At 41.7% G+C, this 288,358-nt stretch overlaps 7 protein-coding genes, 1 non-coding gene and 1 pseudogene across 11 annotated transcripts in view; 3 read left to right on the plus strand and 6 right to left on the minus strand.

Moving 5' to 3' along the window:
* The window catches only part of map4k5 (mitogen-activated protein kinase kinase kinase kinase 5), a 101,695-nt gene extending 76,156 nt beyond the window's left edge, over positions 1–25,539 (minus strand). The window contains exons 1-8 of the mRNA XM_072458331.1: positions 25,347–25,539; positions 20,530–20,587; positions 11,153–11,243; positions 4,314–4,378; positions 4,080–4,135; positions 3,506–3,553; positions 275–317; positions 100–172 (exon numbers count right to left, since the gene is read on the minus strand). Of these exons, the coding sequence (XP_072314432.1) occupies positions 100–172; positions 275–317; positions 3,506–3,553; positions 4,080–4,135; positions 4,314–4,378; positions 11,153–11,243; positions 20,530–20,587; positions 25,347–25,454 (542 nt within the window). The 5' untranslated portion in view covers positions 25,455–25,539. The remainder of the gene's footprint in view (positions 1–99; positions 173–274; positions 318–3,505; positions 3,554–4,079; positions 4,136–4,313; positions 4,379–11,152; positions 11,244–20,529; positions 20,588–25,346) is intronic.
* A 5,066-nt stretch (positions 25,540–30,605) lies between these two features.
* Positions 30,606–43,805, plus strand: atl1 (atlastin GTPase 1). Its single transcript, XM_072458326.1, has 14 exons — positions 30,606–30,709; positions 34,208–34,458; positions 36,152–36,286; positions 36,388–36,492; positions 37,172–37,222; positions 37,333–37,389; positions 37,492–37,584; positions 39,058–39,196; positions 40,490–40,617; positions 40,710–40,766; positions 40,856–40,927; positions 42,116–42,547; positions 43,584–43,598; positions 43,679–43,805. Exons 1-14 carry the CDS (start codon positions 30,670–30,672, stop codon positions 43,793–43,795), a joined length of 1,692 nt encoding a protein of 563 aa, XP_072314427.1. The 5' UTR covers positions 30,606–30,669; the 3' UTR covers positions 43,796–43,805.
* Positions 43,806–50,778: 6,973 nt separating this feature from the next.
* Positions 50,779–62,059, minus strand: sav1 (salvador family WW domain containing protein 1). The gene is made up of 6 exons (XM_072458327.1): positions 61,785–62,059; positions 59,363–59,522; positions 58,333–58,646; positions 53,991–54,261; positions 53,025–53,180; positions 50,779–51,503 (listed from the first exon to the last, which is right to left on the minus strand). Exons 1-6 carry the CDS (start codon positions 61,876–61,878, stop codon positions 51,284–51,286), a joined length of 1,215 nt encoding a protein of 404 aa, XP_072314428.1. The 5' UTR covers positions 61,879–62,059; the 3' UTR covers positions 50,779–51,283.
* A 3,612-nt stretch (positions 62,060–65,671) lies between these two features.
* nin (ninein (GSK3B interacting protein)) lies at positions 65,672–103,739 on the minus strand. Its single transcript, XM_072458323.1, has 28 exons — positions 103,524–103,739; positions 99,312–99,405; positions 98,029–98,186; positions 93,428–93,476; positions 92,591–92,766; positions 90,870–91,016; positions 90,306–90,473; positions 89,527–89,663; positions 88,922–89,062; positions 88,108–88,282; positions 87,037–87,147; positions 86,876–86,965; positions 86,348–86,483; positions 86,141–86,262; positions 84,113–85,084; positions 83,601–83,695; positions 79,946–80,032; positions 79,759–79,828; positions 79,253–79,411; positions 79,050–79,166; positions 77,823–77,936; positions 76,739–76,864; positions 76,490–76,669; positions 74,992–75,123; positions 73,386–73,487; positions 72,521–72,625; positions 68,715–68,828; positions 65,672–65,908 (listed from the first exon to the last, which is right to left on the minus strand). The coding sequence occupies exons 1-28, from the start codon at positions 103,710–103,712 to the stop codon at positions 65,693–65,695; spliced, it is 4,482 nt and encodes a 1,493-aa protein (XP_072314424.1). The 5' UTR covers positions 103,713–103,739; the 3' UTR covers positions 65,672–65,692.
* Positions 103,740–113,084: 9,345 nt separating this feature from the next.
* Positions 113,085–123,200, plus strand: LOC140370495 (lysophosphatidylserine lipase ABHD12-like; annotated as a pseudogene).
* Positions 123,201–125,545: 2,345 nt separating this feature from the next.
* On the minus strand, positions 125,546–160,621 carry pygl (phosphorylase, glycogen, liver). The gene is made up of 20 exons (XM_072457378.1): positions 160,339–160,621; positions 151,183–151,284; positions 150,044–150,122; positions 145,522–145,625; positions 144,186–144,317; positions 142,591–142,702; positions 141,386–141,468; positions 140,578–140,715; positions 139,722–139,814; positions 138,642–138,788; positions 136,460–136,623; positions 135,894–136,008; positions 135,707–135,808; positions 133,083–133,230; positions 130,961–131,019; positions 130,129–130,270; positions 128,941–129,148; positions 127,393–127,527; positions 125,932–125,998; positions 125,546–125,772 (listed from the first exon to the last, which is right to left on the minus strand). The coding sequence occupies exons 1-20, from the start codon at positions 160,579–160,581 to the stop codon at positions 125,602–125,604; spliced, it is 2,544 nt and encodes an 847-aa protein (XP_072313479.1). The 5' UTR covers positions 160,582–160,621; the 3' UTR covers positions 125,546–125,601.
* A 7,389-nt stretch (positions 160,622–168,010) lies between these two features.
* trim9 (tripartite motif containing 9) lies at positions 168,011–231,556 on the minus strand. 4 transcript variants are annotated; one of them, XM_072458020.1, is made up of 11 exons: positions 230,575–231,556; positions 203,642–203,737; positions 202,217–202,339; positions 185,436–185,546; positions 184,388–184,541; positions 183,017–183,162; positions 176,064–176,202; positions 174,456–174,494; positions 172,446–172,749; positions 170,914–171,076; positions 168,011–168,102 (listed from the first exon to the last, which is right to left on the minus strand). In XM_072458020.1, exons 1-11 carry the CDS (start codon positions 231,394–231,396, stop codon positions 168,025–168,027), a joined length of 2,175 nt encoding a protein of 724 aa, XP_072314121.1. In that variant the 5' UTR covers positions 231,397–231,556; the 3' UTR covers positions 168,011–168,024. The 4 variants fall into 4 exon arrangements, with proteins under 4 accessions (XP_072314121.1, XP_072314120.1, XP_072314124.1 ...); XM_072458019.1 differs by having other exon boundaries at positions 170,914–171,094; XM_072458023.1 differs by lacking the exon at positions 174,456–174,494.
* Positions 231,557–256,597: 25,041 nt separating this feature from the next.
* On the plus strand, positions 256,598–267,482 carry tmx1 (thioredoxin-related transmembrane protein 1). The gene is made up of 8 exons (XM_072458049.1): positions 256,598–256,802; positions 257,871–257,986; positions 260,078–260,123; positions 261,368–261,496; positions 261,765–261,810; positions 261,891–261,992; positions 262,959–263,022; positions 263,152–267,482. The coding sequence occupies exons 1-8, from the start codon at positions 256,600–256,602 to the stop codon at positions 263,361–263,363; spliced, it is 918 nt and encodes a 305-aa protein (XP_072314150.1). The 5' UTR covers positions 256,598–256,599; the 3' UTR covers positions 263,364–267,482.
* Positions 267,483–282,117: 14,635 nt separating this feature from the next.
* Positions 282,118–282,190, minus strand: trnar-ccg (transfer RNA arginine (anticodon CCG)). Its single transcript has one exon. It is a non-coding gene; the product is annotated as a tRNA-Arg (tRNA).
* Between the last annotated feature and the right edge of the window lie 6,168 nt (positions 282,191–288,358).

Here is a 288,358-nt window from a genome sequence, read left to right on the forward strand (position 1 = left end):
CGATAACACATTATTTATGAGAAGGTATGGGAAAATGAAGTGTGTTCAATGAGCTTTTTATTTGAAAGTTTGGTCTGAAAATGATAATAATATTCTCACCAGTACGGCGTTCCAATGAAGGACTTTCTTTTGGCGATGGTGGCAGTGATTTTAGCAGCAACTCCGAAGTCAGCTGGAACACAAAACAGCCATTTTGTACATATCAGATTCTCTTGTATATTTGTTTTTTGATTTTAGTGCTGATCCAGGTGAATATCCAGGTGATATAACTTACCTAACTTCACATCCCCGTTGTCTGATAAAAGTATGTTCGCCCCCTGCAGACAAAACACATCAAATACTTTATTAGTACATTGAAGAACAATCGATGTAATATTGACCGCTCTGTTGTCCGGACTGGTTTTGTACATCATAAAGAGTGATTGAAATCATGTATTTAAGTACGGCCACAGTAAACTTACACTCCGGTCTAAACTAAAGCAGAACCAGACCCTTACCACAAGACAGCAGAAGTAAGCTAGTAATATTAGAAGTAATAAAGGTAGTGGTAATAACAGTAGTAGTAAGCTAGTCATAGTAATAATAGTGGCAGTGGTAATAATAGTGGTAGAAGTAATAGTAATAATTGTAATAATAGTGGTAATAATAGTAGTAGTAATAGTAACAGTAATAACAGTAGTAATAATAGTAATGATAGTGGTAGTGGTAATAATAGTAATAAAGGTGGTAGTGGTAATAACAGTAGAAAGTAATAGTAATAATAGTGGTAGTGGTAATAATAGTAGTAATAATAGTGGTAGTGGTAATAACAGTAGAAAAGTAATAGTAATAGTGGTAATAAAAGTAGTAATAATAGCAATAATAGTGGTAGTGGTAATAAGATAAGATAAGATAATCCTTTATTGTCCCACATGGGGAAATTTCATTGGTGCAACGCAGGTAAATACAGAGGCAGATACAGAAGAACAGATCACTTATAGGAAGTCTGAAAAACACTTTCAGTAGAAGATCAGTAGTAATAATAATAGTGGTAGTGGTAATAATAGTAATAATAGAGGTAGTTGTAATAACAGTAATAATAATAGTAATAGTGGTAGTATGGACATATATTGAACAACTATTGGATTGCATGTTGACAGTTCCTAGTGTGTGTTTTCGTGGGGATCCTGTGGTGGGAGCAAAGGAAACAGGAAGTAAAGGTTTGGACAGATAATAGGTCCAGCCCTGACCCTGTTTGTGATAACCCAAAATACTGAAGCAGCAGCCGCTGAGGTTAGCACGTGGCCCACACCTCACACACCACAAGAGGGACACTTACATCACGAGACACACTGAGACAAAGGCAGAGAGGAACTATCTTTGAACCGGGATGATAAAACAAGGGCTGCAACTAACTATTGTAGTAGCTGACTCATTATTATAAATTATCTCTGTTTGAGACTACATTGAGACTTTTTAAATGCAAACAAATAAAGGTTGACATATGGTGACTGAAGGCTTCTAGGTAGAGAATATTTTCAACTGTATTATTGATGAAAACCCGAAATACCAGTTGTTTATTCTTTTGTGACATTTAGATTTAATAATGGCACGGTTTTAGTATAGTATTTTCGCATTTGTTTTAGAGTATGTACGGTCAAGATAACGACGACAAGCAAAATATGACTGATTATTATTTATAAGTGACTAGGATGTGTATTTATTCATTCGTTTTAGAGGAGTCCACATGTATCGCTCACTTGCCTATTGCATAACATTCACCACAATGAGTTTATAAGTACTTTTCACAACTTTCTGAGCCCAGAGCGAGTTTCAATATTTATTGTACTTCCGTATTGATGAATTAACTTTCCTGGCTTCATCTTCTGTCTCAAGTTGAACTGATCCACATCGTTAATCACTTATGTTCTACGCCTTATCAGACAACTTGAACACAGAAACTAGAAGAAAACGTCACTCCACGTTGAAGATTATTGGGATTAGTCCTGGTAAAGTCTTTGCTTAGTTCTGGCTTTAGTTCCTGGAAAAGACCCGTTTGGTTTTATTTTAGCCTGTTCAGTGAAGTTGCCGTTTACTCATTTCAAAAAGAAGAACGGGAGTGATTAAAATTCAAGATGATTAAGCTAAGAAAGTGACTAAATGGTGCAGTGATTCATCCAATGGGAAGTCTTTCTTACTGTAACCTTGTCTACTAACCTAAGTCCATTACTGGTAATACGCATTCAGATCTAGTCATTTCTCCCTTCAAAAGCTAAACTCGGACTATAGAAAACTCCTGTCGCTCCGCAGCCTCTCAAATGTCTGTTTTGTGAGCGCCGGCGTCACTTCCTGAAAAGGTCAAAGGGTCGCACACATGGTCGGATGCCAAACGAGCGCCACATTTCTCTCGCCATGACCGCGCCGACATAAAAAACGCTTCAAAAACAAACACGTCTGGAGTATTTCTGCTATTTGCACCGTAAATCCAAAGGGTTCTCCGCTTACACTTTAGTATCATCAAGTATGTGATGATAAACTTCCCATGAAATACTTCGAATACTAAATAAACAAGGAATATTTTGTTTCCAACCAGATAAAACAAACTCTATAATAAAACTGGTACTAATATTTTACTGGTATAGACCTATGTTAGAACTCTGGTTTAGGTTTGGTTTGGTTTAGTCCTGATGTGGTCCTAGACTAGTCCTGGTTTAACCCGGGTTTAGTCCTGATATGGTCCTAAACTAGTCCTGGTTTAACACGGGTTTAGTCCTGATATGGTCCTGAACTAGTCCTGGTTCAACCCGGGTTTAGTCCTGATATGGTCCTGAACTAGTCCTGGTTTAACCCGGGTTTAGTCCTGATATGGCCCTGAACTAGTCCTGGTTTAACCCGGGTTTAGTCCTGATGTGGTCCTAAACTAGTCCTGGTTTAACCTGGTTTTACTCCTGATGTGCTCCTAAACTAGTCATGGTTTAACCTGGGTTTAGTCCTGATGTGGTCCTAAACTAGTCATGGTTTAACCTGGGTTTAGTCCTGATGTGGTCCTAAACTAGTCCTGGTTTAACCTGGTTTTAGTCCTGATGTGCTCCTAAACTAGTCATGGTTTAACCTGGGTTTAGTCCTGATGTGGTCCTAAACTAGTCATGGTTTAACCTGGGTTTAGTCCTGATGTGGTCCTAAACTAGTCCTGGTTTAACCTGGTTTTACTCCTGATGTGCTCCTAAACTAGTCATGGTTTAACCTGGGTTTAGTCCTGATGTGGTCCTAAACTAGTCCTGGTTTAACCTGGTTTTACTCCTGATGTGCTCCTAAACTAGTCATGGTTTAACCTGGGTTTAGTCCTGATGTGGTCCTAAACTAGTCATGGTTTAACCCGGGTTTAGTCCTGACATGGTCCAGGTCTCCAGATGGTTTCAGTCCCTCTCTTTTCCTAGGTTAGTTTTGGTTAAGATCTTGTTTAGACCTTGTTTACTTTACTTTTTCCCTCCTATTCAAAATAATTATTTAAATAATGTGATGGTACCTTGATGTCTCGATGCATCTTTCCTTTCGTGTGCAGATATCCCAAACCCTGCAGGAGAGAAAAACAGGATTAGAGCATTAATGATGCTAACAATTCATAAATGTAAATAATTCAAATGTATTTCAATATAATTTACTGGAAACACGTGAGGTCATTTGTGTTCTAGCTAAAATAAACGCTGTATTTATCATTATTGGTAGCTTTAAACAAGCTCCTGAGTACCTTTGCTTCAGTATCTTGTGTATTTGAACTCGTGTGGTTTTTATGACATATATTACTTTAATACAGAGGCGTTCCCTCATCAGGATTGGTGGAATAGACACAATTTGATGATAAAAATGTAAAAACGAGTGTGGCGATGGTTTATGGACTTAAAAACAGCACACGAGCCCTCGAGATCTTTACCCATGACTTTAAACATGTGGAAATGTGTGAAGTTATGCGAGAAAACAAGCGAGAATGGAAATAAACGCGACAATGGGATGTGTTTTTAGATGAAGGAACAGTGGTCAAAAGTCAAATTTGCATAGTCTGTGCCCATTCCAGCATCATGTACAGAAATGTGAGCACGCACCTGTAACGTCTCCCGGGATACATATGCGATTTGAATCTCTGACAAAGGTCCAGTAACTGTCACAAAAACGAGAAAAGCAAACACTTCTCATTGATCCACATGAGAAAGTACTCAAATAGTAGAAAACACTTACAAATGGATCAAATATTGAAATGAAAATAAATTAAATTGACCAAGACTGACAATTTTTTTTTAAGAAATGTGTTTAAGCGAATGCAAACAAGTTGACTTTACCGTGATAAATATCCTGCAGAGACCCTCCTCCACAGTATTCCATACAGATCCACAGCTTCTCCCGGCTGAAATGAAGAGCCCAGAGTCAACGCAGGGAAGATAAATGAAACGCACAATAAAACACAAAGAACTGATGTGTATGTACGGAATATCATATCATCATGGTTCATGTTGTGTGTGAGATGTTTGGAGCAAGTGAATATCGTGTCCTAAAAGTTCATGTTTTAACTTGGAGGCAGGAAAGTGTGGAGAGAATCTGAGGAAATTGTGACGTCTTCTAGAGATCACCTGGTTCTGCCCTGGTTCTGCCCTGGTTCTGCCCTGGTTCTGCCCTGGTTCTGCCCTGGTTCTGCCCTGGTTCTGCCCTGGTTCTGCCCTGGTTCTGCCCTGGTTTACAGGAGTGTTCTCTGTATGCAGTGGTCATAACTTGACTATTAAAATATTATACCATATCTATACCTTAAACTGGTAAATGCATTTGTTAAAACTTAATTTAAAATATTTAACCGCTTGTCGACTAATCAGAACAATATTTGCTGACTAGTAAACTACTAAACTAATCGTTATTTGCAGCCGTAGTGTGAAGACAACCATAGTGTAGTTACTAAGAAGCATTTCTATTTCACATTTACGACAAAGTGTGTGTTTTGAGGAAGTGGTGGACTCTTGAGCAGGTTTCGGAACACTGCAGCCGTGTGGTTTAACACCTCGACTCGACTTTGCAGAACATGAGAGAAACGGCTTTCTTCACTCGGACTAAAACAAACTAAAAAAACTATAACAAATAGAATATCCATGCTCATTTTACATGCTGCGACACACATATGGAAAGTGCATAAAAAGGGCATCAGAGGGGCATTACTCGGTTCTGTAAACTAGTTTTGACACCAAACCTTCAACAGAGAAGTAAAAAGTATTGTGGCTGGATGTAGGTGTGGGAGAAAATACATAAAGCCAATGGTAAAAATATATTCTAGTCATTCTGTATATTTAACATGTTTATTGTTTACTATTGTTATAATTCATCCTTTAGGTGAGAGTTTTTTAATAAGATAAGATATTCCTTTATTGTCCCACATGGGGAAATTTCATTGGTGCAACGCAGGTAGATACAGAGGTAGATACAGAAGAAAAGAAGAGATCACTTATAGGAAGTTTGAAAAACACTCAGTAGAAGATCTCCTATAAGCAAAAACTCCCATTTCCCAACAAGGGATGGAGGGGAAAAATAATAAACATAAAAATAAATAAATGAATAAATACATAAATCCCATTGCATGTGATCACGACAGTCATTGCACATAAGTTGTTTCGCGAGCCCGCCGACGTCAAAAACTGAGATTCTAAAAAAATATATATATATTCCCCCCCCCCCTGTTTTAGCGGATTTTTTATGTTTTTTTTGGCCAAAACCTCAATAAAAATACAAATAAAAATGTATTCTGCACCAGCATCTCCAACCTCCGACCATTTCTGCACGACCCCGAGTTCGTCCGAACCTCAGAGCTTTAAAACTATCGCAACTCACGGCTTCCTAGATCCATGAGATCGACCGGTAGATTAACATGAAGGATGCGGGGTGGGCGTGGCTTTGGCTCACGCTCCCCATTCATTGAACTCCTGTTCAAACGAGGAAATGAAGAATACGTCCTGACCGATTATATCAGAATAATTTTGTCGTTGCCATTTAAGTAGCATAAGTCCTCCTCATGTGGACATGTCCAGCTCGTCTGGAGTCACACGTTCTCTTCTGATCACATTGTAAGAACGCTACTTGCCCCGAATCAGGCTGAGCTGTGTCCACGACTCGAGCGTGGGAAAAATTACTACGCCGTTGGATCAAATCACTGTGGCCAAATTTAAGCTCAATAAGACATTTTCATTCATGGCACACTTTGTGTTCCTGTCGAGACTCAATAAAGTTTATCAAACCGACTTGTTTGGTCAAGGGGTGATTCATTTTCTGAGAAGCTGTCAGTCTGGGACTACTTTCTGTCTGATCACTGTGAGTTCCACCTTCCATTAAATAGTTAGATTATGACATTGAAGGTATTTTTGTACAGCCTTATTGCTCTTTGATTTCCCTTTTTACTCACGAGTTTGTTCAAAAAGACACAAACTGGGAAAAGAAAAAAGAAAAGAGGAAAAAATACTGCTGCGGATATAACGCTGCACCCCCATTTTGTATTGTTTGCATTATTCATTTGCTCCAAAAAAAGCGCTGCGTTTTAGCGACAGCCGTGTAAACTCGACATGCCTCTGAACAGACCAGAACATGTCAAATAGAGGAATAAGCGTGTTGGACGGCTGGGTAAACACGGGCTCACGATGGACCGCGACTAGCCTCGTGACTGGCCCCGTAACTGGCCCCTCTGTGACAATGCCATGAGTGAGTGATGGCTCCGTCTGAGCTGTGCTGTAAACTGACCCACATGGTTACCACACAAACCTACTAATTAATTCTCTCACCTCAGAGAATCGGGGTCAGAAACGAGGCCGTGGTGGACTCTGGACTCTCAGAACTTGTGCTCCGGTATTAGAACGTGTCAACAGACTTTGGGCAAATACGCTGCGTAATGGACGGATTGATTTATTCTTCAAGCTACATTAAGCATTAGCCAAATATTAACCACTGGAGTTAAAGGAAGTGTTTATTATTGAGTGGTCTTGAGCAGCCGACACGGGCTTATCTCAAAGCACAACAGAGAAAATAAATGACCCATATTAAAACACTGATATATTATGCATCTCTACTGACACACTGCTGTTTTTACACTGTATCTATTAAGGGAAAACGGTCTTTACTTTTGGGCAGTCGAGCTTTAGCACAACTGCTTATCCAACGAGGACATTCCAGGGTCTACGCCTCGCTCAGACTGTGGGGCTACGGCGGTCGCACCGGGCTACGGCGGTCGCACCGGGCTACGGCGGTCGCACCGGGCTACGGCGGTCGCACCGGGCTACGGCGGTCGCACCGGGCTACGGCGGTCGCACCGGGCTACGGCGGTCGCACCGGGCTACGGCGGTCGGGGGCCCTGGTGGCGGTCGCGGGCCCTGGCGGTCACTTTACCGTTTTACTATCTTTACTTTAGCTGAATAACGTTATGTCGGTGATGAACTAAACACCGTCGTAGCTCTGAAGACACTAACAACAACTGTAAACTCTAAAACTACTACATTCAGGGGTTTGTTGTCAAAGATACAGCTACGACCCACAATCTTTATTTGATTAGCTCTAATTCACATCTGGAAAGAGTCTGGAAGGACGAGAGCCCAAACTCACAGCGCTCCAGATTCAGACGCAGGAGCTTCTGGTAAACGTGGATCCGTTTTACGCTCGTCTCGCGGGTTTGCTCATTAACTCTTTACCGTAACCGCCATTAGGGCCGTGTCTGGGAAAAGCCTCTGTTGCCCACGACGACGCGCATGCTTCCACCCCTTACGCGTTGAGCCCAATTAAAGCCCAGACGCATGAGAGGCGGCGGGGCCTGTTAAACCTGCTGGAAGTCGAAGGCGGATTCACTGCTTCCTCTGAGGCCTGGAGGAGCGGCGACTACGTGTGTCAAATATACTTGTACACGGGGCTGTCCAAAGTATTCAAAGTCCTCGGGTACCAATCGATACTGAGACTAGGATAACAACTAACACTTTGAGCAAGTAAAACAAACGACACAGCTCACAACAGGACACAAACAGGAGACAATTTGACCTTTCCTGAACAGTTTTAGAATGATCTTGAGCTTTATCAGGAAATAGATTAAAACTACAGGAAACAAACAAAATACTGTGATTTTGTGTTGAAAATGAATTTTAAAAAGAGCTTATTCTAACTGTGGTGTCAAAATTGGTATAAAAATATCAACAATGACATTAGAAAGATAAAAACGACATTACAAATAACTATTAAATTCTGCTGAAGTATTATTATGTTTTAGAATGCTAGAGTAATCATCTTAACTATGCCTCGGATTGATTAAAAACATAAAAGATACTCTCAGTACTTTATATTGAATGATTTATTGCATTTCCGTAGCCAGAGTTGCCCTGAGGCTGAGCGACATAAATGCACCTCTCAGACTTCACACTTGTCACACTCGTTTACGGGAGTGAGTGTCTTGCTCATGGGCGCGGTGGTCATATTTAGAGCGGAGTCTGGTACATACTGGTTACTTTTGACGTACTGATAGTTTACTGGAAATTACTTCAAACATAAGTCAAATCTTTGGTCATATCTGTGCTAACCTCGTTTAATTGGACTCATTTGATTCCGGCCGCACTGAGCTCCCCGAAACGGTTTAGTCCTGGGAACACAGCATTAGTCATACTTTCACACCAGACCAGAGCCAGGTCCTCGAACGCGTCACGAGGACTTTCAAACACTCCAAAATGTAATTGTGTTAACAGACTGGAGTGAATTCCTCAGAGGGAGGGGAAGTGACACAGCAGCAGCAGCAGTAATAAGTCCACACTGCAGCGACAACACAGGAATCTAAAGCCACGTTTGATCATGGAGGGGGCGGGGCTAATATTTAACATGTCATTGTAAAGTGGCCATGGGAACGAGTAAAGCTTTTCTCTGTACGGGGAAATATGTCCTCCACATTTGACCCACGTTTATTGATGAGGGAAACTGGAATACACAGAGTAAATCTGACAAGACGGGACAGAATGGAACCTTGAACCTTCTGCGTGGACCGCCCTTCACATGTGCACCTCCACCACCTATGGGGCACTGTTGGGTGTGGAAACCTCGGGTATAAAGAGGGCATGATATTTGCACCAGGCGTTGGAAGGTGCAGACGCATATGATTTTTGACTGTCTAATGTAGTTTCATGTGTTATTGAGGCAAAGGTGAGACAAATTAATCCATTTTAACTATGTCACTGGACTATTTTTGGATTATTTAGAAGACACACATGTTTAAAGACTTCTGTACATCAAGTAGTGGCTGTGTTGGCAGGTCAAACCAGCCTCTACATTCATTCAAACATCCGCGTCATTCTACAAGAGGACTTCTGAGCTGTGAGAACCCGGTGAGCCTACATTTAGATGGATCAGAGATGTGGCGTGGTGTTGTGGTGGCACATCACAAACTACAAAGATGAAGCTTCAGTTTCCTGTGACAGAGTAACTTCAACCAACCAAAGAAATTCATTTTAACTGTCACTGGACTATTTTTGATGCTTTGGAAGACACCTTCGACCAGTAGTGTCTGTTTTGGCAGGGCAAACCGCGTGCCAGACACTGAAGCAGAGTGACGCCGTCAACAGGAAGAGAAACCAAACTGGTACGACTGTGGCTCCTTCAGTTGGTACGAGGACGTCTCTGAAGTTCAAGGCTTCGCTTAAATTCAAGTCAGTTTGATCACATGCATGTCCTTCTTTGAGTGTTCCTTTGGACAGCACTACATGTCCTATTTAGACCTCATCTACCTTTGGACAGCACTACATGTCCTATTTAGACCTCATCTACCTTTGGACAGCACTACAACATGTCCTATTTAGACCTGATCTACCTTTGGACAGCACTACATGTCCTATTTAGACCTCATCTACCTTTGGACAGCACTACAACATGTCCTATTTAGACCTCATCTACCTTTGGACAGCACTACAACATGTCCTATTTAGACCTCATCTACCTTTGGACGGCACTACAACATGTCCTATTTAGACCTCATCTACCTTTGGACAGCACTACAACATGTCCTATTTAGACCTCATCTACCTTTGGACGGCACTACAACATGTCCTATTTAGACCTCATCTACCTTTGGACAGCACTACAACATGTCCTATTTAGACCTCATCTACCTTTGGACGGCACTACAACATGTCCTATTTAGACCTCATCTACCTTTGGACAGCACTACAACATGTCCTATTTAGACCTCATCTACCTTTGGACGGCACTACAACATGTCCTATTTAGACCTCATCTACCTTTGGACAGCACTACAACATGTCCTATTTAGACCTCATCTACCTTTGGACGGCACTACAACATGTCCTATTTAGACCTCATCTACCTTTGGACAGCACTACAACATGTCCTATTTAGACCTCATCTACCTTTGGACGGCACTACAACATGTCCTATTTAGACCTCATCTACCTTTGGACAGCACTACAACATGTCCTATTTAGACCTCATCTACCTTTGGACGGCACTACAACATGTCCTATTTAGACCTGATCTACCTTTGGACAGCACTACAACATGTCCTATTTAGACCTCATCTACCTTTGGACAGCACTACAACATGTCCTATTTAGACCTGATCTACCTTTGGACAGCACTACAACATGTCCTATTTAGACCTGATCTACCTTTGGACAGCACTACAACATGTCCTATTTAGACCTCATCTACCTTTGGACAGCACTACAACATGTCCTATTTAGACCTCATCTACCTTTGGACAGCACTACAACATGTCCTATTTAGACCTCATCTACCTTTGGACAGCACTACAACATGTCCTATTTAGACCTTATCTAGCCCTAATTTAGAATAGTCCTTTTATAGACCAGGTTTAGATCTGGTGGTATTATTTCTTATCATATTATACTTTAAAGGCCTTTTCTTTGTTAGTGTTCTGCATTGTGTGTTATCAAATGCTATAAAGTTTAACCTTTTGTGTGTGTGAGAAAGACTAAACACTCTTCCACTGTAGTGTAGAAGCCCACTGCAATGTACGGGTTAAAACAACACGGTTTAAATTCCCCTCCGGATGTACGAGACCATTTTAAAGTGCACGTTTCCACTTCTTTCCCTCTTCTGAACACATCTTTTTCGACCCGGTTTGCGGTGAAATGCCCCGTGTTTTCACGCTCACCAGAGGTAGCTCCCGAAGTAGGCCACGATGTTGTGGTGCATGCATTCTTTCACCATGAAGATTTCCTGCTGAATGATGGAAAAGTCGTCCCCTGGAAAAGGCAGAAACACATGGGCAGAGTATTACTTCACGGATTCAGGAGGGGGGAGGTTTGAGAAAGGCAAGAGAGAGGTCATAAACAGCTCGTAAAAGAACAGGAAATGGGTTAGAAGTACGGCGTTGTGGTTTGGGTGAAGTGAGTAGAACAATAATGGGCTTAAGATGCCACACACGCTCAACTACAACGTGCTTTTGGAAGGTTTTTTCCTTGGCAGTTCTATTTGAATACGGTGCAATTTGGAAACACAGAAAAAGGAATTAGAACTGGGCGATACCGTTCATTTTAAAACATTTCACAACATTAAACAACTTTTATTCACTGCATTTAACACAGAAGACAGAGAAAAGAACAAACGTGTCACTGACGGTTAGAAAGAACTGAATCTCGATATTGATTAAAATGTGATTCGTTGCACTTGCTAAAATTGGAGTGATAAATATTTAATAAGTTTGAGTCTTGCTTAATATAGCCCCTTTAAAAGTGACGTATGACAGGTTTTTACAATTTTCAAATTTTGACTTTATTTGGTGTATTTATACCTGTTGTACATATACATTATACTTTTACATCAATCGAGCAGGTATTTGTGGAGAAATGTTGAAAAATATGTAGAAAAATGACAGGAAGTGACATCACACTCATTCCAGTCAAAGTTTATGCAGAATTTACACAAAATAAACTACTTTTTTTGACTCTCTAAACGATTGTGTAATTTCCTAGTGTGATGTCATCAAGTACAAATAGGAAGTGAAATTATAAACCTAAAAAAATAGCTATTCTGAGATTTTTTTTTTTTTTTTTAAATTTAGCAACATTTTAAATATATAAATCTTAACTGCATTTTAGTTCAATGAGTCGTCCGACCTGTAGGGGGCGCTTTAAGTATATCTCTATTTTAGCCCTTTCCAGCTTGAAAAAAAATCATTATTTTATCAGCTCAGATTTGGATTCTTCTTTTTAAGAGAGTCCTCCTGGTGTCAAGAGGGGAGGAGCCTATAGTCATTATTTGTGGTGGTAGATTATGGGCTGCGAGATGAAGCGTAATTGAAGCGAAATTGTAATTTGACTGAATGCAATTAGCAAATCTGCAATTTTCTAAAGTGCCATAATTTCCTCCTCAAACAATAAATATACAGTCTAATTCTGCATAAAAAAACAGCCAATTATGGCTTTGATGTGTATAAACATGCTCTGAAATACATGCAAGCAGTATTTCAGAGATTTTAAATGTTAGTGTAACGATTATTTAATGATTTACTGGTAATGATTATTCGAGATCATTAACAAGAAAAACAATAACATTTTCTAATCACATCACCGCTCCTCAGTTTGTGACCTGCTTTATGAAACCAAACTTTCTGAACGATCAATTGGACATAAACAGCAAAATAAAAAAACACTTTACATTTAGTTTTACTTTTTTTCTTTTTGGAAAGTCTGAGCGGAAAATACTTAATTTTGCTTCTAAAATTGTCACATTTTAATTGAACTAAAAAGGACTTAATTTAAGCAGAAAATTGACAATTTTCTGCAAATTAAAATAAATAAATAATCTATTCTCCAAAAAATTTCAAAATTATAATTGTTTTGTCTTTTTAACAAAAAAACAATGATTATCAATGAACCTAATAAATTTGAAAGCAGTAAATGCAAGTCTTTTAGAAGTATTTCAGTAGTATTTTCTTGACAATTTGAACTTTGAACACAAAACCACGATTAAAAACATAACTCGCAAAGTCGTTGTAATCCCTCGTTCGTTCGGGCGTGTTCCATCGCAGAAAACAAAAACAGCATCCAGATGACCAAAAACAAAGATTTTTCCACGATAACTCGCAAATCTAAATTGCGTCTCATGTTCACATCCGCCTCCACGATGGCGCTCCATTGCCAGGATGTGACCGTACTGTTTTCAGACTCCTCTCTCATTCCTTTACGGCATGCGCAAAGTCAGCAACGACCACGCGCCAGCAATAACAGAAGAGATCGCGCCGTTCTCTCCAAATCTACGAACGCGGTTGGACTCGAGCGCGTCAAAGTCAAGTCCAAGTCACGTCCAAGTCACGTCCAAGTCACGTCCAAGTCACGTCCAAGTCACGTCCAAGTCACGTCCAAGTCACGTCCAGACAGCTGCTCGCGATTCAGACCGACAGGAGGTTCAAATGGACAACGTGAGGCCAAGAGCTACTCCAGCATCTGCCTGAACGAAGGACATGGTCATAAACAAAGGAAAATATGTAGTATTTATTGTACGGGGGAGTTTTAGGAGTCGGTCAAATCGAGTAAAGACGTTAAAGAAGCCAAAATGCACTGCTTTGCCTGGATTAGAGCGTAAACTAGCGATTATTGTAGTAGTCGACGATTATTTCTGTTGTACATTGAGATTTTTTAAATACATTTTTAGCCAAACATGGGTTGAAATATGGTGACTGAAGGCTTCTACTTCAAGAATATCTAGAAAAAAATATTTTTATTGATAAATTGGAGAGTTAGAGCCTCAGAATAATCAAGGATGATCAGGGATGTCACGATATCAAATGCTAGCGTTACGATTATTGCGAGAGGAAATATGGCAATTTAACGTTTATTCACGATTATTCACACTCTTAATTTGGTCTCATTGAAATCGTTTAATCAATTTCTCAAAAGTGCCTTGACGTATCGGTGATCGAGTCGTTGTGAGTGTTCTGGTCAGTATCCACCAGAGAATGCTGTCAATTTTTATTTTTTTTTAATGGAAGAAAAAGTGCAACTAGAAAAAACAAACGTTGAGGCGGACACGGTAGTTTTAATCACATTTGTTGGAGAAGAGCCAAGAAAACGAGGTGAGAAGAGAGTTAATTTGTTTTGCAGGTTGTTCTAGTCAATTTAGAGAACTGAAAACAACAAAATGGAAGAAAAAGTGCAACTAGAAAAACAAACATGGAGGCGCCCACGGCAGTTTTTATCACATTTGTCAGAAAAGAGCAATAAAAATGAGGTGAGAAGGGAGTTCATTTGTTTTGCATGTTGTCCTAGTCGCTTATTTAAAAGTTAGGCTTCCACTGTCGTGCTGTGTTCACTACTGCCCCCAGTGGTCAGCACAAGTACAGCTCAGTAGCCACACATCCATAAGCTGAGAGCAGACGAATCGCACACGGGCCACATGACGGACAAAACGACGCACTGGAGCCTCCAAACGTACCAGTCTGGAACGTACGGGGTAAATGAGCCTTAATGACCTTTATTGTTAGACCAGTCTACTTTGTTTGCCTGAGCCCTGCATCTCCTCGCCACACCTCTCTCCTCTTTTTACCTCCCTCACCGTCTCTCTGCTCTCCATTTTCTCACTCGCTTTTGGGATTTTTCTGGAAGGATTGCAATACAAAAACTTCAGGACCATAAACAATTGAGACGGGATTTGAACTGATGCCAACACTAGAATCACATCCATTTCAGAACATGTTTGTAGAGGTCTAAACTACAATAGGGCTGATTGATTTGGCCAAAAATCATAATTGCCCTTTTCTCCCTAAAAAAATAAATTGCGATTGTGATTTGATTGCCATTATTTTACTAAATTAAATTACCGTATTTTCCGGACTATAAATCGCACCTTTTTTCATAGTTTTGGCCCGGGTGCAATTTATACTTATATTTATACTTATATTCCGGAGCAACTTATGTGATTTGTTATTTTCACACTTGTAACCGCATTTCATACTCCAGTGCAACTTATGTGTTTTTTATTATGCATTTTTTGGCTGGTGCGACTTATACTCCAGTCCGACTTATAGTCCGGAAAATACGGTAACTTTTTTTTATTTTGACGTATTGTATCTTATATTTAAGATAAGATAAGATCCCCTATTTAAGCCCAAATTGACCATATTCAAAGTAATAATGACCTAAAATAACAGTATTTATTTTCAGTTCCAGGGTCGGGCTTTGTGACCGTTTCGCCCGATTCTGCTTTACATAACGAACGAGAGCGCCTCGCCTCTCTAGAACTTCTCATTTGGCTGCTGCGTCGTCGTGGATCACCGCGTCGTCGTGGATCACATTTCACATTTACCGACAACGCACACGGAATAAAGGAAGCGACGGAAACGCTCCACCAACAACAACCACCAACAGTCTTTAATAGCCTTTCTTTCCCAGCTGCCTGAAGTATGTGCCAAAGATATCCATCCATTGTGTCCGTGGCGGGGGTTTTGAGACCCAAATATGTCGAAACATTCTATTATCTAAATAAATGCAACCTTTTTGATTTGATTAAAAAAAAAAAAAAAAAAAAAAAAAAAAAAACTCAGATTGTGATTCAAATATAAGGTTATGGTTTACTTCATTGTCGCTGTAGGGCAATTTGTCCTCTGTATTTGACCAAATTCTTGCGTTTTCTCACTATTTGCTCAGGTTTATTAGCAGTTAAATGAGCTCTTATTCAACCTAAAATCAACAGAGTAAAAGAAAAGGTTATCAGATTTTGTTTGTCCACGTCTGAGTTTTCCCGTAATAAGTGACCAACGTTTGCGCACGTGCGGCTCAAATTTAGACTCAAATTGGGTTTGGACTCAAATGGAAGAACGGCACTCCTTCCGCTCTCTTCTCCCTCTCCTCCGTCGTTCTCTCTCTCCCTCTGTTGTTCTCTCTCTCAGTAGCAGCTCCAGTTAAACCTGTTCTAATCCACACAGCGAGTCCAGAGCTATTCACCTGCAGCTCAAACAAACAAGGAGTGACTTCTGCCTTCAAGTCGAGGGAAAAATACAGGCTTTAGTTCACACCCTGAGAGCACAATGAGAGATTTACTCACAATCCTGCCATGGTTAATATCAAATTTAACTCAAAGTGCTCCTAAAATTGGTGTACTTGAATAAATTAAACCCATGCTGACAACATTATCAATCAGAAATGAGGCTTTCCTGGTTAAATTAAAAGAAAATGCATTTGTAAGCAGGTTGTTTTGTTTTTCCTCTTCAGAGCAACCAGACAAAAAGCTATTGTACCTTATACTTTTATAGAAACCAGAGCGCCAAAGCACCCAAAACAAAGCCAAGAGAGACGGCGCAAACTCCACACAGTCTGGGAATAAAACCCAGGACCGTCTCGAGCAGGAGCACTAACTGCTGTGTCACTTGTAACGAGGTCGCTTCGCCGGTATTTTGGAATTTAGGCTCCGAAATGAGGGAAACTAACAATCCAGCGATGACTTGGACATTTCCACCAGTTTCTTCAACACATCAGCAGAGTTGGAATCAGAAGAAAGTATGCTGCAAGTTGCAGTCGAGCAATAAACAACCAGAGCTTATGTCAGGCGTACGTTTAGGTCTAAATTATGGCTTTACTCGAGGTGGATTTGAGTGTGTAACTTTCACGACACAGATTTTAAACAGTGCGTAATTTAGAGCAGATAGAGAACATGTTTGTCTCCAGTACTGTGCTTCAGATGTGGTTTAGTTCTGCGTTTTATAGTTCTGCGTTAGACCGACAACATTCAGAACATATTTTCACAACGCATCAGGAACGTGCTAGAATAAACCGGTAAATGTCTTGGCTGAGGTTCAAGTGTCGCACAAAACGTGAAGGTGCCATAAATCTAACCACAAAGTGCAGAAATGTCACTTCATACACTCGTTTGGGAGATCACACTCATTCACGTCTCATTTTGAGGTATTTTTAATAGTTGAAGAAAGTAAGTAAGTACAAGCCTCTTAGAGTACACTGAATACACGTCAGTTTGCTGCGTATGGGGACAGCTTTGGACCAGTGCGGGATATTTATTTTATATATTTTACTTTCCAAGCCTCGGATTTCATTGCTTTTTTTCCCCTCAAATATTTTTTTTATTCAACACAAACAAAAAAAAAAAAAAAGACCAGAGAGAGAAAAAAATAAATAAAAATGCTCTATTTTCCGGACTATAAGTTGCACCTTTTTTCATAATTTTGGCCGGGGTGCGACTTATACTTATATACTTATACTCCGGAGCGACTTATGTGATATTATTAGTTATTTTCACACTTGCAACCGCATTTCATACTCCAGTGCGACTTATATATGTTTTATCTTCTCTATTATGCATTTTTTGGCTGGTGCGACTTATAGTCCGGAAAATACGGTAATACTAAAAAATAAAAAAAGAGAAAATCAAGGCACACGAAACCCAAAAAAAACGTCACATTTAGTCCATCAAATTTATCCATTTTCAAATTAAGCGAGATGTGATTTTACGCACAGAGAATCCAAAATATCCGAGCTTTGTGTCTAAACGGCTCCGCCTCGTTCACTCTCGCCGCCGTCGCTAAGCGTGATACAAACGAGGCACGGTGGTGCTCGGAGTGAACTTGTTTGCGCGTTAAACCAGTTCAGTTCGGTCTGATCCTGAGCCCAAAGCCCCTCGCCGTAATCCGCCATAATCCGCTCTGTGTCAGTGGGTCAGAGGAGCGCGGCGGCCAGACGCTCCGCCGCTCGTGCGTTTACACATCAGATTCGTTACAGATTGTATATTTCACACATCATCCCGATAAAGTACGCACAGATTTGTATATTTATACTACGCCAGTTTGTGTCTGATACGGTTGTCACGATAATTACTATATCGACTTCAATATTGTACAGTAAACAGAATCTTTGACAATGTTTTCTGAGGTTCAATATTTATCGCGAGTACAAAAAAGTACTGTATTTTCCAGAGTATAAGTCGCACCAGCCAGAAAATGCATAATAGAGAAGAAAAATATATATAAGTCGCACTAGAGTGAGTATAAGCATTTTAGGGGAAATTTATTTGCTAAAATCCAAGACCAAGAACAGACATTTAATCTTGAAATGCAGTTTAAAATAATAAAAGATTAGAGAACATGGTGAATAGGTGTACGTATGCTAACGCTAACACCTTCAGCTACATGAGGCGTGTCTGGTTTGTTAAAGTAACATATTAACAGTTATTCAGATAACTATAGCATAAAGAACATGCTAACAAGTTTACCAAAGCATCAGTTTTACCCCAAATCACTAAATCCATTCAGGGTTCAGAATAAGCGGTATCGCGTCGCAAAATGCGACGCAATTTCTCTCAAATGCGATGCATTCATCAGAAAAAGTGTTTTTGTATCGCAGCTTTTGCGATACAAAAATGGGTGTTCAATTGTATAACCAAAGCGTCTAAAAGTACTGATCACTCGTCAATCGATTGTCAATAACGTCATGACACATGTAGGACGCTGTGTTGACGTGACGAGTCCCGCTGCTGTCACAGATCAAGTCTGAAAGTGGGAGGAGCCACGTGCGGTACAAGTTAGTGTCACAGATTCAGACTTCCGAGGTCAATAGCTCCTAAACGCAAAAGTCTTTGCAGATCATTCACAGCCAAAATATTCATATTTACACTGCCAAGTGACACAACCTCGTTTTTTACAATCAGATGCGTATTTTGGGCTCAGCAAATTACATGGATCCGAATGTGCGGAGCCGAGACGAGTGCTTAGGGACCGTCATCAAACAGCAAAACAAAAAAATAAGATAAGATAAGATATTCCTTTATTGTCCCACATGGGGAAATTTCATTGGTGCAACGCAGGTAGATACAGAGGTAGATACAGACGAACAGATCACTTATAGGAAGTCTGAAAAACACTTTCAGTAGAAGATCTCCTATAAATAAATAAAAACTCCCATAGACAAATAAATAAATAAATACCATTGCATGTGATCCCGACAGTAATTGCACATGAATATGTGTCACAACAGCACATAGATTGCACATGAATTTCACAGTAATTGCACATATGACAGAAAATGGAATGGAACGTCAAATAGAGCGGTACAATTTGAATAACACATAAAATACACCATGATGGACGCCACAGCAACATTTATTTTTCCATCAGAAGCTTAATACATATTTTTTGAGTGTAAAGACAATATGTAAATGAGGCTCATCTGATTGATGAAGATATGGAAGAAAGTTGTAAATAAGGCCATCTGACTTTGTGTTGATTAATTTGTTCAACAACTAATTTTATTTGCAAGTTGTTGTTTTTTTGTTTTTTTAACGTTTAAAAAGTGTTTAAAAGTGAATTTGTTAAAAGATTTTTTTAAATAATAGAATGTTTACAAATACATTTTAAATAATCGTGTTATATCAATGGAAAATAGTGATTGTTAGTCACTTTCGTGTTTTGCTATGCAATTATCAAATTGCCATACAAATTTGAAAAAAAATACGGATTGTTTAGCAGCGCCGCTATACAAGTGAAAATCCTTAATCTGAGCCCTGCCATTGAATTCTTCTTCCTCTGTGTCACTTCTAAACAACTCCACAAACTCCGGAAGAAGACGATTGCGTAAATAATATCACAAATAAGTCGCTCAGGAGTATAAGTCACACACCGGCCAAACTATGAAAAAAGATTATAGTATACTTATAGTCCGGAAAATACGGTAATGCCTTTTTTGTTCTCATTTTGAAGTACAATAAGATTTGAGCTGCAGATGATTGAATAAGTCACTTCTATGACTAATTAGATACAAAACAAGTATTCAAGCATTTCATTGTGCGATTTAGGTATTGTAACTCATGCTTTTAATAATATGATGCAATTTAACAAGGATTTACTGGCATCATCCAGCTTTGTGTTCATTGTGTCAGTAGTGTCAATACTGCTGCGATAGAGATATTTTTCTGTAGCAATACATCGCGTAGTATCAGCAGGAAATATCTGAATCAGAAGTGACGTGCTTGGAAACGTGGTGCAGAGCCTGGTACTTATGAAAACCCTCTATCACATTCACTTTAATGAAGCGGCAAAACAAACACTTATGTCGTTGTTTGTGGCGTTTACTTCCAGCTCCTTTTTCTAAAATTCACTGATTCATGAAGGATTTGTGATGATGAAATGAAAAAAATTAAGTAATAATAATAATAGCAAAACATTTATGTTCCGTTCTGTTGTTTGTGTGATTTGTCCAGCATATTGTTAGATTTAAGGCTGCAACAAGTGAATAGAATAATTGCTATTGATTTTTGAAATAATTGTCAACTCATTGCAGTGCCCCCTACAGGTCGGACGACTCGTTGAACTAAAATACAGTTAAGATGAATACATTTGGAATCTTTGCTAGCATTTTGTGTGGCTAACCGCAACGCCACAAACCGCACAACCTTATGACAAGGGTTTGTGGTGCTGATGGATCGACAAAAGCATCACACAAGCAGCACAAAAGCAGGTGATTCGATTCACCACACAACACACAACAACTCGTTCATCCGTCAGAAAGCGATGAGAAAATCAGCTCGTACCTGGTTCCAGCTTTATGATCTTCACCGCGGCCAGCTCGCCCGTTTGGATGTTTCGAGCCTGAAAGAATCGCACAAAAACACTTCTGTTACAAAACCGCACGCTCAATAGTCGTTCAGGGGGTTTGAAAATGCTGAAGTACAACTGGGGATATCAAGATTATCAGGTTAATCGATAATCTTGATGTATCAGGTCACAATATCATCAAAAAAATAATAATTGTGACCATTTAAGAAGCTAAATTAAGTATTTTAGTTCAATCTTAAGTCCAAAAAAATAGTCCTAATTGTAAAAAAAAAAAATCTGTATCTTTTTGTCAAATTTAACTTTATTTTGTACAAATTTAGTAACATGTTAGACAATAGGAATGAAAGAAAAATAAAGATTTCACTGTTGTTTGGTCAATGACAATCGTGAATAATCGTTAAATTATTATGTTTAATTATTATTATAATCGTAACACAAAAATGTGCTATTGTGACATCATTGTTTTGGTTATTTAAAATACATGTTAGCACTTTTTTACCCTGGAAAATAAAAACAGTGTTACATTTTTACAGAATACAACAGCAAATAATTTAACAATAAACCAAAAAAGGCCTTAAATTATGTAAATACACTTTAATAACATCCAAACACTAAATTATGTGTGATTCTACCAGCCCTTTAACCCCTGAACATTGACCCAGGCTGCCTCCATTAGCTTGTACTATAGACGTAAACTATGCTAACTCCGTACTTAGCGCGTCAATCAAACGTCCTTGTACGGATTGCAAAATAAAGTCGGTAAACACAAGTGAAATAAGGAGCGGCCGTACAGTTCACGACTCAGACGCCACGGTCGCTCGGAGACGGCGAAAGCTTGGCCTCGGGGGGGGGTTGCGGTTAAATCCAGGTCAAGACGGGATGCGCCCCTTAATCCCGAGGAGAGAGTGAAGAGAATGAGCCACATGCCTCATGAACCAGCCCTCGCGCCCCAAATCGGGGGTTTAACGACGAGGGTCCGAGCGAATACACTACGAACGCGAGGTCGAAATGTACTACGCGTTTGACATGATTCGTGGTGGGATTTTCAATAGTGCGGCCTTTTGTGTGAGGCTGGTTGAATTACCGTATGTTCCGGACTATAAATCGCACCTTTTTTACCACCTTATACTTATATACTTGTGATATTATTTGTTATTTTCACACTTGCAACTGCATTTCATACTCCAGTGATACTTATGTTTTTTTCTTCTCTATTATGCATTTTTTGGCTGGTGCAACTTATACTCTGGTGGGACTTAGTCCAGAAAATACGATAGGTTGGACAAAAATATATAATTGGTGTTTCCAATTACAAGAGCAGACAATGGGTGGCTTCTAATTTATCAAATGTTTGTCCCCATCGACAAAAAACAAGCAAGAATTTAAAAAGTTGTGGTACAAATGACACTTCCTGCTTGTAGTATAGTCATAAACATGCATCAGTAACTATATTTCATCTGTAATCAGTGAATGATCAAATAAAATGAATCAAATATGCCACCATAGCATCAGTCTAAACCTGTGGGAAACACTGGTCACTAATCACATTCCCTCACAGCGATCACGACTGGATTTTAAAACTAATACAAATGTCTTTCGCTATTAAAAAGGCGCTGTACCCGATCTTAAAAACATAAAAAACCAGAAACAAAACGTATTCCTTTCCCGCGTTTTGCCGCCACAGCGACGCCAACAGCCACTACTTCCTGGTTTGCGTGTGATAAAAACGCTCTATAATTATCTTCTTTTGCTTTTACGATACATTTTTACTTGAGTGAAACAAACAAGTGTGTACTGTTCCTTTAATTATCTGCACATAAACAATGCAGACTTTGTTAGAGTCGTACACAGCAAAACAATACAACACAAACGACATTCTTACAGACGGAGGGTGGATTAAATTACATTGACTGAATTACAATATTGATTAAAACTATATAAAAAAACATGTTTCCTTATTCTAATGAAATGTTTACTGAAGGGTTTTATTTATATATGTTTGTTGAGTCTGATCCGAGCACAAAAGCAGAAGAGACGCTACAACACCTTCAACCAGGAAGTGGTGACGCAACTCCTGTTTACAGCTAATAAACAATAAACAATGCAGGGGATTTCAAGGTCAAAGAGCGCCGGAGAAAAGACCTAATTAACGGGAATTCAAATGTTTCAAATGACGATGCTGGAAGAGTTGAGGGTCGGGTTCTTCTTCTGATCTATAGCCACAGCTGCCCTGAGGCGTGGTAAAAGCATTTGCAGTATTGGTAAAAATGTGTTATTAAACTGTGATATTTTGATTGTAATGATGACAATGTCCGTGAAACATAGAGAGCGTTTTATTGCTGTGTGAAATGTGAAGGAAAAGCACATTTAAAGCATTTACAGTGATCCAGGTCCAAGTGTGTTTAAATGAAGATCGAGAGCAGCAGCAGAGAGACAACACTCTAAATACAGTAAATACATAAATACAGCCACTCGGGACATAAATCACTGAGGAATGTTAAAAGGAGGAGGAGAGAGGAGAGAGAGGAGAGAGAAATGCAAGGAGAGGAGGGAGAGGAGAGAGAAATTAAAGGAGGAGAGGAGAGAAAAATTGGAGAGGAGAGAAGAGAGGCGAGAGAAAAGATAGGAGAGGAAAGAGGAAAGAGAGAAGAGAGAGGAAAGAGGAAAGAGGAGAAAGAGGAGAGAGGGGAGAGGAAAGAGGGAAGAGAGAGAAGAGAGGAAAGAGAGAAAAGAGGAGAGAGAGGAGAGGAGAGAGAGAAGAGAGGAGAGAGAAGAAGAGAGGAGAGGAGAGGAGAGAGAAGAGAGGAGAGAGGAAAGAGAGAAGAGGAGAGAGAGGAAAGACAAAAGTTTAGCTCTGAGCTTTGTAACGAGCCGTTTTAAATAAATTGTGTCAAACCCTCATGGAAGTTGTGTCTTGTACCTGCACAAAATAAATAAATTAAAAAAACAAAAAAAAACAAATCTGTATTAGTATTAGTAGTAATTCACTCCAAGAGACATTTTCAGTTACAACACCAAAAAATAAAGTACACATACTGCGTTAGAACACTTCCTGCCCTGGTCCAAATCCACAAAGAGAGAAACAAAGAGAGAGACTGATCATATTTCGGCAGCTCACGGAGGAAACATCGCTGTTGTCACGGCAATAAAACGCCAACATCGATTTAAATACCGAGTCGTTTGGATTGTGAACGAGCTGGAGAATGAGAGCTTTTTACTCAGACCCAGATGAAAGCTAAAGAGTATCTGCTTGAAGTATATTCACAGGCAGAGGAGGTTATTTTTGGTGTAATGACTGCTCCGTTTGCATTAGTGTCGTTTTGATATGGATTAGTTTATGGTATTGATATTTAGGATTGAATGATAAAACCTCGTCTTTCAGCACACGACATGTTTTAGAATCTGTGCATATTTCAGAAAAGCATTATTAGATTACTATGTGATGTATGGTTACCATGATTAATATAATTATTAGTATGACTCATTATCAGTAATATTATTATGATTACAGTGTTCTCGCTGGGCTGAGGTTGATTGCGGCGGGACAAACTGTGCAGGCGCCGTGGGCAGAGCGAGCGAGAAGTGCTTAAAAAATGTTCGGTCTCGCCTGTGACACAGCGCTTGGCCCGCCATGCTAAAACCCCTCAGCGGGAACACTGGATTATGATGGTGATGATTATTATTAGTAGTAATAGTAATACCGGTAGTATTAATAGTAGTATGATTAATATGATAATGATTATGATTATGAAACAGTCCGTGTCTGACGTGTTGATGTTTAAAAATGGCGTGTTCTTCAGTAAAAACAGTTTGTTTACATGTCTTTTGGCGGCGTCACCTGTTCAACACGGAACATCATGTGACCAAACCAGGAAACATCATGTGACCAAACCAGATCTCAAAGACCTTCATGGACCGCCCACATTTTACACACCATTATGTCATTATGTACTACAAATACTTCATGTAAACTATACATGATGAAGTATAATAAATGGACAAAATGTACACAACAATGTTTTACTACTAACGTATAATGGAGCTGTATAATCGTGTTTATGCATTTTGTGCAATATTATTTATGTAGTTTTATGTTTACAGTATTTGCTTTGTAAGAAGTTGATCAGCTCAAACCAAGAAAATAAAGTAAATCAACGGACAAAACACGTCACGGCAACGTTACGGCAACGTCACGGCAACGTCACGGCAACGTCACGGCAACGTCACGTGAAGAAGACCAAGTGTGTGTTTTATTCAGTATTTTTATCTAACAGGGCACTAATGAAAAGGAGAGGTTCTCTAATTTGGTTTTCCTTTGTAAAAATAAAAGATTAAAATTAAATGAATACAATAAATATAATTTTAAAATGATAATTTAAAAAAAAAATTGGGAAAAAAATGCTAAAAAAAATAAAACAAACAAAAACAATACAAACAATAAACAAATAAATAAGTCACAATTAGGTAGAATTAATAGATTTCCCCCCGTATGAATAAATGATAAAAAATAACATAATAATATAATACAAAAATATTATAATAATAAATAAACAACTAAATAAATAAATGAATAAATAACTGGCAATGCTGACAAAAAAATGTGCAAACAATAAACACATAAAATCACAATTTGACATTCTGCCAAAGTCGTCCGGCCCTGTTTCATGGCCATGCTGTGTTTTTTTCCTCGAGGTAAAAACAAACACTACAGGGTCATAAACGAGTCGGACAGCGCCGGTGGTCATGTGACCCCGGAGCGGCCTTTGAAGAAACCGTTGTGGAGCGTGTTTACCTTGTATACGTCTCCATACGTCCCACTTCCCACTCTCTGCACGAGCTCGAAGTCGTGCTGCGGGTTCCTCCTCTGAATCTCACTGCTTGGACGTGGAAAAATGTCCATCGCTCGCCTCAGAAATCTCCCTCGCGTTCAGTGAAAAACCCCCCGGGACGGCTCGATCTGGTGACCGCAGGTGGAGTCACTCGGACAGTCCTTCCTTCAGCTTCATATCCTGGAAAAACAAGAGCAATTTTAAGTATTGCACATGACGTATTGCACGAAAGGGAATCGGGTGCGATACAATACAACATCTTAACGTGAATAAATCTAAAAAATATCAAATTATGTGCGTCATAACGTAATGTAAACACAAAGTAAGGGCTCCAAATCAAATATATTTACTTTTTGTTTGTTTTTCTGCAATATTCTGTCACATTTGTGAAGCAACCAGAAGAATGTGTCAGTCACTGTGATCTAATCATGTGAATCCAAAGTTAAATCAGTTAAAAAATCATGATTAGAGACTAAAATAATACATTTTTTGACAGATTTATAAGTTTTAAGGCAACAATAATGTGCTAAAAATGACCCATCTACGTTTACATCAGTGCAAAATATGTCTAAAAAGTTTTTTACATTGACAAAAGTACGGTTTAAGTTGCTTTATGACAGTTCGTGATGATAAACAACGCAAAAATCAAGCAAATACCTTAACAATATGACTTTTAATGCAACTATTGTGAACGTTGAGCTTACTTTAAAACAGATTTACGCGAGTGTACTGCGCCAAACAAGTGAATTTAACTCATTTCTGCACATCAGCTGTTGCAAACGTTGAGTTAAACGGACAAAATGACGTTTGAAGTAGTTTTTCTGTCCCTGTAGAAAGCTAGTTGTGGCTTAGCTCAGGCGGCTAATGCTAACGTAGCTCGTCTCAACTTTTGGTCCACAGCAGAGCTCGCGTTTCCTTTACCTTTGGCGCCTCTGACATTGCAAACCGTCCGCTTTGTTTACGCCATAAAAGTTGAATATCGCGTCGAATCAAATCCACGGGAAAAATAACTAAAAAGTAGAAAAAAAAGAGTAAAAAACGCTGCTTTATTGTCGAGCGAACGCGACGAGTTGTAACGTCACTCGCGCTTCCAACTTTTTTTATTCCTCCGCCGCCGCCGCGAGCGTCCCGTAGCGGACTTTCGGGCCCGGTTCAGTCCAGTTCTGGCCCGGACGAGACATCGCGCGACGCTGACGGGGGTTTTCGAGACGTTTAAGCGGGTGCGAAACGGTCCCGGGACGCGTGGCGGAGTTGCGCGCGTGGAAGAAGTGATCGTAAATGAGCGAGAAAGCAACAGTGCGCGTCGCTCTGAGCTCCGGCGTCAGGATACAGTGCGCGCCGCGTTCAAGGGGCCGCTCGTAAAACGCAGTACGCGGAGGAGAGCGGCGTTTCATTTACGTTCTTTAGCCCAAAACTTTACTTAAAAGAACGAATTTAGGGTTTAATAAAGGTGGAAAGAGTTGTGAACATGTGTAATGTAAGTAAAAGTACAGTTGCTAGGCTAAAACAAATACTCTATTAAGTATTGTTGTCAAAATACGCGTGAAAAATACTCATCAAAGTACGAGACACTACTTTTAACGACATTTTGGGTCAGTACTTGAACTAAGCTTGATTAATTAAGACAGTTTAAATCTGAATTAAGTCATTTAAATCACTATATTTATTCATTTAATTGTTTAAAAAAGTACAATTACTCCAATAAAATCTGCTAAATGACACTAACTTATGTATGTGTACTTAGTAAGTTTCCACACATGCTAAATTATTACTTAAAACAACGAATTTAGAGTTTAGCAATGGTGGAAAGAGTTGTGAACATGTGTAACGTAAGTAAAAGTACAGTTGCTAGGCTAAAACAAATATTTTATTAAGTATTGTTGTCAAAATACGTGTGAAAAATACTCATCAAAGTACGAGACACTACTTTTAACGACATTTTGGGTCAGTATTAGAATTAAACTTGATTTATTAAGACAGTTTAAAGCTGAATTAAGTTGTTTTAAACCACAATCAAAATATTTACTTGTACAAAAAAAGTACAATTACTCCAATAAAATCTACTAAATGCCAGTAACTTATGTATGTGTAATTAGTTAGTTTACACACATGCTAAATTATTACTTAAAACAACGAATTTAGTGTTTATCAAAGGTGGAAAGAGTTGTGCAAATGTGTAACTCAAGTAAAAGTACTGTTTTTTGGATAAACATTTACTCTTTTAAGTATTGTTGTCAAAATACACGTGACAAATACTAATTAATGTACTAGTCGCATTTTGGGTCAGTATTTGAACAAACATTTTATTAAATGGACAGTTTAAAGCTGAATTAAGTTGTTTTAAACCACAATCAGAATATTTACATGTACAAATAAGTACAATTACCTCAATAAAATCTACCAATGGCAGTAACTTGGAATGTATGTGCAATTAGTTAGATTTCACCTATGCTATTTAATTATAGATATTTGTATTTGGCACTTTCTATTATTATTATTATTAGTAGTAGTGGTAGTAGTAGTAGTATTAGTATTAGTATTAGTATTAGTGTTAGTATTGTTATTATGTAACTTGAAGCTGCTGCATATGACTTTGTTTTCCTCTCCATGTCATGTTTTTTTTGTTAATATTTCACTTTTTTATTGATTGAAGAGATGTATAGATTCTAATGTTTGCCAATATGTTTTGACAGGAACATATTTACTCCATTTAAACATTTACAAATACTGTACATACAACACTTATGGTCGTTTCAGCAGTGCAAGAACATTATTTTCCATGTATTTATAACAATAAATCAAATGTTATTGTTTTGACACGTCCCTCAAAGGCAGCGTCACAAAACGTGTCGATGACGCCAACTAGTGGAGGAAGTTAGTATCGCGGGAGATGCAGTTTCCAAAAGGTCAGAACAATAACAGTTAAATATAGCCGCAAGCGGCAATGATCGGCCCTCGCTACGCCGCCGCCACGCCGCAAGAGGAGGGGGCGCTAACGCGCCCCAATTGTCCTTTTATTACGCCTACTGCTGTAAACATGTTCTGGCGATTTCCCCATTGGAATAACATGGGAGGTTTTGGTCATCGCTACGGCAAAGCCGTAACAATTATGACATGGGTCTCACTGACTTTTTTGATGGGGCCAAAATTGAGTTGTGTGTCAAATTTCAGATAATTTCGCAAAACTAAACATTCAACCTCCATATAAAATCTGTAGGGGGCGCTGTGGCTCCAAATTAATTTATTTCACTTCAAGTAGGTTTAGGGCAAAGAGTTTAACAACTGATTCTAATTTGACGCAATTCGGACTTTATCTGCGCAAACGGCAGAAATTTTAAATATGGGAGATTTCTGAAATTCTAGCTACAGTTTGCGGCTTCGCCGCACAGAGACTGTGAGAGGTATCAATGTAATTTGGATAACTTTTGATGTCCCACTCCTCAGTAGCATTTTCACCAAATTTCAGCTTTTTAGGGCCAACGCCCTGGGAGGAGTTTGTAAAAGTACGACGTTTGGAAAAACTCCGAAGTCATGTTTAGCCATTTTTGAAGCAATATGGCCGACATTTGGTTGGGCGGACGGCGATGCCGTAATAATATTTTTTACTTCTCTTGTCACCATCTACCTCGGCGCCAAATTTCATGATTCTACGATCAGATTTTTTTTGGGTCATTTCCCATCTCTCAATGCATTTTTGGTACATTTGGGGGCGCTGACGCGCCAATTTTTTTTATTTTAGAAAAGGGAAATAGCCAGAATGTAGAGAGGCACGATTTTTAGAGGTGTGAACAATTTTGTGACTTTTCGTCAATGTTCACTGGGTGAAAAATAGGGGGGTTGGTCCCGAGAAGAAGAAAGAAGAAAGAATAATATTCCGATGCGAAAACAATGTTTCCCATTTTTCAAATATCATAAACTATACATTTTCGGAAAGCGCTCGCGCTTTCCTACCTCATGGTGTGGGTCCCTGGTCACTGACGGGTACTTTCGTTAATTTTGAGTGGGCTCCGCCCACTTTGTGTTTTTGGCCCTCTATACAGTAATAATGTTAAATTTTTGCATTACATGCTTATATGCACGGAACATGCAAGAGATGGGGAACGTATTCGTGAGCTACTTAGCGCAAATGAGTGCTTTATATGGGGATGACGACCGCTTCGCGGTCATCATCTCAATGTAAAGTGCTCGTTTAGTGCGCACTTTTGCACGGGCTTCGCCCGTTTACAACGGTAATGTTCCATTTTCCTACTACTAATTAGTATGCACGGGGCGTGCATGAGTGGAGGAGTGCGTTAGTGAGTGTTTGGAAGTGGGCGAGCGCTTCGCGCTCGATTTCGTGCGCACTACGTGCGCACTTTCGCAGCCGTGCTTCGCACGGCCTTACGAGATTAATAGGCCTCTCGCCAGCTTGTGGCGCTCGGGCCTAATTATACGTGTTTATGGCTTTGTTTAAGATTACAGTCATTAACAGCTAACCATCTGCTCATTTGCATACATGTAAACTGGGTTATTATATGTTAATTAGTATTTCATTTGTATTTATTTTTGGTCCTGTATAAGCAAATTCAGCTGCTAATTAGATATTTATTAATAAGCGTCTTTGTTACTGCTTATTAGTATGGTTTGAAGACATATTTTTGGGCATTAATTATGACACTAAAATGCTTTTTTAACAGCACTGTATTACCAAAAGCCTTTTTTTTCTTCTTTTATTTATTTTTTAATAAATATTACACTAAATCAAGTATTCACAAAGAACAGAATCATAAAAAAATAATGTGTAAAAAATATATAAATAAAATAATAACCTGAGGGTAACGCGCACAAAGAGCATCCCACAGATCAAAACAAATTAATTAATCATGATGCTAATAGGCTTTTTTAATTACACCGTATTGCTAAAAGCCTTTTTTTCTTCTTCTTTTTTATTTTATTTTTTCATAAATATTAGACTAAACCAAGTATTCCCAAAGAACAGAACCGTAAACATGTATATAAATAAATAAATAAATAATAATAACCTGAGTGTAACGCGCACAAAGAGCGTCTGGACCGATCAAAACAAACCGTCCGCCTGCACTCTGGCGCCCTCTATCGACGAACACAAACACTGCGCGCGCGTCTCTCCGTGAAAGAAAAGGCTCCATCGTTCCTCCCTCAGCATCAGCATCATCATCTTCTTCTTCTTCTCCCCCCTTCAGACCAGGCTCACACACACACCCATGTCTGCTGCGGACTGAGCCCAGGACGGAACCCGCAGAAACACCACCCCAGGACGGCGTCGTCATGGTGAAGCAGTGCAAGGACCGGGACAGCTGGGGCGAGTGTGCGTACTGCCATTTCATCACGAACCGGGCTCGTTTCACGCACATCTCACGCGCGGGGGGAATCGGGTTAGCGGCCGCGGCCAATTAGGACATTTAACGGTTTTATTGTTGTAATGAACGCGCGCGGCTGCCGTTGTCACGTTTTAACCGCGGAGGGTGCGTCTTATTCACCCGAAATGCGCGTTTCTCTTGCGGGAATGAAGCTTTGTGCCGCGGGAATCCACAAACACAGGCCTCAAACACGTTCAGACAGATATGTAAACAGCTATTTTTCGAAATTATGAATTAATATATCACAGTAATACGTTTGAGAGCCAGATCTTACCATGAATAGCAACAATAATGTCAATTTATGCTACATATCTGCTGCCAAATAGAGCATATGGCAAGCTATTATATAATATTGCATCAGTAAACAGCCTGTCATCCTCCTTTACGCTTAATTAAAAGCTGTTTGTCAGGCCATAATGAGCATTAGAGTCATGACACACGCGTTGAAGCCGATGTTAGACCCATTAGATGGTGAAAATGTGATGTTATGTGTGAGTTAGGATGAGGGAAAGCTGTAGTTTGTGCCATTGGTGGGTGTTTTATCATGGGTGCTTTTGGGGCAGTGGTCTTGGGTGAGGCTGTTTAAAAGGCTGAAGGAGAAACCTCAGATGAACTCGTGAAAGGATGTTGGTGTTGTGTGTGTGAGGTTAAGACATGTCACAGGCCTTTTCTCTGCAGATCTGAGGGTGTGGGCAAGAATGTGTGTGTGGAGCTTAACAATAACAGGCTGATCATGATATTAACTGTGAATTAGGCTTAAATGTCTGTAAATGTCTGTAAATGAGGCTCGAGTATCGCACAAAATGTGAATTGATCATAATATTAACCACAAAAGAGAATTATTATCACTTTCCGCGCTTGTATGCGAGATTGCACGCCACGTTTATGTATTTAATAGTCTAATTTTGCGACAACAATAATATTGTCTCAAAAGATTAAAAAAAAAAAAAGAATATTCTAATTTTGCATATATACAAAAGAACAACAATAATATTATCTCGGAAATTTGTTTTGAATTTAATATTCTAATTTTGCGTATGTACACGAAATAACAACAATATTATCTCTTTTAATTTAACGATTATTCGATTATTATTATATTGTGCCTGGATTTTATGAAATCTAACGTTTTGAAAGACAATATAAAGTTAAATGTGACAAAAACAACCAGTCTTTACATTTAGGTCTATTTTTGGGCATTTATATTGAACAAAAAATGCTGAATTTTGCTTCTGAAATTGTCAGGATTGTTGTTTTTAGGTTCTTACGATTATGTTTTGACCTTTGTCTCCCGTTATTTTCAGACTGAATTAAATGCATAACTCGCCTATTTCATATTGTTACTCATAAATTGCCCTATTTTTATTCTTCACGCAACATATTTGTTTAATTTCAGTTTTCGTAACCGTATTTATTTATTTCTGTTGTTTTACTTTTCCTGTTTTATCTCATTCTTTGCCTCGCCCCTTTTGTGTTTTTGTTTCTAAAGGTCAATGAAAGATTTGAATAATATATATTTTTGGATACAGCAGTAAAGTCTTTAAAAAAACATAATTTGAAGTGAGACAAGATCATAAAATGGATATTATCTGTCCAAATGTAGTATATCGTAATAAAAGTAAATAAAATTGTCCCACATATTTCTGCACTTTTGTGGTTAATTTAATGGACTATAATATCGTTTGAATGTTGTTATGGAGACAATGCAAAAAATATATAAATAAATAATAAGCAAGGCGTGTGTATTTGTCAATATTGCTCATGTTTCAGCCCATTTTTCATTTCATTTTATTGTTAGTTATTTTTATTCCAGAAAATAAATAAATAAATAAATAAAAATAACTAAAAATACATAAAATAAATAAAAATAAATAAAAATAAATAAATACAAATATAAATAAATACAAATATAAATAAATAAATAAAAATAAATACATTCAATAAATTAAATTCAATAAGATGGGGCTGGACAAAAGACAGCTTGGATAAAATTTGAAATGCAAATTTAGGAAAAGTAAGACATTCAAATAAAAAAGGAAAACACACAAAGCTTAAGGCACACAAGGTCCATGACATGATATTATGATATTATGATGATATGATATATGATAGTCCATTTTGTTTCAGCCCATTCTTAAGCATGAGGCGGTTGTTGAACAGTTTTCTAAAGATAAATGCTAAAACAACGACTTTGACTTGGATTAAAAACTATCCGTTGTTGTAACCAGAGTTTCCATTTCCGCCCGAGTCGTACAGCAGTGAGTTAACTTCCTGTGATCAGATTTACTGCCGCATTTCATTAATTTGAAAGGGGAAAGGTTTCCTGCTCCGATCGATATCCTCCTAATGTCTGCAAATGTCTCGGCCGGGGTTCAAGTGTCTCTCAAAACACGAAAGAACCATTGAAACGAGCCGGAAAAGTGCAGAAATGTCACTTTTTGAGCTAATTTTGATAGTTGTAATGACGGACGATGCACCCGATTATTTGTAGAGCAGAATTTATAAACAAGTATAGTTTCCAAAGTGCTGCACATAATAATACAAAACAAACATTTAACTCTCAGCAGAAGAAATTAATCAAATAAGAGCAATAAATTAGATAAATAAAATCCAATAAATATATGGAAACAGTACGCAGATGATTAAAATAAATAAATACAATCCAAAGAATAAAAGACACACTTATAGTTTTATCTGCTGTGTCTTGTAAACGGCAAAAGAATAAAAGGTAATGAATATTCTGCTTTAATTTCAAATCAATTACTTTGTCGCTTCATCAAAAAAACATTACTCACAGTTTGATGTCGTTTACATAATTAACGAACAATCATCAGAATATGGCTTTTATAACTAGAGACACTTAATAAAAACTTCTTACGTTTTAATTGTTGGAATTTTTCGTTTTTATTATTATTTTTTATTATTTCATTATTACTTTTATTACGGTATTTTATTTTATTTATTTGTTTATGTTTGCTGGGTGAAACTCATGAAAAATAAAAATAAATTAATAATAATGAATAATAAATAAAAAAAAAAACTAAATAAATCAGTGCAGGAAGCCATTTTTAGTTTGTTTTCTAAAGGAATAATTACAATCAAATCACAAATCAAGACCGATCATTAGGAGGAAAAATATTGTGATAAATTGTTATGTTTTATTTACATTTGCTTTGCCTATGATTATGATTTATTGATTGACAGCCCACCTGGTTAACTAATAAATACTAAAGAGTCCATTTGCAAAAAACTAAAATATTTCACAACTTTTTTGTCTTTTTGATACACACTTTAACACATATTGTTGAGGGAATTTGCTCAAAAAGTGACAAAAAGACCTTTTTATTGCATTAAAAAGACAAAAAAGACGCTAAACAAAGAGTGAATCGTTGGCACGTTTCTGTTTTCTCGCATCTTCACCCGTTTCCTCGCGCTCCGTCCCCCAGGGGCCCTGAACGAGAAGCACACGTACGACTGGAGCTCGGAAGAGGACGAGGCGGAGTCCAAGGCGCGGCCCGTCCAGGTGCTGCTGGTCAAGGACGACCACACGTTCGAGCTGGACGAGAGCGCCCTGTCCCGGATCCTCCTGAACAAAGAGGTGCGGGACCGGGAGGTGGTGGCCGTGTCCGTGGCCGGAGCCTTCCGGAAGGGCAAGTCCTTCCTCATGGACTTCATGCTGCGCTACATGTACCGCCACGTGAGTACGGGACGGCTCTGCTGCGGCGTTACCGAGGCAACGTCAGTGTGAAACGCATAGATCGTAACGCGGCATCTTAACGAGCGTGTGACAGGTTAAACTGCACATGTCACGCAAACGTACTGAACACAATTACCGTATTTTACGGACTATAAGTCGCATTTTTCATAGTTTTGGCCGGGGTGCGACTTCTACTTCTATACTTATACTCCGGAGTGACTATTTGTTATTTTCACACTTGCAACTGCATTTCATACTCCAGTGCGACTTATATATGTTTTTTTCTTCTCTATTATGCATCTTTTGGCTGGTGCGACTTATACTCCGGTACGCGACTTATAGTCCGGAAAATATGGTCTAGTCCAGATTTCACTAAACGTTTTGCCTGTTTGTCCCAAGTTTGATCATCTTTGTTAAGTTTATAATTGTACTTCCTGGTTGGATTTGAGCAGCAAATATGACACAGGTAGAGGCGATTCCACAACTTGTTACCTAGCAACCAGACTGTAAACAAGAGCCAAAATCCATATCAATTATGCATTAGTCAAGTTGCAGTTTATGAAGAAAATCTGACAAATGAAAGTTGTTTTAAAGTAGTCTTCAAAGTATGTGTTTTACGCTATACCGGTAAAAAAAAAAAAAAAAAAAGAGAGAGAGAGAGAAAGAGAGAGAGAGATCGATAAAAAGCCTTTTTTTTTCTTCAAAACCCTAAAAAAATCAACAACAAAAAAAACTGAAATAAAAGTTGAAAATAAGGAAGTGTTGTCAGGTGTTATTATGTGTCAAATCATAACTATTGTGTATGATGTAATTGATTTTGACTCTTGTTTACAGTCTGGTTGCTAAGTAACAGTTGTAGAATTACCTCTGCCCATGTCATATTTGCTGGTCATGTCAAACCAGGAAGTATAAACTTTACAAAAATTGGAGAAAAAAAACAGGCAAAATGTTTGGTAAAATCTTAAATATTATAATCATATTCCCTTTGTTTTACTGAAAAATGTCGTCTAATGTGTCATATGGACTTTAAGTGTAAATTGTTGTTGTTGTTGATGTTGTTGTTGCTTTTAATGGCGGCCAGCAGCCAACTGCAAAGACTTTATTCTTTAGACTTTATTCTTTCCCGTTTCCCTTAAGTGTAAATTGTCTGCGTTTTCAATGGCACGTCGCCTTTTGATGACATCACAGAGGGATTCTCAGCGCTACTTCCTGTCATTTTTAACTTTAACTTTTCTAAATTTCTTCATAAACTGCGTCTAAAAGGACATAAAACTATGATACATCTTCACCACCGGTTATATCCCACGAAACTACGTCATAATTAGTCAAACCCGCGGCGGCGCCTTTAATCGCGTGTTCGACGGCTCGTCCGGGTCCGCATCTGACCAAAAAAAAAAAACAACCTAAAAATATCCTAAAAATAACCAAAAAACAACCTTAAAAAAACTACAAATATCCAAAAAATAACAAAAAATATCCTAAAAATAACCTAAAAATATCCTAAAAATAACCTAAAAAAAACCCCTATAAATATCCTAAAAATAACCTAAAAAAAACCTATAAATATCCGGAAAATAACCTAAAAATAACAAAAAAAAGCTTAAAAATATCGTGTCCGACCCGCATCCGACCGGCGTCCGACCGGCGTCTGACCGGCGTCCGACCCGCCTCTGACCCGCCCTGCTGCCCCCAGGCCCACGAGGACTGGCTGGGAGACTCGGAGGAGCCTTTGACCGGGTTCACGTGGAGAGGCGGCTCCGAGCGGGAAACCACCGGGATCCAGATCTGGAGCGAGGTGTTCCTGGTGGACAAACCGGACGGCACCAAGGTTTGTCCCAAAGATCGAGTCACGTTCACGTAAAGCCGCTCGGGCGTATCTGGGCGTCGCCACCTTTACGTCTCCAGTTAACGTTGTTCTTTTGTTTCCAGGTGGCGTTGTTACTCATGGACACTCAGGGCACGTTTGACAGCCAGTCCACGCTCAGAGACTCGGCCACCGTGTTCGCCCTCAGCACCATGATCAGCTCCATGCAGGTTCAGACCAGCTTTATTTACAAAAGGACCGTTCTGAACTAGAGATGTCACTTTTATGTTTACGCGTTGTGATTATTGTGAGAAGAAACGTCACAATTTAACAATTATTCACGATTGTTATTGAGACAAATCTGTGGTTTTCTTTCATTCCCGTTGGTCTGACGTGTCACTGTTCCTCAAGTTTGTGACCGACTTTATGAAATGAAACTTTCAAAAAGACAAAATTAAGTTAAATGTGACAAAAACAACCAGATAGAAAAAAGTTCTTTACATTTAGGTGTATTTTTTTGACGATAGATTGAACAAAAATGCTTAATTTGCTTCTAAAATTGTCAAGATGATTATTTTTAGTTTTTTTTAAAGGCTATTTTTAGTTTTTTTTTAGGCTATTTTTAGGTTATTTCAAGGTTATTTTTAGGCTATTTAAGGTTATTTTTTGTTATTTTTGTTGTTGTTATTTTTAGGCTATTTTAGGTTCTTTTTATGCTATTTCTCGGTTATTTTTTTGTTATTTTAGGCTATTTTTAGGTTATTTTTTTAGTTATTTTTAGGCAACTTTTTGGTTATTTTTTGGTTATTTTTAGGTTATTTCTAGGCTATTTTTAGGATATTACTATTACCAATAAACGGAATAATCTTAACGTCCCTGTTCTGAACTAGGTTTGGTTTTGTGTTTCAGGTTTACAACATTTCACAGAACGTTCAGGAGGACGATCTTCAACATTTACAGGTAAAATTTACAAAACACACGGCTTTTGTCACGGGGAAGAACCATAAATCACATATGTGAAATATTGAGGGTGAATAAGTTATGAATCAATAAATGTTACTGTTTTGTAGCTTTTCACTGAATATGGTCGACTGGCGATGGAGGAGACGTTTCTCAAACCGTTTCAGGTAAAAATGTAGAATATTTAAACCATAAATACAAGTCTCTTTCTGTGTCGGTTTCACTTTTAAAACAAACTTCTTCAACCGTTTCTCTTTGTTTTTCTTCAGTCCATGATCTTCTTGGTGCGAGACTGGAGTTTTCCGTACGAGTTTTCTTACGGACAAGAAGGAGGCATGAAGTTCCTGGAGAAGAGACTTAAGGTGATTTTATTTAATTTTATTATTTTCATAAATTTTATTAATTTTATTAAAGGTGGTATGGACGATTTTTTTCAGCAAATTTTTTGTATCATATTTCCTCGTGGCGTGGATAAATCATTTGTCCTGCCACGTATCAATCATAAAACGCACCTACCGCTCACCTGCAGCCGCGTCAGGCTCGTCCACACGTTTCCGCGTGCCTAAGCGCATGGATCTATCATAATATAGTTCCCTCAGTGTACGGGGCAAAATGAAGACGGAGAAAGACAATTCGAGCTGACGCAGAAGTGGACAGAAATCTACGGGAGACGAGCGATGCGCTCCGCTCCGTTGTGCTAATAAACAAACGCACGTGTGTGTTGTATCAGTCCGCACGGGGGAGTGCGCATGCGCACTTCCACCTGCGTTCTCAAATCACCGAAAAATCGTCCATACCGCCTTTAATTTTATTAATTTTATTTTTAATTAAAAAAAAAATCATTGTAGCACAGCTTTGGCTTCTCCATGCGCAATATGTGCTCCGTCTCTCCTCTGTCTCTCTTCTGTCCCGCCTCAGTCTCTCCTCCTTCTCTCCTCTGTCACTCCTCTGTCCCTCTTCAGTCTCTCCTCTGTTTCTGTCTCTCCTCAGTCTCTCCTCTGTCACTCCTCTGTCACTCCTCTGTCTCTTCTCAGTCTCTCCTCTGTCCCTCCTCAGTCTCTCCTCTGTTTCTGTCTCTCCTCAGTCTCTCCTCTGTCCCTCTTCTGTCTCTCCTCCTTCTCTCCTCTGTCACTCCTCTGTCTCTTCTCAGTCTCTCCTCTGTCTCTCTCTGTCCCTCCTCTGTCTCTCCTCTGTTTCTCCTCAGTCTCTCCTCTGTCTCTCCTCTGTCACTCCTCTGTCTCTTCTCAGTCTCTCCTCTGTCTCTCCTCTGTCCCTCTCTGTCCCTCCTCTGTCTCTCCTCTGTCCCTCCTCTGTCTCTCCTCTGTTTCTCCTCAGTCTCTCCTCTGTCTCTCCTCTGTCCCTCCTCAGTCTCTCCTCTGTCCCTCCTCAGTCTCTCCTCTGTCCCTCCTCTGTCTCTCCTCTGTCCCTCCTCAGTCTCTCCTCTGTCCCTCCTCAGTCTCTCCTCTGTCCCTCCTCAGTCTCTCCTCTGTCCCTCCTCTGTCTCTCTCTGTCTCTCCTCTGTCTCTCCTCTGCCTCTCCTCTGTCTCTCCTCAGTCTCTCCTCTGTCCCTCCTCAGTCTCTCTCTGTCTCTCCTCAGTCTCTCCTCTGTCCCTCCTCAGTCTCTCCTCTGTCCCTCCTCAGTCTCTCCTCTGCCTCTCCTCTGTCTCTCCTCTCTGTCCCTCCTCAGTCTCTCCTCTGTCCCTCCTCAGTCTCTCCTCTGTCCCTCCTCAGTCTCTCCTCTGCCTCTCCTCTGTCTCTCCTCTCTGTCTCTCCTCTGTCCTTCCCCCGTCCCTCCTCCGTCCTGACTGTGATTGGCTGGTGTTTTGCGTCCTCAGATCTCGGAGAACCAGCACGAGGAGCTGCAGAACGTGCGTAAACACATCCACTCGTGCTTCACAAACATCTCGTGTTTCCTGATGCCGCACCCGGGGCTCAAAGTGGCCACCAACCCAAACTTCGACGGGCGCATCCAAGGTCCTATACAACTTTACTCCGTTTGTGTGTGTGTGATGTTTTGTTTGAATTTGTCGGTCATTTGTGGGGTCAGAAAAATGTTCATCGCTATTGAAAGTGCCCAAAACTCACAAACGATTAATAATCTAAGCTATGACAAAATAAAACGTTCATAAAAATCTGTGTTATCGTGATCGAGGAGCTCTGGATCAGGTGCACAAACTTTCCTCGGAAGCGGGCCACAATTAAACCAAACTCCTAATGTTTTTGTGAGTAAAAAGTTAAAAGAGATTTTCAAAACTCAAAACATAAAACACCAGAGAGAGATAGACAGAATAATAAAGAGCATAAGTAGCACAGGACAGTCCCAGAAACAACATTTAAAAGTCAAGTACCTGGTCCAAAGTCTGTTAAATATTTTGAATTTTGCTCAAAAATAAAATAAAAAATTCAACTCAGAATAGCACTGTTTTTTAGGTTTATAATTTTACTTCCTTGTAATTGATGACATCACACTATGAAATAACCCAGCAAACACTGGGCAAAAACTCATCTAACGTCACATTTTGCTTAATGTTTGTGTTTAGAGGGGCCAAAAAGTTGTTTCTTTGTGTAAATTCTATATAAACTTTGACTGGAATGAGTGTCCCTGGTGTGATGTCACTTCCTGTCATTTTCTACAAATTTTTCAACGTTTCCTCCACAAATATAAACTCGATTGGTGTAAAACTATCATTTATATGTTCAACAGGTACAAATACACCAAATAAAGTCAAAATTAGAAAATTGTAAAAACCTGTCATAGGCACTTTAAGTACAAAATTGAATCAAAAGACAGTTCTAACAAATCTCAGCACCACCTCATGGGCCAAAATAGAACCCTGGAGGGCCTAATTTGGCTCACAGGCCCAACTTTGGGCACCCCTTCTTCTTTTTTGAGCTTTTTATAAAAAATAAAAAAGAACCGCTACTTACGAACCAGCCCTACTTCTTATACTTGTGCTACTGTTAGTATAATATCTGTCTTTTATGTATTTGAGGTAAATGCGGTCGAACAGTTACATTTAATCAAGTTCATCTAGTTATCTATAACTATTTAACTTATATATCTATACAAATAACTTGACCTTTCGGCAAATATACAGTATCTCTCGTTTTAGAACACGTACATTACAAAACACAATCGCAGCCGAAGTAATACTGTGAACCGAACCAAACGAAGCCTCCGTGATCCTGATCGCGCGCGCGGTTTCCCTGACGACGCCTTGTCCCTGACGACGCCTTGTCCCTAACGACGCCTTGTCCCCGACACAGAAATCGACGGCGAGTTCATCGGCAACCTGAAGGCGCTGGTGCCGTCGCTCCTGAGCCCGGAGAGCATCGACGTGAAGGAGATCAACGGCAGCAAGATCACCTGCAGGGGGCTCCTCGAGTACTTCAAGGTGCGCGGGAACGTCAGCTAGCTAGCGCCCGCGTGTCTCTGCCATATGCTAACCACCCCGCCCCTGCGCTCTTCTGTGTGCTGTTTTTCCAGGCGTACATCAAGATCTACCAGGGGGAGGAGCTGCCACACCCCAAGTCCATGCTGCAGGTCGGTGACAGAAATGGCGGTCGAGCGCGTTACGTCCGCGAGCGACAATTCAAGCTAATTCTGCATTTTTCTCATTTGTCTCGCTGCAGGCCACGGCGGAGGCCAATAATTTAGCGGCCGTCGCGGCAGCCAAAGATCTGTACAATAAGAAGATGGAAGAGGTAAGATTACAGTAAACAGCTTCATTGCTCACAAGGCGGGGCTGATGCTGGAGAAAGTGTGGTTGCCAGGAAACACAGCATTATCATGTGTTATGGGACTGTCCTGTTGCACTGCAGACTATTTTTAACACAACCATCCCATCTGACTTTAGAACTTTATATTTGGGTCTCAGAAACGCTGCCGTAGACAATGAGAATGGATGTACTGAAAATGGAAAAAATCACATATGGACTGAACTTGGAAAAGGACAAATGTGACATAAACTGGACTAAATGTGGGACGGACTCAAATTTAGCTTTAACCTTGCTCTTTATTTTCATCTGGATGCTTTATTCTTAAAACATAAGAATATCTCAAATAATGCACTTTTTATTCTTCTCTGGTTCTGCCCCGTCTGTTTTTTTTCTTCTGTCGTTGCTGTTGTTGTCATAGTTACTGTATCATTATTCATACATGCGTTTTGATCTGTTTTTCTTCAGTAAAAAAAAAATGCTGGGCTCATTATATATGTATAGATCATATTTAATACAGATGGTGAGCAGCTAAAAAGAACGTTGTTGTGATGAAAACAGACAGAAAGAACAATGCGCACACTCCATGACAACAGTGAGGCGTATGCGTTATATTCCTGTCGAAACATCAGATTAATAATACAACTCTGGCATTAGAGCGCCCCCTGCAGCTGTCATAATAAGACAGTATAATCACATTTTAGAGTTTATATTGTTATTGACGTTATTTATTCGACACTCTATTGCTAAAATTGTACATATATACCGTGTTAAGTGTCTGGTATGTTAACGTAACATATGAACAGTTATTCAGATAACTATAGCATAAAGAACATGCTAACAAGTTTACCAAAGCATCAGTTTTACCCCAAATCACTAAATCCATTGAATTCTTCTTCCTCTGTGTCACTTCTAAACAACACCACAAACTCCAGAGGAAGAGGAAGTGCAGATTCTTCTTCTGCGTCGCTTATAGCCTAGAGCGCCCTCCTGCGGTTGCCAGGGTGAAATTAACGAATAATATCACATATAAGTCGCACCGCGGCCAAAACTATGAAAAAAGGTGCGACTTATATTCCAGAAAATACGGTATTTACTTAGTTCTCCCTTTAAACCAGAGCTGGTGTGATAAACAAACGCTCACCTGGTCCACCCTCTCTGTGTGTGCCGCGTCAGGTCTGCGGAGGCGACCGCCCGTTCCTCGCGCCCGCCGAGCTCCAGGCCCGGCACGGCGCCATCCGCGAGGAGTCCCTGCAGCTGTTCAAGTCCGTCAAGAAGATGGGCGGCGAGGAGTTCAGCCGCCGCTACCTGCTGCAGCTCGAGACCGAGATTGACGACGTGTTCGTCCAGTACATCAAGCACAATGACTCCAAGAACATTTTCCATGCCGCGCGCACCCCGGCCACGCTCTTCGTGGTCATCTTCGTCATGTACGTGGCGGCGGGCATCACCGGCTTCGTGGGCGTGGACATCATCGCCAGCCTCTGCAACATGATCCTGGGTTTGGCGCTGATCACGCTCTGCACTTGGGCGTACATCAGGTACTCGGGGGAGTACCGCGAGCTCGGGGCGGTGATCGACCAGGTGGCAGGAGCGCTGTGGGACCAGGTACAGCCGACGCCCTCACGCTAAACACGCTAAACACGCTAAACACTCTAAACACTACAAATACTATAAATACTAATCGTGCAGAGAGCGGAAAGACACTCAGCCCTGCGTCCATGTGACATTTGTTTATCCCTAGAGTGCAGACTGAAGCGAGCGTTCAGTTAAGCTGCTCCCACAGCTTGGATGAAAATTAACTAAAGGGTTTACACTTCATAAAATGTTTTTTTTTTTTTAAAGAGCGAGAATCCTATGCGTATTTTCTATGATCGTAAATGTAGTTTTCAGCTTCTGCAATGTTTTAATTTTTATTTTAGCGCAAATGTTTTTACGGTTTAGCCGCGTTTACCCCCGTTCATTCGCGTTCAGCCGCGTTTAGCACAGGTCACACTAAAAAAAGAGGCTTCAAACTCTGTATTAACTCACAATTAGTTAATCACAGCGGCCAAACTTTACTCAACGTAAGAGTAATGTTACTTCAGAATAATACTACTCAAGTAAAAGTGCTAAGTTGTGATATATTCAAGTAATAGTAAAAAATATTTGTTGAAACGACCGCTCAAGTAAGAGTAACTGAGTTTTAATTTGGATTTGATGTAACAGGATAGACACAAAATGAAAATGAAGCTCTAATTTAATCCTGGTTTAGTACTGGTTATGCCTTGGTTTAGCTCTGGTTTAGCTTTAATTTAGTACTGGTTATGCCCTGGTTTAGCTCTGGTTCAGCTCTGATTTAGTCCTGGTTTATTTGAATCACTTGAGTCATATCTGAAGGACCAGTGCTCAAAACACAAATATTTAACTAATTTAACCTCGTCGACATAAAGCTTACTAGGAAAAAGTTAAAAGTGTTACCCAGCTCTGCCACTAGGGGTCACTAAATGCATATAGTTAATCTGTCATTCCTTGCAGAAGAACTTGCAACAACTTCCAATGTTAGAAAATAATAGTTGGAACGATTCAGAAAAGGGAAAAACTGTAACATTTCTAATATTTGTCCGTTTTTAACCGTTTCTGTCTCCTCTTTTCTTCTCTGCAGGGAAACACACACGAGGTAAGATCACAACTGAAGACGCGTTCCATTCACTCTTTACGTTTTGAACATTTTTTCATTCTCTTTTCCGCCCTGAGCAGGCTCTCCATAAGCTGTACAACGTAGCGGCCAACCACAGGCACCTGTACCACCACGCCTTCCCCGGGCACCAGCAAGAGGAGGAGCGAGGGCCGCGAGGGGAGCGAAAGACGGACTAAAACTGACTCACAGACCCCGCCCCAAACCCCACCCGAAACACCCCCCCACGCGGGAGCCAAAACCTTCACTTGAAAACGCGTGATCCTGAACTGTAAAGTGTCTCCATAGCGATGCCGATGTGTGTGACCTAAGCGTGGAACACACACACGAGACGCAGGCGGTGAACGGACAGTGGACCAAGAGCGGGGACTTAGGGCAATAGTTTGAGTTTGGAGGCGTTTCTGCTCGTCGTCATGGAGATTAGGGCTGAAGTCATGCTCCGTGTGTCGAGTAAACGAGTATAAAAGGGGCGTGGCGCTGGCAAAAGCTCGTGAAAATGTTAAATATCTCTGTGATTTGACCTTGTATATGAACCCGACGCCCGCACAGACACCCGCAGACGCCCGCGCAGACACCCGCAGACGCCCGCAGTTGCCTGCCGACGCCCGCACAGACACCCGTCCGCGGTCGCTCGTCGGTCCACTCGTCCGCAGTCGCTCGTCGGTCCACTCGTCCGCAGTCGCTCGTCGGTCCACTCGTCCGCAGTCGCTCGTCGGCCCACTCGTCCGCAGTCGCTCGTCGGTCCACTCGTCCGCAGTCGCTCGTCGGTCCACTCGTCCGCAGTCGCTCGTCGGTCCACTCGTCCGCTTCTCTCTCTGTGAAGCACTTGTACAAAAATCGTCGCCCTCGATTTCCAAACGATGACTCGCTTTTCGGCTTTTGTTACGTTTCACACCATCACTGACCTCCCTGTTTTGTTCTGTTACGTGTTGTTTTAAAAGATGATATTAAGAGCCTATACTTATATTTGTAGACGCCATCTTCGCATGATAAATAGTCAGTGTCTGTTTCAAATACTTCAGAGTTTCGTTGTCGTGGATGTACGTTTTTTGTGCCATGATTTTGTGAAAATGCAGAGTTTTAAAGGCGGAGAGAGTTTGTTTTGCTGAATCAGGGAACATAAATAAGTGAATGTAAAATGTACTGTGTAGATGTATATTAACATTAGTGAAGGCCTTTGATTTGGAGAAGCAAACTGGAGTTTTGGCCGGTTAATACGGACAAGGACGAGCTCTCGACTTACGCGCGCCTCTCCAAACTGTGGCCGGATGTAATTCTTCATTCTTGGGGTTGAAAATTCTGAATTTTCAATCTCGTTTTGGACTCGTTTAAGGCGAGACACTGCAGAGCAAAACTCGACAAATCTGACTGATCAACTTGCATCTGCAGACACTTTTCCACACATCCTTTTTACTCACTCAAACTTTTATGAATCGCACGGAACAGAAGGATTTTGAGATTTTTAATTTTATTAACGTTTTGACACAAAAAAGTTTTTTGTTTTTTTTTTCATGCCAATTTTCAGTACGATTTAGTTCTATCCAAAATCATCTCTGTAAAATGTTTTTGTATCTAATTAAAACGTAATGAAAGATGACATTTAAACCTAACTCCGTCTATGTTTCAAATAAGTGGGATTTTTGCCATTTTTACACATAAAATGCCAGATTTTTATGTTGATTATTAAACATTTCTCACATTTATGTCATGCCATTTCAAATTTATGGCTCTAAATGTCGTTTTTCACCTGCAGTGTCTCACCTCACGTACAATTTAAACCTTAAGTCACTTTGGTTTGAGAGAAACAGTGATTCCGTTATACCAGGTCCACGTTTTCTCCTTTAGTTCGTACAGAAGGATGGAACATCGGTTTCCATCTTCACGCAGTTCAATACGGGAAGAATTTTCCTGTAAACGCGAACGAGGAAGAGGAATGTGTCTCTGTGGTCGCCGAGGATTTTAAAAAGATCAGGCGTTTTGGGCGTAACTCGAGCCGTTTTTGGGGGGGGAAAAGGCCCCGCGTTCCACTGCGAATCGTACTCACTCGTGTGACAATTTCAACCATAAAGTAAAGGCCAAAATGACTTGTGCAAGACTGAGAAAGACTGTCGTTTGTAAATGTAATGTTTTCTTGAGGTGCAAACGTAAACGGCGGATTAAGTTATAATCTACCGTCTGTGTACAACTGCATCCTCAAACCGTGGTCTAGTCTGGGACTTGCACTGGGAAATTCCCGTCGTTTGGGTGTATTTTGACTGTCTTTAGCATAAGATTGCCAATGGAACGAGCAAAAAATATTGTGTTTTACTCGAAATAAGAAAAAGACAAGTGTTTTCCAACTTGAAATGAGGGGAAAAAATGCCACTACGCTTGAAATGATGACAAAAAAAACACAAAATCTGGACTTTAGTTGTGACTCGCGCTGGATTTCACCGTTGTGGCTCGAAGTTCGACTCGGGAGCTTTTGCGTTTTTAGCAACGTTTACTTTGAGGTCCGCTCGAGTTCGGGCGCTGCTGCTGTGGCTTCGCTCCAGTCTTCCACAGAACTATAATCAACGTCCATCCAAACTAAATGTAGAAGATCTGCTGTTCTGTCTCAATATATCAGGGTTTATAACGCTTTTCTTATTGCCATGGCCTCCTTCAGACCTACCAGACTACTACTACTACAACTACAACTACAACTACAACTACAACTACAACTACAACTACAACTACTACTGCTACTGCTACTGCTGCTGCTGCTGCTACTGCTACTGCTACTGCTACTGCTACTGCTACTGCTACTGCTACTGCTACTACTACTACTACTACTACTACTACTACTACTTCTACTTCTACTTCTACTTCTACTTCTACTGCTACTGCTACTGCTACTGCTACTGCTACTGCTACTGCTACTACTACTACTACTACTACTACTACTACTACTACTACTAGGTGTACAGTATTAACGTTATTATTGACCGTCTCTTGAAACAGGACTAAACCAGCTCTTAACAAAACCTTTTTATTTAACATTTTTATCCTGGATTTTCCTGACTTTTTAACTGTTCTTCACTCCAAAAATGAAACCAGGTCCAAACTAGGTCTAGGTTTTTCAGGACTAAACTATTCACCCATAACGGTGGGTAAACCAGAACTAAAGTGATCCTCGGTTACTTAAATCGGGACTAAACTGGAGTTGTGGCAGGACCAAACCAGGTCTTAAATTCTGCGTAATGAATCAGGACTAAATCCATCACCAAACCTGGTCCAAGCAAAGGTCCAAACTAGGCCTAGACTAGTTTGGACTAGTAAAAAACAAATTCTTAACCAGGACTAAAACATTAAAGACCAGGACTAGATTTAGATTTTCTGCAGTTGTCCAAACAGGAACTAGTTTTAGCCTGGAAAGAAAAAAAAAAGATGAAACCACTAAACGTGGACAAGAACAGGGCTTAACCAGAACTAAACCAGGACTAAACCAGGACTAAACCAGGACAAAACCAGGACTAAACCAGGACTTAACAGTGCTATGAATCAGGACTTAACTTTGTTGATCTAAACCTGGTCCAAACTAGGTCCAAACCAGTTCTAGAATAGGTTTACAGGACTAACATTTACAGTGTTTTTTCACGTATTAAAATCAGGACTAAACTAAGACTAAACATGGACAAGAACAGGACTAAACCAGCACTAAAACAGGACCAAATTAAGTCTACGTCGGAGTTAAACTGGGCCTCAAACGAGTGCGAGTGTGAACGCAGCTTCAGACTGGATTTAGCCTAAACCAGACATAAGTAAACAAAGAGTAAGTTAGCCTCAATCGCCTTCACAGGAACAAGACAAAAAAGACTAAACCAGGCTTCAAAACCCGTCCAAACCAGGTCTAAACCGGGACCAAACGTGAAGGAGGTTTAAATGTGATTTTTCCGTTTGAATGCGCGCAGTCGTTTCATTTTACACCGTTATTTTCCTCTCTAAAAAACAATCTAAATGTTTGGGATTCCCTTTCACATTCTTGTACAGAAACGTCCCAGATTCACTGTAAACATCTGCTAACAACGAACAATAAAACATGGACCAAATTAACAAAAACAAGAGTCATTTATTCCAACGAGCGTAACATTGTATTTGTGTATGTCACGACAGGTTTTTATTTATGTACAATGTAAGTCACGATGTCGAGCGAAGTGAAGCGTCTGGACACGGTCGGAGACATTTTACTCTCTATTTTAAGGGCTCAGAATCAACATGGCACGCATCATGTTTTGGAGGTTAAAAAAATACCATTGTTTGATCATTTCAGCTCAAATTTGCACAAAGTAAGGTAGCGAGTTGTATATGGCGTCGGTTTACATGTTAACCGAATGAAAAACTGGAATCTTAACCGCAAATCTGGAAATAAATTAACTTTTCCTTCTTTTTTTTTTTTTTACAGGGAAAAGCCTACTTGAAAAATGCATACAAAAATAATGAATACTGTAATAATAATAATGCGTTTAATCTGATTTACCAATGAGGCAAATTTCCATTTTCCATGTTGCACCTTTTTTTGCACAAATTTGAATTAAAATATTTTTGGGGGGTATTTTTCATCAATAACTCTAGATTTACAGTGAATATTTTTGATGTTGGCAACAGTTACAGCAAAAAAATAAAATAAAAACTGTCACAGAATATAAATTAATTCCACTTTTTTGATAATGAGCCCTCGATTTGAATAAATGAATCTAAATATCCCAAAACCATGAATGAAAAGCCAAATAAAAGGGTGGCTTATGGGAAACAGTCTCTACGTCCGGACACAGACGACTCACTTCAGAACGACACTTCAGAAAAAAAACAGATTATAAACGAATCGAAAATGATAAATAACGACAAAGCTGAATTGCACTTTTTTTTTTTGGCAAATCTAGTGTTTTGTGAAAAATTGTTGAAATGATACTTTGTTTTTGTTTTGTTTTTTTAAATCGGGGACAAATCCGAGACGGCGGTTCACACGGGGACTGTCGCGCCGCTCTGGGGGTCTCATTTATAAAGCGCACGCAAACTCATTGAACTAAGATAAATATATTTTGAATTTTACTAAAAGGTTATACACATTTTATCACAGAATAGCTGATTTTTTAAGTTTATAATTTCACTTTCTGTTTGTAATTGATGACATCACACTAGGAAATTACCCAGCAAACACTGGGCCAAAACTCATCAAATGTTTTATTTGACAAATAAAAATATATTAGAGCAACTTTTTTTTATTGAATTAATGTTTGGCGGCTCAGAAAAGTAGTTTTTTCTGTAAATTCTGCAAAAAACTTGTCACTTTCTGTCATTTTCTACATATTTTTCAACGTTTTCTCTACAAATACCTGCTCGATTGGTGTATAACTATAATATATATGTACAACAGGTATAAATACACAAAATAAAGTCAAAATTTTAAAATTGTAAAAACCTGTCATACGCCCTTTAAATTTGGGATCTACAAAAGGATAAAATGACGGGAAAAAGAAGGTGATGAAGCAGGTTTATAAACGAGACCCCTGGAGCCAAAGCGCTGTCCCCCTAACGACCTCGTGTGGTCAACAGAAAGCCGAGATCCTGAAGTTGCTATTTTATTTTATAGTTTGTCCGATGGATTTTTGCCCAAAGGAAAAAGAATAATAACACTTTTGTTTAGCGCCCACATATGAATGAGTGACTCGTGGTAACAGTCACAACAAGTAGTTAATTGTATATTTGTTAAGTGTTTATAAAAAGTACTACAAACATTTTGCCATTGACCATTTTTTCCCACCCATCAATTCTCTTAAATGATTATTATTATTTAAATATATTGTACGTAAGTTTACGATTAATTTAGAATAGAATAAATTTCTATTGCACATTGAGATTTTTTTAAATACATTATCATTCAAATAAAGACACTTAATCTCCACTTTAAAACAATAAAAAATGTGGCTTCTAAACTAAAGTGTTACTAAAAGAATTACGGCAAAATTGGCCGCTGATAAAAAAATTAAGTTCCAAGTAGTTTTACAAAAGCAGCGTTTTCTTTTTTTTTTAAATAAAACGTTAAAATGGATTTGTCACACTCAGTAAAAAGAACTAAAAAAATAACAAAATATCACGTTACGACACCATTTCTCCTGTAGCTTATGTTACTTTGATTACACGGAATAACATGAATAACAGTTTGTAATGCCTGTAAAGAGATGAGCGCTTCAACAGTCCTTTTAAATAACGTCACAAAACTTAAATATGTTATGGTTTTTTTGTGTCATTTTTTGGTGGATTGTCATAAAATACACTTTATGTACAATTTGTGGTTGTTTTCTGAAGCTGCCGGGATGGACGAGCCGACGGAGGCGACCAAAAGTCAGCGGTAAAAGGCACGATTTTGGATGTTTTTTTGTATTGTTTTGTGTATTTTTGGGGATTCCATTGGTAAACTTCATACAAGTCGTTTTGGAGGTACGCCAAAACCGCTGCGTAGTGTCGAAACTTTTCAAACGTACGGATTGTTTTTTGGATCAAGGCACATTTGTCCGGTCGAAAAATACAGGTAAAAAACACAAAAAAGTCTCGTCTGTTTGTGACGAGGCTTCGATATTTGGTTCTTTAGGCGTTTCTGTTGCTGCGCTTATAGGAACAATCACACTCAACGCCGCCATCTGCAGGGATCCGGGAGTAAAACTCATTCATTCATTTTTACCATAGACTTTTAAAAAGGCCACGTTGCCTAATGGCCTCGTTTATTTATTTTCACAAGCTCCAACGCCTAAATTACCTCGTAGGTGCAGTTTGTAAAGTGTGTTTTGCAAAAGTCGACAAGAATTTAAGTTAGAAAATTTGAAATACCGATTCATTTTTCCCATAGACATTTCACGTTGCCTGATGGCTTCATTTATTATTTTTTTTAAACGCCTAAAATACCTCATTGGAAACGTAGTTGTAGTGTAAAGTGCGTTTTCCAAAAAGTAAGTTCCAAAAATGTGAAACACTACTACATTAAAAAGAGGTCACGTTGCCTAATGGCTTCATTGATTTATTTTTGCAGTAAAAACATTTAACCAAACTTTAGATTTTAAATGTGTTTAATAGGTTAAGTTAACTCAAGTTAAGTTTAAAATGTGTTTAAATGTGTTTTATAAACCCGGCGTAAACTCTTAATATTATTTTGTGTAAGTCTATGGGAAACATGAATGGGAAATGTCCTTACTTTACTAAACACAAAGCCTGAATTACTATTTTCATTTTCTTCTTTTCAAGTGAACAAGATAAAGTCGTGCTGGGCAGTGAAACAGGATTGGGGTTGAACTCGTCACGTTCTCGATGTACTTCTTTTAGGGTGAAAATTAAAAGCTCCCCCTTGTGGTAGGAGGTGGAACCGGCAATATTGTCTTTGGAAATGCGTCCGTTTTTGCTTCCAAAAGCCCATTTTATCTCTCGAAGTGTTTGTTTCGCGCTATCGTTTCCGTTGAGTGGAACGCGGCGCCACTGAAGCCTGTGTGCGGAGCGGCCTCTCACTCGCGGCCTCTCGCTCGCGGCCTCTCGCTCGCTGCCTCTCGCTCGCGGCCTCTCGCTCGCGGCCTCTCGCCCGCGGCCTCTCGCCCGCGGCCTCTCGCCCGCGGCCTCTCGCCCGCAGCCTCTCGCTCGCAGCCTCTCGCTCGCGGCCCTGGTCACATGTTTTTAATGTAGTTCTGTTTGGGTTGCTGCGCGGCGTACCACTGCTGCTGCCTCTGCTTGCGGCCCTCCACCTCGGACAGGAGCGCTTGCCTGTAGGCCTCGTACGACTTGACGATGTGCTCGAGTTCCTTCATGAAGAGCAGCTTCAGCATGCCCTGGTACGTGTCCAGGTCCGCCAACTGGAACAGCTCCCACTTGAGGATGTGGTCATACCTGAAAACGGAAGGATTCTGCATTATTTGTATTGTTGTCGGTCTTTAAACGTGCCCCAATTTTCCTTTTATTACACCTACTGCTGAATCTGTAACGCTTTTGCATCTTCTTCCCTTTGCTTTACATATAAAGGGAAAAGTTTGCAGCTCTGCCGCACAAAATCTGTTTTCTAAAATCGAACTTTTGATGGCCCACTCCTGAAGATGAGTCTCATGACATTTTAGGTTAATTGGGCTAACGCCCTTGGAGGAGTTCATAAAAGTATAAAATGTCAGCATGTTCAAATTTCAGAGATCTGGCAATTTCCCCATTGGAATAACATGGGAGGTTTCTGTCATTGCTACGGCTTCGCCCTAACAAATATCACATGGGTGTTTTTTGGCTTTTTTACTGGCGTGCCAAAATAGAATTTTGTGCAAAATTGAATTAATTTTGGGAGAACTAAATTTTGTGGTCCCCATTCAAAAAGCAATTTCATTTTAAATTCTTGGCATAATGTGCGGCAAACCATGAATCGCTACGGCAAAGCCGTAACAAATATGACATGGGTCTCATTGACATTTTTGATCGGGATGCCAAAATTTAATTTTGTGCCAAATTTCGTAATATTTCGCAAAACTAAACATTTTACCCTTCATAAAACATTTTATTTCACTCTGTAGGGGGCGCTGTCGCGCCAAATTAATTTATTTTACTTTAAGTAGGTTTAGGGCAAAGAGTTTAACAACTGATTCTAATTTGACGTAATTCGGACTTTATCTGCGCAAACGGCAGCAAATTTAAAATTTGGGAAATTTCAGAAATTCTAGCTACAGTCAGAGACCGTGAAAGATATTAAAGTAATTTGAATAACTTTTGATGTCCCACTCCTCAGCACCATTTTCACCAAATTTCAGCTTTTTAGGGCCAACGCCCTGGGAGGAGTTTGTAAAAGTACGACATTTGGAAACCAATATGGCCGACATTTGGTTGGGCGGACGGCGTTGCCGTAATGATATTTTTTACTTATCTTTTCACCATCTACCTCTGCGCCAAATTTCAGATTTTTTAGGGGTCATTTCCTATCTCTCAATGCATTTTTGGTACATTAGGGGGCGCTGACGCACCAATTTTTGAAATTTTACTAAAAGGAGATAGCCAGAATGTAGAGAGGCAAAGGAGCGCTTTACATGTAAAGCACTTGTTTAGTGCGCACTTTTGCACACCATTTTCCTACTACTAATTAGTATGCACGGGACGTGGAATGAGTGGAGGAGTGCGTTAGTGAGTGTTTGATTTCACTACGTGTGCACTTTTGCAGCCGTGCTTTGCACGGCCTTACGGAACATTTTGATTTAATAATGTTGCTATCAATAAAAAGGTAAGTAAACAAGTCTTTAAAGTTACGGTAACAATTATAACAATTTTAAACGGAGTATTCTGAGGCTCGGCAAAGGAGCAGAGAAGATGACCTCGTAAACAAGTCAGTTTAGTGTAATAAGTGTCCTTTAAGCAGCATGTTTGTGATGTTACTGGACTCACTTGACCGGCGCTCTGGCGTAGACCTGGAGCCAGTCCGGGATCTCGGCGGCGTGGTACGGGTTTGCGGGCACCAGGACGGGTTGAGACCTCTCTGGGGGGAGGGGCTGGTACGGGACCGGGGGAGGGAGGGGCGGCGGCTGGTCGTAACGGGGAACACTAGAGAGACGGAAAAAGGGTTCTGTGAGTCGTGACGGGCAAAATGAAGGAGGTCACATGACCAGGGCCTCGGTTTGGATTAATGCACAAAAATCAGGAAAATGTGAGCATCTTATAAATATTCTAGGTAAACGTTCACTGGAAGAGAACCTTAAACTAATCTTTGTATTCTAACAGTAGATGGCTCTATTTTGGTGAAGCTTTGGTCTGAGGCATCATTCATCGGTTCATAAGGCCTCAGTTATTGGTTTATAAGACCTCATTAATCAGTTCATGAGGCCTCATTCATTGGTTCAAAATACCTCATTTATCGCTTAATAAAGCCTCATTCATCAGTTCAGACGGACAAATAAGCGTTACCCACTCGTGCTGACAAACCTGGGTTCACACGGGTGTATGTACTGCGTGCTCTTGGTGTTGTGGTGGACAAACCTGGGTGCACACGGGTGTATGTACTGCGTGCTCTTGGTGTTGTGGCGGACAAACCTGGGTGCACACGGGTGTATGTACTGCGTGCTCTTGGTGTTGTGGCGGACAAACCTGGGTGCACACGGGTGTATGTACTGCGTGCTCTTGGTGTTGTGGCGGACAAACCTGGGTGCACACGGGTGTATGTACTGCGTGCTCTTGGTGTTGTGGTGGACAAACCTGGGTGCACACGGGTGTCTGTACTGCGTGCTCTTGGTGTTGTGGTGGACAAACCTGGGTGCACACGGGTGTCTGTACTGCGTGCTCTTGGTGTTGTGGTGGACAAACCTGAGTGCACACGGGTGTCTGTACTGCGTGCTCTTGGTGTTGTGGTGGACAAACCTGGGTGCACACGGGTGTCTGTACTGCGCGCTCTTGGTGTTGTGGTGGACGTAGTACACCCCGAACTCGGCCGACTCCACCTTCTCCCAGCCCGGCGGCAGTCCCTCCCTCTCCAGCGGGTGGCTCCAGTGAGTCGTGTTGGTGTTCATGTCGATGTAGTACTTCCTGCCGCGGATGGTCCAGTCCACGGTCCAGCCCCCGGGGAGGGGCAGGTCCTCCTGGGTCAGGCTGGACAGGTTCCCCAGGGACTTGGCCTGGATTCGACCGATGCCTGGCGGAAAACGGGAAGTTAAATTTAGGAATTGCGAAGCAGCGGAACAAAATGTGCAACGGCAAATGTGGAAAACAGAAGGTCGTTTGAAGGATTTGACGCTCTGTCCTGGGTTTGTTTTCAATTTAATCCAAGTTCCATTTCAGTATAGGTTTAGTCCAGGTTAAAAACAAGATATATCTGAATTTAAACCAGATTGCCAGATTTTTTCTAGTCCTGGTGTATTCTTGTTTTTCTTTGGGAGTTTTTCAGGTTGAATCTAAATTTAAACCAGATTAGCTCAAAGTTAGCTCGAGGTAAAGCCCAGGTTTTGTTCTGGTTTAGTTATTTTTTTCAAAACCTGGATTATTCTTGGTTTATTAAGGGTTAAATCGAGTTAAACATAAATTTAAACCAGATTAGCGCAAAATTAGACTGAGGTAAAGCCCTCTGGTTTAGTTATTTTTTTCTAGACCTGGTATTATTCTTGTTTTTTTGGGGGTTTGGTCGAGTTAAACCTAAATTTTAACCAGATTAGCTCATAGTTAGATTGAGGTTAATCCCAGGATTTGTTCTGGTTTAGTTCAAAATAGTATTAAATTGTTTAGTCCTGGTTCATTCATGGTTTGGTCCAGGTCAAGAACAAATTAAAACCAGGTTAAATCTAAATGAAATCTAGATTAGGTCGAGGTTAAATCAAGGTTGAATCCAGATCTATTTCAGGTTTAGTCCTAATTAAAATAAGGGTTTTATTTGTGTCTAGTTCTGTTCTCAGTCCGGTTTTAGTCACGTCAAATCCAGGATGAGTCCAGGTTTAAGTCCAGGGTTTAAGTCCAGGGTTTAAGTCCAGGGTTTATGTCCAGGTTTAAGTCCAGGGTTTATGTCCAGGTTTAAGTCCAGGTTTAAGTCCAGGGTTTAAGTCCAGGTTTAAGTCCAGGGTTTAAGTCCAGGTTTAAGTCCAGGTTTAAGTCCAGGTTTAAGTCCAGGGTTTAAGTCCAGGTTTAAGTCCAGGTTTAAGTCCAGGTTTAAGTCCAGGGTTTAAGTCCAGGGTTTAAGTCCAGGTTTAAGTCCAGGTTTAAGTCCAGGTTTAAGTCCAGGTTTAAGTCCAGGATTTAAGTCCAGGTTTAAGTCCAGGGTTTAAGTCCAGGTTTAAGTCCAGGCTCAGTTCAAGTCACATTAAGGTCAAGTCCAGTCCCAGTTCTGGTTTAGTCCAAGTTAAATCAAGGTTTAGTTCTGGTTTAGTCCCAACGTTTACCAGTTTTTGTGCTTGCTAATTCTTTTTGCATTGTCCTGATTTAATCCTGGTTAAATCCAGGTTTAGCTCTGGTTTATTTATAAGTCGAGCCATTTTAATTATGATTTAGACCAGGCTAAATCCAGGTTTAGTCCAATTTGTGCCAGATTCTTGTCCTGGTTCAGTGCGGTATTTGATCCTAGCTTAAATGTGGTAGACCCGTTTGTGCTGGTTTAGTTCTGGTTTAGTTCTGTTTTAGACCTCGTTCAGTCCCGGTACAGTCCTCCTTTCAGAACCAAATAAAAGCTGGTCAAAACAATCTATTTTAAAACCTAAAACTCTACTGTAAAAAGCAGGCCGAAACACGCAGCAATGCAAAGAGCAGATGTCAGAAAAACACATATTTTTCATGTGGGGAAAGTGGTATTTAAGGAGGAATGCACAAGGTTTAAAGGTCATTTGGTTTTGGTCGTGGAAAAAGCGGGAGGAATTCGACAAATCACTACTCGAACCGTGACAACCCGTAAAGAAACACAAGCGAGTAATAAGTAACTCCTCGTGGCCAATATATACACGGAACGTAACGAGTCAAGAGCACTTGTAGTTTCATGTGTGGAGCTGAAGAATATGGACCAAACTGAAGATATTTCCGTGTAGGGAAGTCAAGATTATCGGGTTTATCGATATTTGTGATTATTCAAGTCAAAAAACATCTGTAAATGCTAGAAAAACTATAATCAAGCCAATTTCAGATGCAAAAATAAGTCAATTCAAGTTATTAGCAAACAAGAGAAAGATCTATTGTCTCCACTTGATGAAAATACCGTATTTTACGAACCATAAGTCGCATCTTTTTTCATAGTTTTGGTCCAGGTGCGACTTATACTTATATTTATACTTATACCCCGGAGCGACTTATATGTGATATTATTTGTTATTTTCACACTTGCAACCGCATTTCATACTCCAGTGAGACTTATATATGTTTTTTTCTTCTCTATTATGCATTTTTTTTTGCTGGTGCGACTTATACTCCAGTGAGACTTATATATGTTTTTTTCTTCTCTATTATGCATTTTTTTGGCTGGTGCGACTTATACTCCAGAAAATACGGTACTGACTTTAGTGTCCCGGAAGAGTTTTCATTACTTCAAGACAACAACAACAACAAAAAAAGGACAAAAACTCTGTGCAAACTGAACTAGTAAAGTCTAAAAATCCACCATCAGTTGTACGTGATCGGTATTTTAAACAGTTTTCCACCAAATATCACAGGTAGAAACTTTTCACTTATTGTTTTTGCTGCGGTTTATGTATTTGTGACTGTACTTTTTGCGCCTTCAAACTGAACGTCGCGTGCCGGGGCTAATTATGTCTTGAGTAAGCCGAGCGTGATGAAACCAGAAGGAATCCTCCTGAACAGGGTTTGCCTCATCGCACTGAAATGAACGGACTTCGGAGAATTCGTGAACTGGAAAGCTTAGAACATTTTTCACTGAGGGACAAAGTCTTCGCCAACTTTTACAGCGAAAGAAGTGGTTTCACAAACGATTCATTTCATCGTTGAGTAGCCAGTGATTAGTCGACGAGTCAAGAAATTATTTACAGTAAATTGAGACTTTTTTTAACACATTATCAACCAAAAAAAGGTCGAAATGTTGTGTCTGAAGGCTTCTGGATTGAAATATATTATAGAAGAAAATCAGAAATAGTTTATTCTTTAGAGACATTTTTTGATTTAAGAATAATAATTACAAATGATTTTTAAAGTCGACTTGTCACGTTAGTCACTATTATAACTGGAGCCTAAACCCGAGCTGAACCTGGAACTAACCAGGACTAAAACGAGACCAAACCAAGAGTAAACCGGGTTCAAACGAGGACCAAGTGCGAGTGTGCGGTCTGTTCAGGTCTGAGTAAAGGAGGCAATTTGTGAATGAGTGTTGTTAATCTTAGAAAAAACAAACATAAATCTCTTAAGATGAAACTAAAGTCTGCTTCTGCTGAGAGCCCACGCTTCGTTCGGACTGGCTCATTTCACCTGTCACTCACTCGAAGCATGAAAGAGGCACATCAACAGTTTATGTTGTGTTGATTAACGTACTTAACTTACTAAATTTATCCTTGTTACAGGGTTTAAAAGACTGTTTTTGAAAGAAATATCCAAACTTATGATCCACAGATGTTGAAATGTGCCATTATTTGTTTGCGATCGGCGCCACAAACTTGTCATATTAATCTTGAACTCACAACAATCACATCTTTGGGGTTGAAAAATGGTGCCGCTTTCTGAGACTATTAAAGTGCCCATGACAGGTATGTACGATTTTCTAATTCTGACTTTATTTGCTGTATTTTACATATAAATTATAGTTTCACACCAATCGAGCAGGTATTTGTGGAGAAAACGTTGAAAAATCTATAGAAAATGACAGGAAGTGACATCACACCAGGGACACTCATTCTAGTCAAAATTTATGCAGAAATTACACATAGAAACAACTTTTTTGACACTTTAAACATTAATTCAACAAAATAAAGTCGCTCTCATTTATTTGTAATTTGTCAAATGAACATAATTGTGACATTAGATGAGTTTTCCCAGTGTGATGTCATCAATTACAAACAGGAAGTGAAATTACAAACCTAAAAAATGTGTGATTTTGTGATACTTTTTTTTCAATCATTTATAGCTAAATTCAAAATATATTTATCTCAACTGCATTTTAGTTCCATGAGTCGTCCGACCTGTAGGGGGCGCTTTAAACCATTAAAAACTGACCCTACCTCCAGCTGAATTTCAAACCGTAAAGCTTCCACAATGTCGTGGCGTTACCGTGGCGTCATTATCTGCTGACCTGCAGTGGGCCGGCCCTGTCCCGGGGGCGTGTGCTGCCTGGGATGCCTCTGCACGTTGAGCTCGTTCCTCTCGCAGAATCTGAAGTCCTCCTGGAAGTTCTCCTGCGGCCGCCGCCTCTGCTGCTGCTGCTGCTGCTGCTGGGGCTGGCCGGTGTAGTACAGCTCGGGCGGGTAGTAGTACCTCGAGCCCTCGCCGTTCTCCGACAGCGGGCCCACGTCGCTCAGGAACGACTGGGTGGAGCCGCCGTACTCCCGCGGTAGGTCGCCCAGGCTCCGGGGCAGGTATGGTGGCGCGGACAGACGGTGACTCTCCCTGTGGTGAAGGCAAAGAGGCGTGAGAAGAGCGCGTCGCTGCAGAAGAATTATACATTAAAGAGCAAATACTGTGCGTCGTTTCACTGTTATTGGCCTTTAAACGCGCTGTTATTGGCCTTTAAACGCGCTGTTATTGGCCTTTAAACGCGCTCTGAAGTAGCTCTTAAAATGTGTCTGCAAACACTACACTACTCATCAGGAATTTAGTTAGCGCTCCATCTACTGACAGCAAAGGCAACTACAACGGGGAAATAAACAAACCTAGCGTGCGCTCAACATACTAATGTAGCCGAGCCGTCGTAATGATCGCGATTTGACGGTGGAAATGCTCAGAGCGAGTCCGGCGATGATTTATGGACTTAAAAACTTTTCGGAGCTCTTCTTGTGATGTCACAAAACTGGTTAATTTGAAACGGCGTGTTTTATGAGGCTCAGAGGGGAGAGGACTAAACAGGATTCATCAAACAAGCGTGAAGAATGAAGCTAAATACAAGTGGTATGGTGTGTTTTTGATGAGGGCACACTGTCTTTTTGGGTTGTCATGGTCATCCGTTTGTCTCCATGGAGATGTCAATGCTCAAGGAAACAACAATAATAACAAACCACCACCACCACCACCACCACCACAACCACCACCAATCAAAGAGTCTAAAACCTGAGCCAATGTTGCGTTAATACTCATTGTAACAAAATTGGCGTTCACGAAAGCCTCACCTGCGCGCGATCTCCTGCGGGGGGCGCTGCACCGGGGTCCGGCGCACCACGGGCTCTCTGCTCGGGGCCACGGCGTACGTGGAGGGGCCCATCTCTGGCAGCGGGGCCTCGGTTCGTCTGGGGATCGTGGGGCCATGACGGATGAAGGAGGGCATAAGATCTGGACCAAAAAGGAAGACGAAGAAGAAACGCAACTGTTATAATCGGACAAAAACATTTAGCGTATAAAGGTTGTTTATGATTGTAACAGTGCGATCACACTTGCACATTCACCACGTCAACATTTGGACTAAAGCAAGACTAAACCTGAAACTAAACTTGGACTAGAGCAGGTCTAAACAAGGACTAAACAAGGACCAAATCAGGAGTAAAAGTAACTACCGTATTTTCCGGACTATTAGTCGCACCTTTTTTCATAGTTTTGGCCGGGGTGCGACTTATACTTGTATCTATACTTATATACTTATACTTCGGAGCAACTTATATGTGATATTATTTATTATTTTCACACTTGCAACTGCATTTCATACTCCAGTGTGACTTATATATGTTTATGCATATTATGCATTTTTCTCCGGTGCAACTTATAGTCCGGAAAATACGGTAAATTTAGGACAAAATGTGAAGACGTATATAATTTGTCCAGTTAGGTCCTTCACGTTTTAATAAGTTTAGGCTTATTATGGTCAGACCTCAAGATATGATGCAAATATACAGTTCTGGCAATAAGAATCCTAAACTTACCTATATTATTATATAATTTGTTTATCTGAACTACATCATCAACAATTAGGGGGAAAATGACTTAATTTGTCCCACAATGAGAAAAGTATGTTGCAGGTTCATCTCTGTAACGACTAAATTACTAGACCTCCATTGGCAGGAAACAAAAACGGACTCAAAGTTCTATGTCGTACGAAGTCTGATATCTTGGATGGGCGTTTAAATTTATGTAATTAGACTTTTTACAGCTCGGAGCATCTCATAAAGTTTGGCATTTCATTCAGGCAAAGCGCAATTGGATCCGTTTCAATTTGTTTTGAGGAAATAAATGGTATTTTCAGTCCCTGCTGTCGATGACGTTATTATCAGGTAACGGCAGGTACTCAAAAACAAAAGTATCTGAAAAAGCACCACCTCTATCAATGTAAATAAAGATGTGTACAGTGTGTAATAACTCGGTCGTTAGCAGGAAAAGCGTGAAGTGGACAAGAGCTGCAACAAGTTAATCGATTAATCCCAGCTAACTGATTATTGATACGATCGCAGAGTACTTCAGAAATAGAATGATCATAATCTGGAGTATACATGCACTCCAAAACATGCAGTTTGCCAAGAGAAGAGGTTTACTGACCCGGACGATGAAATAGTTACTTCGAAAAGACATAAGAAAGATGTATAATTAGAGTTTTTGAACAAAAGATTAATTGTTAGATAATTTGTTTTGCTAAATTAGTCAGTTTACGCACGAAAGTAGTAGTAGTAGTAGCAGTAGTAGTAACAGTAGTAGCAGTAGTAGTAGCAGTAGTAGTCGCAGTAGTAGTAGTAGTAGTAGTAGCAGTACTGGTAGCAGTAGTGGAGCAGTAGTAGTAGTAGTAGTAGTAGTAGTAGTAGTAGTAACAGTAGTAACAGTAGTAGTAGCAGTAGTAGTCGCAGTAGTAGTAGTAGTAGTAGCAGTACTGGTAGCAGTAGTGGAGCAGTAGTAGTAGTAGTAGTAGTAGTAGCAGTAGTAGTAACAGTAGTAGCAGTAGTAGTAGCAGAGTAGTAGTAGTAGTAGCAGTAGTAGTAACAGTAGTAGCAGAGTAGTAGTAGTAGTAGTAGTAGTAGTAGCATTAGTAGTAGCAGAGTAGTAGTAGTAGTAGTTTTATATTTAAATGCTTTGCTTGCATTGTGGTTCTTATTTGCTTTCACTGTTTTTTAATATCTTGAAAACAACTTGTAGAACTGAGAATGTTTCATCAAAATGACAAATATTGTCCAGCACTTTGGGGTTTTGGATTTGATTTTTGCAGAGGAACCTTGGGTCAGAAAAGATGTAATAACAGAGCAATTACACGTCAAATTAGTTTATGAGTTAGTAACAGCACGTTTATAGCATAGGACAATGACCCCGGCCCAATTTCCAACTCACACGTGCACTTTTATCAACTTTTATCCAGTGTTTCCATCCTCTCATCAGTGCTACCAACATTAGCAGCTCGGTCAATGTTTGGTTAGCTCGCTAGTTAGCACCTAGCTTAGTTACGGCCTCCAAACTGTACGTAAAGTCATAATTATGTGTAAATAAATAGTTTTCCTGTAGCGACATAACCAAAACTATTAAGTCGTGCCATTCGTTTGATGTAGAAACTATATGTTGACCTAAAATAAACTTTTGTTAGCCGCTAGCAGTGGGCGATGCTAGGCGCTACTTGTTGCTTACTTCTGAGGAGCGGCGACGTTTCCTTCTTCACATATTTCCCGTGGACCTCGGCTGGTTTGGACGCTTCGTTTTTGCTTTTCTTTCGCGAGAGCATCACTTAAAGCGCCCAAAAACATCAACAACAAGGCGGTGCGGTCCTCCGACACGGTCCATCCACGCAAAGGGGCTTTAAAGGGCGCAAAGCGTTCATGTTTGTGCGTTTCAGCCGCAGAGGAGCGCTCGCAGCCGCAACCTCTGGGAGAGAGCCGAGTCCCAGCCGAGTTCAGCACAGCCCGCCCGAGTCCCGCCGAGTCCCGCCGAGTCTAAACCGAGTCCAGCAGAGTCCCGTCGAGTTCAGCCGAGTCCCGGCCGAGTCCAGCCGAGCCTAAACCGAGTCCAGCCGAGTCCCGTCGAGTTCAGCCGAGTCCCGGCCGAGTCCAGCCGAGCCTAAACCGAGTCCAGCCGAGTCCCAGTCGAGTCCAAACTGAGTCCCAGCCAAGTCTAAACCAAGTCTTAACAGAGTCTAAACCGAGTCCCCGTCGAGTCCAGCCGAGTCTGAACTGAGTCAAGCCGAGTCTAAGATGAGGCTCAGCCGAGTCCGAGCAGAGTCCGGCCCATCCGCTTTTCAGGAATGACATTGACATACTTCACATTCTTACAAGAAAAACATTTTCACGCTGTAACCTTAAGTCTAGCGACACTAAATAAATCATTTAAAAATAGCTCTGTAAAAAGACCATAATGAAATAAAAATCAAAAGTGCAACAAAAGTGATACTTCATTACAAATATGTAAATAGAACACTATGTAATAAACAACATATTGCGACATTTATTACAAAATGCAGGCTGTAGTTATGTTGTTTATCCGATAACATGCAGTAATAACCAAGACTGCATGATATATAATATTAAACTATCACATTACGGCTGCGACAGATATTATTATTGCGATATTTTAATGTACTTTTTGACACAATCATTTAAGTCACATAAAACAAACGCCTTAAGTGTATTAGTCACCCTCTATCACAAGAAAAACTGCAACACTTAATCATAGCGAAAACCATAATAAAATCAATTCAATGATCTATTTGTCCTTTTCAGAATAGTTTATCTGCAGTAAACAGATGAAGTACAATGGGCCTAACGACGACAGAAGGAGCTCCGGTGTCGCATTGTGCTCACATGCCTCGAGCGGCTTAAATGTTTTACTCTTAATATAGCTTTTGTCAGCTGTCGGGGTTATTTTCACGACTGCACATCCTTCACAGAGCGAGACGGGTCAGTGTATTTCTGACCACACGCAAAAAGTATTTCAATATTTATCCATAAAAATATCACGGTAGACATAAAAGCGACGTCACACTCGCCAAGGCTTGTAGTTCATGAACAATCTACCATCAATTTACAACGCTAACGAAGCAAGTGTTTTATTCTGCCATTGATCATTTTCACTTTCAATTTAAATTACACGTGTACTTTTATCTATTTTATCTACATACTCTCATCAGTGCTACCAACATTAGCAACTCGGTCAATGTTTGGTTAGCTCGCTAGTTAGCATCTAGCTTAGTTCTGGCTTCCAAACTGTACGTAAAGAAATTATTAGATCTAAATAAATAGTTTTCCTGTAGCGACATGCATTTATGACCAGATGGAAAAATATAACTCAATATTCGTCAAGAAAAATGTCACGACAGACACTTGTACATGACATAAAAGCGACGTCACACTCGCCAAGGCTTGTAGTTCATAAACAATCTACCATCAATTTATAATGCTAACAAATTAAGTGTTCAATTCTGATGTTTATTTATCGCGGCCCGTCTCCTTTTCATTTTCAATTTAAATAACACGTGTACTTTTATCTACTTTTATCCAGTTTTTCACATCCTCTTATCAGTGCTACCAACATTAGCAACTCGGTCAATGTTTGGTTAGCTCGCTAGTTAGCATCTAGCTTAGTTCTGGCCTCCAAATTGTACCTAAGAGTCATTATTATGAGTCAATACATAGATTTCCTGTAGCGACATTCATTTCTGGCCAGATGGAAAAACATATCTCAATATTTATCAAGAAAAATGTCACGACAGACACTTGTACATGACATAAAAGCGACGTCACACTCGCCAAGGCTTGTAGTTCATAAACAATCTACCATCAATTTACAACGCTAACGAAGCAAGCGTTTTATTCTGCCATTGATCCTTTTCACTTTCAATTTAAATAACACATGTACTTTTATTTACTTTTATCCAGTGTTTCAATCCTCTCATCGGTGCTACCAACATTAGCAACTCGGTCAATGTTTGGTTAGCTCACTAGTTAGCATCTAGCTTAGTTCCGGTCTCCAAACTGTACGTAAAGTCATTATTATGTGTAAATAAATCGTTTTCCTGTAGCAACATTAATTTCTGACCAGATTAAAAAAAAAATCTCAATATTTATCCATAAAAACGACACGAAAGACACTTGTACATGACATAAAAGCGACGTCACACTCGCCAAGGCTTGTAGTTCATAAACAATCTACCATCAATTTACAACGCTAACGAAGCAAGCGTTTTATTCTGCCATTGATCCTTTTCACTTTCAATTTAAATAACACATGTACTTTTATCTACTTTTATCTACATACTCTCATCAGTGCTACCAACATTAGCAACTTGGTCAATGTTTGGTTAGCTCGCTAGTTAGCATCTAGCTTAGTTCCGGCCTCCAAACTGTACGTAAAGTCATTATTATGTGTAAATAAATAGTTTTCCTGTAGCGACATTAATTTCTGACCAGACGGAAAATCTCAAACAATCTACCATCAATTTATAATGCTAACTACGGTAATTAAGCGTTTCATTCTGCCGTTTATCCATCGCGGCCCGTCTCCTTTTCATTTTCAATTTAAATAACTAGTTTAATGGAAATATCATGCATCGTTGACATAAAATATCATGCATCGTTGACATAAAGTACTTCACATTATTGTGATGAATGTTATTATTGTTAATTTACTACGGAAAATGACAAATTAAAACACGTGTGTTTAAAAATCCATATAGTTTATTATTAGGCACAAATCACTGTCTTTCCAGCAGCAGTTTTCTCCATTCATTCATAATAACTCACAAAACTGTTTGTTGTAAATAGAAATCTTTGGTCCATTTACAGTTCAGGTGTCTTATATCCATGTACAGTAGTTACATTACTCCACTTTACACAGGCAGCTTAGCTTGAAAAGACATATTTTCTACAGTTTAAATGTGTGCAAGTGTCAAAACAAGAGGATAATATTGAAAAAGTGAAATGAAAAAATATATAAAGCCAAAATAAAAACAAGTTTACTGCAGTGCATGTACATTTAAATACGGAGACGCAGTTAAAAGTACAGATAATTGGTCCTTTTTAGAATATGAAAATGTTCAATAAGGAAATTCATTATAAATCATTTTAAAAGCTTCTGTAACATCCAATCAAGTAATTTATTCATTAAATTACGTTAAATTCACGCACGCTTTTCTCTTTTATAAAACGGGACTTTATTTAATACAAGTCGACCCTCATATCGCGTAACTCTATGTTCAGAATATTTTGAGCAGTTGGTACGCTAACAGATTCTCACAGCTAATGCTAACGTTTATTAAAACATAAAATATAACGCAACCTATTCAAATTGTACGTAAAGATTACCTGATTGTTTTCATTTATATGTAACTGTTTATTTGTATTTGTTTTATTTTAATATTTATTGCGCCTCAAAATTGGCATTAGCTGTGAGAATCGGTTAGCGCTCCAACTGCTCAAAGTATTCAGAGTTCAGACTATTTTGAGCAGTTAGAACGCTAACAAATTCTCACAGCTAATGCTAACGTTTATTAAAACACAAGCACAAAAACGATGGACATTCACAAATATAAGTGGATGTTTGGCGCGTTAGGAGAAGGTGAAGTGGTGCTGCAGCGTGGGCAGCGTGGACGCGTTCAGCTCGCGCAGGATTTTGGACAGACTGGAGATCTTTTCCTCCAGGAGGTAGTTCTTCTTCTGGGCGATCTTGTGCCGCTGCTCCGTCACCTCCAGGGCCTTCAGCAGGTCGTCGTTCTCCGAGTAGAGGTCTTTGATCAGGACGTCCGCTTTGCCGTTTTTGAGAAGCTGGAAAAGGGGAAGAAGAAAGGTCGAGGTGGGAAATGAAAACAGCAAAAAAAAAACAACAACAATTAGGACGAGAATTTAGAGTTTATTTTTTAAGATTATTTGTAGAGAAACTAAAATGTCGTATACCTTTTTCATAGTTTTGGCCGGGGCGCGACTTATACCCCAGAGCGACTTATATGTGATATTATTAGTTATTTTCACACTGACGACCGCAAGAGGGCGCTCTAGGCTCTAAGCGACGCAAAAGAAGAATCTGCACTTCCTCCAGAGTTCGTGGAGTTGTTTAGAAGTGACACAGAGGAAGAAGAATTCAATGGATTTAGTGATTTTGATTAAATGTCTGTTCTTGATCTTGGATTTTTATCAAATTAATTTCCCCAAAAAACGCGACTTATACTCCAGTGCGACTTATGTATGTCTTTTTCTTCTCTATTATGCATTTTTTGGCTGGTGCGACTTATACTCAATATAAAATGTACTTTAAGATGGTCAAGAGGGGGAAATGGGAACGAGAGGGTCACTTTGTTCTGGATGATGAAGAGCGGGAAAGTATATGTACATCTCAGTGGAAAGCTACAAATTCACATGTTTGGAGGGAATTCTGTTGGGAAACTGTGCCTGGTTTCTTTATAACCTTGTGTCAAAGTGTCCATTCCTCACAGGGAAATGCAGACTGTTGGAGAGGGTGTGGCAGCAGGAGGCAAACCACCGTCATGTGTTTTTGGACTGAGATCTACAAAGCTTTACAGACAGTTTATGACGTCACCAATGTGTTTCAGAACTGTGTATTTGGGCCTCAGAACTCTGTATTTGGGTCTCGGAACTCTGCATTTGGGGGCCTCAGAACTCTGTATTTGGGGGCCTCAGAACTCTATTTGGGGGCCTCAGAACTCTGCATTTGGGCCTCGGAACTCTGCATTTGGGCCTCGGAACTGTGTATTTGGGCCTAGGAACTCTGCATTTGGGCCTCGGAACTGTGTATTTGGGCCTAGGAACTCTGCATTTGGGCCTCAGAACTCCTGCCGTGGACATAACCAGCAGCACCTCTGGAGCGTCGTCCTGACCAAAGCGAAAAAGGCTCCAACAAAGAAATGGACGACAGAAAATGCACCGACGACCAAGGACTGAACTAATATACTGGACATTTATAATATGGAAATAATTACATTCGGACTTAACATGAAAATGGATAAATTTGACAAGACTTTGGACTAAATGGGACTTCTTTGGGTTTCTTATGCCATATTTTTTTCGTCTTTTTCTTTTTATGATTTGCTGGATGTCAACTTTTTTATTTTTATCTGATCCCTCTCTGGTCTTGCTTCCCCGTCACTGTTTTTGTTTTTTGTGTGTTTTTAAATTGATAAAATAAAAACAGTCAAAAGAAAAAAAAAATCAAGAGAGCAGATTACATCCTTTCCAGATTGAGAGTGGAGACTTTTTTTCCTGCTCAGTTTCGGTAAATTCTAACGTCATTACAAACTAAATCTTACCTCTAGGTGGCACCGTTCTCTTGTCTTCATGAGCCTTTAAATGTGTTTATTTGGATAAACCTGTCATTTTGCTTATTCTGTCTGATTGTTTCAACATGAAAGAGTCATACAGTTCACAGATGGAGCTAATCCTCTTACAACAGAATCAGAGTCAGAATCAGAATCAAGTTTATTGCCATTTGTCAATGAAGAAAATTCACAAACATCGGAACTTGTCCTGGTGATTCGATGCAACACAAACAACAAAACATTGAACAATGAATACAAAACAATGGACAGTGAATATCTGAATAACAGATATATAAAAAAATAAGTAAGTAAAGTTCGAATAAGGTTAGAAATAGGCATGATATGTACATAGATAAAATAAAATAAAATATGTAGTGCAATAAGAAGTGAACAGTGTAGTGAGTGTAAAATGCTTAGGCAGTGTTCATGAGTCTAACAGCAGAGGGAAAGAAACTGTTCTTGTGACGGGAGGTTCTGGTCCGAATGGACCGTAGCCTCCTGCCTGAGGGGAGTGGCCTCCTGCCTGAGGGGAGTGGCCTCCTGCCTGAGGGGAGTGGCCTCCTGCCTGAGGGGAGTGGCTCAAATAGTCCGTGTCCAGGGTGTCTCCGTTTGTCCCTGGCTGTGGCTCCAGCGTACCACACGGTGATGGAGGAGGTGAGGATGGACTCAATGATGGCCGTGTAGAACTGCACCATCATCTCCACAGGAAGTACATCCTCTGCTGGGCCTTCTTGATGAGGGAGCTGATGGTGGGCCCCCACTTGAGGTCCCGGGTGATGGTGGTGCAGAGGAAGCGGAGGGAGTCTGGGCCACGGCGCGGAAGGCGTTGCAGACTGTGCATGTTCTGCTCTCTGGTCGGGACTTTAATAAACTGTCTGTACTTTGGTAGTTTGTGGCTGAGATTCCCCTTGTTAAAATCGCCCAGGATAATACAGAAGGCGTCCGGGAAGGTCCGCTCCACTCTCAAAACCTGCTCCGCCTCCTGCGCGCTCGTGCTCAGCGGGACGTAAACAGCGGCCAGGATGAACGAGGCAAACTCACGCGGCGAGTAGAATGGTCACAGTTGATGAAGAGATATTCCAGATGAGGAGAGCAGTATTTGGAGATCGCTGTCACGTCTGAATAATACAATCTTTTCAAAATGCATCTTTTTTTTGTAAAATAATAAAATTTCATCTGTAAAGGGTTGAATTATAAACATACGACTCATACGACATTTCATTCTGTTTCAATAGTTCGGTTCATTTTGTGTTTCCGTTTCGGCGACAGGCCCTGACACTAAGCGGTCGTTTGTTACGCACCTGATCTTTGAGTTGGACCACCTTCTCCTTGAGCAGCAGTTTGACGTTGCGCAGCGACAGCTCGATCTCCCTCATCCGCTCCTCCATCCCGCGCATCTTCCACTCGCGCTCGTCCTGGGAGACAAACGACCAAAAACGGATCAACGAAAACGCTCCGGCGGAACAAAACTGTGGGTGGAGAACGGTACGGTGTTCTTGGGCGTGTTGACAACTTTTGAATTACCGTATTTTCCGGACTATAAGTTTTCATAGTTTTGGCCACGGTGCGACTTATACTTATACTCCGGAATGTGATATTATTTGTTATTTTCACACTTGCAACTGCATTTCATACTCCAGTGCGACTTATGTATGTTTTTTTCTTCTCTATTATGCATTTTTTGGCTGGTGAGACTTATACTCCGGAAAATACGGTAAATGTATTGGCAGGAAAACGTGTTTAACTAGGAAAGGTTTATTCATACACAAAAGAATGATTGAAAAGTTAAACTACCAAAATATGCTAAATTAGGCCAAGTAAAAAATCAGGTAAATAATTAAATTGGCGGGAAAAAAAGACAAAAACGTATCCCATTTTTAACAACTTTATTTATTCATTGTGGCATTACATAAAAGGATTCACGATGAACTATAAAATAAATAAAATACAAAAATACTTGTGCCTCTGCTAGAAAAAATATTTATTAATTTAATGCATAATTAAAAACAAAGATGGCTCTATTAAAATTAATTAAGCCAATTAAAATAAATATGATATAAATAAATATGAACTAAATGGAACAAATAATATTAATAATAACAATAGTAATAATAATAGTAATAATAATGATAATAATAATCTCTTTAGGGCAAAGTTTGAGAATGAAAACACATTATAACCAATAGAGTAAACATTAAAATACAGGTAAATAAGAAATTGTAATGACAAATTGTTCTAAAAAGTGTCAAAAAGTTGATTGTTGAAATATTTAAGAAATATTCAACACATTTTCGATTACAAACATGATACAAAATACAAAAAAAGTACATTCGTGGGACGACCCCGGATTACAAAAGCATTTAAAGTACAGAAGAGTAAAAAGTAGGTCCTTTTTAAGTGATTTTAAAGTGAAGCGTAAGTAGTATTTGCTTATTTATTGCTTTAGTGTGCTCTTTGGAGAATCGTTCAGGTCCAGACACGCGGAATACACTTGAAATGTACTCGGGAATTCAGCTAAATCTAAACTAATCTAGTCTAACGTGTGAAACTATGAGAGAAAAACTAAGTGGACTTGGTAGTGTCCTGCAGGAAAAGACGTAGTGTGAGTTTTAGGCTGAAAAAACAGCAAATTGAACTGCGACTCGACCCTGGGAAAGAGTTTAACCCACTGCACGTCTATTTCCAGTTACAAATCCCTCTTTTCACGTGGATGCAACGAAAAAGAAGATTATTGCTCAATTTCAATGCGTTCACCTTGTATTTTAAAAGGTGGAAATTCGTTTTACACAATTAAAAAAAGCATTAAAACATTATAACATACAAAAAAACACTGAGAAAAATCAGTTTGACTCGAGATTGCATTTTAACCAAAGACCAAACGAGTCTTTTATCCCATTGGGAAAAAACAGAGGCGTCTTGCGTCTTCTGTCTCACAAAAACAAAAGAAGCGCAAGTTCAACATTTGGGTCGTTTTAAACCCGCACATCTGCAAACGTCATCTACACGAGTTAAAATGACGTGAAACGGCGTCAATAGAGAAGAGTTTTGAGCAGATCGCATTGTATTTAGAAGGAAACTGGTCAAAAATACAGTCGAAAAAGAATCTTATCATTAATAAAGGTGCACTACGAAACCTTTCTAGTGGAGTGTCCACTGTTTTACAGTATTAACGATTATTTCTATTGTACACCGAGACTTTTAAAAAACATTATCAACCAAAATATGAAGACTGGAAGCTTCTAGATCAAGAATATTTAAGAATAAAGTGCATTATTCTTAAATTTTTTTAATTCTTTTGACATTTGGATCAAACAATGTCGCTGTTCTCGTTATAAAAAGGTCCTTTAAGTGCGTGTATCGTCCAGATAATCATTACAATGCTCAAAATACATTACTTTTTAAACACCCACCAGAAAAGTCACATTGTGCACCTTTAATATGAGATGTTGTGCACCTTTAATATGAGATGTTGTGCACCTTTAATATGAGATGTTTTGCACCTTTAATAAGCCCAATAACGTCAATTGAAGTCATTTTCCCCCCTTCTAGCAATACAAATATTTAAATCAGTCAAATCAATGTCATAGTAAAATATATCTGATTAATTGCCAGTGTTCCAGTCATTTTAAGGCGTGTCAACGTGTCTTTTTGCAGTGGTTTTAGCGCAGCCGTTCACAGAAGCGTTAGCGATGCAGAGGAGTCTCGCAGGAAAAGGTTTTGGAGGTGTTAGTGAAGAGGAGCAGAGAGAAGCTGGTTAGAGTCCGCCCATTCGCCTGTAGCTGTCGGCGTGAGCGCCTCGCTGATCCGACACCGCCCCCTGGTGGAGACAAAAGGCAAGCACACTTCACCACAGCGCTCGCTCACCACAAAACACATCAACCCAGGGTCATGATCCAGTTTTACCAGGTCGTTTATGGTCAAAATACTTCTAGCAAGGGTTGTTTCCATGGGACTTAACATTAACTCAATTTAACAAGGAGTGATGAACAAAAGAATACTTCAAATTTATGGAAGTACGCAATATTTGTGTTTTCACGATTGGGAGAGGCCTGTTCTACCAAGTGTCCACGTCACATATTATATTTGTGTCTCAAACATCCTCAAACTGAAGATCAGCCACATCTGAGCCTATGAACACAGGTGATGTCTTTAGACTCACACATAAGATCAGTGACTGACATTCAGCAAAAGAATCTGCAAAAATATGTTTTAAAAGCCTTTTGACCATCTTATATTTTTAAACTGTCCTTCCAAAACTGAAGTTCCTCTGGAGAATGTTCTGCCCCTTTACAGCCTGACTGTGTACATCGACTGTACTTCTACTTCATGTTGGAGACACATTAAGCTCCCAAAGTTTAAATGTCCCAAATCATCTGATATGAATTAAAATTACTCGTGACTTGAGCAAGAGAAGTAACGTATGAAGATGGCAAATATGAGGAAATGGTTTCAAAAATGAAGCTAAAAAACACCAAAAACACGAGTGGAGGTCGCACTAATGAAGCTGGAGGAAAGAGCAGAGAGGAAAGAGCAGAGAGGAAAGAGAAGAGAGGAAAGAAAGGAGAGAAACGAGCAGAGAGGAGGGAGGAAAGAGCAGAGAGGAAAGAGCAGAGAAGAGGGAGGGAAGAGCAGATAGGAAAGAGAGGAGAGAAACGAGCAGAGGGAGGAAAGAGCAGAGAGGAAAGAGCTGTTTTTGTGTTTTAGTCCAGATAATGACCACAATAATTAAAAAAATTCAGATTATTTTGGTCAATTAGTCGGTCATATTGATCATGTAATAATTTGATATAAGCAAAATATAAAATTCCAGGCAAAGCAGTGTCATTCCAGCCCAGCAGGTGGCGCACCCTCCGCCAGAAGTTACATGGCGCGCCTTTAATTTCACTGCACAAACACTGGAAACACACCTTTATTCAAACTGCGGCGATAAAAGTCAAAGGTCGATGTCAGATTTACCGACTTTCGTCCCGTTAAATTGCGATCGAAACGGACCGTCGCGGCGGGTGAAGTGCGGCGGGTGAAGTGCGGCGGGTGAAGTGCGGCGGGTGAAGTGCGGCGGGTGAAGTGCGGCGGGTGAAGTGCGGCGGGTGAAGTTAGCGGTCTGTACCTGCGCGAGCTCGGCCTCGTCTCGGAGCGGGGGTCCTCGTGCTGGTCCTCGTGGCGTTCTGTGAGGAGACGGAGGAAGAAGCCCAACCAACTGAGCCTGGAACGTCTGCGGAAAGAAGACAAAACGCAAAAAAACGTTAAAAAAAAAAAGTAAGACAAAACGCGGTCAACGCCAAAAGTATTCGTACCCGAGACTTTTGACAGTATTAAGAAGAAGAAAATGGTCCCAGTCCTAAATGATTACCCCAGTTTTCTCTTTTTTTCCTGTCACTGCTGTTTATTTTATTATTCTCAGTTCTAACGTTTTCTAACTGCATTTTATTTTTTTCCATTTGATTAAAAAACATAAGCAATTTTCTAATTTTGTCACTTTAAACATTTTTGTCATCAATGTCCTACTTGTGCAGATTAAAACGAAATAAAAAGTCATTAAAAAATAACTAAAATTTAAGATATTTTTGTCAAACAATATACCATCCATCCATTTTTTTATTTTTAATTTAGTCTACTGAATATAGATTCAGTAGACTAAATTAGCATGATATTTTTATGGACTTTTTTTTTTTCTTTTATGAATCTTGACAAAAAAACCTTGTCAAAATGAACATGTCCTGTGCCTGTGTCTCATAATAAACAAAAAACAAAAAGGAAAAAAATGAAATAAAGAAACTAAAATCTAAAAAAATAAATAAAAGACACACCAAAACAGACCAAAACAATCTTATAACAAACATAAAAAAAGACAAACTAAAATTGTGTATAAAAAACCCACCCAAAACACAAAAATCTTGACTAAAATTTGTAAAAAAACAGACTAAAACTAGATTAAATAACCCCGCCTGTGCCTGTGCCCATGCTAAACAAACCTCTATGAGCTGAGAGGAGAGTCGAGCCATTTGACTTTTCAGAGCCTCGTTTTCCTGTAAAACGCTGTCCACGTCGAGGCCTCCGGAGGCGGAGTCTCGGCCCTGAAAAACACAAACAATTCAAATAAAGACCACGCCCACTCAACTCACTGCTATTCACATGTCCACTGGCTTTTATTCACGTCTCCACTGGCTTTTAGTCACATGTCCACAGGCTTTTAGTCACATCTCCACTGGCTTTTAGTCACATGTCCACTGGCTTTTAGTCACGTCTCCACTGGCTTTTAGTCACATGTCCACTGGCTTTTAGTCACATCTCCACTGGCTTTTAGTCACATGTCCACTGGCTTTTAGTCACGTCTCCACTGGCTTTTAGTCACATGTCCACTGGCTTTTATTCACGTCTCCACTGGCTTTTATTCACGTCCCCACTGGCTTTAGTTCACGTCTCCACTGGCTTTTAGTCACGTCTCCACTGGCTTTTAGTCACATGTCCACTGGCTTTTATTCACGTCTCCACTGGCTTTTAGTCACATGTCCACTGGCTTTTAGTCACGTCTCCACTGGCTTTTAGTCACATGTCCACTGGCTTTTAGTCACATGTCCACTGGCTTTTAGTCACGTCTCCACTGGCTTTTAGTCACATGTCCACTGGCTTTTAGTCACATGTCCACTGGCTTTTATTCACGTCCCCACTGGCTTTAGTTCACGTCTCCACTGGCTTTTATTCACGTCTCCACTGGCTTTAGTTCACGTCTCCACTGGCTTTAGTTCACGTCTCCACTGGCTTTTATTCACGTCCCCACTGGCTTTTATTCACGTCCCCACTGGCTTTTATTCACGTCCCCACTGGCTTTTATTCACGTCCCCACTGGCTTTTATTCACGTCCCACTGGCTTTTATTCACGTCCCACTGGCTTTAGTTCAAGTCTCCACTGGCTTTTATTCACGTCCCCACTGGCTTTAGTTCACGTCTCCACTGGCTTTAGTTCACGTCTCCACTGGCTTTAGTTCACGTCTCCACTGGCTTTAGTTCACGTCTCCACTGGCTTTAGTTCACGTCTCCACTGGCTTTTATTCACATCTCTACTGGCTTTAGTTCACGTCTCCACTGGCTTTAGTTCACGTCTCCACTGGCTTTTAGTCACATGTCCACTGGCTTTTAGTCACGTCTCCACTGGCTTTTAGTCACATGTCCACTGGCTTTTAGTCACGTCTCCACTGGCTTTTAGTCACGTCTCCACTGGCTTTTAGTCACTTCTCCACTGGCTTTTAGTCACATGTCCACTGGCTTTTAGTCACATGTCCACTGGCTTTTAGTCACATGTCCACTGGCTTTTAGTCACGTCTCCACTGGCTTTTAGTCACGTCTCCACTGGCTTTTAGTCACATGTCCACTGGCTTTTAGTCACATGTCCACTGGCTTTTAGTCACATGTCCACTGGCTTTTAGTCACGTCTCCACTGGCTTTTAGTCACGTCTCCACTGGCTTTTATTCACGTCCCCACTGGCTTTTATTCACGTCCCCACTGGCTTTAGTTCACGTCTCCACTGGCTTTAGTTCACGTCTCCACTGGCTTTTATTCACATCTCCACTGGGTTTTACCTGGTTCTTCTCCTTTTGTGCCTCCAGCTCTTGCTTCAGAGCCTCGTTTTCCAGCTCCAGCGCGAGTAACGTGGACGAGGTGTTTTGTTTGTGCTGCTTCAGGGACGCGACGGTGGAATCCAACTGACGAACCTGCAACAGACGCACGCATTCGATTACATTCAGATCCATATATCGGTCTGACGCTGATCGATGTATTGGTCATCATTGTATCGGCGTCGGTGATAGACCCTGCACTGGTCGAGCAGAGTTTGATTCTCTGGACAGCTCTGGCCTTGACCACGAGCGACCTTTAAATCTCCGTAAGTCGCTGCTCAGAGCTTCGTCCTGAGCTTACGTCACGGAGCAGATGTGAACTCTCTCCAGGACTGGATGATGACGGACGCCAAGACGTGGCCTTTTTCCAACGTCTGGCTTTTAAAACGTTACATCTCATTTTACATGAATTTTTTTCTATCCAGAGCTGTGAATTTGTGCTAGTATTTAGCACTTGTCCAACCCTAGTTTAGTCTTAGTTTGGAAACTTGTTTAGCTTTACTTTGGGCCTGTTTTAGCCCTGGTTTGGGCCTGTTTTAGCCCTGGTTTGGGCCCGTTTTAGCCCTGGTTTGGGCCCGTTTTAGCCCTGGTTTGGGCCCGTTTTAGCCCTGGTTTGGGCCCCGTTTTAGCCCTGGGTTGGGCCCCGTTTTAGCCCTGGGTTGGGCCCCGTTTTAGCCCTGGGTTGGGCCCCGTTTTAGCCCTGGGTTGGGCCCCGTTTTAGCCCTGGGTTGGGCCCCGTTTAAGCCCGGTTTAGCCCTGGGTTGGCCCCATTTTAGCCCTGGGTTGGCCCCGTTTTAGCTCTGGTTTGGCCCCGGTTTGGCCCTGGTTTGGCCCCGTTTTAGCCCTGGGTTGGGCCCCGTTTTAGCCCCGTTTTAGCCCTGGGTTGGCCCCATTTTAGCCCTGGGTTGGGCCCCGTTTTAGCCCCGTTTTAGCCCTGGGTTGGCCCCATTTTAGCCCTGGGTTGGCCCCATTTTAGCCCTGGGTTGGCCCCATTTTAGCCCTGGGTTGGCCCCATTTTAGCCCTGGGTTGGCCCCATTTTAGCCCTGGGTTGGCCCCATTTTAGCTCTGGTTTGGCCCTGGTTTGGCCCCGTTTGGCTCTGGTTTAGCTCTGGTTTAGCTCTAAAACTGACAATACAGCTATTTTTAACCATGTTGTAAAACCAGGACTAAACCAAGGCCAAAGTAAAGCTAAACAAATGGCTAAACTAAGATTAAACCCGGAATGATGAATTCAAAGTAAAAATGAGCACTTCAGCCATAAAAAATATGAATTCAAAAGTAAAAATGAGCAAGTTATGCATAAAAAAATATTAATTAAAAAGTAAACATGAGCACTTTAGCCATAGAAATTATGAATTAAAAAGTTAAAATGAGCACATGATGAATTCAAAAGTTAAAATGAGCACTTTAGCTATAAAAATGATGAATTGAAAAGTGAACATGAGCTCTTTTGAACCTCACCTTGTCGCGGGCTTGCCGGAGCTCGGCCTTGGCGCTGACCGCTTCTCCCTGCAGCTTCTCGTTCTCCTGCTTCAGAAGCTTCTGGTCCTGCTCCATGAGACGAGCCAGCTCCTCGCGCAGCTGCTTCTTACTGTGGCTCTGCAAACCCGTGGAGTGCAGCGCTCGCTCCAGCACGTGGTTCTGAGCAGAGACGCCGCGCTCACAAACATCCTTCACGTCTCTACAGTTATGGGACGTACCGGGTTTTACCTTGTCGTTGGCGTTTTGGAGTTTCTTGTGGATCAGAGCCACTTCGTGTTGTAGAACTCGGACGTCGGCTTTTAAGCGGCTGCTCTGGAGCGTCGCCGCCTGAAGGTTTTCATCCGAGGCTTTGGCCTGCAAGAAAGTGACATTTCATATTTTATACTTCTAGATGTACGAGGACTAAACTACGACTGAAACAGGACTAAACCAGGGCAAAAAGTAAAGCTAAACAAACAAGCGGCTAAACAAGCATTAAACCAGTGCTAAACTAGTGCTAAACTAGTGCTAAACTAGTGCTAAACCAGTGCTAAACCAGAGCTAAACCAGTGCTAAACCAGAGCTAAACCAGTACTAAACCAGTGCTAAACTAGTGCTAAACCAGTGCTAAACTAGTGCTGAACCAGAGCTAAACTAGTGCTCAACCAGTGCTAAACTAGTGCTAAACCAGTGCTAAACTAGTGCTAAACCAGTGCTAAACCAGAGCTAAACCAGTGCTAAACCAGTGCTAAACCAGTACTAAACCAGTGCTAAACTAGTGCTAAACCAGTGCTAAACTAGTGCTGAACCAGAGCTAAACCAGTGCTCAACCAGGGCTAAACTAGTGCTAAACTAGTGCTAAACTAGGGAAAAAGTAAAGCAGAAGTGGCTAAACCAGGACTAAACCATGACTAAACCATGACTAAACCATGACTAAACCATGACTAAACCATGACTAACCTAGGACTAAACTAAGATTGAACTAAGACTAAACCATGACTGAACTCGGACTAAACTAGGACTAAACCCAGACTAAACCATGACTAAACAAAGACTAAACCAGGACTAAACCAGGGCGAAACCTGGGCTAAACCCGGACTAAACTAAGACGAAACTAGGGTTAAAGTGTTGCTGAACTAGGACTTCACTCGGTCTGAATTGGGTTTTATTGCTCCAGGTTTAAACACTGACTATCTCAAAAGTGACAAAATATAAAGAACTTTGACTTGCAATGAAAACAGAACTGGCTTGAACTGGACTGTCACGAGAGGACAATGTAAACGCGATCATAATTCATGTTTCTTTATCTAAACAAACAAACAGTCACAGTTACCTTTTCTTGAGCTTTGGAGAACTGGTTACTCAGGGCCTGAGTCTCTTTCATCAGACTCCTCTTCTCTTCAGACAGATTTGAAAGTTGCTGTTCAAACGACCCCGAGGATTTCATCTGACAAGCAAAATGGATTAGACTTGTTTTGTACTTTTGACATTTACCCAAATTAACTTTAATCAAATCAAAACGACAAAAAAAGTAAAACAATTGAATTTGAGTGACTCTGCCCTTTTCTGACTTTATATTGTATTATAAAGACGGCTTAGTCGTCAGGAATCTTTAAATATAAACAATAATTAAATTGAGTGTTAATAAAAAGACAAAAAGGAAGTATGTGTATTAGATTAAAGCAAGGTTTGGTCGTGACTAAAATTATTGTATTTTCCGGACTACAAGTTGCACCTTTTTTCATACATTGGCCGGGGTGCGACTTATGTGATATTATTAACACATTATTATATAATTTTGTTCATTATTTTCACACTGACGACCACAAGAGGGCGCTCTAGGCTGTAAGCGACGCAGAAGAAGAATCTGCACTTCCTCTTCCTCTGGAGTTTGTGGAGTTGTTTAGAAGTGACACAGAGGAAGAAGAATTCAATGGATTTAGTGATTTGGGGTAAAACTGATGCTTTGGTAAACTTGTTAGCATGTTCTTTATGCTATAGTTATCTGAATAACTGTTCATATGTTACGTTAACATACCAGACACTTACCACAGTTCTGTCTGTGCCTCATGTAGCTGAAGGTGTTAGCGTTAGCATACGTACACCTATTCACCATGTTCTCTCATCTGTTATTATTTTAAACTGAAATGTCTGTTCTTGGTCTTGGATTTTATCAAATACATTTCTCCCAAAAATCCGATATATACTCCAGCGCGACTTGTACTCCAGCGCGACTTGTACTCCAGCGCGACTTGTACTCCAGCGCGACTTGTACTCCAGCGCGACTTGTACTCCAGCGCGACTTGTACTCCAGCGCGACTTGTACTCCAGCGCGACTTGTACTCCAGCGCGACTTGTACTCCAGCGCGACTTATACTCCAGCGCGACTTATACTCCAGCGCGACTTATACTCCAGCGCGACTTATACTCCAGCGCGACTTATGGTCCGGAAAATAAGGTAATCATAATTTCAGTCAAAATTAATTGGACGCAGACCTTTTGCCATTTACTACTACTGCTTGCTACCATTGCAGGATAGGGTCACAGATACGGTCCTCACCTTCTCCCTGAGCGTGCTCACTTCCAGCGTGAGCAGAGCGTTTCTTTGTTTGAGCGTCACCGTCTCGCTCAGTGCTTTGGTCAGCTCCGCCTCCAGGGCAGAAACGCAGGCAGAAAGCTGACGAATAAAACCACGTTAACTCTGCTGTAACTACGGAAAACACAAGGAATATTTACAGTCGTTTTAGGGAACTGTATATCCACCTGTTCTTTGTCGTTTGTTGGCGTTTTCTCCTTGGTCTCGGCCAGTGCTGCCACCTGCTGTTTGAGCGTCTGCACGTCGGACAGATGCTGCGAGTTTTTCTCACAGAGGATTCCGTTGTTGTTTTTGAGGAGCACGCTTTGGGACTGAAGCTCAGTAATCTAAAACCGGACATAAGTATCGTAAATGAATGCTAGTATTATATTATTCTACTCTCAAATCAGTGTTTCAGTTCGGTCTTCCTGAAGATGTGACACCGGCCTCGTCTTGGACTTGTCTTCTCTTTTGACGTACATTTTTATCATGATTATTTATGTTTTTATTGTGATTTTAATGCACATTTTCCTGCTATATATGTCTATGCTATCTTTTTCACACAAATAGTCAACAAAAAAAAAGATCAAATCAAAAAAATGTTGTAAATCGTTGTGGGGCGACTGCTTTTGTGATTTGGCGAAATATAAAAATAAATTGAGCTGATATGTACAAATGTAATGCATGAATTTACCCGTTCCTTGAAGTCGTCCGCGGCCCTTTCAGATGCATCCTTCTCTTTTTTGAGTGTATCCAATGTTTTCCTGAAATGAACAGAAACAATTTTTACCGCCCGTATGTCAACGATAAAACAAACACGGCGCCATTGTATGAATAAATGTCCCCGACAGAACATTACTACAGTATTTGAAGGTTCTCACATCAGCTCCTTCAGGTCTTCTTCCTTCAACGCGTCGATATTCTTCTTCAGCGCGAGGTTTTCTTCAGAGAGACGGCACGCTTCGGATCTATGGACGAATACAAAACGTATTTCGATAAACCGTAACGTTTACTCAGGCATTCAAAGACACAAAAACTGCTACGAGAAAGCAGACAAGCCCGTTAGGAATTCATCTTGCCCAACCACAACTACTCATCAAGTACAAGGACCAAACAAAACTAGCCGAAGCAGCTACGACACAGCACGCGGCAGCTTTTACGGAGCGCTGTTGGGAGACGGGGACAGTTCTGGAGTCTACGGTCGGGGTTTGGACGGGACTTCCTACTTTCTGCCGTTACCTATGGACTTGCGTGGTCTCGGTCAGGATCTGGGACTGGTCCTGAAAGTCCGCTATGGCTCTCCGCAGCTCGGCGTTTTTCTTTTCGCGATCGTTGCAGCAATCCTCCAAGTCGCCTCCCCGAGTTTGACTAAAATCAACGGTTTCTTCGCGAACGGGGCTCGCGGACGCTCGGCTGTCGGTTCGAACGGTCGACGGATTTCCCTTCGACGAGTCCAGTCCTTCCACCAGTCCCGACAATCTTCTATTCTCCGCTCTCATTTGGTTGATCTCGTCCGCCAGCGCTACATTGCCGCTCTGAAACCCGTAGACGTTGGCGCTACTTTCTAGACTCCACACGCGCTTTTCCAGCTCGGCGTTTTGCTCTTTCAGTTTGTGGTTTTCGCACACGCAGTCCTCGTAGCGAATCTGCAAGTCGGACATTTTGAAGACCTTCTTTTCCAGTTCCTTTATATGCTCCATCAGCAGCAGCAGCTTCACTTTTAGGCTGTAGTTTTCTTCCAGAGCTTGATGTCCAGTCTGGAGTTTTTCGTTGCTATGAGTCAGTAAAATCTCGAGTATGTCAATCTTTTGCTGCAGCAAGGAGACTTTTTCCTGTAGCAAAACATTTTCTTCCTTAGCGGTTTTGTACAAAGCTTGGTTTTCGCCGCTTGCGCCGTCAAAGGATCCAAACCCTATTTCTGGAATCAAGAAACCCGTGTTCGATTCATCGCTATCGCTTCCTGCCTCTCCCGACCGCTGACCCGAGTCGTTGGCGTCCTCCGGCTCTTCGGAGTCAACCGCGGCTTCGTGAAGGCAGAAATCTTCGAGCGAGCTTTCCCCATCCTCAAAATCCGGTACATGTTTAGGTTTCGGATCACAGAACGCTGCATTATGACATGTGCTTCCATCTCTAGCCACATTTGCACCTTCTAACACTTCTGGTCGTGAGGCATCTATAAACCCTGCATGCGAAGGAACAGCGTGTTGTTTGTCTTTGAATGCTTGGTCACCACAATGAGGTTTATGGTCAGGACATGGAGTCAAATTTGGGTCATTGCTGGAATACAAGGCCATCTCTTCTCCACCATCACTAACAATTTCATCCAATTCATCATTTGGACACGGGTTTTCATTGCTTTGGCTTTGTCCGTGTTCGCACAAAGGATTTTCTAAAGAATCTGCAGTCATAGAGTCTTCTTGAACGTCACAAGTCTCTGACCTGCTCAAAGTAGATTCATTTTGATCAAATTCATCATCTTCTACAAGAGATCCAGACATGTCGATGCCATCTTCTTCCACACTCGAAGGTGATTTGGTTGAATTAGTATACGATGTACCAAAGTTCGAAGCGATTTCGTAACAATCTCCAATCTCGTCCGTGTCGACCTCTAACTCTTCACCTCCGATACCGTCAATTTCAACATTTTGCACAAAACTTAAAATCTGACTAGCCTCCATCTCCAGCTCCTTGATTTTGACCCACTTTGCTCCCTTTTCTTCCAAGTCGGTAATCATTCTCTGCATGCGCTTTCTTTCTACGTCAAAATCGGCCGGAATCTTATTCACCAATACCTCCAACTCCTCAATTTGTAGTCTCAAATCATCCCTTTCCGTCAACAGCTCGATTCTTTCCGCAATTTGCTTTTCAGAGATGCTGACAATGTCTTTATACTTCGCCTCGAGTTCGGATCGATTTTGCAGCACCTCGTTCCGTTCGTCTTGTAAAATTTGAACGGTTTCTTGCAGCATTTTCTCCGTTTCAACGGCTTGCTTTTGCACTCGAGTCACCAGCTCCTCCCTGGTCTCTAGACTCTGCCGAAGTCGGCCGTGAAGCTCGCTCAGCTGCTTGCTCAACTTGATCTCTTTCAACTGACTACGGAAAACGATCTCGTCCAACTCCCTTTGCAACCGCTTGTTTTGTAAATCCGCTGCCTCCATTTCTTCTCCGTGAATGTTGTCGATTTCTCGCATCTCCTCGGTCCATTCCTCCGTCGTCTTCGCTCGCTCCTTCTCCAAAGCGTCCGGCACGTTTCGCTCCGGCTCCTCTGCGTTCTCCGTCGCTTCCTCCCATCGACGCTTGTCTCGCTCGTGGCTCTCGCGCATCGTTTTCAGCTCGTCTTGATAGCTTTGTTCGAGTTTTAACACGTCGGCTTGAAATCGTCGGGCCGCGGTTTCCTGGTCCGTTTCGAACCGGTCCTCCACCGCGCTCAGTCGGAGGCCGAAGCTGCTCTCGATTTGTCTCCTGCGCACGGTTTAGTCAAAAGGTGTTAGTGACGTAAAAGAAGCTAAAGCGGAAGATTACGGTCATCTTTGTTTTAGCTACGATATTGAACTCGTAGACTATCGTAGATTATTGCACTGGGTTCAAACAAAAATACAACGTAATAATATATTCCAACGTTTAGTAGGTCAAGCTCATTATTAAACTTCCATTTCATGTAATAAACACGTGTATCAAAAGGTGGCAGCGATTTGGCCCTGGATGATGTGAAGTATATCTCTTGTCTGATCTTTCTAAACCAGTGCTAATCCAGGACTAAACCAGGGCTAAACCAGGACTAAACCAGGACTAAACCAGGACTAAACCAGGACTAAACCAGTGCTAAACCAGTGCTAAACCAGGACTAGACCAGTGCTAAACCAGGACTAAACAAGGACTAAACCAGGACTAGACCAGTGCTAAACCAGGACTAAACCAGGACTAAACCAGTGCTAATCCAGGGCTAAACCAGTGCTGAACCAGGACTAAACCAGGACTAGACCAGTGCTAAACCAGGACTAAACCAGGACTAGACCAGTGCTAAACCAGGACTAAACCAGGACTAAACCAGGACTAGACCAGTGCTAAACCAGGACTAAACCAGGAACCAGGACTAAACCAGGATTAGACCAGTGCTAAACCAGGACTAAACCAGGATTAGACCAGTGCTAGACCAGTGCTAAACCAGGACCAAAATAAAGCTAAACAAGCAGCTAAACTAAGACTAATCTAGGACTAAACTAAGATTAGACCAGTCCTAAACCAGGACTAAACCTGGACTAAACCAAAGTAAAGTAAAACTAAACAAGCAGCTAAACTAAGACTAAACCTGGACTAAACTAGGGCTAAACCAGTGCAAAACCCAGACTAATACGTGACTAAATAGTGCTAAATTAGTGCTAAACCAGTGCTAAACTAGGATTAAACCAGGACTAAACTACTGCTAAACCAGGACTAAACTAGTGCTAAACCAGGACCAAAGTAAAGCTAAACATGTAATAAACACGCGTACCAAGAGGTGGCAGCGTTTCGAAGCACATCTCGTTCCCGTCTCACCTCTCCAGCGCGATGTCCTCCTTCAGTTTGTCCAGAGTGCGGTGGAGCTCCTCCCTCTCCTCCCTGTGCCTCTGGGTCAGCTCCTTCACCGTCTCCTGGTGTCTCTCCTCCCTCTCATCCCTCTCCTCCATCTCCTCCCTGTGCCTCTGCATCAGCTCCTTCACAGTCTCCTGGTGTCTCTCCTCCATCTCCTCCCTGTGCCTCTGCGTCAGCTCCTTCACAGTCTCCTGGTGTCTCTCCTCCATCTCCTCCCTGTGCCTCTGCGTCAGCTCCTTCACAGTCTCCTGGTGTCTCTCCTCCATCTCCTCCCTGTGCCTCTGCGTCAGCTCCTTCACAGTCTCCTGGTGTCTCTCCTCCATCTCCTCCCTGTGCCTCTGCGTCAGCTCCTTCACAGTCTCCTGGTGTCTCTCCTCCATCTCCTCCCTGTGCCTCTGCGTCAGCTCCTTCACAGTCTCCTGGTGTCTCTCCTCCATCTCCTCCCTGTGCCTCTGCGTCAGCTCCTTCACCGTCACCCGGTGTCTCTCCTCCATCGCCTCCCTCTCCTCCCTCATCTCCCGCTCGCACCTCCTCTCCTCCTCTTCCCTCTCGGCGACCGTCCTGTCGATCTCCTCGCTGGCTCGCTCGCGCACCATCCCTTCGAAGTCCTCCTCCAGCTGCGCTTTCTCCTTCTCGCACTCCTCCTTTAACCGCTTCTCTTTGCGTTCGAACTCCGCCGTCTGCTGTCGTAGTCTTTCCGACACGTCTTCATCGTGTTTCTGTTTAATCTGTGCCTTTTCTAGCTCCCATTTCTCCCTCAACTCCGCCTCCTTCTCCTCGTGTTCTTTGACTAACCTGAGCATCTCCTCTTCCAGCAAAACCTGCAGATTATCGGCATTTTGTTCGTCTAATCTTGCTTTTTCCTTCTGCCACTGCTCCGTCAGCCTCTGGACGATCTCCTCCTTCTCCTTCTCGAACCCGGCCCGTTCCTGGTCTAACCTCGCTCTGATTTCGCGCTCGTACTTCTGCGTTAACGCCTCTTTTTCCTTCTCGAATTCGCTCGAAAGCCTGCTCCTCTCGTCCTCCATCTTGGCGAACATTTCGGCTTGAGTCTGCTCGAGCTTGGCCATCTCTCGGCTGTGTTTTTGCTTCAGCTCCTTGACCTCCTTGTTAAAGCCGTCGCATAATTCGCTTTGCTGCTCTTCTAGACTTTGGAATTGCTCGTCTAAATCTGCGTTCTTAATATGAGATTCGAGTAAGTGTTGTCGTAGCGTTTGGATCTCCTCTTCCTGCGACGTCTCGAGTTCTTTGTCCTGGTGTCTCTCTGGTTTCGAGGGCTCCGTCTGCTCTTGCTGGAGTCGCCTCTGGAGCTCCTCGGCCTGCGCTTGGACTCGGGACGTTTCTTCTCTCGACGCCCGGAGCTCGTCCTCGTGTCGTCGGGCAGAAGCTGCTCTTTGCTCCTCGTGCGAAGTCCTCTGCTTCTCCACTATCTCCTCAAATTCACTGATCTGAAGAAAAGGAGAAGACGTAATAAATACAGACCGTGTTGTATTGTTTTAATTAGTTTGTATTTATAGGCCTGACGAGAGCTCGTGCACTCTTTTGTTTGTTATTTTAGGTTTAATTGACAACTTAAGTGATGTAATAGGTTGTTCAGAAAACACACACAATCTGTGTGATATTGGCAGAAGGTGGAACGCGTGCTTAATGGGTTTATATTTAAGTTTTTCAATAATTGTTCTTGAATAACTTCACCAACATTAAACCAGTGCCAAAGTAAAGCTAAACAAGTGGCTAAACTAAGACTAAACCAGGACTATACGAGTGTTAAACCAGGACTAAACCAGTGCTAAACCAGGACTATACAAGTGTTAAACCAGGACCAAACCAGGACTATACAAGTGTTAAACCAGGACTAAACCAGGTCCAAACTAAGACTAAACCCGGAGCACTGTTGAATAAAAAAGAAGCTTTATTATAATTGTTCTTACACATCTTCACTGACAATGTGCTTGTTTCAAATAAGTCTAACATCTGAAGTTCATTTCGGACTTAAATTATGGGTAATATGTTCTTTGTGCACCACTTTCTTTGTTTTGCCCGCGGCATAACCGACAAAGATGAAACATTCTTCTTTGTGAGGCTCATTCATAAACGCGCCTCTGTTTTCCTTCTGCACACACTTTTCAAAGCTCAGTGAACAGTTTCTTTAAAGAGGTTTTTGCTCCATAAAACAAAGAGCGAGCGTCTTAGGAACATTGTCTGCGCTTTAAAGGTCCCATAACATGCAAAATCGACTTTTCAGAGCTTTTAACCTTCTTACATTGCTATTTGTGCTTCATATATGTACCCAGAGTGTTTTTAAGATTGATTCCCGCAGTTTTTAGCTAAATTACAGACCATCTCCTTTCCACGAATCTCCAAACTGACGGACGGTGGGGCAAGACCGCGTCATAACCCCAGGCACGCGTCATTATCCCCCCTCACCCGTTTTACCTGGTTTGTTAAAGGTTACTACATAAAACTATTCAGTGCCCGCCCCTGCAGTTTTTTGCAGTCTTTACCTTGCTCTCCAGACGTTGGCGGAGCTCGTCCATCTCCAGCAGGTGGCGATCTTTGAGCTGCTCCAGCATCATCTCGGCCTCCAGACTCAGACTGAACGGCTGCACCTCCTCCGCGCCCAGCCCTGAGGACGAGCATACGTGGGAGTTTAAAAGGGAGTTTGAAACCACGCCCCCCGGGGACGCAGGTTACTCTGAATGCACGGTTACCGGGGTCGGACTCGTTGCCGGGGCTCTTGCTCTCCAGCTCCTCGCTCAGGCCTTTGGAGCTCGTCTGATGCACTCGACCGATGCTGTGGAAGTCGTTCAGCTCCGACTGCAGCTCGTCCACGCGGTCCTGCAGCTCCTACACAACCAAAGAATGATAAATATAATACATGATGAATAAATAATAAAGAGGATTGACGATTGTTTTAGTATTTGACTGGTCAGCAATAAGAGTTGTCGGAGTATCAAATATCAGATACAAATCAATATTCAAATCTCAATTTGATTTGGGTAAAAATGGGTTAAAACAAAAAACAAACAAAAAAACACAACAAAATCAGGCTTTTCCAGTGACTTTTGAAGTTATCTTGAGCTTTGACAATATTTACTAAAGAATGTACTTCATTTTGTGTTGAAAATGTCGCATCACAATTATACCAGTTTTATTTTGAAATATCACACGCCACCATCACTTTACAGCATAAAAACCCTATATTTACCCATAAAAGTATTTAAAAGTCTGTGGTTTACCCTGCACTGGGCGTCGTAGCTGATGTGAAGCTGCTTTATCCGTTCCTCTTGAAGAAAGAACTCTGCACTGCCGGGATCCAAGTCTCCGAACTGCAGAAACGTTCACGTACATTTAATCATTCCATAAAATCAAACAAGTAAAACTCGTTCCGTTCCAGTACCTTCTCCTTCATGACCTTCTCCATGTTCGTCTGGAGTTTTGAGATTTGGTTTTGAGCTTCGACCAGTTTTTCCGCCGTGTCCAACAACTCCATCTCCATGCGGCGATTTTCCTGAACGAGGAGAAAGTACGATGCAGCGTTATGATGTAATACAGAGACTTAATTACTACGTTTGTCAGTTTAGTTTGCGTTTCGTTTTGTAGGAGGACGAGCGGCGGGAGTGGAAGAGACGGAGCGCTGTCGGTTTCACCAAACACGATTTTACAAAGGCTCCAATAAACCTGAGAGCAGTTACATTTGCTTGAGTAGCTATTAAAGTAAATTGTACTTTTCAGAGTATCTTTTACACTGCAAACGTAAGATTTATTCACTTGGACATCTCTTGTTTTAAGACACTTCAACGTAAATAAATGCTAAAGTAAGTAGAGTCTTAAGCTAATGTAAAAAAATATTGATAAAGTAAAATTAACTTGCTGCAATGACATATTTTTGCCTAAAAACAAGTGTATTTTTCTAGTTTTAAGAAGGTGTAACTTTTGTAGTGTACCTTTAATTTTACTTAGCAACATTTAGTTTGAAGTAACAGTCTCTTACTTGGGTTCCTCTTCCAACTGTGAGTAAATCTACAAGTGACACTATCTTTATGTTGACAATAAGAAATAACTTGAACAATATAATTTAGTTTTTAAAATGTTACCGTTTTGTCATTCAAATTACATTATATTAACTTCAAATCAATCAGATGCTACGTCCAGTCTAGTTGAATTATTTCTGAAGTAACATCACAGTACCGTATTCTCCGCACTATAAGACGCACTTAAAAGCCTTTAATTTTCTCAGTGCTCCTTATAATCCAGTGCGTTTCATATATGGATTAATTCTGGTTGTGCTTATTGACCTCGAAGCGATTTTGTGTGCTACACGTTTTGTTTCGCTTAATGGGCCTTATAGTGCGGAAAATACGGTACTAGTTTCGGCTGCTCCACAGAGAAGCCCGGCACGAGAACCGAACCTGGGACCTTCTCGCCGTGCAGTCGAAACGCCCTTGAGCATCGGTCGTCGGTCCGTTACCTTGACGGAGATGGAGAGGTGATCGCGGAGGAAGCTCTCGTCCTCTCGGACTTTCTGGATCTGGGCCTCCAGCTCCTCCCTCTGAGCCGCGCCCTGGACCTGCATCTGCTCCATCTCCTTCATCAGCTCCGAGCGGACGGAGGACAGCTTCTCTTTGTGCTCCTGCTCCAGCTTACTGCGAAAACCACACAGTAGAACCACGGTTTATCCACGAGCACGTCAGAGTAAAACATGTACCGTATTTTCAGGACTATAAGTCGCAGCAGCCACAAAATGAATAATAGAGAAGAAAAAAAACATATACAAGTCGCACTGGAGAATCAGTCACAGTTGCAATTTAAAATAATAACAGATGAGAGAACATGGTGAATAGGTGTACGTATGCTAACGCTAACACCTTCAGCTACATGACGTATGCTAACGCTAACACCTTCAGCTACATGAGGCACAGACAGAACTGTGGTAAGTGTCTGGTATGTTAACGTAACATATGAACAGTTATTCAGATAACTATAGCATAAAGAACATGCTAACAAGTTTAGCAAAGCATCAGTTTTACCCCAAATCACTAAATCCATTGAATTCTTCTTCCTCTGTGTCACTTCTAAACAACTCCACAAACTCCAGAGGAAGAGGAAGTGCAGATTCTTCTTCTGCGTCGCTCAGAGCCTAGAGCGCCCTCTTGTGGTCGTCAGGGTGAAAATAACGAATAATATCACGCATAAGTCGCTCTGGAGTATAAGTCGCACCCCGGCCAACAAATAGTCCAGAAAATACGGTATAAAAACGGTACAATACAAGTCGTGAATCGTACCTGAGATTGAGTTTATTCGCGTGCTCGATGGCCGCGTGATGCTCGTCCACGTCGGTCGCCAGCTGAGTTTTAAGCCGCTCCGCTTTCTCCAGGTCCGACTGAAGCTTCTCCTTTTCACCGAGTTCGCGGTCGACGCACGCGCTGCAAAAAGAGAAAAAGCACGTGCCGTTCGAGGGCCGAGAATCGTTTGAACCGGCGGAAAACGTCCTAATTTTCATCCACGTTAAATAAATCGAGTTGGATATTCAGCCAAGTTCAGACTTTGAATAGCTAATATATTAGAATATTTTTGCGTTAGCCGTCAGCGATTAAAAGTCTGCATTGTTTGTGTTCAGGAAAGCGATTTTTTTCATTTATATCAGGAAAATAAAACTGAACTGTGATCGATTAACGCTAAAAAACTGTAATTTTGCATTTGTCCTATTGCCCTGCCGTAATTTAGGTTTATGTTATAAGTTCTTAATGGTTATATGTAACAATATAACCAGTTTATTCACCTCACTGTACATTTATTTAATTAGAATAGTGAAAAGTTTAACAGAAATGCTTTTATGATTATGATTATTTAGTCCTCGGAGCAGATTTGCGTCATGTATTTAACTCACAGGAGATGTCTGATCTCAGCCCTGAAGCTCGCTAGCGTCGCCTGCAAGACGCCGCTCTTGGTCTCCAGCAGCTCGGTCTCCAGGGCGACGGTCAGGTCACTGAGACTCAGCTTTCCCTCCAGACTGAAATTCAAGGCCTTGGGAAAAGCGATAACACAAATATGAGCGGCAGTCGCATATTTCGAATGGAAAAAAAACAAATAAAATGTCATGTTTCAAATGCTTTAGACATAATTACATTTCTTTTTGGCGTAGATGTGACTAGAAATTCACAGTGAAATGTTTTTTAAAGGGCAGGGACAATTTATGAACATTATTGTGGGTTTAAACCATTTGCTGGCAAGAAAATTACAATTTAAAACAAGATAATGTGTGAATACGTGCTTAAGTATATTAAGTACATTTATCTTGAATATATTTTGACTATTTTAAAATACCTTTTCATCCAATGGAACAAGTCGTTTTTTCCACCTTATTTCAAGTGCAGTAACTTTTTTGTGTGTGGCTAATTTCAAGTGAGAAAATGTTCATGTTTTTCTTATTTTAAGACATTTAATGCATGTTCCATTGGCAGATCAAACATACTCAAATCAAGTTAAACACAACTTAATTCAAGCACTTATTTAAGATTGTATTTTTCCATTTTTGCTTCCTTTTTTTAAAATGATGTTCCATTTCCTGTTTATTCCGCTGCTCCGTATAATTCAGACATGGATATTTGTTGTAAATGTACTGGATACTACAGAAAATACTTCAGTTTTGGTGTTTTGGACCTTCACCTGCAAGATTTCAGAGCCGTTCTCGATTCCGTCCTCCACCCACGAGTCCAGGACGTGTTCGGCGGGAGTGAAGCCTGTCCCGTCGTCTAAGGTGGAGAAAAGCTTCGGGCCGATGGTGCTGCCGAGCGCCGAAGGAGCCGCTATCCTACGCCCGACTTCATCGAACGGCTGAGGGCGGGATCAGGGGAGGAGCAAACATTATATATTATAGCCGTGAACGTTGATCGAGAGCGACTTTCACGTATCGCTTCAACAGATTTATTTTTTATGCTACTTATAATCATCCTAAATCAAAATAATGCTATTTTAAAAAGGTCCGATATGTAACTTTTCTTGTGGCGGTTCACTCATCCATTTGTCTCCACGGAAATTTCTGGGAATATTCCATTATACGTCAGTAAAGTCGCAATTCATCGCTTTGTCTGACGCTTGTTCAAGTCCTGTTGCTATCAAAGGTCAAACTAAAAGCAATAGTTTGAATTTCAACCCTTCAAAACGACATTCGGATGTTTCTGCCGCAGCTGAAGAAAAATCGGCCAATGACGGAGCCGGATGCTGACTGACCTGCTGGGAGTGCATTCTCTTGAGCTGCCTGTAGGGGGTGGAGGCCGAGGGAGTGGGCGGTTTGCTGCGATTCAATGCTCCGCAAACGAACTCCCGGACGCTCATCGCAGCGTTGTCATACGGCGTTTGCAGCGCGTCCCCCGAGATCTGGAGAGGAAAGATGATCACTGAGAACAGCCTTTTATTGATTATATTTGGCCGGACAGGTAAACGCAGCGGCTAAAGCAACAACAGAAACATGTCCTAATAACGGTTTGTACTTGTATTTGTATCTGGAAACAGGAAGTCGAGAGCAAGGAGCAGATTTATGGACGTGAAATGTAGAGAACTAAAAGATGCAGCAAAAGAAACGGCAAGAATTTTCATTTTATCAAGCCAACTACAGTATTTTCAGGATTATAAATTGCACCTTTTTTTTTAGAGTTTGGCCGGGGTGCAACTTATATTCTAGAGCGACTTATATGTGATATTATTGGTTATTTTCAAACTGACAACCGATCCTTTACCTCTGGAGTTTGTGGAGTTGTTTAGAAGTGACAGAGGAAGAAGAATTCAATGGATTTAGTGATTTGGGGTAAAACTGATGCTTTGGTAAACTTGTTAGCATGTTCTTTATGCTATAGTTATCTGAATAACTGTTCATATGTTACGTTAACATACCAGACACTTACCACAGTTCTGTCTGTGCCTCATGTAGCTGAAGGTGTTAGCGTTACAAGTGACACGATCGCAAGAAGAGGAAGCAGATTGAGAAATGCAGAAGTGGACTTTTGTGTGTTGAGTTGTGAGATGTATTTTGAGTCTTCTCCATTTACAAGTAAACACATTTTCCTGAAATGTGAGGCACAGAGCGGCAACTATCTGGACTAGACTTTAAAATGCATTATACAGACTCTAAAACGCAGGCAAACGTATTTATCTTATGACAAAGACAGGGGCATTAGTAAACCAATTAAATCAAAATGTCTAACCTTTTTCTGGTTGATAATGTGTTTAAGTCTCAAGGTACAAGAAAAATTATCTTTTGACTCGTAAACAAATAACTTGGTTGCGGTCCTCGTGACAGACGATTGAATGAGTAAAAAAATAGCATTGACGCGGGAATCTAACAAGTGGAGTCAGTTGCATTAATTTGTATTAAAGGTTGAATGGACAATTTTTTTGGCCCAAATCTGAGTCTTATTTCCTCGTGGCATGGACTGTCAATTAGTCCTGCCACGTATCAATCATTGAACGCACCGACCGCTCACCTGCAGCCGCGTGTGGCTCGTCCCCACGAGCAGCACGTTTCCGCGTGTCTAAACGCATTGATCTATCATAATATAGTTCCCTCAGTGTACGGGACAAAATGAAGACGGAGAAAGACTGTTCGAGTTGACGAGAGATGCGATGCGATCCGTCGCGCTAATAAACAAACGCAATTTATCAGGGCCATAAACCTTTATAAATATCGATTAAAAAAAAACACTTCATAAATATTGATTTAAAAATAGAAAAAAATCGTATGTATATATATATATATATATATATATATATATATATATATATATATATATATATATATATATATATATATATATATATATATATATATTTTTTTTAAAGAAAAAAAAAGCTATATAGATTAAAAAAAAGAAAATCTAATTCTGGTTGATGGACAAAGGTAGACAGAAACACTAAAAACATAAACACAAACACAGTGACATGGACAGTGAACCCACCTCCAGGCCGAGGTGCTGGCAGAGGACAAGCAGCTCGCTGTGGCTGGCAAACCCATCCCAGGGCAGCACCAGCTCCTCACAGACCTCCTGAACCCTCTGCTCCAGACGCTCCGACAGAGCGCACGCAGAACCACGAGGAGTGCCCGGCTCGTCCGGGTTCCACAAGTGCAGCTGACCTACGGACAGAACCAGTGTGACCAAACTGTGAAGAGAGGTTTTATCTTCATAATCTCAGAGTTTTTGGAGCGAGTCACGTTTGTTTACAGTTTTGTTTAGGCCGAGCAGCAGCATAAAGTTTATTTTAACATGTGAAAAGGCTGCGCAGCGCTTTGTTTACTAGATTGTTATAAAACGGACTTATGGATGAGTTTATAGTACCGTATTTTCCGGACTATAAGTCGCACCTTTTTTCATAGCAGGGGGGTGCGACTTATACTTATTTATACTTATATACTTATACTCTGGAGCGACTTATGTGATATTATTTGTTATTTTCACACTTGCAACCGCATTTCATACTCCAGTGCGACTTATCGTCCGGAAAATACGGGTAAAATAATAAAGATCTACTCTTTATTACGGCCCAAAAATATCAGCCATCGATTTCACAGACTCTAAACCAAATCAATATAAAGCGCTTCACATGCACAATAAATAATAAAAGGTAAGAAAATATAAAAACAAACAAAAATAGAGCTTTTTTTCTTGCTTCAAATAAATTTTCAACTTGTGCGTGACTTTCCTCATCACTCACGTCAGACATTTCCTTTAACCGACCTTCAAAACAAGTCAAACCATTGGCCACGTTTCACTGATAAAAAAGAAGAACAAAAATACCTTCCGCTTCGTACTCCTCCCCCGTGCTGGTCTCCAGAGCGTTCCAGCGCTGTACACAGAAAAACAAAGACGTCATTAAAATCGCGTCATTCTCTTTAGGATCGTTGCTACAGGGAAAGCATTAAGTGTAACATGTTTATGACAGTTTATGTTGAATATTTTGAACGTGTACAGACGAATAAGAGTGAATATACAGGTAGAAGGATGCTAAAGGAACAGAGTTATGAGCAAACAAAGACAAAAAGAGGCTGGATTTCTCATGTGGCGCTCGTTGATGAAGATGAGAAGAGTTCTAAGCGTGTCGTAAAGGGGACAAAGCGGTCTTTATGGAGGCACAAGTCAAAGGGGACGTTATAATAGCTTTGTATACGTGTGACCGCCGGGACACACTTTCTATTTCAGTCCCAAAACAAAGAGCTCACACACGTCTGTCGAGCCAGGCTTAAGATCACGGGAACTTTCTACTGCTGTGGCTTTGTTAAAGTGTGTTGAAAATTACAGATGTTCCAATGTGGACTTTGGAACAACTGCAAAAAGCGTGGGGCAAAATTGACAAAAAAAATAAATAAATAAAAAGTATTAAGTATAAAAGTAGTAAGTAGAGTATTTCAATGTGTGTCGTCGCATTATCTCAATAACGATATGTGTTTGTAAATGTGCAAAACATGAACGAACCATAAAGCTGACCACGAAAGAGTAGAAATATCACTTTATAACCTTGTTTGGCAGACATTTCCCTTGATAACCTTGTCTGGAGGAATATGCTTGATGATTCTGTCTCTTTTTGAGGTAATTTTGAATACATTCTAGACAATATGCTGATATTCTACTTTTGCATAGCTCCAAAAACAACAATTGACACATCAACAATTTTCTTACATATTTCCCACCTCAAAACACATCATACTTTGTACTAAAAAACAATAAAAGCTGTAGTAATTAAATAATCGTCAATGAACATAACAACGTACATGTAGAAAGAGTGATATACGCTCTAAAATGTGAAAAGTATCATTGTTTTACTTGATTAAACAGAAGCTTTTTGGTGTTTTTTTTAATTGTTCAGAAGTCAAAATGGTGCGAGCGGAGGAACGGGGGAGCAGCTGGGATTCAGGGTGCAAAGGCTCTACAGGAACTGGCCCCGGTTCGGTCCCTGTTTGGACCTGAACGTGGCACTTTGAAAAAACGCACGAGCAATAAACACTGGGCCGCAAAACAACACTATTTGTCGTATATTGAGTGATGAGTGATAAGTCGATATATTCTACTTGCAGATAGATGTGCGCCAGTCCTAGTCACGTACGCAGATGGTCCGTACATGGGTGTGGATTTGTTTGCAGATGTTTCGCTTTTTCCACAGTGTTTTTGCCAAAAAGAAGGGTCTACGCCCAGTTCTTCGTTCGCTTATCTCCTGTGAATACCGTATTTTCCGGACTAAAAGTCGCACCAGCCAAAAAATGCATAATAGAGAAGAAAAAAACATGTATAAGTCGCACTGGAGTATGAAATGCGGTTGTAAGTGTGAAAATAACTAATAATATCACATAAAAGTCGCTCCGTAGTATAAGTATACAAGTATAAGTCACACCTTGGCCAAAACTATGAAAAAAGGTGCTCGTCTTTTATCGAGCAATTTGCCTCTACAAAAATTTAAAAAAGGTACCGACGACCATAGTGATCTGCGTGGCATCCCCATCGGTCCGGCCGTCCCCCCCATTGTGGAGGAGCGAGGTGCAGCTGCGACGCAGGAGTCTAAAGGCATGCGGAGGCGGCGGGGGTGACGTCCATTGTCTCGGACCTGCTCCTCTGACCCGGCTCCATCTGTCGGGCCCGGAGTCCAGACTTCGGGCTTTTGTCCCCCGCTCAGATTTGTCAAAAACCACGAGACACGCTTCGGCTCGGCGTGGACAAAGCGAACAATAATATGGAATCGGACGGAGCGGTGACATGTGCGAAGTGTGGAGGCATTTAAAGCAGCAGGTGGACGAAGAAGATGGCACGCTTTTCCTTCTTCAACAGCTCAATTTGTATTAATACGTATTTTTTCTATTTCATTTGACTCGGCAAGACCTTATTCTTATTTACAATTCACTTATGTCATGCCTGGGTCCATTATATTTGGACTTCTACACTAGTCGTGCGTGTGTGTCGAGTATTCTGTAACTCGTAAGCGACAGAGCGTGACTTTGTACATATTTAACTTCGTCTGAAACGGGGGCGACGCGTACAGTGCGGACAAAAAGCTCTAAAAAAGTCTGACTCAAAGTGCACGGAAGAGTTCAGAGGATATTGCGCAATTTAAAAAACACAGAAAGCGGTGCGTTTATCTGTAAAAAGACAAATTTGACTCATCATTCACTTCTGAATCTCAAACCGAGTCGATCCATAGCTTCTCCTTTGTGCAGCGCTCAAAATAAAACCCAATTACTTCAATAAAATCATGAAAATTTGGCTCATCTATCGATTAATCGACTGAATGAGGCCTACAGCGCTCCAATCTGGAATATAACAACTTCTCTAGTAGTGATGTCGACACTTGATTGCGATAAATCCTGCAGCCGTAAAGCGCCTAAAGTGCAGACAAAAAGCTCGCTAAAAGACGCTCGACCGACTGGCTCAAATGCACGGACGAGTTCAGAGGACATCGTGCAAGAAAACGGTGTGTTTAGTAGTAAAAAAGGCAGATTTGACTCGTGATTCACTCCTAAATCTCAAACCGAGTCGATCCATAGCTTCTCCTTTGTGCAGCGGTCAAAATAAAACCTGTTTACCACAATAAAATCATGAAAATTTAGCTCATCTACCGATTAATCGACTGAACGAGGCCTACAGCGCTCTAATCTGGAATATTTAGTCATTAGCGACTTCTCTAACAGTGATGTCGACACTTGATTGCGATAAACCCTGCAGCATTAAAGCCCTTAAAGTGTCTACAGTCGCGTGAAAGACCAAACGTCGCTCAGAGTTCCTCCAGCAGCCGCTTAGGCCTCAGGGACGATAATCCGAGAACAGATCAACCGGGGAAACCGCCGAGGCCCTGAGCCGCTGGACAATTAACTACAGGCCGGACAGAAGGAGGTCAGTCCGCTGCGTTATGCGACTGAGAAGGGAAAACGCAGCGGCGAAAAGCACAGACGGGACAAAATGACACAGCCGACGACGAATTATGTGTTATTTAAGTCTGTTTCTACACTAAATTATGCCTATAAACCAGTTTGACAGATGTGCGATACTGGATGGCACATATTTCTCTAATAAATGTGTTTCTACGTACTGATAAAAAGCAATTTAAATGAATAGTTTGACAGTATTGTAGGTTGGAGTAGCAGGAGCAAGCGATCTATACATATTATGTGGCCGCTCGCATTGATTTTAAAGGAAACCTATGGAACGTGACTGAACTACTTCCTGTTCACAGGGGTTTACAGAGGACAGACTGAGCACTGCAAAAACAAAATTATGTATAGGGCTGAGCAATTAAAGATCCCCGATGTCAGATTTCCCCGTTTGCGTGTCGTTTGAATGAACTTAAAGGTCCAGGAATCAGATGTAAAATGTAAGTGCGCACGTGAACCTTTGTCAGAACAACACCTCACCTTCTGTCAATAGCGGCGTGCGGTTTGGAGCGAGACGTTTGACCTATTTTTGTGTTGAAAGGCAATGATTGAAAGTCTGAATAGTTGTCGTTTATGTTCGATTGCTTTTAACATTTGTGCATGAACAATTCAATCTCCAAGTGGTTGGTTTTATTTTGTGTTTTGTAAATTCTACCCAGAACAGAAGGACTTTTTTTTTGTATACGCAATTTAAGTACAAATTTACATGAAAAATGTTGATTGTGGAGCGTGTGGCTAAAGCAAAAACTCCAACCACAGTAAAACACATATGATCTACCGTATTTTTCGGACTATAAGTCATAGTTTTGGCCGTGGTGCGACTTATACTCCAGAGCGACTTAAATGTGATATTATTCGTCACACCGAGGGCGCTCTAGGCTCTAAGCGACGCAGAAGAAGAATCTGCACTTCCTCTACCTCTGGAGTTTGTGGAGTTGTTTAGAAGTGACACAGAGGAAGTAGAATTCAATGGATTTAGTGATTTGGGGTAAAACTGATGCTTTGGTAAACTTGTTAGCATGTTCTTTATGCTATAGTTATCTGAATAACTGTTCATATGTTACGTTAACATACCAGACACTTACCACAGTTCTGTCTGTGCCTCATGTAGCTGAAGGTGTTAGCGTTAGCATACGTCATGTAGCTGAAGGTATTAGCGTTAGCATACGTACACCTATTCACCATGTTCTCTCATCTGTTATTATGTTAAAAAGTGCGACTTATCCATATTTTTTTCTTCTCTATTATGCATTTTTTGGCTGTTTGACTCCGGAAAATACGGTAAAAGCACCACTCTTGACTTTGTCTCGATGTGCGTCTTCATGTCGTTACTTCTGGCTAATGGACTAACATCCTTAAACATAATACGGCGGCTCCCGTGGCAGATCCTGTTGGTTGTATAATCAAACTCTGGAAATAACCTGCTGCGGCGTAATCACAGCTTAACGCTCAAACGCCGAACACGTTTACAGAAGAGTCGCCTACCTCTCGTTTACGGGGGACGGCCGACTCGTAGTTCTCGTCCCGGTCTTCCTCTGGGCCGGGCTGCCGGGGGTCCGAGGCCAGCTCGGTGAACTCCGGGGTGGACCTGCGGCCGTAGCGTTTACTGCCCTTCACGAACTTGGGCTGGATCTCGGGAGATGCTGAGGGAGGGAAACGGGACGACTCAGAGCTCAGCGGACACAAAGTAAATATGTCGGCCGACGGTAGAGACTAACAACTGGCAAAGAGTCAAAGCAACAAATCATATTTAACCCATCTGCACCGGTCGTGACCGCGAGGACTTTTACTTTTTTTCCCACTGAAATGTTTGTAAAACTACCGTATTTGCCGCACTATAAGGCGCACTTAAACGCCTTTAAATGTCTCAAAAAACAACAGTGCGCCTTATAATCCAGTGCGCCTTATATATGGATGAATTCTGGTTGTGTTTACTGACCTCGAAGCGATTTTGTTGATACACGTTTTGTTACGCTTAATGCGCCTTATAGTCCGGTAAATACGGTATAGAAAATATCAGCCTAGATAATACTGTACACACGAACACGGGAGTAAACAGGTGAGCTAAATCTGGCCTTATATATATACGAAAAACAATAGAAAATAGACCATTTATTGACAGTGCGCATTATAGTGTAGAAATTACGGTAATCACAATAGTGCAGTTTCATTTTTATTATCAATTAGCTCTTTTTGTAGCATTTTTACTATAAACAATATACTCGAATTTTTCTTTAAAAAAACAACATTCACAATATTATTACTTTAATTATTTTTTAATACATTTTTTAAAAGGATTTTTTGGCCCATAGGCTTTTTTTTAGACGGGACAGCTGAGCATGAAATGGGGGCGAGAGAGAAGGGAGGACATGCGGTAAACATTCAAACTCACTATGGCTAACCTCTCATCATAAATAACCTAAAAGACAATAGATTATATGATAAAGGCTTAACATATTTCAAATCCATCCATGCAATAAACGGCACTGTTCAAACACATGAGCACAACAGAATAATAAAAGAGCTACAATGAACGCTACAATAGACACTTCCACCGCAGTCGACGGCAAATATTGACAAAGCTAGAGCGCCGTGTGTGTTTGAGAAGCGCAACCGGTTTTCATAAAGAATCATGCGCTCGTCGTACAAGAAAAACATCCGGAGCACAGCATCTTTCGGCTAAAAAGATGAAGTTACAAAACGACCATTTCTAAAACAAAGAACATGGATTATAGGCAATTTACCGACATCTGCCAGTGACGCTTTACCTGGTTTTGGCGGAGGCTCCTGTTCCACCGGCGGCTCCTCAAGGGTCGAAGACAGGACGATGATGAGTGCATTTTTGAACCGCTCAAAGTCGACCTGAAACAAAAGCGTCGACAAAGATCATCGTCTGTTTGAGCTCGATTATGCGCTAAAGGTTCTCAAAATCGAACTAAAGCAGGAAGTGTGGAAGGTACCGCAGCTTTAATTCATGTTCTAAGTATCTTTCCTCTTCCGGTGCCGTATCAAGTGACCAGGAAAAGCCAATCATCTCTCTTCTCTGTCAGTCCCAACAATAGAATATCGACCGTTCCAGTCCAGGCTGCGATGAATGCAATCTTCGGCGTCCTATGTCCCATTTCCTGTTTCCTGTTTCTCTTTCCGGAGTGGACAAAAAGATTCCATCCCCTCCGTTCCACAAACCCAGAAAGTGTCCTCATAATCCGTCTCAGGAACCGCATTTCTATTGTGTTGTCAATGTAACTTTCAGGTTGCAAAGACTGTCGTTCCTCAAGGAAGCTTCTTTTCCCATTGATGTTCTCGTCGCGACACAAATCTGAGGTTATCCATCAATGAAACTGTAAACTTTATTCATGTGACGGTCACGTATGTTCCTTTTTTCACCCATGGCGCTCTTTAAGAGAAAAGTATTTTTTTCTCACTTTGACAAACTTTACTGTTCCACAAGGGGAAATTACTGTAATTTCCTGACTATAAGTTGCACCTTTTTTCATAGTTTTAGCAGGGATGCGACTTATATGTGATATTATTTGTTATTTTCACACTGCATTTCAGACTCCAGTGCAACTTACGTTTTTTTCTTCTCTATTATGCATTTTTTGGCTGGTGCGATTTATACTCCGGGAAATACGGTACGCAAGACACAATTGCAATGCACACAGTTTGTAAGATGTGGACAGTTTGTGAATACCCCAAATTAGGGTTATGAAATTAAATGCACTTAACCAAGATCCGTTTGATTCTTGTCGGCCATTTAATCACCATTACCGCAACATAACATACGAGCAACGACAAGAATGCGGTGCAGAGCGTGAGGTATAAAACTATACAGATAAATTAATTCCGGCGTGTCTGTGCGTCGCTGCAGGTCGGTCGGGGTCCGGGGGGGGGGGGGGGGGGGGGTTCCACAGCTGCCGACCCCTGAATATGTTGATTCCTTTGTCAATTTTCAAGGAGGAGACTCCGCCTTTCTTTTGGTCTTCTTTGTTGCACACCGGGGTTAGGTCACTGGGTCGCCGCGCTCTACCCGGATGCCCACATGTTTGTGTATCAACAAGTCGACGGAAAAGAGAGGGTAAGCGGTTTTGAGGTGGTTTTTTGAGTCAAATAAGGGCGCCGTAAAAAAGTTGTCGAAGGCGCGGCACGATAAAAGTGTACGTTTGTCAGAAAACTTGTATTTTTACCAGGTGCAGTTACAATCAGGCATCATATACAAACAAAAGACAAAGTAGTGACATTTTGTATTTTAGACGGCCATAAAAAGGTTACAGATTAGGCACCCGGCTTTACGCTTGCAAATGACAAAAATGTAGCAACGATTCAGCGAGAAAATAAAAGTTTGTTGAAAAAGCCGTTCTTTCAGTGCTTCTGGGGTTAAAATAGTGGATACTTCTTCCAGGTAGTTGTCAGGGATACAGTATCTTGCAGTAGGATTTGTATTCAGCATGTTTAAGGTTGACGGGGAAATCGGAGCACCAGCGATAAAAATCCTACCAGACACTAGGGCGGCGACAATCAAATCGACAAAATGCCAAGTTGACCATTAAAATAATTGCAGCTGTGTTTTGATGATGAATAATCATTATCTGGACTATTCAGACTCAAATAAACATAAATATACTGTGGCCTTATTATATTAAAATGTCATAAAATAAAAATCTGATTTGCATAAATAGTATACTTTATTCGTACACGTTCTCTATCTAGAAGCCTTCAGTCACTATATTTCCACTTTATTTTGGTTGATAATGTATTTAAAAAGGCATGATTAAAAAAAGACTGACGGTAAATTGAACAGTATTTTTTGTGTGATTTTGGCCACATCAATGAGCAAGAATAGGAATTTTAAGAGGATTGATTCAACGTTTCAAAACCTGTTCCCAATTGTCAAACTCGCTGTAGCATTTCAACAAATAATTTTTCAGAGTCCGACAAAAGGTTTGGAACACATTTTTTTAGCCCCAAACGTTCACGTGAGTCGAGTCCCGTCGGGTCTTTGAACTGGGCAGATGGCTTGTTTTCAGCCACTTTCGGAGCTCGGCATTGAAGCTTTTTTTTGTGGTTCACCCTCTTAGACATCGAACCCTCATCCAGGTGTCTGTTGTCACGGAAACGGCCCGAGTGCCCGTTAATGATCGTCCACAATACGCGGCCCGGCACTCGACAGAAGACGACTCGACCGACGCCGCTTCAACTGAGGCGAACGCATATATTAGTGGAGAAAAAGGCAGATTTTCCTTTGTTTGGGTGAAGAGTTTGAGTGTTCCGTCTGGCTTGGGGGTTTCTCCAGGTGCTCCAGGTTCACCCGGCGACCGGAAACCTGCACCAAAGACTAAGACCACCAGCGAGGTCCTGACCAGATCCTAGTTTAGGTCCTGGTTTAGGTTTTTTGGTGCTGCAGGGCGGTCGCTCACGGCGCCTTCCATTTTGCACCATGATCTTGAACGTAAAGATCCAATCCAACTTTATTTGTACAGCACATTTTACCAACAAAGTCCCCAACGTGCTGCACAAAACGAGCACTGGTAAAATATGTTAAAAATAAATAAATAAATACGTACAAACCAAATAAAAACGAATCAAAAACAACATAATATATATAACATAAAATAAAAACTAATCAAAAACATGAAGTATACAAAATAAAATAAAAACTAATTAAAAACAACATAAAATATATAAAATAAAAACAACATAAAATATATGAAATAAAAACTAATTAAAAACATAAAATATATAAAATAAAAACTAATTAAAAACATAAAATATATAAAATAAAAACTAATTAAAAACAATATAAAATATATAAAATAAAATAAAAACGAACTAAAAACAACATAAAAATATATAAATTAATATAAGACAGACAGAGGACCACATCATTCTCGTGCCGTGTTAAATGCCAATGAATAAAAGTGCATTTGTAAAGGAGACTTAAAAGCATTAACTGAAGGTGCAGTCTTTATGTGGGAGGAAGTGCGATGTGTGTAGCTTTTCTGCTGTCGGACGCCACTCAGATTTGGACATTTGGGACGATTTTCTTTCTTTTTACTTGCTTCCATCCCTATTTAATTGTATAAACATCTTTCTGAATAAACCCTCTAAGAAAAGAAAGTCTGTTTTGTGTAATAGCACCTGCTTGTTCTACACTTGTAAGTACAGTATGCAATCCCAGAAATGTTTTTGCTGCTAAAACAAATACTCTCTCGTTTCCATAGAGATAGAAAAGTTGAATACACTACTGCACAACATCAGACAAAGCAGTGTAATAACAGTCAAAATGGTGATGATTGACAACATTTGTGAATCATTAGACAGTTTTGCTGGAATGAATAAATAAAACAATTGATGAATGAATGTCCAGTAACACAACTGACTTTATGAGGGGACTGCACGACACAACAGGTTTATGCTGGTGCTGGACTCAATTTACCATTTGATTGATGGTTTATGATTGTGCAGAGTTGTGGATTTGACCAAACAATAAATTAAAAAATGATTTAAAACGACATCAAATATGAAAAATAATAAGGAAGACACAATTCTCATGCCGGGTTAAATGCCAGTGAATAAAAGTGTGTTTTTTAAGAGACTTAAAAATAAAATAAACATAATAGTGCCATAGTGATCATTTTTTTTATATTTTGAATGGGCTAAAGTGCTTAAAATGTTGCAGTATAAAACAGGAAACTGAAACGCATGAATAGAAGTGTTTTAAAGACGCCACGACACACTAAATTATCAGGAAATTACTCTAGAAGTGTACATCATTTTACAGTTATATCCTTATTATATAGTGAAATAAGGATAATTTTTGTGTTTTTTTCATTTTTAGATCTGCGTAGGGCACTCAACAATGGAAGATTATTATAAAATTATTACTTTAAATGATTGTGTGGCTCAGCAGACTCACAAAAATCAATAAAAACACATGTATAAAGTGCTTATTGCATGTGTAAACAGCAGAGCGGACGTACCCTGGCAGAGTGCTGGTCCTGGCTGTGCAGCAGAGCCTGGAGCAGGGCGGGCGCGGCCTCCTGGAGGTGCAGCGACTCGCACAGCTCCCACAGCTCGTCCCGGGACAGCGAGCCGCGCCCGCTCCGGTCGAAACTGTCGAAGACGCCTCGGAGCTGCTCCACATACTGCTGCTCCTGGCCCTCGCCCATCCCACAAGAGAGCAGCCAGCCCTGGGGCACACAAGAGGACATCGGGTGAGTGCGGGGAGTTCACCACATCAAATGAAACGCATGTATTCACAGGGAGGTACAGACTGTTGGAGAAAGTGTGGCAGCAGGAGGCAAACCGCTATCACGTCTTGTATCACGTCCTGTTGTTTAGGTTTTGGACTGAAATTAAGGACGCTCTGTAGACAGTTTGACATTGCCGTTCCACTCAATTTTGGAACCATACTATAATCTCCTGCCGTGGACACAGTGAATGGATACTTTTGGAATATGCTTTTGGCCGCGGGGGGGAAAAGCAATAACAAAGAAATGGATGACGCAAAAAACAAGACCAAGGACTGGACTGACATAATCACAGGAATTACCGTATTTTCTGGATTACACATCGCACCTTTTTACATCGTTTTGGCCAAGGTGCGACTTATGTGATATATATTATTCCTTATTTTTTCATGTTTTAAGATGAAATATCCATTCTTGGTCTTGGATTTTATCAAATACATTTCCCCCAAAAATGCGACTTATACTCCAGTGCGACTTATGTGGTTTTTTTCTTCTCTATTGTGCATTTTTGGCTGATGCAACTTATACTCTGGAAAATACGGTAGACAAATGCAAAAAAATAGCATTCGAAAAAGGACAAATTTGACCGACTCTGGACTCGCTGGGACAGTTTTTACACTTATTTAAACGTGTAGTTGATGTCTGTACATATTTTTGATTGATGTTTTGTTCTCTGGTCATGTTCTGTTTGTTTCTGTCTTTTATTTTGAAAGACATCGGGGAAAAAAAAATATTTTTCTTAATTATTGTATCGATTGTGTTCTTTTTGACCCAAACCTACCAAAGTATCAAATAATTTTCCACACACTGTCCCAACATGAGGGGTGCAATGATTAACTGACTAATCGGGACTACTAGAGTATAAAAATGAATAGTAGTAATTGATATCTGGCCATAATCTGGACAATACAGAGCGTAGAACAAATACAGCAGCATTATTCACATAAAATGTCAAAAAAATATAAATCCATGTCCAATTTTCATCAATAACACACTTTATTTGTGAGTAACTTCTGTCTGCAAATCTTCAAATCTGCACGTTACAACCTTTATTTGGTCCCAGAATGAAACCAATTACAACAAAAGCAGCTTTAAGCTTAAATGTAGACGTCAAAGGTGATCTGACTGGAAAGCATCATGAACCACAGATCGCAACAGAAATCGACAAACTATTTCCTGGTTCCACAGACATTTAGCAGTGACTTCAAATCAAATGTGGGTAAAAATCTGTATATTTATGTTATTCTGTTTAAGTTCTAGCCGTGTACTCACCGGCGGAGAGGAAAGTGTGTTCATGGGTGCTTTCTCCAGGACTGGACTGAAGCTAATCTACTTTAGAGCGATTAGAGCGTCAGAGGCTCAAGAGGCGCTCGCTTCAGTCACACTGAGACTTATTAAAAGGCTCAGAACACGTTTAAGAAAAACAGAGGTTTACGTTTCAGACAATCAAAGCTTTTCTTCTCTAAAACAACTCGTTTTGACATTTCCTGTACTGAGGGACAAATAAAGACCTTTTAAACAATCTAACATGTTAGAATTTAATCTTTAATCTAGTCACAGTTACACCTGTTAAACACACGTCTAATTATTAAGACAAAAAAGTGTAAATTACACATAGAAGTCTGTTGTAAAACAATAAAAAAGATAAAACTGGCAGTGAACAATGTTAAACAACTGTATGTAATTCATAATAATCAGTTATTTCCTGGATTTGAGTAACGAGAGCAGTAATTGAATTACTTTTAAAGTGGGGACGGGTTCAACAGATTATTTTATGACCAAAACTGTAAGAACCAATAATAATAAAATATTTATATTCTGTTCAGCCATAATTATAAAGTCATTTATTATGCACCGGTTGTGCAGATGTGAGAGTGGGACCCCCTGTGTGGGACAGAGGGCGGGGCAGAGAGCGGGACAGTCTTTGGTCTCTAATGCTGGGACAGAGAACGGGACAGTGTGGGACAGAGGGCGGGACAGAGAGCGGGACAGTCTTCGGTCTCCAACGCTGGGACAGAGATGGACCAGGCATAAACAGTCAACATAAACATCTGTGTTAATAATTCATGGACAATCTCTCAAATGTTAAAGCTTCTGGGAGAATAAGATCAACTTGGGAGGGTGCCAGTTTATTACATTTATAGTCATTTAGATCATTTGTAAAAACAGTTAATAAATAAATAAGTTTATTTATTTATTGTGTGATTATTATCACACATTTATTCCAAAAATAATCAGTGTTCATTAAACTGGTGACGAGTACAAGAAGAATTACAGACCTAATGGTGCCAATAATGGTGAATAATTGTAATGCCACATTTGCATCCATAAACAGCACTTCTTAAACTTCACGTGTGAGACGCCCAACGCTCTGGACCCTCAGCCTCCGACAGCTGTGAGCCCAGAGGAAAGCACAGGTCAAAGGTTAATCCTGCACCTTCACCCGCTTCGCCTCGGCCCGAGAGTCATTAACATCGGCACTCGCGAGTTTTTTTTATTTTTTATATTTTTTAATATTTGAGACTGAAGACAGGTCTGCGAGATTCCAACCGCCGCCATTAGCAAACGCAGCGATCTTTTAAGTACAAACGGCACAAAATCTTGCCTCATTCTGCACAAAACGGCACAAAACTGCTTTGAAATACGTGCAATTTTCCAGTCTTTTTGTCAACTCTCCTGGACCTGTTTAAAATGTGATCGCAATACTTGTCAGAAAATATACAATTCGATATTTGAGACTGAAATATGATAAACCAACACTAGAATCCAGCGTTTGTTTTGTAGAGCTCTAAACTACAGCTACAACAAGACATCCCTATGAAAAAAAACAAGATATTGTGTCGTTTTCTTGTCAAATTGGTGTCGCGAGACGATTTAAAGACATTATTTTAACAATTGACATTAATCACACTGTATATTTCTACTGAACAGTGTATTTTTTGTGACATGAGGTCCAATACCGCAATAAACCATTCAAATAAACAACATTAATAAACCGGAATCAACACGTTTTGACACTTTAAATCATTATTACATAAACTATTTCCATTTTATTCTGCGAGCGAGTCGGTTGCACAGTCATTTTGGGGAATCCCGACCTGAAACGTTTGGGAATCCCATTTGAATTTGATGCGATTGTGACACATTAACCCAAGTCAAAATCTATACAAATATAAATGTATTACACAGAGTCGGCCGCCCGGGAGAGACTGGAGACGGCGCAGACTCATGTGGGACATTTTCCACCTCGCTTCAGCGGATTGACCGGGCAGAAGTCGGGATTACACAGCACCAATCTGCCAATTCCACTCAGAAAACTGACCAGCCAGAAAGTCAGGTTAGTCACAGCACAAAGGAAGCCACTAGCATTAGCATCGTTTATAATTGATTCTTAAACTATAACATCGTCTTAAGGCAAATCCGAATAGTCGGTTAGAAGTTTATGCTCTGTTATTTTAATTTCAACATGTACCGTATTTTCCGGACTATAAATCGCACTGGAGTATAAGTCACACCAGCCAAAAAGAACATATATAAGTTGTACTGGAGTATGAAATGCAGTTGCCAGTGTGAAAATAACAAATAATATCACATACAAGTCGTATAAGTATAATTATATAAGTATAAGTCACACCCCGGCCAAAACTATGAAAAAAGGTGCGATTTATAGTCCGGAAAATACGGTAGTCAATTACAAGTTTATGCACTGTTATTTTTATTATTTTAACATGTTAACTTTTTTTTTTTTTTTTTTTTTTTTTAACTTTTAACAGTTTTAATTCTAAATACAGAATAGTTTTGATTTTTTGTATTTATTTATTAAAAATTATAAAATTGGGGCCATTTTGGTTCAATAATGCCACCGCCTTTATGAAAAAAAACTTTGAATACGCGCTTTGAAGTCTGTATATTCCAGATAATGATTAGGATTATCAAAAGTATAAAGAATAAAGTCTGGCGGTAATGTAACGCTTGGATACCAGCCATAAAACAACAACAAAACAACAACAAAATCATGATTACGATTGTTTTCATCATCAATTATCTGCAATTATTTCGATTAATTGTGGCAGCCCTGACCAAAATGACAAGTTACTCTCCTAAAATGCCTAATCAAACGCATGCAACCATTTAAAAAAAATCGTTTTAAACCCACTATTACATTGTGTTATTGACATTTTAGAAAACCAACATGTTCATTTGCCTCTAAAAAGTGCAAATCTTGTCATTATTAAGTTTGATTCTTGCATCTTAAGTGCAATCTTAGGTCAACAAACATCCCTCCTCTATTGACACAACTGAGTACACAGCCATTTTATTCAAATGATTGAAACAATGCATAATTAACACATAAAAGTTTTTTGAAAAATTCTCAAAAGTCATAACATTGCTATGCTAACAACAGCTAATTCATCCCCAGGCGTGGTCAGCTAACTGCATTGTAATGTCTAACAGATGTAACGTTTTAACCACCGTAAACTCTTATATTTACATAAAGTCACGACTCACCTACACGTTTTTAGTCCCCGGGAAGTCGCCGTTTCCCCGTTTCTGTCCCGTGTTTTTTTTTTAATTTCGGGAAGTTAACGGCGGATTTTGGTCAAACTTTTTAACATTCCTCCCATCGGTGCGTGACGCGTCCCGGTCCAACGGCTGGAAAGCGCCGTGACAAAGTTAACGTTTGTTGATTAAATAATAAATACAAAATTAAAATGAATAAAACGTTCGTTGAGTGAGTTTCATGTCCAGGGACGTGTTTGTGGCGCGGCGTCTAGTGCTTTGTGCGCTCGCGGTCTCATCCTCTTCTGAGGGTTTGTGGCAGCGGCGTTTGAAAAGCGGCTGGAAGAGGAAGAGGCGGGGTCAGAGGGACAGAGGGACCGCCCCCCCCCCCACGTGAGTGGTCAAAGAACCCGGCAACCAAAGAGCTTTGAGGCCCCGCCCCCACGGAGCTTCCAGGCCCCGCCCCCACGGAGCTTCAAAGCCCGGCCTATTTTGCGGTACATAGACAACTAGAGAGAAAATCGCCATGGCAACGCACAGTAACCAACCTTTTTTTCTTTTTTCTCTCTCCTTTTCTCTCTCTTTCTCTCTTCCTCTCTCTTGCTCCCTCTCTCTCTTTTTTTCTCTCTCTCCTCCTCTTTCGCTCTCTCTTTCTCTTTTTCTCGCTCGTCCTCTCTCTTTCTTTCTCTCTCTCGTCCTCTCTTCCGCTCTCTCTTTCTCTCTCGCTCTTCCTCTCTCTCTTCTTCTCTCCCTTCCTCTCTCTCTTCTTCTCTCCCTTCCTCTCTCTCTTTTCCTCTCTCTCTTTCTCTCTTTCGCGCTCTCTTTCTCTCTCTCTCTTTCTCTCTTTTGCTCTCTCTTTCTCTCTCTCTCTTCTTCTCTCTCTTCCTCTCTCTCTTTCTCTCTTTCGCGCTCTCTTTCTCTCTCTCTCTCTCTCTCTCTCTCCCTTTTTCTCTCTCTCTCATTTCTTTAATGGTATATTATAAACTTTGAAGATGTTAAAAGGCATTAAAAGCAACACAACAACAACAACAAAGTCTGAAGACTAAAGTCTGAGGATAAAGTCTGAGGAATAAAGTCTGGCGGTAATGCAACACTCGGATGCCAACCGCCATAAAACAACAACAACAACAACAACAACAACAACAACAACAACAGCTCATTCCAGCAGCCATATTAGGGCTGTAGAGTGAGTGACAAAAAATCTAAATAAAAAACTTTTACTGGATTAAAGAAGGACACGCCCTTTCGATTGATTAGTCGACTGAAAAGGGGGCGTGGCAACACTCTCAAAGCTCTCGTGTCCGACCCAAACTGCACTCGCAAGACCCCACAATGAGACGAGAGTATGCAGAAAAACAGTTATTTATACAAAAAGGCAGAAGGAAGGTGTATTTATGTGTGTTTATACGTGTTCAGTAAACTCACTCCCAGTTGTCTAGCTTAGCGGCTGCCCAATAAAAAATCTTCTAATCGAAAAAACATAATTAGTTGAAGACGACTTCAACCGATTTTTATCATTTTCTATTTTAACTTTGCCGCTCTTACAACTCCAAGATGGCCGCCACGTTCGTCACGGCATCAGAACATGATCAGAACCCAAAGTTTTTTTAGCTTTATTTTACGGCCTCGCGCGCCGTAGACGTCAAACCGGAACAACAATAGAAGGTGTAGTAAGTACAGTACATTAATGGAGTAAATAGTGGTTTTATATCGGCTTGCTTTTAACTCGTTTTGTGCTTTATTTCGTCTGCGTTCCTGGTTTGACTTCCGGTTCAGAGGTGAGTAGAACACATATCACTTTTTAAGACATTTTTGCTTTTAGACTCCACACTTTTACTCCTAATTGAGTAATACATTTAACAGTATCTTTCTTGAGTAGTTCCTCTTCCCACTGTGAGTAAATTTACATGTGACAAAAGCTTGACAATATTAAATTGTTTTGAATGTTTATATTTCTTGCATTTTTGTAAAAAAAAAAATCAGGGTAAAATACCAGATTTCGACAATGTTTTCAGCCTACACTTCAAATTATATTATAAATCAAGATGTTACGTCCCTTAAATACTTTTTTTTACTTGAGTGGACCACTACTTTGTACGACGGAGTATAAGGGCCAACCCCAAAAAATAAAATGCGCTGCACTACGAGAATAATGTCATTAATTAATGAGAAAAAAAACTCCTTAATTATTGAGGAAAAAAGTCGTAGTTTAGGGGCCGATTCAAAGTGACGTGAGCAGTTCACTTTCAGCACCAGGGCCAGGACGCACAAGAACGGGCTTGGATGAGTTGACAGTTTAGAATTACATAAAAGCCTGCAATAGATGTTAAAGTGTTTCCTGGCCTTAAAAAACATGTCTTACGTGTGTTTATGACAAGACAAGACACTGCGTTTAGCAGCACCTTTCCTGTTACGCATCATTCACCGACAGTTGGATACTTTCTCCATGATGCAGCTGTAGTGCATCATGGGCTCAAACAGCAGCCGTGCTCTGTGCCACAGCTGCCCTCAGACAGGAGGAGCAGCCTCGCTGTTATATTCACACATGTTCTGCTCCTCTATAGTGTTGTTTCTCTACGTGGGCACTTTGTGCACAGTCACTATTCTCACGTGCTCATTGGTGTGCACTTAAGTTTTATGCACCGATTCTAACCTTTTGTGATCCATTTGACAAACTCAGTAAAACACACAGAACACAAAACATCAGTCTGCACTTCCTCTCAGCTCCTCCTGACGCCCGGATCATGTTTGGCACAGCCAAAAAGCGATAAGTTTTACGTACACGTCATCATCCATACATCATCCATACATCACCCATACATCACCCATACATCACCCATACATCACCCATACATCATCCATACATCACCCATACATCATCCATACATCACCCATACATCACCCATACATCACCCATACATCATCCATACATCATGGCATGAGCGCAGCTCCAACACACGCGAGCACCAGCACCGGAGTACGTCATGTTACAGGTCCAGGACCTGACATGACGGGGAAATGATTGTTTGTAATGTCTAAAAGTCCCGCATCATAAAGATCGACATCTATTTTGGGCTTTTGTATTCACTTTTAACCAAGCGCCATTTGCGTCCTGGCGGTGGTGTGTTTGTGTAATGAAGACTCCATAGATGCATCTGACTCAGTGTCAGCTTCATAGCTTTAAACACAGTTCATACAAAACAGAGCTGTTACTGGACTGTACCATTATGTAACACTGGGGGGGAGGGGCCCGTAACATGGTGCTGAAAGTGAACCGCGTATCTGCCTTTATTCTCTTTAAATTATGAGATTTTTCTCGTTATTTAACGAGAAAAAAGTCATTAATTAATGACTTTATTCTCGTAGTGCCCCACATTTTTTTTTTTTTTTTGGGTTGGCCCTTATACTCCTTTGTAACTTTGTACTTATACTTGAGTAAACATGTTTGGAAGTAGTTTGTATTTGCATATGGCAGGCTTTTGGCGCTCCCCGCCAACTAAAACTAAATTTTTTTAATGAAATGTGCAGAACATCCATGACGTAAATGTCAGCCTCGTCTTGCACTAAATGGATATTAAGTTTCATCAACAGAAGGACAGATTTGTAACGCAGCATCTACGTCGAGAATGTTTAGCTACTCCTGTTATACCTGGTAATAAAGTATTTTGCAATACACAGACTTTTCAAATGTGTCAAAATTTTCAGAAAGAACACTGATATTTAGCTCTGATTGAAAGTAAAAGTTTCGCGTGTGCTTGTAATTGATAAAAAGGACGGAAATTGCCGCTCAAACGCAGCGTTAGGCGGCCGTTTCGATCATCGTTTAGTCGTTTTAAACCGCGTTTTCTCTGAGCTTTGGCCAATCAGAGCCGGCGATGCAGTGATGTCATTTGTATTTAAAGAGAGAGGAGCGACGACTGAGGTGAGAATGTAACTAATTACAATTACACAGCTAGAATTATATATACTTAATGACAAGCACGTGTCTAAATCTACAACAACAAAAAGGCTAAATAAGGTTAAAATAAATAAATAAAAATAAGATAATTAAGGCTCAAAAAAAGGTTCAAAAAAATAATAAGGTTTAAAAGTTTTGTTTTTTTTAAAAAGGTAAGAAAGGTACTAAAAAATATATAAGGTTATAAAAAAGGTTAAAAAGTAGGGAGTGTCTGCAGAGCAGCGGCGCGCGGCCAAAACTGCCATGTTTTTTTTGTGCCGGCCGCGCTCCGCGGCTCTTGAAACTGCTGCGCTATCTGACCGCGTTTTAGCAGCGTTTTAGCAGCGTTTTAGACCACGCCGGGTTAAGGTTAGGGTCGGGGTTAGGGTTAGCCATGAGGCTATAAGGGAAGTGCCGCGGTCCCTGAAACTGCGCGGCCATTTGACCGCGCCGCGGCTCTCCAGCCACGGCCTAAAAAATAAGGTAGATAAGGGTTGAAAAAATCATTCAAAAGGTTTAAAAGGGTTAAAAAGGTTAACAATTAAATAAATAAAAAATACGGTAAAAAAGGGTTAAATTTTTTTTTTAAAGGGTTAAGAAAAAAAAAATAATAAGGTAAAAAAAAGTACAAAAAATAAATACATACAAAATAAGGTAAATAAGGGTTAAAACATAATAACAAAGGTTCAAAAGGGTTTATAAAAAGTAGTAAAAAATAATAAAAGTAAAAAGGTTAAAAATATAATAAGAAAAAAAGTTTTAAAAAGCAGCCAATAGCTCTACACGTTTGGCATCGACTGGACATGAACTTTGGCCTGCTCTGTGTTTATTCTTCAGCTGCTCGATTCGCGGCGTGGCGCCTCCGACGCCCGAGAACCTGCGACAAAATGAAGAAAGTCCTCGTGTTGGTGTTCAGTCTGTACGTCTTTATGCCCGTCCTGCTCTTCCTGTTCCCCTGGGTCCTGGGACATGTCATATTTGGCCATTGGTGTAAGTCAAACAACATCTAAGAGTGTGAAAGTCTTTTGTCGTCGCCGAACAAAGCTAACTTTTTTGTTACGTAAGTTTGTTAAACATATCGCGGCTTGTTTTGAAGGAGAGGGTTTATCCGTGTTGCCGTCGGTCGGTTAAAGGTGCACTGTGTAACTTTTTCTGATGGAGTGGTTAGTTACAGCCACCAGACCAAGTTACAGGTCAGATCTGTGGAGTTGTTCCCAAGGTATTTCTTTCACAATGACAACGCTGTTATTTTATTTGTATTTATTATATTTAGGTATTTGGTCTGGGTGTGTTAGGCTTTGATTTGTGTTCTCTGTTTTATATTATTGAAAACAAAATAGATAAAATAAATCATATACATCTCCATGACAACACCACCACCAGTAAAGTTACACAGTGCACCTTTAAACGAAACCAAACCTCGTATCTTTCTGAAGAAGGCGCATCACCTTCTTGAAATCAAAACCATACTTTGCGACACGATGAGATGGGGGTTTTGCCTTACTGTGGGATATTACGGCCAAAGGAATATAACATCGCCATGGAAACGAGCAGGATGAGTCAGGTTTGTGGAGATGCAAGCCCGCTCACAGCAAGGACGCACGTTTTTCTGTTTTCGGTGCACGACTGTATGTAGACTGAGCTGTAAATATAGTGTTTTCTACCTTTTACGCACACGGGCACGGCATGGGCACGAACACGGCACGGGCACGGCATGGACACGGCATGGACATGGCATGGACATGGGCACGGCATGGGCACGACCATGGGCACGGACACGGCATGGGCACAGCATGGGCACGGTATAGACATGGGCACAGACACGGCATGGGCACGGCATGGGCACGGCATGGGCACTGCATGGGCACGGCATGGGCACGAACACGGCACGGGCACGCCATGGGCACGGGCAGGGCATGGGCACGGCATGAGCACGGTATAGACATGGGCACGGGCACGGCATGGGCACTGCATGGGCACGTTCTTGTTTACCTTGGGCCTGATAAAGATGTGATTATGAACGGATGTATGACGCTGCAAAGGCCGCACTAGCTCAACAATAACTCAGCATTCCAATAGTTGGCAGTAAAAGCAGTATTTATTTATTGGATTTGAACACGTTTTATCCTCGTATCCGGGCACAAAACATGCAGCAGCGACACGGAACAACAAACAAACAAACAAACAAACAAAAGTAGCTTATTATCAGATATTTAAAACCTTAAGCCCGTCTCCATGGAGCTATTGCTTTGCCTGGAATGCTACATAATATGACATTAAACGTCATAATGGAGATTTTGAGACGCTAAATGCCAAACGTGGTGTTCATTCTTTTCGTTTATTGACTTTCATAAGCTCCCGAATTATACAAAATGACATTATTAAGACGCGGATGTGATTAATTTGATAAGCCGCAGCACAAATGACCCACGTGTTCCGTTAAATGCGCCTCGTCGTTGGGTTAAGTTGTCCCCGCGCGTCACTCTCAAACCTAATCATCGTATTATTCCATTAAACCAGAGCCACACAGACGCTCGTGCTGTCAGGCCGCTCGGGTTATTACTATTTTATAAAACATATGGAAAAACAACACGCAAAGTTTCCAATTGAGACGGAGAATAGCGATAGAATTTGGCGTAAAAAAAACGTCAGATTTCAGATGTTTTTGACCTGGTTGGTGGTTAATATGGCACGTTTTCACCAGATTTTCTTTTATTGTCGGTGCAAAAAGTGGCTAATATTCGATGACATGTGGGCACGATTGTACTCGAGTATCCCCCAAGTCTCAGGGGATTATTTAGGCAAATGAATCTGTGACTGACGTTCTATTTTTTGATTGTTTTGACGATATTGACGTAGAATATTTACAATAAAAGATAGTCCGATAAGGCTAATATTTTCCCTTTTTTAACACACACAACAGGTGTTAAGTTCTACCGTTGATTTATTTTTTTACTTTGCTTTAATTGATTTTTAGGCACTAATGCAAAACAACAATACAAATTAAAAAGTCAAGTCGAGATGCTGCAGGTGAATAGGAAAAAATCTTAAATTTAAAGATATGAATTTGAAACTTCTGCTGTAGTTTACTCACATACATGTAAGAGAAAAATGTATTGCATGTTTTACATCATGTCTTGTTTTCATGTAGAAATGTGGCATTTTGTGTGTAAAAGCGGTCAAAATTGCACATATTTATGACATTTTAAAAAACATGAAAAATTTACAGCGCAAGGTTTAAATACATTTTTTCCCACATATCAGATACAAAAATATGTACTGAGACGGTTTTTAATTTGATATTCGAGTATAGATCTGACTGAAAATCTGAAAAAATTCTACTTTCGCCTAATTTTTTTACTTAAAACTTGAATAAATCAGACTCAGAATTAGCTCTGAACAAATCCAAATGTGTACACTCTGTCAAAACAACGTGTTCTGCCCCAGTTTGTAAAGTTTGGTGTGTGTGTAAAGGCCGATCTTTATGTCTCTGCGGGAGAAAAATGAAGAAAACTGTGTCTAAATCAGTGAAAAAATGATTGTACAGTTGTGTTGACATGAAAAGCCTGTATGTTGAGAGAGCATAGTTTTCCCTGTAGCATCTCACCTTAGAAGGAAAAAGTAAGCTAAACGCATCTTAAATTGTGATATTTTGCCTCGTTGCCCGGTCCCGGTCGGTCCGAATTTCCACGTGACGCACTGACCTTCTGCATTTGCCCCGCCTCCAGTCGCACTGACCTTCTGCATTTGCCCCGCCTCCATTCGCACTGACCTTCTGCATTTTCCCCGCCTCCAGTCTGCGCTCCGTTCGGCGTCGACCTGAGCAGCCCTCACCACGTCCTGAATCACACCTGCAACTTCTACCTGACGCCGCAGCAGGACGTCTCGCTGGGAGTGTGGTACGTCCCTCCGTCTGTCTGCGCCCGCTCTGGGTGAACCGCGGTCGCGTTGTGCTTGCGTTGTGCCCGTGTTTGTGCTGCGTTTGTGTCTTTTCGTCTCCAAGGAGGCGTAAGCTCCACGTCTGCAGCCAATGGGGACGTCTCAGAGCACAGATGATGTAATTATGAAGAAAGGCTGCCCTAAAAACACAGCGTCTGGGCAATAATTGATTCATCTTCACCGGTAAATCCTCCCAGTTGTTTACGAAAAGGCCCCTGCGTTGCTATTGTGACTTATCAAATGAACAATGCATTTTTAGTGGTCAGTTATCATCCTACAACTTTTTTTCTTTTTTTGCATGAGCAGTGATTTTTAAAAATTCTTTCAATTATCTGTACATTGTGTTTATTTGTGCTATATTTGAATTGCGGTTCATATTTTTTGGGTAAATGTTATTTTGGACGAAAAAAAATAACTGCAGGGTTCAAACCTCAATGGCCTAAAGCAGTGTTTTTATTTTTGTATTTATTTATGATTTTGTTGTGATTTATTAATATTTCATTCATGATATATTGAGTTTTTTTAATTCTAATAATTTAAAAAAAAAAAAAAAAAAAAAAAAAGATAGCCTGAAGTTAGTTTGAAGAATTACATAAACTTTTTTCTTTCTTTTTTTAAGTATAAGACATTTCACAATATAAGGACCAAAATATAATAATCACAACAATTTTAAAAGCAAAATCAGGTCTTTTTAAATTAACAAAAGCAATAAAAGTGCAAGACAAAATTATATGGCTGTTTTTCTCACATTGAACTTAATTTTGTCGTGTAGAAAGTTTGATTTCGTACAGATTTCGTCTCAAACTTGAGGAATAGTTAATCACGGAATTAATCGTAACGCTAAAGTTCGATAGCGTGACGTCCAAGTCAATCGATTAATCGCAACATATTGATCGTTAAGTTGTCGCCAACTAATTTAATAATCTGTTTTTCTTCTTCTTCTTTCTTCTTTTTTCTTTTTTTTCTTCCTCTTCCTCTTCTTTCTTCTTTTTTCTTCCTTCTTCTACTTCTACGTCTTTATTCTTTAGACTTTATCTGGAACACAAGAAAAATAAGTTTTATGACGTCAATTTGAGCCGTGACTGTGTAAAAATGCAGTGTATTTGATGAAAACTCTCTTTAGTCTGAAACGTGCTCCACCAGGATCAACAAAAGGCTTCAACTGGTCAAATTTAGTAAAAGAAACGTGACTTTTTGCGTTCTAATCGACAGAAAAACCACTAGACTATAATCGATCAGCAAAACGATGGTGATTTGGTGGTTATTAATTATTGCGTGGAACAAACACAGATGATCAGACCTGACCGTGAGCAGCTTCATTAACACAGTATTTTATTTTTAATCCCTTTTTAATCGCCCTAAATCACAGACTTTTGCTCTTGTTTGTGTTCGTCGTCTCCGTCTCCCAGGCACACGCTCCCCTCCGTCCAGTGGGAGGCGGCTCGGGGGAGGAGCAGGGGCCCGGACTGGTACAGGGCCGCTTTGGGGGCAGTCCTGTTGTCATCTATCTCCACGGCAACGGAGGAACCAGGTGAGACGAGACCCTTCTGTCTGGAGGTGATCGAGCCGTGACCCACAGCGACACATTTATTTATGCTCGTGCAAGAGGTTCAAATGATCATGAGCAGGACATTTATGTTTGTTTAGTTTTTTTCAGTTTGATATTATATTTGACATAACATTGACGTTTTATTACAACCATTTACATTAAAATATAGACATAAAACCACTTTGGACTAAATGTCACCAACACTGCTGTTTAGTTTTTTATATTCTAAAAAATAAAATAGAAAAAACAATAGAAAAAAACATTCATTGACCGACGGATAAAGACATTTAGCACATGGGACTGAGCACAGGACACAGGGCACAGGGCACAGGGCACAGGACACAGGGCACAGGGCACAGGGCACAGGGCACAGGGCTCAGACACAGGACACAGGGCACAGGGCACAGGACACAGGGCACAGGACACAGGACACAGGACACAGGACACAGGGCACAGGGCACAGGACACAGGGCGCAGGGCACAGGGCACAGGACACAGGGCTCAGACACAGGGCACAGGGCACTGGGCACAGGACACAGGACACAGGGCACAGGGCTCAGACACAGGGCACAGGACACAGGGCACAGGGCTCAGACACAGGGCACAGGGCACAGGGCACAGGGCACAGGGCACAGGGCACAGGACACAGGACACAGGACACAGGGCACAGGGCACAGGGCTCAGACACAGGGCACAGGGCACAGGGCACAGGGCTCAGACACAGGGCACAGGGCACAGGGCACAGGGCACAGGGCACAGGGCACAGGGCACAGGACACAGGACACAGGACACAGGGCACAGGGCACAGGGCTCAGACACAGGGCACAGGGCACAGGACACAGGACACAGGACACAGGGCACAGGACACAGGACACAGGGCACAGGACACAGGACACAGGGCACAGGACACAAGGCACGGGACACGAGGCACGGGACACGAGGCACGGGACACGTTCTAATCAACAGAAAAACACGCACAGGGCACAGGACACAGGGCACAGGACACAAGGCACGGGACACGAGGCACGGGACACGGGACACGGGACACAGGGCTCAGACACAGGACACGGGGCACAGGACACAGGGCACAGGACACAGGAAACAGGGCACAGGGCACAAGACACAGACACAGGGCACAGGACACAGGGCACAGACACAGGGCACAGGACACAGGGCACAGGCACAGGACACAGGGCACAGGGCACAGGACACAGGGCACAGGACACAGGGCACAGGGCACAGGGCACAGACACAGGGCACAGACACAGGGCACAGACACAGGGCACAGGACACAGGGCACAGGGCACAGACACAGGGCACAGGGCACAGGGCACAGGCACAGGACACAGGGCACATGGGACTGGACACAGGGCACAGGGCACAGACACAGGACACAGGGCACAGACACAGGGCACAGGACACAGGGCACATGGGACTGGGCACAGGACACAGGGCACAGACACAGGGCACAGGACACAGACACAGGACACAGGGCACAGGACACAGACACAGGGCACAGACACAGGGCACAGACACAGGACACAGGGCACAGGAAACAAGGCACAGGGCACAGACACAGGACACAGACACAGGGCACAGACACAGGACACAGACACAGGGCACAGACACAGACACAGACACAGGGCACAGGGCACAGGACACAGGGCACAGGGCACAGGGCACAGGACACAGGGCACAGGGCACAGACACAGGGCACAGGGCACAGGACACAGGACACAGGACACAGGACACAGGGCACAGACACAGGGCACAGGACACAGGACACAGGACACAGACACAGGGCACAGACACAGGGCACAGACACAGGGCACAGGACACAGGGCACAGACACAGGGCACAGGGCACAGGAAACAGGGCACAGGACACAGGGCACAGGGCACAGACACAGGGCACAGACACAGGGCACGGGACACGGGGCACGGGACACAGGGCACGGGACACAGGACACAGGACACAGGGCACAGGGCACAGGGCACAGGACACAGGGCTCAGGACACAGGGCACAGGACACAGGGCTCAGGACACAGGACACAGGACACAGGACACAGGACACAGGGCACAGGACACAGGACACAGGACACAGGGCACAGGGCACAGGGCACAGGGCACAGGACACAGGACACAGGGCACAGGGCACAGGGCACAGGGCACAGGACACAGGGCACAGGACACAGACACAGGGCACAGACACAGGGCACAGACACAGGGCACAGACACAGGACACAGGGCACAGGGCTCAGGACACAGGACACAGGACACAGGGCACAGGGCACAGGGCACAGGGCACAGGGCTCAGGACACAGGGCACAGGACACAGGGCACAGGGCACAGGGCACAGGGCACAGGGCTCAGGACACAGGACACAGGACACAGGGCACAGGACACAGGACACAGGACACAGGACACAGGGCACAGGACACAGGGCACAGGACACAGGACACAGGACACAGGGCACAGACAAAAGCAGGCCTGTAAAGCACCTAAAATGGCCCTTTCTTTGCTCTGTGGTTGTTTGTTTCAGGGCAGCGGAGCACAGAGTGGGTCTGGTGAAGGTTTGTGAGGTTTTATTATATTTCTAAACAGAATCAGTTCCAGTAATACTGTATTGACATTGGAGATACAGTGTTTATGATGAAAACTGTTCACTGTACATAAGAATGTGTTCAGGACTGTTCATCTAATTTACATGATGCAGTTTAAATGTATTGTACTTTATTGTCCCGTCAATTTTATCAAAACGTTTTTCTTCTATAGAAATTAAGCGCGGCCGGATTCCACGTCTTCTCTTTAGATTACAGAGGTAAGATTTTATATCGAACGCAATTACAGTTTGGTTTTGATGTTTAGATTATTCTAATTTATTGAAATATACATACATCATACCCACATTATAATATAAATACAAAAACAAACAACCCACACATTTGAGTTCAACTTGAAACTGGACAAATCTGACAGAAACTGCACTAAATGGGACTTTTATTGTGGATTATGTGTTTTAATGTTCTTTTTCTTTGTGTTTTTGTTGTTTACGTTTTTCATTTTGAAAGATAAAAACATATATATGCAAAAATAATAATGAATAATAACAATAGTAATAATATGAATTTTTTGGTTGCATTTGAAATATTTTAAGTATTGAACAGTGTATCTGGGATATAAAACTCCAACAATGGAAACAATAGATGGATATCTGCGGAAAAATTGGAAAAACTAACTTTTGAACAGAATTTTAAATTGGACAAATATAAGTACCGTAAATAATATAAATAAGATATAATATGGGACATTTTCTTTTTGTTTTTTCACTCTCTGTGATCTGTTTTTTTATTAATGTTTGTGTAAAAGCAATTTTAAAAAAAGAACAACAACAAAATAAATCAAACCTACTGCAACAATTAAGTCACACCAATTAGATCGATATTAAAGTGAATGCGTAAGTTGATAAAAATGCTTTAGTTTTCCGTTTGGTCGCTCGGTTGTCCTTCAGGGTTCGGCGACTCCAGCGGCGATCCCAGTGAAGCGGGAGTGACCAAAGACGCCCTCTACCTGTACCACTGGGTAAAGCAGCACAGCAGGGGCAACACGATGGTCTTCTGGGGACAGTCCCTGGGCTCGGGGTCAGTTTTTCTACTTCTATCGTCCATTAAGAACACATTTTTAACCCACTAAAGGCTGAAATGTGGCGACTCGAGGCTTCTAGATAGAGAATATTCAAGAATAAAGTGTTTTATTAAAGAAAATCTGAAATAGTTCATCATATTTTGCCAATTTTTGTATTTTTTGAGAATACAATTGCACTGGAAACATCTTAAAAGTTAAAGTTATTGATATAAGTAGTGTTCATCTTAATTTGAGTAAAGACTTTCTTAAAACAAGATTTGCCAACAGAACAAGTAAGTTTTGTTCTTATTTCAAGTGCAGAATTTTTCTCTCATTTTAAGTTATAGAACGCTCATATTTTTCTTATTTTGAGCTGTTTTATGCTTGTTCCATTGGCAAGTTTACTTTAAGGTGGTCAAAATACACTCAAAACAAGATAAATACTACTTATTTCCAGCACTTATTAACTTATACCATGTCAGATGGTACTTTTTGGACGAGTCACGATGATCTGATCGTTGGTTTCTTACATCTTAAATCTTATTATTACATCGCAGCAGATGACTATCAAACTGAACTTTTGAAGGCGATTTGAGCTTATTAATTATTCGAAAATTGGACAATAATGGCAGGGATCTTTAAGGCGTTTTCAGAGTTTGGAAAAAGTAATAACCCTACAATTCTCTTTTTATCACGCAAAGAGAGTTGAAACATCATGACTTAACACTTTTAAAATGAGAATATGAAAGAAAATAAGAAATTGTTGATCATTTTGTGACATTTTGACGTAATAATGCCGCCGTCTTTGTTATAAAACTGCATTTTCATATGTGTTTTAGAGTCTTTACAGTCCAGATAACAATTGCAATGATCAAAATACGATTAATCATTACAGTTTAGTCACAATTGGTCGATTAATCACGACGATTTGTACGTTTGTGTGCTCAGGGTGGCCACGAATGCTGCCGTCAAGTTACAAAAACAAGGTACCGATCATACGCCTTTTGCAATTTGAATAAGAACTTATACAACCCAATATCACGCGATCCTAAATGTCCCGTTTGCTTCGCCGTCCTCCAGGCGTCGCCGTCGATGCCGTCGTACTCCAATCTCCCTTCACGAACATCGGAAAAATCGTGGAGAAGCACGCGCTCGCACAGGTAACGATCATTATTTTCAAACGATTAAAAAATTTTCGAAAAATGTTGAAAAATGTGTTGAAAAATCCTGTACCGTTCCTCCTCAGCTGTACATGTTCCTTCCCGGTTTTAAGAGTTTCATCTGGAGCGTTATGGAAAAGATAGAAGTCGAATTTGCGAATGACAAAAAGTAACGACAAAAAGTAAAGTTTAGATGTGAAAATAGTGGGCATCGACCTGTGTAATTGCTTTGTTTTTTTTTCCGTACAAAGTCTGCAAACCTTGACGAGTCCCGTTCTGATACTGCACGCGGAGGATGACGCCACCGTGCCGTACGCTATGGGCAAAGAGGTGAGCCAAACGCCAATGAAACCGCTCAATTCGCCCTTTTAAATGCGTGCGTTTTGCAGTTGTACGAGATTTCCGTCGGAACTCACCGCCGGACGAACAGCGGGGGTGACGTCGAGCTCGTTTCCTACGGCAAACATCTGGGATACGACCACAAACACATCTATTCCGACCCCGATCTGGCCGACGTCGTGACGTAAGTGCGACGCGCGACACGGTGGTTATTGATCGATTATTGACTCTTCTCTTGCAGGAATTTCTTCAAAAAGCTGAAGCCGTAGCAGATCTGCAGCTGCTGAACATGACATTTCACGTTGTCTGATTGTACTTTGATCATTTAGTACTTTTAAGAATAAATTAAATACATTAAATTTAGTTTTGCGCTGCTTTTGTGTCAATACTTACACCATCTTATACAAAAGCGGCACACTTAAGGTGGAGGCGTCGATGTAAAAGATACGCTCAGCACAGACGTGTACAGAGGCAGATAGCGCGTTGACGTCTAGGGACGGTTAAACATGGGAAAGAATCATTCTAAAAGCGATGTGTCTGCAGGCTTTTAGATAGGATTTGAAAACACCCCGTCTGAATAATTCTGTCCGGGGGAACGGGGGCCGACTAGGCGAAAAAACGAGTAGCTTCGGCATTCTCCAGACCACGGCTTGGCAGCCAATCAGAGCAAAGCACACAAATTTCGTCGACCAATCAGCGTGCAGCATGCAAATTTTCACTTGTAAACTGTAAACCGTAATGGCGGACTATTGTCAAACGCTTCCTGGCCTGATTTAATGATAATATTCCCTTTTTTCCCTAAGATTTATTAATAAAATGCACGTCCACATTTTAAAATAGGGAGTGTCTACAGAGCCGCGGCGCGCGGCCGAAACTGCCATGTTATTTTGTGCTGCGGCTCCTGAAACTGCTGCGCTATTTGACCGCGCCGTTTTAGACCGCGCCGGGTTAAGGTTAAGGTCAGGGTTAGGCATGAGGCTATATGGCAGTGCCGCGGTTCCTGAAACAGCTGGGCCATTTGACTGCGCTGCGGCTCTGCAGCCACGGCCTTTAAAATACCCTGTCCAAAATACGGGAAGACGGGTCTCCATCTAAAAGCCTGTATGTGTGTCCCAGAGAAACATGTAACGGTGGAAATGTCAAATAAATATGGGAAAGAGTGTCTGGAGAATCTGCCAGTGTGGGCCGATCTGGCGGATCACTAAGCACGGACAAAATGTATGGTTCATATCAGCAAAACTGTTAAATTGAATGAATGGAAATGAAGGTTTTGTGATTTTAATGCATTTTTTCCCTGTTGTGTGAAGCACTTTGAATTGTCTTGTTTATGAATTGTGCTCTACAAATAAACTTGCCTTAAAACTTTGTTTTTGGTCAAAATGTCCTTAAAAAAAAAGGGAAATTATCTGCCAGTGCAGCAAGTTTTTTATTTTTTCATTTTACTTATAATCATTGACATAAGCTTAATAATCTACCTTTTATTCATTCATTTAGCATTTATGTAGTAGAAATGTTTTAACTCTAGACAAAAAAATCTGACTTCTCTTGTTTTAAGTGAATAAGTATTGGTTAGATTTATGGAATTTTAAGTGTTTTTGTGATCGTTTTTATTGAAGTAGTTTTTATGCCTTGAATTGGTAAAATCAAGTATTTTTTGTCAGTTACTCATACACTTAATAATAATAATTAGGTTTTATGTTAAAAAATGATCCATTTCCTTTCCTTAAGCTTAAGAAAAGATCAATACATTTTGCTTTCCCGAATAAAACGCTCAAAAAAGAAAAGAGGCTTATTTAAAACGGTTCTTTATTCAAATCTGAAAAGCAGTCGTCTTTACTGTAAAAAAGGAAAACAACAACAGATGTTTAGAAGGGCACAGGAAACAAGGCACAGGAAACAAGATCGAGAACAGATCGAGGTCAGAGTGATGAAGAAGCAGCGGTGCCTTTAGCAACCAACAATCCAAAACTAAATATTATATCGTAACGTAAGTAGTTTGTGCTGGTGGAATTTGCTCGGTAACTGTCAGAATGCAGATTTGTTGACCTGGTTTATGGTTCAAAGGACTTTAAACCAGAAGAAATTACAGTCAATAGTTCAAAATAAGTTGTATTTATCTTGTTTTGAGTATATTTTGACTGCCATAATGTGCGATCGCCAATGGCGCGAGCAGGAAATATCTCGTTTTACTCGAAATTTAAAAAAAAGACAAGCGCTTTAACTTAAAATGAGAACAAAATGTAAAAAATTTATGTCAAAATTTACTAAAATCAAGATAAATACAACTTAAATCAATCACTTTTCAACGTATCGTCGTATTAAGATGGTACATTTGTCCAGTGCATGACGAGGCTTAACAAATAATGATAAAGTTCAACATTTGTGGGTCTTAAGTTTGGATATTTATTGAAAAAATGATGACAAATACCTAGAACGTATCGAAAATTCACACAGTTTGAAAGAAAATACATAATTCCCGCATTAATTACAGCGATATTAACCATAAACCAGGTCAAAACATCTGCATTTTTTTAACTATGTATTTGCAGATTTTACCCTAAAATTTGAACCCGCTTTTCGCCGCGACGTTAAACTATTCGTGGATTCACATTCCCCTTTTACTGTGGTCATTTTCAGCACTTTTTACTGTTCGAAAGGTCGATACGAGACGACGTTCTGGGTCGTTATTTGCTACGGCGCTTGTGTTTGACAGTCACGTGACGGTTATAACGCGCTCATAGACGGTGTGACGCGCCGGCTCTAGCTGGTGAGGTGGTCGACGCGCAGAGGCTCGCTCGGGGGCGGGATCTTGATGTTGCTCGGCTCCACGCCCCAGATATCGCGGGCGTACTCCGCGATCGTGCGGTCGCTGGAGAACTTCCCCGACGCCGCGATGTTTCGGACCACCATCTTGGTCCACTCCACCGGGTCCTGGGAAGAGAAGACACGTGTGGCTTACAGTGCCCCCTACAGGTCGGGCGACTCGAACTCAAATGCAGTATAGTAATAAACCTGATGTTATCTCCTTACTTACCCATGTATTATTATATATTATGTATTCTATTAAAATATCGTGCCATATAATGTTACCTGGAACAGTTTGTCGACTTTCTCCTGGCATTTTATGTACGCCTCAAAGTCAGCGAATACTTTGAATCTAGAAAAGACAAAATGAGTAGATCATAAGTAGCAGCAGCAGCAGCAGCAGCAGCAGCAGCAGCAGCAGCAGCAGCAGCAGCAGCAGCAGCAGCAGCAGCAGCAGCAGCAGTATTGCAGAGTATTAACAGTATTGCAGATTTGCAGCGGTAACAACCTGGAGCTCAACGTCCAGAGGACAGTGGAGATGATCGTGGACTTCAGGAACGACACAGCCCCCATCCCCCCCTCACCATCTCAGACTCCCCCATCTCCACTGTGGACTCCCTCCGCTTCCTCTGCACCACCATCACCCCCTCATCAAGAAGGCCCAGCAGAGGATGTCCTTCCTGCTGCAGCTGAGGAAAGCAAAGCTGACAGCGGAAATGATGGTGCAGTTCTACACGACCATCATTGAGTCCATCCTCACCTTCTCCATCACCTCCTCCATCACCTCCTCCATCACCTCCTCCATCACCTCCTCCATCACCACCTCCATCACCTCCTCCATCACCTCCTCCATCACCTCCTCCATCACCTCCTCCATCACCTCCTCCATCACCACCTCCATCACCTCCTCCATCACCTCCTCCATCACCTCCTCCATCACCACCTCCATCACCTCCTCCATCACCGTGTGGTACGCTGGAGCCACAGCCAGGGACAAACAGAGACTACAGCGCATTGTGCCTCTGCTGAGAAGGTGATCTGCTGCAGACTCCCATCTCTGTAGGACCTGTACGTCTCCAGGGCTCTGGGACGAGCAGGTCGGACCCTTCTCACCCTGGACACGGACTATTTGAGCCCCTCCCCTCAGGCAGGAGGCCACAGGAGGCCACTCCCCTCAGGCAGGAGGCCACTCCCCTCAGGCAGGAGGCCACTCCCCTCAGGCAGGAGGCCACTCCCCTCAGGCAGGAGGCTACAGAACCTCCCGCCACAAGAACAGTTTCTTTCCCGCTGCCATTGGACTCATGAACACTTCTTAAACACAGTCACTTCAACCATAATTTAATCACTCACTGCACTGTTCACTTTCTGCACTACATATGTAAACTAAACTGTAAATGTGTGTCTATTTTTTTTTATATTTTTTTATCTTATAGCCTATTTTTATCCTATAGCAGATTTGAATTGTTTCTCTTTTTGACTTATATAGGTTGTTTTATCTTTGTTCATTGTTTTATGTTGCATCAATCACCAGGACAAGTTCCTATATTTGTGAATTCTGTTCATGGTCAATGGCAATAAACCTTTTCTGATTCTGATTCTGAGTAGCACCAGCAGCAGCAGTAGTAGTAGTAGCAGTAATAGTAGCAGTAATAGTAGCAGTAATAGTAGCAGTAATAGTAGCAGTTGCAGTATAAGTAGCAGTATAAGTAGCAGTATAAGTAGCAGTATTATGAGCACCAGTCGCACCTGTCGTGCTTGAACAGCATGTCCGTCAGGTCCTTGAACATATGTGGGTTCTTGGGGCTGAAGAATCCGTTGGTGATCTGGTCCATCACCTGCTTGAGGATCGGGATCTTCTCGTAGTACGACATGGCATCATACCTGACGACAGAGGATACGTTAGAGGGGAAAAGAACAACATTTCATACACATTCATACACCTTATGTTTCAGAACATCAACAGAATAAGCCGCCTCCCAAAACAAAACCCATGATGCTCTTGGCTTCTGGAGAGGCGAGTTTGTGCCCATGAGTCCGTTTTGTGTCGGAGAAAAGGAGGATGTTGTGGTTGAAGCTAAGGGTGGCATTGTTTATTTGCATTAATATCAAATTAAATATGAATGTCAAGATCACGTATCCATCTGCATCAGGGGTGTCCGCGGTTAACCGATTAAACAGTCACTAAATGCTTAAAGTCTATAATTAGATTCTCCTGTTTTTCTAATTATGACTTAGTTTTGGTGGTGTAGAACCTGTGGTCGATATTTGTCACAGTTTGTGAAGACTCGAACTTAAAATGACTGGAGGTGGTGCTGCATTGTGCATGGAATCCCTCTGATGTCATCAGAAGGCGACGTGCCATTGAAAACACAGACAGTTTACGCACAAGGGCAGGCTTTTAGCTAGGATTTGAAAACACCCCGTCCAACCGATCTAGAGCGGGGCCCGCACGCCTCTCGTATCATATTGACTTTCCATACTCTGGCGCCGCCTGCGCCTCTCGGCCGTGCGGATCACACTCTGCGTATCGCGCCGTATTTGACATGGTATTTGGCCGTGGAGGTTCGGCATTTTCCAGACCACGGCTCGGCAGCCAATCAGAGCCAAGCATACAAACTTTGTCGACCAATCAGCGCGCAGCATGCAAATTTTCACTTGTAAACAGTCAACTGTCATGGCGCGGACCACGGTGGACTATCGTCAAACGCTTCCCGGCCCGATTTAAAAACTTTTCTAAAAATGTATTAATAAAAATTACACCGTCGAGATCCACATGTCGAGATACCCCGTCCAAAAGACGGGAAGACGCCCCTCTAGCTAAAAGCCTGCACAAGGGTAACGTTTCTGAGGGGGAAAAGTCTAAAGCAGATGACGGTAAATGCACCTTCAAAAGCAACAACAATTTACACACCATTTTCTGACCGAACAACAAATGTAAAAATGGAGACCTGAATAATGACGCTTTTCGATTAACCGAATTATCTTGACATAACCAATTATAATGGTCTAATTATGACTCGTAGAGTAAAAAACAACAACAAAAAAGCACTGCGTTAACTGACCGGGAAAGCCGCCAACTTACAGAACACAACTGAAAACGTGCATCACAACTAAAAACGTGCATCCGTACTTTTCGATTACACTTTTCTAACATCGACATGCTCCGGGACAACAGGTAGAAATGACTGTACATACCATACTGTAGTAATATTTGCAGCATTAGTAGTAGTAGTAGTAGTAGTAGTAGTAGTAGTAGTAGTAGTAGTAGTAAGTAAAAGTTGTAGTTCTCCTCACCCGTCCTCGTCCAGCTCCTGCACCTCGTCCACCGTCATGCCGAATATGAACATGTTCTCCTCCCCCGCCTCCTCCGCCATCTCCACGTTGGCGCCGTCCATGGTGCCGATGGTCAGGGCCCCGTTCAGCATGAACTTCATGTTCCCGGTGCCCGAGGCCTCCGTGCCCGCCGTGGAGATCTGCTCCGACAGGTCCGTGGCCGGGATCACTGCGGGGACGAGTGGGGAAAGTACGTCAGAGTTCCAATAGTACACGACACAGAGTACTACAACTTTACGAGGACACAGAGGCGGAGCGGAGCAAAATCTCACGTTTGGAAGGAATTCTGTTTGAAATTATGAGGGTACATACTCCACAACGCCCCACTGGACTTTAAAACAAAAGCCTGTGGGACACCAAACTCCTGCTATGGACACAATGGACAGATACAAGATGCAACAGGGGAAAAAGCCCATCAGAAAAACATGTTCAATGACATATTCAAGCTGGCGAAAGTGACCAGAACCTAATTTTGATACAGATGTATGAGGAGAAAACATGTCGATCAATGTGTGCAGAACATTGTCTAGATTTTAGTTATTTTTCTGTTATTTCCCTTTTATTTTATTTCATTTTCTACCTTCTTCTCGTGTCATATTCTGTGTGTTCCATTTTACAAAACTTGGCTGCAAATACAATACGTGCCTCTTTGAACACTACAAACGACGCAGGAACAAGGACACGTGTAGAACGATAAAGTGTCTTGCCCAACGACCGGTCAGATCTGCTCGACCGCTGGAACACTGCTGCCCTTTCGTCAATTCATTTAGATCCTTTCAGAATATGAATAGATTGATTTTCAGTAGTTTGACATGTTTGTATTAGTTTATTTATCAGGCTGAGATTCTGTTTCTATATTTTTTTTGGCGTAGTCTTAATTGAACTGGACATATTTTAGTGTGAAACGGGGGTAAAGAGCAGGGAGGGGCATTCAGCAGAGCGTTGAAGCCAGGAATTGCCCTCACAACGCTTGAACCTGGCACGTGCGGCCTAGAACACAGGAAGCACTCTCGCTCAGCACTTAATTTCCTCGTTTTAAATCTTATGTTTAGGAAATGTATGAACGACGACGACGACGACGACGACGACGACGACGACGACGACGACAACACACGATATAAAGACTAAAAAGAGGGCGGAGACTTTTACCTTTCTCGGCCAGCGACACTCTGTAGTTCTCCAGGAAGATCACCTTGAGTTTGGCTCCCACCAGCGGATCATGGTTCACCACGTCGGCCACTGAAGTGATGAGTTTGATGATCATCTTCGCCATGTGGTACCCAGGGGCCGCCTGCAGGGGGAGACAGAGAGCCGCTACTTACAGAGTGGAAACACAAGTACATGGAGCAGTAATAGTAATGGTAGTAGAGGTAGTTGTAATAGTAAAAGGCACTAGAGTAGTTTAAATTCAACGTTTTAAAAGTGTTTTTTGACACAACTTGAAAATAGTCTAATTCAACAAACAATGGACAAAATATGACTCTTACTTTTTGCCATAATACGCGTCAACCCCTCTTTTCTTTGGATACCAGCTCATTCCTGCTAATGTTGTTATGTACTTATCCTGAGTTCCCTATGGTCCTGCTCAGCATTTTTTAAATTATTATTTTCATTATTATTTATTTTTTATTTGTATTCTATTCATTTTCTAATCAATTTGTATTATTAGTATATATATTTTTTATTATACATTTATATATAAAAAGTGTTTTTTGGGCTGAAAACTGCTTTATGCAGGGTCAATAGTTGCCACATACAGTAGATGTCAGCGCCTTTAAACTGAAATGGGAAACGTACTTCTGGACCAGCAGCGGGCTTCAAGTGGGTCAGACTATTGAGCTAGTAGTGTGTTTTTGGAAGTTTCCCAGTTGTGGGAATATTTGCGGTTCGTCTGTTTAACATATGTGAACTCCATGCATCCGTCATGAATTCAAAGGCATTCCTGTTTGTTCAAGCGCAGGATGAAAGTGTTTGCTCGTACCTTTCCCCCGATGATCACAGTCCGAGGAGTGACGGGAGCAGAAGGGTTCATCCGGATCTCTGCAGAACAAGGAGTCAATAACCGGGACAGGATTTAGCAACGCGCTGTAAAACTAGCTACACATGTATACCAATATTAAGCTTTAACTATAAAACTACTACGCAAATCGAGATAAACGATACTAAATTAGCTCAGTTGACTTTGACGTGGCACTAAAACGTACTTTGGATTTTTGCAAGTTTGATTTTTCTTTGGTCAAAACACAAACATCACTGTATTTATGGAATTTTCTCATTAAATCTTCCATAATTAAAGCCGAAATAGCTGAAGCTGCGTGTTAATAAAGCTGGCCATTCCTCAGACAAACACGACTCTCGTTACCCCGTTACAGTCCGGTTACAGTACGTCATTGGGTACATTCCCAGCTCCATTTTAAAGACTGGGTTTATTTAGATTCGAACGTGCTGTTGAGACTTGCTCTGGGCACGTTTCGAGACCAAACTATTACAAAACTTCACTCAGACACGCAACAGGAGCTTTCTACTTCTGTGGGTTGCATTACATTACAGAAAAACACTATGGATTTTGACAAAACAACAAGAACAACACTATTAAATCTGCATTATCAAAGCAAAAATGGCGGTTTTGCATCATGGGTTTGATTCTCGGCCTTGACCATTTGCCGAATGTCGCTCCCCGTTTCATGCTACGACGTTTTCAAATATAGCCTTTGGAACAGAAAAAAAAGGTCAAAAAGTAGAAAAAAATGTATTTTTCAGGATTATCTAACAGCGGAGAGGCGGCCAGCACATGTGACGTCTGCAACACTAATAAGTCAGTTGACAAAAACCCGTGGATACCGATAGTTGTTCTGTCTGTTTGTGCATCTCTCAAACAAGTTCTGTGTTTGTGAAAGAATTTTCCCTTTGGGTCAGTAAAGTTTAAAGCCTAAAAGTAAATTTCTTTAGTTTAAATAATGTAGTAGCAGTGCTAGTGGTTGTAGTCACTTGAATGCTATTATTTTTAAGTATGTAGTAGTAGAAGTAATAGACGTAGCAGTAGCAGGAATGTCACAATATCAAATAATAGTTTTACAATTATTGCGATTTAAGGATTATTCACGATTCCTGAGAACGTGACCAAACAGAGAAATCTTCCATTTTCTTTCTTTTAATCCCTAACGCGTTACTGTTGCTCAAGTTTGTGACGTCGAACTTTCTGTATGACAAAAGTTAAGTTAATAATGTGACAAACAGCCAGATTTAACAAAAAAGCACAATTTTTTGTACGACAAATTGATTTATAAAGACTTAATTTGGCTTCTAAAATGGTCACGATTATAATTTTTTGGGTTCTTTCTGTAAAATTGTGACCTGAATAACGAATGATCCTGGACATCCCCAAGTAGCCGTAGCAGTAGCCGTAGCATTAGCTGTAGCATTAGCTGTAGTATTAGCCGTAGCAGTAGCATTGGCCGTAGCATTAGCTGTAGTTTTAGCCGTAGCAGTAGCATTAGCCGTAGTATTAGCCGTAGCAGTAGCATTAGCCGTAACCGTAGCAGTAGCATTAGCCGTAGCAGTAGCCGTAGCAGTAGTCGTAGCATTGGTAGCTGTGGCATTAGCATTAGAGAAGTAGCCGCAGCAGCATTAGTAACCAGTAGGAGTAGTAGTACGCGTAGCAGTAGCCTTAGGAGTTGCAGTAGCCGTAACAGTAGCCGTAGCAGTAGCATTAGCTGTAGCAGTAGCATTGGTAGCTGTGGCATTAGCATTAGCCGTAGAAGTAGCCGCAGCAGTAGCAGTAGAAGTAGCCGTAACAGTAGCCGTAGCAGTAGCATGAGCATTAACTGTAGGCGTAGCAGTAGCATTGGTAGCTGTGGCATTAGCATTAGCCGTAGAAGTAGCCGTAGCAGTAGAAGTAGCCGTAACAGTATCCGTAGCCGTAGCAGTAGCATTAGCTGTAGCCGTAGCAGTAGCATTGGTAGCTCTGGTATTAGCATTAGCCAAAGAAGTAGCCGTAGCAGTAGAAGTAGCCATAGCTGTAGCAGTAGCATTGGCCGTAGCCGTAGCATTGGCCGTAGCCGTAGCATTGGTAGCATTAGCGTAGCATCTCCAGGCCCACTCACTGTTGTAGAGGTGGATGATGTGCAGACAGTTGAGCACTTGTCTCTTGTACTCGTGGATCCTCTTCACGTGCACGTCAAAGATGGACGCCGGGTTGATCTTCACGCCGTACGCTTCCTCCAGGTACTGGCCGAACTTCAGCTTGTTTTCCTGCCAAACAAACCCATAGTCACGATAATGGCAAAACCAAAAATAACACAACATTTAGCCTTGAACTTCTGCTGTTCGGCTCGACAATTATGGTAAATGTAAATGTGCTAAATAGTAAATGTAGTAGTGGCACGAGTAGAGTCATTTGTTTGGGAAATCTAGTGTATGCAGGGCCGGCCCAAGCCTTCAGGGGGCCCTAAGCGAAAACATTTTTTGGGGCCCCTCACCACGTCATCAGAATCAGTTTTATTGCCATTGTCAGTGAACAATCCACATATGGGAACTTTCTTCAATTTAAACAAAACACCAAAACTCCAGGGCATCCGTTTGCTAACTTGGTATTCCGCTGACATCACCTCTACTCCCTGTACAAATAACACACGTCCCAGATATGTTTTTGGGTGTATTTGTGGGCGTTAAGGGTCGACAGCCACATTAGCACATTAGTTTAAATTAATGAACAGGGGGGTCTGGGGGCCCTCCCCCAGAGATTTTCAGACTTTTTTTGGGTCTTCTGCTGCATTTTAATGTGGTCCAGCCGGCTAAAGTAAGAGTCAAATGTTGAGGTTGTAATGCTATAAAATGATGATGTGATGAAACTGTGCCAGGAGAAAATGATTAAAGCCAGTTATTAATACAATAGTGTACTTAATTACTCAATACAATATTGGCTATGAAAAATAATTATGATCAAATTGATTCATTTTAACTGAAAATGTAAAAGTAATAGTTATCCTTACTAATTTATCTTTTACTGCTCCCAACTGTTCCTTCTTGCTAAAGTGACAAAACAAGTTATATTAAATTAAACAAATGGCATAAGCATTGCTTGATTAACAATTAACACTGATAAAACAGTGCAAACATGTTATTCCCAGAGAATGAACAGAACTAGAAGTGAAGGTCCAAACCTAGCTATTGTGAAGCGACTGCGTTTCTGCAACTTTGCCACTTTTATATAAAAATATATAGTATTATTCTATAACAGACGTAATCATAATATGTCTGGTTATTTTTCACTATCAATTTATTATAATTTATAACAAATAGTCTAATGATGCTTTTTAGACAAATTTAAATGTTTTATTGCTCTATTAAAAGTGAATTACAATATAAATGTTTGTTCTGATCAGAACGTCACACACTGGACTCCTGCATGAAACAATGCTGCGATGTGATTGGCTGATGGACCTTACACGCACAAACCTTCACGTTCCTCTCATTCCACGTTAAGAAGTAAAACAGACATCACGAGTCACGATTGATCTCACACATGGTGATGTGAGAGAGAGACGCAAACTCAAACCAGCTCATCTCTGACTGAGGCTGCACAGGGGCCCGGGACAGGGGCCCGGGATAGGGGCCGCACACTGTTCACTCCAAAGTCTCGAGACGGAACTTAGTGACCCGGGGCATAGACGCCCCTCCCCGGCCTCACCTGCAGCTCACACTACCGGGCTGGTGTAAATGTTAAGCTTATTATCTTTCATTCAGACATATTATTGTGCGCGGGGCAGAGCTCTCGTCTCCTCCAGCCTGAGCGAACTAACGTGACAGAATCGTGTTGTTTCAAACAGCAGCATTAACCGTCTCTTTGTAAGAGAAGTTCAATACCTGAGAGTCTTGTTGAGTTTGCAGTTTCTTTACATCGTCAAGAAGTTTCTTCTTTCGTTTTTCGGCACCGGGGGGATATATTCCTCTGGACATGAGGACCACGCAGGGACCACGTTGTGTTGTGTTTATGTTTTGCTCTCGTTCTGCTCGCGCATAATGCAGTTGCCCAATCAGCGCAGGTTTGGTGTCTTGGTTGCCAGATTGTCATTACAAATAAATGCGGTTTGTGCGTTATATGTTACCGCTGTGTGCGCTGCCGCGCCAGCAGCGCTACTACACTAGTGGCGCACGCTGCGCTTGCACTTCGCATAAGACGGGTTGCCAGATTGGGGGCCCTATTAACGCCTCGGGGCCCTACGCGGCTGCTTAGTTCGCTTATAGGCTGGGCCGGCCCTGAGTGTATGAAAAGACAAATAACATCTACTTTAGAATTCCAATGAGATTACATTTTGCTGCATTAAAACTATACACAAAAGCATCTGAACTAGGGCGGCGACATTTTGATTTACCGTATTTTCCGGACTATAAGTCGCACCTTTTTCATAGTTTTGGCCGGGGTGCCACTTATATTTATACTTATATACTTATACTCATACTCCGGAGCGACTTATATGTGATATTATTTGTTAATTTCACACTTGCAACCGCATTTCATACTCCAGTTCGACTTATATATGTTTTTTTCTTCTTCATTATGCATTTTTTGGCAGGTGCGACTTATACTCCAGTGCGACTTATAGTCCAGAAAATACGGTAATAATGCCACTCTTTGTTCTAAAAGTTGTTATGAGCCTGTACCAGATACCGACGATAAAAATGTGACCACGACGACCTTATGTCGACAACCCGTTTTGCGTCTCACCTGTTTGACCTTCATGACGCTCTGGAGGAAATGTTTATCGTCCACAAAGTCGTTCAGTTTCCTCAGCTCGCTCAGGTCGGTCACAAAGTCCTCGCCGATCATCTGCGGGACGAGCGCGAGGAGAGTTTATTTGTGCAAACACAGCTCGTACACTCGCAGTAACTTAAAGTACTTTGCGTATCCTCACCTCGGCGATGACGTCCACCAGTCCAGTGTTGCAGACGAGCAGCCAGCGACGCGGCGTGATACCGTTCGTCTTATTCTGGAATTTCTCCGGCTCCATTTCATTAAAGTTATAGAATCTGAAGGAAATGCACGTTGATCAACTTTAATGGGGCGATACAAATTGTGCAAATCTCAACGGCTTTTTTCATAGTTTTGGCCGGGGTGCGACTTATACTTATATTTATACTTATATACTTATACTTCAGAGTGACTTATGTGATATTATTTGTTATTTTCACACTTGCAACCGCAATTCATACTCCAGTGCAACTTATGTGTTTTTCTTCTCTATTATGCATTTTTTGGCTGGTGCGACTTATACTCCAGTGCGACTTATACTCCGGAAAATACGGTAAAACCTGTTAAACATGTTCTGAAATTGTTTTATTCTTTGTATTCGTTTTGTAATTCAAACGAGAGACGTTCAATATATCAAAATATAGATATTGTGAATGTTGTAATGAACTCCAAATTTGAACATAGAGTATATCATTTATAGAAAAAAAAGAAGAATGGCCGTTTCCTCACGTTTGAGTCTTGATGATGTTGGAGTGTATCTGGGCCACCCCGTTGACCGCGTGAGAGCCCACGATGCAGAGATGGGCCATGTTCACCCGCTTCTCCCCGTCCTCCTCGATCAGCGACATCTGACGCAGCTTGTCCATGTCGTCGGGGAACAGGGTCGCGATGTTCTGAAACCACACGTCAGACTTGTTTTTACGACGCCGATCTGTACTGCGCAAAAACAACCCTGCACATTTTAGAGAGGTTTCTGTCTAAAATACGTCAATTCCAAAAGCACTTATTGATTTTGAATTTATTTCTACTGTTAATTTCATGAACACAAACGAGACAAGCTTTTAATTAAACCGGAAGTACCTGAAGTTCAAGTAGCATTAGCCGTAGCCATAGTATTAGCAGTAGCCATAGGCGTAGCAGAAGCATTAGCAGTAGCCGTAGTATTAGCAGTAGCCGTAGTATTAGCAGTAGCATTAGCAGTAGCCGTAGTATTAGCAGTATCATTAGCCGTAGTATCAGCAGTAGCATTAGCAGTAGCTGTAGCCGAAGTATTAGGAGTAGCATTAGCAGAAGCCGTTGCCGTAGTATCAGCAGTAACATTAGCAGTAGTCCTAGTATTAGCAGTAGCCGTAGCAGTAGTATTAAAAGTAGTATTAGCAGTAGCCGTAGCCGTAGCAGTAGCCGTAGTATTAGCAGTAGCATTAGCAGTAGCCGAAGTATTAGCAGTAGCATTAGCAGTTGCATTAGCAGTAGCCGTAGTATCAGCAGTAGCATTAGCAGTAGCCGTAGCCAAAGTATTAGCAGTAGCCGTAACAGTAGCCATAGCCGAAGTATTAGCAGTAGCCGTAGTATCAGCAGTAGCATTAGCAGTAGCTGTAGCCGAAGTATTAGGAGTAGCATTAGCAGAAGCCGTTGCCGTAGTATCAGCAGTAACATTAGCAGTAGTCCTAGTATTAGCAGTAGCCGTAGCAGTAGTATTAAAAGTAGTATTAGCAGTAGCCGTAGCCGTAGCAGTAGCCGTAGTATTAGCAGTAGCATTAGCAGTAGCCGAAGTATTAGCAGTAGCATTAGCAGTTGCATTAGCAGTAGCCGTAGTATCAGCAGTAGCATTAGCAGTAGCCGTAGCCAAAGTATTAGCAGTAGCCGTAACAGTAGCCATAGCCGAAGTATTAGCAGTAGCCGTAGTATCAGCAGTAGCATTAGCAGTAGCCGTAGCCGAAGTATTAGGAGTAGCATTAGCAGAAGCCGTTGCCGTAGTATCAGCAGTAACATTAGCAGTAGTCCTAGTATTAGCAGTAGCCGTAGCAGTAGTATTAAGAGTAGAATTAGCAGTAGTCGTAGCCGTAGCTTTAGCATCTCATCATCGTTAAGGAGGCGGACAATAATGGAGTCATCAACATGTCTGAGGATTTTCCCGTTTTCATATTTGCTCTGACACGTGTTTGTATGCAAAATATACAACACTGGGGACAAAGCACACCCTTGTGGAGAGCCTTTCGACCAGCTAGTTTTAGTTTTATTTATATATTTGGGACAGGGACAGTGCCCAATATGAACCACATCAGGAGAGAAGCAATGTACCAGTTTTTGAAATCCAAACCAAGGAGGAAGCAGGTTTTAAATAATCCAGCCAACTCTACAAGTGCAACTTTAGAACATCTTTTTCAGGCAGAAAGATTAGTCGATGAGACGCTTTCTGATTAGATGACAGACGTGTGGTGTGGTCTGATTTTTACCACAGTGTTCTCCTTTTACGATACGCAGAATGGGAGAAACGGAATGTACTCTTTTATGAGAAAAACGTTGGGTACTCGGGTGCTTTAATGCAGTTTAAAACACAAAAACATAATCAAGTTCGTGCTATTAAATCCTGAACTCGACCACATTCTTTCACTGACGATTGGTTGAAGACTTCTCTGGAACGACTGGTCTTGATTTAAGTAAAAGTCAAGTGCCACTGATTCTGACACATGATTGTATGCAAAATATACAACACTGGGGACAAAGCACACTCTTGTGGAGAGCTCTTTAAAGAGAACAAAGTTGGGTACTCTGGTGCTTTAATGCAGTTTAAAACGACCACATCCTTTCACTGACTATTGGTTATAGATGTCTCTGGAACGATTGGTCTTGTCGCTCGATTGCACGGCTTTACTTCACTCCGACCCGCTCAGGCTGAACATAGACTCACGTCCAGGTGCTTCTGGTTGATCTGGTAGATGATCTGGAGGTGCCGGGGCAGGAGGGTCTCCATGAGTCCGACGGGCCACCGCTCCAGCGCCTCGGGCAGAACCGTGTGGTTGGTGTAGGCGAACGTCCTCCGGGTCAAGTCCCAGGCCTTCGAGGACAAAGGACATCAAAACAAACAGTCCACAAAACATTCAAAACAGTAAATATTACGCATTAAGGTTCAAATATATAAGAAGTGACATCTGTTCAAACTGTGTGAATAACAGTACGTCTTAGAAGAGCCTGTACTGGATGGTTTCTCTGCGTTTAATTACAGAGCGTTTTGTCCTCCGCGATGCAAGAAGTGCGCCGTTAGCATGCTAATGTGCGCTAGCTTCATCTTGGGCTCAGAAATTTGCAAAAAGCGTTTTTAAACTTGAATATTTCGGACGCTCACCACATTATAGTAAGTTTAAAATGAAAAAGTTGTTTTTCATGTTGTTTACTAGTTAATATCAGGTACAGCGCCTTTAAGTACTTTTAAAATACAACGTGTGCAGCTCTTATGTTCACGTTTTTACTTGTATAACTACCGTAAGCTTACCGAGCTAACCGTAGCATTAACCAAAGCGTTAGCCGTAGCATCAGCAGAAGCCGTAGCATTAACTGGAGCAGTAGCATTGGCCGTAGCCATAGCAGTAGCCATAGCTGTAGCATTGGTAGCAGTAGCATTAGCCATAGTAGTAGCATTGACCGTAGCCATAGCAGTAGCCGTAGCATCGGTTGCAGTAGTAGTAGCCGTAGCCGTAGCAATTGGTAGTAGTAGCAGTAGCATTAAGCTTCTCAAAGAACTTTAATCTAATATTCAATCACTCCTCAGGGCAGATGGGTGTATAATTATTTTATTAGTACTAGTTTAGTTCAAGCTCTACAACCAGACGATGATAGATTAGCACTGGGACACAATAGACCTGCATGTGTTTTTGGAGGTAACGCTAATGCATACAAACTTGACACCGCAAAGACCTGTCACGATCAAACCGCGGCGGTGACACTCGGGTTATTAAGAGATGAACGTCGCTACATAAATATTCACGCTGACCTCGTCCCAGTCCAGTTTCTCTATGTCCACAAAGATCCTCATGAGCTCTGGAATAGCCATGGCCGGGTGAGTGTCGTTCAGCTGAATCGCCACCTGAAGCACAAAGGACAAACGCACAAGGTCAATTCATTTATTAACGACGGTTTACCTGGTTAAACAACAGGTTATACAGTATTTTCCAGATTATAAATTGGCAACCACAAGAGGGCGCTCTATGCTCTAAGCGACGCAGAAGAAGAATCTGCACTTCCTCTTCCTCTGGAGTTTGTGGAGTTGTTTAGAAGTGACACAGAGGAAGAAGAATTCAATGGATTTAGTGATTTGGGGTAAAACTGATGCTTTGGTAAACTTGTTAGCATGTTCTTTATGCTATAGTTATCTGAATAACTGTTCATATGCTACGCTAACATACCAGACACTTACCACAGTTCTGTCTGTGCCTCATGTAGCTGAAGGTGTTAGCGTTAGCATACGTACACCTATTCACCAGGTTCTCTCATCTGTTATTATTTTAAACTGCATTTCAAAGATGAAATGTCTGTTCTTGATCTTGGATTCTATCAAAGAAATTTCCCCAAAAAATGCGACTTATACTCCAGTGCGACTTATATAGGTTTTTTTTCTTCTCTATTATGCATTTTTTGGCTGATGCGACTTATACTCCGGAAAATATGGAACATTAAATAGATCAAATAAACTGTTGGCAAAGATTATTACTGGAATGCAACTCGTCAATCTAGATTCTTCAGACCAAATGTCTCAAATCACTTCTGGCTTTTAGCGGGAAACACTGGATCCGACGCGGCGAACGGACAATTTACCGCGACTTCGGTTCGAAAGCGGCTCTGAATCTCACCTTTTCTGGAAAGCTCTCGAAGGAGGTGCGTCTGGGCACTCCTTTCTTGGTGGTTTTGAATCGTCTGATGATGTCCTGAAGCGTCGCGGCCACCACAAAGTACTCCTGCTTCAGACGCAGCTCCTTCCCCTCGAAAAACTGCAAACCAGAGGATCGAGAATGAACCGGGAATGAACCGGGAATGAACCGGGAATGAACCGGGAAGGAACCGGGAAGGAACCGGGAAGGAACCGGGAAGGAACCGGGAAGGAACCGGGAGTCGCCAGCAAATCACAGGCTTTTTCTAATCTAAATTAATTTATTGGGAAGACTTTATAATAACTACACTTACAGTATCTTTAGTTAAGCAGTTATTAAACCTAAATCATGCTTAATACACGATATATTCATGATGAACTAAGGCTTTGTTCAGGCAAATTAAGTTGTAGTTAATATAAAGTGGGACCAGTTTATTATTTATAATTGATAAGCTTTTTTTGACTCATTTGAAATTAAGATTCATACGTAAATATATAGATAATCTAGATCCAAAAAGTATATTAATCAAGATAAACATGATGAATTTACATTATTTTTAGCCATGTAAAAAAAACTATTTTGAAGAACTATTCTATATTGAGAGCAGTTAACGCTTTAATTATGAAATTTAGAGTTAATAGTGACGTGTGGATGTTTTTAAATGATTGTTTTAAACATCCACACATTCATATTCAATAACTACAACAAAAACAAATGCATTTTGAGTCGTTTAAAACACAACTTTCCAACGCATCGAGCTCGTTTAAACTTCGCCATCGTCACGACTTACGTTGTCGTTGGGGTAAAGGACTCGGGAGATGTTTTCTGCCAGATTCCTGTCCAAAACGGCCTGGATGTAATCTCCCACATTAACTAAAGAGTAAATAAAAGAAAACAAACTGGTTAATGAGAGATTTTAGCTGGATAAGACCCAACTCTGAGACACCTTTGAGCACTTCTCCCCAACAAAAGACAAATCTGTTCACGTTTTTGGGTTAATCATAATTTAAAACCGCCTTATCTATGTTTCAGTATCATTTTACACCATGTTTAGCCTTAAATTAGAGCCGATATAGTCCGGGAAAAGCCGAATGTTGACACAGAAATGGGTTATTGCTCAGCGTGTGTTGCAACTGTTAAGACATGAAAGCAAGAGAGGTTATTGCGTGCACTTCCTTTTCTTTTCAGAGCAAGTCTGAAGGTGATAAGAACTTGACCCGTCGCAATAACAAATGTCTGAACGTGGTATATTTGCTACAGAAACCATCACGACGACATTGAAACGACTTCTTGTCACTGAAAAAATAAACCTGAGCCTTTTTAATCCAGGTAAACCCTTTTCTAAACGTACGATATTGTTCAAAACCATGTGCAGAGTTACATAAATAGAACAAAGCACATGTATCTTAATATGTTTTAATAAAGTTGTTCAAGTTGCTTTTTTTCAACAGTCTACAGCTCATTTCTTATCATGCTACAGAAAATTCACCCCTAGTGCAAATAAAAAGAAAAAATAAATATTGACCCATGAAAACCCTTTTTTTTTAGTTTGTTTTTATGTATTTGAGTGTCACAATAGTTTAATTTGTGCTAAATTGTAGATAAAAGAAAGAAAATCTCTCTCTAGGGTCAATATTTCTCTACAAAAAGTGTATTTTTGGCATCATTAAAAATTCTGTGTCAATAATCAAAAGTGTGAATGAAAAATAAATACACTGCAAAAATACAGTAAATAAATGCCTTTAAATACTCTGATACCACTGTAAATGGTAAAAATCATCTAAAATGTGATATTATGTGGCTAAATCCATGCAATTTCTCCACTGAAACCACAAAAAAAAGGAAAATAAAGAAGTCACATTACGTTCCACTTCACTTTTCATCATTCTTGACTTGAGAATGTATTAGTTTACAAACTTTACAAAGTCTATAAACGGAGAACATTCCATCGCGTTTGCCGTTTCCGTTGGCGACGCGACCAGTGTGGAAACTCACAGTCCCTCAGGTTGAAGTCGTTCGGAGCTCGCGCCGACCACAGCCTCATGGTGTTCACGGTGTTGTTCTTGTATCCGGGGATGGGCGTGTCGTAGGGCATGGCCAGCACCACCTACGGGACAGAAGAGGGCACTGCAGGAGAGTCGATACAGTATTATCACGGTATTAACATGATTATAACCTCCTTTGTTGTGGACAAATACAAGTCGCAAATGTTTTCATAGTTTGGTCGGGGTGCGACTTATACTCCAGAGCGACTTATATGTGATATTATTCATTATTTTCACGCTGACAACCACAAGAGGGCGCTCTAGGCTCTAAGCGATGCAGAAAAAGAATCTGCACTTCCTCTACCTCTGGAGTTTGTGGAGTTGTTTAGAAGTGACACAGAGGAAGAAGAATTCAGTGGATTTAGTGATTTGGGGTAAAACTGATGCTTTGGTAAACTTGTTAGCATGTTCTTTATGCTATAGTTATCTGAATAACTGTTCATATGTTACGTTAACATACCAGACACTTACCACAGTTCTGTCTGTGTCTCATGTAGCTGAAGGTGTTAGCATACGTCATGTAGCTGAAGGTGTTAGCGTTAGCATACGTACACCTATTCACCATGTTCTCTCATCTGTTATTATTTTAAACTGCAGTTCAAGATTATATTTGTTAAAAGTCTGTTCTTGGTCCTGGATTTAATCAAATAAATTTCCCCAAAACTGCGACTTATATATGTTTTATTCTTCTCTCTCATTTTTGGCTGGTGCAACTTATAGTAGTAGTCCGGAAAATACGGTACATTTGCTTGGTGTAGACTGTATTTGAGACGTCACGATGCTAAACATTCTCATCTTTAATACTGAGAACAGGCTTAGTACTTTTACACTGTTCAAACAAAGGTAAGAAAGAGTCGTTCTGGTCCATCAGGAACAAGGAGAAAAACATTTCCACCGAGGATGTGTTGAAATGTTCAAATGTCTGATCTACTAGAGTCCAGAGCAGTGTCAGAAACAATACAGATGTTTGTGATCGATTGGCTTCATATTTGCTCTCCAAACTAAGATTAGACAGGTCCAGACTGGAGCCTGTTCTTGGCGTGTGGATCTGCGTCTGCTCCTCTTGTGTTTCACGTCTGAATCCTTCAGGCGATAGCAGCCGTTATAAAGCTGATGCCTCGAGGAGAAGCAGTGCCAGAAACCCAGAGTTCAGACGTGACTCACAGGAAAAAGAGCCGACGGATCCATAAACGTGGACTTGATCTTATTCATAACAAATGTAATCCCACATTATAAACGGGGCTGAGAAGTTGAGACACAGCTTTGTACGCTCATTTGAGCTTTAAATCAAAGAATGGAAGTTTAATACAACTTAACTTGAATAATCAGTAATCTGGTTACTTTGAAATAAAGAGAGTAATTAGATCCATTTTTGAAGGCGTAATACAGTATATACAGTACATGCAGTACATGCAGTACATGCAGTACATGCAGTACATGCAGTACATGCAGTATATGCAGTATATGCAGTACATGCAGTACATGCAGTATATGCAGTACATGCAGTATATGCAGTACATGCAGTATATGCAGTATGGTCAGTACCTGCGTGTCGACCCATCTGGAGCCCTCTTTGGTCTCGTCCACGCGGCCGTAGAAATGGACCGGTAACATGTACTCGGGACGGGCTTTCTCCCACGGGTTTCCATGTCTCAGCCAATCATCCGCTTCCTCCACCTGCAAAACCAGGAAGTCGTCTTAGTCTTTATCACAATCAATTCATGTTTGTAACGCTCTGGAGTCACAGCGGCGGTCGCCTCAGTGGAACGTCCCAGAGCTGTTGATTTGACCGACTGAGAGCGGCTCATGGAGAGAGTTCACCCAGACAGACGAGGAGCATCCGTTATGTACTAAATACCTGAATGAAGTGTTATCATCTATATTTGTACACTTCGTTAAACAGACCAGTGCCGTGTTTTCTCATATTTTAAGGGAGGAGAACACTGCAACATCTTTAACTAGATCAACTTCAATAAATGACAGACTGAACCTCGTATCGTGCACCTACATTCATGAGCTGTCGAGGGTCAAATAATGAACATCTATTACACATTATGGAAACTTAACTACAAAAGTGTTTCATTCTGCCGTGTACTTGTCACTGCTCTCGTTTTCTGCTTCGTTTAGAAGTGTAGGACTGAAATCTGGTCCCTTTACGTGGTAAAAGCGGGTCAAGCGTTAACCAGTCGTTCATGTTTGCTCTGCAGGATACGAACCGCAAACAAGCCGGATTCGAAAGGGCAACAACCTTTTATCGCTCGTCAAAGGGAAACACGACGTATGCGTGCATGTCCGAGAGCGACCGGCGTTCAGCCTCAGCACAGCGACCAAAGGGTTGACCACCGATTTAAAGAGTTAATCATTACACGTCCGAGCATTCTGACCTAGTTTGAGTCTACCTTTGGCCTCGCTCCACTGTCTGGGGTTAGAAAAAGCAGAGGATTTTCAATGTAACAGACGGAATTATATATATTAGACGGCTTCTAAGTCTAATTAACCGTGCAAAGTCCTGTCCAAACCAAGCTTTAATCTGAAATAAACAACCAGCTATTGTCGCTAATGAGATGCGCATACTTTAATTAGCAAGTTCCACAACAATAACGGCTTAATTAGCGGTTATTTTAAATCATTACCGGGTTTATTATCATGAAACGGACCAGGAAAAAAGCTAAAAATCACTCGTTTTATGACACAAACTCAGGAACAAGCCCAAGAATCTCGACCCAGATTTACAAAGCGACTTTTCCGACAGAAGAAGCCCAAAGTTTCCATAAACGAAGCGAACCTGGCGCCGCCCCGTGGCTCCTCGCGCGTCGCTACATAGGGGGACGGCTCAAATGTGGACATGTGGACATTAAAGAGCCGCTTAACCTGAACGTACCTGCCAGCCGTCTCTGATCTTCTGGTTGAAAATACCGTACTCGTAGCGAATGCCGTAACCGTAGGCGGCGAGACCCAACGTCGCCATTGAGTCCAGGAAGCAAGCTGTGGACACAAGGAAGACAAAAAGAGCGTGATGTGCATCCTAAAGGCCGTCTCGTCTCCGCAGCGTTATCGCTTTCCACAGAACGACATTAAACTCCTTTATCCAACATTTACGGAGGTCGTTTTAGCTCAAAAATACCGTAAAAAACATGAATTCTTACTGCGCAGACGTCAACGAAATATGCGACTTTCCACGTTACGGTTGTGATCTAATACATCTCGAGGTATAAATGTGCGGTTCAGAGCATAAACAGAAGGAAATCTGCGATCAAAGCGATGAGATTATTATTTGATTGATTTGAAAAAGTTTATTATTATGGAACCTTAACTGTTTGCACGGGCTGAGTGGTTATTCCTACTTCCATTTGCCTTTATAATCAAAGGGAAATGTAGATTTTCGGTGCCATTTCCTGATCCCAAACACTCCATGATGTGTTGTTGTTCTCCCTGTGTTATTATTATTTTTTTTAAACTGTTCGAACCAATAGCTCCTGGTGGGATTAACAAAGTCGTCGGAATCTGAATCGACAACGAGCTCCTTGAGTTTGGATTCCAAGCTGGGCGGGGCCTTTCTGTGCGTAGTTTGCATGTTCTCTCTGTGTCTTAGTGTGGGTTCCTTCAGGTGTTCAGGTTTGGCAAAGCTCCACCTGGATCCTGGCTCAACATTGCGACAGGTTTGCACTGTGGACAGGTTTCTGACAGTGACAGACAAAAAAACCACAGAGAGAACAAAAAAAGGACGGCAAACACGAGACGGTGAGATAATATCGTTCATGTCGCTTCGAGGATATGGTAAATGTTAGTATTTAATGGATTGTTTATCATGAAAATGCACCAAAAATAAATGATTCAAACTGAAAATGAAAAAAACAACTTCCAAATAAAAGATATTTCTGCATTTTAAAGTAATTTTCACAGTCTTGTTACATTTGTCCGGCACTTAAATCACAACTAATGCATTTAAAGACATGTTTTAGCACATTTCTGTGAAGAAAAGTCAGTATCGCCCACGTCTACTCCTGTGATTGTCCATCTTCCTTTTTTTAAAGCTGCTGCCAATAGTATATTCCAAAAGTATCCATCCATTGCTTCTTTTCAGGAGTTTTATGCCCCAGATAAAGTCAAGTGAGATGTTGATATTTAAAATAATTTGTAGAACTTTATTAAATTCAGTCTAGAAACTTTCATGTTCTAATTGTTGTGGGACTTTAAAAAAAAGATTATTCATGTTTTTTTGCGACCAAACAACACCGAAATGCTTAATTTTCTGTCTTCCCAAATCTAGCGTTATGAAATATAAACTTACTTAATGAAAAAGTAATGCTATCACCACACCAAATAAAAAAGTACTTTACAGTTTTTTTTATCTATATATTGAACTGAAATTAGTCGTTGCTGCCTACGATTGCCACGATTATTATATTTTTTTGTTCTTACATTATTGTATATTCATAATAATGTTTTTCACTCAGAGGTGCTCTACACAGACACGGGGAGAACATGCAAAACAAACTCCACAGCGAAATGCAGCCGTTCTGTCATCTGAAACACAACAATAGCACTTTTACAACCCTTTTTCACACCTGTGTCCAAACACAGTCCAAAAGTCCATTATTTCCTAATTCCTTCAGAGTCTTGCCTCAGTTCCTCCAAACACTGGTTCTTGAAAAACAGGTCTAAAACAGGACTATAGTAGGTCTAATTCAGGTCTAAACCAGGTCTAAACCAGGTATAAATGAGGCCTAAACCAGGTCTAAAACAGGTCTAAACCAGGTCTAAAACAGGACTATTGTAGCTATTGTAGGTCTAAACGAGGCCTAAACCAGGTCTAAACCAGGTCTAAAACAGGACTATTGTAGGTCTAAACCAGGTCTAAAACAGGACTATTGTAGGTCTAAATGAGGCCTAAACCAGGTCTAAAACAGGACTATTGTAGGTCTAAACGAGGCCTAAACCAGGTCTAAAACAGGACTATTGTAGGTCTAAACCAGGTCTAAAACAGGACTATTGTAGGTCTAAATGAGGCCTAAACCAGGTCTAAACCAGGTCTAAAACAGGACTATTGTAGGTCTAAACCAGGTCTAAACCAGGTCTAAAACAGGACTATTGTAGCTATTGTAGGTCTAAACGAGGCCAAAACCAGGTCTAAACCAGGTCTAAAACAGGACTATTGTAGGTCTAAACCAGGTCTAAACCAGGTCTAAAACAGGACTATTGTAGCTATTGTAGGTCTAAACGAGGCCTAAACCAGGTCTAAACCAGGTCTAAAACAGGACTATTGTAGGTCTAAACCAGGTCTAAACCAGGTCTAAAACAGGACTATTGTAGGTCTAAACCAGGTCTAAACCAGGTCTAAACCAGGTCTAAAACAGGACTATTGTAGGTCTAAACGAGGTCTAAACCAGGTCTAAAACAGGACTATTGTAGGTCTAAAACGAGGCCTACACCAGGTCTAAACCAGGTCTAAAACAGGACTATTGTAGGTCTAAACCAGGTCTAAACCAGGTCTAAAACAGGACTATTGTAGGTCTAAAACGAGGCCTACACCAGGTCTAAACCAGGTCTAAAACAGGACTATTGTAGGTCTAAACCAGGTCTAAACCAGGTCTAAAACAGGACTATTGTAGGTCTAAAACGAGGCCTACACCAGGTCTAAACCAGGTCTAAAACAGGACTATTGTAGGTCTAAAACGAGGCCTACACCAGGTCTAAACCAGGTCTAAAACAGGACTATCCATCCATCCATCCTCTTCCACTTATCCGGGGCCGGGTCGTGGGGGCACCAGTCTAAGCAGGGACTCCCAGACTGCCCTCTCCCCAGACACTTCTTCCAACTCCTCCGGGGGGATCCCGAGGCGTTCCCAGGGCAGCAGTCATAGTCTAAAACAGGACAATTCCAAGTCTAAACTAGGCCTACTCACTTGCTGTACCAGTTCTAAACAGGAATGGAAGGAGGACCAAAATATGGATTAAATTTACATTAAGCAAATATTTGTTATTATTACTTCTGAAAGTACCACCTTGCGTACCACAGTTTGAGAAGCACTGCTGTAAACAGCTCTAGTGTTCGATGGACTGATGCCAGACCTTTGGAGCGGTGAGAATGGGAATCCTGTGCAAACATGTCTTTGATAAGTAAAGCTGCATGAATCTGGGATCTGACCTAATGGGTTTGATTCCCGGACCACCACTCTGGGTAGAGTCTGCATGTTCTCCCCGTGTTACCGTGGGTTCTCCGGCTCCTCCCACCGTCCAAAGAATTGGTAAAATTGGTAACTTTAAATTGACCCAATGGACAGGTGTTGAACACTTAAAAACATTGCATCTGGTTCGTCCAATGCTATGTCCTTAAATAAATAAAAATAAAATAAATAAATAAATAAAATAAACACTTTCTCTGACAAATATGATTTTGATTATTATAAGCTGAAACTGGGCTCACGGGTTTATAGTTTAAAAACACATCCACCTTGGTTTCATTCTAAAGAAAAGCTGTATTTTAAAAGATCATCTACAAACGTTTACTCATACGTGGGCTCTTCTGAAGCCCGTTTTACCCTTGAAGCTCATAAGCGCCTGGTGAGGGCCACTTTTATACCTCTGTTGGATTATAGCGACGCTCTCGATATAAATGCAACTGCAAAATGTCTGAAATCCTTGGATCCTGAATGTGGCAGTGATTTGAGCTTTCCAACAGGTTGTGGCAGGCTCAGGCTCCAGTGAACTCTGTGCCAAGACTCAATGGACTTCTCTGGAGCGTCATTCATCCTGCTCGGGAGGGCTCAGGAGACTGGAGCCTTTCCCAGTGACTTTGTGTTTAAAATAATATGTAAACGTGCATCTTCCGACCTGTGTGCCCTTGTGCAGAGAGCAGAGGGTCATTATGCCCTGCACTCACATGATATGTACAGCTTGGAACTCTCTTCAAGTGGACACGAGGTTGGAAGAACTGGTCTCACTTAGGGTTTTTTTGGGCAATTTAAAAAACACAAAAAGATGATCCTATAAAAAATGTCCATGCTTTTAAACATCTGTTATTGTTTGTTCTTAAATGTCTCATTTGTGGAGATGTTTTTAACACTGACTTTCTTATCTGGTTTAATTAAGGTTAATAAATCAATCAAGGTGCTTTAAAAGACTGAACTATACTAATCTAATACAAGAATCACAATAACATGTTTGTTGTCTAAACTACAGGGTTATTACCATGTTATTACCGCATCAAAAACATACCTGGAGTTGTGCAGCCAGGAGACAGAGTAAACTATTTGTGTTGTTGTTCTAAAAGTAATATATAGTAATAATCACAGTAAAAGAGCATGTTTAAAGGCCAATGACAAATACAAATAATGCATAATATTTGTCCTTTAAATGTTCTGCAGAGGCCACGATTCCAAGTTAGGCCTCTTCACTCTCACCTGCCAGACGTCCCAAGCCTCCATTCCCCAGACCAGCGTCCTCCTCGATCTCCTCCAGCTCCTCGATGTCCAAACCCAACTGTAAGTAACGTCACACATCAGAGAACCATCGCGTACGCATTAGCATCGAGCTACATGGTGCTGGTGTGTCTACACGGCTACAACACGTGCAGCAAAACACGCAGAAGGTTTATACAGTTTAGTTTTGGCCGGGGTGCGACTTATACTTGTATGTGATATTATTTGTTATTTTCACACTTGCAACTGCATTTCATACTCCAGTGCAACTTATATACGTCTTTTTCTTCTCTATTATGCATTTTTGGCTGGTGCGACTTATACTCCGGGGGTGCGACTTATACTCCGGCGGCGCGACTTATACTCCGGGGACGCGACTTATACTCCGGGGGCGCGACTTATACTCCGGGGGCGCGACTTATACTCCGGGGGCGCGACTTATACTCCGGGGGCGCGACTTATACTCCGGGGGCGCGACTTATACTCCGGGGGCGCGACTTATACTCCGGGGGCGCGACTTATACTCCGGGGGCGCGACTTATACTCCGGGGGCGCGACTTATACTCCGGGGGCGCGACTTATACTCCGGGTGCGCGACTTATACTCCGGGTGCGCGACTTATACTCCGGGTGCGCGACTTATACTCCGGGTGCGCGACTTATACTCCGGGGGCGCGACTTATACTCCGGGGGCGCGACTTATACTCCGGGGGCGCGACTTATACTCCGGGGGCGCGACTTATACTCCGGGGGCGCGACTTATACTCCGGGGGCGCGACTTATACTCCGGGGGCGCGACTTATACTCCGGGGGCGCGACTTATACTCCGGGTGCGCGACTTATACTCCGGGTGCGCGACTTATACTCCGGAAAATACGGTATTTTGAATTCCCTGAACCTGAACGATACATACTTTAAATCAGAACGTGTCATTTTTTAATTCCTCCAAACCCAACGCGTTTACCGACAGAGGATTGGCCCCGGACCCCGAGCTGATCATCGATTACGCCGATTAGAAATGACTGAATCTCGAGGAATGAAGCGTTGCACGATAATCGCACAATCGCTTAATTAATGGGCCCCGTGTGTGGATTACGTGTGCGTTTTGGCGTCAGTTCGGACCTGGTACATGGCTTCGTCGCACGTGTTCTGCACTCCCAGGTTCACCATGGTGTTCTGCAGCGTCCGGCCCATGTAGAACTCCAGGGACAGGTAATAAACACGCTAAAGGAGAGAGAAGGCGTGTCAAACATGACTTATACATGACTTAACTCCAGGGACAGGTAATAAACACGCTAAAGGAGAGAGAAGGCGTGTCAAACATGACTTATACATGACTTAACTCCAGGGACAGGTAATAAACACGCTAAAGGAGAGAGAAGGCGTGTTAAACATGACTTATACATGACTTAACTCCAGGGACAGGTAATAAACACGCTAAAGGAGAGAGAAGGCGTGTCAAACATGACTTATACATGACTTAACTCCAGGGACAGGTAATAAACACGCTAAAGGAGAGAGAAGGCGTGTTAAACATGACTTATACATGACTTAACTCCAGGGACAGGTAATAAACACGCTAAAGGAGAGAGAAGGCGTGTTAAACATGACTTATACATGACTTAACTCCAGGGACAGGTAATAAACACGCTAAAGGAGAGAGAAGGCGTGTCAAACATGACTTATACATGACTTATACATGACTTAACTCCAGGGACAGGTAATAAACACGCTAAAGGAGAGAGAAGGCGTGTCAAACATGACTTATACATGACTTATACATGACTTAACTCCAGGGACAGGTAATAAACACGCTAAAGGAGAGAGAAGGCGTGTCAAACATGACTTATACATGACTTAACTCCAGGGACAGGTAATAAACACGCTAAAGGAGAGAGAAGGCGTGTCAAACATGACTTATACATGACTTATACATGACTTAACTCCAGGGACAGGTAATAAACACGCTAAAGGAGAGAGAAGGCGTGTCAAACATGACTTATACATGACTTAACTCCAGGGACAGGTAATAAACACGCTAAAGGAGAGAGAAGGCGTGTTAAACATGACTTATACATGACTTAACTCCAGGGACAGGTAATAAACACGCTAAAGGAGAGAGAAGGCGTGTTAAACATGACTTATACATGACTTAACTCCAGGGACAGGTAATAAACACGCTAAAGGAGAGAGAAGGCGTGTCAAACATGACTTATACATGACTTAACTCCAGGGACAGGTAATAAACACGCTAAAGGAGAGAGAAGGCGTGTCAAACATGACTTATACATGACTTATACATGACTTAACTCCAGGGACAGGTAATAAACACGCTAAAGGAGAGAGAAGGCGTGTTAAACATGACTTATACATGACTTAACTCCAGGGACAGGTAATAAACACGCTAAAGGAGAGAGAAGGCGTGTCAAACATGACTTATACATGACTTAACTCCAGGGACAGGTAATAAACACGCTAAAGGAGAGAGAAGGCGTGTCAAACATGACTTATACATGACTTAACTCCAGGGACAGGTAATAAACACGCTAAAGGAGAGAGAAGGCGTGTCAAACATGACTTATACATGACTTAACTCCAGGGACAGGTAATAAACACGCTAAAGGAGAGAGAAGGCGTGTCAAACATGACTTATACATGACTTAACTCCAGGGACAGGTAATAAACACGCTAAAGGAGAGAGAAGGCGTGTCAAACATGACTTATACATGACTTAACTCCAGGGACAGGTAATAAACACGCTAAAGGAGAGAGAAGGCGTGTCAAACGTGTCAAACATGATGACGGTTTCTGACCAGGGACGTCACGGTTACGATTATTGTGAGGAAAAAGATCACAATTTAATGATTATTGGGACTATTAGGACCAAAAAACAGTGAAATCTTTATTTTTCTTTCATTCCCGTGAGGAACATGTGACTGTTTCTCAAGTTTGTGACCGTATTTACTAAATTAAACTTCCTGAAAGACAAAATAATGTTAAATTTGACAAAAACAAGCGGATAAAAACTGTTTTGGACGACAGATTCAACTAAAAAGACTTCATTTTGCTTCTAAAACTGTCTCAATTATTATCTTTTAGTTCTTACAATCACGATTATCGATTGACCCAATGACCTTGACGTCCCTAGTCCTGACGCTACAATATCAAATCTTAGAATGTTCAAACAGCTCAGTGAGGCTGCGATGAAACCAGGAAATCCACATTACAAATTACAATAACCAACATTTACTGAAGGGGGCGCTAGAGACTTAAAAGCATCTAAATACCATGTTACGGAGCACCTCAGCGCCCCGAGGTAAAGTGTCTGGAGCCGCCCCTGGAAACTGATGCAAGTAACCATGGTAACACACACTGAGGAAGAGATGCAGAGTAAGAGAGTCGTGTTTGTGGAGCTGAAGCTGTAAGTGTAAAACTATACATGAAATTAAATAAATAAATGTTTTTGAAGCTGTTGGTTTGTAGAAGACGTCGTGTCAAAGCCGGACACTGAAAATGCAGAGAAAACAACACTTTTTACATACTGTTTATGCAATGTGGGACAATGTGGGACAATGTGGGACAATGTGGGACAATGTGGGACAATGTGGGACAATATGAGGCAGTGAGGGACAAAACTCGCCGTTATGTTTACAGAAACAGACTCACTCATAATGTTACAAGTGGATAACCCACTTGTACACTCTCGCACACTGAACACTCTCGCGCGCACACACTGAACATACACTCTCGCGCACTGAACATACACTCTCGCGCGCACTGAACATACACTCTCGCGCGCACTGAACACTCTCGCGCGCACACACTGAACATACACTCTCGCGCACTGAACACACACTCTCGCGCGCACACACTGAACATACACTCTCGCGCGCACTGAACATACACTCTCGCGCGCACTGAACATACACTCTCGCGCGCACTGAACATACACTCTCGCGCGCACTGAACATACACTCTCGCGCGCACTGAACATACACTCTCGCACACACTGAACACACACTCTCGCGCACTGAACACACACTCTCGCGCACTGAACACACACTCTCGCGCACTGAACACACACTCTCGCGCGCGCACACTGAACACTCTCGCGCACACACACTGAACACTCTCGCGCACACACACTGAACACTCTCGCACACACACTGAACACTCTCGCACACACACTGAACACTCTCGCACACACACTGAACACTCTCGCACACACACTGAACACTCTCGCACACACACTGAACACTCTCGCACACACACTGAACACTCTCGCACACACACTGAACACTCTCGCACACACACTGAACACTCTCGCACACACACTGAACACTCTCGCACACACACTGAACACTCTCGCACACACACTGAACACTCTCGCACACACACTGAACACTCTCGCACACACACTGAACACTCTCGCACACACACTGAACACTCTCGCACACACACTGAACACTCTCGCACACACACTGAACACTCTCGCACACACACTGAACACTCTTGCACACACACTGAACACTCTTGCACACACACTGAACACTCTTGCACACACACTGAACACTCTTGCACACACACTGAACACTCTTGCACACACACTGAACACTCTTGCACACACACTGAACACTCTTGCACACACTGAACACTCTTGCACACACACTGAACACTCTTGCACACACACTGAACACTCTTGCACACACACTGAACACTCTTGCACACACACTGAACACTCTTGCACACACACTGAACACTCTTGCACACACACACACGCACACTCTTGCACACACACACACGCACACTCTTGCACACACACACACACTCTTGCACACACACACACACTGAACACTCTTGCACACACACACTGAACACTCTTTTGCACACACACTGAACACTCTTTTGCACACACACTGAACACTCTTGCACACACACTGAACACTCTTGCACACACACACGCACACACTGAACACTCTTGCACACACACACGCACATACTGAACACTCTTGCACACACTGAACACTCTTGCACACACACTGAACACTCTTGCACACACACTGAACACTCTTGCACACACACACACGCACACTCTTGCACACACACACACACTGAACACTCTTGCACACACACACTGAACACTTTTGCACACACACACTGAACACTCTTTTGCACACACACACTGAACACTCTTTTGCACACACACTGAACACTCTTTTGCACACACACACACACACACACTGAACACTCTTGCACACACACACACACACACTGAACACTCTTGCACACACTGAACACTCTTGCACACACACACACACACACTGAACACTCTTGCACACACACTGAACACTCTTGCACACACACACACACACTGAACACTCTTGCACACACTGAACACTCTTGCACACACACACACACACTGAACACTCTTGCACACACTGAACACTCTTGCACACACACACACACACACACTGAACACTCTTGCACACACACACACACACTGAACACTCTTGCACACACACTGAACACTCTTGCACACACACACACTGAACACTCTTGCACACACTGAACACTCTTGCACACACTGAACACTCTTGCACACACACACACACTGAACACTCTTGCGCACACTGAACACTCTTGCGCACACTGAACACTCTTGTGCACACTGAACACTCTTGCGCACACTGAACACTCTTGCGCACACTGAACACTCTTGCGCACACTGAACACTCTTGCGCACACACACTGAACACTCTTGCGCACACACACTGAACACTCTTGCACACACACACACACGCACACTCTTGCACACACACACACACGCACACTCTTGCACACACACACACACTGAACACTCTTTTGCACACACACACTGAACACTCTTTTGCACACACACACTGAACACTCTTTTGCACACACACACTGAACACTCTTTTGCACACACACTGAACACTCTTTTGCACACACACACTGAACACTCTTTTGCACACACACTGAACACTCTTGCACACACACTGAACACTCTTGCACACACACACACACACACACACACTGAACACTCTTGCACACACACACACACACGCACACACTGAACACTCTTGCACACACTGAACACTCTTGCACACACACTGAACACTCTTGCACACACACTGAACACTCTTGCACACACACTGAACACTCTTGCACACACACTGAACACTCTTGCACACACACACACGCACTGAACACTCTTTTGCACACACACTGAACACTCTTTTGCACACACTGAACACTCTTTTGCACACACACTGAACACTCTTTTGCACACACACTGAACACTCTTGCACACACACACACACTGAACACTCTTGCACACACACACACACACACTGAACACTCTTGCACACACACACACACTGAACACTCTTGCACACACACACACACTGAACACTCTTGCACACACTGAACACTCTTGCACACACACACACACACACTGAACACTCTTGCACACACACTGAACACTCTTGCACACACTGAACACTCTTGCACACACACACACACACTGAACACTCTTGCACACACTGAACACTCTTGCGCACACTGAACACTCTTGCGCACACTGAACACTCTTGCACACACACTGAACACTCTTGCACACACACACACGCACACTCTTGCACACACACACACACACTGAACACTCTTTTGCACACACACACTGAACACTCTTTTGCACACACACTGAACACGCTTTTGCACACACTGAACACTCTTTTGCACACACACTGAACACTCTTTTGCACACACACTGAACACTCTTTTGCACACACACTGAACACTCTTGCACACACACACACACTGAACACTCTTGCACACACACACACACACACACACTGAACACTCTTGCACACACACACACACTGAACACTCTTGCACACACTGAACACTCTTGCACACACACACACACACACACACACTGAACACTCTTGCACACACACTGAACACTCTTGCACACACTGAACACTCTTGCACACACACACACACACACTGAACACTCTTGCACACACTGAACACTCTTGCGCACACTGAACACTCTTGCGCACACTGAACACTCTTGCGCACACTGAACACTCTTGCGCACACTGAACACTCTTGCGCACACTGAACACTCTTGCGCACACTGAACACTCTTGCGCACACACACTGAACACTCTTGCGCACACACACTGAACACTCTTTTGCACACACACTGAACACTCTTGCACACACACTGAACACTCTTGCACACACACACTGAACACTCTTTTGCACACACACACTGAACACTCTTTTGCACACACACACTGAACACTCTTGCACACACACACACACACTGAACACTCTTGCACACACACACTGAACACTCTTTTGCACACACACACTGAACACTCTTTTGCACACACTGAACACTCTTTTGCACACACACTGAACACTCTTTTGCACACATACACACACACACACTGAACACTCTTGCACACACACACACACACTGAACACTCTTGCACACACACACACACACGCACACACTGAACACTCTTGCACACACACTGAACACTCTTGCACACACACTGAACACTCTTGCACACACACTGAACACTCTTGCACACACACACACACTGAACACTCTTGCACACACACACTGAACACTCTTTTGCACACACACTGAACACTCTTGCACACACACACTGAACACTCTTTTGCACACACACTGAACACTCTTTTGCAAACACACTGAACACTCTTGCACACACTGAACACTCTTGCACACACACACACGCACACTCTTGCACACACACACACACACTGAACACTCTTTTGCACACACACACTGAACACTCTTTTGCACACACACTGAACACTCTTTTGCACACACACTGAACACTCTTTTGCACACACACTGAACACTCTTTTGCACACACACTGAACACTCTTTTGCACACACACTGAACACTCTTGCACACACACTGAACACTCTTGCACACACACACACACTGAACACTCTTGCACACACTGAACACTCTTGCACACACACACACACACACACTGAACACTCTTGCACACACACTGAACACTCTTGCACACACTGAACACTCTTGCACACACACACACACACTGAACACTCTTGCACACACTGAACACTCTTGCACACACACACACTGAACACTCTTGCACACACTGAACACTCTTGCACACACTGAACACTCTTGCACACACTGAACACTCTTGCACACACTGAACACTCTTGCACACACTGAACACTCTTGCACACACTGAACACTCTTGCGCACACACACTGAACACTCTTGCGCACACACACTGAACACTCTTGCGCACACACACTGAACACTCTTGCGCACACACACTGAACACTCTTGCACACACACTGAACACTCTTGCACACACACACACTGAACACTCTTGCACACACACTGAACACTCTTGCACACACACACACTGAACACTCTTTTGCACACACACACTGAACACTCTTGCACACACACTGAACACTCTTGCACACACTGAACACTCTTGCACACACACACTGAACACTCTTGCACACACACTGAACACTCTTGCACACACTGAACACTCTTGCACACACACACACACACTGAACACTCTTGCACACACACACACACACTGAACACTCTTGCACACACTGAACACTCTTGCACACACACACACTGAACACTCTTGCACACACACACACTGAACACTCTTGCACACACTGAACACTCTTGCACACACTGAACACTCTTGCACACACTGAACACTCTTGCACACACTGAACACTCTTGCGCACACACACTGAACACTCTTGCGCACACACACTGAACACTCTTGCGCACACACACTGAACACTCTTGCGCACACACACTGAACACTCTTGCACACACACTGAACACTCTTGCACACACACACACTGAACACTCTTTTGCACACACACACTGAACACTCTTGCACACACACACGCACACTCTTGCACACACACACACACTGAACACTCTTGCACACACACACTGAACACTCTTTTGCACACACACACTGAACACTCTTTTGCACACACACACTGAACACTCTTTTGCACACACTGAACACTCTTTTGCACACACACTGAACACTCTTGCACACACACACACTGAACACTCTTTTGCACACACACACTGAACACTCTTGCACACACACACGCACACTCTTGCACACACACACACACTGAACACTCTTGCACACACACACTGAACACTCTTTTGCACACACACACTGAACACTCTTTTGCACACACACACTGAACACTCTTTTGCACACACTGAACACTCTTTTGCACACACACACACTGAACACTCTTGCACACACACACACACACGCACACACTGAACACTCTTGCACACACACTGAACACTCTTGCACACACACTGAACACTCTTGCACACACACTGAACACTCTTGCACACACACACACACGCACACTCTTGCACACACACTGAACACTCTTGCACACACACACTGAACACTCTTTTGCACACACACACTGAACACTCTTTTGCACACCCACTGAACACTCTTTTGCACACACTGAACACTCTTTTGCACACACACTGAACACTCTTTTGCACACACACTGAACACTCTTTTGCACACACACTGAACACTCTTTTGCACACACACTGAACACTCTTGCACACACACTGAACACTCTTGCACACACACACACACACTGAACACTCTTGCACACACTGAACACTCTTGCACACACACTGAACACTCTTGCACACACACTGAACACTCTTGCACACACACTGAACACTCTTGCACACACACACACACACTGAACACTCTTGCACACACTGAACACTCTTGCACACACACACACACACTGAACACTCTTGCACACACTGAACACTCTTGCACACACTGAACACTCTTGCACACACTGAACACTCTTGCACACACTGAACACTCTTGCACACACTGAACACTCTTGCACACACTGAACACTCTTTTGCACACACACTGAACACTCTTGTAAACACACACTGAACACTCTTGCACACACTGAACACTCTTGCACACACTGAACACTCTTGCACACACTGAACACTCTTTTGCACACACACTGAACACTCTTGTAAACACACACTGAACACTCTTGCACACACTGAACACTCTTGCACACTTGGACTGTTGCGCAGTAGCTTAAAGGTCCGTGCACCCGGTGCTTCCGCGTCACGGCAGCGGGTCCGCGCGCGCGCCTCGTACCTTCGGGTCCGCCTCGTAGTAGAACTGCTGCGTGCGGATCCACCGGCCCACGAGATGGTCCCGGACGGTGTGCGCCAGCGCGAAGTAATAGTCCCGGGGCGTGGCGATGTTCCGGTCCTTCACCAGCGTGAAGTGGAGGTGCCGGTTGAAGCCCTTGATCAGCTCGTGCACGTTCTCCAGGTCCGGGATCCCGCGCAGACTGATCTGCCGCCGCTTCTCCTGGTCCGTGAGCGGGGTCGCCATGCTCGGGCTGCAAACGCGGGGCTTTGTGCGGGGGCTTTGTGCGGGGGGACAATGCGCGGAGGAAAGAAGAAGAAGAAGTGCGTCTGTCAAAAGTTTGGCACGCTTTACGCACGGCACGTCTCCGCCCCGCGCCGCTCTGATTGGTGCGTGGAAGGAGGAGGCGGGGACTAAGTTTACAGGGCGTTTCCTAAAAGGTCATTTGAGGTGACGTTGGACAGTGTGGGCCTTTGTCACGTAGATCTATTAATGATGTTATGGTGTTATGGTCTGTCAGAGCTGGGCTGAGCTGACACTATGTGCACCTGAGTGTCACATCACTGTCAACGAATGTTACTCAAGAAGAAGTACAAAGTAGTCAACAAGTATTACACAAATAAGCAGTTATAAGGTGTTATTTGGAGAAACTACTGCTTGAGTTCTGAGTGAGCTACAGTTAATGTGCACACAAATCTGATGTGTGAGTTTGTTTTCAGGTAGACAACACAGTAAATAATGCACAAATCCTGGTGTTTCCAAAGAATAGACACAAAAACAAAAACAAACAAACAAAATAATTATAGACGTTTTCCGGGCTGATTCAGGACACATCTAAACTTAAATTTAAAGTCCATATAAAGGTTCTCCTGTTTTTCTAATCATGACTTAGTTTGCTCGTATAACACCTGTGGTAAATATTTATTATAGTTTTACCTCTGTTAAACAGCAGTTTGTGAAGACATTTTTAAAAGTTTTGAAATGACAGGAAGTAGAGCCGCGTCCCTCTGTGATGTCATCAATGTGCGACGTGCCAAACATAATTTACACTTAACTGACACACTTTTCGGACAGTTTTAAACGATCTTTCGACATAATAAATGTGTTTTATGGTGTTATTGTGAGTCAAATAATAACCGTTGTGTCGTTTGGCTCTTGTTTACAGTCTGGTTGCTAGGTAACAGTAGTGGAATTACCTCTACCTGTGTCACATTTGCTTTAAAAATTACAAAAACGGTCAAATTGTGGACAAAAAAGCAAAAAATGTAGTAAAATCTGAAACATAATCTACGTTTTAGTGAAATGTGTTGTCTAACCTCAAAAAGACTTTTAAAAATTGAGTTTTTTGTTCTCTCATTGTCAAAAAGAACCTATAGAAGCAGAGAAACCATTGAAATAACTAACACAAATATCAGTTGCAATGTGAAACGCTGACATTTCTTTTGGCAACAGAAGAAAGAAAGAAACAGACAAACTGGTTTCAAATTCACCTCTAACATCTATTTTATTGAATATCCACACATACAGAACACAGAGGCTTGTTACATCTTAAATAATGGTCATAATCGCAGTAAAATGGTCATGTTAAGAGTAGACATGTGTTAAATCCTGTATATTTCATCATAGACTCTCCATAGGCTCCGTTATAATACATTCATCGAGATCAAACCGAGGGTAAAATGGTGAAAGCTGCAAAAAAGGACAATCTGCACGGGTTAAAATGACTCGGAAACATTATATTTAAGTCGTTTTGACAAGTTCAGACGTATTTATCGATGTATTCATGTGAATTGCCTCCTGTGCGTTACACTGAAGACAATCTACCTGCTGTTTATTGTTGTGTCCATGTGATAGTCATATAGTTTTACCATACTCACAGTTTTATTATTATTATTTTTTTTTACTACATTTTGTATCAAAGGATATTCATATTTTCTAGTTAAACTGTTCATTTGTTAATTATCCAGATTTTGTATTGCATATTTTCTCTTTTTGTCCAATTATCTCTTAATTTCTTATTGAGTTAAGCTAAATCGTTTCACTTGTTTTTTTCTAATTTCAATGTAAATATCTGAGATTTTTTTTAATGAGTAATTATAGTTTCAACAATGGCTGAAAATAAATTTGGGTCAGATTTATTATAATGTTTTTCTCTTTTATTCTATATTCCCAGAAAGGCTGTGAAGTTCTGTTTTTATAATTTAAACTTGAATTTAAAGTTTAAATTGTGAGCGTATATGTGTTTTCTTTGTTTTATTATTATTATTAATGTATTTATTTATGTATTTTATTTTATGTATTTATTTATGTATTTTATTTATTTATGTATTTTATATATTTTATTGCATGTATTAATTGTATTTATTTATTTGATGAAAAAAAACTGTGAAAAAAACAGTAAAAAATAAAAAAATAAAAAAAATAAAAACCTGGCACATTAAATCAAACACTTTATCTTGTTGTAAGTAAATCAATACAAACTTGTCAAAACAACCCAAACACATATAACTTCAGAACATTTTTTGCAGCGCGCTGACGTCATGAACTCATCCGCTCACAGTATTTACACCCAGAACACACAGAAGCAGGTTCACTGGACGTGGAGCGGGGCCCAGTGCACTGACTCCGCCCAGGCCCGCTCCAGACTCCGCCCAGATCAATACAAACAATAAAAACGTCCGCATACATTTCAATACTTTCAAATACAGTGAGTTTCATGGTGATTGTTCCCGTAAACCGCCGTCAAACTTAAAACAAGCTGCGGTCACATTTGCACCGGGACCAAACCCAAAACGGATCGACTAAATTGAAGGTGATATTGACAAAATATAATGTCGTGCTACGTTTTTTTGCAACGTCCTGATGAAGATAATCAAGGGAAAAGTGCTCAAACGTGTCTTTAAACGTATTAATTTAGGTTTAATGATCAGACAAGTGCAGAAAGGTGACGTCATGCGCTTAATTGACAGTTTACAACGTCACTTTTTTGTCCGTTTTATTTTCAATCAGCTGTTTTTGTGGCATTTTTTACACTTTAAATGATTTGCTTGATGTTAAAAATGTTCACGTTTTCAAAAGCAACAGTCGCGGTGTCAAATCTGGACTAAACAGGACCAAATCCAGTCTACATCAGGACTAAAAAGGGAAATAACCTTACAAATAACAAAGAAAACGCGGGAATCGAACCAACGTCTTTCCTCACGTTGAAATTCACAACATAAAAACTGCATTTGAAAGAGTTATATTCAAAAACACACAGTTATGGTTTAAGTTTGAGGAGCGGTACGATCAAACTGCGCCCCCTTCAGTTCAAACAAAGGAACTGTAGACAATAGATATTTAAACATTATTTAAATATAAGCGTTTGTCTGTGTTCAAACAAAGATACAGTCATCTTTCTGTAAACATTAGCATAGGATTTCACCTGAATCGTGTCATAATGATAATAATAAAGTACTATTTTAGGGAAAGGAACCGGGAAAACCAATTCTAAACTTGCATTTTAAACGAGGGACAACTTCTTTTACCATCAATAAAGTTCAATCAATAAAGAATCAGTCAAAATGCACGTTTTAAAAAGAACGTAGAAAATGAAAATATGCCCTTCACGTTTTTAAATGTAAAATACAGTGTTAGCGCTTTTTTAAAATGTCATATTTCACTTTTTTGTCACTGAATCCACAGCATTTAAATGTCGTTTGGAGGTGGGAGATATTTCGAAAAATGTATAATAATTCACTGCAATTATTTTAGCAATCTGCATAACATTGAGTTTTTAAATACATTTTCAATCAACTACGGGTTGAAACGTGGTGACTAAAGGCAAATATCAACGAATAAAGTGTATTATTGTTAAAAAATCATGAGCAGTTTGTTATTTTTTGATATTTTGACCAATAATGCAGCTGTTTTTGTTGTAAAAAGTTCATTTTCTCAATTACCGTGATCAAAATAAAACTTCAACTATTTTTCATGGTCAAGATCAGTCATCATCAGTAAAATATCAAGTATATTTTTCTAATTTTGTCCATAAAGAGCGAGTAACACAAATAAAACTGTGATCTCGTTAGTTAAATTCATGTGGGAATTTGTGAAGTCAAATTGGACATTTATTGATTCATTTTTATCTATTTATTTATTCTTATCCATCCATCCATCCATCCATTTAAAAACATCGAAATACTGCAGTACTTTTTGTAAATATCGCCCACCTCCAGCCATTCGATAACTAGAAGAATATCAACATTTGACAAGCGCCCGCGTCTTTCTCTCTTTCTTTCAGTCGTATCGTGGAGAAAACCCGTCGGAGCGGCGGCGGTTTCGCTCCTCGGGCATCTCGATGTTACCGTAGCCGCTCATGGGTTTCGTTAAGGCGAGTCGAAGGCACGGCCATGAAGCGCTAACGACGACCGGCACTGGAATCCGAGAAAGTCTGAGACGTCGGGGCGTTTATTGCTGCCGGCGGGTCACAGTTTGGACTTATTTACAAAAACCCTCCGCAGACGTCGGGTCGGCGTCGCTAGGATACCTCTGCGTTTGGTCGCTATGGAGACTTTCTGACCTCAGGACCGAGACGAGACTGAACCAGGACTAACGGGGGCCACTGGACGCTTTAAGTCGCTCAAACTACAGCTCAACCACTGATTACCGTATTTTCCGGACTATAAGTCGCACCTTTTTTCATAGTCTTGGCCCGGGTGCGACTTATATTTATACTTATATACTTATACTCCGGAGCAACTTATATGTGATATTATTTTTTATTTTCACACTTGCAACTGCATTTCATACTCCAGTGCGACTTATATATGTTTTTTTCTTCTCTATTATGCATTTTTTGCTGGTGCGACTTATACTCCAGTGCGACTTATAGTCCGGAAATTACGATAAATTGCAATTTTTCAGTCATGTTTCAACTGCGAAATGTAGTAGAATTGACAAAAAAGACATGAAATAGGAATTGACGACACATTTCAGAGCAGGTTTGTACAGAATAAAACCGTATTTTCCGGACTATAAGTCGCATCTTTTTTCATAGTTTTGTCCGGGGTGCGACTTATATTTATACTTATATACTTATACTTATACTCCGGAGCAACTTACTTGTGATATTATTTGTTATTTTCACACTTGCAACTGCATTTCATACTCCAGTGCCACTTATATATGTTTTTTTCTTCTCTATTATGCATTTTTTGCTGGTGCGACTTATAGTCCGGAAAATACGGTAAATTCAGTCTTTTCGAAGCCATTTTTGCCAATTCCGTCAGTTCAAATCGGGCGCTTACAATAGCTCCTGTTGAAAGTCCTGATTTGTACATTTTTCACTTCATCCAGGGCAGGTTTAGGCACAGAAAATTGTCAATAATTCTTCTGTTCGTTCATAGTTTGGAGCTGAAATTCAAACAACAACAATGTTCAAACAATTTCTCTCCCTTTATTTGGTTGCGAAAAATATGAAAACCCAGACACTAAAACTAGATGATGATTCGTGTTGGACAGAAGGACAAAATTGGACGTTTCTAATTTCTTTTTTGTGCTGAAAATTGCAGTATTGTCTTAAAAAGAGATCCTTGTCGTTAAGTCTTTTCCTTTGAATCAGTTGCAGACACCAATTACCAATATTTGCGGAGGGTTTTGTAAATACTGAGCTACAAAAGAAAGCAAAAACAGTACTAAATATATCTGGTGGATATCAAAAATCACCTTAAAGCAATGGACTGGTTCTCTCTTTGTACATAAAGCCACAGTCGTTATAGAAACCACACACTGTAATAACTTACTCTCTGTACATCTCTAGACCTGTAATCGGTAACAATAATATTACAAAACTACCAGAGTTCAGCCGCTCGAACCGTTTCAAAAAAATAAAGCGTCAGTCGTTTCTAAAAGGGCGCGCGGACCGGAGTTTGAAAAGCGTTTGGTTTACGGACCGATCGGTTAAAGCAGCATCTTACCACGATGATTGTATATACACAGAAAAAACTGAAAATAAAGGGAAAAAAATGAATTATATATTTTGTTAAAAGTCACGATGAAAATTCGAATGTAAAAAATAAAGAAGAAAAAAAAGGAGTGGACGGGGAAAGTCGGTATTGCTCTTCCTGGGGGAGTTTTACGACACATAAATTGTAAAAATAATGGACCAATATACAATACGTGACAAAACAATTATTTATTTGATTTGATTAATTAATTTAATTTGTTTAATTTATTTAATTCAATGATTTTATTTTATTTATTTTTATATATTTTATTATATTTGTATTTATTTTAATGTATTTTATTTATTTTGTTTAATTCATTTAATGTATTTAATGTCTATTATGTATTTTATTTATTGTATTTATTTTATTTATTTATGCCTATTTAATCATTAGTTTGATGTGTTGTGATGTGCTGTATTTAAATGAGATCAGCTTTATGGGTGTTTTTAAACAATTATTTAACAAAGGAACATCATCGCCATGGAGACGAGCACGAGTCATGTTTGTGGAGATGCGGACACGTGTTTTCAAACGCCATAAAACTTCTATTCTAAGTTACGCAGTGGGGCTTTAATTACAAACGTAGAAATATCTTGAATGAATGTAGCAAATTTGACGGTAACGTTGCACTGCACATTCTTTACTCGCAGTCGTCTGTAGCCACGGCTGCCCTGGGGCTGACTGAATCTGGAGACTGCTGAGCTACCGTCAGCTAGCATCCGCAAAGTATTCTTTACGTTACAGCCATATTTAAAAATGTAATAAATTCACTCTTTGCCTCAAAATTCTACAAACAATAACCTGCGATAATAACGTGGAAGAAGGTTGTTTAAATTAATCGTAAATTTACTAAAAATAAAAACGTGAAGCGCTGCGACTACATTCCGGCGGCTCCGTGCGTTAGCTTAGTTAGCATGTCATAGATTTTAGGCTAAAGGTGTGTAACTCTTGTTTGTTCAGGGTTGTTTTACAGCTTCGCCCGGACTATTCGACAGGACGGCGTCCTGCAGAGGGCGACATCGACCAGCAGAGGGCGCACGTGGAGGATACTTTTCTGGAGTTTTTGAGCGACACAAACGCGCGCAAAGAATAAATGAACGATGGACGCGTTTAAACATTCCAGGCGAAGCGATCACACCTCCATGGCAACGGATAATAAACACTGTAACTAAGGCTTTGTGTTTTGTGTACGTCTTTGTCTGTGTGTTTTGTCCAATCGGTTCAAATCACTGTCACAAAACAAAACAAACAGACATTTTGTTGAGTTAAACATCTAGTTTTATTCATTATATTAGTCCATTATTTTCACCGTTAACGCTTCGAACACTCTTTCAAATATATACACGGTCCTTCTGGCTCCCCCTTGTGACTTGTCTATGAAACGCTTAAAGGTGCGGGAAACTGTAATAAAACTATAATAATCATAATCGTATCATATGTGCTTTCGGTTGGTCTGTACATTACCTTCACTGACACTTCAATCACAACCACTACAACATCATTCTGTCCCCACAGGGCTCCGTCGTGTTCCGGGCGTGGCTCAGCGCAGGTTAGGCCCCAGTTCGGTGCCTCGTTTTCGGGTGAGACGTGGAGGGGCGTCGGGGGCAAAAGCTGGAGGTGGTTTTTTAGTTTTTTCCCCCGGAGGACGCTCGCTTTGTCCCCGAAACGCGTTTGTTGCCCCCGGTAACGCGACGGCGAGTCTTTAGCACACGGAGCCGGTCGGGTCGGCGTCTCCGGGCGTGTAGAAGTCCGGGATGGGCAGGCCGGTGTGGACGGTCACCTGGGGGTCACGGAAGAGGAGAGAAGGGAGTGTGATGAGGAAGTAGAGAGCAGAAATTTACCGTATTTTCTGGACTATAAGTCGTGCCTTTTTTCATAGTTTTAGCCAGGTCGCAACTTATACTTATATTTATACTTATATACTTATACTCTGGAGCAACTTATATGTGATATTATTTGTTATTTTCACACTTGCAACTGCATTTCATACTCCAGTGCCACTTATATATGTTTTTTCTTCTCTACTATGCATTTTTTGGCTGGTGCGACTTATAGTCCGGGAAATACAGTATATATATATATATATATATATATATATATAATAATACATTTTCAATTGCATCTATACAGAGAATAATTGACTAAACGACTAAATGTAACTATAGTATCCATAACGTGGTTGTTTTCAGTCAAAAACCCAAATTTAAAGTTGCGGAAATGTTTTAGTGTTAAGGTTTAAGCGTTAAGGTAATTAAGTTGTAGCTGTTCGTGACCAGCTGATTAGCTCTCAAACTTTTAATGTAGCTTTGTTGTTTTTTTGTTTTAGAAAAGTCTCTTGGAAGTGGCCAATCGCTGTATTTTTTTTAAATCTATTTCATTAATTATTTAATATTACTCTTCAACCAGAACATAACATAAGTAAATACAATAAAAATGAATATTTTTTTTTACGCCAACAGGTTGAAAAGCTGCTGGATTCACAATGTTTAACAGCACAATCTGATAAAATCACATTATTTAAGCCAACATTTAGTCCCAGGCAAACGCTGTGGATTGTTCTTAATCGTTACAATACAGATTAACTAAATAAAACACATTAAATGAAGCATTATAAAAGGAAAATGTGACGTTAAACTACATTGTGATTGAAATAGCAAACTTTCCCAGTAACACAACGACAATTCGCATCATAAAAAGGTTTGAATTTGGTGGACAGACACTCAACCGCTGCGTCCGCTGTAAAATACTGAATAATTAGTATAAAACTGTGACATAAACGGCAAGAACACAACACCACGTGCTCTCATGTGCTGTAGTGCTTTTTCATGCCAACAGAGGGAGCTCTGTACCCATTTTTATCTTCATTGCCCTCAATTTCAGACACAAACGTTAATATTGCTGAGAAAAAAAGGCCTAGATTTAATATTTTAAGCCTAAAATAATCCTCTGTGAATGACAAAATAATTGCCAGGTGATTTCATGTCATTTTCATATTTTTGCTCTTCTTCTTTTAGGCTCAAAAGTGCATTCTTTGTCGTTACATTTCGAGTTCGTTTGAGCAGTTCGTCTCTAAAGATCTGAAAGAATCTTGGCTGTCGCTTTTGGGTCAGAAGTGCGTCTCTTAGAGTTTTTGGAAGGCGGGATTTGAACCTCACGCCGCGCCGAACCCTGCGGTGAAAATCCACAGAGGTTTATCAAATGATTCAGTTTGATGAAGAAAAGATCAAAGCGTTTGGGGTGAAAATGTCTCTTGACTTCTACTTCCTTCACAAAATAGGTCGAAATCAAATGTAAACGTGAGAAACATTGTGAGTATTGAACAAATGAAACGTGGGTTAAAGGATATTTTGAGTTCCTGCCAGTTTCGATCACTTCATCCCTCTGTTATTATATGAATTAAAGGTCTTTTAATTAGATAAACTGACTTGGCAACTCACCAACTTTAACATTAGTCAGATTTCATACTGTTTCATTGCTTTGCTGCAGTTTATTGTACATAAAATTGAGTTACAAGTGGAATTTGGCTCTAACTTTCATACAAATATATATTATTATTATGCAAAATGAAGTGTGCAAAAATAATAGCAGTGCAACAGTGTTGACCAGTTCACTGCATTTTGTGTCATGATATGAACGATAAAACGTGTGAAAACTGTGAAATTGATGACATCGACTAAACAAAAGCATCTATAATATTTAACATTTAAGTTTAAGTTCTTCTTCCACTTGACGCACTTTCTCTCTTTCATCGTGAGTGTTTTAGTTTCCATGGTGATGTCCAGTGTGGCATTAAACTTACCAAAAGTCTGTGTTTTGAAAATGTGTTTTATTTAAGATTCTCTATCTTTATGTGAGAGACGAGCTGGTGACAGGTTTTTACGATTTTCTCATTTTGACTTTATTTGGTGTATTTATAAATGTTGTACGTATAAATTATCGAGCAGGTATTTGTGGAGAAAACGTTGAAACATCTGTAGAAGATGACAGGAAGTGACATCACACCAGGGACACTCATTCCAGTCTATGCGTAATTTACATAAAGAAATTTTTTTTTTGACTCTTTAAACATGAATTCAACAAAATAAAGTCGCTCTCGTACATTTTTATTTGTAAAATTAAAAATAACTGTGAGGTTTTGCCAGGTGTTTCCTGTGTAATTTCCTACTGTGATGTCATCAATTACAAACAGGAAGTGAAATTATAAACCTAAACAATTTACTATTCGGAGATAATGATTTTGTATATATATTTTTAAGCAAAATTCCAAATATATTTATCTTAAGTACATGTTAGTTCAATGAGTCGTCCGACCTGTAGGGGGCGCTTTAAGTAGTTACTAAACCTTAATCATTCTTAATAAACTATTATGACTTATGCCTTTGTTCATGCTTTATTAAGACAGGAAGTGCAGTTATTATAAAGTTATATTAGCTCTTGTAGTTGTGGGCGGCCGACCAGCTCTTCTACATTCAAATGACTAATACATTAAACTGTATTTATGACATGCAGCAAAGCATCATGGTCTATGTAGTTCCCGTTGCATGGACATACTTCACAATTTAATGATGATGCTAGCGCTCCAGTCGCTCACCTGCACGTTCCTGTTGAGGCTGATGGCGGGGTAGTACGCCCCCTCCAGGCCGTCGAACGCCACTGGCCCCTGCTGCTCGTCGTTCAGGAGGAAGATGAGGATTCCCCTGGTGAAGTCCAGCAGCACGCCGATGGTGGAGCCTGTGGCGATGCCTCCGTCCGTCCTGTGAGCAGACACATATCTGTGCACTTAACACGCTGAACGCACTCGCGACGCAGGCCGGTGTTCAGGTAAATACAACCGCACGCTGAACGCACTCGTGACGCAGACCGGTGTTCAGGTAAATACAACCGCACGCTGAACGCACTCGTGACGCAGACCGGTGTTCAGGTAAATACAACCGCACGCTGATGAAAAGTGCAGGTTTAATGGTCAAAGGGTTCAACCTGGAGTAGATGGTGGGACGTGTCAGCCCCACATTCACCACTGTGGACCAGGACTGGGCAAACTGGGAAATAAAAGTAGGGAAAATCCTCATATCGATCTAGATTTTTGATACAATTTCCTTTGGCCATTGCAAAAACAAAGTCAAATTGGCTTTTAGTACTGATTTGATGAACATTAACACAAATAATAATTACATTTCTTCCTCCAAAGTCTGACTTCTGCTCCAAACTACACGTTTTTACCTGTTTTTTCCCGACAGAGGATCGACTCAGGACCTCCTCACCACGACGGCCGAGCAGACGATGTACTTTAGTTGATATTCTTACTAATATCACTCATTTGTTTCACTTTACACCTCTCGCCGAAGCAATTTCCTAGTTTTGTGATTGACAACGGCAATAAAACTGATTCTGAGATCTGCACGCAACAAAATGTCCCGTCTCCAAAGTCTCGATGTTTCCAGAGGGTAAGAATCATCCATCTTTAAGTGAAACAAGTCGACTGATCAGGTCTATGGAGTTCATATCAAACTTATGGTAGGGCTATTGACAAGCAGAAAATAATTGTCTGAATATGGCCATGTACACACGTAGGCGGGTATTTTTGTATATAATTGCGTACACACATAATGGTTTTAAATACACGTCCATCCACACAAACCCGTATAATTAACAGTCATATAACAGTCATAAACATGGCAAAAGTTAGACCCGATCTATCCAATGAGAGCGAGCCTTTTCTCGTCATCACTTCCGCAAAAAAACACGCATTTGTACAAAACCGAAGCGACACACTTCGCAAACGATCCACATTGTCCACTGTCGGGCACAAACAAGGACGCATATGTGACCCGTATTCATTAAAACCGGAGTTTTCCAAAAGCAGCGTTTTCAAAGGCGTAATCCTCCGGTTACGTGTGGACGACAGGTCAAATCGTAGAAAAACATACGCGTTTGGACACGGCCCAAGTCACACTTTCAGTCAGCGGGTCTGGCAACGCGTCACTAGGCGTATAACTCGGCAATTTCTAACGAGTTTATGTCGTTTTAAAAAGTACCGCAATCCCTGTGTCGCTGAGAAGTCGGCCGCAATCTACTGCCGCGTCGCCGTTTCGCGTTTCGCCCTGACCGCCCGTGCGTCCTTACCTGTTCGTGTGCGAGTTGTTGTGCATGAACCAGGACCGGTTGTTGTCCACGTACATGGCCCAGGCCTTGTCGTCCTTCCCCAGCATGGCGTCCTTGAGCACGTCGGCCCGGGCCACGCCGAACGCCGGGTCCGGGTGGTTGTCGTAGCGGTCCACCGTCATCTCCCAGTAGTGCACGCCGCGGGAGAAGGCGGCGCTGCCCATCACCACGCGGTCGTCGTAGCTGCTGCAGGTCACGGTCAGGTTGTCGTTGGAGAAGAGGATGTCGGGGTGGGCGGAGGCCGGGTCGAAGGTGAACCAGGCCACTGAGGGGCAGAGCGGAAGGTTAGGGTGATTTCAACGTCAGTGTGGATGCGAGGATGGATGGTGACGTGGAGCGGGACGGATGGAAAAGGGGAAGAACTATGAATGAAAGTGTGGTAAATGTGGATTATTTTTGAATGATTTGAAGTACATTTTATGGATTTGCGGAACTTTTTTGTATAGACTGGACTTCTAAAGTGTCGTCACGATGTTCAAAATGACAGACGGAGGCAAAATAAAGCAGTTTTAATGATTAACTGACATGAAATCGAAATGCAAATGATTTTAAGGGTTTATAACAAACATATAAATGCATTTCCAGGGTTGAAATGTCAGTTAGTTTGCTTTTCTACCACAAAAGATGGAAAGAAATAGCTTCAAAATAGTCTGAGCTCCACAAAAAGTATAATATTGTGGTATTAAAACTACCGTGGGGTCAGCATTTCTGTGAGCATTTACCTCAAAATCAGAATTTTGTCTTCTTCAAATCAGACGCGTTTATAATAATCTCCTTTTTAACTAATTGATTCAGCAAAATGACGTGTTATGGATGTTTTGTAGCAATGAAACGGTCAAAGAATGAGCGCCACTTTGAATGCAGTTAATGCAAAATGAACGGATTGGCTCTTACTTGAATAAATACACATAAAGTATATACTCTTATCGTATCATATCTTACACTTAAGCATTAAGTACAGCATCTTTGTCAAACGGCTTGCAATTGACCACATGACACCGCACCTTTAATTATGTCATTAATTCTCATAACAATTCCACAAAACGATACAAAATGTACGAGTGGCTTTAAGTTTAAAGTCCCTCTGACAGGTTTATACGATTTTCTAATTTTGAATTTATTTGGTGTATTTGTACCTGATGTACATATAAATTACAGTTTTACACCAATCGAGCCGGTATTTTTGGAGAAAACGTTGACAAATCTGTAGAAAATGACAGGAAGTGACATCACACTATGGACACTCATCATTCCAGTCAAAGTTTCTGCAGAATTTACAAAAAGAAACTGCTTTTTTGACTCTCTAAACATTGATTCAACAAAATAAAGTCGCTCTCGTACATTTCTATTTGTCAAATAAAAAACATTGTGACATTAAATTAGTTTTCCTAGTGTGATGTCATCAATTACAAACAGGAAGTGAAATAATAAACCTCAAAAATGTGATATTCTGTTACAACATTTTATAATATTTTGCAAAATTCAAAATATATCTCAACTGTACTTTAGTTCAACGAGTCGTCCGACCTGTAGGGGGCACTTTAATGTACATTCCACAAAAGTCAGTATTTTGTGGCGAATATAGTTATAAAATACCATCATTTGAACGTTAAAAATCAGGTAGCCATTTTGCAAAGCCGTTCCACTCTTATCTTATCTTTAACTCTATGTCGACCACCAAAACGATGCGCTTCACGTCCCGGCCGGAGCGCGTCCTTTCGATGGCCGCTCTTACACTTTAGAGACACGTTAATAGAATAGAAAGCTGTTTGCGCAACGTCCAGCCGCAGCGCTTCGATAAATAAATCCCTGACACGGGCCGGCGTGGAGTCTCCGCGGCAACAGCTTCATTACAGAGCGTTATTTCCCAGCGGAGGAAGCAGGTTTAATTTTAGAGCGAAGCGGAAACAAACGGCGGCGGATGAGATGGACTTATGGGGTCTTTAGGCGGGACGGGGGGAGGGGTCGTACCTGGGCCTATTGACTGAATGTCACACGGGGCGAGTCCGGCTGGAATAAAGGGGAGAAGGGAAGAAGGGAAGGAGGGAAGGAGGGAAGAAGGGAAGAAGGAGAAAGCAAAAGCAAAGCGGTGAAGTGCAGTAGTTGTGTTTCCTCACGGCGCTCGACTCGCCTATTTGTGTTCTTGTTTGTTCCTGTTGTGATTTAAATGTGTCACTTCCTGTTCCGTAAAGCTCTTTTTGAATTATTTTATAGGAAAACTGCGTGCTCGCCCTGCCACGCCGAGGCTCCAGAGGCAAGTTACTCATTCACTTGTCCAAAAAGACAAGATGGGACGGCCTGCAGGGGCTGATCGGCTACAGTGTGTGCTCTAGAATTGTATTTAAAATCTCTTTCTGAAATGTTATAAACCGCTAAGTATATCAAACAGTTTGTGGAAATACAGAGGTTTTCAGTTGCAGGTTCAGAGACCTAAAGGACTTTCCTAACCCTGACATGGAAACACAACTACTGCCAAACCAGACTTGAAAATGAGACTTATAAAAGTGTTTTAAGGCGTCGGTGCAGTTCAGGCTCTCGCTCTGTGGAGGAAACAGCATTAACTCATTTAAACACTAATATTCACTCATTCTGTGTGAGCGGACTCTCCACGAGCTACTTCAGCAACAGGAGAAGTATTAGTACTAGTAATAGTAGTTGTAACAGTAGTAGTAGTAGTAATAGTAGTAGTAGTAGTAGTAATAGTAGTAGTAGTAGTAATAGTAGTAGTAGTAGCAATAGTAGTAGTCATTCTCGTAATAGTAGTAATAAAAGTAGTAATATAAGTAGTAAAAGTAGTACTAGTAATAAATGTAATAGTAGTAGTAATATAGTAGTTGTAACAGCAGTAATAATAGTAGTGATAAAACAAGTTGTAATAATAGTAGTAATAATAAAAGTTGTAGTAATAATAGTAGTAGTAGTAGAAACATGGCCGATGGACCAATTGATCTAAAGTACTTTGTTTTAACAGTTTCTAATCACACAAATGTAATCAGATCATTTCATATTTTGTAAAAATGTTTTGGTATTATTTTCAAGAGGCACAGTGTTCACCCACAAACTGGAGGGTCTGCAGGTCGTGTCTTTGTCGTGTCTTTGTGTATTTACGGTCACAATCAATGCCATGTTATATTAAGACAAAAAATACTTATATAACATTATGTTGACCCTTTTTAAATATGTTGTATTACGTCACCTTTTTCCTTTGAATTATTGTGTGTTGATCCAACTCAAATATGTAAATGTAAAAAGGTGACACAATATATATAGAGTCAAATAATGGTTTAGTGTTGAAAGGCACAAATATATAAGTATAATAAGTACATACGAATAGGAATGTCATGATTATTCAGGTCACAATACATATATTCATAAGAAATAAGAACCAATTTCAATTCAATCTACAGTTTACTCCACAAAGTAAACATAAATGTGTCTAGTCTCTTTACATTTGATATCGTGACATCCCAACTCACCGTAAAAGTGGCGACTTAACTCGTTTAACACACTGACACAGTTAATATACATGCAATGCCAAGACTAAGCTGTACACGACTTTAAATGAAAGACCCGCCGTACCTTCTGACGTGTGCATGACCAGGGTCTTGCTGTACTGTCCCACTCCGCTGCTGTTGAAGGCTTTGACTCTGGATCTGTAGGTGCTGTTGAAGTGGAGTCCGTCCACGGTGCAGATGGTCTCCGGGCCCACGTACACTTCCTAAAAACACACACACAGTCGTTTTAAATCCAAGATTGGGTCACAAACAGAGGAAGAGGATGTCGGGGTGAGCGGAGGCCGGCTCGAAGGTGAACCAGGCCACTGAGGATAAAAAGGAAGGTTGGGTGATTTTAACGTCAGTATGGATGCGAGGATGGTGACGTGGAGCGAGACGGATGGAAAAGGGGAAGAACTATGAATGAAAGTGCGGTTGAGGTGGATTACTTTGAATGATTTGAAGTACATTTTCTGGATTTGCGGAACCTATTGCATAGACCGGACTTTCAAAGTGTCGTTGCGAGTTTCAATGATTAACTGACATAAAATCGAGATGCAAATGATTTTAAGGCTTTATAACAAACAAAAAACTACATTTCCAGGGTCGAAACGTCAGTTAGTTTGCTTTTCTACCACAAAGGGTGGAAGAAATAGCTTCAAAATAGTCTGAGCTTCACAAAGACGGTCTTCAGAACCATGTACGCTTCCTAAAAACACACACGCAGTCGTTTTACATTCAAGATCGGGTCACAAACAGGAGAAGAGGATGTCGAGGTGAGCGGAGGTCGAAGGTGAACCAGGCTACTGAGGAGCAGGAGGAAGCAAGGGTGATTTTAATGTCAGTATGGATGCGAGGATGGAGACCTTTTGACACCGCAGAGGCTTGAGAGAGCCCTGACGTCAGAAAACTGTGATTACGCTACACACAATTGTCATTTTAAACATTTAAAAATCAGCTTCAGTGTTTTAAAATTGACAATTTTTTCAAACGCGAAAGATAATGTTTTTGGATGATATCACGTTTATGGACAAAAGAGTGTTTTCATCAAATACACTCAATGTGCACCTTTTCTGCGTCATTTTCATGTAATTGCAACACAATTCGAGTCGTAACACTTCTTTTTTAAGCTCGTGGCATGTTTAGGAGCATATTTACAGATCAGTAAACAATAAGTTCCTTATTAAATCAATTGAAGAGTATTTCAATAATCGACTAGTTGCGATTAATGGAGCCCAGAGTCAAAACAAATTTCCAAAACACCCATCTAAGCCACAGCATTTCCAATCCAGCCAATCACAAACCAAGACGCACATCCAGCTCACTTTTGGCAGCAGCGGCTTCATCGTTTCCAGTGAATGTAGTGAGTTTGTGGAGAGTCGAGTAGGAAGCCTCCCACTTCCTTTATTAATAGACTCGGAGACTATTATTTGCCAAAGCGCTGTGTAAACGTGTGGCTCAAAGCAAAGGTCTGCACTGACTAAGACAGGAAACAGCAAAATGTCACTGTGGATTGAATAACATTGAGTAGGTTTGTCAGTTTTTCCTTTTAACATCACATACCATCCAAGAAGATACCGTATTTTCCGGACTATAAGTCGCACCCTTTTTCATAGTTTTGGCGGGGGTGCGACTTATACTTATATTTATACTTTTATACTTATACTCCAGAGCGTCTTATATGTGATATTATTTGTTGTTTTCACACTTGCAAACGCATTTTATACTCCAGTGCGACTTAAATAGGTTTTTTTCTTCTCTATTATGCACTTTTTGGCTGGTGCGACGTATACTCCGGTGCGACTTATGTATGTTTTTTTTCTTCTTTATTATGCATTTTTTGGCTGGTGTGACTTATACTCCGGAAAATACGGTACTTAAATGTACACATCGTCAAGAGATAACGAGAGCGTTGCCAAATATGACCCATTTGGACTAAGTCTGAATCGGGACTGAGCCGGGAGTCAAATCAAGTCCTGAAGTAAACCAAGGCAGAACCAGGTTAATGAGGCGGAGCTCGGACAAAAGCTCCGCACCCTCGCTTAAACGGACATAACAACAAACCAAGGCTAAAATTTCCTCTGAATAAAAGTAAACAGAGGCTCTCCCTGAAGCCGGATGCTACTTTTAGCCTGTCTGTCTGTCGAGGGCACAGCTTGGCCTCGTCTCGTCACTAATTAGCAGATGTGCATTGTGCTGTGGATAAAGGACTTGTGGTGCTAAGCTGTTATTACCAAATACATGAGGACAAATGCAGTAAGACAGTGTGGCAACATGGTGTGCTTTAGGGAGGGAAAGCTCTGCAAGGGGATACAAAGGCATGCTAAATGTACAAAAGCGCATAGGTCACAAAATACGATAATTGTGGTACAGACGGCTCGGTTTTATCATGATTTATTTGCCTTTACGCTGCGTTCCAGGCAGCAGAAAGAACTATGAAAGGACACATGTTATGCAAATCGAACATCAAAACATGGCTGAAGTAGCATTTAGCCTCATTCAAGCTAGAAAGGCATGCTAAATTTACAAAATACAACGCTATCGATAGCTTCTAGACCTGTTTTAACATTGTTCCCTCATCAAAAACATACCTGAAGTAGCATTTAGCCTCATTCAAGCTAGTTTGAGGAATCCTGCTAAGAAAGCCCTCTCCCCTCGAGCATCAAAAACACTCCGTTCTGAATTTCACAGATGTGTGATGTCATATTCTACCTGTGACGTGGCTCCGAGATCTGTTTTAAGTCAGTAAATTGTCGCTACACTGCGCGGCTACATTAGCGTGTCAGAAGGAAGCTAGATTTGGTTTATCTCACCTATGTAATTCCCTCTGCTGCCACTAGATAGAGCCAAAAATCAATTCCTGGTTTGGAAAAACATCTTAGTGACAAGTGAAGGTACTCGAGAGCATGTTTAAAGGCCAATAACAATACAAATAATGCATAATATTTGTTCTTTAAAGAACAAACTATCCATAAGCAACGAGGCAAATTTAAGCACGCATTTATAATTGTAATTATTATAAACGCAATTTGATGTGAGAAAAGCTCAGAACAAACCTGGCTGGATTTGAACCTGTGACGCAACTGGGAAAATTGAAACGAGTGATTTCTGAGGCTCAGAGCTAGACAACCTTGTGCACACGATCAATGAAACAAGATGAATGAAGCTAAATACAACTCCAGGTGTGATTTTGAGGAGGGGAAAACATTGTAGTCGACCAAGGAAATACTCAGATCGACTACAGACCTTTGCATCAAGACGTTGACTCAAAGGGAGCGAAAGAAGTAACAACTTACAATACAATAAACTGCGTCATTTGCGTCATTTATACGTAAAAAAGCAGAGTAAATGGATCAGTCACTCCAGAAACTAAAGCTAACGCACTCTGTGTCTTCTCTTTTCTGTTGTTGTCCGTATAAATCTGTTTAATCCCAATAAAAATAATCAGTCAACTCTAGAAACGTTGGTCGACTGAGACTCCATTGACAGATTAAAATACCGTATTTTCCTGACTTTTTTTCATAGTTTTGGCCGGGGTGCGACTTATACTTATATTTATACTTATATACTTATACTCCGGAGCAACTTATATGTGATATTATTTGTAATTTTCACACTTGCAACCGCATTTCATACTCCAGTGCAACTTATATATGTTTTTTTCTTCTCTATTTTGTATTTTTTGGCTGGTGCGACTTATACTCTAGTGCGACTTATACTCCGGTGCAACCATTAGTCCAGAAAATACGGTAAGCGATCAAGCGGTTTCAGCCCAAGAAAACATCATAACTTGCAATTATAACTTGTCCTTTATTGTGTCCTTAATGTGAGGTACTTAAAAACTTTAAGGTTGTCGAGGAAAGTGTCTGAAAACATAACACAAGTTCTATTTCTTTCTCAAAACGCCAAAACGCGGCCACATTTTCACAGTCACATCTTCACAGTCACTCCTCAGAGCACAGTCACTCCTCAGAACACAGTCACTCCTCAGAACACAGTCACTCCTCAGAGCACAGTCACTCCTCAGAACACAGTCACTCCTCAGAGCACAGTCACTCCTCAGAGCACAGTCACTCCTCAGAACACAGTCACTCCTCAGAGCACAGTCACTCCTCAGAACACAGTCACTCCTCAGAACACAGTCACTCCTCAGAGCACAGTCACTCCTCAGAGCACAGTCACTCCTCAGAACACAGTCACTCCTCAGAGCACAGTCACTCCTCAGAACACAGTCACTCCTCAGAGCACAGACACTCCTCTGAACACAGTCACTCCTCAGAACACAGTCACTCCTCAGAGCACAGTCACTCCTCAGAGCACAGTCACTCCTCAGAGCACAGTCACTCCTCAGAACACAGTCACTCCTCTGAAACCAGTCACTCCTCAGAACACAGTCACTCCTCAGAGCACAGTCACTCCTCAGAGCACAGTCACTCCTCAGAGCACAGTCACTCCTCAGAACACAGTCACTCCTCAGAACACAGTCACTCCTCAGAGCACAGTCACTCCTTAGAGCACAGTCACTCAGAACACAGTCACTCCTCAGAGCACAGTCACTCCTCAGAACACAGTCACTCCTCAGAACACAGTCACTCCTCAGAGCACAGTCACTCCTCAGAGCACAGTCACTCCTCAGAGCACAGTCACTCCTCAGAACACAGTCACTCCTCAGAACACAGTCACTCCTCAGAGCACAGTCACTCCTCAGAACACAGTCACTCCTCAGAACACAGTCACTCCTCAGAGCACAGTCACTCCTCAGAGCACAGTCACTCCTCAGAGCACAGACACTCCTCTGAACACAGTCACTCCTCAGAACACAGTCACTCCTCAGAGCACAGTCACTCCTCAGAGCACAGTCACTCCTCAGAACACAGTCACTCCTCTGAACACAGTCACTCCTCAGAGCACAGTCACTCCTCTGAACACAGTCACTCCTCAGAGCACAGTCACTCCTCAGAGCACAGTCACTCCTCAGAGCAGTCACTCAGAACACAGTCACTCCTCAGAGCACAGTCACTCCTCAGAACACAGTCACTCCTCAGAGCACAGTCACTCAGAACACAGTCACTCCTCAGAGCACAGTCACTCCTCAGAACACAGTCACTCCTCAGAGCACAGTCACTCCTCAGAGCACAGTCACTCCTCAGAGCACAGTCACTCCTCTGAACACAGTCACTCCTCAGAGCACAGTCACTCCTCAGAGCACAGTCACTCCTCAGAGCACAGTCACTCATCAGAACACAGTCACTCCTCAGAACACAGTCACTCCTCAGAGCACAGTCACTCCTCAGAGCACAGTCACTCCTCAGAACACAGTCACTCCTCTGAAACCAGTCACTCCTCAGAACACAGTCACTCCTCAGAACACAGTCACTCCTCAGAACACAGTCACTCCTCTGAACACAGTCACTCCTCTGAACACAGTCACTCCTCAGAACACAGTCACTCCTCAGAACACAGTCACTCCTCAGAACACAGTCACTCCTCTGAACACAGTCACTCCTCAGAACACAGTCACTCCTCAGAACACAGTCACTCCTCTGAACACAGTCACTCCTCAGAACACAGTCACTCCTCAGAACACAGTCACTCCTCAGAACACAGTCACTCCTCATAACACAGTGCACCAGGTCAGCAGGAGCAGGGAAACTTTCTCTGCCCATTCAAAAAAAACAGAACAAACCCTGCGTGTCAGATTCCCCCGGCGCTTTGTGAGGGCCCCATTGTGTGGCAGGTTTAAGTAGCGGCGGTGACAAAAGCCGCGGGGGTCGATATCCAGAGCGGAGCCGGCTGCGGTCGGATACGTTTCACCGAGCGACTCTGGGAGGGTCCGACCCGGAGGCTTTGATGCTACAGCTGCGCACCGCCCGGACTGCTCCTCCCGGGTGTCACCCAAAACCACTCCGGAGTCACATGACCGGCGCTATCTCACTCACATCTACGACGGGGAATTCACTCAAAACGCCCGGGTGGGAGTCCGCGGCGACAGGAGGCGCTTTGTCGGCCGAAGTATTTAGTGGACAAAGAGCTATTACTTTAACGCAAATACAACAAATGAGGAAAGTTAAACGTAAAGCCCCCAACAAACTTTTACGATTATACTTCTTTTGGCCAGCGGTGCAAATAGCATGGTGCCAACATGAATAGCTTGACTCTATCCCGATATTTTATAATAACAATTACAGAGAAAAATATCATGATGAACACAACAACCTTGAAGCTTGATTATCCCAGTAAACCAGGGCTATTCAACATCAAGCCCGGGGGCCAAAACTGGCACTCCAAGTGATTTAATCCGGCCGACGACTCTGCTTCCAAATATTAAATTAAATACCTAAATAATCTTGTTTACTGGTTTAATTCTGGGTTAGCACTGGTTTAGACCTGGTTTGGTCTTGGTTTAGTCCTTGTTTAATTCTGATTTAAACAGTTCTGGGGATATTTTGTGCGACCCAAATTATAGCAGTTACAGTGGTGTGTTGTGCAATGACGTTGAATAGCTCTGCAGTAAACCCCCTTGTTCTAAATGTACAAAACACAATGAATAAAAACACTAAAGTAAAATAGTAAAACATGAGTCATAATTCACACATTGTTGCCATGTGCGGATCTCAGAACACTCAGCTCTGACCCGCGTTCACACAGGCTTCAGTCCCAGAACGTTGCCAGGTTTGCTCCGCTCACACTTAAACCTTGTTGTAGTGATAGAACACGAGAGACAAATGACGAATGTCTCTCTGTGTTTTCTCACTACAACAATGTGCTGCTCACTGGAATAAAAATGGAACTTAACCGCGAGCTCGTGACCAAAGAAACGAGCAGCGCTACTGGCCATTTTCGGGCATTAATCACACATACACCTTCGCAAAAATCTCAAATCTTATCGTACTACAATAAATCCACACGAAAAAAAATCCCTAGTAGTGCAAAGAAATTAAAACAAGACAAATATTGAGCCCTAAAGTATCGTTTCATATTTGGCTTCTTGAACAATAAGCGATAAAAAGTCGAGTGTCATTGTGTTCATGTTTTTACCCTGAACGGTCCTCCGCTGCCGTCGTCCAGCTCCAGGATGTAACCCTCCACGGCGACCGTCGATAAGGGAGGCTGTTTCCAGGACAACGTGGCGCTGTTGTTCTGTGTGCAGCACTCCTCCAGCTGCAGCATCGGGGCCGCCGGGACTGAAGCGAGACCGGGGGTTAGATCTGTGCCACGAGCCGCCGTTCAAAATACACAGCGGGCAGGAGAGCGGAGAGGTCAGGCACGTACGACGAGACCAGATCACAGTCGTTAAGTCAATAAACGAGATAACTGACAGCTGCGGCCTCGGGGACACCAGGCCGAAGAGGAATAGGGATCGTAAAGAAACAAAAAAAAGAGCACAGAGCGGGAACAATGGGGAAACGTGCTTCTTTGTGACAGATTTTCTCCAACAGTATTGATTTATGATTGCCACTGCAGGAGTTTTATGGCGGTATGAAGTGGCCTGACGAGATAACGGTCTATTTAAAAGATAAACGATGGTGTCTCATCATGTTTTCTGCCAGTTTGAAGTAAACTTTACTCGCTAATGAATTTACAGGTCAGAAGCTTGCAAACGTCGTAGTATTACAACTCAACAGTAAAAAATATCATGTTTTTTAAAAGAATACCGTATTTTCCTTTTTCATAGTTTTGGCCGGGGTGCGACTTATACTCCAGAGCGACTTATATGTGATATTATTTGTTATTTTCACACTGACAACCACAAGAGGGCGCTCTAGGCTCTAAGCGACGCAGAAGAAGAATCTGCACTTCCTCTACCTCTGGAGTTTGTGGAGTTGTTTAGAAGTGACACAGAGGAAGAAGAATTCAATGGATTTAGTGATTTGGGGTAAAACTGATGCTTTGGTAAACTTGTTAGCATGTTCTTTATGCTATAGTTATCTGAATAACTGTTCATATGTTACGTTAACATACCAGACACTTACCACAGTTCTGTCTGTGCCTCATGTAGCTGAAGGTGTTAGCGTTAGCATACGTACACCTATTCACCATGTTCTCGCATCTGTTATTATTTTAAATTGTGTAAAAGATGAAATATTTGTTCTTGGTCTTGGATTTTATCAAATAAATTTCCCAAAAAATGCGACTTATACTCCAGTGCAACTTATATATGTTTTTTTCTTCTCTATTATGCATTTTTGGCTGGTGCGACTTATACTCTTGAGCGACATATAATCCGGAAAATACGGTAGTCAAATATCTACATTGCGTTATTTTTTTCATGCTGGCTAATACATTGGTTTCTATGGAGATGTTATTGCTTGTCATTGAAGAGAATGCATGCTTTTTCTAGGCATTTCTGAGCAATAAAAACAAATACACTGAAAAAATGCTCGGTTAAACGGCTCCCTGGCGTCGCACCTTTCATCTGCACAAAGTCGAGCTGGTGGATGGTCTGCAGCAGGGGCCCACTGTCCAGCGTCAGGTCGAAGTCGCTGCTCATCCTCGGGGTCAGCGTGCCTTTGCCCCACTGGCCCTCCGTCATGTGCACCCTCCGGATCAGAGCGTCCGAAATCTGCAGCCGTAAAAACGCACGTAACAGATTGTTTAAAATGCTACGTCATCAGGATGTTCAAAATGTTCAGAATCGCGGCACCCGGAGGCCAAAGCTAACTGTCGTCTGATCTAAATGCTTATGATTTTAAGTCTTAACAACAAAATATAAGCTAAGCAACAATTCTGAATTTCCTGGGTAAAATGTTTTTCTATTAAAAGAATGAAAACAAAATACATAATAATAATAAAGAAAGAAAGAAATGAATAAATAAATAAATACATTCATAAATACATAACTAAATAAATTAATAAATAAATACATTAATGAATACATAAATAAATACATAAATAAATGAATAAATACATACATAAATACACAAATGAATGAATGAATAAATAAATAAATATGTACATAAATAAATGAATAAATACATAAATAAATACATACATTTAGCTTTAACATTGTATTTGAGCTTCACAAAAGTATAATTTGATGAGAGCGAAGGTTTCTCAGGAGAGTTGTTTTGATGTCACAAGGCTGGTTTTCCGCCCAGAGACAGCAGGGGGCGACGACCGACACTTCAAACGCCCCAAAAATACATATTTAACCATCACAGGTACTTACAGAGAAGTTCAATAAGGTGAAAATGTTACTCAGTTCTGCTTTAAAGGACCCGAGGAAGAATATCGCCAGCTCGACTGCGCTAACGGGGAGCCACAATAAACATAAATAAATCTAAAAACCACCAAATGAACCGGACAGGAAGACATACATCAAAGATATATATGGTAAAGAGTGACCTAACCGCTCAGCCTTGTGTTTTTACGATATATTGTTTTGATTTATACGTCACAATGTTATATCCCGCGGCGCGTTTGTAGCGACGTAGCGCTGCACGTGTAACGCTCTGACCTGCAGGAATCCGCTGGGGTCGTTCTCCTTGATCACCTCGAGGCAGTACTCCATCAGCCCCGTCGTCTGCCTCAGCTTCACGGTGCAGTGGGAGATCTGGTCCCGCACCACCTGCAAATAACAACGGTCGCTATGACGAACGCAACATGACTGCGCGTAGTGTTAGCTAGCGCTTAGCAGTTAGCGCGACCAAAAGACGGAAGGACGATGCCATTTGCCTTCCAATATATCCATTTTAATATACAATTATTGGGCTCATAATTAATTGAAAATCACAATTATTTCAAACAGTTAATCACATAGATACGCAGTTTTTCCAGTCGTTTTCCGGTTAATTATGTGTATTTTGAGCACGAATAAATCAGTTTTGGTCACAGCTTGAAAAACAGTGCTCAATTTGTTACTTAAAGGTTGAATGGACGATTTTTTTGGCATAAATTTGAGTCTTATTTCCTCGTGGCGTGGATAAATCATTTGTCCTGCCACGTATCAATCATAAAACGCACCTACCGCTCACCTGCAGCCGCGTGCGGCTCATCCCACATTTGCGCGTGCCTAAGCGCATTGATCTATCATAATATAGTTCCCTCAGTGTACGGGGCAAAATGAAGACGAAGAAAGACAGTTCAAGCTGACGCAGAAGTGGACAGAAATGTGATGCGCTCCGTTGCGCTAATAAACAAACGCACGTGTGTGTTGTATCAGTCCGCACGGGGGAGTGCGCATGCGCACTTCCACCTGCGTTCTCAAACCGCCGAAAAATCGTCCATTGCGCCTTTAAGTAAAAGTACGGATACAGCAGGAGGACAAATATTAGTCAAGCAAAAGTAAGAGAATATCATAAAAAAAATCTGCTTAGGTAAAAGTTTTGAAGTAATGGTTTAAAAATGTACTTTCACACAGATCTCGAGAACTATTAAAGCGTTAAATCTAGTGGTTTCTTTATTTTCTAGACAATTTCATGTATATATTTGTTTATTTCCTCTTAAAACTAAACTTAAAAGTTAAAACCTTTACGCAGGATGTCACTGTGAATATGCTAAACAATAACTCGACTTTACTTTCTGCTTTTAAATCCAGTTAAAAAATGTAGTATAGCAAACGTACAGACACCTGCTCTCAAAAAGTAAAAAGTATCAACTGTAAAATGTGCTCAAGTAAAGTATAGATACCTAAAACATACAATGAAGTACAGTAAATTTACTTCTAAACTGAAAAACAGCAGGCAGTATTAGCATCATGGTGGCATTTAGCCATGGCAGTGTTAGCATCATGGTGGCATTTAGCCGTGGCAGTGTTAGCATCATGGTGGCATTTAGCCGTGGCAGTGTTAGCATCATAGTGGCATTTAGCCGTGGCGGTGTTAGCATCATAGTGGCATTTAGCCGTGGCAGTGTTAGCATCATAGTGGCATTTAGCCGTGGCGGTGTTAGCATCATGGTGGCATTTAGCCGTGACAGTGTTAGCATCATAGTGGCATTTAGCCGTGGCGGTGTTAGCATCATAGTAGCATTTAGCTGTGACAGTGTTAGCATCATGGTAGCATTTAGCCGTGGCAGTGTTAGCATCATAGTGGCATTTAGCCGTGGCGGTGTTAGCATCATGGTGGCATTTAGCCGTGGCGGCGTTAGCATCATGGTAGCATTTAGCCGTTAGCATTTTTGGATGTCTAAACAAATTTGGGAACCACTTTATTCTTTTTTATGCCTTTAGTGTTCAAGTTAAGCTAATTAATTGTCTTTTCTTCCATTGTAACATTCTTTGTAGACTAATTGAATAGAGTAATAATTTAAATAACACTTTTACATTCAATTCATTTCACAAAAGTGTAATTTATTGATCTTGAATTCATTTCAAGTGAAGAAATTAAAAAAATAAACAAAAGAAAGGGGTTTGAGTCTTTGGAATTGGTTTAATTTACCTGACTTCAGGGTGTTTTACAATATCAGAGGAATTTACAATTGTAATCAAGATTATTTGACTTATTTCATGATATTTCTGACCGTTTTTGAGATTATTTAGCGATTTAAAGCGCAATTTTCAGCAAGAAATAAAAAAAAACACTACATTAAAACAAGTCAAATCATCTTTAGGTCTCACATTTCAATTCAATCTTTATCAATAAGGACACGAGTGCGGACACGAACTAGAAGTATTTCTTCCTTATTGCCATGGCGACAGGCGAAGTGAAAGGCCGTCTCGTAAACGCAGACTAAACCTTACGTTAATGACACAAAGGGGCAAACACAGATCCGATCGCTGGCAGGTGGCGGCGGCGCGATCGATGGCGTGATTCTGGCTCACACGGACAGAGCGTGACGCGAGCGGGACACGTGTGTGACATTTCACACCGCCACGCTCAGAACCCGTCGAGGGTCACGGGAGGGCGCGCGGAGTCACGTCCTCGCCCGTTCGGACCGATTAAAAAAACTGACATTTCCATCGTTAGTTTTGCTCATTTAAACGATGAAGAAGAGTCTAAGATCAAAAAAATAATGAAACTGGCAACGTGACTTGTACTTTGTGCCGCCGGAACGACACGACCCGCGTAATTCCATGGAAACGGGGAATTAAAATCACGATTCTGAACGTTCTTCATATAAATAGATGTGTTTTATGCCCAGGGTGACCAGATTTTGCCAATAAAAACATAAAATTGTAAAAAAGTGCCAGTTAATTAAGTAAATGTTTATGTGAGTCACTAGAGAGACTTTTATCGGTCAATCAGAGAGTATCGTTTGTGTTCTGGTTCATTTAAAGCCAAGTTTTCTCGATTTTGGATACAGAAATATACAATATATTCCCCTCTTTACTGTAGGCAGGTATTAAAGTGGTCAAAAACGGGGACAAACTGGGACAAATCAATGGTTTTGGACACATCTGCTGGCACATGGGACGCAGGGCTCCAAACTGGGACTGCTGGGACGTCTGGTCACACTATTTATGCCCTACTGTGGAATATTACAGCCAAAGGAACCACATTTCAACGGAAAAAAGCGGAAGGAGGCGCCGTCAGGCCGAGTACGAGTCGGGTTTGTGGCGATGCAAGCTCACAGTAGGGACGCGTGTTTTTCTACGTTTTCCAGTCAAATAAAAACATACAAAAAATACAGTTTTTTATTCCTGTAATATTTTGTGTACTTTCTGGCTATAATGTTACATACTTATTTTTTGGGTTATTTTTTGTCAAGTCTAAACACATTTCAAAAAATCATTCTTCTCCGAGTACGAGTCGGGTTTGTGGCGATGCAAGCACAGTAAGGACACGCGTTTTTCTACGTTTTCCAGTCAAATAAAAACATCCAAAAAAATACAGGTTTTTATTCCCGTATTACTTTTATGGCTATAAAGTTACGCAGTGGGTTTTTTTGTTATTTTTTTGTCAAGTCTAAACATATTTAAAAAAAAAATCTTCTCCAAGTACGAGTCAGGTTTGTGGCGATGCAAGCACAGTAAGGACACACGTTTTCGATGTTTTCCAGTCAAATATTAACATTTAAAAATACAGGTTTATATTCCTGTATTTATTTTGTGTACTTTTTGGCTATAAAGTAACGTACAGTTATTTTTAGTCAAGTCTAAACACATTTAAAAAAATCATTCTTCTCGCGCAGCTCAAGCTAGTGGGGTTTTTATCACGCGAGATCTTGTTCCATCCCTAAAAAAACATGCATTTTGAGTAAAAATTTCAGACATTTATTACTCCTACAAATCCTTATCTTATTGCAAACGATAAACTGAATTTGCCTCGCTGTTATAGATATATTGTAGTGATATAAAGTGTACTTTCTTGTATTTCCCTGCCGCTTGTCGGGAGATCCCCCTCACTGGTCCCCTGCAGTATAAATATAATGTGGATGGATGGAGAGGACGTAGGAGGCGGCGTTGCTTAGGAACAGAGACTCTGCTGTTGCCATCGGAGACGAGCATCCTTCTGCAGCAACAGGGGGAAAAAACTGTAATTTAACCACTGCAGGATGAGATAGAAGAGAGATATGTGCGAGGACTAGATGTGATAGGACTTGTGTACTTGAACAGGAGCTGATAAGAGCAGTACTATGATGAGGTAGTAATTTAACTCAGATACTAAGCAATATATCCAAAATGAGCATCACCGCTAACAACCGTGGGATAAACAGTCCTTAAATCTAACGTGGACAATGCAACAAACACATAGTTTAACGAGGATATGTTGGAACACAAAGTACCACAAATCTAACATTAGGGGAATTAGTCAGAAGTTGAATATTTACTTTTTTACGCCATATTCTAAAAGCAAATCCAAAGCAAACATGCATTAGCTGCCGAAATGATCAGTATTAAATAAGAATTTTAATCTTTAAATTCTTAGATTACGTATTTTTCGGACTATAAGTCGCACTGGAGTATAAGTCGCACCAGCCAAAAAATGCATTATAGAGAAGAAAAAAACATATATAAGTCACTCTGGAGTATGAAATGCAGTTGCAAGTGTGAAAATAACAAATAATATCACATATAAGTCGCTCCGGAGTATGAGTATATAAGTATAAATATAAGTATAAGTCGCACCCCGGGCAAAACTATGAAAATTTGTCCGGAAAATAATAACTCTTTCTGTTATAAGTTGATGAAAAGCTGGTTTATGGAAGCGATGTGTCACTCTGTGGGACGTTAGACGGCAGAAACCAACGCAACAAACTTAGAAACAACAAGCGTTTGTCGTGGGTGTCTATAAACTTAACATGTTTATGGTGTGGCCTCATTATGGGATGGACCGTACACTCAGATACCAGTGGCAGTTCTAAAGGGGCAGCAGTTCTGTGGCTCATTATAGTTCAAAGGTCAGATATCGTTGACTTGTTGTTTAGTTCTGGGCCTTCTGTAGAAGACATAGATCTCACTGTTTAAACCTGTGTGAAACTGTCCGTCAAACTTCAGACTTCCTTTTCCCTCTCTGTCTCCTCTCTTCAGGCTGTGGAGGTTTGGCCCACATTTTCATAACTCACTCAGACAGTTTCTGCCAAGCTGCACTCAACTCAAATGAACTGGGAGAGAGTTGAGACGAGATAAAAGGTTTTCTGAGGTCAAAACGACACTGTCAAGTATTTCCAAAGATCATTTCTGTTTTGTTTTTGTTTTGCGAGCACAGTTTATTTCTCTCGTTTGTTCTGTGTTCGAGATTTAGCATTGGCTCCCAACCTTTTTAACCCATATTTTACCAGTGGATACATGGGCAGTAAGAGCGAGTTCACATTTACACAAACAACGCAACACAATTTAGACCGAGAACCCTGGAAATGGATTACATTTAAATCAGAGGGAACCTTGTGAATGCCTAAAAGCTTTTTTACAAATCCTAGAACTAAACCTGGACTAGACAGAGACTAAACCAAGGCTACATCAAGACTAAACTGAGACTAATCCTGGAGCTAAACCTGGACTAGACAGAGACTAAACCAGGATTAGAACAGGACCAAACCAAGGCTACATCAGGACTAAACTGAGACTAATCCTGGAACTAAACCTGGACTAGATGGAGACTAAACCAGGATTAGAACAGGATCAAACCAAGGCTACATCAGGACTAAACTGAGACTAATCCTGGAACTAAACCTGGACTAGATGGAGACTAAACCAGGATTAGAACAGGACCAAACCAAGGCTACATCAGGACTAAACTGAGATTAATCCTGGAACTAAACCTGGACTAGATGGAGACTAAACCAGGATTAGAACAGGACCAAACCAAGGCTACATCAGGACTAAACTGAGACTAATCCTGGAGCTAAACCTGGACTAGATGGAGACTAAACCAGGATTAGAACAGGACCAAACCAAGGCTACATCAGGACTAAACTGAGACTAATCCTGGAGCTAAACCTGGACTAGACAGAGACTAAACCAGGATTAGAACAGGACCAAACCAAGGCTACATCAGGACTAAACTGAGACTAATCCTGGAACTAAACCTGGACTAGATGGAGACTAAACCAGGATTAGAACAGGACCAAACCAAGGCTACATCAGGACTAAACTGAAACTAATCCTGGAACTAAACCTGGACTAGATGGAGACTAAACCAGGATTAGAACAGGACCAAACCAAGGCTACATCAGGACTAAACTGAGACTAATCCTGGAACTAAACCTGGACTAGATGGAGACTAAACCAGGATTAGAACAGGACCAAACCAAGGCTACATCAGGACTAAACTGAAACCAATCCTGGAACTAAACCTGGACTAGATGGAGACTAAACCAGGATTAGAACAGGACCAAACCAAGGCTACATCAGGACTAAACTGAAACCAATCCTGGAGCTAAACCTGGACTAGATGGAGACTAAACCAGGATTAGAACAGGACCAAACCAAGGCTACATCAGGACTAAACTGAGACTAATCCTGGAACTAAACCTGGACTAGATGGAGACTAAACCAGGATTAGAACAGGACCAAACCAAGGCTACATCAGGACTAAACTGAGACTAATCCTGGAACTAAACCTGGACTAGATGGAGACTAAACCAGGATTAGAACAGGACCAAACCAAGTCAACATCAGGATTAAACTGAGTTCAAATCCAGACCAAACAAGGACAAGAAGAATCACAGCACAACACTGAAAATGTGATTCACACTTAATTTAGAGAATAGATTTTGAATTATTGTCAGCGCGTTGACGTAAAATAAGATAAATTCATCAAGAGAAGTGGGTGGAAAAAATTATTTCAAGTAGTGACGCAATAACTACAAAAGTAAGTGTAAAAAGTGTTTGGAGAAACTATTACACTTGACTATTGAGTGACAGTTTGGGCGTGAAATGTATTTAAAATCTATCATTTTCTATTAATAAACATTTAGTAATGCACAGAAACTGGGATTATTACAATGATGTCAATATTGTAGTCTTACAGTGGGAAGAGTCACCAAAACTTTCACTCAAATAAGAGTAAAGATACTTCAAACAAATCAAAAAACCTACTCTGAAAAGTACAATTTCTTAAAACGTTCCCACGACTCACCTCTGTCCATAATCGTACTGTGTTCACCAAACGGCACGCTCACTTCCTCACTTCAATTCCCTCATTACACAAATAAAATTGCCCAATAAACAAACAAAAACAAAACGCTGAAACTCGCAAAAAAACGTCGCCGTCATCTTCCCCGAAGCAGCTCGAACCATCAATATTAATCACGTCTGACACGGCACGACTCCTGATCAGACTCTCCACACAATCTACATTTGCTCCGTCGCTGTTTGTGTTTACGGCGTCGAAAGATTACAGTCATCGTGGTAATTAAAATGTTTCTGTGAGTTTTGAGTGTTGGGGGCTCGGCGAAGGAGTCTCCTCATCTGTCCTGACTGTAACAGGAACAGGAGCAGACCGGAATAGAAATCAGGCCACGGTGACACGGTTTTATTCAAGTTTCAGGCCATTTTCGGAGCGATAACAGGTCTAAAGAGGGCGTTCGGAGAGTGTGCAGTAAAAGTCCAGGTTTAGTATCAGTTCTTCATAGGTTATAACACATTCGTCGCAAAAAAATCGGGATGAAATTATGATTAAACCCAAACTAAAGCTGGGCTGGATCAGAGCGAACACAAATCCACGCCGGAACTCGTGAAATCGGTTGAATTCAAGGACCAGAGAACGATAAGTGCGGCGCATCCATCGTCCTGGTGGAAACGGTTTGGTTTTCTAGACTTGGTTTGGACCTGTGGCGTCTCCATAGAGATGCTGCCGCTTTGCAAGGGACGTTCCACAGTATGTCATTTAACTTACCGTAGGTTCCGGTCTATAAGTCGCACCTTTTTTCATAGTTTTGGCCGTGATGCGACTTATATTTATATTTATACTTATATACTTATACTCCAGAGCGACTTATATGTGATATTATTCGTTATTTTCACGCTGGCGACCACAAGAGGGCGCTCTAGGCTCTAAGCGACGCAGAAGAAGAATCTGCACTTCCTCTTCCTCTGGAGTTTGTGGAGTTGTTTAGAAGTGACACAGAGGAAGAAGAATTCAGTGGATTTAGTGATTTGGGGTAAAACTGATGCTTTGCTAAACTTGTTAGCATGTTCTTTATGCTATAGTTATCTGAATAACTGTTCATATGTTACGTTAACATACCAGACACTTACCACAGTTCTGTCTGTGCCTCATGTAGCTGAAGGTGTTAGCGTTAGCATACGTCATGTAGCTGAAGGTGTTAGCGTTAGCATACGTCATGTAGCTGAAGGTGTTAGCGTTAGCATACTTCATGTAGCTGAAGGTGTTAGCGTTAGCATACGTACACCTATTCACCATTCATCAAAAAAACGTTTACTCCAGTGCGACTTATATATAATTTTTTCTTCTCTATTATGCATTTTTTGGCTGGTGCGACAGAAAATACGGTACTTATCTCGAAAGTTACACTGCCAAGACAAGTCTGCCAAGTCTGCTCACCTTAACAATGTGTGTTTTTCTAGATGTTTTAGTCAGGTTAATCGAAACTAATCCATGACTGCAATAATTGTCAACTGATTAAATGATGGAATAATCGTTAACTGGCCCCTACGCTCAATCCAAAACATGCCACGAGCTGAGAAATCGAGGTGTACGACTCAATTTGAGCTGCACTTCCATGAAAACGACGTGGTAAATGTATAAACTCAGTGTATTTGATGGAAAAAAACACTCTTTCAGTCCATAAATGTGCTCCACCGGGATCAGAAAACTTCATCAACTTCGTCAAATTCACACACAAAAAATCTTTTCATTGCATTCTAAACAATTAATCGATTAAAAACGCGATCGCCAGACTGATCGATAAATACGAGTTGCAGCCCTGGCATTCTGACCAATAAAACACCTCTAAACGCCGGATTACAGAACAATATCGACTTCCTGTCACGGTTTTCCATTCGATATAACTGGTGGCGGGACAAATACACGGCTCCGGTCGCGTCGTGTTACTCGACCGCTCCATCTCAAGTTCCTCCACGGCGTTCGAACCATTAATGGCGGCGCTTTCCGTGTAATCGCGCTCTGAAGCGGCGGTGGGCGTGTCATCGATTGGAGCGTCCGCGGTCGAGTCGCTGTGTACGTGTTCCACTCCACGTCCTCTTCCGTCGTCGTGGAAACCGGTTCAGTGTCAGGAAAGATCGGCCGCCGCGACATCATGTGGCGCTTCGTCCCAGTGATACAATATGTACTTGAGTAAAAGTCGTTATTACTGCAAATAAGTGCACGTAGTACAAGTAGAATTGATGATAACTTACTATTGGTGTAGTGTCCAGCTTCAGTACAATACATGTGCTATATTTGTGCTACTACTACTACTACCACAGCTACTTATATTTATATTACTAGCTGATATTCCTAAACTACTACTGTTCCTACTTCCACTACTACTACTATCAATTCGTTTATGTTACTAATTGCCCTTACTACTATTCCTAAACTACTACTTCAACAACAACTACTACAACTACTACAATATTTATGTTATTAGTTCCATTCAACCACAACTCCAGCAACTACTACTATCGTATTACTACAATTCTACTACCATACTACTACCATATTACTATCATACTACTACCATACTACTACCATACTACTACCATACTACTATCGTATTACTACCATACTACTACCATACTACTATCATATTACTACCATACTACTACCATACTACTATCATATTACTACCATACTACTGCCATACTACTACCATACTACTATCATATTACTATCATACTACTATCATATTACTATCATAATACTATCATATTACTACCATACTACTACCATATTACTATAATATTACTACCATACTACTACCATACTACTATCATATTACTATCATACTACTATCATATTACTATCATACTACTATCATATTACTACCATACTACTACCATATTACTATAATATTACTACCATACTACTACCATACTACTATCATATTACTACCATACTACTACCATACTACTATCATATTACTACCATACTACTACCATACTACTATCATATTACTACCATACTACTACCATACTACTACCATACTACTATCATATTACTATCATATTACTACCATACTACTATCATACTACTACCATACTACTATCATATTACTACCATACTACTACCATACTACTATCATATTGCTACCATACTACTACCATACTACTACCATACTACTATCATATTACTACCATACTACTACCATACTACTATCATATTACTACCATACTACTACCATACTACTATCATATTACTACCATACTACTACCATACTACTATCATATTACTACCATACTACTATCATATTACTACCATACTACTACCATACTACTATCATATTACTACCATACTACTACCATACTACTATCATATTACTACCATACTACTACCATACTACTATCATATTACTACCATACTACTATCATATTACTACCATACTACTATCATACTACTATCATATTACTACCATACTACTATCATATTACTACCATACTACTATCATATTACTACCATACTACTACCATACTACTATCATATTACTATCATACTACTATCATATTACTACCATACTACTACCATACTATCATATTACTACCATACTACTACCATATTACTATCATACTACTATCATACTACTACCATACTACTACCATACTACTATCGTATTACTATCATACTACTATCATATTACTACCATTACTACCATTCTACTATCATATTACTACAATACTAATACCATACTACTATCATATCACTATGAATATTTAAGATACTAGTTGCTAATAACAGTTACTAATAACATGAATATAACTACTACAAACATCAGAACGTCTAATCCTACACTAAAGTACTACAGTATCATTACTACTGTGATATAATCTAGTATTTCCTTTGATCCATTTGTGTGTCTTTATATATTACTACTATTACTATTACTACAACTTATTCTACTACACCAGGAAAACTCTAAAGACGTCATGTAATTGTGCTGCAGCTGTACTTGAAGCTGAAACATATGATGCTTTTGATGTAGTACAAATACCACAGAGACACTACATGTAGTACAAATACTACAGAGACGCTGCATGCAGAGGTGCATTGTGGGAAAGCAGGACAGGTGAAGCCGTGTGTTGAAGCCCTGGGGACTCGCCGCTAATTGTTATGGTAAATACTCTGAGCCAATGGAAGCCGTTTGACCTTGGTTTTTAATTAGATTTAGACCTGAGTTTACACCTTTCAAAAGCAGGAAGAGAAAGATGTTTTATGTCTTATTGAATGGAAAAGGTTTATTCTGCAAAAAGGGATGAAAGAGAAAATGTGTGACCCGAGAAAAGCTTTCACTTTGATCGATTATGTCGGTGTAATCCCTCATTCGTCCAGGCGTGTTCCATAGTAGAAAAAGCTTCAGTTGTAGTCATCTGGACTCAGTTTGAAAAAATAGACGTTTCGACTCTCATCCAAGAGTTATTGTCAATAAAAGAATTTAGATCGAGAACTCCGATATTAATACTGTTCTGTGGTAAGACCCACCCATTGGGAGGAGCCTTCCTGAAGTAGAAAGAGTTGTTTGTTTCAACAGAAACTCCCCCCTTGTATCTACCGAGCTAGCCTATTCAGAATTTTAATGGGCTATTAGAATCCTCTTTGTCTTTGTGAGACCCTGGCTCAACCACCCTTAGTACCTGATTAGCATCTAAATGTCCTTGTCCTGGTCCTCTACCTTTCCAGGGGTTCAGTATTCCATTATAAATAACAGGAAGATTAAACCTTAGCCCTCCATTTCTGTTTAAAGAAGGTCTTTCTTTTTTAACAAAAATAGCTTCCTTGACTCCTCTTTCAAACCATCTTTTCTCCCTGCTTAAAACCTTCACCTCACTGTCTTCTTTAAACAGAAATGGAGGGCTCAGATTCAATCTTCCTGGTATCTATAATGGAATACTGAACCCCTGGAAAGGTAGAGGACCAGGACCAGGACATTTAGATGCTAATCAGGTACTCAGGGTGGTTGAGCCAGGGTCTCACAAAGACAAAGAGGATTCTAATAGCCCATTAAAATTCTGAATAGGCTAGCTCGGTAGATACAAGGGGGGAGTTTCTGTTGAAACAAACAACTCCTTCTACTTCAGGAAGGCTCCGCCCAATGGGCGGGTCTTACCACAGAACAGTATTAATATCGGAGTTCTCGATCTAAATTCTGTTATTGACAATGACTCTTGGATGAGAGTCGAAACGTCTATTTTTTCAAACTGAGTCCAGATGACTACAACTGAAGCTTTTTCTACTTTGATCGAATAGTTTAGCTAGAAGTGAAAATATTACAAGCACATGTCTCATCTACAAGAGCTAAACCAGGACAAAACCAGGACAAAACCAGGACTAAACCAGGACTAAACCAGGAATAAACCAGGGCTAAACCAGGATTAAACCTGGACTAAACCAGGATTAAACCTGGACTAAACCAGGACTAAACCAGGACTAAACCAGGACTAAACCAGGACCAAACCAGTGCTAATCCGGGACTGAACCAAGACTAAACAAGGGCTAAACCAGGACTAAACCAGTGCTAAATCAGGACTAAACCAGTGCTAAACCAGCACTAAACCAGGACTAAACCAGGATTAAACCAGACATAAAACATGACTAGACTAGGACTAAACCAGCACTAAACCAGGACTAAACCAGGGCTAAACCAGGACTAAACCAGGACTAAACCAGGACTAAAACAGGACTGAACCAGGACTAAACCAGGACTAAACCAGGACTAAACCAGGACTAAAACAGGACTGAACCAGGACTATCTCAGGACTCACTAAGGACTAAACCAGTACTAAACCAGGACTAAACCAGGACTAAAACACTTCTGTTAGATACTGACCACAGGAGCTGCACTAAATAAGGTTTCAAAATGTCCTCACTTTCCCAAATCCTCGTAGACGTGTTTATGTTATGCAACACTAATGTAACGTTTCACACAAGGAAGTGTCAAAAAAGTCACACATGTAGCGCTAAATCTGCCGCCATCTGCGCCGTGCGACTCACATGAAGGACTAATGCAGTATCTAGAGGATTTACACGCCGGGGTTTGTGTTCCTGGACTGATTATACAGGATTTGATGAGAAATATACTAAAGAAAAACGCCACATGTCAAGCCGAATGTCAGTGCCGAAGTCTGTTCTCTGGACGTGACTATACAGCACCAACAATGTCATATTATCAACAGCCATTTTGTCTCATTCTGCTTTCGTCTACATTACAAGCGCTAATATTTACATATCAGTATAATAACTATAATTGTATTGAGGTATTTCCAATCTGAAACCCAGTGCAAAATATAACATGTACAAAATATTGCCAGATTTAAAAGATGCATCTACAATTCCACACTAAATAAATCTATTGTATCACAGATTGTGGGCTCAAAATGCCAGCAGACTAAATGCAATTAATGTGACTGATATATTCAAATATATTATGTTAAAATATTCAATAAAAAGGTTAAAAAGAATGATTATTACACTGGCAAAGTCATCTCTCTTGAGGATGAAAAGTTTGTAAGTCCAAGTCTGAATGTTGATATTCATTTTAAAAAACATTGTCCAGATGACTGATTTAAAGAGATTTAAAGTGCCCTTAAGATGAATATATTTTAAATCTGGCAAAAAAAATTAGACACATTTTATCCCAGAATAGCATTTTTTTTTTAGGTTTACAATTGTACTTCCTGGTTGTAATTGATGACATCACACTAAGAAATTACCCAGCAACCACTGGCCCAAATCTAATGTCAATATTTATTTTGATTTGACAAATAAATATATACGCGAGCGACTTTATCTTGTTGAATTCATGTTTAGAGCGTCAAAAATGTAGTTTATTTTGTGTAAATTATGCATAAAACTTGGTGGGGTGATGTCACTTCCTGTGGCATTGTCTACAGATTTTTCAACATTTTCTCCACAAATACCAGCTCGATTGGAGTAAATCTATAATTTATATGTACAACGGGTATAAATACACCAAATAAAGTCAAAAATTATAAAAACATACAAACGTTTCACACGCCTTTTAAGATGTGAAACGGCTTGATGATAATGACAATAAATTATATAAATTATATGATTATTATACAGATTAAACATGATTAAACACAAATAATACATTTATATTTGATTATTGGTGAGCAATATTGACAAAGATTAATATTTAGATGATTCCCTCCCATTTGCTCAGAAATATCACTTTTTACAATTGTTTCTGTCTTATTTTTAACAGTTTTGATTGTATTTTTTTGTAACTACTGCATAATACTACATTTTTGATACATCTCTCATCTTTAAATGTGATTATTATAAATTATATCAACACTTTTGTCTTCTCGTGGACTGTATCTTGTGTCCCTGTGTGTGCCGTGTCCCGCCCCTAGTTATTATCATATAAACAACTTCGAGGCAATATTCTCTCCGTCTTAAACCCGTCGTCGCTGACTCCTTTGACTCCGCTGGATGTAAATCAAACCTGACAGTGACAGTAAAAGCCGGAGGCGACGCTCTGTCAAGTGCTAATTAGATTTTGAACGCGCGACGACCTGACGGCGTGAACAAGCGGCGTGAGCGAGCAGCGTGAGCGGCGACGTACGGACGAGAGCGGGCAGAGGCAGCAGGGGGAGGACGAGTGGGTGGATGCTAACGCTGCTAATGCTGCTAACGCCCGCTAAAGCCTGCTAACGCCGCAAACACAGCTAACGCCACAAACACCGCTAACGCCGTCACGCCCGCTAATGCCGCTGACACCCGCTAACGCCCTTTAACGCCCACTAAAGCCCGCTAACGCCCTTTAACGCCCGCTCATGCCCTTTAACATCCGCTAAAGTCGCAAACACAGCTAACGCCACAAACACAGCTAACGCCACAAACACAGCTAACGCTGTCACGCCCGCTAATGCCGCTAACACCCGCTAACGCCCTTTAACGCCCGCTCATGCCCTTTTGCGCCCGCTAACGCTCGCTAAAGCCCGCTAACGCCGCAAACACAGCTAACGCCGCAAACACAGCTAACGCCACAAACACCGCAAACACTGTCACTCCCGCTAATGCCGTTAACACCCGCTAACGCCTGCTCACGCCCGTTAACGCCCGCTAACGCCGTCACGCCTGCACACGCCCGCTAACGCCGCTAGTTCACGCGGGTGTTTTCCTGGGGAGTGGAGGCTGAAATTGGATCCCATTAGAAGGATTATTTCAGAATGCACTTGACTAATGTAAGTTTAAACATTTATATCACATGAAAAATGCAGTATTGGACCTCCAACCACAAAAGCGTTTCCCCGGGCAACACACTTGACTCCGCCTACCTCCTGTCTGAACGTGACGAATGTGCGAGATGTATCGGGATCGAGTTGAAATTTGAATGGACGCAATTCAAGTCTAATTCTGCATAAAAACTGCTAATTGCAGTTTAGCTCTGAATTACGTAAGAATCTTTGAGTAGTTTGTCAGTTTATGGGCCTCATTTACGTCACAATGTCAACTTTGATCTGAATCCTGTTATTACAAACATGAAACGCAAATCTATTCACAATCGCAAATTTTATCAGAGAAATCGCAATTAAACCAGGACTAAACCAAGACTAAACCAGGACTAAACCAGGACTAAACCAAGACTAAACCAGGACAGAACCAGGACTGAACCAGGGCTAAACCAAGACTAAACCAGGACAGAACCAGGACTAAACCAGGGCTAAACCAGGACTAAACCTGGACTAAACCAGGACTAAACCCGGACTAAACCAAGACTAAACCAGGACTAAATCAAGACTAAACCTGGACTAAACCAGGACTAAACCAGGGCTAAACCAGGACTAAACCTGGACTAAACCAGGACTAAACCCGGACTAAACCAAGACTAAACCAGGACTAAATCAAGACTAAACCTGGACTAAACCAGGACTAAACCCGGACTAAATCAAGACTAAACCAGGACTAAACCTGGCCCAAACCAGGACTAAACCAGGACTAAACCAGGACTAAACCCGGACTAAACCAGGACTAAACCAGGACTAAACCAAGACTAAACCAAGACTAAGCCAGGACTAAATTAAGACTAAATCAGGACCAAACCAGGACTAAACCAGGACTAAACCTGGACCAAACCAGGACTAAACCAGGACTAAACCAGGACTAAACCCGGACTAAACCAAGACTAAACCAAGACTAAGCCAGGACTAAATCAAGACTAAACCAGGATTAAACAAGGACTAAACTAATACTAAACAAGGACAAAACCAAGACTAAACAAGGATTAAACAAGGACTAAACTAATACTAAACAAGGACAAAACCAGGATTAAACCAGAACTAAACCTCGCAAATTTTATCAGAGAAATCGCAATTAGACATTTCCCCCCCAAACACTGGGCCAAAACTCATCTAATATGACATTTTTTTTTTATTTGACAAAGAAAAATACATGCGAGGGACTTTAACTGTTGAATTAATGTTTAAAGAGTCAAAAAAGTTGTTTCTTTGTGTAAATTCTGGATAAACTTTGACCGGAATGTGAAATGTCCCTGGTGTGATGTCACTTCCTGTCATTTTTCTATAGATTTTTCTACATTTTCTCCACAAATACCTGCTCGATCGCTGTAAAACTATAATTTATACGTACAACAGGTACAAATACACCAAATAAAGTCAGAATTAGAACATTGTAAAAACCTGTCGTAGGCCCTTTAACGTACCCTTGAAACGGTTTAAATCTGAGCGATCGCCATGGTAACCGGGCCACTCACCTTCAGCTTGTGCTCGTGTTCTTTGTTGACGCGGGACAAGAGCTGGGCCTTTCTCCTGTTCAGGGCGTCGATGAGGGCGTCGCACTGGGCCACGAGACACGCCTCGAACTCCACCCCGTTCTCCTGCACAAAACGCAAAGGTGAGAGACGTATCCATGACGACGCTGCGCTACGGACCAATCGTACGGCGAGGAAAGCATCAGACGTCACTGTAAATGTTCCATCGGACGGCGAAAACACGTGAATAAAACGCGACGGACGAAATAAAACGTGAAACTTAAACACGATAAAGTCGAGTTACGGGATCGTTTTATAAAACTCTGTATTTTGTGCCATATTTTTACATTTTGGTTAAATTTATAACTATAAACAGTAGCAAATGTTGACACAATTTCATTTTGGACATTTTTATTTTCATTTTGGGATTCAAGGCTAAACCAGGACTAAACCAGGACTAAACCAGGACTAAACCAGGACTAAACCAGGACTAAACCAGATAAAATAAATAAAATGAGACTCAAACTGGTTGAAAGTCCATGTGGCTCGTCGGCCTCGTTGCCGGCGGTTACATAAACCTCTCATGTCAAGTGTGTGTTGTTTTGCTGTAAAACTCCTGTTGTTTCACACTCGCCGTTTCTCACTGACTCTCGTGGGCGTGTCACTCGTTTGCACCGCGTGATGTCATAATGTGAGTAATGCACTTGTCCCGGGCGCCCACTGTAACCCAGGAAACACAACCACTAAACCAGGACTAAACCAGGACTAAACCAGGACTAAACCAGGACTAAACCAGGACTAAATCAGGACTAAATCAAGACTAAATCAAGACTAAACCAAGACTAAACCAGGACTAAATCAAGACTGAACCAGGACTAATTCAGGACTTAACCAGGACTAAAACAGGACTAAATCAAGACTAAACCAGGGCTAAATCAAGACTAAACCATTACTAAACCAGGACTAAACCAGGAATAAATCAAGACTAAACCAGGGCTAAATCAAGACTAAACCATTACTAAACCATGACTAAACCAGGACTAAATCAAGACTAAACTAAGACTAAACCAGGACTAAACCATGACTAAACCAGGACTAAATCAAGACTAAACTAAGACTAAACCAGGACTAAATCAAGACTGAACCAGGACTAAACCAGGACTAAATCAAGACTAAACCAGGACTAAACCAGGACTAGACCAAGACTAAACCAAGACTAAACCAGGACTAAATCAAGACTGAACCAGGACTAAACCAGGACTAAATCAAGACTAAACCAGGACTAAACCAGGACTAAATCAAGACTAAACCAGGACTAAATCAAGACTAAACCAGGACATACTCAGTTGAAATCCAATCGTTGAAACTGTTCCCGTACAGGTCTTAAAACAGCTCTGACAATCGTCGCCATGGTGATGAATCCTTTACCTGAATGTGTTGCACCATGTTTCGGAGTTGAACCAGGAACTCTTTGGCTTCGGTGGCTCGGTCCGAGAGTCCGTTCAGCGCCTGAGAGAGCTGCCCCTGCAGAGGAAGAAACAATGGAATCAGAGAAACCAGGGGCCAACACTAAACCAGCACTAACAGGGACTAAACCAGGACTAAAGCAGGGCTAAAAATCAGGCATGACTCTGGACTGAACCAGGAACTAAACCAGCACAAATCAATTACAAACCGGAACTAAACGAGGACTAAACAAAGTCCAAATCGGACTAAACCTGTACTGAACAAGGAGCTAAACCAGAACTAAACAAGAAGTATAACGAGTCTAAACCATTACTAAACCCGGACTGAACTGTGACTGAACTGAGAATTACACCGATACAAACCAAGGCTAAGATTAAACCAGTACTAAACAAGTGCTAAGTCAGGACTAAATTGTGACTGAACCAGGGCCTAAGCCAACACAAATCAAGTACTAAACAAGGACTAAACCGAGTCTAAACCGGACTAAACCTGGACTGAACAAGGAGCTAAATCTGGACTGAACCTGGAGCTAAACCAGAACTAAACAAGAACTAAAACAAGTCAAAACCATTACTAAACCTGGACTGAACTGTGACCATACAAACCAAGTCTAATCCAGAACTATTAAAGGACTAAACCAGGACTAAACCGTTACTGAACTAAGAGCCAAACCATTACAAACCAATGCTAAGACTAAACCGGCGCTAAACCAGGACTAAACCGTGACAGAACCAGGAGATAAACCAGCTCTAAACCAGAACGTACACCACAGGATGCATTATAAAACATATGTTGATTATTGTCTTGTATTCTCTTTCTGAACGTACAAATCGAGTGGAGCAGTTGTGTGACGAGCAGACTCGGCCTGTGGGTTTGGACCGATGCCAGTGACTGTAAACAATGCGAGCTATTTTGGTCATTTTGGTTGTATTTCAGTCCAAATCCATAACTATGATCAGCTGCATGGTTTGTTACTTCTCTACAATGGTTTGACTTCAGCTCCAATCACAATTCAACTCATCTTCATTGTTCCGAGCTTGAGACAGCCGTGAATCTCCGGTTTCTGATTTTAGAGAGGCCAGAGCAGGAGCAGCTCAGCGTGAGGCCGCCGCTATTTTAGAAACACTAACAAAGCCAATTTGTACAAAACGACTGACACAAAGTTGTCACAGGAGCGTGCGTCCGGTTCACACGACTTTGAGATCGGAACGCAGAGGAGAGATTTGATGTTTTACCAACCGAAAAGTCAAGCTGGTGAACGTGATGCAGAAAGATATTATTTTTTAGGATTTTCTAGGCAAGGATTTTTTCTTTTCAATGATTTTTTCTTTTATGTTTTTTTATATTTTTATTTTTTAGGGTTATCTTGGTCATGATTTAATTTTATAACTATTTTTTTCTTTTATTTGTTTATATTTTTTTGGGGGGGGTTCAATTATTTTTTCTTTTAAGTTTTTTTCTTTTTGTTTTTTTAGGGTTCTCTATGTCATGATTTTATTTTTCAATTATATTTTTTTTATCTATTTTGCTTGTTCGTTTTTTTAGCGTTCTCTTGGTCGTAATTTTATTTTTCAATTATTTTTTCTTTTATGTTTTTTTTAGGGTTCTCTAGGTCATGATTTTATTTTATTTTATTTTGTGTGTGTGTGTTTTTTTTAGGGTTCTCTTGGTCATAAATTTATTTTTCAATTCTTTTTTCTTTTATGTTTTTTTCTTTTTGTTTTTTTAGGGTTCTCTTGGTCATGATTTAATTTTTCAATTATTTTATTTTTTATTTGTTGGATGTCTGCTGCTGTCTGTTTTCTCTCTGATCGTGTTTTTATTTTCTGTTTGTTTTTTTTGTACATGAATTAAAAAAAATAAAAACATTGAAATGGGAAAATAAATAAAGCTTAGGATTTTTTGAAGTAAAATAAGTCAATTGAAGTAAAAATAAGTCAATCATGACAGAATTGAACCCATGATTGACTTAACCATGCGCTTTGTCCGAGTTGACTTTATTTGGTTAAATTGAATTTAGCAAAACAAAATTAAAGGAAAAAAATATACAAATCGGTGAAAGTTTCTCATGAGCTCGTCAGACGATCACAATCAGAAAAGGTTTTACTGCCGTTGTCAGCATAAAACAATAAAACAATAAATCATAATCTAATTCAATTTAATTTAATTTAATTTAATTTAAACAAAAATACATGAACGTGATGAGCCACGCGAATTTCCTCCAGACATGTGATTTTATGTTCCTCTATTGTATAAATATCTTATCTTATTGATAATTATACTTCTGTTCCCATTCTTCGTCCGTCAAAACAACGTTAACGCAACTATTTTTAGCCAATAGAACAAATCAAAGCTAAACGACAAGATGTTCCAAAGTGACGTGTAACAAGTGTAATTATAGACTTAAAAACATACCAAAAGAAATAAAAAACTTCATATTTTCAACTATAACACACTTTAATTGTAAATATATCAAGAAACCTTCTGTTAAGATAAGATAAGATAAGATAAGATATTCCTTTATTGTCCCACATGGGGAAATTTCATTGGTGCAACGCAGGTAGATACAGAGGTAGATACAGAAGAACAGATCACTTATAGGAAGTCTGAAAAACACTTTCAGTAGAAGATCTCCTATAAATAAATAAAAACTCCCATAGACAAATAAATACATAAATACCATTGCATGTGATCCCGACAGTAATTGCACATGAATATGTGTCACGACAGCACAGTAATTGCACATGAATTGCACATGAATTCCAACAGCAATTGCACACACGACAGAATTGCACATCAGTATTAGGTTAGGTCAGTACTGCGACGGGATAACGTGACGATCTCCGGGTAAGACGACTGTTCTCCGCAGTTTCATGAGTTCCTCCTTTGTGGAAACGCGGTACGGCGCCGGCCGGGGGGCATGTTACCATGCAGTATTTCTACCTTTATTTGGTTGAAAATGTGTTTTAAAAGTGTCAGCGTGCAATAGAAACAACCTCGGACTTGTCGACGACTAAAATAATCGTTAGTTGCGGCTCTAATGAGAATGCAGTGGTATTTAGAAGCAGCTGATTGGGCGACATTTGAATGCGTTTATACACTCTGACCTGTTTTATGGAGGATTCGTGTAATAAATCACTGCTTTGTTGGTGTCTCTTCACTGCTTAATGGAATACAGTGAAATGCCTTTGGGTTTCTCTGACATATGGACACGTTTGAGGGCAGAAAGAGAGAGGAAAGAGGAACGGAGGGAAAGAGAAAGAAGGAAAGTGGACTGGCAGCTCAGACCCAGTGAGACACAAGAACTGCACAATCTATTGTTTTCTGTGGAGGAAATATGCCGAGTCTGTCCTGAACTACAACCGGAGCAGAATGTGTAAGTGTGGTTGAGTCCAGTGTTTATCCCTGGTTTAGTCTCCTTTAAGAGCCGGTTTAGTCTCCTTTTAGAGCCGGTTTAGTCTGCTTTTAAAGCCGGTTTAGTCTCCTTTAAGAGCCGGTTTAGTCTGCTTTTAAAGCCGGTTTAGTCTCCTTTAAGAGCCGGTTTAGTCTCCTTTTAGAGCCAGTTTAGTCTGCTTTTAAAGCCGGTTTAGTCTCCTTTAAGAGCCGGTTTAGTCTCCTTTTAGAGCCGGTTTAGTCTCCTTTTAGAGCCTATTATTTATATTTATTTATTTATTCTTTTTTTGTCCACTTTAGAAATCATGTGTTTTAGAATCTAAAATCTAAAATCCAGATGATGATAAATTATTATTTTAGAAGTCACATCATTAAGTCACAGTTATTCCATTTAATCTTTGCAGCCCTAAATGGCAACAATGATGAAAACGATTCCATCTCAACATGTAGTTTATCGCTCAGATATTTGGACAAACTCAGTCTAAGTTTGTACAGGGAACAAAAATATCCAAATCAGATCATTTCTTCCCATGTTCAGACTACAGCGATGTCTCTTCACGTGTGTGCTCGAGCTAAACGTGTTCCCGGTCCTTGGACGCTACAACAACGCGTCCTTGTCGCTTGTGTCAACCAGACGGAGCCTCTGCAATGGGAATGCGCGCGACCTTTGACCTGCGACAACCTTCGGCGCGTGGGAAACGGTGGCAGCTGAAGCTACGGCGGCGCTGAGGGACAAACCCGAGCTAACAGCTGAGCAGAGGCTAAGGAACACGCCGGCGTCACTTCCTCTGAGTCCGCGTAAAAAAACTGTTTATTCTTACAGGAAGCGACAGTTTAATATGAGTGTGTTTAACGCTAACTCTCATTTCCAGCGTTTTTTGGCTTCGTTTAGGTGCGACCGGCTGAAGTGATGGGTCATGCTTCCATATGAACCCCATCGAAATGTCCCTGGTCCCTCAGGAAAGACAGTTTAGACCAAAAGTGGTTGATTGAGAGTCGATATGACAGTTTAGACGACGCATTTCACTAAAGAATTCAGATTTTACGCAACATTTTGCCCGTTTGCCCCCAATTTTTGAGCATTTTCGTCAAGTTTATAATCGTACTTCCTGGTTGGACACGAGCAGCAAATATGACACAGGTAGAGGTTGTTCTTCTGTTACCTAGCAACCAGACTGTAAACAAGAAATCCTCATAAATTACACGATAATACCAGGAAAACCCTTTATTTTGTTGAATGATTAGAAGCATCAAGGGAAGTTCCAATCCAAATCATTTGCGGCACATTTGATAAAACATAGAGAGAGTCAATGTGGAGTTTTGATGGTGATATGTTTGTCTTGCCGTTTTGGCCGATACCGATATTTGCCGATTACCAATTCAAACAGCCACGTTTTTCAGCCCAACTCTCGCGTGACTTGAGATTTGAGCCCAACTCTAGCACAACCTGAGCCCAACTCTCGAGCGACTTGAGCCCAACTCTCGAGCGACTTGAGCCCAACTCTCGAGCGACTTGAGCCCAACTCTCGAGCGACTTGAGCCCAACTCTCGAGCGACTTGAGCCCAACTCTCGAGCGACTTGAGCCCAACTCTCGAGCGACTTGAGCCCAACTCTCGAGCGACTTGAGCCCAACTCTCGAGCGACTTGAGCCCAACTCTCGCTTGACTTGAGATTTGAGCCCAACTATCGCGCAATTTGAGATTTGAGCCCAACTCTCGCGGGACTTGAGCCCAACTCTCACGCGACTTGAGCCCAACTCTCGCGCGACTTGAGATTGGAGCCCAACTCTCGCGGGACTTGAGCCCAACTCTCACGCGACTTGAGATTGGAGCCCAACTCTCGCGGGACTTGAGCCCAACTCTCACGCGACTTGAGCCCAACCCTCGCGCGACTTGAGCCCAACTCTCGCACGACTTGAGATTTGAGCCCAACTCTAGCACGACCTGAGCCCAACTCTCGAGCGACTTGAGCCCAACTCTCGCGTGACTTGAGATTTGAGCACAACTCTCGCACGACTTGAGATTTGAGCCCAACTATCGCGCAATTTGAGATTTGAACCCAACTCTCGAGCGACTTGAGCCCAACTCTGGCGCGACTTGAGACTCGTTCTTGACGTTTGAAGTTAACAACCAACTTGCATCCAACCAACCAAACCAGATCTAATCATCCAGACAAGTATCGGCCCTTAAAACCCAACCTTTCATCAGTGTAACATCAATATCGTGTTTTCCGATTAATCGACCAGAACCGGCCCGATCGCGCTTCTATTTCACGCACGAGGAACGAGAAAAATCAGTAAATATCTGCGAAATACTGGCAAAATTTGCCAATACCAGACTCACATACTTTAAGTCAATCACGAGTGTAAAGAATCTCAATTAACCGTAGATCGAGGGACATTTTGTAAAATCGAGCGTCCGACACACAGAGCGAGCCACGGTAAGCAGACGGGGCCCCACGTGACCACGCCTCGGTGGAGCAGGTGTGACCCTCGTTCCTCTCCAGAGACATTAACAGTAAATCAATCTTTCAGACTCTTACTTTGAGAGACGAGGCGGCCTCTTCATCGCCCGTTTCATCAGAATCAATCCACTCCATTTTGCCCTCCCAAAGCCGTCTGCTCCTTTTCCACGAGCGCCAGGGAGATTTGAGACGCTCTGTTCTACGCTTGGTTACCCAGCATGCATTGTGTGAGGAGTTCAATTGTCCAGAGGCGTTTTTCCATGGGATCTGCCTTATGCGCTGCAAAACGGGATTTCTATATCATAAAAAGTTAAGGATTTGTAAAATTAAGCTTAATTTCACTTTTTGGACAGTTTGTATTTATGTTTGTATGTATTTTTTATTGTCGTCTCAATTCATACATTTTTATTTTAGGCCAAATCATTTGCTGATGGTAGATGTATTTACTCACTTCAACTGAAAATTTAACCAGAAAAAAATTCACAAAACTTAAATATGATAATGAACGTGTAATGAATGAGTTCTTAAAAATAAGTCATATTCATCTTGATTTGAGTATTTTTCGACTGTCTAAAATTATATTTGCCAATGGAACAGGAATAAAATATAAAATAAGAAAGGAAAAAAAAAGGCACTTTTTTCCAAATGTTTCAACAAACACAACAAAAAAAGACGTGATCAAAATAAGAAATAAGAAATAATCAAATAAGAAAAACACGAGGCCGACTCCAATTGGCCAATCTTATTTTGAGATAATAAAATCATACTTAAATTCAAGTACTTATTCAAAACATAACGCACTTAAAATGTACACATTAGACATTTTTAAACGTGTTCATCTATGAGGGACATTTGTTCATTTAAAGGTGCACTATGGAGCGTTAACCATCAAATCTTCGACTTATTGCCTTGAATGTTCCACAATATCTCACTAACCTTGTTTAACTCCGGACAAAACGAAATATTTTGATGGAAAAAGACGTTTATTTGAGGTGAATATTTCATACTTTGCGTGTTATTCTTCGTCGTAAAATCAATTAAATCCAAACCAACCAAGGCAAGATATATATATATATATATATTTGGGTCAAAAGCGCGCGCCAGCGACAATTGTATTTTATTAAACAGAGCTGGAGGACGTTGCCACGGATACCGGCCGTGGGCTGTGCCGGCGGCTCGACAGATGGAGACACAGACTGAGACGACAAATGGGATTCGCCGTTTGAGAGGAAATTATGTTCCAATACGACACAATCTGTACAGTAGTATTACGGATAATTCACTTTAGAGACAATTAATCTACTTTTAACCAAGCTCCAGATTCTGCCACCCGCTATTCTCTGTGGTAAATGGCAGTTATTAAAAATCTGTCCAGGAGTTTAATATTGAAAGGCATATTTATTTGTTTTTAATGATACAAGATAAAATAGTGATCAGTCAACTTGAGTTAAAGGTGGGGACATTGATAAAAATGTATATATTGTTATCATTTTTTAAAGCCAGTCAGACAATTATCATGTAAATCCAACTGAAATGTGTAAAAACATGTATTTAAACGTATCAGTTGAGGTTTAATTATCAAAAATGTCTATAACCTTATTGGAAATTGGATGGATTTTCCAATGTTCCGATGTTGTGATGTTGTGACAACATCACAACATCACAAGCAGGTGACGCCACAATGCAGAGGTACAGGTCAGATCTGTGGAGACACATGCTTTTCTGTGTTTTTTAAAGCAATAAAACAACTGCCACTGAACAAATGTACGATGCAGATACGTTTAATGCCATACAGTGTGCGAAAGTTGCTTTAATTACTATTTAATTACTATTTGATGTATGGATTATTATGAAGTGATGGTTCGTTAAGGTCATACTCCAATGTTTTGTACATGTAATGATGTATATGCTGTAATACATGTGCACCGAGCCCTTGTATGACCATTTTTAGTTATTTTTAATTATTTATCTGTGAAATGGAAAACGTAATACTTTAATTGATTGATTATAGCGCTGGATGATATTGGAAAAGAACACGATATGGAGTTTTACCACTTTAATGTCAATATTGCTGCAATATCAAAGTCTGTCAAAGCAAAACTGACATAACTAATATAATCATTAAAATCTATTGCGTCAACTGTAATACTGCGATATCACTACTTTTGCGGGCTATGAAATGCAGCCTCTAATTGATTACAGTCTTCCATTTTCTTACGCCTGATGCTTGTGGATTGTGGTGACATAACGACTTAACGACGCAGTGGAATTTGCGCCCAACGCTTGTGTTTTTATGGGACGAAATATGTTGTGGTTCAGAATGTTGAACTATTAGCGTTACGTCATTCGAGTCAAACCCAGAGACATTAGCGGCAACGTAGACGGTTGAAAATGGCTCCAAGAACGGGCTCCGCGAACAGCAGCAGTTGGCTAAAGCTAACCATTTCTCAAGGCTATGCTAACTTTGTAAAATAAACAACCGATACTATTTTGAAAGTATAAATTAGCCTATAAAAGTATAAAAGTGAAGACTGTCTAATTGTTTTATGTGAATATTATTATTTCAAGTAAGTTCCTCCTTGGAAACTCGCTCTGTGAAGCTAATGTTGCTAACGCCAACAAAAGCTTGAATTCACGCTCAGACCAATACTTTACAAACAATAACTGTAATAAGACTGTCCACGTTAGAACAATTAGATAAATTGTATCGGCAATTTGGCACTTTCCTGGTTTTCATTACTCGTTTTGAGCAGAACTCAGAAAACGTCTCTCCGAGGTCCGAGTTTTGACTTCCCGAGGACAAACGGAACGCACCAAAAAGCCCAAGCTGATCATTCACGATATGAAATGACTGAATTTTCATCTTGATTTAAATTTGGTTTGTTGCGCAACCCGAATTCAACCAAACACGTATTAAAAGTGATTAACTATTTGCAAGAAAACCAAGTAGAAAACTGTCAAAACTACTGCAATGTAACTTCATTTCTGGGTCACTTACTGTATAATGCTTTCTCCATGTTGCATCTGTTTATTTTGTACAGTTAAATCAAAGCCAAACTTAGTAACGGCGCTCGTTCTGTGCCACGAATAAACGACCTCCTGCTGCGTCGGCTCATTAAAGACGAGGTTTTCAGTTTGTTTTCAACACAAACTGTACTCCAGGCCCCGGGGATAAACTTACACAGATGAAGTCATTACAAAACACCACTTCAAACGTTACAGTAAAGCCACGAATCTTTGACCCAAACAAGGAATAAATCCAATGTAAGCTTGTCGTTTTACTGAACTGGATGCACCTTACGTTAGAAGACTCAAGACTTTAACCAAAAAACACACTCGTAATTCAATATTTTCCGCCAAAAGGAGATGATAATTTGTGTACATATTAAGCTTATTGTTATTTTATTTATGTATTTTATGTATTTTATTTAATTTATTTATTTTATGGATTTTATGTATATATTTATTTATTTTTTAATTATTGTTATTATTTTTTTAATGTGTGTAATGTGTTTGATTCATTCGATTCAATTTATTAATTCTATCTTATAGTTATTTTTTATCTCATAGCAGATTTAAATTCTCTTTTTGACTTATTCATTATACATTGTTTTTTATGAATCGCCGAGACAAGTTCCTTTGTTTTCTGAATTCTGTTCATTGACAAAGGCCATCCATCCATCCATCCATCCATTTTCTACCGCTTGTTCCCTTTCGGGGTCGCGGGTGACTGGAACCTATCCCAGTGACTTCAGGCCTTAGGCGGGGTACACCCTGGACATTGGCCAACTCGTCACAGGGCCAACACAGAGACATAGACATTACAGACAGTTCACGCTCACATTCATCCACTAGGGCCAATTTAGAGTCACCAATTTTGCCTAACACATGCATGTCTTTGGACGGTGGGAGGAGCCAGAGAACCCGGAGAGAACCCACGGTAACACGGGGAGAACATGCAGACTCCACCCAGAGAGATCATGTGATGTTGGTCTGGTCCGGGAATCGAATCGAATGCAACAGTTCTATTAGAAAGCGGACTATTTCCTGCTCAGAATAATACAACAAACATGTTTTCCCAATGTATGTTATTGCTCCTAAACATCGACACCTCGATCTAAATGTGTCACTTTGCTTTTGGGCGTGTGCGGATTTGATTTTTTTTGTTCGTTTCTACCGACGTTGGGCCTGAATAACGACTCAAACCTCTGTGTCTCCACGCTCCAAATACTCAGCCGTCTCTTTGTGCCCGGAAACAACGGACGGGGTCACGGCGAGGTCAGAGGTCACGGCCCCGCCTTTGGTCCGAGCTCACCTGTTCGGAGAGGTCGGATGCAGCGGACCCGGGTTTGTTTTGCACCGTGGAGAGACGTTTCAGTTCTTCTGATCATGAACGAAACAGATGGAGCTTTGAAACGTGAGCTCCAGATCATGTTCTCGGGTTGTGAAACTGCAGTATTCTTAGTTTAGATGAGTTATTTTCACCTTTATTCAGGTCTAAAAGGTCTTGTGTGTGTGACCTGTAGGGATTATTTCAGTGGTCGACGAGTCAAACGGTTATTTCTATTGCACATCAAAGTGTTTAAATACATTATCAACCAAAAAGAGGTTGAAATATGGCGAGTCTAGATAGAGAATATTTACGGATAAAGTGCAGATAGCGCGCTGATATGGGAAAGAATCAATCTAAAAGTGATGTGTCCATCCCGGAGACGCCTGTCAAACACCTGTCATGCTGCAATGTCAAATACATATGGGAAAGAGTGTCTGGAATGCTGTGTATGTGGTCTGTAATTTCTTTGTGATTTTAATGCATTTTTCCTGTTGTGAAGCACTTTGAATTGCCTTGTGTATGAAATGTGCTCTACAAATAAACTTGCTTTGCCGTTATTGTTGAAAATCCGACATTGTTTATTCTTTTTTGACGTTCTGATTTAATATTAACACTGCCTCGATTAAAAAAATAATAATAATAATTTCTAAAAAAAGGTCTCTTCGTATGTGTTTTTGTCTGTGTAGTCCAGAAAACTCTCTTTATTTATTTTAAGACCTGTTAATAATTCATTATTATTACTACAAGGAATAACAAGTTATTGGAGTAGATTGAATCTAGAATTTTGAGATGTATTTTATTTTTCTGTTTGGGTTTTAAATATGGCTTGAGTCCTATGTCGTTTCCACTATTTTGTATTTGTTCAGTTCATCTAATGTAATGTGTGAGTATGTATATGAATGTGAGGATTTAGCCTAACCTTTTTTGGTTTTGTACAAACAGATAAAATTTAAAAAAAATAAAATAAATTAAATGAAGTTAAACTAAATTAAATAAAAGAAACTTCCTGGTTCCCGGACGATAAAACGTGTCGTAATCGGCTGCACACAGTGGCCTCATTTTGACCCTATAGAGCTGCTTTTACAACACATCTGCATATAAATAAACATAACTGCTCCAATCCTCAGCCATTTGAAAACATGCTGGTGTCATAAGTCATTCATAACTTAAGTCAGAATATCAAATTACAGGTAACATATGATTTGTTTAGTTCGGAGAAAGTTACAGACGACTGAACTTGAGAGAGACGAGCTTAAGTGAGATGTTTCGGAGCAAAAGTTTACAGTTTACAACGGTTCGGACCAGTTCAGAGGAGGAATGGTGAAAATATGAGTTGACTTATGGATGTCGTGAAAGAGGATGTGAATGAGATAGAGTGTGCTGCCATTGACATCCAATTTCCAAAGCGATAACTGTTTAAAGCGTTACAACACAGCCCTGCAGACAAAACCATTCACCGTTTCCCTTTCTCCAGCCGGTGTAAATCTGCAAACGACTTTATCCGTAGCCTCGTCCTATTTACCGTCCAAGAAAGTGTTTCTACATGTCTCAAGTTTTCTCCAAAAGTGTCGGGAATAAATTGGTGAAGATTTTTTGCTGACTTCTCGGCGGAGCAGCCCGAAGCACAATCTAAGTGATCCATAAATGATGCATGAAATATATCCAGCTGCATCAATAATGTAGCGCGGCCGTTAACTATCCACGCAGAGGAGAATGAATGTGACACCGCAGGCTTTTGAAACTCCCACTTACTTCAGATTAAACATATATCTTTGTCTAGAATATGATTATACTCTATTTGTTATTTTGTCTTTCTTTACTCCTGGTTTTGTCTTGCTTTAACCCCGTTGTAGTCTTGTTTTAGTCTTGTTTTTGTCTTTCTTTACTCCTGGTTTTGTCTTGCTTTAGTCCTGTTTTTGTCTTGTTTTAGTCTTGTTTTAGTCTTGTTTTTGTCTTTCTTTACTCCTGGTTTAGTCTTGCTTTAATCCTGTTTTTGTCTTGTTTTTGTCTTTCTTTACTCCTGGTTTAGTCTTGCTTTAGTCCTGTTTTTGTCTTGTTTTAGTCTTGTTTTTGTCTTTCTTTACTCCTGGTTTAGTCTTGCTTTAGTCCTGTTTTAGTCCAGTTTTAGTCTTGCCTTAGTCCTGTTTTAGTCTAGCCTTAGTCCTGTTTTAGTCTTGCTTTAGTCTTGTTTTTGTCTTTCTTTACTCTTGTTTTAGTCTTGTTTTTGTCTTTCTGTTTTTAGTCTTGATTTAGTCTTGTTTTTGTCGTTCTTTACTCCTGTTTTAGTCTTGCTTTAGTCCTGTTTTTTCTTCTTTCTTTAGTCCTGCTTTAGTCCTGTTTTAGGCTGCAGCTAGCAAAACAAAGGCTCGTGGCGGCTAACGAAGAGGCTAACGCTATCACAAACCAGGTCGTTCAGACATGTGCTGAGTCAGGCTGCAGCTAGCAAAACAAAGGCTCGTGGCGGCTAACGAAGAGGCTAACGCTATCACAAACCAGGTCGTTCAGACATGTGCTGAGTCAGGCTGCAGCTAGCAAAACAAAGGCTCGTGGCGGCTAACGAAGAGGCTAACGCTATCACAAACCAGGTCGTTCTGACATGTGCTGAGTCAGGCTGCAGCTAGCAAAACAAAGGCTCGTGGCGGCTAACGAAGAGGCTAATGCTATCACAAACCAGGTCGTTCTGACATGTGCTGAGTCAGGCTGCAGCTAGAAAAACAAAGGCTCGTGGCGGCTAATGAAGAGGCTAACGCTATCACAAACCAGGTCGTTCTGACATGTGCTGAGTCAGGCTGCAGCTAGAAAAACAAAGGCTCGTGGCGGCTAATGAAGAGGCTAACGCTATCACAAACCAGGTCGTTCTGACATGTGCTGAGTCAGGCTGCAGCTAGCAAAACAAAGGCTCGCGGCGGCTAATGAAGAGGCTAACGCTATCACAAACCAGGTTGTTCTGACATGTGCTGAGTCAGGCTGCAGCTAGCAAAACAAAGGCTCGCGGCGGCTAACGAAGAGGCTAACGCTATCACAAACCAGGTCGTTCTGACATGTGCTGAGTCAGGCTGCAGCTAGCAAAACAAAGGCTCGCGGCGGCTAACGAAGAGGCTAACGCTATCACAAACCAGGTCGTTCTGACATGTGCTGAGTCAGGCTGCAGCTAGCAAAACAAAGGCTCGCGGCGGCTAACGAAGAGGCTAACGCTATCACAAACCAGGTCGTTCTGACATGTGCTGAGTCAGGCTGCAGCTAGCAAAACAAAGGCTCGCGGCGGCTAACGAAGAGGCTAACGCTATCACAAACCAGGTCGTTCTGACATGTGCTGAGTCAGGCTGCAGCTAGCAAAACAAAGGCTCGCGGCGGCTAACGAAGAGGCTAACGCTATCACAAACCAGGTCGTTCTGACATGTGCTGAGTCAGGCTGCAGCTAGCAAAACAAAGGCTTGCGGCGGCTAACGAAGAGGCTAACGCTATCACAAACCAGGTCGTTCTGATAGGTGCTGAGTCAGGCTAGAGCTAGCAAAACAAAGGCTCGTGGCGGCTAAGGAAGAGGCTAACGCTATCACAAACCAGGTCGTTCAGACATGTGCTGAGTCAGGCTGCAGCTAGCAAAACAAAGGATCGTGGCGGTTAACGAAGAGGCTAAAGCTATCACAAACCAGGTCGTTCTGACATGTGCTGAGTCAGGCTGCAGCTAGCAAAACAAAGGCTCGTGGCGGCTAACAAAGAGGCTAACGCTATCACAAACCAGGTCGTTCTGACATGTGCTGAGTCAGGCTGCAGCTAGCAAAACAAAGGATAGTGGCGGTTAACGAAGAGGCTAACGCTATCACAAACCAGGTTGTTCTGACATGTGCTGAGTCAGGCTGCAGCTAGCAAAACAAAGGCTCGCGGCGGCTAACGAAGAGGCTAACGCTATCACAAACCAGGTCGTTCTGATAGGTGCTGAGTCAGGCTAGAGCTAGCAAAACAAAGGCTCGTGGCGGCTAAGGAAGAGGCTAACGCTATCACAAACCAGGTCGTTCAGACATGTGCTGAGTCAGGCTGCAGCTAGCAAAACAAAGGATCGTGGCGGTTAACGAAGAGGCTAAAGCTATCACAAACCAGGTCGTTCTGACATGTGCTGAGTCAGGCTGCAGCTAGCAAAACAAAGGCTCGTGGCGGCTAACAAAGAGGCTAACGCTATCACAAACCAGGTCGTTCTGACATGTGCTGAGTCAGGCTGCAGCTAGCAAAACAAAGGATAGTGGCGGTTAACGAAGAGGCTAACGCTATCACAAACCAGGTTGTTCTGACATGTGCTGAGTCAGGCTGCAGCTAGCAAAACAAAGGCTCGTGGCGGCTAACGAAGAGGCTAACGCTATCACAAACCAGGTCGTTCTGACATGTGCTGAGTCAGGCTGCAGCTAGCAAAACAAAGGATCGTGGCGGCTAATGAAGAGGCTAACGTTATCACAAACCAGGTCGTTCTGACATGTGCTGAGTCAGGCTGCAGCTAGCAAAACAAAGGCTCGTGGCGGCTAATGAAGAGGCTAACGCTATCACAAACCAGGTCAGCGCTTCAGGTGCTGTGCGTCTTAAACACCGTGGCTTCTGGTTTACCACGTTATCGCGTTTCAGGAGGAAGTGTCCTGCCAGACAAGTGTCGGGGATGAAATTACACGTTTTGTTTAAAATAGCACTGCAAAAAAGGGGAATCTAAGCTAAAGAATCGCTAGGGTTTAGACAGCTGCAGATATATTTACTGCAAATGCGTACAGTATGCGCAGTACTCTGAGCACAGTTTGTACACACGACGATATCAATAACCTTTTCTTCAACTTGTTCATCATCACGGTTATTTTCTTGGACCACGTTTGATCAATTCTGTCCAACGAGGAACAACCAAAAACACCTCAAGGACCAGGACTAAAGCAGGTCTAAACCAGGTCTAAACCAGGTCTAAATCAGGATGAAACCAGGACTACACTAGGTCAATATCAGGACTAAACCAGGACTAAACCACGTCCAAACAAGGGCTCAACCAGGTGAAAACCAGGACGAAACCAGGTCTAAACTAGGTGTAAACCAGGGCTAAACCAGGTGAAAACCAGGACTAAACCAGGACTAAACCGCAGTGGTTTCCAACCTTTTTCTCCTACATTTTACCCGTGGATACATTAGGGACCCAAACGTCCTTCTTCTACCTGCAATGCTACTGTCTTATATAATTACTTTATGATTAATTATAGATGTTATAGAACAGTAGTGATTCTAAAATATTTTATAAGCTATTAACGGGCCATTTGTTCGTTAACAATCACACAATCTAGTCCAGACCTCTTTTTCAGGAACCCCTGGGGACCCCGAGAATCTTTGGGGACACAAATTTGGGTCCTGACTCCAAGGTTGGGAATGACTGTGCTACTGTACATCAGAAACACTCAGTTTGAAAGTACTATTACCGGTACATTCCGTTGATGTTCTAATTTTTGTTTAGTTTGTTGAATGAGTTATGCATCGGATTAAAAACTTCTTTTCTTGTTCGGAGATTCAGTCGCTGAGCCTGGAGCTAACGCTAAAATATTCAGTTTCCAACAGAAAAACATGGAGAATATGTCACAACTCAAGCGTCCTCCGCAGTGACAGGAGACTGGCCTCCCAAAGGTAAGCAAACGACTTACAAGAACTCATTATCATTAAAAAAAAAAAAAAAGGAGTTTTAAAACTTTGTCCAACATTTTGGTTCATTGCCTTTTATTTTTTAGTATTTACATTAGCTTCATTGCACAGACCTTTGAGAGTTGATTAGCTTCATTGCACAGACCTTTGAGAGTTCACACAAGGAATATGCAACAGTTACTCATATTATCCTAAAGTAAATGGAACGGTATTAAACTAACATTTAGATGACTTTCATGTGGTGTGTACAATTGTTGTGTCCTTGAGCAAGACACTTCACCTGCATTAGCTCTGCACAGTCTGGAGGTTAAACGAGAGTGTGGATTGTTACGATTGTTGTAATCTGCTGTTTAAGCGTCGGACTGCGGATTTGTTGACCCGGTTTATGGTTCGTGTCTCTGTAATAATTGCTCCGCCGATCCACATGAAACAAACACTGGCACAAAGTTCAACGTCTTCCCTGTCAGCGTGAACACACAAACGTGACATCATTTTTCCTCAGAGGCCTCAGAAAGTGGCGCCATTATTCAGTTCCAGAGGCTTGTTTGTAGAAAGGACTTTAAAGGGTCTAAGACAGGTTTGTACGATTGTCTAATTTAGACTTTATTTGGTGTGTTTATACCTGTTGTACATGTAAATTATAGTTTTACACCAATCGAGCAGGTATTTGTGGAGAAAACGAAAATGACAGGAAGTGACATCAAACCAAGGACGCTCACCAAGTTTATGCAGAATTTACACAAAGAAACAACTTTTTTGACTCTCTAAACATGAATTCAACAAAATAAAGTCGCTCTCTTATAATATATGAGAGCGACTTTGTTTATTTTCTATTTCTATTTGTCGAATTTTAAAAAATTGTGACATTAGATGAGTTTTGGCCCAGTGTTTGCTGGGTAATTTCCTAGTGTGATGTCATCGATTACAAACAGGAAGTGAAATTATCAACCTAAAAAAATGTGCTATTCTGGGATAAATTTGTATAATTTTTTTGCAAAATCTAAAACATATTTATCTTAACTGCATTTTAGTTCAATGAGTCGTGCGACCTTTAGGGGGCGCTTTAAGCCACAGGGCTAATATGGTTTGTGCAGCCAGTCGCAAACACTTATTCTGACTTTAACTTGACGATTGATTTGAAAATATATATACATCTTCATTTAAAATAACATATTAAAGTGAAAAAGGTGGCACAATATATTTTTTAAAGCTGGGTACATAGTTTTTCTCTGTAAATGTGTATGTTTTGTGTTCATACCCAAAGAGTATGTCGTAAAAGCTGCATGTGAATATCACCCAAGCGCCAAAGTGTTTGAGAGTGACCCAGATAATAATAAATGATCCTCTCACAGTGGAATGTTCAGGGTCACACATGTTAGAATACCTCTTTATCACTAATGTCCCTCCGCGTTCCTCCCACGCTAATACCTCCAGACCCAGTAATCACCTGTAATTAGCTGTGAACACCAGGGGGCGATATGTTTAGAACATCTAAAACGGTTCAGGGGGTTTTACAGCGACCTTCAGTGACATCTGAGAAGAGAAAATTATGTAGATCCAAAATATTTATTCTCTTAATCTCCAGATGGATGAAGTCATAAAGTGCACTTTATATAAATTGGGATTATGGTTGGTGAAAGTGTTGATACTGATCCCTGAGTGAGTAGTGAAACTTAAGAGTTGATCTAGAAAGAAAGAGGACAAAGTTGGATATTTCCTGAATAGTTTTAGAATGGTCTTAAACACATATCAGCCGTAGGACAAGACCATTTGGTATGAAAGAATCTAGAGATGCACCGATCAATCGGCCACCGATTTAAAAAGCCGGTTTTATGCTGAATCGGCCAGAATCGGTGACCGGCCGGTCCATGTTGTAATTGCCGGTTTTCGGCGCATGCGCGGTGCGTAGCAGCTCAACGCGCCCAGAGCAAAACAGCTAAAAACTAGAAGACTCTTTCAGAGCGCGGCGGCCAAAGCGTCCAGTTAACATTCAAGTCTATGTAAACGCGATTCCTGCTTTTTCGGCGTGGAGCTGCGTTTTGCCGCTTTCCGCTCTAGACAAAAGCTTTGACAGGCATAAGCTTCAAAGCGTTAAAATTGTTCGTCGCAGAAAAGTTCAGATTTGTTCAACTTTGGTGGAATACAAGAAGGAGCGAGCCTGGAGGAGGATCAGAGGAGACTGGACTGTGGGGTAAGTTATTACAACTTTGAGACGATTACAATCTACGTGTTGATAGTTGATGCGGTCAAAATAATTTGCGCTGGTTTGTGTTTGACTAGTTCATGTGTTTATTCAGAGGAATCTGCAGAAGAGTAGGGACACATGAAGGAGCCAGAAGAAGCAGCAGCAGGGCTGTCAGAAGAGTTAGTTGTTGTTGTTCTGCTCAACTAGCAGAGCTAAGCTACGAGCTAATGCTAACAAGAGATCTCATCCTCCTGAAATGAGACTTTAAAAATACTTTGATGCATTTGAGACATACATTACGTAGATACAAAACTTAAATTACTGACTCGAACAGCGAAATGAGTGACTACAATCTAATGTCAGGACTATTTAACTGTCCCACAGCCTCAAAGAAATGTTTACACAATAATCTGTGCTCTAGAATCTATAGTGCTCTAGAATCTATAGTGCCCTAGAATCTATAGTGCTCTAGAATCTATAGTGCCCTAGAATCTATAGTGCCCTAGAATCTATAGTGCCCTAGAATCTATAGTGCCCTAGAATCTATAGTGCTCTAGAATCTATAGTGCACAGCTGATTGTGCTTCTAGTGAGAGTGTAAAGTTATCAAAGAGCTGATGAAACTGGAAAATGATATTAGCAACATAAATGTGCCTCATTTAATATACTGTATTATAATAGTAAAAGTTTGAATAATATTGCAGTAAATGTACTGGGCTCAAATATAACTGCTGTACAATGTTCTTTAAGATCTGGATTTGCCTTCAGCCCTCCCTGTTGTTCCTGCCCCTGTTGCTCCTGCCCCTGTTGCTCCTGCCCCTGTTGCTCCTGCCCCTGTTGTTCCTGCCCCTGTTGCTCCTGCCCCAGTTGCTCCTGCCCCTGCTGCTCCTGCCCCTGCTGCTCCTGCCCCTGTTGCTCCTGCCCCTGTTGCTCCTGCCCCTGTTGTTCCTGCCCCTGTTGTTCCTGCCCCTGTTGCTCCTGCCCCTGTTGCTCCTGCCCCTGTTGCTCCTGCCCCTGTTGTTCCTGCCCCTGTTGCTCCTGCCCCAGTTGCTCCTGCCCCTGCTGCTCCTGCCCCTGCTGCTCCTGCCCCTGCTGCTCCTGCTCCTTCAGGGGATGCTGGCCCTTCTGCTGCACCCACAGGTGTGTAAAAGCATTTGGTTGGATTACAATTTGTTTTTTAGCCTGTGTCATCTAAATTGCAATGATTTTTTTTTTTGTAGAACCACGAGGAAGAGGTGCTTTGAGAGGGAGGTGCTGGCAGCACTCTGGGACTGACCCTCCTCATGTTCCATCTGCTTCCTCTCCTGCAGAGGGTTCCAGCTCATTCAAAAGAATGTGTAAAATTACAAATGTATAAATTACTATATGAAAATAGTTAATTTGATTTCCATCTGGAACCACTGGAGCTGCATCTTCTGCAGGAGAAATGGACTCCTTTTTCCTCGGTGTCCCCCACTCTTCTCCAGGCCATATATTAATTAGTATATCGCTCTGTATTTATATATTATTTTTTATATATAGTTATTTATTTTTCCACAAAATAAATTACATTTTATATTATAAAACGTGTGTCCTGTATACATGCAACTTTTTCATAAAATACTGTGTAGTTTGTGGGAAAATCAGTGGCTAGATAGAAAATCGGTATCGGAAAAATCGGTTTTGGCAGGTCAGACCTCCTTAAAAACCGGAAATCGGTATCGGCCAAGAATTTTGGAATCGATGCATCTCTAAAAGAAACTAGACCGATATCTGGATAAAAGTGAGACTCTAGTCGCCTCAAGAGGGTCTTGGTTAAGACATGCTCTATGCAAGGCTACTTTTCATCTGTAGAGCCCTGGTCATGATGTTTAAGGTTCAAAACAACAATAAGCCACAAGTCAGATGTTCAGATTGCAATTTTTTACAAAAAAATACAGTAGACACACAGTAGACTCTGGAGAGCAGTTTCAGTGAGAGACTGACCCATCCTCGTTGTGTGAAGGAGACGTTTCACAGGTCTGTCCTTGCAACACTGAAATTTCCCCATTGAGTGGACAAATAAAGGCTTATCTTTATCTTATCTAGATGTACAGCCGACATACAGAACCACACAACATGTGCTATAGTGATTAACAGGGCCGGCCCAGCCTATAAGCGAACTAAGCAGCCGCGTAGGGCCCCGAGGCTTTAATAGGGCCCCCAATCTGGCAACCCGTTTTATGCGAAGTGCAAGCGCAGCGTGCGCCACTAGTGTAGTAGCGCTGCTGGCGCGGCAGCGCACACAGCGGTAACATATAACGCACAAACTGCATTTATTTGTAATGACAATCTGGCAACCGAGACACCAAACCTGCGCTGATTGGGCAACTTCATTGTGCGCGAGCAGAACGAGAGCAAAACATAAACACAACACAACGTGGTCCTCATGTCCAGAGGAATATATATCTCCCGGTGCCGAAAAACGAAAGAAGAAACTTCTTGACGATGTAAAGAAACTGCAAACTCAACAACACTCTCCAGGTATTGAACTTCTCTTACAAAGAGACGGTTAATGCTGCTGTTTGAAACAACACGATTCTGTCACGTTAGTTGCTCAGGCTGGAGGAGACGAGAGCTCTGCCCCGCGCACAATAATATGTCTGAATGAAAGATAATAAGCTTAACATTTACACCAGCCCGGTAGTGTGAGCTGCAGGTGAGGCCGGTGAGGGGCGTCTATGCCCCGGGTCACGAAGAGGCGGAGATCCGGTCCGGACGAGCGCCGTCTCGTCCAGAACCTCTGACGTGAGACTTTGGAGTGAACAGTGTGCGGCCCCTGTCCCGGGCCCCTGTCCCGGGCCCCTGTCCCGGGCCCCGGGCCCCTGTCCCGGGCCCCTGTGCAGCCTCAGTCAGAGATGAGCTGGTTTGAGTTTGCGTCTCTCTCTCACATCACCATGTGTGAGATCAATCGTGACTCGTGATGTCTGTTTTACTTCTTAACGTGGAATGAGAGGAACGTGAAGGTTTATGCGTGTAAGGTCCATCAGCCAATCACATCGCAGCATTGTTTCATGCAGGAGTCCAGTGTGTGACGTTCTGATCAGAAAAAACATTTATATTGTAATTCACTTTTAATAGAGCAATAAAACATTTCAATTTATTTAAAAAGCATCATTAGACTATTTGTTATAAATTATAATAAATTGATAGTGAAAAATAACCAGACATATTATGATTACGTCTGTTATAGAATAATATTATATATTTTTATACAAAAGTGGCAAAGTTGCAGAAACGCAGTCGCTTCACTATAGCTAGGTTTGGACCTTCACTTCTAGTTCTGTTCATTCTCTGGGAATAACATGTTTGCACTGTTTTATCAGTGTTAATTGTTAATCAAGCAATGCTTATGCCATTTGTTTAATTTACTATAACTTGTTTTGTCACTTTGGCAAGAAGGAACAGTTGGGAGCAGTAAAAGATAAATTATTAAGGATAACTATTACTTTTACATTTTCAGTTAAAATGAATCAATTTGACCATAATTATTTTTCATAGCCAATATTGTATTGAGTAATTAAGTACACTATTGTATTAATAACTGGCTTTAATCATTTTCTCCTGGCACAGTTTCATCACATCATCATTTTATAGCATTACAACCTCAACATTTGACTCTTACTTTAGCCGGCTGGACCACATTAAAATGCAGCAGAAGACCCAAAAAAGGTCTGAAAATCTCTGGGGGAGGGCCCCCAGACCCCCCTGTTCATTAATTTAAACTAATGTGCTAATGTGGCTGTCGACCCTTAACGCCCACAAATACACCCAAAAACATATCTGGGACGTGTGTTATTTGTACAGGGAGTAGAGGTGATGTCAGCGGAATACCAAGTTGCATTGTGGGATTTAAGTTATCAATATTTGAGCTTGTGAGGTGCTGAGAATAAACTAACTGGCAAACAGATGCCCTGGAGTTTTGGTGAACTTTGTTTAAATTGAAGAAAGTTCCCATATGTGGATTGTTCACTGACAATGGCAATAAAACTGATTCTGATGACGTGGTGAGGGGCCCCCAAAAATGTTTTCGCTTAGGGCCCCCTGAAGGCTTGGGCCGGCCCTGGTGATTAATGCTGGTGTGTTTACCAGCCATTGGCTCAGATGTTTAGTCAATGCCGACATGTGGTTTGTTGTTCCATAACCTCTGATCTGGACTGACTAAAGATGCTCTTCTTCCTCAGATCACAGTCGCCTCTCACAGAGCCTCTGGTGACACGGCCAGCCTTGTTTCTTTGGCTTATGAAATCTACAAGTGGAGGAGGAGCCAACTCATGCATGACTCTGTACATTAAGCATAAATCTGCAAATGTATGAGACTCAGCCCAAATGATGAGCTCGGATATCTGACATATCTGGGATTATAAGCAGTAATAAAAAGTTACAATGGTTTTTTCACATGTACAAAATGTAGAATAAAGGTTCAGTAGGTCTTTCCTTCCTGCTGCTGTCAGACTTTATAACAAAAACTGTTAGTACTGAACACTCGCAATACTGACCTAACCTAATACTGATGTGCAATTCTGTCATATGTGCAATTACTGTGAAATTCATGTGCAATCTATGTGCTGTCGTGACACATATTCATGTGCAATTACTGTCGGGATCACATGCAATGGTATTTATTTATGTATTTATTTATTTATTTGTCTATAGGAGTTTTTATTTATTTATAGGAGATCTTCTACTGAAAGTGTTTTTCAGACTTCCTATAAGTGATCTGTTCTTCTGTATCTACCTCTGTATCTACCTGCGTTGCACCAATGAAATTTCCCCATGTGGGACAATAAAGGAATATCTTATCTTATCTTATCTTATCTTAAACTCAGAATTTCCTCTAAAGTCCTTATAATCCCAGTAAAACAATGAATCGAATCGTAAAAATGTTAATGGACGAAAACGCCGTAGACCGATAATTTACAGAATCCCATAATCTGTTCAATTTACAGGTTATTAATGTGTTTGTGTGGGAGGTTTCATTCTCAGCTGCCTAGACAAGCTTTTACATCCCCTCCTACAGTTTCTGAAAGTGCTTTATATCTTTTATCAAAAACTCTATTCATCGAAGGCCATTTCGTCTTTCTCTCAGATCCGCGTTTTTAAGCGTTACACACGGTCTCCACGCACTCAATCAATCACATGAATATGATAATCTTGATTTGAGGAGCTTTTCCTCGTTGCTTCCACGTTTTTCTCAAGTATTTCAACGTCATTTCAATCCGACTCGTGCCAATAGGCTTAAAAAATGTAACTTAACCCGTGAAAGGAGTTCATTTCGAGCCAAACTATCTCGAAAACTGTCCGTGCAACAAGCGAAACATCTCTGTCCTATCGCTGAAATTACCTGAGCGAGTCAAAACAACAACCGCGAGGTCACCAGTCTGAACGGCAGTAGTTTAAACGTACTTAAAGGGTTGTTCTTGCAGTGTTTGAACAGGTCCCCGTGGACTTGGAGACAGAGAGGGGTCCGGGGAAACAGACCAGCTCCGTGAAGAATTCCCAAAGACGTCCCCGAGAACACATTCCTGACCTTCGCACAGCCGGGTTTAATTAAGAGTGAGCGAGACGGAGTCGGAGGATTTACGACTCGCTGGTAAATAGATGGTTTGTAATGAGCGTGATTGTCAGAGAAAATGTTGTTAATGAGGCCGGTGGCTGCAACGCAATCGTCACGCTTGAGAGGTTAAATAAATCGTTGTCTTTACTTTAAGCAGTTAGTTCATTTTGACCTGTACTGGATATTTAAAGACTTTATTTAGTGTATCTATACCTGTTGTACGTATATATTATAGTTTTACACAAATCGATTAGGTGTATGTGGAGAAAAAGCTGAAAAATCTGTCGGAAATGACAGGAAGTGACGTCACACCAGACACACTCGTTCCAGTTTAAGTTAATGCATAAATTACACAAAACTTTTTTGACTCTCTAAACATCAATTCAACAAAATAAAGTCGCTCTCATATATTTTTATTTGGCAAATGAAAGGAATAGTGACATTAGATGAGTTTTTGCCTAGTGTTTGCGGTAATTTCCTAGTGTGATGTCATCAGTTACAACCAGGAAGTGAAATTATAAACCTAAAAAATGTGCTTTTCGGGGACAACATTCTTATAATTGTTTGTTAAATTCAAAATCTATAAATCTTTAACTGCATTGTAGTTCAACGAATCGTCCGACCGGTCAGTGCTGATGGTCAGAATGTTAAAAAGTACAAATATTGGCCTGGTAAATGGGTCTTTCTCTGGTCCAAAGCACCAGAGAAAGACCCATTTCTCTGACACTGGCCCCTGCCGACCACTGGCCCCTGCCGACCACTGGCCCCTACCGACCACTGGCCCCTGCCGACCACTGGCCCCTGCCGACCACTGGCCCCTACCAACAAACAGGAACAACAGATTAGAACGCTCAGGACCTGGACTAACATCTCAGATCGATACAAATCACAGCTGACCAGAAACACCAAGAGAAGCACTAAAACAGCTCAAACCAGCCCAAAAAAGCTCAAACCAGCCTAAACCAGCTCAAACCAGCATAAACCAGCTCAAAGGAGCTCAAACCAGCTCAAACCAGCACAAACCAGCACAAACCAGCTCAAAGGAGCTCAAACCACCTCAAACCACCTGAAACCTCCTCAAACCAGCTCAAAATCAGAACTAAACCAACTCAAACCAGCCCAAACAAGCTCAAACCAGCACTAAATTAAACTAGGACTTGCAGGTCGCCGACTTTAACCCACAAAACGCTCAGCTGCATTCACACACCAAATCAAATACGAACCAAACCTGGAGCTAAACCTGGACTAGAGCCTGACTAAACCATCGGAACGGGACCAAACCGAGTCTACATCAGGTATAAACTGGGCTCAAACCAGGATGAGTGTAATAATAACCAGCTCTCCATCTGCCTGCTCTGGACCAGCAGCTTTTGCAGGTCGGACTGAACCGGAAGCCCCCTCTCGACACCCCCGGTCCCCCCACCGCCTCCACAATCGCCTTCTAAAAATACTCCTCCACGTTTGAGCTCCTGTTATCCACAGAGGAGACGAGGCGGCGCGGGTCAGCACTCTGGGAGTGAGGGTAATCTCACAGAAGACGACACGCTCGGAGATGGAGAATGTTCCATCTGTTTGACAAGTGGTTCTGTGATCACGAGGAGATGATTGGAAAGAGGAGAGGAAAATGGGCTCTTTACAGGAGAACGGACTGAAAGAGGACGTGATCGAGAGGGAAACAGGACTGACCAGTATTTATCTGCCTTGACCTGACCCTCTCCTCGGCATCTTTTCTTTTTTATATATATATCTCATCTTTGGTCTTCCTGTTTCCAGGCAACTCTCAGCGTCCTCCTCTCTCAAGACCAATCATCAGAGTCATTAACACGTGAGAAACTGAACACCTCCAGCCAAGAGCACAACACAATGGCCTCGTCTCAAGTGTGTTTGTGTTTGTAACAGAGCATCAGTTTGAAAGAGGCAGAGAGAGGCAGAGAGAGGAGGAGAGAGGAGGAGAGAGGCAGAGAGAGGCAGAGAGAGGAGGAGAGAGGAGGAGAGAGGCAGAGAGAGGCAGAGAGAGGAGGAGAGAGGAGGAGAGAGGCAGAGAGAGGCAGAGAGAGGAGGAGAGAGGAGGAGAGAGGCAGAGAGAGGCAGAGAGAGGAGGAGAGAGGAGGAGAGAGGAGGAGAGAGGCAGAGAGAGGCAGAGAGAGGAGGAGAGAGGAGGAGAGAGGCAGAGAGAGGCAGAGAGAGGAGGAGAGAGGAGGAGAGAGGCAGAGAGAGGAGGAGAGAGGCAGAGAGAGGAGGAGAGAGGAGGAGAGAGGCAGAGAGAGGCAGAGAGAGGAGGAGAGAGGAGGAGAGAGGCAGAGAGAGGCAGAGAGAGGAGGAGAGAGGCAGAGAGAGGCAGAGAGAGGAGGAGAGAGGCAGAGAGAGGCAGAGAGAGGAGGAGAGAGGAGGAGAGAGGCAGAGAGAGGCAGAGAGAGGAGGAGAGAGGAGGAGAGAGGCAGAGAGAGGAGGAGAGAGGCAGAGAGAGGAGGAGAGAGGAGGAGAGAGGCAGAGAGAGGCAGAGAGAGGAGGAGAGAGGAGGAGAGAGGAGGAGAGAGGAGGAGAGAGGCAGAGAGAGGAGGAGAGAGGAGGAGAGAGGCGGAGAGAGGAGGAGAGAGGAGGAGAGAGGCAGAGAGAGGCAGAGAGAGGCAGAGAGAGGAGGAGAGAGGCAGAGAGAGGAGGAGAGAGGCAGAGAGAGGAGGAGAGAGGAGGAGAGAGGCAGAGAGAGGAGGAGAGAGAGGGAGAGAGGAGGAGAGAGGCAGAGAGAGGAGGAGAGAGGAGGAGAGAGGCAGAGAGAGGAGGAGAGAGGAGGAGAGAGGCAGAGAGAGGAGGAGAGAGGCAGAGAGAGGCAGAGAGAGGAGGAGAGAGGAGGAGAGAGGCAGAGAGAGGAGGAGAGAGGAGGAGAGAGGCAGAGAGAGGAGGAGAGAGGCAGAGAGAGGAGGAGAGAGGAGGAGAGAGGCAGAGAGAGGAGGAGAGAGGAGGAGAGAGGCAGAGAGAGGAGGAGAGAGGAGGAGAGAGGCAGAGAGAGGAGGAGAGAGGAGGAGAGAGGAGGAGAGAGGAGGAGAGAGGTTGCGGGCAGTGGTTGTTGGAGCTGTGCTCAGAGTTCTCTGTGAACAGAATATCAAAGAGCTGGAGCTCGAGCCTCTGCTTTAGACACAAACTCGGCCTGTGACTTATTGAATGCAGCAGCTTTAGTTGTAATAACTCGTGAATAATGTTCAACTGCAGCTGCTCCTGTGACAGCTCTGGATCTCGTGCGCACCTGTTGCTCTGGATGAAAGACTTTGTTTTGACGCACGCACGTGCGCACGTACCTTGTGCAGCTTCCACATGGCGCCCAGGGCTTTGACCTCGTGCGTGCCGTGCTTTCCCTCCTCCAGACACTGGTAACACACCGGGTTCTTGCACTGGACGCAGTACATGCTCAGGTTCTCCAGCTCGTGCTCGGTGCACGTGGAGATCTTGCGGGGGCTCGTGCGGCGGCTGATGCGGCCCTGTGCGGGCGGCACGAGGCGGTGTTTGGCCAGAGGTCCGCGCGGCGGGTGACAGCGCACGCGGCACGGGTCACAGTAGAACACGTCGCACTGTTCGCACATGACCGTGGCTTCTGTGGGTGTTTTCTCACAGAGCTGACACCGCAGCGCCGCGGCTTTGCTCTGCTGGTACCGGTCCACCACCGCCTCCAGGACGCGGTTCCGCGGGAAGCCGCGCAGCCCGCGCTCGTCCAGCGTCAGACTGCGGTGGCACTGCGGGCACGTGATGCAGGAGTTCCGCGGCACGGGAGTCAGAGCCCCGGGCGCGTGGGGCATGAGGTGCTGCGGGGCCCCGGGGGGAAACACGCGCACTCCGTTAGGAGACTTCTGACACGGGGTGGTGGGCGCGCTCACGAAGCCCCCGTAGGAGCCGTAGCCACTGTCCGCCTCGCTGTACAGGCTCATCTTGTCCAGGTCCAGATAGTCATAGTCCGACACCGCGGAGCCGGACGCGCGGCTCTGGGGCGACTCCGCGTCCGGAGTCTGCACGAGGATGTTCCGCGCGCACGCGGAGCACAGGTTGTGGGAGCACGGCAGGATGATGGGCTCGCGGTAAAACGAGCCGCACACCGGGCACTTGAGCTCCTCCTCCATCTCATCCATGGCTCTGCTCTGCGGAGCACCGGGCTTCGACCGGGACTGAATCTTGGTTCAGAGTGGGGTCTCAGGCCTGGTCAAGTCCAGCCCTGATCCTGCAGTAGATGGGATCCTGGTCCGGTCCTGGTTTAGTCCCGGTTTAGTCCCGGTTTAGTCCTGCTTTAGTCCCGGTTTGCTCCCGGTGCAGACCTGCGCTCCTGTGCGTCCTGACGGTCTGTGAGCGTCTAACCTTGAGCTCGAGGCAGACTGCGCAGGAGCTCGCCTGTGATTGGTCAGGGCCGTGTGTGGCGCGTGGACCGGGCTGTGATTGGACGAGCCGCGGATTCCCACAAACCATTGGAAGCCTGAATAATGAGCTCTAAAGACACCGCGGCGTCTGAAGAGTCTCAATGAAGTGAGTGTCTGTGTGAAGTGACCACAGACAGCAGGACGCGCCGCTCACTGACCTGTCCAGTCTGTCCTGCTCACTGACCTGTCCAGTCTGTGCCGCTCACTGACCTGTCCAGTCTGTGCCGCTCACTGACCTGTCCAGTCTGTCCCGCTCACTGACCTGTCCAGTCTGTGCCGCTCACTGACCTGTCCAGTCTGTCCTGCTCACTGACCTGTCCAGTCTGTCCCGCTCACTGACCTGTCCAGGACGTGCCGCTCACTGACCTGTCCAGTCTGTCCTGCTCACTGACCTGTCCAGTCTGTGCCGCTCACTGACCTGTCCAGTCTGTGCCGCTCACTGACCTGTCCAGTCTGTCCCGCTCACTGACCTGTCCAGGACGTGCCGCTCACTGACCTGTCCAGTCTGTCCCGCTCACTGACCTGTCCAGTCTGTCCCGCTCACTGACCTGTCCAGGACGTGCCGCTCACTGACCTGTCCAGTCTGTCCCGCTCACTGACCTGTCCAGTCTGTCCCGCTCACTGACCTGTCCAGGACGTGCCGCTCACTGACCTGTCCAGTCTGTCCCGCTCACTGACCTGTCCAGGACGTGCCGCTCACTGACCTGTCCAGTCTGTCCCGCTCACTGACCTGTCCAGTCTGTCCCGCTCACTGACCTGTCCAGGACGTGCCGCTCACTGACCTGTCCAGTCTGTCCCGCTCACTGACCTGTCCAGGACGTGCCGCTCACTGACCTGTCCAGTCTGTCCCGCTCACTGACCTGTCCAGTCTGTCCCGCTCACTGACCTGTCCAGGACGTGCCGCTCACTGACCTGTCCAGTCTGTCCCGCTCACTGACCTGTCCAGTCTGTCCCGCTCACTGACCTGTCCAGGACGTGCCGCTCACTGACCTGTCCAGTCTGTCCCGCTCACTGACCTGTCCAGTCTGTCCCGCTCACTGACCTGTCCAGTCTGTCCCGCTCACTGACCTGTCCAGTCTGTGACACAAGAACCACTGACACATTACAACAGATATTAGAGGAGTTTGCCCAAAGACACAATGAATCAAACTGTTTTTTTTTTATGCAATTGCCTTTGAAAATTACAATTATTTTACTGCCTTGTCATATTACAATATAATATACTTTCCCTGTAATATTACAATATTATATAATATACTTTCCCTGTAATATTACAATATAATATACTTTCCCTGTAATATTACAATATAATATACTTTCCCTGTAATATTACAATATAATATACTATACTTTCCCTGTAATATCACAATATTATATAATATACTTTCCCTGTAATATTACAATATAATATACTTTCCCTGTAATATTACAATATACTATACTTTCCCTGTAATATTACAATATTATATAATATACTTTCCCTGTAATATTACAATATACTATACTTTCCCTGTAATATTACAATATTATATAATATACTTTCCCTGTAATATTACAATATAATATACTTTCCCTGTAATATTACAATATAATATAATATACTTTCCCTGTAATATTATAATATACTATACTTTCCCTGTAATATTACAATATTATATAATATACTTTCCCTGTACTATTACAATATAATATACTATACTTTCCCTGTAATATCACAATATTATATAATATACTTTCCCTGTAATATTACAATATAATATACTTTCCCTGTAATATTACAATATTATATAATATACTTTCCCTGTAATATTACAATATAATATACTTTCCCTGTAATATTACAATATTATATAATATACTTTCCCTGTAATATTACAATATAATATACTATACTTTCCCTGTAATATCACAATATTATATAATATACTTTCCCTGTAATATTATAATATACTATACTTTCCCTGTAATATTACAATATTATATACTATACTTTCCCTGTAATATTACATTATAATATACTATACTTTCCCTGTAATATTACAATACAATATACTCTACTTTCCCTGTAGTTGTGTAAATGCCACATGTAATTGTAGTTACAGTAGTACTGGACCCAACACAACACGTCACACGAGTCAAGGCTCTTCTCACCACAATGAGCTCTGTCTTTTATATTTGTGGTACTTTTTCATCTAAATACCTGCGGTGAGGCCGCCATGGCAACAGGAGTCCTATGACACTTTAGGAACAGAAGAGACGCTGATGAAGAGGCCGGCTCTGATTGCATTTACATATTCTACAGCTGCAGCGGCCACAGCTTTTGTCTCATTCTGATGATGATGGTCCTAAACAAGAGGAGGACAGAGTACTGCACTTACAGAGTACTGCACTTACAGAGTACTTACATAGTACTGCACTTACAGAGTACTGCACTTACAGAGTACTGCACTTACAGAGTACTTACATAGTACTGCACTTACAGAGTACTGCACTTACAGAGTACTTACATAGTACTGCACTTACAGAGTACTGCACTTACAGAGTACTGCACTTACATAGTACTGCACTTACATAGTGCTGCACTTACATAGTACTGCACTTACAGAGTACTGCACTTACAGAGTACTTACATAGTACTGCACTTACAGAGTACTGCACTTACAGAGTACTGCACTTACAGAGTACTGCACTTACAGAGTACTTACATAGTACTGCACTTACAGAGTACTGCACTTACAGAGTACTGCACTTACATAGTACTGCACTTACATAGTGCTGCACTTACATAGTACTGCACTTACAGAGTACTGCACTTACAGAGTACTGCACTTACAGAGTACTGCACTTACATAGTACTGCACTTACAGAGTACTTACATAGTACTGCACTTACAGAGTACTGCACTTACAGAGTACTTACAGAGTACTGCACTTACAGAGTACTGCACTTACATAGTACTGCACTTACATAGTACTGCACTTACAGAGTACTGCACTTACAGAGTACTGCACTTACATAGTACTGCACTTACAGAGTACTGCACTTACAGAGTACTGCACTTACAGAGTACTTACAGAGTACTGCACTTACAGAGTACTGCACTTACATAGTACTGCACTTACAGAGTACTGCACTTACAGAGTACTGCACTTACATAGTACTGCACTTACATAGTACTGCACTTACCGAGTACTGCACTTACAGAGTACTGCACTTACAGAGTACTGCACTTACCGAGTACTGCACTTACAGAGTACTGCACTTACATAGTACTGCACTTACATAGTACTGCACTTACAGAGTACTGCACTTACATAGTACTGCACTTACATAGTACTGCACTTACAGAGTACTGCACTTACATAGTACTGCACTTACAGAGTACTTACATAGTACTGCACTTACAGAGTACTGCACTTACATAGTACTGCACTTACAGATTACTTACATAGTACTGCACTTACAGAGTACTTACATAGTACTGCACTTACAGAGTACTGCACTTACATAGTACTGCACTTACCGAGTACTGCACTTACAGAGTACTGCACTTACAGAGTACTGCACTTACAGAGTACTGCACTTACAGAGTACTTACAGAGTACTGCACTTACAGAGTACTGCACTTACAGAGTACTGCACTTACATAGTACTGCACTTACAGAGTACTGCACTTACAGAGTACTGCACTTACATAGTACTGCACTTACAGAGTACTGCACTTACAGAGTACTGCACTTACAGAGTACTTACAGAGTACTGCACTTACAGAGTACTGCACTTACATAGTACTGCACTTACAGAGTACTGCACTTACAGAGTACTGCACTTACCGAGTACTGCACTTACAGAGTACTGCACTTACAGAGTACTGCACTTACCGAGTACTGCACTTACCGAGTACTGCACTTACAGAGTACTGCACTTACAGAGTACTGCACTTACAGAGTACTGCACTTACCGAGTACTGCACTTACAGAGTACTGCACTTACATAGTACTGCACTTACCAAGTACTGCACTTACAGAGTACTGCACTTACAGAGTACTTACAGAGTACTGCACTTACAGAGTACTGCACTTACAGAGTACTGCACTTACATAGTACTGCACTTACAGAGTACTGCACTTACAGAGTACTGCACTTACATAGTACTTACATAGTACTGCACTTACATAGTACTTACATAGTACTGCACTTACAGAGTACTGCACTTAGAGAGTACTTACATAGTACTGCACTTACAGAGTACTGCACTTACATAGTACTTACATAGTACTGCACTTACAGAGTACTTACATAGTACTGCACTTACAGAGTACTGCACTTACAGAGTACTTACATAGTACTGCACTTACAGAGTACTGCACTTACAGAGTACTTACATAGTACTGCACTTACAGAGTACTGCACTTACATAGTACTGCACTTACAGAGTACTGCACTTACATAGTGCTGCACTTACATAGTACTGCAGTTACAGTCATAGTACTGCACTTACATAGTACTGCAGTTACAGTCATAGTACTGCACTTACATAGTACTGCACTTACATAGTACTGCACTTACACAGTACTGCACTTACATAGTACTGCACTTACAAAGTACTGCACTTACACAGTACTGCACTTACATAGTACTGCACTTACAGAGTACTGCACTTACAGAGTACTGCACTTACACTCATAGTACTGCACTTACATAGTACTGCACTTACAGAGTACTGCACTTACATAGTACTGCACTCACATGGTACTGCACTTACAGAGTACTGCACTTACACTCATAGTACTGCACTTACACAGTACTGCACTTACAGAGTACTGCACTTACATAGTACTGCACTTACAGAGTACTGCACTCACATGGTACTGCACTTACAGAGTACTGCACTTACATAGTACTGCACTTACAGAGTACTGCACTTACATAGTACTGCACTTACACTCATAGTACTGCACTTACATAGTACTGCACTTACAGAGTACTGCACTTACATAGTACTGCACTTACATAGTACTGCACTCACATGGTACTGCACTTACACTCATAGTACTGCACTTACATAGTGCTGCACTTACATAGTACTGCAGTTACAGTCATAGTACTGCACTTACATAGTACTGCAGTTACAGTCATAGTACTGCAGTTACAGTCATAGTACTGTACTTACATAGTACTGCAGTTACAGTCATAGTACTGCACTTACAGAGTACTGCACTTATAGAGTACTGCACTCACATAGTACTGCACTTACATAGTACTGCACTCACATAGTACTGCACTTACATAGTACTGCACTTACATAGTACTGCACTCACATGGTACTGCACTTACAAAGTACTGCACTTACATAGTACTGCACTTACATAGTACTGCACTTACACTCATAGTACTGCACTTACATAGTGCTGCACTTACATAGTACTGCAGTTACAGTCATAGTACTGCACTTACAGTCATAGTACTGCACTTACATAGTACTGCACTTACACTCATAGTACTGCACCTACACTCATAGTACTGCACTTACATAGTGCGGCACTTACATAGTACTGCAGTTACAGTCATAGTACTGCACTTACATAGTACTGCAGTTACAGTCATAGTACTGCAGTTACAGTCATAGTACTGCACTTACATAGTACTGCAGTTACAGTCATAGTACTGCACTTACATAGTACTGCAGTTACAGTCATAGTACTACACTTACATAGTACTGCAGTTACAGTCATAGTACTGCAGTTACAGTCATAGTACTGCACTTACATAGTACTGCAGTTACAGTCATAGTACTACACTTACATAGTACTGCAGTTACAGTCATAGTACTGCAGTTACAGTCATAGTACTGCACTTACATAGTACTGCAGTTACATAGTACTTACATAGTACTGCACTTAAAGAGTACTTACATAGTACTGCACTTACAGAGTACTGCACTTACAGAGTACTTACATAGTACTGCACTTACACAGTACTGCACTTACATAGTACTTAAATAGTACTGCACTTACAGAGTACTTACATAGTACTGCACTTACAGAGTACTGCACTTACAGAGTACTTACATAGTACTGCACTTACAGAGTACTGCACTTACAGAGTACTTACATAGTACTGCACTTACAGAGTACTTACATAGTACTGCACTTACATAGTACTGCACTTACACAGTACTGCACTTACATAGTACTGCACTTACTTAGTACTGCACTTACACAGTACTGCACTTACATAGTACTGCACTTACAGAGTACTGCACTTACAGAGTACTGCACTTACACTCATAGTACTGCACTTACATAGTACTGCACTTACAGAGTACTGCACTTACATAGTACTGCACTTACATAGTACTGCACTCACATGGTACTGCACTTACAGAGTACTGCACTTACACTCATAGTACTGCACTTACATAGTACTGCACTTACAGAGTACTGCACTTACATAGTACTGCACTTACAGAGTACTGCACTCACATGGTACTGCACTTACAGAGTACTGCACTTACATAGTACTGCACTTACATAGTACTGCACTTACAGAGTACTGCACTTACATAGTACTGCACTTACACTCATAGTACTGCACTTACATAGTACTGCACTTACAGAGTACTGCACTTACATAGTACTGCACTTACATAGTACTGCACTCACATGGTACTGCACTTACACTCATAGTACTGCACTTACACTCATAGTACTGCACTTACACTCATAGTACTGCACTTACATAGTGCTGCACTTACATAGTACTGCAGTTACAGTCATAATACTGCACTTACATAGTACTGCAGTTACAGTCATAGTACTGCAGTTACAGTCATAGTACTGTACTTACATAGTACTGCAGTTACAGTCATAGTACTGCACTTACAGAGTAGTGCACTTACAGAGTACTGCACTCACATAGTACTGCACTTACATAGTACTGCACTCACATAGTACTGCACTTACATAGTACTGCACTCACATGGTACTGCACTTACAAAGTACTGCACTTACATAGTACTGCACTTACACTCATAGTACTGCACTTACATAGTGCTGCACTTACATAGTACTGCAGTTACAGTCATAGTACTGCACTTACACTCATAGTACTGCACTTACACTCATAGTACTGCACTTACATAGTGCTGCACTTACATAGTACTGCAGTTACAGTCATAGTACTGCACTTACATAGTACTGCAGTTACAGTCATAGTACTGCAGTTACAGTCATAGTACTGCACTTACATAGTACTGCAGTTACAGTCATAGTACTGCACTTACATAGTACTGCAGTTACAGTCATAGTACTACACTTACATAGTACTGCAGTTACAGTCATAGTACTGCAGTTACAGTCATAGTACTGGACTTACATAGTACTGCAGTTACAGTCATAGTACTGCAGTTACAGTCATAGTACTGCACTTACATAGTACTGCAGTTACAGTCACAGTACTGCACTTACATAGTACTGCAGTTATAGTCATAGTACTGCAGTTACATAGTACTTCACTTAAAGTCATAGTACCGCACTTACATAGTACTGCAGTTACTATAAAACACTGACTGAGGCTGATGTCAGAGTAGTTTTCATCATGGTTTGTTTGTAATAAAAAAGATAGATTGAGATATTAGTTATGAAGTAGTAAAGGTGGTTTAGAGTTATGACATTGTACTTTTCAGACTGGTTTTCTGACTTATACTTTTACTTCTACGTAATTATCGTTTTCAGTTCAAATGTTTATTACATCCCCAGAGTGTTGAATTAAGTCAGAAAAATATTTAATTATTCAAACATTTGAGCTTCTTCGCAAAACGTGTGCATCATTAAATGTTTTGTCTGTCACATTAACTCATAAATCAGATTTTACTTTACGTCTTTACTCCACATACTTTTCTACTCTAGTAATTATTTGGGTCACTACTTTGTTTTTTTTAATTTCAGTAATATTCCAGTAAAACATTCCAGTACAAAAATAATTAATTTGTAATATATTAAACACCTACAATTTAATGCTCATTTTCATTAAAGCCTGAACTGGGACTAAACCAGAACTAAGCCATAACTTAGCCTGAACTAGACCTGAACTAGACCAGGACTAAACCAGAACTAAACTTGAACTAGACCAGGACTAAACCAGGACTAAACCAGGACTAAACCAGGACTAAACCAGGACTAAACCAGAACTAAACTTGAACTAGACCAGGACTAAACCAGAACTAGACCAGGACTAGACCAGGACTAAACTAGAACTAAACCAGAACTAAACCTGAACTAGACCTGAACTAGACCTGAACTAAACCAGGACTAAACCAGAACTAAACTTGAACTAGACCAGGACTAAACCAGAACTAAACCAGAACTAGACCAGAACTAAACCAGAATTAAACCGGAACTAAACCATAATTGAACCTGAACTAGACCTGAACTAGACCAGGACTAAACCAGAACTAAATCAGAACTAAACTTGAACTAGACCAGTTGTAAACCAGAACTAAACCATAACTAAACCAGGACTAAACCAGAACTAAACCAGGACTAAACCAGGACTAAACCATTTCTAGAACAGGATCTAAAGTCTAAACCAGGCTCCAACTGTGAATTCCACCTGACACTTCATCATTCCCAGACCCCACAGCTCGTGTTTATCTCCTCAAACATTTCCAGAGGATTTGCCTGTAAACTCTGCGTTGACTCAGAGCAAACGCTGCCAGTGAAACTCCTTCCTCCTCCTCCTCGTCTTCCTCCTCCTCGTCTTCCTCCTCCGGTCCTGCTGACAGCCTGCGTTTGTCTTCGCGGCTCCTCGCCATCCGCCCGAACCTCGCCGTGTTTGCTCGGAGTTTAGAGGAGGAAACAACTCCCCCGCTGCGACGAGGAACTCAGCCGGAGGATTGGAGGGATCGACGGGAAAAGCTGGTGTAAACACCCAAAAGCTCACAGTAGAAAACATCAAATCTTTCATTATTGATTAGGCATTAGTGGTTTTTATTTAGCAATGAAGGCTTTTGGATAACAGAACGTTTTGTCATATGCCCGGATGTAAGGGGCACCAGCCAGTTTTCTCTTTGGATTCTATTGCATTTTCAGAAGTATTCAAGATCCAGCCATTAGTTTTATTTAATTTAACCTGTGCCCATAATTTAGGAGGTTGTGATGTTTAACAAAGAACCGTTAGAAAATTATAGTCTGTTTTTTTTTTTTTTTTTTTTTTTTGCAATGCTTTAATTTGAGTGTAAATGTCTTTGTATTTTTTCCATCCCACTTGACCCAGGTCACAGGTAAATGAAACTTTTCACCTGTACTAAAAAGTCTATTTTTAGATTCGAATAGACACGTAAAGTGCAAATGACAGGCTTTCATACATTTTTAATTACTACTTTTTTAGTGGGATAGTGAATATTTATCATAGTTTTACATCAGGTGATCCATGAGTTTGAGTCCCAGCTCCGATAGTTTGTTGCATGTCCTCCCTTCTCTCATCCCCTTTCAAGTTAAACTGTTTAAGCAAGTAAAGCCTCGGGGCACCCCCCAAAAAAAAAAAAACACTTTAAAAAAAAGAAAAAGAAAGAATCCTTGTGTCTGTGTCATTAGTTATCATACATTTGTATTTGTCAGCTTTCATAAATAGACCCAAATGACCATAATACAAGTTCTAACCTCCACCGTCATAAGCAGCTGAGGTGAACCAGACTTAAGACCTTAAACACTGTCTGTCTGTGAGGAGGGGGCGGAGCTATGTTTACTTTAATTAAGCCTGGATAATGGGGCTGATTGTGCCTTGTGTTCAGTTAGTTGCTAATAAAACATATATATACAGGAGATAGTGTCGTTTTACTCCATGGTTTTCTGACAAGCTCCATTATCCAGCTTCTTTTCACAAATGATTGTAAGTATATAATGATTGTATCACAACAAGAAGGTCACTAGTTCAGTTCCCGGGCAGAGGCATTGAAGGATGCACCCAAACTTTAAAGTCTATATGACAGATTTGACCACACGTTTCACTAAAACGCACTGAACATGATTATATTTCAGATTTTACCTAGGATTTGGTCTATTTTTCCCCAGTTCGTAACTTTCTAGTTGGACATGGACAGCAGAAATGACATAAAGTTAATTCCACAGCTGTCACCTAGCAACCAGACTGTAAACATGTGCCAAAATCTATATAAATTACACGACGGTTATGATTTGACAATAAATATGACATGATAACACCTTCATTTTGTTGAAAATTTTATCAGTTATGTGTAAATTGTCTCTGTGTTTTCAGTGGCACGTCGCACCTTGATGACATCACAGAGGGATTCAGCTCTACTTCCTGTAACTTGAGTCTTTTGTTTTAATTCTTCGCAAACTGCAACTTCACGGATGTAAAACTATGATAAATATTTACCACCGGTTCTAAGTAATCATGAGAAAAGCAGGAGGAACTGTCATATGGACGTGTTGTTAATTGCCATGGCAACAAGACCCATTTTTCATCGCTCTGAAACCCGATGATATAGTCTAGTGTGGTGAGGTTATCTGACACTGGAGCGACTGCCGTGACTCCGCCCTCGACCCCATCAAACCTCCGAAGGTAGATGTTTGCATATATCGCCACCTGCTGTTTGACGTCTCCGTGGCGACCTCTGAGGCGACAGAGGCGACTCTCTGCTGATTCAGATTCCCTCCGTGTTCGCCCTTCTCTCGACCTGAAGCACGTCTCCTTTCTGCTTCTGCTGCCCGTGTTAAATGAGGACCCCAGGGACCCGCAGGAGGCCTCTATTTTACTCATTCTCTCTTTCGCTCTCTTTTACTCATTCTCTCTATTTTGCTCATTCTCTCTCTTTCTCTTTCTTGCTCTTTTGCTCTTGTACTCTCTCTCTCTTGCTCTCTTGCTCATTCTCTCTCTCTCCCTATCTCTCTCTTTTGCTCATTCTCTCTTTCTCTCTCTCTCGATCTCTCTTTCTTTCATTCTCTCTCTCTTTTGCTCATTCTCTCTCTCTCCCCCGCTCTTTTTCTCTCCCGCTCTCTCTATCCCCCTCTTCCTCTCTCTCTCTTTCCCACTCTTCCTCTCTCTCTCTTTCCCACTCTTTCTCTCTCCCGCTCTCTCTCCCCCTCTTCCTCTCTCTCCCTCCCCCTCTTCCTCTCTGTCTCTCGCTCTCTTTCTCTCTTTCTCTCTCTCTCTCTCTCTCTCTCTCTCTCTCTCTCTCTCTCTCTCTCTCTCTCTCCCGCTCTCTCTTGCTCTCTCTCTCTCTCCCTCCTGCTCTCTCTCTCTCTCTCTCTCTCTCTCTCCCGCTCTCTCTTGCTCTCTCTCTCTCTCCCTCCTGCTCTCTCTCTCTCTCTCTCTCTCTCTCTCTCCCGCTCTCTCTTGCTCTCTCTCTCTCTCCCTCCTGCTCTCTCTCTCTCTCTCTCTCTCTCTCTCTCTCTCTCTCTCTCTCTCTCTCTCTCTCTCTCTCCCGCTCTCTCTTGCTCTCTCTCTCTCTCCCTCCTGCTCTCTCTCTCTCTCTCTCTCTCTCTCTCTCTCTCTCTCTCTCTCTCTCTCTCCGCTCTCTCTCTCTCTCTCTCTCTCTCTCTCTCTCTCATACAGTTACTAATACTTTTGATCTTCATGACATTTGGGATTTGAAAAGTCTTTTCTCTCAAATGAGGATCAGGGCATCGTCTGTAACACATTGATTATTTCCGCTCACAATGGTGCGCAGCGTTTGTAAATCTCAGAACGCAAATCCGTCCTTTTTGACAAATGCTGAGTGTGGACGTCGTCCCTGTGTCACTGGGGACCCCAAAGCCAAGGTTACCGTGGAGATAAGGCCTTTTAAAGTATTATGAAACTTCAAAGAAACACTATATTATACCGTTATAAGTTCAACGTGTGTTCAACACCCGGACCGGAGTCGGCGTACACCCGGACCGGAGTCGGCGTACAGCCGGACCGGAGTCGGCGTACACCTGGACCGGAGTCGGCGTACACCTGGACCGGAGTCGGCGTACACCTGGACCGGAGTCGGCGTACACCTGGACCGGAGTCGGCGTACAGCCGGACCGGAGTCCAAGAGCGGTCTGCAGTGTAAATGACAATGTGTCATCCTGACAATGTTTTTTCAATCGAGACCTTTCAACTGCCATCCGGATTTAAATATTATCATTATGTTTTTTTGTTTTGTTTTTGTTTTTATAAACAGAGAGCGTGAATCAAAAATAATAACACAAATAGAACAGAAATCAAGTCTCAAATGAATTCCATCAGGCATCATTTTCAATCTGAAGGCTCCGGTCTGAAAAGCTAGAACAAGATCCCGTCGTGTGAAAGACTCAAAAACATCCAAACTTGACTCGTCAGTCAGACATTGTCAGCGTTCGTGTCGGTATCGCAGTCATATTTTGCATCGCCTCTCCGTCGACCTGGTCCGTTCACATGAGCCGGTGTATTCCTGGCGTTGCCGCGGTGTGACTCAGGCGAGGAGGAAGAGCAGGAAACAGAAACGGAGAGCACCGCGCTCACACTCCCCCGCGCTCTCGCCCCCGTCCGACAACCGAAACAAAACGCCTTCCCCCGGCCGCGTAACGAGGCGAACCCGCTTAAAAATAGGCGCGATTGTGACGTCAAAGAAGCGTCGTTGGCGTCGCGGAAACAGATTATCACCGTAATTGTCCGTGGGAAGTTTTCTGCTTGTCTGAGTCGAGATTTCAGAGTTTTGTGCCATTTTGGGGGACGATTCGTGCGAAAAACGGCATAATTTCGGACCCGGTGAGGTTTTGCGCTCCTATTATTGGGACGATAGCGATCTTTCTCAGAAGGTTTCGCTTGCAAGGACATCGCCGTATCGTAGAATCTCTGCGGTTCAGTTGGTCCTGGTTTACGGTTCTCTGTAGTTGCTGGGCCCGGCCTCGGGAAGCGGCGCCGTTATTCGATGTTCTGTTCATTGTAGACTATAATATGAATCCAAAACACAGACAGAGCAATTTCAGGTTGTAATTTCTCAGGCCTGTCCCTTTAGATTGAAACTGACATTCTGATGGAAGTTGAAACGTCTCGATTTCAGAAACAGTGTCCCAACGGCGCGATCGTCGTCAGTTGAACAGACTTGGGAAAAATGTTGCGGATAATAATGTCAAGGTTCAACGTTTGGGGATTTCTGTTTTGGATATTTTCTTTCAAAAGCCGTCAATCTCCCATAGGGTTATATAGGCCCCGCCCACCGTATCGGGATTATGACATCGTCCGAGTTTAGAACATAAATTTTAAGCATATGCCAAAAACAACTGTTGATTAATAGTTTGTTTTTGTGTTTTCATCCACTGCACTACATTTTGATGTGAAAATGCACCAAACACCAACGTTTTATGGATAAATGTTCGTAAAGAGATGAAAGCGTGTAATTCTTTCGTTGTATTTGAAAATTAAAATGTCTCAGGCCATTAAAGACGGTCACCGAAATGAATAAATATGTGACTTTTTTAAGGTTAAAGATGTAACACCCTAAAATGTCACTTGTATGATGTAGAACTAAACAAAATTAACTTTATTCATACATTGGTTTTATTGAAATATTGTTTATTTTGGTCGTATAGACTAAATTACTATCTGATACACACATGTAACTAAATCAACCGTAACAGATTTTAATCGTAACAGAAAATACATAAAATTGAGACAAAAAATATTCATACAATTGTTTGTCTAAATTTTACGTATTTCCTTTTAGATAAAATTAAATGTATTGCGGTTGATTTAGTTACATGTGTGCATCAGATATTAATTTAGTTTATGCGACCGAAACAAACACTCTCACGTGACCCAAATATATAAATAAAACATTAAATTAAATTAGATACAATTAAATTAAATGAAACTTTCTTTTAAGAGCTTTCTTCCATTGTTTCTCATTTGTTTACATTATGTATAAAACGATTCCAATAAAAACCTGCTTTAACAGTGTTTTGTTTGAGTACAGCCATTGCCAAACTATTACTGCAAAAACACCAACAAGAGCGAGTCATTTTTATGGGAATACGTGCAAAAGACGCATCTAAATTCTTGGCGGTTTTTGCGATGTTTCTCAAAGGTAAAAGCTCGTGGACGGACAACAAAAAGGCTCCTGAGCTGTGAGCCAATCGCGACTGCCAGTTCTAAACGGGCGGATGCAGTGTCCTTTCGGAGGAGTAAAAATAGACGTAAAATGGGGCAGAGGCGGCGAGATCGAAAGGAAAAGCCACAGAAGAAGAAGACAAACACACGGATGTTTTCAGAGAGAGCACGGACCTTAAACCTTGAGCGAAATCACACAGAAAACCTATCAAATCATTTCCCTCGTGTTGATTTGTGATTTGATGGTATTTTGTCTCATTTGAACCAAAAACAATAATTTAAAGCGCCCCCTACAGGTCGGACGGCTCATTGCACTGAAATGCAGTTGAGATTTATATATTTTAAATGTCGCTAAAAGTTATGAAAATGTTATCACAGAAAAGCTCATTTTTTAGGTTTATAATTTTACTTCCTGTTTGCAATCGATGACATCACACTAGGAAATTACCCAGCAAGCACTGGGAAAAAACTAATCTAATGCCCCACTTTTTTAATTTAACAAATTCAAATATGAGATCAACTTTATTTTGTTGAATTCATGTTTAGAGAGTCAAAAAGTTGTTTCTTTGTGTGAATTCTGCTTTATCTTTGACATAAACGAGTGATCCTGGTGTGATGTCACTTCCTGTCATTTTCAGCAGTTTTTTTTTACTTTTCTCCACAAATACCTGCTTGATTGGTGTAAAACTATAATTTATATGTACAACAGATACAAATACACCAAATAAAGTCCAAATTCAAAAAATTATAAAAACCTGTTATAGGCCCTTTAACACAAAAAATTCTAATTTCTTCTTCCAAAGTCTGAAGTCCATGTTTTAATGACATGGGTTTGGCTGTGGACCTGTGGACTGCTCAAAGACGCCCCGACGGAGTCTATTTACGGACAAGATGTTTTTCATTCAAATAAAAGAACGTACGAGTTCCGTGCGTCAGTTGCAGCCTAATTCTTGCTTTGCCTGAGCCGTAAAACCTCTGCTCATGTTTTGTAATCTGCGTACAGTCCAGATTACGATTATTCGGTTACTAAATTAGCTGCGATGAATCGGTTGACTTGTTTCAGCCCCATAGTGAACACTCTGACTGAACATTAAAGCTACAAGGTACAAATCCTTATCCACCTTTTTCAGGAAGTTGTTAGGGAGCAGCCATTTTGTATATATTTGTACATAATTGTGCATAAATCGTTGACAGATTACAAAACAGTTTTTAAAGATGCATTGTTGAGGCTTTTCTCATTGAAATGAATGGCTCACAGTCATAATGAGTGCAGCGGGAGGCCGGCGTTCTAATTTGCGAGCGGCGTTACGCTCGTTTCACAAGTCTTAACGGTTCGCGCTCGATTAGAGACATTAGTGATAAAGTGTTGTGTGAATCGCACACTTGTCTGTCGGGTTCACGACTGCTCCAAGGTGTCGGTGTCAACGAAAACCCCGACTCAAACAGGCAGGAATCCTCTAGTCCTCATTTTAGCCAGATTCAACCTTGGTTTTGTCCTATTTAGTGTTTCAGTCCTACTATACGCCTAAATTTGATCTAATTCCTGTTTAATTATGTCTGTTTTAGATTGTTTTTTTTGCCAATATCCTGGATTATTCAACATTTCCTGGTTTGGCTCCATTTTTATCCAGATTTAACTTTGTTTTGTCCTATTTTAGTGTTTCAGTCCTGATATATGCCTACATTTGATCCAATTCCTGCTTATTTAGGTCTGTTTTAGATTGTTTTTATGCCAATATCCCGAATTATTCTAAATGTTCTGGTTTGGCTCCAGTTTAGTCCAGATTCATCCTTGGTTTTGCCCTATTTTAGAGTTTCAGTCCTAATATACGTCTAAATTTGATTGAATTCCTGTTTAATTATGTTTTTTTCAAATTGGTCTTATGCCAATATCCTGTTTTTTTCAACATTTTCTGGTTTGGCTCTTGTTTAGTGCAAATGTATCCTTGGTATTGTCCTATTTTAGTGTTTCAGGCCAAATGTATGACGAAATTTGATCTAATTCCCGTTTAATTATGTGTTTTTATTTTAATTGTTTTTATGCCAATATCCTGGATTATTTTAAATGTTATGGTTTGGCTTGTTTTAGTCTCAATTTAACCTTGGTTTTGTCCAAATTTAGTGTTTCAGTCCTAATATATGCCTAAATTTGATCTAATTCCTGTTTAATTATGTCCGTTTTAGATTAGTTTCATGCCAATATCCTGGAATACGCTACATTTTCTGGTTTGGTCCTGGTCCAAGTCTCCCATATGTTTTCTTAAATATGAAGCGTTGTTGGCTCAGCGCTGAAAAACCACAACATAAACACGTTACACAGATATTAAAATACACCAAAGAATTAGCCTCCTGTCCTTTTTTTAACCCGCTAATCCCTTCTTTGTTTGCGCAATCCCCAAAGAACACGATAATTTTCACCACAAAGCACTGTTATGCGTTTAGAGACGGTCTTGCTCTTTTTAATGCGATCGGACACATCCGTTCAGAGGAAACACCGGCCCTGCAGCTCGGATCTGCAGCTCGGATCTGCAGCTCGGATGTGCAGCTCGGGCCAAACAGGAGCTGGACAAGAACCTTCTGCCACTCTGAACACAAACGGATGCAAATGAACGTATTTGACGGTGTTTCCATAAAGAATCGGAGACTGAGGTGTATTTGGTTGAATTTACCCAAAAAGACAACGAGCAGTAACAAGGAGGAGTTGAGCGTGGGTTTCAGAACGGTGAGAAATTAGGACTGTTGCCATAGCGATGAGCAGTTTAATCTTTTAAATGGTGATAAGTCTTCAAAATGTGGCCACAAGCGGGAAGATGAGAGCTATGAACGCACTGCTGTCAAAGCGATGTTTGTTTTTAACTCATTTTTGACCTGGTTCAAACTTAAAGGTGCACTATGTAACTCGTACATGGGTTTCAGTCACGTGACTTATTTGCGTCACGTGTTGCAGACGTCACGCGTGCTGTTGCCTCGCCGCTGTTAGGAAGTCATGAAAAACAGAGCATAAAATTGAAAATGAAAAAGGTCGATAGTTCAAGACGACAGACGTTCTGGGCTTTGATCCTTCACTACAGCGGCGAGTCAAACCACAACACGCCTCTGCACCGGACACGGCCTCTGCACCGACACGCCCTCTGCACCGGACACGCCCTCTGCCCCGGACATGCCCTCTGCACCGACACGCCCTCTGCACCGACACGCCCTCTGCACCGACACGCCCTCTGCCCCGGACACGCCCTCTGCACCGGACACGCCCTCTGCTCCGGACATGCCCTCTGCACCGGACACGTCCTCTGCACCGGACACGCCCTCTGCACCGGACACGCCCTCTGCACCGGATACGCCCTCTGCACCGGACACGCCCTCTGCACCGGACACGCCCTCAAAGCTTTCAAGAGCACAGACTTTGTGTCTGATCCTGAAATATAACACTCGGACAGTTGAAAATTAGGCTCCTTAAAACTGTCTGCAAGTAGGCTAATGTTTATTAGCATAGCCACGCAATAACATGTAAACTAGCATTAGCATTAGCAGCTAATGACCTGAAACAAACCGCTCAGCCTCAATCTGGAGTTCTGTAAGTCCATTGGTCCTTCCTGACCACAGTCACACATTTCTGGACAAACGGGAGACTTTTTTTGAACACAGCCCACGTTGAACATGTGGCTTTCGTCCACAAGATGGCAGTAGCAACGAGCGGGTCACGTCACTTTGGGCCCATAAACAGTGAAACCGGCTTGTCTCCATGGAGATGGTAATGTTTGCCTGGAATGTTCTACAATATGACATTAAACTTGTTTATCATGGAGACAAGCAGGTGAAGCCATCTGAATGCTTTTTAGCTATAAACAAAAATAACAAATAAATTAACAAACAAATAAACGAATAAATGAATAAATGAATAAATGAATAAATGAATAAATGAATAAATGAATAATAATAATAATAATAATAATAATAATAGTAATGATAATTACTGAGGAGACTCAGGTCTTTTGGAGTGACAGGGCCACTCCTGAAGACCTTCTACGACTCTGTGGTGGCATCAGCCCTCCTGTAGGTGTGGTCTGCTGGAGCAGCAGCATCACAGAGAGGGAGAGGAAGAGGCTGGACAGAGTCATCAAGAAGTCCAGCTCCGTCCTGGGCTGTGCTCTGGACTCGGTGCAGGAGGTGGGGGACAGGAGGGTCCTGGCTAGATTCACATCTATGCTTGACCATGAGTGTCGCCCCCTGCAGGACACTCTGTCCGCTCTGGAGAGCAGCTTCAGTGAGAGACTGATCCACCCTCGATGTGCGAAGGAAAGGTTCCGTAGGTCTTTCCTTCCTGCTGCTGTCAGACTTTATAACAAAAACTGTTAGTACTGAACACTCGCAATACTGACCTAACCATGTGCAATTCTGTCATATGTGCAATTGCTGTTGGAATTCATGTGCAATTCATGTGCTGTCGTGACACATATTCATGTGCAATTACTGTCGTGATCACATGCAATGGTATTTATGTATTTATTTATTTATTTGTCTATGGGAGTTTTTATTTGTTTATAGGAGATCTTCTACTGAAAGTGTTTTTCAGACTTCCTATAAGTGATCTGTTCTTCTGTATCTACCTCTGTATCTACCTGCGTTGCACCAATGAAATTTCCCCATGTGGGACAATAAAGGAATATCTTATCTTATCTTAATGATATCATCTAAATAAATAATGTTAAGTGGAACATTCCAGGCAAAGCAAAAATAACATCTTTGACTAAAGCAGGCGGCTGACTCTCCATCAGAAAAGTTGCATAGTGCAGCTTTAAGTTGTTGTTTGGTCCTGGTTTAGTTTATTTCTGCTTAAGACCCTCTTCAGTATCTTGGACGGACGTCATCATCTCGTTGGGCTTTATCAGAGGCAGTATTTAATTGGACTAAAGCGGTCAGCCAGATTACACTCTTAATACTGTGAGCTAACTGCAATCCCAAAGCATCGCCATGGAGACAAGCAGGTAATGCAGCAATACTACACAGTGCACCTTTAAGAGATGCAGCAAACACTAATAATGACAGGGTAATAATCATGACACACTGAAGATCTGTGTGAGGAACAATGACACACTGAAGATCTGTGTGAGGAACAATGACACACTGAAGATCTGTGTGAGGAACAATGACACGCTGAAGATCTGTGTGAGGAATAATGACACATTGAAGATCTGTGTGAGGAACAATGACACGCTGAAGATCTGTGTGAGGAACAATGACACACTGAAGATCTGTGTGAGGAACAATGACACACTGAAGATCTGTGTGAGGAACAATGACACACTGAAGATCTGTGTGAGGAATAATGACACACTGAAGATCTGTGTGAGGAACAATGACACACTGAAGATCTGTGTGAGGAACAATGACACATTGAAGATCTGTGTGAGGAACAATGACACACTGAAGATCTGTGTGAGGAACAATGACACATTGAAGATCTGTGTGAGGAACAATGACACACTGAAGATCTGTGTGAGGAACAATGACACATTGAAGATCTGTGTGAGGAACAATGACACATTGAAGATCTGTGTGAGGAACAATGACACACTGAAGATCTGTGTGAGGAACAATGACACATTGAAGATCTGTGTGAGGAACAATGACACACTGAAGATCTGTGTGAGGAATAATGACACACTGAAGATCTGTGTGAGGATATATATAGTTTCTGCTTCATGACATCATAAGCAGACGCTCAATAAAACCACATCAGTCACATAAAAGCAAATTTTCTTACTGTTTTTTTTATCAAAGTGAGAAAAATGGCTTGGGGACACATCAGTGTAATCAGAAGTTGAATTAGGCATCGAATGAGACCATGTGAGTGAAGCAACACTGGAAATGAAACAATAACGTACAACTACAGTAGGAGGCGGTAAATGCACCTTTAGGCTGCCAACCGCCATTAAAAGTAACACAACAACACAAACTGAAGCGAACCCTTTGACTCTGCACAAGCCTCGATGCCTAATGTGTAGTAATCAGTGTATTAATGTTGAAATAAAGTATCAGAGTTAGGTAGTTGTCAGTGATCTGAGCTGCATTCTAAAGAGGAAAAACAACAATTATTAGGACAAATAAATGAAGCGCATAGACCTGCAGAAGAAATGTCAGTGAACTTCTCATTCATTTTTCTTCTGTATCGAGCTGAAAGTAGTATCCCAACAGACACATGATCTGTAGACTATACAAAGAGAGTAAAACCCATGGAAGTAATTTAATAGATCCATGAATAGAGCTCGTAGACTTCTTATACAGTCTATGTTTCAAATACAACAGCATCACCTGGTGGCCAAAGAACACCTCAATCTTTTAAAAATTTTTTTTTTTTGTGTTTGTCTTGCAGTTAGTGAATCACAATAATGACTTTATCTCCTTCAAACTGCATCAAACGCTTATAAATGTGAATTCACGCATTACATTTAGGCCTAGTAGTTTCCTCTATGCCTCACATTTATGGGTTAACACTGTCCCAGATTCTTTCTCTCTCCTGATGATTGTAATCTACTTTATGCCACAGTCTGAGGAAATGCACAGGAACGATGTAGATCTGTACCAAGGGAGCGCAACACCACGAGCCGGTGATCGTGTCCGATCACCGGCTTCACCACGAGCGGCACGCACCACCACGAGCGAGCGGCTCCGCTTCTCCTCCGCTGCACCGGCGTTTCCACGCCCGAACACCGGCTCCGCGCTCCCGCACCCGCCGCCCCGGAGGTCTGTACCTGGGCGAAGGTGTGGCCCCAGCCCGCCACAGGAGCAGACACGGAGAGCGGGGCACCGGCTCCACCCGGAGAAAAGCAGCCCCATACAACCAAGGTACAGCCCCGTTTCTCTGCTTTCCCCGCTCCACAGACGGGGGCGATCTGGTCACAAAACTGGACTCAAATGCGTCTTGATTGGGCTAGAGCAACGCCGGCGTCTGGTATGTGGACTGCCGCTTCTGTCCCAACGTCTTTGTTTTGTTAGTCGTTTCCATTGTTTTGTTTTGTTCCCGCGTCTCTGTGTTGTCTTCTGTCTACATCCCTGTTCCTTAACTTCATCGGACATTACTGCACCGTCCATCGCTCATCTCCTCCCTCACTCCTGGACTATCTACTGCCCTAGCCGCCAGCTAACAGCTGGCTTAACACCTGCGGAGGTCCGTCATGGTATCGCGGGGCCTCCCTGCCGTGCAGACAAGGTCTGGGGCAACCAACGCCACTCACTCCACCAGCTTCAACACCCGGTCCACTGCTGCTTTTTCACAACTCTCTGCCCACCAGCTTCTAGTTAACCAGCCTCTAGCCACCGCCAACATTCTAACTGGATTACTCTCATCTGCTGCTACGTTCCATCTCCTCCTCGGACTATCACTCCCACGCCTCCAGGCCACCGCTCCACCAACTTCTCGCCTACTCACCTACACCGCTGCTGACCTTCACCTCCTCAACCATAACCACCGTCTCCCAGCTGCTGCTGCCTCTGCAGCTAGCTCAGCTGGGATCCTTCGCCGGCCCCGCTACATCCACAGGGGCTCTGGTCTCTCCCATAACCAACACTCCAACGACGGCTCACCTATCCCCTCACTCTGGACTAGTTTTCGCCCCCCTGTCACCCCCACCTGCCGCACTGCCAACCTCAGCAACCTCCGCCCCCCCACCCCTGCGCCCCCATCCATCTCCGCGCCCCCATCCATCTCCCTTGCACTGCTGAACTGCCGCTCCCTCGCCAACAAATCACCTGTTATATCTGAACTGCTACTGGACAATAACATTGATCTGCTTCTCCTCTGTGAAACATGGCAACAGCCCCTGGACTTCTATGCTCTCAACCAAGCCACTCCCTCCAACTACACTTACACTGCCAAACCCCGCCTCTCCGGGCGTGGGGGAGGTCTTGCTGTTATTCATAAAAAATCTACATCCATCACTGAACTGAACCTCAACCTTCCATCCATCTCATCATTTGAATACCTCGCCTTCTCCCTCCCCAACTCTATCACCGCTATCCTGATCTATCGTCCCCCAAAGCCCCACCCCTCTTTCCTCACTGAATTGTCTGAACTCCTCACCATCGCATCCTCTCTCTCTGCCCGCCTCCTACTCACTGGTGACTTCAACATCCACATTGACTGCCCCAACGCCCCACTGACATCCGACTTCCTCTCTCTCCTGGACTGCTTCCATCTCACCCAACATATTGACTTCCCCACCCATACCAAAGGCCACACTCTGGACTTAGTCTGTTCCTCTCTCCTACCCATATCTAAGCCCCACCCCCTCCCCTTCCCACTCTCTGATCATCTCTGCATCCTTTTCTCCGCCCCCCTACCCTCGCCCCACAACCCCAAAAAACGCACCATCACCTACCGCAATATCAAGTCAGTCAACCCCCTCACGCTCTCCCAGCTCATATCCTCTGCTTTCCCCCCTGACTCCCCCCCCTCTTCCCCCGACGACTATGCTGTCATGCTCAACACCACCCTCTCCGACTCCCTTGACTCCCTAGCCCCCTGGAAAACCTCCTCCGTCTCATACATCAACCCCGCCCCCTGGTACACCCCTGAACTCCGCACCATGAAGCAGACTGGCCGCCAACTCGAACGACTCCTCAAAAGAACCCGCCTCACCGTCCACGCCGAAGCTTTCAAATTACACATCTCCTCCTACCTTGACGCTCTCCAAGCCGCCAAATCTGCCCACCTCTCCACCCTCATCAACAGCTCCCACCGGAGCCCTCGCACCCTGTTCTCCACCGTCAACAAGCTGCTCCAGCCACCGGACATCATTCCACCCTCCTCCCCTGACCTCTGCAACTCTTTCCTCCTTGCCTTCAATGACAAAATTTCCAAAATCAACAGCTCCATGACTGCCGTCTCCATTAACTCCATCACCACCCCCACCCCTGCCCCCCCTCCTCTCCCTGACCACCCACCCTTCCCTGCCCTCACCACCTTCTCCTCTGTTAACTCCTCTCATATCATAGACCTCATCACCGCTTCCAAAACCACCACCTGCTCTCTCGACCCCCTCCCAACGAATCTAACCAAGGCCTGCCTCCCTGCTCTCATCCCCCATCTCACCACCCTCTTCAACCAGTCTTTATCCCTCGGCCATGTTCCTTCCATCTACAAACTGGCCTCCATCACCCCCATCCTCAAAAAACCCACCCTAGACTCCGCCAACCTCTCCAACTACCGCCCCATCTCCAACCTGCCGTTCCTCTCAAAAACGCTGGAACGCATCGTCGCCGCCCAACTTCACACCCACCTCCAGTCAAACAACCTCTATGAACCCCTCCAATCTGGCTTCCGCCCACTTCACAGCACTGAAACAGCCCTGGTCAAAGTACTCAACGATCTCCTCACCTCTGCAGACTCCGGGGCCCTCAACATCCTGTTACTACTAGACCTCAGCGCAGCCTTTGACACTATAAACCATTCCATCCTCCTACAAAGGCTGCGCCAACTGGGTGTTGAGGGCTCTGCACTTGACTGGCTCACATCCTACCTCACCAACAGGCAAGAGTTCATTTCCCTCTCCGGTCACTCATCCACCCTCTCCCCAGTAACGCAGGGGTCCCCCAGGGCTCAGTCCTCGGCCCCCTCCTCTTCATCTGCTACATCTTCCCCCTTGGTCACATCCTCCGCCAACTCAACCTGGACTTTCACTGCTACGCTGACGACACCCAGATATACCTCACCACCAAATCCACCCAAAACCCTCCCCTCAGCCACATCGAAACCTGCATCTCTACAATAAAATCATGGCTCACTCTCAACTTCCTCAAACTGAACAGTGACAAAACAGAGCTCCTCCTCATTGGCACCAAATCCACTCTCAATAAAACTGGTCCCTTTTCACTCAGCATCGACACCTCGACCATCACCCTGGTACGCAATCTCGGTGTCATCATGGACCCCACCCTCTCCTTCACTCCCCATGTCAGCCACATTGTCAAGACCTCATACTTCCACCTCCGCCGCATCGCCAAAATCCGACACTGCCTCACCCTCCCCGCTGCTGAATCCCTCATCCACGCCTTCATCTCCTCCCGCCTTGACTACTGCAACTCCCTCCTCACTGGCATCTCCTCCCATTCCCTCCATAGACTCCAAATGGTCCAAAACTCCGCTGCCCGCCTCCTCACCCACACCCGGTCCCGTGATCACATCACTCCCGTTCTCCGCTCTCTCCACTGGCTCCCCATCAAGCAGCGCATAAACTTTAAAATACTCCTCCTCACCTTCAAAGCTCTTCACCACCTTGCCCCCCCCTACCTGTCTGACCTCCTCATCCCCCACCGCCCCTCCCGAGCTCTCCGATCCTCCTCCTCTCTCACCCTGACTGCACCAACATCCCGACTCAAAACTTTTGGCGACAGAGCATTCTCCCGAACAGCACCCCGACTCTGGAACTCCCTCCCCCAACCTGTCCGCCACTCTCCCTCACTCACAACATTCAAATCCCGCCTAAAAACATACCTCTTCACCTAAGCCTATGACCTCCCCTACCCCTAGCCTCCTCTACCCCATTGCCTACTCTTCTACCCCCTGTTACATCCCCATCTTTTTCTCTCTACTTCTTCTGTCTTGTTCATTTTATCTGTATATTAATGTGTATTGTACGTGTTGTCCCCCCTGTCTGTAAATACCCCCCCCCTTTTTTATTATGTTCAGCGTCTTTGGGTCACTGAAAAGCGCTATATAAATAAAAGTTATTATTATTATTATTATTATTATTATGTTTACCGAGAGAGACTTCCGCCCTCACGTGACCTGCACGTAGAGCACGCAATGCGGAAGTGAAGCCTCCCCCCTGCTCCAGCGCCATGGCGTGTTTTGCATCGAGCAGCAGAAGTAGTTTCACAATGTTTTCTTTACCGGGGCGAGCCAAACCGCGCTTGGTCCTCTGCTGTCTGCTTCTGGCGCTCGGTTTGCCCGCGCCGCCCGTCACTGCCAAGCCGGACAGCCTCCGAGAAGTGACGGACTCGAACTGGGAGGAAATCCTCGCCGGAGAATGGATGATTGAATTGTCAGTGCTAAAAACCGCTAATGCTAACGAGGCTAACCCCGGGGGCTAGTCGGCGTTAGCGTCTCGTATTTTTCAACGTTCCCTCGCGCTTTTTACTGCTTTAATTCTCCCAGACGTGTCGTTTCACTTCGCGTCCCGTCCGCGTTTCGTCGGTTGTTTGTGATATTTTGATGTATTTGCTGTTAATGTGCCGCCACTGGACACGTTTGCATGCTAGCTGTCACGTCTCCCACCGAGTGTCGACATGTCGCGTTAAACCTCTGCGTCTGAGCCTGCTAACACGCCTTTATGTCAGCGTTTTTTGTTTTTACGCGTCGTTTAGTCTGTCAAGTTCATGCTTTATGTTTATTGCTCACTGTAAAGCTTTGAGGTTGTCTCGTCACAAGTGATTCATGCGTTTTTATTTGGCGGATGTGGCATTACTTTACAGATTTGCGTTCAAAATACGCAACTATCTTCTTGTATGTCGCTGGAATAGCACGGAACAGTGAGCAATCGTGGGTTTAATCTGCCCTTTTTACATAAATACACAGTTTCCTTGTACTTCAGTCTGATCGGAAATACTTAAAAGTGCTTATGCCACGCCCTCTTTTAATCGATCGATCGGCGTGACATGTTTTTAGTCGACTATAACCGTATGAACTGTATGAAAATTAGGGCTGCAATGATTAATTGGAATTATCGTGACTAGTCGACTATGAAATTAATTGTATTTTGATGATCGGATTATACAGACTCAAGACAAGACAATTTATAACAAAGACTGCGGCATTATTTAATCAAAAACTGTTTAAAAAGTTAATTTTAATCAATAACATTTGTTTGTAGATATTCTCTGTCTAAAAGCCTTCAGTCACCATATTTCAACATGTATTTGGTCTAAAATGGATGTAATTGTCTGTCTAGTCAACTAAAATAACCACAAGTTAAATAATCACGAGTTGCAGCCCTATTTAAAACGCTTTTTGAGGTTTTTTACTTTTAAGCCTGAAGAGTTTTTACTAATGTCGGAGCGTTCTTCCCCTGCGTCCTTTGCTGAATGTCTGGTGTCATGTGACCCCTGTGCAGTTACGCGCCGTGGTGCCCCGCGTGCCAACAGCTCCAGGCCACGTGGAAGGAGTTCGCCGACTGGGGGGACGACATGGGGGTCAACGTAGCCAAGGTGGACGTGACGGAGCAGCCGGGTACGTAACGGGCACGTCACCAAAATACACCTGCAGCTACCATATTGTCCACACTATAAGGCGCACTTAAAAGCCTTTAATTTTTCTCATATAACGACTCATATAGCGCCTTTATAATCAATACCCATGTAACACATTGACTCTATAGCGCCCCCTACACATTGTGTGGAAGACTCAACATTGTCCCATTTGTTTGAAACTCATGGATTATATTCTCCTCGAGACGCCATGAAAAAAAAGTGCATTGCAGATATTGTGTATTTTTCACTATTGGCCAGCAGGGGCGCAATTAATGCCTTCACTTCCTCTTTTATTTTGCTGGGACATTTCCTCTCGTGCCGCGCGGTCTTAGCGTTAGCATTAGCGGCGGAGGGGGTAAAGTGTCATAAATAAAGTCTAAAGAATAAGAGAATAAAGTCTAAAGAATAAGAGAATAAAGTCTAAAGAATAAGAGAATAAAGTCTTAAGAGAATGCAGTGTCCGGGCGATCGCGATCAAAACGAGGTCTCGCGGGTGATGTTTAGTATCTAGGGTTCGTACGCTCCTGGGAAACGAAATGAAATATATGACAGACAAAACATTTTCAAACTATGCTGTGACTAAACTGACCATTCGCAGTTTGCTCTTCGTTTAGAAGTCCGTAAACGATTGCCTACAGCCTCGATCGGCTAATAAAAAGCAAACAATTCATTTATAATTATGCGTGAATAAGTCATTCAAGGTCATGGAAAAGCTTAAGTTAAAACCCTCGGTATTGATCAGTATCTGGGCGTAGACGCTTTTGACACCTGTTTGAAATTCTGTTTCACTTTGCTCATTTCAAATCTCAGAAACAATTGGAATATTATCTGCTTGACTAATGCAAGAATCGCATACATTTCAGAACATGTTTGTAGATGAATTAAGTTTGTACGTTTTTGCCGGTTCTATACATAAACAGACCGCTTGAAGACACAATATTTTTGCTCTATGTACAGGACTTTTTCATTTGTATTATTCAAACATTCCTCATTCCCGCTCTTAAAAGTTACACAAGATTATGTTAAAGCATTAAAGCATATACAAACGTGTTATTAATCCACTAAAACCCCCGATGCCGCGGGCGCCTCGCTCCGAAACGTCCCGAGCGACAATGGCCTTTACTCTCACTTGACACCGACCCAAAAACTATCCAGGACGCGGCGGACAATGATTTACTGTTTTAAGTTACGGGCCCGAGTCGAACTGGTGGCGGCGCTAAATCCAATCGCGCGGCTCATGTTACCCCGGGTTATTGTCGCGAGGTCACGACAATAGTATCCAACGCACGAGGCCACACGAGGACAGTAGAAGTCACAATTTTAATTTGATAAATCCAAGACCAAGAACAGACTTTTCCATCTTGGACTGCAATTTAGAATAATAACAGATGAGAGAACATGGTGAATAGGTATACGTATGCTAACGCTAACACCTTCAGCTACATGACGTATGCTAACGCTAACACCTTCAGCCACATGAGGCACAGACAGAACTGTGGTAAGTGTCTGGTATGTTAACGTAACATATGAACAGTTATTCAGATAACTATAGCATAAAGAACATGCTAACAAGTTTACCAAAGCATCAGTTTTACCCCAAATCACTAAATCCACTGAATTCTTCTTCCTCTGTGTCACTTCTAAACAACTCCACAAACTCCAGAGGAAGAGGAAGTGCAGATTCTTCTTCTGCGGCGCTTAGAGCCTAGAACGTGTGAAAATAACGAATAATATCACATACAAGTCGCTCTGGAGTATAAGTCGCACCCCGGCCAAAACTATGAAAAAGGTGCAACTTATAGTCCAGAAAATACGGTATTCAGATTGTGGAGAAAATGAAAAAAAGGTGTTTATAGACGATTGGACCTTCACGGTTACGGGGCTAATGCAGTTTAGTCACACGTGTACATTTGTTACATGTGGTGTGAGAAAAGCATTGCTAATAACAGAACAGATGTAGAGAATATAATGTTCCACTCGCACCATTTAAAAGTGACTAAAATGCTCATTTCAAAACCTCAGACGACAAAATGCAATAACTAATGTGTCATGTCTTCTATCTCTCTTTCAGGGCTGAGCGGAAGATTCATCATCACGTCGCTTCCTACCATTTACCAGTGAGTTCCTCTGTGGGTTCTGCTTTTGAAACTGCGTGTGGTCGGCTGCAGATAAACATATATAAAAAGACGAAAAAGTCGCGGCTTTGCACACCAGGCGCATTTCCCGCTATCGATCGAGCGCAAAGTTTTGGATTCGAGTTTATTGTGCCAAATTGAAACTAAATGCAGCATCTTTCAGTACAAAACATAAATAATTAAGACTTTAAATCCATTTTGATCCGTTTTGTGCAAATGTTGTTTTTTGCTGGCTGTGAACTTTCTGCTGCCGATAAAGAAATTACTAGATCTTGATTAAAATGCAGAGGAAGTGCCCTAATCTGACCTGTTTGAAAAGAACGTTACAAAATATGTCACAAAGTTGCAGCAACAACAGCGAACTCGCCTACGAATATAATGTAAATGTTGAAAAAGATGCAATACAGGCTGATCAATGTTCTAAAATGGACAGCAAAGGTGTTTTTAATGGTCCTTAGCTGTTTATTGTTCCGTTCTGATCTGATTTTGTCACTTTTTTCTGTATCTATAGCTGCTGCTGTTTTGATTCTGCACTATAACTGAATTGAAAGCTTTAATTTAGCCTAAGACTTCTTTTACTATATTGTTGTGACTCATTTCTGCCTGTGGACGTTAAATTTTTTTGTTTGGATTATGTCGGAAAATACGCCCCTATTTGTCCAGGAGCGGTCAAAGGTGTAACAAAGGCGAGTTCGTTTCAGGTCAAACTCCGCCCAGGGTTGGCGCGGAGCAGGGTAAAAGTCGAGTCGCTCGGGCGGAAAAAGTCGAGACATTTCGACTTTTACCGTATTTTCCGTAGTATAAGTCGCACCAGCCAAAAAAATTATAATAGAGAAGGAAAAAAACGTATATAAGTTTCACTGGATTATGAAATGCAGTTGCAAGTGTGAAAATAACAAATAATATTACATTTAAGTCGCTCCGGAGTATAAGTCGTACCCCGGCCAAAACTATGGAGGTGCGACTTATAGTCCGGAAAATACGGTAAAACATTGTTGTTGTTGTTGTTGTTGTTGTTGTTGTTTTATGGCGGTTGGCATCCAAGTGTTGCATTACCGCCAGACTTTATTCCTCAGACTTTGTCCAGATGACTACCTTTTTTAAAGCTTTTTCTACGGTTACGCTCGCTTCAAATCCTGACGCTTTTCACCCGCACTGAACACACCTTGGTGTGCATCCTCAACCTTTTACCGCCCGCTCTTCTAACCGGACGACCTGTTTTCCAGTTGTAAAGACGGCGTTTTCCGGAAGTACCACGGAGCGCGCACCAAAGAAGACTTCCTCAGCTTCATCGACGAGCAGAAGTGGACCTCCATCGAGCCCATCTCGTCCTGGTTCGGGCCCTCGTCTTTCCTGTAAGAACGCCTCACTTTTATATTATTTTCACGTGTTTTTGAGACGTCGTAGATAAAAAGAAAAACACCAGAAGCAACAATATGAAGCAAAATAGATGATAAACTTAAAACATGTGGTGTAGAGCTCGTGTCTCGTTCCTCGTAAACGACCCAGCGTTGTATTCCGTCCTAATGCTTTATTTAGATCAATTGAAATACAGCTGTAGATTTAAAATGTACATAAATGATAAATGGTGGTGGAATTGATCACGTTGTTCTCTCTTTTCAGGATGAACGCCATGTCCGCTTTGTTCAAACTCTCCATGTTCATCAGAGTAAGTCACGACAAGAGCTAACTCATTGTAGAATGTTTCCAAATGTATGTGTTCTTTATGAATGTGTTTTTCCTCTCCAGCGTTGCCATAACTACATGATCGAAGACCTGGGCATTCCAAACTGGGGCTCGTACGTCATCTTCGGTTTGGTCACGCTGTTTTCTGGACTGGCTTTGGGTTTGGTGAGTTGCAATGATACCAGGGCGGAAAGTGTTTGGAATCTGTTACAGATGAATCGCAACTCTGAGGAAAAAATTTGAGATTTAAAATACTCATTAATTGCGATTTTCTTAATTATGATGCATTACATTTTTTATTTAGACATTGCATACTTTAGCATTGAATGACAAACTGTTGATAATATTCAGTGTTTTTGTCCACTTAGCGTGACAGAATGTACACTGTATTTTCCAGAGTATAAGTCGCACCAGCCAAAAAATGTATAATAGAGAAGAAAAAATATATAAGTTGCACTGGAGTATGAAATGCGGTTGCAAGTGTGAAAATAACAAATAATATCACATATAAGTCGCTCCGGAGTATAAGTATAAACATAAGTATAAGTCGCACCCCGGCCAAAAACTATGAAAAAAGGTGCGACTTATAGTCCAGAAAATACGGTATATGTTACGTATGGAAACAGTTCTTTACAAAAACACTAAAAAGCGTCAGTTGTTGTAGATTTCTGTTCAACACTTTGATTCCGCCACGTGTTTGTGTCCAAATAAATCTTGCTTTTTTTGTCTGAAATGGGAAAATAACCTCAGGACTTTAAAAACAATGGACAAAATGAGACAATTATTCAAAACTTAATACTGTATTTTTCGGACTATAAGTCGCAGAAGAAAAAAAACATATATAAGTCTCACTGGAGTATGAAATTAAATTGCAAGTGTGAAAATAACAAATAATATCACATATAAGTCGCCCCGGAGTACAAGTATTTAAGTATTAAGTATAAGTCGCACCCCGGCCAAAACTATGAAAAAAGGTGCGACTTATTGTCGGTAAATCAAATCATTCAAAATCTGTGTATAATATTTTATACCACAGCCTACTTGATTTATTTAGTAGGTTATGTTTTAGTCTTTATACTTTTTAACATCAGCATTTACCGTATTTATGATTTTCTTTGTCCGTCTTTGCAGTTGCTGGTGTTCATCGCGGATTACGTCTTCCCCTCGAGAAGGTTCTCCTCGGATTACTACCAGAGTGAGTTTATTATGACTTTACATGATAACTTCAGCTTTTTATGGAATATTCAGGCTCTTAAACGGGTCAAATCTGAATTGCCGAGTGCGATAAATCCATTCGACTTACTCTCATTTGCCGCTCGCGTAGAGAAACAGGCGGCGGAGCAGGCGCGCCTCATGCAGGACGACGAGCACGAGGCCGACGGCGAGGAGGAGGACGAGGAGGACGAGGAGGAGACGTGGCGGCGGAGGAGAGCGCCCCCCGACGGCAACGCGGCCCAGGCGGCGGACGGCGCGCTGCGGAAGAGGGCCGCAAGGGGCCGGGGAGGGACCGAGGACGAGGACGAGAGCGAGAGCTAGGTCGCCCCCCCGGACGCCGTCGTGGCGGGCGACTCCTCGACTCCTCCCGCGTTTTAGCGCCGCACAGACTGGAAACGAGCGGACGGGGAAGCGCCGCGAGGTGACCGGAGGCGACGCCCATGTATTTGTAGTGTTTTTCTTTATCGGGGGTTAGGAATAATATGTGGCGGTTGAGTTTTTCTGAAGGTTTACGGGTAGAGATGGGGCTGTCACAAAGCCACAGATTGTTCTCTCAAAACTACCCGGAGTTCACAGGAATTCACGTCATTGCAAATATTTATGAGAAAAACGAAACCAAAAAATATATTTCACCATCGTCTCTTGGGCCAAATCGCAATTTTGATTTCGTCACGAGGCGCGTGGAGGCGGGAGGTGTGTGGATCGTAGTGCAATTGTTGAGGAAATGTGCAGCGTTTCGGCTCGACTCGATCGCCCACCACCACCACGCCTTCTCCTTCCCGCTGTGATCCGTAGAAAACCGTACGATCCAAATTAAATAATTAAGGCCAAATAGAATAAACTGTGTTTCCGTTAACCAGACCAACCTGAATTTCAGAATAAAGAAAACCCAACCTTAAAAATGTTTTCGCATATTTACCGGCCGTACGTTTCAAAAATGTAATTGTGAGAGCGAATCCAAAAGCTGCGAGGAAAAAAAATCATCTGTGGGGATCGTTCTAAAAATCGCTGCACTTTTGATAGGGTTCCTTTGATTTCCGTCTCTTCTGAGCTCGAACACAGTCTTTCTTTGTCGTCCCTCGGCCATTTTTGTACTGCACACTGAAGCAATGAGGGGCTTTTGACGAGCGCTTTTTAGCCATCTGAAAACGGGAGAGCAAAATATCTTCACCGCTGCTGCCCCCGCCATCGCTGCAAGTCTCCATGCTGACCAAATATGAGCATCTGCAAACATAGATGCGCCCGTGGGTCAAACGAAAGTGCGGCGATTTTCATATCTTACAAGCCCCACGGAGGATTTTTTTCCTGCAGCTTTTGGATTTGCTCTCAAAATTTGACATTCTCGAAACGTACATCCAGTAAATATGCAATACAATGTTTAAGGTCAGGTTTTCTTTATTTTGAAATTCAGGTCGGTCAGGTTACCAGAAACACACAACTGTTTTTTTTTTTTGTTGGGGGGCCTAATGAAAATGTTGGACCCCATTGACGATTAAACGACTGAAGTCCTTCCGGTCCGAGGTTAAAACATGGGAATTTTACTTTTGGAATCCTTCAGTGTTTAAGTTTTTATTTTGTTTTGACTGTTTTTATCCTTTTACAAAGTCATGTCAAGACATTAGAGTGCAAATATTTGAGGTGACACGTACTATCCCTGTGGAGCGCCCTCGTTTCCCTGGGATTTGTCTTTCGAGTTCGACTAAAAGCAGCGGGATTCAGGAGTTGCTCCGGGGACCGAGCTTTGGCCGTAGAGACTCGACAAGAGGGCGGCCATGTTGGAGTGGGCGGAGCTTAACGCCGCCAGAACCGCTCCCGCTACTTTCAGCTTCCTTTTTGTTCTGATTCTTTCGACGAACTGGACATTGCTGCCGTGGAGAAGAAGCGGGATTCGTAGTGACCGACCCGACTTTAGCTTCTTGGACTTGAACGTTTGTTTCGGCAGAATTCATCGCTGAAAAACGGTACCGTAAAAAGGGTAAAATACGTGCAAACTGGTCTGACTCGATCATAAAACCTGTGGAAAATATGAAAGGTAGAAGTTTGATTTGTGTCCCTAGATACAAGGTCAAACATACTCGACTCAAGTATAGCTGATGAAAACTGTAAGGCTGACGTGTTCTTTACGACGAAGCGTTGTTCGCGTTTACGCTGTTCTCGTGTCGTTCGAGCCGATCGGAAGGCGGAATCAGCCTCAGTTTTTGGGTTGCCAGTTCGTATGACTCGGTTTAGTTGTATTAAAAACTCAAATGCCTCTTTGAATCGGCGCTTGTGCGTCTTCTGCAGCTCGGCGAGAGAATCCTCCAGGTTCTGAGCTTGAACGCGAGCCACGGCGAGGCACGTCAAAGCTGTCAAAAGTGTTAAAAACATCACAATTTAACGATCACTGCAGAGAATTAAATTAAAGCGTCTTCATTTTGCTTCGGAAAAAGTCACGATCTTTAGTTTGTGGTTCTTGCGACTGAAGGATGATCGAACGATTATCGATCCGTTCACAGGTTCAGTTGTGACAAAAGTGCAGTTCAGGCTTGTAAACGACATACATTTAAAACTGGACTATTTTGACTGATGATGCACAAAGACAACCAAACAAAAGACAAAAAGTACTCAAAAGAAAAGTACTTTCTTTGCTCAAGATCGTTCTTCTAAAACTTGCTCCAATGAGTGTCTAGGTTTGACGTCAGAACCCGATACTTCATTTGAATCTAGATTATCATTCGATGCTAGTTTTAGTATTGATTATGATCTGATTTTTAATGCTTTCGGACGGCCTTTAAGACCTTTAAGCTCGTTTTAGGACTTCAGTGAGTCCAGCTAACCTAAACATCCATCAGAACAGCTCAAATCCTGCTTCGGTTCTTGGTTCAGTCCTGGTTTAGCGCTTCTCAAATCGCTGCTCGAATCGCTTCCGAAACGATGGCTGCAAATACACGCGGGCACAAACGAGGCCGGCGATCGGAACAGTTCCCCGGATCGTTTTATGGAACTGGCTGAGTTTTAATTTAGTTTAATGAAAGGGCCTATGCCGGACTTTGCGCCGCGAGTCAATAACGCGAATTGTGTGTGGAATAAAAGGCGTTTTCCTGAACTAGAATGGAATAAAAGTCCGCTGCTGGCCCTGTTAAAGTGCGGTTGCTTCGACAAATACTTTCTTCTATGCATTGTTTATAAAAGTGTGTTTGATTCTGAAACATTTAATTTTAAAGCGTTGTAAGTTCGAGGAGCTTGACGCTGTAAATAACGATCAGTTTGAGCGTTTTTTCCTGTCAAAACGGTTTATTTTTCTCAGATTTGTTTTGAGAAATGTTGGCGCGATCGATTGATTGTTGGGTTTCGGAGAGTGTTGTGTCGTTGCTTAGCGATTTAGAGTCGTGTTACACACCTTTGCCACCGGAAAAGTGACACGGTGCGACTTTTAAGTGAGGCGTGTTCAGCCAAAGTGTTTCAAAAGTAAGTTTGTTGCATCTTACGTTTTGAAGTGCGACAATATGTTAACTACTTTATGCCACTGACACGACCGCCCGAATGTCGGTGAACGCTTCTCTATACGTACAATATGATACAAAATAATCATAAATAATTCTAAATAAAGAACAGAATGAAAAGCTGAAGTGCCAGTGGGTTTTAAAAGTTAAGTGCATTAAAAGTGCTTTATAATTAAACTTTTCCGGTGGTTTTGCCGGTTTAAATGCATCAATTTTGCATTTATTCAATTCAATTTTATTGCTAAATAATTTTGGCCTTGTGGAGATAAAATAATGGAACAAGACCGGCGAGAATAAATGGAATCAAATGAAGAAAAGAAAAACAAACATCCAAATTAAGTCCAAAACCCTTCGAAATCAAACCTCAGCGCGATCAAAAAGTGTGATCAGTTTTTTATCTTTTGGTCAAAAGATTTCTCTTGTGGTCAAAACGTAAGTATTTTTTTATTATTTCTTTCCGTCTTTGAATCTTTCTGTTCATTTTTGTTTTATTTTATCCGTCTCTTTGCGTCGTTTACGTGTGCATTACCTTAAAGGAGATTGCGACGACGCACGTGTGGAAATCCTCCTGCAGTTTAGACTCTCACCAAATGGAAATAAATAAAACTATATTAAGTTATTGTACAGATGAGTGAATGGGATATTAACGTGTGACTAACTAAATCTGGGACTTTTGCGTGGTTTGCGGCTTTCTCGCTACGTTTAACCTCTTCCGTGTCATTTTGCCTGTAAACATTTCCCCGTTTGTACGAAGTAAATTTGAAAGAGTTTTGAATGTTTTCTAACGCTGGACTTCTTTTGTATTTGGCGTCGTTCTCTTCAAAGGCGCACCGCCGTGTGACTCTGTGCGCCTTTGTAAAGACGATGCGACAGCGCGACACTCGAGGCTTGTAATGACCTGACTTTACATCGAGTTGAACGGACTCGTCGTTGGTTTTCAAATAAAATGTGAAGTTTTGATCGTGTTTTTCATTCGCTGATAAGCCAGTTTACACTCTGACATCACGTAAACCTCATAATCAAAGTAATCTTTACTTTAATCACACATGAAAACATTTAACGTTGCCAAATATGAAAAAAGAGCGAGGGTTTCTCAGGAGAGTTGTCTTGATTTTCCGCCCAGAGACAGCAGGGGGCGACGACAGACACTTCAAACAACCCGAAAATACATATTTAATCATCACAGGGACTTACAGAGAAGTTCAATAAGGTGAAAATGTTACTTACCGTATTTTCCGGACTATATGTTTTCATAGTTTTGTCCGGGGTGCGACTTATACATATATACTTCTACTCCGGAGCGACTTATATATGATATTATTTGTTATTTTCACACTTGCAACCTCATTTCATACTCCGGTGCAACTTATATATATTTTTTTCTTCTCTATTATGCATTTTTTGGCTGGTGTGACTTATACTCAGGTGCAACTTATAGTCCAGAAAATATGGTTGTTCTGCTTTAAAGTATATGACACAATAAGCTACACTTTTCAGTCAAACAAAGGGAATATGATTATATTTAAGGTTTTACCAAACATTTGGCATGTTTATAATGTCACTTCCTGGTTGGACAGGGGCAGCAAATATTACAGGTAATTCCACAACTGTTACTTAGCAACCAGACTGTAAACAAGAGCCAACGTTTTGTTCAAATCGTAGAATAGTTATGATTTGACACCTTTATTTTGTTAAAAGACTGTTAAAACTCATAAAAAGGTGTGCAAAGTTTCTTCTCTTTGCATTTTTGATGGAACGGCACTTTTTGATGACATCACAGAAGGATTCTGTAGTAGAACTTGGCTCAACTTCCTGTCATTTCCAACTTTTAATTGGGAAAATTTCTTCACAAACTAATAACTATTTACTAGACGGACTATCTCACCAAACAACATAAGATAAAACATGAACCTGTCCTGCCTCGTGCATTTGAATGCTCTGACCACTAGAGGTCCCCATGGTCCAGTATTTACTTCAGAATTACAGTCGGGCCTGGAGGATACTGTATAATCTAATATTATGTACACAAAGTAAAACGACACGATGGACGAATAAAGAAGGATTCACACTTTGCAGCGCTTTAGAAAACTGCGTTAAACCTTCAATTAAAAACTTAATATTTTAACTTTACGAGAACTAAATGTCCCTCTACAAACAAATGAGACACTGTTTTTACCTTTATTTTAGCGCAATAAAACCGTTATTTTATCCCTTCTGCAAATCCTCTTAACTTGTATTAGACTGAAGAAGTTTGTATTCAAAACATTTTCTAAACTGAGATCTGTCTGTTTTTGCAAAATGAACTTTTCAATTACAAAATAAAACCTTGATTTTGACCCAGCGTGCCTCAAAGGATTGCCGGACGTGCCTTTGATTAATATTGCAATTGAAGTTGATGGAATTCAAACGTGGATTTAATTGAGTTTTGTACAATTTTGAAGCGGCAAAAAAAGGAAAGCGAAACATTTCCCATTGTCAAATCCAAAGCATCAGACGTAGCGACGGACAGTTTGACACATTATACTTCATTTTCTGCCCGAAACGTTGTGATTTGGTCATATTTTGGTTGATAATGTGCCACTTTTGAATAGAAAAAAGTTGGAAAACACTGATCTAAGACGTATTAAACTGACTAAAATGGCACAATAACAGGACACAATCAATTAATCTATCAATAAATCAGAAAATAATATAAATAAATACATGGCCCAGTAAAAACATGGCCAAAGATATGCTAATTCTCAGTGCTCATACAATTCAGATGTCAGTCTCCTTCAAACGAGTGCCTTCAGAGTCTGTCGCCTCCACGTGCAGGACCGGGACAAGGGACAGGGACCAAGGACCAAGAACCAGGGACCAGGGACCAGGACCAGTTCCAATTGTAACCTGTGGCACAAGCGCGTCTGTAAACAACGGGATTAGACTTAAAGCTTCTGATTGTTATTGGTGCGACGGCTCGACGTCTGTTTATGTTCTTATCCACGACGTAATTATGTGTGAGAAACCGAACGTGCAACTGTCGATAAAGTCTTTTCTAATCCGCGGTTTTCTGCTAAATCTGTGATAATAACAACTGGTGTTCTTGTTATCGACACGACGGAGCTTTACTTTAATGTACTTTTCTTGTTCATGTTGAAAACACACTTCCTGCCACGCTCAGGTCCACTTCCTGCCACGCTCAGGTCCACTTCCTCCTACTCTCAGGTCCACTTCCTGCCACGCTCAGGTCCACTTCCTCCTACTCTCAGGTCCACTTCCTGCCATGCTCAGGTCCACTTCCTCCTACTCTCAGGTCCACTTCCTGCCACGCTCAGGTCCACTTCCTGCCACTCTCAGGTCCACTTCCTGCCACGCTCAGGTCCACTTCCTCCTACTCTCAGGTCCACTTCCTGCCACGCTCAGGTCCACTTCCTCCTACTCTCAGGTCCACTTCCTGCCACACTCAGGTCCACTTCCTGCCACTCTCAGGTTCACTTCTTGCCACTCTCAGGTCCACTTCCTGCCACGCTCAGGTCCACTTCCTCCTACTCTCAGGTCCACTTCCTGCCACACTCAGGTCCACTTCCTGCCACTCTCAGGTTCACTTCTTGCCACTCTCAGGTCCACTTCCTGCCACGCTCAGGTCCACTTCCTGCCACTCTCAGGTCCACTTCTTGCCACTCTCAGGTCCACTTCCTGCCACTCTCAGGTCCACTTCCTGCCACGCTCAGGTCCACTTCCTGCCACTCTCAGGTTCACTTCTTGTCACGCTCAGGTTCACTTCCTGCCACTCTCAGGTCTACTTCCTGCTACGCTCAGGTCCACGCTCAGGTTCACCTCTTGCCATGCTCAGGTCCACTTCCTGCCACGCTCAGGTCCACTTCCTGCCACGCTCAGGTCCACTTCCTGCCACTCTCAGGTTAATTTCTTGCCACGCTCAGGTTCACTTCCTGCCACTCTCAGGTCTACTTCCTGCTACGCTCAGGGCCACGCTCAGGTTCACTTCCTGCCACGCTCAGGTCTACTTCCTGCTACGCTCAGGTCCACGCTCAGGTTCACTTCCTGCCACGCTCAGGTCCACTTCCTGCCACTCTCAGGTTCATTTCTTGCCACACTCAGGTTCACTTCCTGCCACTCTCAGGTCTACTTCCTGCTACGCTCAGGTCCACGCTCAGGTTCACTTCTTGCCATGCTCAGGTCCACTTCCTGCCACGCTCAGGTCCACTTCCTGCCACTCTCAGGTCCACTTCCTGCCACTCTCAGGTCCACTTCCTGCCACGCTCAGGTCCACTTCCTGCCACGCTCTGGAAACAACAAAAACAAACAGAAAACAAAAACAAACAGAAAAAGAATACAATTTGAAAATAAGGCAGTGGCATCCAAAGAATAAAATCCAAAATAATCCAAAATATAGCCGCAAGCGGCAATGATCGGCCCTCGCCACGCCGCCGCCACGCCGCTGCCACGCCGCCGCCACGCCGCAAGAGGAGGGGGCGCTAACGCGCCCCAATTGTCCTTTTATTACGCCTACTGCTGAATCTGTGACGCTGTCACATCTTCTCCCCTTTGTTTTACCATCAAAAAGCTATTTTATTTTGAATTCTTGGCAAAATGTGCGGCTTTGCCGCACAGACACCGTGACTCTTTGAATAAAAATGTGGATAACTTTTGATGGTCCACCCCTGAAGATGAGTCTCACCAAATTTCAGGTTAATAGGGCTAAAGCCCTGGGAGGAGTTTGTGAAAGTCTAAAGTGTAAACATGTTCTGGCGATTTCCCCATTGGAATAACATGGGAGGTTTCGGTCATCGTTACGGCAACGCCATAACAATTATGACATGGGTCTCATTGACTTTTTTGATGGGGATGCTAAAATTGAGTTGTGTGTCAAATTTCATATAATTTCGCAAAACTAAACATTTAACCTCCATATAAAATCTGTAGGGGGCGCTGTGGCGTAGGTAGGTTTAGGGCAAAGAGTTTAACAACTGATTCTAATTTGACGCAATTCGGACTTTATCTGCGCAAACGGCAGAAATTTTAAATATGGGAGATTTCTGAAATTCTAGCTACAGTTTGCGGCTTCGCCGCACAGAGACCGTGAGAGGTATCAATGTAATTTGGATAACTTTTGATGTCCCACTCCTCAGTAGCATTTTCACCAAATTTCAGCTTTTTAGGGCCAACGCCCTGGGAGGAGTTCGTAAAAGTACGACGTTTGGAAAAACTCCGAAGTCATGTTTAGCCATTTTGAAGTAATATGGCCGACATCTGGTTGGGCGGACGGCGTTGCCGAAATAATATTTTTTACTTCTCTTGTCACCATCTACCTCTGCGCCAAATTTCATGATTCTACGATCAGATTTTTTTGGGTCATTTCCCATCTCTCAATGCATTTTTGGTACATTTGGGGGCGCTGACGCGCCAATTTTTTTTATTTTGGAAAAGGGAAATAGCCAGAATGTAGAGAGGCACGATTTTTAGAGGTGTGAACATTTTTGTGACTTTTCGTCAATGTTCACTGGGTGAAAAATAGGGGGGTTGGTCCCGAGAAGAAGAAGAAGAAGAAGAAGAAGAAGAAGAAGAAGAAGAAGAAGAAAGAATAATATTCCGATGCGAAAACAATGTTTCCCATTTTTCAAATATCATAAACTATACATTTTCGGAAAGCGCTCGCGCTTTCCTACCTCATGGTGTGGGTCCCTGGTCACTGACGGGTACTTTCGTTAATTTTGAGTGGGCTCCGCCCACTTTGTGTTTTTGGCCCTCTATACAGTAATAATGTTCAATTTTTGCATTACATGCTTATATGCACGGAACATGCAAGAGATGGGGAACGTATTCGTGAGCTACTTAACGCAAATGAGTGCTTTATATGGGGATCTCAATGTAAAGTGCTCGTTTAGTGCGCACTTTTGCACGGGCTTCGCCCGTTTACAACGGTAATGTTCCATTTTCCTACTACTAATTAGTATGCACGGGGCGTGCATGAGTGAAGGAGTGCGTTAGTGAGTGTTTGGAAGTGGGCGAGCGCTTCGCGCTCGATTTCGTTCTCTAGGTGCGCACTTTCGCAGCCGTGCTTTGCACGGCCTTACGAGATTAATAGGCCTCTCGCCAGCTTGTGGCGCTCGGGCCTAATAAAAGTCCCGATTTGCCGTGTTTCTTCCCCTTGTGTGTGTCGGTCGTCACTTTAAACCTCTGGATAATAAAAGTTCCAGAATCCTCGGCTCTTTGAGAGTCAGACACTGGAGGAATTTGTGCTGGAGACGTGTCTCTGCTCCGGCTGCTCCAGACCTGACCCTTGACCTCTGCACCGCTGGGCCCACCTCGCTGCTCCTCTGTCGGGTAAAGAGAGGAATGCTGCAGCCCCAGGCGGTCTGCGCTTTAGACCCGGGACAGAGGAACCATGGGGTACGGGCCGGGTCTGTGGAGAAGGAGAGCGGACGCAGAAGAAGAGAAAAGAGGGAGAGATGATGGAAAGGAGTGAGATAAAAAGAGGAAACGGGAGTGTGAGGAGATTAACCAGATTAGTCCTGGTTTAGTCCTTTTTTAGTCCTGATCTAGTCCTTTTTTAGTCCTGGTTAAGTCCTGGTTTAGTCCTGGTTGAGTTCTTGTTTAGTCCTGGTTTAGATGTGGTTTAGTCCTGGTTAAGTCCTGGTTGAGTCCTGGTTTAGTCCTGGTTAAGTCTTGGTTTAGTCCTGGTTAAGTCCTGGTTGAGTCCTTGTTTAGTCCTGGTTAAGTCCAGGTTGAGTCCTTGTTTAGTCCTGGTTTAGTCCTGGTTAAGTCCTGGTTGAGTCCTTGTTTAGTCCAGGTTGAGTCCTTGTTTAGTCCTTGTTTAGTCCTGGTTTAGTCCTGGTTAAGTCCTGGTTAAGTCCTGGTTAAGTCCTGGTTTAGTCATGGTTTAGTCCTGGTTAAGTCCTGATTGAGTCCTTGTTTAGTCCTGGTTTAGACCTTGTTTAGTCCTGGTTATGTCCTTGTTTAGTCCTGGTTTAGACCTTGTTTAGTCCTTGTTTAGTCCTTGTTAAGTCCTGGTCTAGACCTTGTTCAGTCCTTGTTAAGTCCTGGTTTAGTCCTGGTTTAGTCCTGGTTTAGTCCTGGTTTAGTCCTGGTTTAGTCCTGGTTTAGTCCTATTCCTGCTCTGTACACTCCGATGCATGTTGGGGTCACACAGATGACACGTTGTGTCTCGGCTGGTGCTGATGGCACAGTGGTCAGGCTCTGCACACACACATCTCACCTCTGACAAGTTCAAACCCGTCACACGTCAGTCACATGGGCCGCTCGCCCGTGACACTGTACAATACAACCTTTGTTCATAAAGTCAGCTCTGGATTTAGCTCTGTGTAAACATGCCACATGCAGCGTGTTTCACCTCAAAACCTCCACTTTGTCTTACGCCATTCTGACCTTTGGAAATGGCTGTTTGTCATCATTTGATTTAGTTCAAAGTTGCTTCTTATATATATATGAAGATATAATTGTTAATCCTTCAATGTTCAACTGCATTGTTCAGCTCTGCATACGACTGAAAGTATTTTTCTTTGCACTTCTCTTTTATTTCTTAAACTGTTTTGTGTAATTTCTGTCATTTCTTTGTGATTTTAATGCATTTTCCCTGTTGTGTGAAGCACTTTGAATTACCTTGTGTATGAAATGTCGGCCCCCTGAGGACTTGGGCCGGCCCATGTCACAAGTGGGACAGACATACATTGAATAAAATGTATATAAATGTAAAGATAAGCTCTCTTCCTTTGAGCGAAGTCTCCTCTGCACAGACCTGACCTGTAACTTGGCCTGGTGATGTCACAGCTCGTCGCTATAGAGACTAATGCCACATTGTGAAACATTCCAGGCAAAGCAATGACATCCCGTGTTTATTTTGTGTGTATTTTGTTGTTGTGTTGTTGTTTTTGTTGTTCTGTGTTCTAATTTAAAACATAAACTCAAATAGTTGTTTTTAAAGTGTCAAACGGGCGCAAACAAATGTCAGAACAGTCCTAATCTTCCCTGTGGTTATGACATTTATACAGCATAAAATGATAAATGTGGCTTTGTCGTAGCGCGGAAAAGGCTAATACACGATTAGCATTGGTGATTAGCTACAGGGCAAACATAATGAACCACAAGAAATCTAACGATTTGTGTCTTGTAAGTGTCTGAATCTGTCCCTGTGTGTGGCAAAAGAAATATGAATTATGTTTGTATGTTATCTATATATGTTTATTTTGAGATTTTCGCGCTTTACTTTACTTTGATGAAGGTCTTTGCCAGTTAAAGGGCGTGTGACAGGTTTTTAGAATTTTCCAATTTAGACTTTATTTGGTGTATTTATACCTGTTGTACATGTAAATTATAGTTTTACACCAATCGAGCAGGTATTTGTGGAGAAAACGCTGAAAAATCTGTGGAAAATGACAGGAAGTGACATCACACCAGGGACACTCAATCCAGTCAAAGTTTAGGCACAATTTACACAAAATAAACTACTTTTTTACAAGGCTAAACATGAATTCAACAAAATAAAGTCGCTCTCATATTTTCATTTGTCAAATAAAATAAATGGTGACATTAGATGAGTTTTGGCCCAGTGCTTGCTGGGTAATTTCCTAGTGTGATGTCATCGATTACAAACAGGAAGTGAAATTATAAACCTAAAAAAATTGCTATTCTGGGATAATTTTGTTGTGAAATTTTAGCTAAATTTAAAATAGATTTATAAATATATCTGTGCTCACCTTTCGCTCGACACTTGTGAACCGACTTTCACAAAAGGACTACGTACAAAAACAACCTTTTTTTTACACGTGGTTTTTGTAGGTTTTCAGAATGTGTACTTTTTAAAATCAAAGGAATACATTGCAGTACTTTCAAACTGCATGATGTCAGAGAGAATGATAGAAAACGCAGCTCTTGTGGTGAGTAAGTTTATTATTTTTCCCGCTCAAACAGTGATAAATGACTAACGCAAACCCGTTTTTACCCGATATGTTGCATTTTTCACTTTAAAATATGACATAGCAAAAGTATTTAAAGGGCCTATGACAGGTTTTTATGATGTTCTAATTTTGACTTTATTTGGTGTTTATACCTGTTGCACATATAGATTATAGTTTTACACCAATTGAGCAGGTATTTGTGGAGAAAACGTAAAAAAAATCTGTTGAAAATGACAGGAAGTGACATCACACCAGGAACACTCATTCCAGTCAAAGTTTATGCAGAATTTAAAAAAGAAACATCTTTCTAAACATTAATTCAACAAAATAAAATTGCTCTCACATATTTTTATTCGTCAAATAAAACAAATTGTGACATAAGATGAGTTTTGCCCCAGTGTTTGCTGGGTAATTTCCTAGTGTGATGTCATCAATTACAAACAGGAAGTGAAATTATGAACCTAAAAATGTGCTATTCTATATCCTTTTTATAATTTTTTGCAAAATTCAAAATATAGTTTTTAACTGCATTTTAGTTCAATGAGTCGTCCGGCCTGTAGGGGGCGCTTTACAACACTTACTATTTGGTCATTGATTTTTGCCTCATATGCCTATTTCTATCAATGTTTTCTACGTAAATCGAACGCTTTTATTCCAAACAAACTGATTATTTTGGGCGTTTATCATCGTCTCTTCTTTCTTGCGCGTCATCGATTATTAATGACCCGTCTGATCGTCCTGACAGTGACGTATTCCAGTTCTTCTTCATTAAATGCACCACATCTCGCCACAGCAGGAGTTGTGACCTTAAACTGCCACAAGCACTTTCATTTGCTGTTATCCTTTTAAAAATATATATATATATATTATACATTTATAGCGTGTTGTCGTTTGCTCACAGTCTTGTCTTTCCAGCGTGGGTTCTTTTATACCGCAAATGGCAATAAACTGGAAGTCACAGAATTCCGGTATTCAGTATTCGCTTAGTAAAGTACTCTGGTACACCGGTTGTAGTAATCCCGATAATTACACACGCACGACAGAAAACAGTGATACAAAAAGTATTTGTGGTAGCTCTGATAGTAATGGATGCGCAGTAGTTGTATTTGTAGTGCAGTAGTTGTAGTTGTAGTGCAGTAGTTGTATTTGTAGTGCAGTATGCAGTAGTTGTATATGTAGTGCAGTAGTTGTAGTGCAGTAGTTGTATTTGTAGTGCAGTAGTTGTAGTTGTAGTGCAGTAGTTGTATTTGTAGTGCAGTATGCAGTAGTTGTATATGTAGTGCAGTAGTTGTAGTGCAGTAGTTGTATTTGTAGTGCAGTAGTTGTAGTTGTAGTGCAGTAGTTGTATTTGTAGTGCAGTATGCAGTAGTTGTATATGTAGTGCAGTAGTTGTAGTGCAGTAGTTGTATTTGTAGTGCAGTAGTTGTAGTTGTAGTGCAGTAGTTGTATTTGTAGTGCAGTATGCAGTAGTTGTATATGTAGTGCAGTAGTTGTAGTGCAGTAGTTGTATTTGTAGTGCAGTAGTTGTAGTTGTAGTGCAGTAGTTGTATTTGTAGTGCAGTATGCAGTAGTTGTATATGTAGTGCAGTAGTTGTAGTGCAGTAGTTGTATTTGTAGTGCAGTAGTTGTAGTTGTAGTGCAGTAGTTGTATTTGTAGTGCAGTATGCAGTAGTTGTATATGTAGTGCAGTAGTTGTAGTGCAGTAGTTGTATTTGTAGTGCAGTAGTTGTAGTTGTAGTGCAGTAGTTGTATTTGTTGTGCAGTAGTTGTATTTGTTGTGCAGTAGTTGTATTTGTAGTGCAGTAGTTGTATTTGTAGTGCAGTAGTTGTAGTGCAGTAGTTGTATTTGTAGTGCAGTAGTTGTGCTTTTCACAGGTAAATTTAGTAATACAAGTGAAATAGTTTTGCTAGTTTGAGGCATTAAATAAGGCAATTTTTATTTTTATGATATATTATTTCATGCCGGCCCTTTATTTCATCATAGTTTACATTCTGTTGTACTATTATTATTATTTATTTACTTATTTACTTACTTACTTATTTTATTATTCCTTATTTTATTTTACTTCCGTCATGTCACTTATTTTGCGCTCGTCGCCGCCTGTCGTAGCCGCTCCGCCGTTAGATTTCCTACGAACAATAGCACGTTGCAACGCACAAAAATAAAAAGTGGCGACACTTCGAGAAGACAGAAGTTTTGGGGTTCGATCACACGGCTCGGGCGAGTCCCCGACGACGCTTAAAAGCAGCGAAAACTGCACAGCCCACAGAGAGCATGCCACTCCCGTCCTCTAGATGGCAGTAGCAGCGACTTCAGACCCGTTTCGTCCACTGACAATGGCAAAAAAGCCTTTTCTGATCATGATTTTTAGCCTTTCAACACTAAATATGAACTATTGCGCTTTATTAAGGATGTTTTCTCTACATTTATTAGAAAAAAACGACACAATAAAAAAAACAAATGTATTCAGGACTAAATTGTAATATTTTTAAGGCCAATTCTGAACAAGTGTAAAGTGAGACGATGTTAAACTGTTTCATTGGCGTTTTCCCTCATGTGTCGCTAATAGCCTTTGTGTAGCACAGCCCACAGTGAGCATTCCACTCCCGTCCTCTAGATGGCAGTAGCAGCGACTTCAGACCCGTTTCGTCCACTGACAATGGCAATAAAGCCTTTTCTGATCATGATTTTTAGCCTATAAACACTCAAAATGAACTATTGCGCTTTATTAAGGATGTTTTCATTATATTTGTTAGAAAAAAACAACATCATTTAAAAAAAAGAAAAGATTTGGACTAAATTTGATCATTTTTAAGGCCAAAAGTGTAAAGTGAGACGATGTTAAACTGTTTCATTTGCGTTTTCCCTCATGCGTCGCTAATAGCCTTCCCTCTCCGTCCTTCTGTTCTCCGCGGGGGGCGTCGTCTCATCACCGCGCCCGACTTCACCCACTCAAAATGGGCCCCAAACTTCCTCGACTCCCCCCCCCGTCGTCTGGTACAACGTCTGCCGTGGCGTAAAGAAGTTATTACGCTCAGTGCGCCGCAGAGACACCATCGCTTTCCTGCGCCGTTACATATGTGTTTCTGCGCGTTCAGACTCGTCCGGGGGATTTCCCACTAAATGTGACTCACTAAAACTGCTAATTTAAGCACGTCGTTTACTTTTAGCGGTGATTATTCTGAGACGTTTTCTTCCCTTTGTGGCTGAACCGAGAGCAATAAAAGTTAATGGTTAAGTTGTTCTGTCGTGGATGGAATTGGAATATGGGCGATTTTTGAAGTTACGGCGCCGTTCACACGTCTCCGACTGAAGCCGCTTAAAGGCGCGCTGTGTAACCTTTCTGGCGTTTCCATGGCGATGTTGTGCGCCCGGAATGTCTCATAGAGTGGCATTAGACAGGTCAGAGGAGAGGGAGACCCAGAGCACAGTGAGAATGCGCGTTTTTTCAAGGTAAAGACACATGTAATTGAATAAATTCTATGTACCGTATTTTTCTGGACTATAAGTCGCACTGGAGTATAAGTCGCACCAGCCAAAAAATGCATAATAGAGAAGAAAAAAACATATATAAGTCGCACTGGAGTGTGAAATGCAGTTGCAAGTGTGAAAATAACAAATAATATCACATATAAGTCGCTCCGGAGTATAAGTATATAAGTATAAATATCGAAAACCAAAACTATGAAAAAAAGGTGTGACTTATAGTCCGGAAAATACGGTATTTGATGCCAAACTGTGGATTATCCAGACAACGCGGTCACGTCTCCTCCAGAAAGGTTACAGAGTACACCTTTTCTGAAGTATAGGATTTAAAAGTCATACTTACTGGCTAGCACTCACACCTCACAGCGAGAAGGTTCTGAGTTCGGCTGATGTCGGGGGAGTTTCCTTCTGGCTCCGGTTGTCAATCCAAATCATGCACAGTTGGGAAAAAAGAACTTCCAGCAAAGATGTTGAGTTCCAGGGCTGGATTGGTCAAAGGCTTCTACCGCTAAGTTTTACACTGAAGTTAAACGTGTTTTTCACCCAAAATCCAACCATAACTTTGTCCAATGTCACCACACATTAGATTAGAAGGCTTTTTTATTGTCAAGAAAAGAACAATTATTATTATCATTAATAACGGGCTATTAACATTCTAATTATCAAACGTCCTGATGGAGACTTAAATGTATCGGCATGTACTTAAAGGGCCAAGGACAAGTTTTTACGATATTCTAATTTTGACTTTATCTGGTGTATTTGTACCTGTTGTACATATGAATTATAGTTTTACACCAGTCGAGCAGGTATTTGTGGAGAAAATGTAGAAAAATCCGTAGGAAATGACAGGAAGTGACAGTCAAACTTTATGCATCGTTTCCACAAAGAAACAACTTTTTTGATTCTCTAAACATTGATTCAACAAAATAAAGTCGAATAAAATAAATGATGACATTAGATCAGTTTTTACCCAGTGTTTGTTGTGTGATCTCCTACTGTGATGTCATCAAATACAAACAGGAAGTGAAATTATAAACCTAAAAAATGTGCTATTCTGTGATAACATTTTTATAATTTTTCAGCAAAATGTTTTTGAGATGTTTTTGAGAAAAGTACTAAATGAACTAATCTGGAAATTATGAAACAGTTTATTTTGCTGTCACAACTCAAATAAAACTCGTCTAAGTTGTTGCCAAATGCACTTTAAGCCTCGCTGAACATGACCGTGTGCAGAAGTTAATGTCACGGTAATTACAGCGTTTGGTATTTTTGGACCCGACCAAAGCCTTCATTTGGTTTGGCCAAAACGTTCGAATAATTATAGGGAGGAAACTTTTTATGAATCATCTGTGCGTCACCGTAGTGTAAATATATACGCGATATTGCAGATTTATTGCTCGAGTTTGTCGGTATTACGATGTTGAGCGAGATAGTACGCTCCGGAGGGACAGTGGGCAGTGAAGTTTAGGGTCAGAAAACAGTTGGTTCTAGTTCATTTGCGAGTAATGCAGCGACAATTAAGCAACTAATTGCGACTTTTTGGCAATAAAGGGCAATCATAAGTTGTATTTTGATCGTCGTAATTGCTCATCGGACTAAACAGACTCTGAAACGCACCTTTTTATAACGAAAAACGACAACGGAACGCATCGTCAAATCAAAATGTCAAAACAATGTCTAGTTTTCATCACTAGCAAAGGCAATCGTCACCGTCTGTCATCGTTTTTCAACATTTTCATGTATTTAAAAAGCCTCTGTGCAAGAGAAATGATCGTAGCAATGATAGTACTTATTTCTTTCAGTATTTGTCACCTACACAAGCTGGGCATACACCCCAGAAGAAACACGTAAAACTGTCAAAAACGGTTGAAAATACAACAGTTTTTGCCTGTTCACGAGAGGAAATAGTTTTAAATAACCTTCTATCTATTCAAACAACTGTCTTTGTCTCTGTTTTTACAATAACATTTAAGGACGTCATTTTTGTCCGTTTAACTTCTTGGTAGTTTGTCGTGAAATACACACTTTATTGGACTATAACTTGGACAAAAGACACAACGAGAACAATAAGCCCATTTCTTCGGCTAAAATATGATTGACGTCAGCGTGTTTCTCCTCCCACTCCGGTCACACGAGTGGGCCGGAGTTAACTGCACAACCCTCACAAAATTACAGACATATGAGGCGTGTGTGTGTGTGTGTGTGTATATGTGTGTGTGCGTGTATATGTGTGTGTATATGTGTGTGTGTGTGTGTGTATATGTGTGTGTGCGTGTATATGTGTGTGTATATGTGTGTGTGTGTGTGTGTGTGTGTGTGTATATGTGTGTGTGCGTGTATATGTGTGTGTATATGTGTGTGTGTGTGTATATGTGTGTGTATATGTGTGTGTGCGTGTATATGTGTGTGTGTGTGTGTGTGTGTGTGTGTGTGTGTGTGTGTGCGTGTGCACATGTGGTTTGAGACGTGAGCGAGAAGGGAAAGTGACGGTGGAAAAAGGGGAACGCCCGAAAGCCAGTGAGCGGGCGGAGCCAAAAACCCTCTGGACCCTGGGAAATGGGGAAATCCAGTCTCGAGTCCGACAGAGAAGAAAACGCTTGCGTCATCCGTGTCCGTAATGTGTTGCAGGTGAATAAACAGTAACAGGGAAAACTGAAAAGAAACGGCGTAAAATGTTTGAGTTCTGGTTTAAAGCTGCGCTGTGTCACTTTTCTCTCTCTCGATCTCACCACGGGCCGGGTTGCGGGTCAGATCTGTGGAGGGGCTACAAAAAATGGCTGCAATCGTACAAACGCGAGATAAATAATGCCATGCTGCGGGACGGTCCGGTCTGAGCAATAACAGCGCCGTGGGGACGAGCGGGTGGCAGACCCTCCGGACGAGCAGCGGTAGACCCTTCGGACGAGAAGGTGGCAGACCCTCTGGACGAGCAGTGGTAGACCCTCCGGACGAGAAGGTGGTAGACCCTCCGGACGAGCAGGTGCAGATACCCCAGACGAGCAGGTGACGAGCAGGTGGCAGACCCTCCACCAGAAAAGCTTGTTCTATCCATGAGTTTGAGCGCGATGACAACCAAGCACCGTTGTCATAGCGATTAAGCGTTCAAAACAACAGAATAAATGTTTTAAAGTGAGACATATTGTGGACTTGCATTATTGCCCGTGACTTTATCAGATCAACTCTCTTAGTGTCGACCCAGGTGGGACTTGAACCCACAATCCCCAGCTCCGGAGGCTGGTGCCTTATCCATTAGGCCACTGGGTCCTGTACCATGTTGTTAAGTCCCTGTGTTCTGGTTAGTGACAGACCCTGTTCCTGTGAGTGGTTCCTCCTCTCAGTCAGAAGGTTGAGGGTTCGATTCCTGATCTCAAAGTGGAGTCTGAATGTTTTTTGTATGTTTAAAGTTGCACTATATTTTGGAAATATAGGAGACAAGACGTTCTGCCAGCTGTTTGTCTCCTTGAAGATGTTTATAAGTTTACCTGAAATGTCCCACAGTATGGCATTTAACTAAATATTGCCATGGTAACATGCTGATGACGCCACCCGGCTCAGTTAAAAATCAGATCCGCGGAGAGGCGAGCGAGAATGCGTGTATTTCAAAGGGTTTTTGAAGAATAAAATAATGAAATAAATGTGAAATAGTCGTGCTTCATATTCTTCGTTCACACAAGTTACACAGTGTACCTTTAAGACGTCATATACAGTTTATTCAGTAGTACTAGTAGCAACACAAAGCCGAGCCTGTGTACTTTCTGATACAGAGTTACTGCATTGACTACTACAAGCCTCCATCTGTGTAACTGAGTTCACGTCTCGGGCACTACTTAATTACTTCAGTTGAGCTTTTGTGGTGTTTTTCGTCCGAAGATCATTTCAAAGACTCCTCGCTGTTGAGAAGTTCCTCCCGATGAAAGAACCCCCATGAAAGAACCATCATGAAAGAACCTCCATGAAAGAACCCCCATGAAAGAACCTCCATGAAAGAACCTCCATGAAAGAACCTCCATGAAAGAACCTCCATGAAAGGACCTCGACGAAAGAACCTCCTCGAAAAGTCTGAGGAATAAAGTCTGGCGGTAATGCAACTATTCTAGTCACAAAGACATATCATGACCTCATGGGCTTTGTAACACCAAAGCAATGGAAGGAGTACTTTTACGGACTACGACAGTCTGAGGACTACGAAAAGTCTGAGGAATAAAGTCTGGCGGTAATGCAACACTCGGATGCCAACCGCCATAAAACAACAACAACAACAACAACAACAACAACCTCCATGAAAGAACCTCCATGAAAGAACCTCCATAAAAGAACCTGCATTAAAGAACCTCGACGAACGAACCTCGACGAACGAATCTCGACGAAAGAACCTCCATGAAAGAACCTCCATGAAGGAACCTCCATGAAAGAACCTCCATGAAGGAACTTCCATCAAAGAACATCCATGAAAGAACCTTCATGAAGGAACCTCGATGAAAGAACATTGATGAAAGAACCTCGACTAAAGAACCTCCATGAAATAACCTCCATGAAAGAACATTAATGAAAGAACCTCCATGAAAGAACTTCGATAAAAGAACCTCCATGAAGGAACCCTCATGAAAGAACCTCCATGGAAGAACCTCCATGAACCCTCGGAACAGGAAGAGCAGTTCTCAGGTCGCTGGAGGATGTTTTTCCAGCGCGGCTCAAAGTGAAACGCTGGTGACGACGTTCTGGGGAAAATAACATCTGGATTAAGTTTGGAGAAAAGTCCAAATATTTGCAATGAAGAGAAACAGAGAACCAGAGAACCAGAGAACCAGAGAACCAGAGAACCAGAGAACCAGAGAACCACAGAACCACAGAACCACAGAACCAGAGAACCAGAGAAACAGCGAAACAGAGAAACAGAGAAACAGAGAAACAGAGAAACAGAGAACCAGAGAAACAGAGAAACAGCGAAACAGAGAAACAGAGAAACAGAGAACCAGAGAAACAGAGAACCAGAGAAACACAGAAACAGAGAACCAGAGAAACAGAGAAACACAGAAACAGAGAAACACAGAAACAGAGAACCAGAGAAACAGAGAACCAGAGAACCAGAGAACCAGAGAAACAGAGAACCAGAGAACCAGAGAACCAGAGACACAAAGAACCAGAGACACAGAGAAACACAGAAACAGAGAAACACAGAAACAGAGAACCAGAGAAACAGAGAACCAGAGAACCAGAGAACCAGAGAACCAGAGAAACAGAGAACCAGAGAACCAGAGAACCAGAGACACAAAGAACCAGAGACACAGAGAAACACAGAAACAGAGAAACACAGAAACAGAGAACCAGAGAAACAGAGAACCAGAGAACCAGAGAACCAGAGAACCAGAGACACAAAGAACCAGAGACACAGAGAACCACAGAAACAGAGAACCAGAGAAACAGAGAAACACAGAAACAGAGAAACACAGAAACAGAGAACCAGAGAAACAGAGAACCAGAGAACCAGAGAACCAGAGAAACAGAGAACCAGAGAACCAGAGAACCAGAGACACAAAGAACCAGAGACACAGAGAAACACAGAAACAGAGAAACACAGAAACAGAGAACCAGAGAAACAGAGAACCAGAGAACCAGAGAACCAGAGAAACAGAGAACCAGAGAACCAGAGAACCAGAGACACAAAGAACCAGAGACACAGAGAAACACAGAAACAGAGAAACACAGAAACAGAGAACCAGAGAAACAGAGAACCAGAGAACCAGAGAACCAGAGAACCAGAGACACAAAGAACCAGAGACACAGAGAACCACAGAAACAGAGAACCACAGAAACAGAGAACCAGAGAACCAGAGAACCAGAGAACCAGAGAAACAGAGAACCAGAGAACCAGAGAAACAGAGAACCAGAGAACCACAGAAACAGAGAACCAGAGAAACAGAGAGTTCCCAAACAGAGTTCAGCCTCGGCTCACAATCACCAACAGTTCTGCTTTATGCTTTTACTAACATTTGCTTTAGGAGATTGGAACTAAATCCAAACAGTGCGTGAAAGGCACATTAAAGGAGCTCTGTGCGATTGTACAGTGAGACTTTTGAAATGTGTTTTTGAGCAAATAAAGCTTGAACTGTGAAGACTGAAGGCGTCTGAATGGAGCATATGTACTAATAAAGTGTATTATTTATACAAATCAGGAGTCATTTATTCATTTTGGACATTTTGAATGAATAATGACACAATATCTTTATTATAAAAGTGTATTTTCATGGACGTTTCAGAGTCTGTACTGTTCAGATAACGATGATGAATATACAACTGTAATTATGTTTTATTGTCGACTGTAGTCACAATTAGCCACTATCCAATTAACAAACTCGTGGAGGGTCCTTCTTGTCTCCATGGAGATATTACTGCTTTGAAGACCACATTACAGGTCAGTTCTGTGGAGAGCCGGCCCCTCTCACAGAAAGAATCCCAGTATTTTCCAACAATTTATTTATTTTATTTTATTAGTTTTCATTTTATTTCATTTATTTCATTATTTATTAGGCCCGAGCGCCACAAGCTGGCAAGAGGCCTATTAATCTCGTATGGCCGTGCGAAGCACGGCTGCGAAAGTGCGCACGTAGTGCGCACGAAATCGAGCGCGAAGCGCTCGCCCACTTCCAAACACTCACTAACGCACTCCTTCACTCACGCACGCCCCGTGCATACTAATTAGTAGTAGGAAAATGGAACATTACCGTTGTAAACGGGCGAAGCCCGTGCAAAAGTTCGCACTAAACGAGCACTTTACATTTGCGGTCGTCATCCCCTTATAAAGCACTCATTTGCGCTAAGTAGCTCACGAATACGTTCCCCATCTCTTGCATGTTCTGTGCATATAAACATCACATAAGGCGCTGGTACAGCTGGCAGCCCGGTGTAAACGCTCTCTCTTCTTTCTCACACTTATTGTGCTTTATCTCCTATATTTTGTAAATATAGTTAGTATATTTTTTCTATTTTACTGTACGATAGGGACACGCGCTGGAATAGTTTTTTTAATTCAACTGTTTTTGACTTTTTTCGGCTGGATTTGAGCGTTTTTCGTTGCGTTCGTTGTGTTGTTGTGACGTGAGCTAGCTCCGAGCGAGCCCACCAGCCCCTCCGCGCCCTCCGGCCGCGCTAAAGTACGGCGTGTCGTCGGTACACGTTTATATACACGTTTATATGAAAGAGGAACTTCACGAACGATCGGGACACGCACTGGAATCGCTTTAAATTAACTTGTTTTGACTTTATTCGGCTGGATTGAGTGTTTTCGTCGTGTCGTTGTGATGTGTCTTGGCTCTGAGTCCCCCGGCTCCGGCCCCGCCCCCCGGCTCCGGCCCCGCCCCCCGGCTCATACCGCGTTTCCACAAAGGAGGAACTCATGAAACTGCGGAGAACAGTCGTCTTACCCGGAGATCGTCACGTTATCCCGTCGCAATACTGACCTAACCTAATACTGATGTGCAATTCTGTCGTGTGTGCAATTGCTGTTGGAATTCATGTGCAATTACTGTGAAATTCATGTGCAATCTATGTGCTGTCGTGACACATATTCATGTGCAATTACTGTCGTGATCACACGCAATGGTATTTATGTATTTATTTATTTGTCTATGGGAGTTTTTATTTATTTATAGGAGATCTTCTACTGAAAGTGTTTTTCAGACTTCCTATAAGTGATCTGTTCTTCTGTATCTACCTCTGTATCTACCTGCGTTGCGCCAATGAAATTTCCCCATGTGGGACAATAAAGGAATATATTATCTTATCTTAAACATGTAATGCAAAAATTTAACATTATTACTGTATAGAGGGCCAAAAACACAAAGTGGGCGGAGCCCACTCAAAATTAACGAAAGTACCCGTCAGTGACCAGGGACCCACACCATGAGGTAGGAAAGCGCGAGCGCTTTCCGAAAATGTATAGTTTATGATATTTGAAAAATGGGAAACATTGTTTTCGCATCGGAATATTATTCTTTCTTTCTTTCTTCTCGGGACCAACCCCCCTATTTTTCACCCAGTGAACATTGACGAAAAGTCAAAAAAATTTGCACACCTCTAAAAATCGTGCCTCTCTACATTCTGGCTATTTCCTTTTTCTAAAATAAAAAAAATTGGCGCGTCAGCGCTCCCAAATGTACCAAAAATGCATTGAGAGATGGGAAATGACCCAAAAAGAATCTGATCGTAGAATCATGAAATTTGGCGCTGAGGTAGATGGTGACAAGAGAAGTAAAAAATATTCTTACGGCAACGCCGTCCACCCAACCAAATGTCGGCCATATTGGTTCAAAAATGGCTAAGCATGACTCGGGAGTTTTTCCAAACGTCGTACTTTTACGAACTCCTCCCAGGGCGTTGGCACTAAAAAGCTGAAATTTGGTGAAAATGCTACTGAGGAGTGGGACATCAAAAGTTATTCAAATTACATTGATACCTCTCACGGTCTCTGAGCGGCGAAGCCGCAAACTGTAGCTAGAATTTCAGAAATCTCCCAAATTTAACATTTCTGCCGTTTGCGCAGATAAAGTCCGAATTGCGTCAAATTACAATCAGTTGTTTAACTCTTTGCCCTAAACCTACTTGAAGTGAAATTAATTCATTTGGCGACACAGCGCCCCCTACAGATTTTATATGGAGGTTAAATGTTTAGTTTTGCGAAATTTTATGAAATTTGACACACAACTCAATTTCGGCCCCATCAAAAAAGTAAATGAGACCCATGTCATAATTGTTATGGCTTTGCTGTAGCGATGACCGAAACCTCCCATGTTATTCCAATGGGGAAATCGCCAGAACATGTTTACACTTTAGACTTTCACCAACTCCTCCCAGGGCTCATCTTCAGGGGTGGACCATCAAAAGTTATCCACATTTTTATTCAAAGAGTCACGGTGTCTGTGCAGCAAAGTCGCACATTTTGCCAATATTATTCAAAATAAAATTGCTTTTTGATGGTAAAACAAAGGGGAGAAGATGTGACAGCGTCACAGATTCAGCAGTAGGTGTAATAAAAGGACAATTGGGGCGCGTAAGCGCCCCCTCCTCTTGCCGCGTGGCGGCGGTGTGGCGGCGGCGTGGCGAGGGCCGATCATTGCCGCTTGCGGCTATATTTTATTTATTTATTATTATTATTATTTTAAATGTTTAAATGTATCTCTTTTCTTTTTTATTTATTTTATTTATTTTATTTATTTTATTTATTTTATTTATTTTATTTATTTTATTTATTTTATTTATTTTATTTATTTTATTTATTTTATTTATTTTATTTACATATATATAACATATAAAGTACATTATCAGTGACATACAGTTAGATAAGATAAGCAGAAAGAAGAGCGCTCTTATGTCATCTGGTATTTTAAACACACATTATAACAACACAAAGACCAAATTAAAGAAATGCCAAATTAT

Source organism: Eucyclogobius newberryi, unplaced genomic scaffold (genome assembly GCF_026437365.1).
Source record: "Eucyclogobius newberryi isolate DKJ021-1_F unplaced genomic scaffold, fEucNew1.0.hap1 SCAF_21, whole genome shotgun sequence".
Lineage (NCBI taxonomy): Eukaryota > Metazoa > Chordata > Actinopteri > Gobiiformes > Gobiidae > Eucyclogobius > Eucyclogobius newberryi.

Excerpts from the sequence above, each read along its gene's own strand:
- atl1 (XM_072458326.1), top strand. The coding sequence starts at position 30,670 with ATGGTGAAGCAGTGCAAGGACCGGGACAGCTGGGGCGAGT. Across the intron at positions 34,459-36,151 it reads TGCGCTACATGTACCGCCAC|GCCCACGAGGACTGGCTGGG; the intron begins GTGAGTACGGGA and ends TGCTGCCCCCAG. Across the intron at positions 37,390-37,491 it reads CGTTTCTCAAACCGTTTCAG|TCCATGATCTTCTTGGTGCG; the intron begins GTAAAAATGTAG and ends GTTTTTCTTCAG.
- sav1 (XM_072458327.1), bottom strand. The coding sequence starts at position 61,878 with ATGCTCTCGCGAAAGAAAAGCAAAAACGAAGCGTCCAAACCAGCCGAG. Across the intron at positions 59,523-61,784 it reads AACGTCGCCGCTCCTCAGAA|ATCTTATGCCCTCCTTCATC; the intron begins GTAAGCAACAAG and ends TTTTTGGTCCAG. Across the intron at positions 54,262-58,332 it reads ACAGGGCCGGCCCACTGCAG|GCATCGGTCGAATCCAGGCC; the intron begins GTCAGCAGATAA and ends GTTTTCCGCCAG.
- nin (XM_072458323.1), bottom strand. The coding sequence starts at position 103,712 with ATGGGCGAGGGCCAGGAGCAGCAGTATGTGGAGCAGCTCCGAGGCGTC. Across the intron at positions 77,937-79,049 it reads TGAGCACGCTCAGGGAGAAG|ATGAAATCCTCGGGGTCGTT; the intron begins GTGAGGACCGTA and ends TTTGCTTGTCAG. Across the intron at positions 76,865-77,822 it reads TCTCCAAAGCTCAAGAAAAG|GCCAAAGCCTCGGATGAAAA; the intron begins GTAACTGTGACT and ends ACTTTCTTGCAG.
- pygl (XM_072457378.1), bottom strand. The coding sequence starts at position 160,581 with ATGGCGACCCCGCTCACGGACCAGGAGAAGCGGCGGCAGATCAGTCTG. Across the intron at positions 140,716-141,385 it reads TCCTTTACCCCAACGACAAC|TTTTTCGAGGGGAAGGAGCT; the intron begins GTAAGTCGTGAC and ends TCTGGTTTGCAG. Across the intron at positions 138,789-139,721 it reads AGAAACTGGACTGGGACGAG|GCCTGGGACTTGACCCGGAG; the intron begins GTCAGCGTGAAT and ends TTGTCCTCGAAG.
- trim9 (XM_072458019.1), bottom strand. The coding sequence starts at position 231,396 with ATGGATGAGATGGAGGAGGAGCTCAAGTGCCCGGTGTGCGGCTCGTTT. Across the intron at positions 171,095-172,445 it reads AACAACTCGCACACGAACAG|ATATGTGTCTGCTCACAGGA; the intron begins GTAAGGACGCAC and ends TTAAGTGCACAG. Across the intron at positions 168,103-170,913 it reads GCCTCAACAGGAACGTGCAG|GTGACCGTCCACACCGGCCT; the intron begins GTGAGCGACTGG and ends CGTGACCCCCAG.
- tmx1 (XM_072458049.1), top strand. The coding sequence starts at position 256,600 with ATGGCGTGTTTTGCATCGAGCAGCAGAAGTAGTTTCACAATGTTTTCT. Across the intron at positions 257,987-260,077 it reads GGACGTGACGGAGCAGCCGG|GGCTGAGCGGAAGATTCATC; the intron begins GTACGTAACGGG and ends TCTCTCTTTCAG. Across the intron at positions 260,124-261,367 it reads TCGCTTCCTACCATTTACCA|TTGTAAAGACGGCGTTTTCC; the intron begins GTGAGTTCCTCT and ends CCTGTTTTCCAG.